This window comes from Macaca mulatta, chromosome 13 (genome assembly GCF_049350105.2).
Source record: "Macaca mulatta isolate MMU2019108-1 chromosome 13, T2T-MMU8v2.0, whole genome shotgun sequence".
Lineage (NCBI taxonomy): Eukaryota > Metazoa > Chordata > Mammalia > Primates > Cercopithecidae > Macaca > Macaca mulatta.
Window position 1 is genome coordinate 114,001,913 of NC_133418.1, and position 288,358 is coordinate 114,290,270.

At 45.6% G+C, this 288,358-nt stretch overlaps 3 protein-coding genes and 1 non-coding gene across 14 annotated transcripts; 2 read left to right on the top strand and 2 right to left on the bottom strand.

Annotated features, from left to right (window-relative positions):
• Positions 1–640: 640 nt before the first annotated feature.
• Positions 641–29,245, top strand: PDIA6 (protein disulfide isomerase family A member 6). Its single transcript, NM_001266635.1, is given in 13 exon segments — positions 641–759; positions 8,867–9,008; positions 13,699–13,756; positions 14,254–14,380; positions 18,449–18,555; positions 19,788–19,918; positions 21,212–21,326; positions 22,165–22,305; positions 23,370–23,454; positions 23,581–23,653; positions 24,854–25,012; positions 27,567–27,663; positions 28,267–29,245. Coding segments are annotated over 13 exon segments (1,323 nt in total). The 5' UTR covers positions 641–740; the 3' UTR covers positions 28,336–29,245.
• ATP6V1C2 (ATPase H+ transporting V1 subunit C2) lies at positions 27,487–93,757 on the bottom strand. Of its 8 annotated transcripts, XM_028831973.2 has the most exons (15): positions 93,324–93,757; positions 92,060–92,218; positions 88,288–88,355; positions 59,399–59,484; positions 56,612–56,641; positions 49,972–50,066; positions 45,548–45,639; positions 42,419–42,517; positions 41,717–41,785; positions 38,876–38,968; positions 38,685–38,778; positions 36,026–36,163; positions 35,081–35,178; positions 30,218–30,350; positions 29,137–29,405 (listed from the first exon to the last, which is right to left on the bottom strand). In XM_028831973.2, the coding sequence occupies exons 2-15, from the start codon at positions 92,186–92,188 to the stop codon at positions 29,316–29,318; spliced, it is 1,314 nt and encodes a 437-aa protein (XP_028687806.1). In that variant the 5' UTR covers positions 92,189–92,218; positions 93,324–93,757; the 3' UTR covers positions 29,137–29,315. The 8 variants fall into 8 exon arrangements, with proteins under 8 accessions (XP_014967198.1, XP_028687806.1, XP_014967200.1 ...); XM_015111714.3 differs by lacking the exon at positions 56,612–56,641; XM_015111711.3 differs by lacking the exon at positions 36,026–36,163.
• Positions 69,993–70,057, bottom strand: LOC114672003 (U7 small nuclear RNA). The gene has a single exon (XR_003722206.1). It is a non-coding gene; the product is annotated as a U7 small nuclear RNA (small nuclear RNA).
• Positions 93,758–126,867: 33,110 nt separating the features above from the next.
• Positions 126,868–241,009, top strand: NOL10 (nucleolar protein 10). Of its 4 annotated transcripts, XM_015111709.3 has the most exons (21): positions 126,868–127,062; positions 132,540–132,585; positions 135,074–135,172; positions 141,050–141,127; positions 143,673–143,710; positions 145,572–145,708; positions 148,440–148,505; positions 149,884–149,944; positions 151,390–151,475; positions 154,238–154,316; positions 155,624–155,773; positions 158,854–158,920; positions 168,995–169,047; positions 205,482–205,608; positions 209,685–209,764; positions 209,968–210,066; positions 211,875–211,964; positions 222,885–223,058; positions 223,343–223,590; positions 234,776–234,878; positions 240,471–241,009. In XM_015111709.3, exons 1-21 carry the CDS (start codon positions 126,997–126,999, stop codon positions 240,588–240,590), a joined length of 2,067 nt encoding a protein of 688 aa, XP_014967195.2. In that variant the 5' UTR covers positions 126,868–126,996; the 3' UTR covers positions 240,591–241,009. The 4 variants fall into 4 exon arrangements, with proteins under 4 accessions (XP_014967195.2, XP_028687807.1, XP_014967196.2 ...); XM_028831974.2 differs by lacking the exon at positions 141,050–141,127; XM_015111710.3 differs by lacking the exon at positions 132,540–132,585.
• The last annotated feature ends 47,349 nt before the right edge of the window (positions 241,010–288,358 follow it).

A 288,358-nucleotide genomic window follows, 5' to 3' on the forward strand; every position in this document is an offset into this window, starting at 1 on the left:
TGCCAGCCCCCTCGCTCCCCAGGACAAAGTGGAGACCCTGTCAGCGAGGAGACTGCCGCTTAAGTCCCTGGGGTTCTCCACAGAAGGAGGAGATGGCTCTGCAGAGCCATGCGCCCTAGACAGAAGAACTTTCAAAGTAATTCAACAAAATTGAAACTCGTCGAATTACATTGCAGACAGCGCGGGCGGAGCAAATGTGTGTCCACGGAATATTCGTCGGGCACAAGGGGAATTCCCTGTCAGCTACCCGGACCGTGGGTGCCCTGAGGCCGCATCACGCTCCCCCGGGATAAAAAGGGTGGGGGGCGCACAGAGGCAAGAAGGAGGCGGGTGGGGGGGTGCAGAATAAGGAACTGAGGTAAATACGCCCAGCACTGGACTCCCCTCGGAGCAGCACCCCGAGAGGGCCGGGGGAGCAAACGGGCTGCGAGCCCAGGCTGCCAGCCCCGCCCCCAGCAGGCCCCGCCTTCCGCTGCTCGCCACCGCCCCCGTGAAAAAAACCAAACCGGCAACCTCTACCCGGCCGCTTCCCATTGGCTATGTGAGTGAGCGATGTCCACCAGGGCCAATGAGCCGCAGCCACGGCGCGGCGAGCGCCTTCCGGCCCGCCCCCGCGCGGCCGCCCGGCGGACCACTGGACCGGCCTGGGGCGGGACGTGGGCGCGGGGGCGCGGCGTGCGGCACGCGGCAGGGCTGAAGCGGCGGCGGCGGTGGGGACTGCACGTAGCCCAGCGCTCGGCATGGCTCTCCTGGGGCTTGGTAGGTGCGGGCCTGCGGCGGGAGGGGGGCGAGCTGGGGTCGGCCTGAAAGGTTTCCAATCTCTAGGCCGTTCCCCGGCTGGCCGCGGCCTGTAGGCGGCCGGAAGCGGGCCTGGCGGGCGGGAGGCGCGGGCCTCGGCGGCCGGAGGAGCTGCGAGATTGCCCGGCGGAGGTGCGGGTGCGCCGGAGACTAGGGCGCCGGTGGGGAGGGACTTTTGCAGCCTCGCAGGGCGGTGCGCGGGGGGCGGGAGCCTAGTGTGCTGGAGCTGGGCGCGGGGTCCGGGGCCGGGCTGGAGAACCGCGGAGCCCAGCCCCGGCCGGATCCTGGCGAGGGGGTCAGTATTCCCGGCGAATCGCGGGGGACCTTGCTCTGGGCGCCTTCTCGAACTCGTGCGTGGGAACGGAGGATGGCGGGCGCCCTGCACTGCAGCTTGTTTCTGCCACCTGTTTTATGCAGCTCCTACTTTTAAAAACTGAAATGTTAGGCCGGGCGCGGTGGCTCACACCTGTAATCCTAGCACTTTGGAAGGCCGAAGCGGGTGGATCATCTGAAGTCAGGAGTTCCAGACCAGCCTGACCAACATGGCGAAACCCCGTCTCAACTAAAAATACAAGATTAGCCGGGCGTGGTGGCGCGCGCCTGTGATCCCAGCTACTCAGGAGGCTGAGGCTGGAGAATCTCCTGAACCCGGGAGGCGGAGGTTGCAGTGAGCGGATACCTCGCCACTGCACTCCAGCCCCGGCAACAAGAGTGAAACTTCGTCTCAAAAACAAAAAACTGAAATGTTAAATCTCAGTCCTGAAATAAATACCCATAGTTGCCTTAGAAAGGGACAGTGCCTTCCAAAACGTGGGTTTAGGACGCAGGGGTGCTTCACATGTCATCGGACTCCTTAAAAACGAAATGGAACCCAGCGTCTTAGGAATTCTGTAAATGTCTGCTTCGGAGGCTACAGTAGGCGAGGCCAAGGGTCCTGTCCTCGCCGGGCTCGCCTTGGTCACAGCCTTGGCTCTGAGAGTCCTTAACCTTGTCTCTGGCCTCAGACCACCTGTCCCCTATTTACTGGCTCTGTGACTCGGAGCAAGTTACTTAACCACTCTGTGCCAGTGCCTTTTCAGCAGTGCTCACCATTTTAGGGGCTGATAATAGTACTCCCTTAGGGTTGTCCTCAGGATTAATGAGTTAGTACATGTCTTTTTGTTTTTCGAGACAGGGTCTTGCTCTGTCTCTTAGGCTGGAGTGCAGGGTTTTGATCATAGTTCACTGCAGCCTGGAACTCCTGGTCTCAAGGGATCCAGACACATGCCACCACACCTGGCTAATTTTTAAATTTTTGGTAGAGTCAGGGTCTCTTTGTATTGCCCAGGCTGGTCTCAAACTTCTGGCCTCAAGTGATCCTCACTCCTCAGCCTCCCAAAATCCTAGGATTACCAGTGTCAGTCACCTCGCCCAGTTAGTACATGTTTAAAGAGATGTAAATATTTGCCATATTACTGTGGAGAGAGTAGATGAGGGGAAAAGATTTTAGTCTGTTTAGTTTCCTGTGAGTGAAGTTCAGACTAGACCCTGAACGAGTCTGTGAGTCTATTAATTAACTCATTTTAATAAATGGCAGCCTTTTTGGGAAACCTCTTGGTTTCTAGATGACTGCTCTGGGACCGTAGATGACTCCTAGCAGATGTGGGACAGAGATGTTACTGCTGTGAATTTATAACATCCTTAACTGCCGTGGAGGAATGGAAAACCACAGATGGCAGAGCCATCTGCTCACAGAGATTCTAGACACTCACTCGGATGGTCCGATTTCCCATTGGTGTTCATTATCACTGAGTGGAATGGTGATGTGAATTTTAGAAACAGAATATCGTTGGTCAGCATTGACCTACTTTGTCATCTTAAGTAAGCCCAGGGTTTTTTGTGTTCTTGGGGCTTGGGGATAGTTGTTGGCTACTTTTATGCATTCAGAATGTCCACATCTTTTGTCTGTTCTTTCTCAGTAGTATGTTCGGTTTCCTTGTAGCCCTGCTAGGTCACATTGCCTTTTTAGGAATTTTAGTCTCAAACCTTAATCAACACAGCATTTTCACTGGGTAGCCATGTACAAGCAGAGGAGGCTCTTGTGAGAACTAGGCAAAATTTAAAGCAAGCAAAGGTCCGTCACCATTACTAGAAAAAAGAATGTGTTAATACTGTCAGTAAAGAGCGTCTTTGTATGGAAAGGGAAGCACATTTCTAAGGTGAAAAACCCTGGTCTCTTGTGGTGACTGCAGCCTGCTTGTAACAGCATGAAGAGGAGAGGACTGACTCTATTGCTGTCCTTGACTGGCAAAGAGAAGTGAAAGTACCTAATTCTGCCACAGTCTACCTAATGATGTTCTGTGGATTATACCACTGCATTCTCCGGCCCTTCGGTTAGAAATTTGGGTCTGTCTAAATATATGATCTTAGGTAAGTTATCCTTTCTGTGTTTAAGTTTCCTGGTCTATGAAATAAGGGCATCATGACACATACCGCATAGGGTTCTTAAATGACTTAATATATGCAAAATGTTTAGAACAATGCCTGGTACAGAGTCACGCAAGTGTTACTGTTTTGTCTTGCCAGAAATAAAGACCGCAGTTTCTGAAGCCTAGTGTGACAGGTATCTCAGAATGTTAGCCATACTCCCAGATCTCTCTTGTAAGAATTTATCTGGAGGAAACAGTCATACTAATTTGATGGGAGGAGGAAAATACAAGAATTTTCAGGGCTGGGCTGTTAGTGCAGAATTGGAAACAACAATCAAAATTCAGTCAGTAGTGGATTGACTAAATGGTTACATTGGAGTAATTTAAAAATTCTGAAGTAGAAAATATCTGTAACTTACTCTTTTGCTTTTCGGTTTTTGAAAATTTCACAATAGGCTCGGTGTATTGAGCAAGTACCAAATTCATATAGATTTTACAAAAAATATAAAATTCTTTAAAAGTAGTGCATCTCTGTAGAGGATTATCCTGTTTTTTGTTTTTGTTTGTTTGTTTGAGACAGGATCTCGCTGTGCCTCCCAGGCTGGAGCAATCCTCCCACATCAGCCTCTGGAGTAGCTGCGACTACAGATGCACCCTACCACACCCAGCTAATTTTTGCATTTTTGTATTTTATATTTTTTCTCTACAAGAGTTGGAGTTTTGCCATGTTGCCCAGGCTGGTCTCAAACTCCTGGACTCAGGTTATCCACCTGCCTCATCCTCCCAAAGTGCTGGGATTACAGGCCTGAGCCACCACACCCAGCCTTAGTCTTACTTTCAAGCTTATTGGGAGTTAGGACTGTCAGTGTTTATGTTCTTGATTTACTTGCTTTGTTAAATGTGTCAAACTCTACTTCACCTTTTCTGCAGCAATGAAAAGATTAATGAGCAGCGCCATCCAATAGAAATATAATGCAAACATGTATGTAATTTTAAATTTTCTAGTAGCTACATTTAAAATAGCCAAAAGAAACAGGTGAAATTAATGTATTTACTCAGTATATCTAAGATCATTTCAACATGTGTTTCCAAAATGAAAAATAATAATGAGGCCAGGCACAGTGGCTCATGCCTGTAATCCTCATACTTCGGGAGGCCAAGGTGGGCGGATCACCTGAGGTCAGGAGTTCAAGAGCAGCCTGGCCAACGTGGTGAAACCCCATCTCTGCTAAAATACAAAAATTAGCTGGGCATGGTGGCTGGTGCCTGTAATCCTGAGACAGGAGAATCGCTTGGACCCAGGAGACAGTGGTTGCAGTGAGCGGAGATCGCACCACTGCACACCAGCCTGGGCAGTTGAGCAAAATGCCATCTCAAAAAAAGAAAAATAATAATGAGATTACGTTTTTCCCTCCATTAGGTCTTCAGAATTCAGTGTGCTTTTTACCAGCACATCTTAGTTTGGGGTAGCCAGTGGCTGTCATGCTGGACAGCGCTATTGCTGAGGGAGCACCCCCACTTTGGTTAGCCTGGCCTCCGTTCACAGGCATCCTTTCCCACCTCTTGAAATGGAAAAGGAGATCATCCTGTCAAAGGCTACTCCCATCACCGACTGGGTTCCTGTCCCTCCTCTGACTCCGGGCATTTTATTCAGATATTCCCTGTATTTTATCTTTGGCCTTTCCCACTGCATGTCTTCCTCTCCCAGATCACGCCCATCTTTACAGAGAAACCTTCCTTGTTTTCTACGTTTGCCTGCCTCTGGTCTCTGTAATGAAACCTGCTTAAATGGTTACCTGTATTCTCTCCAACCTTCTGTAGACTACATGCCTCTTATTTTCACTCCACCACAACTGCCAGGGCTCCCGGTGAATTGTCACTAAATCCAATCAATAGTTGGTTTTCTGTCTTTGTTCCTTTCTCTCCCAGTAGTATTTGTTAGTGTGGCCCCTCCCACATGTATCTTGGTTTATGTGACACCACTCTCAATAATTCTTCCAGTCCACCTTCCACATGGCAACTGGAATACTCCTTCTAGAAGGCACAAATCTATTCTTTCCTCTGCATGATAACCGTTTAGTGGCTTCACTATTAGTAAAGTTCACAGTTTTATAAGTCCTTACAATATTGGCCATATCTATGATTCAAATGCAGTGTAAATCTTGAATACCACAGTTGTTCATCCGTGCCTGTAGCGTACAGAACCACTTTATCTTGAGCACTAAAAAGACAGCATGGTGTAATAGGAAAAGCTTGGAAATGGAGAGCTCGCCTACCTCTTACATGTATGACAATAGATGGGCCACTGGTCTAGACCTTTATTTACAAAATGGGGATAATTCCTACTTTCTAGTTAGTAATGCTGTCAAAAATTAAGTGATCTGACATATTTGAAAGTGATTTGAAAAACTGAACGTGTTGTATGATGGAGGATTTAGCAGTAAAACAATGAACAATGGTGTATACGCCTTCCAGAAGAAATGTACCATTTAGTTATTCCAAAAAGGTCCATTTGAAATCTTCCAAATTCTAATTCTGAAGTAAGCATATGAAAATGTAACTAAGATGGCACACACTACTTGAGAACACAGGCCAGTCTCACTTACAATTTGCTATATCAACAAATTAAAAGGAAGAAATGATATGATCAGCTTCAGAGATGCTGCAAAGACAGGAATAGACAGAAATTTCTTTAACATTGTAAGTATATTTTGGCCTGGCGTGATCGCTCATACCTGTAATCCCAGCACTTTGGGAGACAGAGGCAGAAGGATCTCTTGAGACCAGCCTGGGCAACATAGGGAGACCTTGTCTCTATAAAAAATTTAAAAGTTAGCCAGGGATGCACCTGTAGTCCCAGCTACCGGGGGGCTGGGGGTGCTGAGGTGGGAGGATCACTTGAGTCCAGGTGGTCAGGGCTGCTGCAGGGAGCTGTGTTTGCACCATTGCACTCCAGTCTGGGTGACAGAGCAAGACCCTCTCTCAAAAAAAAAAAACAGTGTATTTATTTCAACCCAAAAGCCAGCATGATGCAAATAGGAAAACATTCCTGTTGAAGTCAAGAACAGTCTGAGGATATTCCATTATTTACCTTGTTCTAGAGGTAATTAGCACATTTTTGTATATGGTCATGTGTTGCTTAACTTTAGAGATATGATCTGTGATCAACTTCAGAGATGCTAAAAAGACAGGAATAGAAATTTCTTTAATTTCTGTTGTCATATCAGACGATTTCTTCATTGTGGAAAACATCAGTGTGTACTTAATACAAACCTAGATGGCATAACTTACTAAAAACCTAGGCTCTGTGGTATAGCTTATTTCTCTTAGGTTACAAATCCATTCGGCATGTTACTGTACTGAATGTTGTATGCAGTTGTAACACAGTGGTAAGCATTTGTCTATCTAAACATAGAAAAGGTGCAGTAAAAATATGATATAAAAGATAAAAAATGGTACAGCTGTATAGGACATTTACCATGAATACAGCTCGCATGACTGGGGGTTGCTCTTAACATTTTATTTCTTGAACGATAGAATAACCTTAATTTACTGTAACATTTTTCTTTTATTTTTTTTTGGGAGATGTGGTTTTACTATTCTATGTTGGCCAGCCTGGTTTTGAACTGCCGGCTTCAAGCAGTTCTCCCACCTTGGCCTCCCAAAGTGTTGAGATTATAGGCATGAGCCATGGTGTCTGGGCAACATTTTACTTTCTAAACTTAATTTTTTTTTTTTTTTTAACTTTTTGGCTCTTGTAAAAACACTTACCTTAAAACACATTGTACAGTAGTACAAAAATATTTTCTCTCTCCTTTTTTTTTTTTTTTTTTTTTTTTTTTGAGACAGGATCTCGCTCTATCAGGCTGGAGTGCAGTGACGCATCACAGCCCACTGCACCTGTAGCCTTGACCTCCCTGGGCTCAGTGATCCTCCCACCTCAGCCTGTCGAGTAGCTGGGACTACGGGCATGCACCACCATGCCTGGCTAATTTTTGTACTTTTTTTAGAGAGGGGGTCTCACTATGTTGCCCAGGCTGGTCTTGAATTCCTGAGCTTAAGCAATCTGCCCGCCTTGGCCTCCTAAAGTGCCAGGATTACAAGCATGACACATAGCGCCTGGCCAGTATTTTATTTTATATTGTATTCTGTAAGGTTTTTTTCTGTTTTTAAAATTTGTTTGTTTTGCTTTTTTAAGCTTTTTTGTCAAAAACGAGGACACAAACACACACATTAACCTAGGTCTACACAGGGCCAGAGTTATCGAGACTCTGTCACCCAGACTGGAGTGCAATGGTGCAAACACAGCTCCCTGCAGCAGCCCTGACCACGTGGACTCAGGTGATCCTCCCACCTCAGCACCCCCAGCCCCCCAGTAGCTGGGACTACAAGTGCATCCCTGGCTAACTTTTAAATTTTTTATAGAGACAAGGTCTCCCTATGTTGCCCAGGCTTTTTTTCAGCTCCAGGTGATAGGATTTTTTCAGCTCCATTGTAATCCACAGACCACCCTCATTTGTGTGTCCTCTCCTTGACCCTGTGGATGTGACTGTATATGTAAATTTGAAAGGTGAAATTTTGATAGTAATGCCATTTCAGAGAACTTTTGGGTTCTTAAGATACTAGTAAGTCAGTTCAGAATTTGTTTTCCTCTATTATTGTTGTAAATTGCATTTAAGTTTCCAGAGTTGCTAATGAAAATGCTCTCGATCCAGTGTGGCAGAACTGTGTGGTCAGCAATACAGTCGACATTGTATCCTTTCTTTATAAGGTTGTTCTCATGAAAAATTTTTCTGATAATGTGTTATGGATAGTATTAAGAGAAATAAAACTCCATAAAATAAACATTGGCCGGGCGCTGTGGCTCACGCCTGTAATCCCAGCACTTTGGGAGGCCGAGGCAGACGGATCATCTGAGGTCGGGAGTTCGAGACCAGCCTGACCAACATGGAGAAACCTTGTCTCTACTGAAAATACAAAATTAGCCAGGCATGGTGGCACATGCCTGTAATCCCAACTACTTGGGAGGCTGAGGCAGGAGAATCGCTTTAACCTGGGAGGCAGAGGTTGCCGTGAGCTGAGATCGTGCCATTGCACCCCAGCCTGGGCAACAAGAGCAAAACTCTGTCTCAAAAAAACAAACAAATTACCATTGCTCTTGAAAGAGTCACAGTCTAGTGGAAGAGACAATAATTATTTTTCCCTTCAAAAAGATACTTGAATAAAGATAATGTGCTAGTAATTGCAATGGAATAACGTGAGGAATGATTACCATGTGATTGCCCAAGGTTACACAGGCAGAAGTGACCTCCTAATATTTCAGTGTCCATGCCCATAAAACGATAGTGCTGCCTCATAGAGTGGTTGTAAGGAACAAAGACATTGATACATGAAAGCCACTAAGAATAATGCTTCAGCCTTTTTCCAGTGCAGCCCAAGGAATGGGAGTGGGAACTATCCATTCCTTTTTGGCTCAGTGTTGCAGCAATGGGAGTGAAATTCCAGGGGCTCCGACTGCAGCAGGGAGGGCATAGGGGCCAGAGCTAGGCCGCCCTCCTGTGTGAAGGGCCCTGGTCAGTTGAAGAGGACTCTGGTTCCCCAGGGTTCCCAGTCAAAGCATGAACAGTGCTGTTAATGGTGTACTTTTGTTGTTACTTCAGGTCTGGTGAGCTGCGCCTTCTTTCTGGCAGTGAATGGTCTGTATTCCTCTAGTGACGATGTGATCGAATTAACTCCATCAAATTTCAACCGAGAAGTTATTCAGAGTGATAGTTTGTGGCTTGTAGAATTCTATGCTCCATGGTAAGTATTATAAAATAGTTGTAGATTATTTATAGAACTTTCTGAAATTGGAGAAAATGCTGTATAAAAATCTGATTTTATTAAGTCATCTAGTTTAGCTTACTGTTTGTTTAAAAGAAGTAGAGAAGAGGGAAATGGGAAATGCAAAGTATCTCGTCTATTGTTAAGGAAGATCTACTGATGAGGTGATGTGTGTGGAAGGAAAACTAATTTTATGAGGAAGGAATCTTGAGCAAAGAAAATAGAGGGGCTCATGATTAACTTCATTCTGTTTCTTGAAGAGAATTATTTCCTGAAATAATGTAGTTAGAAAATCTGGTTTAATTTAAAAATTCTTGCCTTACATTCAATACTGGAAAAACCCCTGTGGGGTAAAAATGTAATCACCATTGAAACTAAGACACAAAATTATATACAGTTAAAAGTACAACATTGTGCTAATGGTTTGTGTGATTAAAGCATTTAATGGAAAAAAAAAACCAAATAGAAGAGTGGAAACTGCCAGATGTATAGAGGCTGTCTCCGCTGTAAACCAGCAGGCCACGAGTATCCCGAGAGGAGAACCAAACCCTAGCCCGCTGTGTGTCTGTGAAGAACTGTGTGGTGATCTGAAATCCCAGGGAGCTCTTTGACATGTGAACAAGGCTTTGTCAGCTTGAGTGAGCGATACTGAAACCTGATGGTTGCATTTCAGGGTATGCCTGATGAAAGGTTTTCCTTTCTCACTTTAACTTTTTTCTTTGAAACTGAGTTTTAGAAACTTAACCACCATTCCTCATGGACCATTTTACTTCATGCTCAGTGTAGCAAATGGAGGTAAAAACGCTCTATTTTCAAAGTGGATGCTGCCACATTGTGTGTCCCGTCCACCTAATGCCTTTACTATTTTTAAAGGCTCTGGTATTTATGTGTTCAATGCAAATGCTAATTCTGTATGGATTAGCTCAATTATACTAGCAAATATATAAATAGTAATTGTACAAACTGTTGTGTTGTCAAATGTCTCCGTATGTGGTTTTTACAAGCTTATCATATATGGCATAGGTAATTTACCTTGTTTCTGAGAGCGACCATGCAAGAGAAAATACCTCATTGTAAGACTCTACAAGACAGCATAATTGAGAAGGCAGGATCTGGATCCACTAGTTAATAATTATTATACTGGCAGAGTTTTACTTTGTGGTGTCTGGGTGAAAGAATGTCTGATTAGAGCAAGCGCTTTTTTTGAGAGACAGGGTCTCAGTTCTCCCAGGCTGGAGTGCAGCGGCATGATCATGGCTCACTACAGCCTTGATTTCTCAGGCTCAGGTAATCCTCCCACCTTAGCCTCCCCAGCACTGGTACTACAGGCATGTACCACCACACCCGGCTACTTTTTATATTTTTTTAATAGAGACGGAATTTCACCATGTTATCCAAGATGGTCTCTAACTCCAGGGCTCAAGCAATTTGCCTGTCTCAGCCTCCCAAAGTGCTGGGATTACAGCTGTGAGCCACTGCACCGGGTCAGGCAGGTGCTTTTTAACTTCCTTTTGTGCTTGGATTCCTGTGGCACCTTGGTGAAGGCCTTGGATTCTTATAATAAAACCTTTATGGTCAGGCATGATGGCTCACGCTTATAATTTCAGCACTTTGGGAGAACAAGGTGGGTGGATTGCTTGAGCACCAGAGCTCCAGACCAGACTGGGCAATGTGGCAAAGACCCCACCGCTACAAAAAGAAAAAGAAAAGAAACAAAGAAATTACCCAGGCCTGGTGCTGTGCACTTGTGGTCCCAGCTACTCAGGAGGCTGAGGTGGGAGGATCACCTGAGCCTGGGAGGTAGAGGCTGCAGTGAGCTGTGATTGTGCCACTGCACTCCAGCCTAGGCAACAGTGAGAGCCTGTCTCAAAAAAGAAAAAAAAAATCAAACCTTTACATGTTTAAATAAAGCTTATAAGATCACAAAGAAAACCTATGGAAATACGATTATTGAAATATTAAAATTTCAATACTAATGTAGTACTTTACAAGGACAGTAAGTACAGGTTGAACATCTCTTATCCGAAATGCTTGGGACCAGAAGTGTTTCTGATTTTGGATTTTTTCAGATTTTGGAAGATTTGCATAATACTTAGCTGTAGAGCATCCCTAATCTGAGAATACAAAATCTGAACTGCTCCAGTGACTGTTTCCTGTGAGTGTCATGTTGGCGCTCAGAAAGTTTTGGATTTTGGAACATTTCAGGTTGTAGGTTTTTAGAATAGGGATGCTAAACCGGTTCCAAGGTCCACCAGCAGACTTGACTGCTGCAATAATTCTGAATAGGGACGGGCATGATGTTTGAAGATACCTGTGACAACTATAGTGGTGGTAATGAAAATAGCTGTGATATTTATTCGTGATAAAGTCACAATAATTGACTATGGAGTGTTGTTTACATTTGTAAGGAAATTCTAAATTTCAATTACAGATTAGTGAAAATAAAAACTTTTTTTCATCCAAATTCATAGACTCCCTCCCCTAAATTTTTCCTAAAAGGCCACCTTGGCTTCAGATTTATTCTTTTTTTTTTTTTTTTCTTTTTTTTCTTTTCCTAAAAGGGATTCCCTAAATTTTTATCCACCAGCCCTTTGGGAGTCTGGACCCCAGGTGCGGAACCCCTGGGTAGACTGTATGCCATATTTATATGTGTGTGGCATTGTGATGTATGTGCAGATCAAATAGAAGAGAGGATGAACTCTGACAGTCTCTGAATTTAGTCCTCCTTTCTTAGATAAACTGAAATTAAAGAGGCACAAAACCCTGTAAAAATCTGACTTCTGAATTTTTGGGTATCTCACCTAAACAACAAAACATACTGTATATAAATACATAGAAGTAGCATTTCAGGACATTCCCCTGAAAGATCCTAGCTTCAGATATTGGGATTGAGTTTAGGCCCCAGTACTCAATTACATAGTGATTAAAACTTTTACCTGGATGATTGTATTATTTGGAATCAAAAACTTGTCAGGCAGCTCTGACACCGGGTGGCTGTGATATTGGGTAAATTTCTTCTCAACATCAGTTCCATCATCTGTAAAATGAAATAACAAAAGGACCTGCCTTCAGCTTCAGGCGGATTAAATGAAATCATCTATAAAGTGTTTTCATCATGGTGCTGGCACCTAGCATTTGTGCATTTGGTCCTTAGAGACCTAATTAGAAGAGAATTTACTTTGTTTTTAAAAATGCGTCAGATCACCACTGGAGAAATAAACTATGGTATCTGCATACAGTGAATGTTACACAGCAATAAAAACGAACAGTTAGCTACCTACAACCTCAGTGAGTGGTAAGGGCTAACAGGTTCACGAGGATGTAATTTCTTAGAAGCACTTTTCTGTGTTGTATTTCACAGTAATAGTATCTACAAGGTTAAGGTCGTTTTTCCTTGTGTTCTCTTCTCTCCTCTCCCCACTCTCCTCCGCTTTCCCTGCCTCCCCCACCTCAGTCACTCACTCACATCACCATCTTGTGGTGTCATGTCATGCATTTTGGCTTGTTAGGTTCACAAACGTGGGTTTATGTATGTGTTTCTAAGTTCAGAAGCAATTTGTGGAACCCAGAGAATATTGAGATACAGGCATAGTTGATCTAGGCCAGATACCTCATCTATGAAATTAAAAAGTTGGACTCGATTAGAAACTGTCAAACTTCAGTAGGTTTAAGAACCACTAGTAGAACTTAATAAAATGCAATTCCTCCACCAGGACGTTTGGGTTTGTGGACGCCAAGAATCTGCGTTTTGCCTAGACTTTCAGCTCCACACAGGAAAGCACATTGAACCCGATAGATTCCAAAGGGCTTGTTCAGCTGTAGAGTTATAAATTATAGAGTTTGAATATGATTTAATTGAGCAGTAATTTGAAAGCTTTTTTTTTTGGGGGGACAGAGTCTTGCTGTGTTGCTCAGGCTAGAGTGCAGTGGCACGATCTCAGCTCCCTGCAACCTCCGTTTCTCAAGTTCAAGCAGTTCCCTCAGCCTCCCCAATAGCTAAGATTACAGGCGTGTGCTACCATGCCATGTTGGCCAGGCTGGTCTTAACTCCTGAATTCAAGTGATCCGCCTGCCTCGGCCTCCCAAAGGGCTGGGATTACAGGCATGAGCCACTGCACCCGGCTGGAAGCTTTTTTATTAGGATGATATGAAAAGTGATTGTTGTAAGTAATAAAGTGGTGAGCTCATCCAGGTTGCTGATCCTATTTTACTTATTTATTTTATTTTTATTTTATGTTTTTGAGACAGAGTCTTACTCTGTTGCCCAGGCTGGAGTGTAGCAGCATGATCTCAGCTTATGCAACCTCTGCCTCCCAGGTTCACATGATTCTCGTGCCTCAGCCTCCCCAGTAGCTAGGATTACAAGCGTGCGCCACCATGCCTGGCTAATTTTTTTATTTTTATTAGAGATGGGGTTTCACCATGTTAGCCAGGCTGGTCTCAAACTCCTGACCTCAAGTGATCCTCCCTCCTTGGCCTCTCAAACTACTGGAGATTACAGGCATGAGCAGCTGTGCCTGGCCTTGATCCTGTTTTATTTGTGCTTGTCCTCTTTGCAGGCATCTCACTCAGTAGACCATTGATGGAGTTTTTTAACTGAAGTTTTGAATTTTTTGAATTGAGAATCAAAGGCTTTAACTGTTGCTTTGTGTTGTCTTACCCCCAAAAGGTGTGGTCACTGTCAAAGATTAACACCAGAATGGAAGAAAGCAGCAACTGCATTAAAAGTAAGTTTCTTAGGAATGCAAAAGGCTTACAAAAGTTTTTTTTATAGTAAGTTTCTAAGATGTCCATATTCACCTGTGTATGTTTAAATAATAAGTCTGCAGAGGGTTTAATGTTCAATGGGAAGCTAGTTGGCATATCAGAGTTGAAAATACTGGTTTGTTGTCAAAATCATACTGAGAACAAGGGGATAATACACATTTAAATGCTTACATTGCCTGTTTTTGTTTATTCTGTTTCCCGGATAAATGACAGTTACTCTCAGCCCTGCCATTTCTGTAAGCTGCAGAGTTCCCTCCATGGGCTGACTTTGATTTCCCGCATCATTGCATTTAGATTCTCTTCTGGTGTTCAAGGCTAAGGCCCTTATTGACTCATTTTGCAAACTGCACCCAGTGCTTTATTACCTTTTTCTGAGTCTATATGAAGCAGATAATGAGTTCTTGTGGAATCTGCTGTAGCGGAAGGAAAAATTGTTATTTCTTTTACATTCCCACAGGATGTTGTCAAAGTTGGTGCAGTTGATGCAGATAAGCATCAGTCCCTAGGAGGTCAGTATGGTGTTCAGGGATTTCCTACCATTAAGATTTTTGGATCCAACAAAAACAGACCAGAAGATTACCAAGGTAAGGACTTTTCCTAGCTACTTCATTCCCCTGGTAGACAAGAACCTACTGTTCTTTAACGAGCTTGAGAACCTGCTCTACTGCAAGGTTCTCAACCTCATTGTACCTGAATTATCTATAAATGATACACAGTGATTCCTACACCCTCTGAGTCAATCTGAAGATGAAATGTGTGTCACACAGGTTTGTGTTATCACTTCACGCTTGCTTAGGTCTACGTCACATTAGCAATGATAGAAAATAGTATTCTGTGCTACTCTCTTGTCTTTCTCATTACAGTCACTTGTATTTAATAAAGATCTACATGTATTTTCTTGCTCTAATCTCTCTTCCCTTTACTCTAGGAGAGGGGTCTAACATACTACTATAGAAGAGGAGAGTCTGTAATTTGAGAGTCTTAGTCTCCTGAACTGTCAATAATAAATGGATACACAAATTCTGTTTTGTAGATAAGTAAATTGTGAGTGTCTGCTGTGAGCCCCTGAGGCAACTAAAGATAGAATTCAGGTTACCCCCCCAGGACTAAATGCTATTTCAGCAACACTATTATTCTTTTCTTTTTTTTTTTTTTTTTTTTTTAAGAGACAGAGTCTTGCTATGTTGCCCAGCCTGGACTCAAATTCCTAGGCTCAGGCAATCCTCCTACTTCAGCCTCCCAAGTAGCTGGCATTATAGGCACTACAGTCTTAGAGAATTGTCCTGTTATTTATTTATTTATTTTTATTTATTTATTTATTTATTTTTTTTTTGAGACGGAGTCTTGCTCTGTCGCCCAGGCTGGAGTGCGGTGGCCGGATCTCAGCTTACTGCAAGCTCCGCCTCCCGGGTTTACGCCATTCTCCTGCCTCAGCCTCCCAAGTAGCTGGGACTACAGGCGCCCGCCACCTCGCCCGGCTAGTTTTTTGTATTTTTTAGTAGAGACAGGGTTTCACCGTGTTAGCCAGGATGGTCTCGATCTCCTGACCTCATGATTCGCCCATCTCGGCCTCCCAAAGTGCTGGGATTACAGGCTTGAGCCACCGCGCCCGGCCTTGTCCTGTTATTTAATTAAGATATCACAAATGGGCCGGGCATGGTAGCTCACACCTGTAATCCCAGCACTTTGGGAGGCTGAGGTGGACGGATCATGAGGTCAGGAGATTGAGACCATGGTGAAACCCCGTCTCTACTAAAATTACAAAAAAATTAGCCGGGCACAGTGGTGGGCACCTGTATCCCAGCTACTCAGGAGGCTGAGGCAGGAGAATGGCCTGAACCCAGAATGCGGAGCTTGCAGTGAGCCAAGATCGCGCCACTGCACTCCAGCCTGGGCAACAGAGCAAGACTCCATCTCAAAAAAAAAGAAAGAAAAAAAAAGATATCACAAACAGATTATTATATTTGAGATAATCAGAGTTGCTGCGTTGGGCCAGATCCATGGTGCTAGTAAAAGTATTGGGCATAATTTGTTTGAAGCTGAAATTATGGCTAATTTGGTAAAGGTTTTTGTTGAAGATGTTACATGGAACATATGAGTGACAGAACTTTGTCATCTTAGGTTTTGCTTTATGTGAGCAGTACCAGCTCACAGGTTGGGTGGCAGCATCAACATCATAGTAAAACAAAGAGTTGCCTGTCATTGGTGACTTGCCTGGGTCCAGCTAATAGAAGGCAGGGAAGGCGGGGGTGAGCGATACAGAATCTGTCGTGTGTGAGCTGGGAAGGCAGCCCATCCTGTCTGCCTGGCTGCTGGCTTCCCCACACTCCAACGTCGTAACTAAACTTAGTGTCTTGCTTCTCTGTAAAATGGGGATGTGCAAACCCCATTTTAAGGTACCAGAAGCTTAATTGAAATAGTACACATAAAGCATATGAGACAAATACTTGGTAAATACATGTCGTGGGCAGATCTCGAGGCTGGAGGTCTCGTCTGAAGACAAAGATGTGGCCTTGGACACGTCTCTACTTGCCTCCCCAGCTCCAAAGTTCTAGGGAAAGACCTTTTTTTTCCCCTGAGTAAACACTTGCTTTTCTGCTTTTGAATAATAGTTTGTTTTAGTTTTCCTCACTTACGAAAATGTGCATGTTTTTAGTGCAGTCAGTCTGCTGCTGTTTTTATAAATTTAGTTTATTGGAACACAGCCCTACCTGTGTGTCAACATAGTGTCTCTGGCTGCTTTTGCACTGGATCAGCAGAATTGAGTAGTTGCAATAGACAGTGTGGCCTAAAATGCTGAAAAGTTTTTTTCCTAGTATACTTCACGATTTGGCATATGTCCAGATAAAGACTTGGGGAAGGGGCACTGGTTCAGATGATGGAGATGCCTGACATAGATAAGGAGCAGAGGCTGTTTCATGTTGAGGCCTTGCCCTTCTGTGTTATCAAGTGACATACTTGGTAGGCTCAGCCAGCGATACAGTGCACGATTATCTGAATAGTTGCTGAGAGCTGCTGTAGTATATTTTGTGGGTATTTTTGTTTTGTTTTGTTGTTTGAGATGGAGTCTCGCTCTGTTGCCCAGGCTGGAGTACAGTGGCGCTATCTTGGCTCAGTGCAACCTCCGCCTCCCGGGTTCAAGCAATTCTCCTGCCTCAGCCTCCCGAGTAGCTGGGATTATAGGCGTGCGCCACCACGCCTGGCTAATTTTTGTATTTTTAGTAGAGATGGGGTTTCACCATGTTGATCAGGCTGCTCTTGAACTCTTGACCTCATGATCTGCCTGCCTCGGCCTCCCAAAAGGCCGGCCGCCACACCTTAGATCTCTAATCCCAGCACTTTGGGAGGCCGATCCACTTTGGGAGGATCACTTGAGTACGGGAGTTTGAGAAAACTCTAAAAAAAAAAAAATTTTTTTTTTTCCTGACGTAGAGTCCCATTCTGTCACCCAGGCTGGAGTGCAGTGGCATGATCTGAGCTCACTGCAGCCTCTGTCTCCTGGGTTCAGGTGATTCTCCTGCCTCAGCCTCCTGTGTAACTGGGATTATAGGTGCCCATCACCACACCCAGCTAATTTTTGTCTTTTTAGTAGAGACAGGGTTTCACCATGTTGGCCAGGATGGTCTCGAACTCCTGCCTTCAGGTGTTCCACATGCCTACGCCTCCCAAAGTGCTGGGATCCCAGGCATGAGCCACTACGGCCCTCCAGAAAAGGAACTTTCTAAAGAGATTCTATTAGAGCTAGTTTTGCCTTTAAACTGAAGACAGCAGATGGCATAGGTTATTCCAGTACTTCTGTGTTAGTTAATAGCCCCTGACTCTCTTGAGCAAATAAACTTATTTGGTGAACTTCCAAAGACTATTGTCATCTTGCCTCTGTGAGTTTTAATGCAGATTTGTTAAGTTCAGCTTAACAATGTTTCAAGCAAGATAGAAAAAAAGAAGCCTGGAATGGTTTTCAGTTATTTGGCTTCAAAACACCTCATACCTAGTTTTTCCATCTTTTCTATCCGGTATTTCACAGAAATAGTTCCTTTTGTATTTGGGAAATTCCCCTGCTTTCCCAGCTAGATTTTAAGCTTCTTATTCACCCATGTCCATGTTCGGTAAACATTTGTGAGTTATTCTCATTAGGAGATGGTATTTGAGCAGGGAGTTTTCGTTCACACTAACTACATAAAACTTAAGAGGAGTCAGTCTGGACACGGTGGCTTGCACTTGTGATCCCAGCACTTTGGGAGGCTGAGGTGGGCGGATCACTTGAGGTCAGGAGTTTGTGACCAGCCTGGCCGACATGGTGAAACCCCGTCTCTACTAAAAATACAAAAATTAGCTGGAAATCACTTGAACCTGGGAGGCGGAGGTTGCAGTGACCCGAGATTGTGCCACTGTACTCTAGCCTGGGCAACAGGGTGAGACTCCATCTCAGAAAAAAATAATAATGAGAAAGGAAGAGAAATTGGTTTTCCAGGTGTTAGGTCTAGTGCAAAATGCATACTGGGGAGAAAGTTTGTTCTGTCAGAGATACACATGTTGTCAGAACTGTGTCACCCGGTGAAGCTGACGGTGAGGTAAAGACAGTCTTGGGCCGGGCCAGATGAGGCACTTGCTGAAGGCCGGGCTGAGGACCGCCTACCTTCCGTCTCCTGTAGGTGGCAGAACTGGTGAAGCCATCGTAGATGCTGCGCTCAGTGCTCTGCGCCAGCTTGTGAAGGATCGCCTCGGGGGACGGAGCGGAGGATACAGTTCTGGAAAACAAGTAAGACCATAAAATGTCAGTTTTTAATGTGTCGTGATTTTGAAGCCAGAGTGTGGATTCCTTGTAAAAGATAGTTGTTTTTTTAAAAGTATGTGAAAGTGGTAAACTTTCAATTAAAGAATAATGGAGGATTGGATCCACTGAACCCAGAGGGAACCAGCCATCCAGCCTGCTCATTTGGGCTCCTCAGGATTGCTGTTGCCATGGCCAGTTAGTCCCAGGGCCTCTTTCCACACCTGCAGTCCAAGTACCAGGCCCCTAGATAGGCTTCCTGGGCCCTGGGCTAAAACAGAAGAATGTGAACTTCAGCTCCAGGCCCAGGAGCCAGGTGCTGGCATCCCATGGCACTTGTAGGTCAAGAGTGGGGATGGGATGGACGGGTTCTCCTCTGGGTAGGCTTTGGCAAACTGTGATGAGACTGGATTACCTCTTGGCCTGTATCTGTGGCATTCAGCCCCAAATCCATGGAAAATTCTACACAAATGGATAGGGGAGAAGAGAGAGAGAGAGGAGCAGATTGGTGTTTTAGATGCCCTTGTATGAAATGTGAAGCTTAACACTGATGTTCTTGTGAAAAGACAAACTTGAAGATATATAAATATTAAATGGGCCTTTACTTTTAGGAGACCAGTTAAACTCGCTTCTTTATACAGGCTCAGAGCTTACCCAAAGATTCCATGTTCTTGCCTTTTATTTTAAACTTAGACATTTAATGAGCATAGTTGCCTGGCCCCCTGCACCCTGCCTGGCAACAGAAAGCAATGCTGACTGCTTCTTAGATTTAGTACTGAAGAACATTCTTTGAAAAAAGAAAAGGATTAAGTGTTATTTTTAGCTTTGTTGACTGGTAGGGGCTTTGTCTATGAAAGATGTAGCGGAACATCCTGGGATGAAGCAGTAGCTGTACTTGAGTCTGAATTAGAACAGTGTTTTTAAGGTGGTTCTTTGAGCCATGTTGAGGGTTCTCACTAAAAAGAGCTGGTGACGGAATTCAGGTACAGGTTATATGTTGTTCTCAATGTATTGATAATTATTTGAAAGTAAAAGACTATTTACCAAGCAAAAATGATAATGCTGAAGAATGTACCCAATTTGAATACAACCATTTTCACTATTTTATTCACTAAAGAAAAACCCTAAAACTTTGTTAAGATGTAGAAGCAGTGTTATTTAAAATAGGAAAAGTATTCTTCTTGGCCAAATTGTTTGATGTTTAATATCATAAATGACAGGGCAGAAGTGATAGTTCAAGTAAGAAGGATGTGATTGAGCTGACAGATGACAGCTTTGATGAGAATGTTCTGGACAGTGAAGATGTTTGGATGGTTGAGTTCTATGCTCCTTGGTGTGGACACTGCAAAAAGTAAGTGCCTTCTACTAAGTAGTCTGTTCAGCCACAGTGTTTTCAGTACATTGATTAGCTTTTTTTTTTTTTTTTTAATTTATTGATTAGCTTATTTTGAAAAGGCTGAACTAGATAGTAGATCACCACTAAGATCTCTTCCAGAAAAACTCTGACTCTAAGTGAATATTAAACATTGACAGGGCCGGGCGCAGTGGCTCAAGCCTGTAATCCCAGCACTTTGGGAGGCTGAGACGGGCGAATCACGAGGTCAGGAGATCGAGACCATCCTGGCTAACACGGTGAAACCCCGTCTCTACTAAAAAATACAAAAAACTAGCTGGGCGAGGTGGCGGGCGCCTGTAGTCCCAGCTACTCGGGAGGCTGAGGCAGGAGAATGGCGTAAACCCGGGAGGCGGAGCTTGCAGTGAGCTGAGATCCGGCCACTGCACTCCAGCCTGGGCGACAGAGCGAGACTCCATCACAAAAAAAACAAAAAAAACATTGACATTAGTGCCAAGAGCTTCCTCTCTCATATTGCCGAAGATTAACAAGGGACTGGCTCATGTCCGGATTTAGGGGCAGTGGTAGAACGGGAAACTCATGTGAAGGGTAGCATGGTATCTTTAGTAAAGCCACACACAAAATGTTTTCTAGGTGTGACATAACTGGGGATTGGGCAGAAATGCACAGATCAGTTGAAAAGTATAGGCCGGGTGTGGTGGCTCACACCTGTAATCCTAGCACTTTGGGAAGCCGAGGCAGGCAGATCACTTGAGGCCAGGAGTTTGAGACCAGTCTGGGCAACACAGCAAAGCCCCATTTCTACTAAAAATACAAAAAAATTGGCTGGATGTGGTGGCATGCGCCTGTACTCCCAGCTACTTGGGAGGTTGAGGCGCAAGAATCTGTTGATTGTGGGAGGCAGAGGCTGCACTGAGCTAAGATCATACCCCTGTACTCCATCCTGTATGACAGGAGGAGACTCTGTCTTTAATAAAAAAAAAAAATGTTTGGGCTGCAAGTTAAAATCCAAATATTTGGCCTGGTGAGGTGGATCACTTGAGGCCAGGAGTTCGAGACCAGCCTGGGCAGCATGGGGAAACCCCATCTCTACTAAAAATACAGAAATGAACGGTGGGTGGTGGCGCGCACCTGTAGTCCCAGCTGTGTTGGAGGCTGAGATGAGAAGATCGCCTGAGCCCAGGAGGTTGAGGCTGCAGGGAGCCATGATCGCACCACTGCGCTCCAGCCTGGGTAACAGAGAGAGACCGTGTCTCAAAGAAACAACACAAAACGAATATTTTTCTATAGCCTAGAGCCAGAGTGGGCTGCCGCAGCTTCAGAAGTAAAAGAGCAGACGAAAGGAAAAGTGAAACTGGCAGCTGTGGATGCTACCGTCAATCAGGTTCTAGCCTCCCGCTACGGGGTGAGTATCCTCATAAGGCTCATTTCATTGTGAAATACATGGTGTTTCGTTACTTCTTCCAATACTGCAGGCCTCCCTATGAGGTAGTAAAGGAGATGTTTAAACCATTTTGTAAGTGAAGAGATAAAGTCACTTTACTGTCATAACTAACAAGTCTGACACTCAGGACTGTCACCTTTTTTCTCCTAATGTCACACTGCTTCTGTGGTATACTTAATGTGAGGTGTCAGCTTGCCCAGACTTACTCACGTTGCTCATGTGGCTATTGTAAGTTGGTCCATTTGTTCTAGAGCAGATACTTTGTGTTAATTACATACCAGGGCTTGAATATGATTGGGCTAAACTTCACAGACTGTTAAAACTCCCTGATTGATCATTGACCTCTTTGAGTCATTCCTTTGAAATCCAGGCAGTCTGGGGAATAGTTTTGTTACATTAAATTACTTATAAGGCCAGAGTGGTGGGTCACGCCTGTAATCCCAGCACTTTGGGAGGCCTAGGCGGGCAGATCGCTTGAGGCCGGGAATTCAAAGCCAGCCTGACCAACATGGTGAAACCCCATCTCTACTAAAAATACAAATATTAGCCGGGTGTGGTGGTGTGCACCTGTAGTCCCAGCTACTCGGGCGGCTGAGGTAGGAGAATCGCTTGAACCCAGGAGCAGAGGTTGCAGTAAGCTGAGATTGCACCTATGCTCTCCAGCCTGGGCAACAGTGAGACTGCTTCAATTAAAAAAGAAACAAAAATTACCTATAAGGTGGTTTTAGAAACCGTAAAGATTGTGTTATTTTGTGTTAAGTGTTAATTGGATTTTATTCTCTGATCTCTTTTTTAATAGATTAGAGGATTTCCTACAATCAAGATATTTCAGAAAGGCGAGTCTCCTGTGGATTACGACGGTGGGCGGACAAGATCCGACATAGTGTCCCGGGCCCTTGATTTGTTTTCTGATAACGCCCCACCTCCTGAGCTGCTTGAGGTAGACCACTTAAATTGCTCATAGTCCAGAAAGCTTTTTTAGCTGACAGCGAGGAACGTTAAAGCAGTCGTGACACACTGTTCATGTTATGCCCTTCTTGTTAAAAATACTCTCTTTAAAGTGGTTTTTATACTTTGAAATGGAAAAGAATGTCTGATAAGTTGCTTTTCATAACTTTTAGCATTAGAATAATTACATTGTGAACAGAAATACGAGCTTCTTAAAGATAGAGTGTATTTAATCACTCTTGCTTATCATTTTCAAAGTAATAGCACATTTATTGAGTAGCTAATCATGTAACAGGCACTGTTCTGGTGTCTTTATGTAGTTTTTTTGTTTGTTTGTTTCATTTAATTCTCACATGAACACTGAGGTAGATAACTGTTTTTATCTCCATTTTATATATGGGGAAATTGAGGCACAGAACCTCAAGTTTGTATAAACATACAATACGTGTAAGTATAGTCTATTTAAACAAGTAAGTGGCAGAGCCAGGCTGTGTCCAGGCGTTGTGATTTCAGAGACGTGTATATGTGTGCTAATCCCCCCCAACCACCACAGCTTCCACAGGCTTAAGAATCAGTAGCAGGGCCGGGCGCGGTGGCTCAAGCCTGTAATCCCAGCACTTTGGGAGGCCGAGGCGGGCGGATCACAAGGTCAGGAGATCGAGACCACAGTGAAACCCCGTCTCTACTAAAAATACAAAAAATTAGCCGGGCGCGGTGGCGGGCGCCTGTAGTCCCAGCTACTCAGGAGGCTGAGGCAGGAGAATGGCGGGAACCCGGGAGGCGGAGCTTGCAGTGAGCCGAGATCGCGCCACTGCACTCCAGCCTGGGCAACAGCGTGAGACTCCGTCTCAAAAAAAAAAAAAAAAAAAAAAAAAAAAAAAAAAAAAGAATCAGTAGCAGAAAAATCTCCTCTTAGAGAACATGCCTCTGGGTGTTTCCATACAAGGAAGTAGTCCTGGGAGAAATCTTTTCAATGGAAGTTCTTGTTTGCCAGCTTACCTTTGGGTGTTGTATCATGCAGCCTCCTGATCATCCCTTGTCTTCTGAGTCCCACAGATTATCAACGAGGACATTGCCAAGAGGACGTGTGAGGAGCACCAGCTCTGTGTTGTGGCTGTGCTACCGCATATCCTTGATACTGGTAAGACAGACAAATAATTTCCCTTGGCTGTTCTATGCTAGATGCTCTGAGAGTACTTCCTAAATGGATTAATTTTACGGACTCCTTTACCTTTACCTTTAAAAAACGTTTGTCTGTTTAAATCAGGAGCTGCAGGCCGAAATTCTTATCTGGAAGTTCTTCTGAAGATGGCAGACAAATACAAAAAGAAAATGTGGGGGTAAGTTACTGAGCTTATTGTCTCAGTGTCATCTGAACAGGAGATTATAGGGTTTCTTGAGAGTGGGTCCCCCGTGTTTTTGTAAGCTGTGTTCCTGTGTTTGCTCTGCTAAAAATTTTTTTTTTCCTCTCCTGCCTAGCCTCCCAAGTAGCGGGGATTATAGGCGCGTGCCACCACACCCAGCTAATTTTTGTATTTTTAGTAGAGTCGGGGTTTCACCATGTTGGCTAGGCTGGTCTCAAACTCCTGATCTCAAGTGATCCACCCGCCTCTGCCTCCCAGACTCCTGGGATTACAGGTGTGAGCCACCACACCTGGCCTGCTCTGCTATGTTTTTATTCAGGATGTGAACATTTTATCACTGGGAGGAAAAGAAGGAATGAAGGGCTGTCAGCACAGCATGCATTTTTCTCATAGGAATCATGTTTTAAATGGTGATTGGGGTGCCGGGTTAGCAAGCAGACACAGAATGAGTAGTGCACCTGAATTCTAGTATGAACTTGAAGGCTGGATGAGAAAGGGGAACTAGAATTATGTTTCCTTATCCTCTTATCTAGGCACATTTTCAAAACAGTGTATCTCCTTCCTATTTTCTCTTTTTTTCTATTTTTGAGATGGAGTCTCACTCTCTCTCCCAGGGTGGAGTGCAGTGGTGCAATCTCAGCTCACTGCAACCTCCGTCTCCCGGGTTCAAGCGATCCTCCTGCCTCAGCCTCCTGAGTAGCTGGGAATACAGGCGCACACCATCATGCCCAGCTAATTTTTGTAATTTTAGTAGAGACAGGGTTTCACCATATTGGTCAAGCTGGTCTCGAACTCCTGACCTCAGGTGAGCCACCGTGCCCTGCCTCCTTCCTATATATCTTTTTGCTTTTCGTCCTCAGTATCCATAGCTTTCCCTGGGTACCTCGCGCCCCCTGCTGTCCCTCTCTCGATGACCTTGCTCCTTCTCCATTAGTCCAGCCAATGTTTATTAGATGCCTACAGAATGCAAGAACAAGCCTAATAACCCAAATGATATTGGTGGGATTTCAGGTAAAAGGGAAAATCCATATAGAAACTCATCTTTTGTTTTTTATTTATTTCTCACTCATTCCACAAAATATCTGAAGCGTGATCTTTTGTTCTCTAAGATCTTCTAGTTAGAGCGTAAGTAATTTAAAAGGCGTATTTGCCCTATAAACCAGTCTGGTTTTCTAGGTGGCTGTGGACAGAAGCCGGAGCCCAGTCTGAACTTGAGACCGCGCTGGGGATTGGCGGGTTTGGGTACCCCGCCATGGCCGCCATCAATGCACGCAAGATGAAATTTGCTCTGCTGAAAGGCTCCTTCAGTGAGCAAGGCATTAACGAGTTTCTCAGGTAATTTGTTTTCTTAGGTTGTTTATTGTTTTTTCTCTTTGTTTGGTTCTGTCGTAGTTTTTTATTTGAAACTAGGTGTATATATGAGCCAGGTAATAAATGGGATTTCAAAATGCAAACTAATTCCAGAGAATTTAGAGTTTTTAAATTGTCTCCCTATTCATTCCTTTTTCCTTGGAATACTCTGCTTGCTGGATGAGGAGACTGCATTGCTGCCCTCAGGCCGCCCTGTGTGCCATTCTGTGCATCTGGCCCTGGGCTCTTCCTAATTCTCATAAAAGCCTCATGGGGCCGGGTACGGTGGCTCACGCCTGTAATCCCAGCACTTTGGGAGGCTGAGGCAGGCGGATCACCTGAGTACAGGAGTTCGAGACCAGCCTGACCAACGTGGAGAAACCCTGTCTCTACTAAAAACACAAAATTAGCCGGGCATGGTGGCACATGCCTGTAATCCCAGCTACTTGGGAGGCTGAGGCAGGTGAATCACTTGAACCCAGGAGGCGGAGGTTGCAGTGAGCTGAGATCACACCATTGCACTCCAGCCTGAGCAACAAGAGTGAAACTCCGTCTCAAAAAAAAGCCTCATGGGCTAGAGGCAGCCCTCTCTGTCCATCCTCACCCTCATACTCATTGTAATCTTGACCTTGGTAAATGTGGTTTCCATTTCTGGGCACTTGGCTTTGGAATGTAGTTATTTATTTGAAAATGGGTGTTCTTAAGTGACTCCAACAATGTGCAAACAACATGATAGGTTCTCAAAACTCTAAAACAAATATACAGAGCTCTCTACCCTGCTCTGCTATTCAACTCACCTAATCATCTTTTAGGCAATACAAGGCATTGACCTAAAGAGGTTTTGCTTTCCATTCTTGCTTTCTTCCTTGTTCATTTCTTAGCTGCTGTGTGAGAGATGTTCAGCACACAAAAGGCAGTTGAGAGGCTCGTGATGAATAATGACTAGGAAGAACAGCGTGTGAAAGCCTGCAGTGCTCTTGCTGCCAGTCTTCCTACTTGACACAGAAGTGTGTGTGTGTGCTGTGTGGAGAGTAGGAGCTCCAAAGTCAGGCACCTCAGTCCCAGCTCTGCCTTGAGTAGTGAAGTGGGAGGCATGGAGGAACCCTGTGAGATCAGCTGCTTCAGCCTCTGCCTAGGGGTAGACCGTGGCTCCTTCCCTCCCAGCTCTCACTCGTAGTTGGTTAGTATGCTTAATGGGTATTTTATTTTATTTTATTTTATTATTATTTTTTTTTTCCTGAGACAGTCTCGCTCTGTTGCCCGGGCTGGAGAGCAGTGGCACAGTCTTGGCTCACTGCACCCTCCACCTCCCAGGTTCAAGTGATTCTGTTGCCTCAGACTCCCGAGTAGCTGAGATTACAGGCGCCTGCCACCACACCTACCTAATTTTTGTAAAGTAGAGATGGGGTTTCACCAGGTTGGCCAGGCGGGTCTCGAACTCCTGACCTCAGGTGATCCACCCGTCAGCCTCCCAAAGTGCTGGGATTACAGGTGTGAGCCACCACACCTGGCCAAGGGGGCGTTTTCATTAAGAAGTTTATGGGGCCGGGCGTGGTGGCTCACGCCTGTAATTCCAGCACTTTGGGAGTCTGAGGCAAGCAGATCACTTGAGGCCAGGAGTTCGAAACCAGCCTGGCCACCATGGTGAAACCTCGTCCCTACTAAAACTACAAAAAATAAGCTGAGTGTGGTGGCATGGGCCTGCAATCCCAGCTACTCGGGAGGCTGAGGCACAAGAATCACTTGAACCCAGGAGGTGGAGGTTGCAGTGAGCTGAGATCGCGCCACTGCTCTCCAGCACAGGCCACAGAGCGTAACTTGGTCTCAAAGAAAAAGAAGTTTGTGGACTGCGTAAGTTTGTGATTGTCATAGAGTAGTATTTATTAAATCATGAAGTCAGAATGTGAATATAAATATATCATGTAATTTTTTTTTCTAATAATAGGTTTATTCTAGCCCATTGGTGCCATAGATTGTTAGTCTAGCTCCATTATTCTAGGAGTTGTTTGCTGAACTCTAAATATTTGTGCCCACAGTATTTCTAGCTCTGCTTTCCCAACAGCCCGATTACACCAGGTCTGGTATATTTCAAGTACTGATGTTTCTACACATATGCACCCCGCTCTCTGCCATCCCACTGGAACCAGTCGCGTCACTGCTGACATGCTTCCTCTGTACAGGTTCACAGCAGTCTTACAAAACTCACAGGCAGCCCATGTTCTGGATCAACTTTGATAATTATTTATGTACTTAATTTGTATTTCAGCAAATGCTCTGCTATTTTTAAAAACTTACTGATAGCAACTGACTGTATCTGATGCAGGGGGCTTAGTTGGGAATGTTGAATCTGGTTGTAATGTTGTCCGTGATTAAAAAGATAATGTTCTCGAGGTGTTTCTCAGGAATGTACTGCAGCAAGAAAGAAGAAATGTCTCGGCATAAACAAAGTAGGCAGACTGTTATTTTTAAAGTTGTTTATTCTTCTGCACCAGCAGTCCATAATAAATGTGTGTGTGTGTTTTGGTCATTTTTCCCCAAGGGAGCTCTCTTTTGGGCGTGGCTCCACGGCACCTGTAGGAGGCGGGGCTTTCCCTACCATCGTTGAGAGAGAGCCTTGGGACGGCAGGGATGGCGAGGTGAGTGTCCGGGAGGGAGGCTGTGCGGGCAGCAGTCCTGGTTTACTGTCTTGAGGCTGTGCATCTCTGCACCTGGAGTCAGGTCCTCTCCATCAGACCTCAGCCCTGGTGCACCCGTGGGCCTTTTAAGAGGTTCTTCTCTGAAGACCCTTCATCTTCCTTATCACAAGTTTAAGTGCTGCATGTCATTTGATATTCTTGACAGCCAAGACACTTTCCAGTAGTCAGGTTGCTTTCCTGATTATTACCTTAAAGTGAACATTTAACCTGGAATTCATGTACTTTATCTTAGAAAAACAGAAAATGATAGCTTTGAAATTAGCACTTACTTCTGCACTGTTGTGTCCCACCCTCCTCAAAAGGACATGTTCGGTGGCTTCCAGTGTTAAAGTGGTGAGTGATGTGATGTCGAAATGTTTCACCAGAGTTCTTAGCTTTTCCTTCCGTATAATCGTAGGTGCGAAGGTCCGGGTAGGGGTCAGACTGAGGAGAACCTGGGTTGTCAGCAGGGGTAGCTCTGGAGAGTTGCGCTTCTGTGAAATGAGATGTTGGCCTTCCAGGGCGTCCCCTCTGCAGATCTCACAGTGGCTTTCTGTCCCCCAGCTTCCCGTGGAGGATGACATTGACCTCAGTGATGTGGAACTTGATGACTTGGGGAAAGATGAGTTGTGAGAGCCACAACAGAGGCTTCAGACCATTTTCTTTTCTTGGGAGCCAGCGGATTTTTCCAGCAGTGAAGGGACATTGTCTACGATCAGATGACTCTCCCAGTGGCCTTTTAACCAAGAAGTAGTACTTGATTGGTCATTTGACAACACTGCAACAGTGAACTTTTGCATCTCAAGAAAACATTGAAAAATTCTATGAATTGTTGTAGCCGGTGAATTGTATCGTATTCTGTCACATTAATATTTTGAAGAAAACTCGGCTGTCGAAACGTTTTTCCCTCTCTCTGACTGCTGCTTGGATGTTCTTGGAGGCTGTTTCTTATGTATGGGTTTTTTAATGTGATTCCTTCATTTGAATATTAATGGCTTTTTCCATTAAAGAATAAAATATTTTGGATAATGCCGATAAATGTATGAAATTAGTATCTACATCATAAATTCAGAGTGATGTTTAGCAGTAAATTAATATTTTGAAGTGATACACAGATATCTTTCCTCCCCCACAAACTTTTTTAAACAAAAAACAAGATCTCTTTGCTTCAGATGGTGCCATCAATGCCTCCCCACAACAGAGATTTTACATGGAAACCGGACTCAGTGAGCACTGATTTCCCGCCCAATATTTGTCTTTGGGCTGTCTCTAGTGACTAATTATTAAGGAATCTAGCTGGTTATACAGTGCAAGGCTTTCTATGTTGTTATGAACCTCAGAATAGCCATTAAGACATGAAATACAGCAGCAGGTTACCAATGCGAACACATAGTTCGCATTTATGTAAAACATTCAGAAAAATGAAGTTTTGAATTTGTTAGAACCTTCAAAGGACTTGAGAGCATTTTATTGTAACTTAAAAAAAATAAATACAACTGTCACTAACTTTTGTGAGCAATTTCTCTGAAAAATATCTTAGTTCTGTAAGACATTTTAACCATTCTCTGGCTAAATAGTCTGCACGAACATGAGACAGGTGCCAGCTGGCCTTTCTAGTCGAGAAGACTAAGGTCAATATGGAAGTAGACATAGGGAAAATAGTCTTGGTTATTGAGTTGCAGTCCCGGGATCTCCACAGATGCCTACAAAAGAAGACATGGTCATGCTCTAAGTGCATAAACTAGTTTCCTGTCTTACACTTTCATTTTTGAGGAAGCTCTCCAGGCACCGAGCGTACATTCTGCTCTGCGTAGCTGTGGCCCACCCGCTCCAGCCCTCTCCTTGCTGTGCTTTAATGTGTATGACATGTAGATTTTCATAACAGGCTAACAAATTGTTTTGTTTTTGAGACAGTCTCTGTCACCCAGGCTGTAGCGCAGTGGCATGATCTCAGCTCACTACAACCTCTGCCTCCTGGGTTCAAGCAATTTTCCTGCCTCAGACTCCCAAGTAGCTGGGATTACAGGCATGCACCACCACTCCTGGCTAATTTTTTGTTGCTGCTGGTTTTTTTGAGACAGAGTTTTTCTCTGTTGCTAAGCTGGAGTACAGTGGCGTGATCTCAGCTCACTCAACCTCCGCCTCCCAGGTTCAAGCGATTCTCCTGCCTCAACCTCCCAAGTAGCTGGGACTATAGGCACACACCACCACACCCAGCTAATTTTTGTATTTTTAGTAGAAACGGGGTTTCACAATGTTGGCCAGGTTGTTCTCGATCTCTTGACTTCATGATCCACCTGCCTCGACCTCCCAAAGTGCTGGGATTACAGTGCCCGGCCCAATTTTTTTTTTTTTACTAGAGACAGGGTCTTACCATAACCCTTGACCTCAGGTGATCCGCCTGCCTCCCAAAGTGTTGGGATTACGGGTAGATACCAGTTTTTTGAAAGTATCTCCCATTCTACGGTAAGATGCTGACCTTACTGTGGAAATACTGCTGTTTCTGGATACCTACATCCAGTATACTTGTAGCGGCTACTTCATCCAGATGTCGGAAGACAGAGTTTAGAACCTCTCTTAAACGCTTGGTGGATGACTTCTTAAGCGGCTGCAGGAGCACTGCCTGGAAGTTCACTGGTAGTCCATACCTTTTCAGATAGACAAAATATGTCAGTTACTACTAGAAATAAGAAGACGGATAGAAGGAATCTGACAAGACACGAGTACATTCCAAAGATGAAAAGCTTCAACCAACACAGCTTCGTAAAGTCAAACTCGAGCAAAATGCTTAGGGTAGCGGTGATCTCTGGATAGAAAAAGCTCTAGAATTTGCTAACCCCCTTCTGATACCTAGTTTTCAACTGTAGAGCCAAAGAGGGCATCCCTCTGGCCATGAGTGACAGTTCATGGCGCGTGCTCAAGCTGAATGCGGGTAGTTGGACTGAACATTCGGACTCAAGGCGTTTGTCTAAAACCCACCTTGGCCATTTTTCTCCACTAAAGGAGAGGCAAAAATCTGGTTTATCAAGGTGGTTATTATTTTCGCTGAGTTCTTGGGTAGATAGAAAACATTTTTAATGTACCTAATTGGATACCTGAGCCCATGAAAACCAGTTGTTGGGGTGAGCTGTTCCTGTGGTTTTAGCCCACACAAAATACAGCAAGTGCTGTAAATGGCAAACAGTTTGTGATTGTTGAAGTATTTTTATACTCTCAGGGAGCAAAGGACTGGATGTTCAGTAGTTAGCACCTGTGTTCCCTCGGGATCCCTAGGCCTTGATGTGAACTCCATCTTTACAGGCCCTTTCACCCACCTATTGCTCTGATTTATCTAGAGTGGGGTCTGCCATATACATCAGTCCTGGGAGCAGGACCTATTAATATTACTAAGGTTTTACTTTTTTTTTTTTTTTTTTTTTTGAGACGGGGTCTCACTCTGTCACCCGGGCTGGAGTGCAATGGCACGATCTTGGTTCACTGCAACCTCCGCTTCCCAGGTTCAACCTGTTCTCCTGCCTCAGCCTCCCAAGTAGCTGGGATTACAGGCACCCGCCACCACCACACCAGGCTAATTCCACCATAGTCATTACCAAGTTGTCCTGGAGGTTGTTTATCCATCTAGGACCCATCCTTAAAGCTGAAAGCACTCCTCCCCCAGCAGCGTGGCTTGAGGGAGAAGCCTGTTGTGCTTGCTGTGGTGGGTGGTAGGCACCCTAGGTCCTTAATGGACATGCACTCCAGCCCTTAACCTTTCCTCAGCCTCTGCGCTCTTCCGACCCTTCCCGGCCCTGTCCTGTCTCTGTGGCACCCATCCTGCGAATAATGCCTTCTCCATTCTGCCCAGAACAAGACCCCATGCCAGGCGCAGTGGTGCGCACCTGTAATCCCAGCACTTTGGGGAACCAAGGCAGGCTGGATCACCTGAGGTCAGGAGTTCAAGACCAGCCTGGCCAACATGGTGAAACCCCATCGCTACTAAAATTACAAAAATTACATGCCTATAATCCCAGCTACTTGGAAGGCTGAGGCAGGAGAATTGCTTGAACCCAGGAGGCGGAGGTTGCAGTGAGACAAGACTGCCACTGCACTCCAGCCTGGGCGACAGCAAGAGTCCATTTCAAAAAAAAAGGACCCCAGGAGCGACTGGCCCATCCCCCTCATTCTCCCCAAGGCCCCGCCCCATGCTGTGCCCTCCTCTGGTCAAGGCCCTGCCCCTGCTGTTCCCTGCAGTCACTTGGTGGGGAGCCATTCATGCTGAGGGACTGTAGGTAAGACACCCTCGACCCTCCGCTGTAGGGCTCGGCCCTTCTACTCTCGCTTCCCTTGATCAGCGCCCCACCCGGCTAACATAAGAACGCCCACTGCACGCAGCTCTCATGCCGCCGGGCTTCCCGAGAGCCAGATCTGAAAGTCTGATGCCTGTCACTCACTCCTTTAACCACTGCCCGCCAGCGTCTCACACCGATGCCCTCCTACCAGCCAAATCCCAGGGACAGCTACAGCCTTCACTTTTCCTTCTCGCACCTCCTCTTGCTCCTTAAATGCTGGGTGTCCCTGTGGTACTGTTTCCCGCTGCCACGCTCCCTGGATGATCCGTCCACTTACCTGCTACTGGTGATTGCCTATCATCTCCCCCGACCAGACCCAAGGATCCAGCCACCTGGCGGGGCTCAGCAGCCTCGCCGCTGCCCCACCCCCCACCTGTTTTCGTCTTGGGTCACTTAAGCAGCTGGGATTCGTCATCCATGAGGATGAACCCCACCTCCTCAACCAAGGACTGTGCCTGCGTCACACTGGCTTTATTCAGTCAACAAACATTTCATGTCTACTCTTTGTCCAACTCTGTGCTGGGTGGCAGAGGTACAGAGAGAAGCCAGACTCAGTGCCCAGCACAGGGACAGAAGGAAAGCGGCTCCTGAGACAGGAAGATAGCAGCAAGCGCCAAACGGGGCGCAGACCGACAGGAGCCCAAAGCAGCCCAAGCAGCAGGGGCGTGTGCGCTTTGCCTCCTCCCTCTTGCCTCTGCGCTTACTCTGAAGAACTGGTTAGCTCAATATCTGTTTTCTTAGATTATGGTACCCCCATACAATGGAATATGATGAAGCCATTAAAAAGGATCAAGTAGCTCTACTCATATTGATCTGCGAGGATCCCACAAAGCAAATGGAATAAGCAAGGTGCAGAACATTGAATCCCCTTTTGTGGGAGTCGCAAGTGTCCCAAAGCCATTTGCCGCAATTATCTCTGGACAGTGAGACTCAGGAACTTCTCACAGTACCTGCTTCTGAACTTGACTTCTTGAGAATTAGTTTTGCATCTGTTTTTAGGGATAATACTTCGCTTTATTGAGCCTAAGTACTATATTAAGGAGGTCGGTCTCGACCTCTCTCGGGCAAATGTGCATCCTGAAAGGCATGGACAGGCTTCACTGTGTTAGGACTGAGAGCAACTGACTTCTGAGCTGGGCAGGGTTGATGTGAGGCTGTGTATAGTAGAGATGGCTAGAATACTCCCAGGAGCTGGGTACACCCTCCAAGCCAATGCTGCCATCTGTGTCGGTATAGGCTTTTGAGATGGGCGTGCACAGGTGTGCATGGGTGCAGGTGTGGGTGTGGTGCATGTGCAGGGCAGAAGAACGAGGAACCAGGGTCAGATCTGTACCTGGGTAGACCACACACTGACAGCCTCATGGAAGGTGAATTGGAGGCCAAGAACAAAGAGGACGCTTATGGCAACAGCCAGGCCAGTGGGGCCAGACCCGTGGAAGCGAGAGTACAAAGGCAGAGTGGACCGGGCCTATCACAGGTGTCCAAACTGACCCTGAAGTTTGGGGTCTGATGAGGGGAAGGATGAGGAGGCCACTGGCAGAAACAGGGAAGCAGAGGAAGGGGTGTGGGAGGGGAGATGAGACAGATACCCAGATAAAGCCTACGGCAGGCGGATGGCAAGACCTAGAGACCAGGGAACATGGGCAGGAAAACGAGGGAAAGCAGGAGACATCGGCCAGGGGGACGGCAGGGAAGGATGAGGAGCTCTTCAATGCAGGCGGGGAAGGGGTCCGCAAGTCACACAGAGGGTCCCGGGGCTGGAGGAGTCCAGGAGGCTGCGAGTCAGAGCAGCAGGCAGGGCACAGTGCTCCGTGATGCGGGACGCAGCCACACGGGGCAGGAAGGTGACCTTCAAAGGTGTTTCCTCTCTGATTCCACTTTCATAAAAATCTGTAAGAATCATGTATCTATTCATAAAAAACCAACAAACCCTACGCCTAAAGGGGCACCCACGGGGATGCTGGCAGTGTTCTCTCCTGGTGTTAAAATTACAGGAGATTTTTATTCACTCTGCTTACCTAGAGTTGCCAGATTTCTCACAGTGAAGCAATTTTTGTGTTTTTTTTGCTGGAGTTTCTCTTGTTGCCCAGGCTGGAGTGCAGCGGTGCGGTCTGGGCTCACTGTCATCTCCGCCTCCCGGGCTCAAGTGATCCTCCCACCTCAGCCTCCCAAGTAGCCAGTACTACAGGCCCACGCCACCACTCCCAGCTAATTTTTTATTTTTAGTAGAGGTGGGGTTTCGCCATGTTGGCCAGGCTGGTCTCACGGTCCATGACAACGGCCTATCTTTTTTTTTTTTTTTAAATTAGGCAAAGGCCAGGCATGGTGGCTCACGCCTGTAATCCCAGCACTTTGGAAGGCTGAGGCGGGCAGATCACCTGAGGTTAGGAGGAGCTCGAGACTAACCTGGCCAACATGGCAAAACCCTGCCTCTACTAAAAATACAAAAAAGTAGCTGGGCATGATGGTGGGCTCCTGTAATCCCAGCTACTAGGGAGGCTGAGACAGGAGAATCTCTTGAACCCGAGAGGCGGAGGTTGCAGTGGGCCAGGAATGTGCCATTGCACTCTAGCCTGGGCAACAAGAGTGAAACTCCATCTCAAAAAAAAAAAAGGCAAAATAAGCTCTGTTGGTGGTGGTGTGGTTTTGGTTTTCTCTCTGGACTGCCTTGAGGGGTGGGGCTTCCAGGCCGAGGATGGAGGCAGCCCAAGAACGCTTTTCGGGAGCCACTGGGGCCCTGCAGGCTTCATGAGGGTGGGAACAGGAGCCAGCCAGAGGTCCACAAGGGGCATGCGGGTAGGGCGCTGGGGAGAACCCAGATGACACTTGCCCCAAGCGTGGCAGGAGTGGCGGGAGCAGACAGCAGGGGACGCAGGGCTGAGGGAGGGTGTATTATTTGACTCGGAACTGAGCATGTTGCCAACTGCCACAGTCACAGAAAGGAGACGGGTGGAGGGTGGAGAGAAGGCAGGAGCTGGGGTGCCCCCATAGCTCCCACAGACCCTGTCCATCCTCAGGACAGCCTCAGCCGGGGCATCACTGCCACGCACCTCAGCACGGACTCCACAAACACTCTGAGGGCCTTCACGTGGATCCAGGCAATGAAGGCTTCGCTGAAGTTCACCTTGAGCCAGCGCAGCAGGGGTCCCTGAAAGGACAGAAGAGCCCGGTGACCCCTCCTGGCCACCCCGCCCAACACAGAGCCAAGAAAGGACTTGGGTTTTGACAGAGCACGCCCTGAACTGAGAAGAAGTGCCCAGGAGCCAGAAGCAGAGAGTTGGTCGGACCAGCCCTGGGTCAGGCTCAGGACCTCGAGGTCCAGGGCGCCTGGTGCCGGGGAAGCTCAGCGCGCCAGCCACCCGGTGCATGCACGGGGCCACCGCAGACCGCAGCACGGGGAGCTGGGCAGCCCCTGACCTCAGGGCTTTCAGCGGGCAGCCAGGGGCTTCTGCCTGACACTGCACAGCCAGGGAGTCCACCTTCTCAGAGGCTCTGCCCCCAGGGTCCTGGCATCAACCACAGCAGCGCCTCCCCTCACAGCCCCACCTCACGTGGCCACAGCAGCAGCCACTGATACTGGTGTGGCAGGTCCTCCTGGGAGCTCAGAGTCTGGGAGCAAGAGCTCCGAGCTCCCGCCCGACACTGCAACTGCCCACAAAGGTCAGGGGTGGGTTCAGCAAGGGCTGCCAAGGGAGGAGAGCTGAGCTGCCGGCCACCACCCCAGCCAGGGCCCTGCCCGTCCCAGCTCCAGCCACCTCCAGCCAGGGGCCCGGGGAGAGGCGCCCTGGCCGACAAGCACCCTTCACTCCTGGCGGGGGCAGCTCCAAAGAGGCCCTGCAGATTAGGAGGAAGGCATGATTCTGGCTCCTCAAATTTAAGACCTCAAAAGCCATGTTAGAGAACAGAAAAATGCAAGGATTCATTTTCCCAGAAGGCGCCTGAGCTGGCGAGGAGATGCGAGCCCGGGACCCCGGGGTTCCCGGGGCGTTGCTTACCTCACCCTCGCCCTCACTCTCTCTCTCTCTGTCGGTCTGCCCCGCAGCGGGCCTATCAGGGTTACCTAGCGGGGTTACCTTAACCTTGTGGTCCGGGAAGGTGGATGATCCCTTTTTAAGAGCAACACAGGAAGTTTGCTAAAGGCACAGAAATGATTTATTAATCTTTCAGCAAACATGCATCACAAACAAATAAATCATTCTCATCGCCTGAAAGGCACGAGAGAGCAAGCTCAGGAATTCAGGCCCACCCTCGAGACTCGCGTGCTGGCTAGACTAGAGATGTGGTAGGCGCTCACCGGGCTCCCGGAGTGGTGAAGGCAGAGGGGGGGCAGCGTTAAGCCTTTGGGTTCCATATTCCAAGCACAGAGCCAATCTCTGGCAGAGGGGTCAGTCCTGAGCCCCCTCCCCTTGCTTGGGCTTGGCCAGGACCCCCATCGCAGGCCGACCAGGACAGCACCGGGAGGCATAAGTGGAAACGGCTGTCTGCGCTCTGTCAAGGTGGCTCTACCACGCCCAGCCACAGATGCCTTCCTGGCATTCAGGGGGCACCTCAGCGTGCACAGTGCAGGAGATGAGTTGGGCATGCATTTAGGACACTCACCCTTTCCCATTCTGTCTCTGCAAACAGGTGGGAAACACAGGGAAATCCCACTTTGCTCTCAAAGTACACTCAAACCCAGGGCCTGGCCTGTCCCTCTGGTTGACGAGTGACAAAAAGGATGCAAGACGTTTGGTCATGCACTTCTAGATAGGCCAGAGGGACCAGATTCTCAGGAGGCCAGTGGGGCTGACCTAAGCTGAGAGTGCCTCCACCTCCCGCCCACAGAGACCCTGGCAGGGCCCCCAGGGCAGTGTGGGCAAAGGCTATGCCGCGTAAACTACGCCAGCTGGGAACCTGAGCCACATGTGGCAGGTGGCAGGCTCCTGTGTGTCACCCTGTTCCCTGCGGGTCTGGCAGGCCCGGGTCAGTGCCCAGGTGGGTGCCAAAGGCCCTGCTTCGCCACCTGTCCCCAGCAGGGCCTCCCAACGTGGAGGCTGCCATGGTCTAGCCCCATCCAGAGATACTGTGCAGGGGGTCGGGACCAGGACTGAATCGAGCTGGGAAAAAGCCTGGCTAAAGAGAACAGCCGGGGTGTGCCCAGGTAACGAGGGTTTCAGGTGAGCTGAGGCTAAGGAAGGAAATGCTTTGGAGCTCAGCTTTCACTGGGGGCAATCTCCCCTGCCTGGTGTCTGGGTCTGTGGGCCCTGCTCTGAGGACTGGAGCACCCAAAGGGCCAGGGGTCCCCAGCTCCAGCTCGGGTCCTTGTCCTCAGGAGGGGACACCCACCCCACAGGCTCAGCTGGAGCCCAGCAGCCTCTGGCTCTGAGGCGTGTCTCACTTGCTGTGCACACACATGTCCACACACACACACACACGCACACACACACGTGTGAGCGCCCTGTGCTTCTGTTTTGGGGAAAGAGGATGAAAAATCCCTATATAAACGTTTATATTATCAGCTCTTGTTTCCTTTCTAAAGGGAAACAGACCAGACCAGAAGGGCTCCGAGAACCCCACTATGGGGGCTCCGTGACTCGGTTTGCTCGTGAGGGGGGTGCTGCTCATCTCCAGTCCCTGCGAAAAGGTCGCTAGGTCGCTGACAGAGAGGCCAAGCCCCCAGGAGCCCGGAGTACACACTTGAAGGGACGGACACCGGGAGCACTCCCTGCCTGCCCGCGGCCATGGCACTCCTCCCCACGGAGGTCCTCACAGCGCTGTGTTCACACAGCGACTTCCCCCCAAAGGCCTCAAGAATATTCTACTCATTCCTCCCGCCCCGTCACTAGCGGCTGGACTGGAAGGTGCTCCACAGAACCCTCCCTGGTGGGCACGGGGAAGAAGGGGCCCAAAAACACTCCACCCAGACAGGCTCCTTCCAAGTGGCCCGGCCTAGCCCAGCACCGCGGCGGGAGGACTGAGTATGGAAGATGCCCACTTCACGGAGCGGCGGGGTGACCTTCCCACAGCTCTCCTGCCCACAGTTCAAATGCGAGCATCTAGTTTTGCTCCCTGGGGAGCTAAGCTGTCCTCCTACATGAAGGGTTTCTGAGTGGCTGTGGTTGGAGGTCTCCAGATAAGCACCCCTCCGTGCTAAGGACACAGGGGAGGTCAATACAGGGGCTAGTGGTGCCCTGGAAACCTCACGGCTGCGATCTCCAAGGCCCAGCACTGCCCACCCTGCACACAGATGCTCCCGCCTGGAGCCCACGTGCCTCGCTCAGTTCCAGGAAGGTCTGGCGGGTCATCCGGCCAGCTTGCCTCTCAGAGCCTCAGTTTCTCATCCGTACTGTGGAGTTAGCAACCCCTTCCTGGCAGGGCGGTGCTGGGGACCGTGAGAGTGTGTGTGGAAAGCGCTGGCTGGGGGGACCCCCGGCTCCCGCCCCCGGCTCCCGCCCCCAGCTCCCCCGCCCCCAGCTCCCCTGCCTGGGCTCCTTTGTGCTCACCGTCCCCCCTCCCAGACCCTGCTCAGATGTCCCCTGAGAACAGACGGTCCCCATGGTGTGAGCCCAGGAGCCTGGTGGGGACAATGAGAGGGAGAGCTGGAGACTTGGGAGGACTCTTCTATCCCCAGGCCACTGGGTAGGGGCAGGAGGAGCTGCTCAATCACATACTCACATACTGTTGCTTCTTATCGGACAGTAATCTGGCCATCTCCTCCCTTTCCCTTTTAATTTCTTTCTCATCATAGTAAAATTCACGAACAGTGAACCTTAAAACAAGCAAACCATGGGCTTTCACTCAGCAGCTTTCCAGAGGGGCAGAGACGCCCCGCAGCAGGAGATGAACGAAACCCGGAGGACACTTACTTGTTTTCTTTGGCCTTGGTTTTGAAGTCTTCGATCACTTTTCGAAACAGAGTCACAGTGAAAAGGCCCCCCTCCTTGTCCTCAGTAATGAGTCTGTTGGAGAGAAGCATCTGTTGGCTGGACTCACTGCCAGGCCCTGTGTGGGACTGGGGCTCAGAGGCCCCCGGGGCCTAGTGGCCTGCACTTGGGGTCCTTGGCAGCAGTCGAGGGCTGGGGAACCAAGGACACTCCCTGAGATTTCCTAACCCCTGGCTGCCTGCCCTTCCCTCCTGCCCCTTCCACACTCCTCTAGGCTAAGGCCTCAGCGGGGCTCGGGGTGCAGGCAGTGCAGGGGCCTGGGCTTCAGCGCCCGCTTATCAAATGCCTGAGAGACCAAGCCCCCCTGGGCCGCCGTCACCTCAGCTGGCACGGGGTGTCCCTGGCTCTGATGTGCCGCCTGATAGTGAAGCGGAGTGGTGGAAACTATCTCACAAGGTCCATTTCACTTGCAATGTCACAAAGTCCTAACGGAACACAGCCTCCCAAGCACGTCTCAACCCAGGACCACTGGGGCCACTGTCTCCAGCAACTCAGGAATTCTTGGGGCCAGCGGTCTAAGCATCTCTGAGTCCTATTGGCCAGAAGACGGGAAGTGGGAGCCCTCAGGGCCAGACACGATCTTACAGCATGCTAGCAGGGTCACCCTTTCTGTTTCTCACAGCCCCTGCCCATAGGGGCTGCCCCCAGGCTCCAGGTATTTCTAGAGTCATCTGTGCAGGCTTTCAGGTGGCTGGTGACAATGAAGGGCCTGAGGCTCTGGTCTGGGAGGCCAGGCCACCTACCAAGGTAGCCGATCCTGGCACGGATCCCCGGTGCTTGGTATTTAAGAGCAGTGAATGCTCCTGCCAGCACACCAGCTTCCAGGGCCAGCTCCTCTGCTCCAGAGCCTTACTCCTCTTCCCTGCCTCCCCTGTAACCTCGGGCTGTGATTGTCCTGTTCCTTGCACCTTTCAATTTAGATCCCGATGATTGCCATCTCCTGGCCCTGGGAGAGCCCCTTCCCCCAGCAGGGGCCCCAGGGCAAAGGCCTCGCACCAGGAGCTCTGTATGTGAGGAGTCAGATGAATAGGCTGGCTGCCTGACGAGCATTCTAAAACCTCTTCAAATTACAAACCATCTCAGCCATACAAAAAGGCATAGAGGAAAATGAGTACCATGCTGGGCATGGTGGCTCACACCTGTAATCCCAGCACTTTGGGAGGCTGAGGCAGGCGGATCACCTGAGGTCAGGAGTTCGAGACCAGCCTGACCAACATGGTGAAAGCCCACCTCTACCAAAAATATAAAAATTAGCTGGCTGTGTTGGTGCTCGTCTATAATCCCAGTTACTTGAGAGGCTGAGGTAGGAGAGTTGCTTAAACCCGGGAGGCCGGAGGTTGCAGTGAGCTGAGCTCGTGCCACTACACTCCAGCCTGGGCAACAGAGTGAGCCTCCGTCTCAAAAAAAAAAGAAAACGCGCAGCTTTGGATCAGCCACCCAAAACCAAAGCTCCAGCCGGTGAAAGCCCACGTGCTCCTACCCCGTATGTGCCACTCACTCCATCCTGGGCCACCACCATCCTGAGTGTGGCCTTCCTCCCCGTGACCCATCCCCACAATTCCCTGTGCACCTGTGTGTGCCCGAGTCACACCCATTTCACACCCATTTCAGACCCATTTCACATCCATTTCACACCCATTTCAGACCCATTTCACATCCATTTCACATCCATTTCACACCCATTTCACACCCATTTCACATTCATTTCACACCCATTTCAGACCCATTTCACATCCATTTCACACCCATTTCAGACCCATTTCACATCCATTTCACACCCATTTCACACCCATTTCACATCAATTTCACACCCATTTCACATCCATTTCACATCCATTTCACACCCATTTCACATCCATTTCACACCCATTTCAGACCCATTTCACATCCATTTCACATCCATTTCACACCCATTTCAGACCCATTTCACATCCATTTCACACCCATTTCAGACCCATTTCACATCCATTTCACATCGATTTCACACCCATTTCACACCCATTTCACATCGATTTCACACCCATTTCACATCCATTTCACATCCATTTCACACCCATTTCAGACCCATTTCACATCCATTTCACATCCATTTCACACCCATTTCACATCCATTTCGCATCCATTTCACACCCATTTCACACCCATTTCACATCCATTTCACACCCATTTTACATCCATTTCACACCCATTTCACACCCTCTGCTTCTCTGCAGCAGCCTTTCCCCTTCTTCCCTCCTGACACACGGGGCCGGCATCCTTGGTTCCCCCGCCACGCAGTGTCCCATGATGGACACAGTTTGTAACCTGCCCTCCGCCTGTCACTCTGCCAGGGTCCACTGGCCACTCCTGCTCTGGCCCCCGCAGGCCACATGCCGAGGCTGCTTTCCCTCCCGGCTCCCGCTGTGGCCGTTCACTGGGCAGCTGCTCAGGCCAGGGCTGGCTTCCCCCTCTGGCAGGGAAGAATTGATGCTGAGCCGAGAATGCAGAGCCAGAATGCAGCAGAGGCAATGGCATGGAGAGGCTGCTCGGCCAGGTGGGACCAGGGCAGCCTTCCCAGGGCAGGGGCAGGGAAGTGAAGTTTTGAAAGAGGAAGGCACTCTGGCATGTGACAAGGTGTGAGACACTGACAGAATTCCAGGCCAAGGGACAGGAGAGGGCCCAGGTGTGGAGGGCCGGGGGGGCCTTACACCCTCAGGGCATGTTTGGTGGTTGGGTGCCCTGAAGCATCCGGGGGCCCTGGGAGCAAGCTGGGGTCTCACTTACTTGGTTGATCGAGGGACCACCATATCTGAGAGAGATTCGTAGGTTTTTTGCCATTGTGAATAGTTTGATCTGCAAGAATACAGAATCATTCCGTAATTTTTTGCAGAAAAGGCTCTTGGGTGTCCTGAGTGCTTAGGAAGCTGCACACCCCTTTTCCTGAGGGCCTGAAGGTGAGCAGGGATGGGGTCAGAGGGAGCCCTAACCTCCCCTGAGGCCCGGCTGTGCCCATGGGGAATCCCCTGCCCAGCCTCCCTGGGGTACCCACAGACGTCCCTTTATGAAGAGCTATGGATGCACTTGGGGCTCACTAACAACCGTCTAATCTGGGCCCCTTGTGGCCTTGGGCAAGCTAACCAGCCTCTCCAGCCTCAGGACAATGGAATCACCAGACTTCCCAGGCCTTTGGTGAGGATGAAATAAAATAATGTCGACCACGCGTTGGGTATATAGCAAGCACTCAATAAATGGCTGCTTCTGTCATGGCCACAACCTCTATCACCCAACAACTGTCCCTGCTGGCACAGCCGCAGGCAGGGCCCCGTGAAGGAATGACTGTTTCCCGGGAACTAGGGCTGGGCAGGGAGCATCTTCATCCACTCCGCCCAAGTCACCAACGGGCCCACCTTCCTCTCTGCTGGGCAGGGCCAGTTGCCTTCGTGATCGCCCAGCACAGGCCGAGATACCCACTTGCCCGGCACTCACTTGGGGACGATGACCAGAAGTGTGATGAGATACTCAGAATCCAGCACGAAGTCCTCCTTGCTCACAATATCACTCAGTGTCCGGGTGAAGAGGTTCCCCCTAAAAGGCAGGTGGAACAAAGGGTGTGAACGGTGTGAGCAGAAAGGGACACAGTGACCCCACAAACCCATGCCCAGGCACTGGGGCTGAGGGGCAGTTCTCAAGGCAGGGTGGGCACCAGGGATGCTGGAGCCTAGAAGAACACAGCAATTCTCAGCAATGATTGCTCCCCGCCAACCGCAGGGCCAGGCTCTGTGCTGGGGTCACAGCTGCTGCCTCCTCTCCTCTAGGGACAGGGAGGCTGGCAGGGCCTCAGGTACTATCACCCATCACCCAAGGGGCTGCCGAATCCAACACCTCAGTGACCTGTACTGCCCCGGTGCACGGTGCCAGCCACAGCTGCTACAGGAGGGGGGCCTCGGGTGGCAGGCAGCTAACGTTACTCAAGTGTCAACACCACGGCCAGCTCTTGGAGCTGCATGAGCCATCCTCGATAGAGTTCCGTGTCACTTTACAGGCCTCCCAGCCCAGCAGCCAGGGGACACTCACCTGAAATAGCTTTCTACATGCCCAGTGGACCTGGTCTGAGTGGAGGGTATGGTATTATTGGCACATGGATCAAGGCTGTCAGATCAGCAAATGGGCCAAGATCAAACTACCCAGGCTGTATGCGGGACCAGCACAGGGGCGGTGACGTCGGCACAGAGTGCTTCCTGGGAAATCGCTCTCCAGCACTCAGCCATGGCCAAAGCTTTAAAGGCAATGGGAAACACCCTCCTCAGGGAGCCTGTGTGGCTTCTTTGCCATCTCCTGCCTGAACATCACTGACCAGCTGCATGGCCATGGATAAAGCCCTTAGGTTCCTTCTCCCTGGGCACCACATGCATGAGCCTCCCTGTCCTAGAACTGAACATATTACCCTTACACTGTCCCACCTCTCTCCCTGGCTCACCTCTGAACCCCCAACACGAAGCCAGCTTTCCACACATGTTTGTCGAATGAATAACTACGAGCTCTGCAAGTGCAAAAATTGTATTGTATTCTGCTTTATATCTTAGGGTTTAGCGTCAGGCCTGAGGGCACAGTGCATACTTGGTACATGTACAACAAAAGAAGAAAAGAGAGCGCAGAGGAGGGAGTTAGAAACGTTCATCCCTCTTCGTACGCCGCCCTCTTATACTTGCTGTATGTGCTCAGTAAATCAATTAAAGTCACTGCAAATCAATGAATGATCAATGAATGATGGAACCTCACCAGTTGAGTGAAGAGGCTGGACCAGGTGTTTGCTCAAGTCCCAACCAGTCCTGAGGAAATCCATCACAGGGTGATGCTGTGTGAGTGGATGGCCCCATGGTATGCGGGCTCCAAGCTAGAATGGATGGATGACCCATCCCCACTTAGGGCTCTCTGTGCTGGCGCCTGGCCTCTGTCCCATACTCCAGAGCTCATGCCCACTTACTTTTGACACGAAGCCAGGCATCCAACAGCAAGGGTCTCCAGTTGAAGTGGGCTTTTTTTTTTTTTTTTCTCTTAGACAGAGTTTCACTCTTGTTGCCCAGGCTGGAGTGCAGTGGCGTGATCTCGGCTCACTGCAACCTCCTCCTCCCAGGTTCAAGCAATTCTCCTGCCTCAGCCTCCTGAGTAGCTGGGATTACAGGTGTGCACCACTACGCCCAGCTAATTTTGTATTTTTAGTAGAGACGAGGTTCCTCCATGTTGGTCAGGCTGGTCTCAAACTCCTGGCCTCAGGTGATCTACCTGCCTCAGCCTCCCAAAGTGCTGGGACTACAGGTATGAGCCACTGTGCCTGGCCTAAAAACCATCTATGGTTTTTAATTTTCTTTCCACTAATGTACCATTTGCTTTTTTCACAAGAAGACAGCTGGCCCAGTGACCCTCAGAAGTGGACTGCAGAAGTGGGGGTACCTCCCAGGTAACATTCTGTCTGCTTACAGTAGTGGGCCAATCAGGGGGAGGGCAGTTGGTTCGGGGCTCCCTGTGTCACTTCCCTTTTCTGGAGTTAGGGGCCAAGTGTAGGTATCATATTGAAAACTCTACAACTGACCAGGGTTCTCGGAGAACAACCAACAGCATCAGATCCAGAGTCTGGGGGGACTGGGCTGCTCCTCCATGCCAGCCAACCCCACCTCACCCTGTTCAGGAGCAGCCTCCCCAGCAGGAGCTCACCTGGCTTCTCTCTCTTTTTTTTTTTTTTTTTTGAGACAGAGTCTCACTCTATGCCCAGGCTGGAGTGCAGTGGTGATCTCAGCTCACTGCAACCTCTGTCTCCCAGGTTCAAGTGATCCTCGTGCCTCAGCCTCCCAAGTAGCTGGAATTACAGGTGCACACCACCATGCCTAGCTAATTTTTGTATTTTTAGTAGAGACGGGGTTTCACCATGTTGGCCAGGTCAAACTCTTAGCCTCACGTGATCCACCCGCCTCAGCCTCCTAAAGTGTTGGGATTACAGGCGTGAGCCACCATGTCTGGCTACATGGCTTCTCTTACACACCTCCAACAACAGGACACTCACTACCTCACAAGACAGTCCCTGCCACTGCGTTGCTGAGTTAACACTTTTCTCTGGCATCTCTACCATCGTGGTAACTGTTCTGCCAGCGGAGCCTGCTCCCTCTCCCACATAGTGGTTCTTCAGGTGGATGGAGAAGGCACCTGAGTCCCTGAGGCTGCTCTGCTCTTGTCCACAGAGCCCACTACCCTGCTGCGCTTTGCAACGGGCCGTGCTCTGATATCCTGGCCTCCTGTCAGCCCCGGGGGCCCTCTGTGCAGCCTCCACAGGGGAGGACTGGGTGCAGCACCCAGGCGCCCTGGAGAAGCTGGGAGACGGAAGCGAGTGGTGAGGAGCAGCACGGCCGCATCCTCTTCCCTGGGCATATGCACGGGGCGTGATCACCCTCGCCTGGCCCTTTCCTCCTCTCCCAGCACGCGGCTCTTGGAGAGGTGAGAGTGCCTCCACCTGTCTGTCATGCACGGGCACAGACTCCCAGGTGGCCCAGTGGCAGGACAGGCAAACGCTACGCCCCCGCCAGGACTCGCCCTCGCCAGATGTGGAGGCTGGTGAATACACACATGGATTTCTTTTCCAGGTTCTCCAGGTTTGTCTTCAGAGTGTTGTAAGCGGCTGTTCGGGACTTCAGGTCCATCTCGATCTGCGCCAGTTGCTGTTTGGGAAAGCAAAAGCTCCTGGTGACCTTGGGCACTGAAGGAGTTGGCTGAACACTTTGAAATGGCCACAAAAGCTCATGGTGCGTTCAAGAAAAAGAACTGCCCTGGCCATTTGCCAGGATGGCTTCCGTTTACCAGCATTTGGCCCTTCCAAGGAGCCCCTGTGTGGCACCCAGGCGCCAAGCCATGATGGCTTTTCTAGGATGACTCAATGAGCCCAACCTTTCCTGATTTCAAGCCCATCCTGAACAGTCGGGACATCCCACACCCACACCTACCCTCTCGGGCTCTGCTGGAGGGCAGCTCAGGCTGACCCCCAATTGTTGCTTCCAGGAGGACCCGACATTGCCTGGCCCTCACAAATGTCCCGTCTCCTGGCTTGGCTGTGCCAATATCCCTCGCATGTGTTGGCAGGGGCAAGGAAGTGCAGTGGACAGAAACAAGACAGGCCCAGGCTCAAGCCACGCCCTCCTGCTTTCTGGCCGACTGGCTCAGGTTCCCCATTTGTTCCAGAGGGCGGATAATGCCAGTGCTGAGAGCCGACTGTGCCAGGCTCCTTCCCATTCCCTCCTCGCAGCCTCATGCAGTAACACCCCACCAGCTTAGGCAACCGGCCATGGCAGGAGCATTTACACCACGGCCATCAACAAATGCTACAGGCCAGCACACGGCTGCTGACGGGAGAATCTCAACAGTCAATAGATGAAGAAAATGGGTGCTCCACAGAATGCCAACAGCTTTAGTCTAAATATATATATTTTTATACATGGATGAATTCATTGTAAACTTTTAAACATTGGTTACCTTTTGGGAGAATAAAGGGAATGGGGGTGATGATCACAGCTCGAATGATTTTATTATTTTAAAGATAAAATCATAAAATAATTTTAAAGATAAAATAATTAAATATAATTAAAATGATAAAAATGATTAAATTAAATGATTATATTCAAATGGTAGGCTGGGCAAGGTAGCTCATGCCTATAATCCCAGCAATTTGAGAGGCCAAGGTGAGAGGATCACCTGAGGTAAGGAGTTTGAGACCAGCCTGGCCAACATGATAAAACCCTGTCTCTACTAAAAATACAAAAATTGGCTGGGCATGGTGGTGGATGCCTGTAATCCCAGCTACTCAGGAGGCTCAGGCAGGAGAATTGCTTGAACCCGGGAGGCGGAAGTTGCAGTGAGCTGAGATCGCGCCACTGTACTCCAGCTTGGGTGACAGAGTGAGACTTTGTCTCAAAAAATATATATAATAAAATGGGCCAGGCACGGTGGCTCATGCCTGAAATCCTAGCACTTTGGGAGGCCGAGGTGGGCAGATTGCCTGAGCTCAGGAGTTTGAGACCAGCCTGGGCAACATGGTGAAACCCTGTCTCTACTCAAAATACCAAAAAGTTAGCTGGGCATGGCGACGTGTGCCTATAATCCTACCTACTCAGGAGGCTGAGGCAGGAGAATTGCTTGAACCTGGGAGGTGGAGGCTGCAGTGAGCCGAGATCTCACCACTGCACTCCAGCCTGGGCAACACAGTGAAACTCTGTCTCAAAAAAATAATAATAATAAAATGATAAAAATGATAATTAAAGAAAAAGATTTAAAGTGATGATTTTAAAGATAAAAACTAAATGTTTTTCTCTTGACATTTTGCCATGTTTGTTTTTTTATAAAATTCATCTTTTTATAATAATTTTTTAAAACTTTCAAGTTTGAAATGATTATAGATTCACAGGATGTTGCAAAAATAGTACATAGAGATCCTAAGTACTCTCCATGCAGTTTCCACAGTGATTTCCCACACCTCACCATACAACTATACTATTTGGCACTATACAACTGCATACTATACTGTACTGTGCAACTATATTGTACGACTATACAACTATATTAAACTCTTCTGCACTATAGAAGTATACTGTGCAACTGTATAGTATACAGCATTATGCAACTATATAACTATATGATTACTATTCTGCACTATATAGCTCTATTACTATACTGTACTGTCCTATACAACTATACTATACTATACTATTCTGCACCACACCATCATAGTTCTGTATCATAACCAGGAAACTGACATGGGTACAACCCACAGATCTTGCTTTTTAAAATAAGATTTGTATATTTTTTGGGGAAAAAAAGCAAAAAAAAAAAAATATTGCTTGTCTTTATTTTTCTGATTTCATCACAAGCCAATGAAAAATTGCTGAGAGGTATTTGGGAGCAAGTAAAACAATGGTGGGAACTAGAGTTTTGGAACCAGTGAGGCCCACATTTAAATGCCAGTTCTGACTTTTACTGGCTGTGTGACCTGATATAAGCTCCTTGACCTCTCTGAGCAAAGTGACCCAGAATTACTGTGAGATAATAGAGGAATCTCCTTTGACTAAATGTCTCTAGTTGACAGATTGAGACCTCTCGTTGGCAGAACGAGGCTGAGGCGGGGGGTGTCACACTGTGTTCCTGGTGTAGGAAGGACTGAGGCAGCCTGTGTTCCTGGTGTAGGAAGGACCGAGGGAGCCAACACCCCGGAGCCTCTGCCCCTGCTCCCGCCAGGAGCTGCTTCCCTGCGCTGGAGCCAGTCCAGGGCTTCCTTGGGAAGTGGTACCATGCACACAGTCAACCCGCAGGCTCTGGTCCCCAAGACCTGCATCCCCATCCCGGCATAATACTCCAACTGTGGCAGGCCCTGGATCGCGCACTCAACACCTCAGCTTCCTCTTCTGCACTCAGAGGAAAGCGATGTCCACCCCATGGCATGAGGTGGATAGTAAGAGAGCCCAGCACAGTCTCGGGCACATCTGGAATGCCACCAAACCAGTGCCCTCCTTCCTTCCTGCCAAAGGCACTCTTAGGGTGCTCTGGATGGGAGAAGCCAGGTCTCCCTACAGCCCCTCTGCCCCCTCCATGTGCTCCAGGGGCCCTCCACACTGAGTCTGGCATCCCTGGGACTCAGAGAATCCCAAACTGGCCCATGGTGAGGCAGAGAAGGGCCAGCCCCACCAGCCACCGTGTGCTTCCAGTTCCTTGGTGGACATGCACGGCGCCCTCTGAAGGGAACACCTGGCACAGGTGCTCTGGGCAGCCCCTCCTTGAAGGGCCTTCCAGAATCACTGCCTGATCGTTCCAGCAGGGGCCTGGGCCCCTTTGATGTTAGCAGCCCCCAAGGTGCCCCACCCAGATTCCCGAGCTTTCTGGCCCCACCCTACTTTCCAGGAGACCTGCAGGAGTTGCCAGAGGACAGGTCAGAGGCCCAGCTCCACCCTGACCCTTGGCCACAGTCACAGTAGAGAACCGGGCGCCTTTGTTCCTGGCCCAGGCTGAGACTCTCCCACAGCCATGGGGGCCAGCAGGAGACGGGACACATTAGGGGCTCAGTGTTTTGTGGCAGAAGGGAGAGCCAGGCCTCAGAAACCATCAGCCTCAGTCTCATGGTCCTCATCACTCTCGCCCTCAGTGATGATACAGAGAAGTCACCCAGCTCCAGGCGCCCACAGCATCCCCTGGGACTCGAGTCACAGGGTGTTCATTTTATCAAGTGGAGTGGAGGCTATGGCTGAACAGGACAGAGGACTGTTGGGACACTTACTGCCTCTCCATTGTCACAAGTGGAGAGCGAAGAGCTGGTGCAGTATCTCAAGAGGTTAGGGCTCCCAAGCCAAACTCTCCACTTAAAGCAAATAGTTTTGCAGGTGAACAATCCCCTGGGGGCTAGAGGTGTCAGGTTCGTAGGAGTAGATGATGGGGGAGCTGCCTTCACCATTAGTAACTTTTTTTTTTGGTGGGGGGATGGAATCTCATTCTGTTGCCCAAGCTGGAGAGCAGTGTAACCTCCACCTCCCGGATTCAAGCGATTCTCCTGCCTCAGCCTCCCGACTAGCTGGGACTACAGGTGTGTGCCACCACGCCCAGCTAAGTTTTGTATTTTTTAGTAGAGACAGGGTTTCACCATATTGGACAGACTGGTCTCGAACTCCTGACCTTGTGATCCACCCACCTTGGCTTCCCAAAGTGCTGGGATTACAGGCGTGAGCCACCGTGCCTGGCCACCATCAGTAACTTTTGAAAAAAGAAGTGGAGCAGCAAGTGAATGGGTGCTGGGCCCTCGAGGGGAGGCCAGGGGACTGACTCTTTCTCTGTCCAGGGCTGCCCTAAAACCCCAAACCTGCCCAGTGCATGGAAGGAGGCCACACCTCAGAAACCCAGAGGCCCAGTCAGGGCAGGCTGAGGCTGTTGACAGGGGGTGCCTACCCAGGCTCAGACCCCAGGCTCTTGCCCGCCTGACCCACCAGTCAGCTGTCCCCCAGAGCAGTCCCTTTTCTCACCTTGGCTATTGTGTCCACCACGCTCACGAGCGGCTGCTTGGCAGGGTATTTGGCCATGTCCCATTCAAAGTGGGTCACAAAGGATGTTAAGTCAACTGGAAGAATACAAACACATTTCAACACATGAGCCTGCGCTCTGTGTCCACGAGCGAGACTTCGGAATCCCAAGTCAAGCATCACCGTGGACATGAAGGCAGCCATCACGGGCAACGCTGGTGGGCAGGCACAGGGCTCTGGCAAAGCAAACGTTCCCTGTGGGAGCAGGGAGCTGTGAGCCCGTGGGAGCTGTGAGCCCGTGGGAGCTGTGAGCCCGTGGGAGCTGTCAGCCCAAGCACTAGACAGTTTCAACCTTCACTTTCCATTTCAAAGAAGGCATTTTCCACATTAGCAAAATACTGGACTTTGTGACTGTGGTTTATATTAAACGGCAGGGAGGTGCATTTTTCAGTATATGCTATTTAGAGAAAAGTCTCTGGTGAACAGACCACACCAGTGTTTTCACATATTTCCTTTTTTTCTTTTCATTCCACCAAACCCACTGCCTTCAGAATGTCTCTGGCTCATTCTAACCAGGTGTGGGGTGGAGCGAGCCCCGGAATTGAAGTCAGCTGACTCAACCCTTAGGCTAGGAGAGAATCCATTTCCCTACCTGAGACACAGCGGAGTGGCACCTTGCCTGCTCTCTTCAGATTAGTTCGCCACACGCTTAAAGAGAGCTACCTGGGCCAGCCGCCCCAGGACCTGACCTCTTTTAATACGCCGGTCTATGGGAGAGCGGGAAATTCCCCGGAAGCTGCAGTGCCACAGTGGCCCCTGGAATTCCTGCGCCCCTGGCAGAGGGCCCTTCCTATGGCCGATGTCCCAGACCAGGCTCCCTGTGCACCGGCACTTCCCAATCTATCCTGGTGCATGAAAGGGGACTGTGACGCTCACTCCACACCCATCACCCTGCTGGGGACACACACTAGACACCACGCCCTGCCCAAGGTCCACAGGGAGACCCCTAGGCAGACACTCCACAGAGAGCTGGGGGCCCGGCGATGACCTCCTGGAGTGCTAAGGGAGGACGAAGAGCTGGCGCCGGCTCCCGCTAGGGAGGATGGAGACCCTCCACTGGGACACAGACATGGTATTCACGCGGAGGCTAAGGGGAAGAGGAGGCGGCCATGTGGCCGGTGATGGAGGGCGTTGGGTGTCAGGCAAGGAGGGCTGGCAGCGTTATGTGCTCAGGGCACTGTGAGTCAGAGAAGAGGGAGTGTGGACGGGCACTGAACAGAAAGGGGTAGGATCGGTCACCAAGGGTCATGTCTGCACTTCACCGAGTGCCAAAAACAACACTAGATCCCACCCACTCAGCCCCTAGCACGGGAATTGGACTGAGATTCCTCCAACCCCGACAGTGGTGGCCAGTGGGGTCACCAAATAAGACTCCAGCCGACCAAGGGGAGCAGGCTAGGGACACTCACACACTCTGGGGGAGTCCTCTGAGGCTGGCGTGGAGGAGGCTCCAGGCGAGAAGCCAGCAGGAACGTGGGAGGGAGAGGGTGGTGCCAAGAGGAGTGGGAGGAGCCCTGGGAGGGGAGAGGAGGACAGGGGAGGACTGACTGGACAGGGTGCAAGGCAATGACGCAGGCCTGGTGACACCAGCTTTCCCATTGGGTGGCTGGGTGGAGGGAGAGAAGTACACTAAGCTGGGCAGCCATGGAGGTGGGAGGGATGGGGACGGAGGAGAGGAGGCAAGTTCCGCCTGGGACAAGCTTGAGTTTGACATGTGGGTGGATAGGTCCCCAAGAAGCAGATGGGAATGAAATGGGACACGGAGGAGGAAACCGGGCTGGGGAAGAAATGCCAGCGTGTGAGATATAGGAAAGGTCTGAAGATAACAGGACGACGATGGTGACAATGACCATTAAAGCAGCTGGCACTTACTGCTGCTGACCTTGGGCCAAGACACATGAATTATTCCATTTAATTTATTCTTCAACCCTATTAAAACCCTATGATGATCTTGATTTTACAGAGGAGGAAACTGGCACAGAGCAAGCTATGGAAACTCCAGGATAAAGGGAGACAATGCGTGAAGCACCTAACGCCCTGCTTGGCCCATGGCAGGGCCACGGCTCCCTTCCCTGCCACATCCACTAAGTGGACACAGCCATGCAGCAGGTGGAACCTGCCCAGGAACCACACTCAGACAGCTTCTAGACCACCGGGACTCGAAGGAGGTCCTTGGGAGAATTTGTTTTACAGACTTAGGACGCTGGTGTTGGAGTTAACATGGCGAGTCCTGGCCTGTTGACAAGAGTACCTCTGAGGCAGTAAGGGTGGGGCCCTGATCCAATGGAATTCGAGGCCATATAAGAAGGGACAGCAGAGAGCTGGATCCGTGCTCTCTCTCTCCTCATGCAGGCACCAAGGAAAGGCCATGGGACGACACAGCAAGAAGGTGGCCATCTACAAGCCAGGCAGAGAGCCCTCAGGAGAAACCAGGCTGTCTGATCTTAGTCTGTGGTTTAAGCTGCCAAGTCAGTGGTATTTTGTGACAGCAGTCCAGGCTGACTCAGACATTGGTATTAGTTTGGGTATTAATACAGGTTTTGGTATTGCCACACACAGTGGGAATGACCTTGTAGCAAGGGTGCAGGCTGGGGAGGAAGTGAGAGCAGGGAGCGGTCAGAGGGTAACCAGGAGGATTGGGAGGACTCCTCCTGCGGCAGGAACAGCAGCGAAACTCACCTCCAGGACCCCACTGCACAAGCACAGACAAGTTCACCTCCCACCATGGGCCCAGAGCCATCCCACAAGCCAGGAACCAGTCTCAAGGCACCAAGCGGCAGCCCAGGATGGGAGATGGCAAGGCAGTGTGTGCCATCCCATCCATCTCTTCCCTCCACCTCCTACCTCATCCCCTCTGACACCCCAGGCAAGTCCCCACAACTCCCCACTCTCCTCTCATGGCTGCCTCTGTCCTTCAACATGTAGGACAGGGAAAGACCAGCTCCTTCCAGGGGTGGCCCAACTGTCCCTGCTCCTGCTGGCCTGAACTCCACTCCTTGTGCTGTCTCAGGTTCCTCAAGGACAGTGACTGTGACTCACTGGTCTGTGTGTTCCCAGAGCCTGTCACAGTGCCCTGCACAGAGCAAGTGCTCCATAAACATGCTCAAAATACTAACAGACTCCTGGCAACCATGACTGTGGTATCAGCTTGCACTGTCTACGTGGCTTGGAAGAGATACATTTCAGATCAAGCTTGTGTCTCTGGCCATTTGCACCAAGTCCAAGGCCTTCATGGCATTCAGACCAAAGGGCTGAGGTCTCCCTTTCCATCTGAAGCATCCCTGCCCTATAACTCCTCCAAGACTGAACCCGCTTCTTGCAGCTTGGTCTTTGTTTCCATCACGGCGCATGTGGCACTAAAAGTCTGTCCCCAGCAAGGCTGTGGCTTCCAGAAGGTGAAGGCCGTGCATCGCCACCGTGTGCCCAGCATGTGCTTGGTACTGACAGATGCCAGGGAAGTCTGAGATGATGTCTCCCTGCAGGGGCCTCCAGAAGCTTCTGGGTGTGTGACTGTGACTTCCTCCTCATCTCTCACATGTCTTGAACACCAGCTCCAGCCGTGTACACTGAGCCTTGCCCCAGGTCAGGCATCCAAGCCCTTCCCTGTCCATGCACCTTGCCTTTGGAAAGAATGTTGTCTGAGGATGGCCCTTTGCCATCCCTCTGGTCTTTATGTATTTTTTTTGAAATGGATCTCGTTCTGTCGCCCAGGCTGGAATGCAGTGGCACCATCTCGACTCACTGCAACCTCTGCCTCCAGGGTTCAAGCAATTCCCCTGCCTTGGCCTCCCAAGTAGCTGGGATTACAGGCACACACCATCACACCCGGCCAATTTTTGTATTTTTAGTAGAGGCAGGGTTTCACCACGTTGGCCAGGCTGGTTTCAAACTCCTGACCTCAGGTGAACTGCCTGCCTCGGCCTCCCAAAGTGCTGGATTATAGGCATGAGCCGCCGTGACCAGCCAGATCTTGCTTTTTAAAATAAGATTTATGTATTTTTTTCAAAAAGAAAAAATAATGCCTGTCTTTATTTTTCTGATTTCACCACAAGCCAATGAAAAATTGCTGAGAGGTATTTGGGAGCCAGTAAAACAGTGGTAGGAACTAGGGCTTTCGAACCAGTAAGGCCAACATTTAAATGCCAGTTCTGACTTTTACTGGCTGTGTGACCTGATATAAGCTCCTTGACCTCTCTGAGCAAAGTGACCCAGAATTATTGTGAGATAATAGAGGAGTCTCCTTTGATTAAATGTCTCTAGTTGACAGATTTAGACTTCTCGTCAGAATGAGGCTGAGACACCCATTTAGTGCTGGGATTACAGGTGTGAGCCACTGTGCCCAGCCCCTCTGGCCTTCTCTACTCACAGTACCACAGCTTGCCCGCGGCAGCTTGGAACACACAGGGCTTGCCTCCCCTGCCTGGGCTGTAGTCACTAAAGCCTGGGCCTCAGAGGGGGTAACGTGGACCTGGGCTGAGGGCCCATGAGGTCAGACCATGACCGAGGCAGGCTCACCCCTCATCAAAACACGCTCTGCACAGGCTGGCAACTCTCGAGCCATGACGGTCTTGTCCGAGAACCAAACCAAGGCCTGCCCGGCAGGCAGCAGCATGAGGGATGGTGACCAACCAGGCTGTGGCCCATCGCCCAGCAAGCCAGACAAGCCTCGAGGGTTTCTGTCTCCTGTGGACATTCCGGGGCCCAGGCCAGGCAAGGTATGTTTGCCAGCCCTGGCTGCAGTCAAAGCTGTCTGTGTCCTTCCCTGCTCCCGGCTCAACTAGAGGCAAGGAACAAGCAGAAACAACAGGTCCCGGTGAAGCCAAGAGCCTGTGAAGCCATTCAGTCCATTTACAGGTGAGAAAAGGAAAATCCAGAAGTGACTTTTGGACCAGGTCTGACCGGCTGCGAGCTGTGGTGCCCTAATTGTTCCCGGAGGAGATAGGATTAAAATGCAACAATGCATGCCTCTGGTTCATCCTGTCAATCACTAGTTCATGGGTGCCCTGCAGAAGAGAAAGATTTCCTCATTCAGGTAACACTGGGACAGCCCAAGTCAAACTAAGTTTAAAAAGGCCCCTCGGTTCGCGCGATGGCTCACGCCTATAATCCCAGCACTTTGGGAGGCTGAGGCAGGTGAATCACAAGGTCAAGAAATCAAGACCATCCTGGCCAACATGGTGAAACCCTGTCTCTACTAAAAATACAAAAATTAGCCGGGCATGGTGGTGCACGCCTGTCGTCCCAGCTACTCAGGAGGCTGAGGCAGGAGAATCGCTTGAACCCAGGAGGCGGAGGTTGCAGTGAGAGATTACACCTCTGCACTCCAGCTTGGCGACAGAGCGAGACTCTATCTCAAAAAGAAAAAGAAAAGAAAGGTCTCTCTAGGCTGGTTTATGGCACATGCTGTATTTTTTGTTTGTTTGTTTGCTTGTTGGTTTGTTTGTTTTTAAGAGACAAGGTCTTGCTATGTTGTCCAGGCTGGAGTGTGGTGGCTATTCACAGGCACAATCACAGTGCACTACGGCTTTGAATTCCCGGCCCCAGGCAATCCTCCCACCTCAGCCTCCCTACAGCCTCCAGGCTTCAGAATGTGCTTCACTAATTCTAGTCTTGGGAAGTTGAGACCCGACTCACAGGAGGCACAGAGGTCATAAAGCCCTTTCAACAAACGAAGCTGAATTTTTTCCTCCTGAGAAGAGAGGCCACTGCTGGTACCATCAGGACTGGGGATGGATACTGCATAATAGTAACATCTAACTTAAGGTTATATTAATTTTGCATAAAATATAAGCATTTTGATCGCTATTTTAATATAAGCTAAAGTTCCTCCGTTGTTTATGTAGAAAAGTAGCTCTCTACCTGAAGTCAGCCTTGCAGTCCTGGACCCGAGGAGTGACCTTCTGGGAAATCAGACCCGTTTGGTTAACGTGACAAGGTGATTTTTTTCTTAGCATCAGCAAAAAATTTCAGTGTAACAAACAGACTGCATTTGGGAAGGCATTTGATAACTGCCAATCTCTAAAGATTTGTATTCAACCTAAAATGATTTGCTATTTTTGATTCTACCAGTTTGAGCGGGTTGGAGAAAATCCAAAGCAAATGACTCCCTCTAACATTCACACAAGGAAAGACCTGTTTGGGCACCGGGACTGCCCGGAGGCTCCTTGTATGTCTGAACCCCATCAAGGCCACCCAAAGTGAAGCCTGGAGTTGAAGCTTCCAGTGGCCATAAAACAGACAGGCTCAAAGAGCAGGCAGTTGGGACACCACGCGGCATCAAAGCAAGAAGCAGACCACATGCAGAAAGAGACAGTTCACCTTGAACTCCACAAGGTCAAAGCGTTCCCAGCTTCCAGTGGCATGCAGTGCTGCTCAGGAGAGGCAGGGGTGATAGGACAAAGAGGAGGGGACGAGACGGTGGTTATCTGTGTCATATGGATATTGTGGCCAAGTTACAAGGTTGTTACTTGAGAAATCGTGGTAACTTGATCACTGCACCCCTACAACCAGACCGAGATTCCACCTTCCCGGGACATGCGGGCATCACGCCGAGCACAGACACAGCAAACAATGCATAACCTACTCTTTAAACATTTCATTTTTTCTTTCAAGCCTGCAATATAATAAGGTGGAGTTATTAAGCCACATAGACACACAAAGCCAAGATCACAGGTGGGGTAGGAACATTTCAATTTGTCAACTTAAACAGCCAAATAAAGTCTCCTCTGGCCAGGCGCGGTGGCTCACGCCCATAATCCTTTGGGATTTGGGAGGCCGAGACTGGCAGATCACCTGAGGTCAAGAGTTCAAGACCAGCCTGGCCAACATGGAGAAACCTGGTCTGTACTAAAAATACAAAAATTAGCCGGGCGTGGTGGCTGGCGCCTGTAGTCCCAGCTACTCGGGAGGCTGAGGCAGGAGAATCGCTTGAACCCAGGAGGCAGAGGTTGCAGTGAGCCGAGATCGTACCACTGCACTCCAGCCTGGGTGACAGTGTGAGACTCTGTCTCAAAAAAAAGTCTCCTCATGTTTTCAGAAGGGAAAAGTATGAATATATGTTATATTTATAATAAAGGATATAAATTTTATTATAAACATATAGTATATACAGTCATGCATTGCTTCATGACAGGGATACATTCTGAGAAATGTGTCATTAGGAGATTTTTGTCATTGTGTGAACATCACAGAGGACACTTACAAAAACCTAGGTGGTATCGCCTGCGACACACGTAGGCTATCTCGCAGAACCTACTGCGCCTGGGCTACACACCTGTAGAGCATGTGACTGTACTGAACACTGCAGGCAACTGTAACACATGGCATTTGTATACCTAAATATTTCTAAACATGGAAAGGGTACAGTAAACATACAGTATTATCTATTGCTGTTATTTTTTGTTTGTTTGTTTTGAGACAGAGTCTCACTCTGTTACCCAGGCTGGAATGCAAAGGTGCGATCTTGGCTCACAGCAATCTCTGCCTCCCTGCTTCAAGCAGTTATCCTCTCCCAGCCTCTCAAGTAGCTGGGATTACAGGTGTGCACCACTACGCCCAGCTAATTTTTTCTGTATTTTAGTAGAGATGGGGGTTTCACCATGTTGGCTGGGCTGGTTTTGAACTCCTGACCTCAGGTGATCCACCCGCCTCGGTCTCCCGAAATGCTGGGATTACAGGCGTAAGCCACCACACTGGCCCAGTATTCTCTCTACTCTCATCTTCAATATACATGCATAGAATCACGTAAGTTTAATCATTTCTACAGATATTTAAATATTTAATTCTAAAGTTTCCAAAGTCTCAAAGGTTTTGCCTTGCACACTTTAAATGCACTGAAATAGCATGCACATAGTTAATGAACCAAAATATCATTGGAATCTAAAGGTTCCTCCTATCAGCACAGGGGAGGCAGACATTCCCAACGTGACTACACTGCAGGGAGCCTTCAGGGCGCAGCCTCTGTTCTTATTTACTGGATGGCAATTGAAGACTGGCTGGAGGCCTTCCTCAGCACAGGAAGGCATTTTTCATACCTGGTTTGGGCAAAGGGATAAATCGGTGAGGGTGAGGTGAGGGGGCTGAATTGCCCAGGTGGGGAGAGTGGTGGCTCTGGAGAGGGTGGAGGGGCAAACAGTAGGAGCCGGGCTGAGCCCCCTGACCCTGTGTTCATTTGCAACACTCTGAGGAGTTCACCAGCCGGTGAGAGTAGAGGCGGAACTGCAGAGCCGTGAACTTAGGAAGGGGCATAACTTCCAAACCTAGCAGTGCTGATGAGCTAAAAGCAGTGCACCAGCCAGGAACAGTGGCTCACACCTGGAATCCCAGCACTTTGGGAGGCCAAGGCAGGAGGATCGCTTGAGCCCAGGAGTTTAAGACTGGCGTGGGCAACATTGCGAGACCCCATCTCTACAAAAAATAAAAAATATTAGCCAGGCGTGGCTGGGCACGGTGGCTCACTCCTGTCATCCCAGCACTTTGGGAGACTGGAGCAGGCGGATCACCTCAGGTCGGGAGTTCGAGACCAGCCTGACCAACATGGAGAAAACCTGTCTCTACTAAAAATACAAAACTAGCCAGACATGGTGGCGTATGCCTGTAATCCCAGCTACTCGGGAGGCTGAGGTGGGAGAATCGCTTGAACGTGGGAGAATCGCTTGAACCCGGGAGGCGGAGGCTGCTGTGAGCCAAGATCATGCCATTGCACTCCAGCCTGGGCAACAAGAGCGAAACTCCATCTCAAAAAAAAAAAAAAATATATATATATATATATTAGCCAGGCGTGGTGGTGAGCAAGAGGCTGAGGTGGGAGGACCCCTTGAGCCTGAGAGGTTGAGGCTGCATTGAGCTATGATCACACCACTGCACTCCAGCCTGGGCAAGACCAAGTCTCAGAAAATAATCATAATAAAAATTGGCCGGGCATGGTAGTTCATGCCTGTAATCACAGTACTTTGGGAGGCCAAGGTGGGCAGATCACTTGAGGTTGGGAATTTGAGACCAGCCTGGCCAACATGGTGAAACTCTGTCTCTACTACAAATACAAAAATTAGCCAGGCGTGGCAGCGGGTGCCTGTAGTCCCAGCTACTCAAGAGGCTGAGACAGGAGAATCGCTCGAACCCGGGGGGCGGAGGTTGCAGTGAGCCAAGATTGCACCACACTCTAGCCTGGGCAACAGAGGGAGACTGTCTCAAAATAATAATGATATAAATAAATAAAAGTGAGTGCAGAGCCTCTGCCCAGCCTGTCAATCCAGAGCGTCCACTGAGGCCTGGGCCGTCTTGGTGATTGCTGTGTGGCCACAGCGAGGGCGACTCTGGTCTAGATGGAGCTGGGAGATTGCACTCCACGTCAGAGGGCTCCCCCACCTACCTCCGTTTGCCAGGAGGTGCTCCTGGGCCTTCCCCTTTGAGTCCTCCATGACTTCCACCACGCTCTGAGCCATTCTTCTTATGAGGCTTTGGAGAGAGAAGAAAAAGAGCTGGTCAGAGTAGGAAGCTGTCCTCAAAATACTGTCACATGCTGCTGGCAGGAAAAGTAGCCGGTGACACCCTTTGGGGGAATAATTTGGCAAGATGTATGAAGAGGGTTAAAATGCCAATAGCGGCCAGGCACCATGGCTCACACCTGTAATCCCAGCACTTTGGGAGGCCGAGGCAGGCAGATCACTAGGTCAAGAGATAGAGACCATCTTGGCCAACATGGTGAAACCCCGTCTCTACTAAAAATACAAAAACTAGCCGGGCAAGGTGGCGGGCACCTGTAGTCCCAGCTACTCGGGAGGCTGAGGCAGAAGAATTGCTTGAACCCGGGAGGCGGAGCTTGCAGTGAGCAGAGATCGCACCATTGCACTCCAGCCTAGGTGACAGAGCTAGACTTCATCTCAAAAAAAAAAAAAAAAAAAAAAAGAAGCTAATAACCTTTGAACCAGTAATTCCACTTCTGGGAAGCTATCTTAAGGAAACGGGACAAACAGAAAAAGCTTTCTGAATAAAACGATGTTCTTTGCAGCACGCTGCTGACAGTAAAGAATTGGAGACAACTGGAAGGTCCTACAATAGGGAATTGTTTAAGTAAATGATGGCACATCTAGCTGAGGGATTATTAGGGAGCCATTGAATATAAAGCTTCAAAGAATTCCTGATACTGTGGAACAAAGCTTGCATTATAATGTTGGAAAAATACCAAGATACAAACTCCTGCAGGCAGTAGGGACACTGGCTACGATGACATGAAAGTGATTTTCCTACTTTACATATTGTCCAATTATAATCAGGTATTGCTTTTATAATTAGAACATTAAAACTTTTTGTCTCTGAAAAACATACTGAAGGCTTCAGAAAGTACAGCATTTGAAGGCAAAAGGACTCAAATTGGCCACAGCTCTGTCAATTACCAAATGTAGGATTTTAGCCAATTTTTTTTTTTTTTTGGAGACAGAGTCTTGCTCTGTCGCCCAGGCTGGCACAATCTCGACACACTGCAAGCTCTGCCTCCCGGGTTCAAGTGATTCTCCTTCCTCAGCCTCCCATGTAGCTGGGATTACAGGGGCTCACCACCACACCCAGCTAATTTTTGTGTTTTTAGCAGAGACGGGGTTTTGCTAGGTTGGCCAGGTTGGTCTCGAACTCCTGACCTCAAGTGATCCACCTGCCTCAGCCTCCCGAAGTGCTGGGATTACAGGTGTGAGTCATCGCGCCCTGCCAATTTTAGCCAAACTGATGTAATTACTTTGAGCCTCGGTTCTCTTACCTATAAAATGTGGATGATACTCATTTTACAGGATCATCATGAATATTGACATAACCAATCATCTCATAGCAAGGAGAGTCTGCTCCAGGAGCCTGAGCCATTAGAACTCCAGTTGGAAAACAAGTCAAACTAGGAGCAAAGTCTGAAAGTTATGAGGATCCAAATTGTTGCCTCAGGCTCTCTCCACATTCTCCCCGCCCTCAGGGGGGAGGTGGTGTTTGCAGGAAGAGCGGACTCAAGTCACTGAATCCTACATGGAGTACAAGATCTTCCACTGCTGCAGACGCTGGCCACCCTGGCCACTCGGACCGGAGCCCAGAGGCCTAGGGCCCAACACAGAAAACAGAGGCAGGGACATGGGAGGCCCTGATAAAAGGAAAGGAAGAAGGAGAGGTAGCACCTTGCTTTCCTGACTCTCAAAGTCACGTGTTCATGGTCAAAAATGGAAAAATACAAGTATAAAGTAGTTAACAAAAATTGAACAACCATACTCCCCCACCCAAGAGGGAACATATTTCACATTCCGGCATATTTCCAAAGGCTTAACACTTGCATGGTTTATGTGAGTTAAGGTCTTTTTTTTTCTTTTTTTTTTTTTTTGAGACCGAGTCTCGCTCTGTCACCCAGGCTGGAGTGCAGTGACCGGATCTCAGCTCACTGCAAGCTCCGCCTCCCAGGTTCATGCCATTCTCCTGCCTCAGCCTCCCGAGTAGCTGGGACTACAGGCGCCCGCCACCACGCCTGGCCAATTTTTTTGTATTTTTAGTAGAGACAGGGTTTCACCATGTTAGCCAGGATGGTCTCGATCTCCTGACCTCGTGATCCACCCGCCTCGGGCTCCCAAAGGGCTAGGATTACAGGTGTGAGCCACTGCGCCCGGCTTCTTTTTTTTTTTTTTTTTTAGGCAGGATGTCGCTCTGTCACCCAGGTAGGATGGGAATACAGTAGTGTGATCACGACTCATTGCAGCCTTGACCTCCCAAACTCAAGTGATCCTCCACCTAATTTTTAAATTTTTTTGTATAGACGAGGTCTTACTATATTGCCCAAGCTGGTCTCAAACTCCTGGACTAAAGTGATTCTCAGGCCTCAGCCTCCCAAATTGCTGAGATTACAGGCATGAATCACTGAGCCCAGCCAGACAGAGTTAAGGTCATCTTCTGATATCACCTATTATTTAGTAGAGTCGACCAAGTATCAGACATTCTATAATCATTGCCTCATTTAATCCTCACAAAAATTCCCAAAAGTTGGGTATCATCTCATTTTACGGATGGAGAAACTGAGACCCAGAGAAGTAGTTTGCCCCATCCCTTCCAACCATCCAGTCATTATGTGGACTCCAAAAATGAGGCTCTCAGCCATCAGGCCACACTGCTATCTTTACCGTCACTGTGTCCCATCCTGGGATTAAATCTCCACCAGTATGATGGCATTTCTTAGAACAGTAGCTAATAGCGTCTTACTGATTATAACCTCGGGTAGATTACCTAACTAATCTCAGTTTCGTCTGCAAAATGTTTTCACATTTTTACAGTTTTCAGCTGTAAAATGGGGATGACACTCCTTATCTCATGGGATTCTTCATGGAGTTTGGTGCCCGATACCATTGTAAGGTATCAGAGTCTGTGAGAGACACCCTAAGATATGCTCTAGGCAACCTGGGTGGACTGTTTTGGGTTCTCTGCCCCATGATTCCTGGGTAGATTTGGCAGGAGATCAGAGGGAGGGAGAGTCTGGTTCCCTCCCAGTTCCAGTGACCTCAATCCTCTTGTCCCTGCCAGCCTAGAGGTTGTGACAATGTCTCTCCGCCAGCCTGGGTTCCTGCATGGTTCCTGTGATTCTCCTGTAGCCCACACATAACTCTGTCTCCCTATAAGGAGCTCCTCCTCAAATTATCCCGGGCATAATTTGCAAGTGGATCTTCTGTTATCTGTTGGGACCCTGACTCCATAAATTCATTCGTTCATTTGTTTAGCAAATTTCATACATCAAACAACTACTACGTGCCAAGCACTGTTCTAAAATGTCATGGACAAAACAAAGTCCCTGCTCTTTTGGAGCTCCTATTTTAGTGCTGCCAATGGTTCCTCCTTTATCCTTACGGCGGCCTGTGGGAGTTGCTGTCTCCTATCACCACATCCCTTATAATATTTTGAGTAGTTATTCGTTTACATACATCCAGCACCTACCACAGTGCCTGATTCACAGCAGCTGCTCAGCAACGTTTGATGAATGAATCAATGAATTCTGGCACCCCTACTTTCTTCTGTCCTAACAGACCTGAGAACTCACTCATCATTTTGCTAATGACTCTTTAGTGCTCCTTGTCCTCGCCTCTATGAAGTTTTTGTTTCTTTTGTTTTGTTTGCTTTTCATTTTTGAGACAGGGTCTTACCCTGTCGCCCAGGCTGGAGTGCAGTGGTGCTATCTCGGCTCCCTGCAACCTCCACCTTCCAGGTTCAAGCGATCCTTCTGCCTCAGCCTCCTGAGTAGCTGGACTACAGGCATCTGTCACCAAGCCCCGCTAATTTTTGTATTTTTGGTAGAGATGGGATTTCACCATGTTGCCCAGCCTGGTCTCAAACCCCTGAGTTCAAGCAATCCACCTGCCTCGGCCTCCCAAAGTGCTGAGATTACAGGCATGAGCTACCACACCTGCCCTTCTGTGAAGTCTTTAACTACATAGAAGTGTGGCCCGTAGCCATATACATGACACCAGAAACGTCTCCGAATAACATGGTCTGATGAAGCTCTACTGCTAGAAAAAACCCTTGTTCCACATACCACAAACAGTCCTGACTTAGCTGTGATCATTAACGATGGTCATCAGTGAATTGCAGTATTACTGAATCAGAAAATTTTTCTCATTGAAAGGGAACTAAGGCCGGGCGCGGTGGCTCAAGCCTGTAATCCCAGCACTTTGGGAGGCCGAGACGGGCGGATCACGAGGTCAGGAGATCGAGACCATGCTGGTTAACACGGTGAAACCCCGTCTCTACTAAAAAATACAAAAAATTAGCCGGGTGAGGTGGCGGGCGCCTGTAGTCCCAGCTACTCGGGAGGCTGAGGCAGGAGAATGGCGTGAACCCGGGAGGCGGAGCTTGCAGTGAGCTGAGATCCGGCCACTGCACTCCAGCCTGGGTGACAGCGCGAGACTCCGTCTCAAAAAAAAAAAAAAAAAAAAAAGAAAGGGAACTAAGAGTCTAGATTCTGTGTTAAATGTACTTTTTTTCAGTCTACAGTTCGTTGTGAACACTTTTTCACAGGAGAAGACTGATTCCTCATTCCTTTCATTTACTGTACTGTATTTCACTTCACAGCTGTATCATAACAAATTCGCTACGATTGGACATTTGAGTTAGCCACTTTGATATGGTATCACAATAATACATACATTTTGCTCACTTGTGCAGGTATATATAAAAAATAAGTTGTCCGCATCAGAAAGCTGAACTTTGTTAAAAAATAAATAAATGTATTTTTAAAAAGAAAAATGCATTTTAAAAAATGCATTTAAAAAGAAAAAATAAGTTGCTAAGAAAGGAACTTCTGGAATTAAGAGTATGAACATTTAGAGTTTTAACAAGCAAGACTAAACTACCCTACACATGTACAAAGCTAGTGTACACTCACACCCCAGCGTATGAGACTGCCTGCTTCCCTAAACCCTTGCCAACATAGGTATTATGAATCTTTGTAATCTCTGCCAATCTGATATCTGAAAAACTATATCTCATTGTTGCTTTTATTTGCATTTCTTTGATCATCAGTGAGGCTGGAACATCTTTTCTCATGTTTGGGTCTATAAAAGCCTATTTTCTTCTTCTGTGAATAGCATATTCATATATTTTGCTGGTTTTTTCCTGGCTTGTTCATTTAAAAAAAGTTTTGTTTTGGTAGGGCCAGGGTCTTGCTATGTTGCCCAGGCTGGTCTTGAACTCCTGGCCTCAAGTGATTCTCCCACCTCAGCTTCCCAAAGTGCTGAGATTACAGGCACTGAGCCACCATACCCAGCCTCTTTAAAAAAATTTTTTTTATTTATTGATATATATGATTTTTTAGGTGTTTTGAAGACTCCATTCTTTTTTTTTTTTTTTTTTTTTGAGACGGAGTTTCACTCTTATTGTCCAGGCTGGAGTACAATGGCGCGATCTTGGCTCACTGCAACCTCCGTCTCCCAGGTTCAAGCGATTCTCCTGCCTCAGCCTCCCTGGTAGCTGGGATTACAGGTGCCTGCCAACACGCTCAGCTAATTTTTTGTATTTTTAGTAGAGATGGGGTTTCACCATGTTGGCCAGGATGGTGTCGAACTCCTGACCTCAGGCGATCCACCCACCTAGGCCTCCAAAAGTACTGGGATTACAGGCGTGAGCCACCATATCCGGCCAGAAGATTCCATTCTTGAGATAAGGTTTTGAGCTAAGTGACATCCCCATTTTAGAGATGAAAAAAAATTAAGACTGAGAGAGCTAAAGGTCACCCTACACGGTAAGCTAGTGTCGAAGCATAAATTGATCATAAATCTACACTATTCCAAGGCCCATGGAAATTAGCTCTTCCATGTTAGTCTAAAGTAAACTCTGGCAGCTTTATGTGAAATGCCAGGAAAAAAAATTTATATTAACCCATAAAAGATGGACAAACCATATTTTTAATTAAAAAAGCCACTGTAAACAACAGATAAAGACCTCGATTGGGATGTTGGTTACACTGATGGATAGGACTTATTTGTCAAAACTCTCCAGCCTGTTCACTTAAGATGTGTACATTTCACTGTACGTACCTTTTACTTCATTAAAAAAAAAGAAAAAATTTAAGCAGATACTGCCTTGGCCAAGTGACCAAAGTTAACGTCATACACATGGAAAAGACCAATGCTCTGTGCCTCCTGCGATGCACTGAGGAAAACATCACCTCTGCAGCATTTTGCCAAAACTGCATAACCTCAGTCTAGCCATGAGGAAGCAGCACGAGTTCAAATTAAGGAGCATTTTACAAAATATCTGACCTAAACACTTAAACTCAGAGCCATCAAAGTCAAAAAGGCCAGGCGCAGTGGCTCACGCCTGTAATCCCAGTACTTCAGGAGGCCAAGGCAGGTGGATCACGAGGTCAGGAGTTCGAGACCACCCAGGCCAACATGGCTAAACCCCGTCTCTACTAAAGACACAAAAATTAGCCGGGTGTGGTGGTGCATGCCTGTAATCCCAGCTACTGTAACCCTAAACCCTTCCAGGTTTAGGCCGGAAAGGTTTGAGGCTGAGGCAGGACAATTGCTTGAGCCTGGGAGGCAGAGGTTGCAGTGAGCCGAGATTGTGCCGCTGCACTCCAGCCTGGGTAACACAGCGAGACCCTGTCTCAAAAAAAAAAAAAAAAAAAAAAAAGAAAGAAAGAAAGAAAGAAAGAAAGAAAGAAAGAAAGAAAGAAAGAAAGAAAGAAAGTCAAAAAGTCTGTGTAAGTGTTCCCGTTTAAATAAGGCCAAAGAGACATGACAATTTATTACAGAAGACAGGAAGTCATCTCAGTTTTTACTATTATCTGAGAAAATATGCCATTTTATTTTGGTAGAAAGTCTGCTTTTTTCTTTTTTAAACAGATGGTGTCTTGCTGTGTGGTCCAGACTGGTCTCAAACTCCTGGCCTCAAGTGATCCTCCCACCTTCCTTCTGAGTAGCTGAGACTACAGAAATGTGCCACTGTCCCCAGCTTCGAAAGCACACTGTTGAGACAAACGGTGATATCCAAGTGAAATCTGTAGACCGAGTACCAGTACTGCATTCCTGATATTGACCATCATACTAAGGTACATAAGAGGATGTCCTTGTTTTTAGGAAATACACCCTGAAGTTTTTAGAGGTAAATGAACATCATGTCTGCAACTTACTGTTGAAGAGTTCAGAGTTCAGAAAGAGAGAGAGAAAAGACAGAAGCAGAGACAGAAACAGAGAGAAAGCAGATGTGGTAAAAGTATACGAAAATTCTTTTCTTTTCTCTCTTTTTTTTGAGACTGAATTTCACTTTTGTTGCCCAGGCTGGAGTGCAATAGCGTGATCTTGGCTCATCGCAACCTCCACCTCCTGGGTTCAAGCAATTCTCCTGCCTCAGCCTCCCGAGTAGCTGCGACTACAGGCATGCACCACCATGCCCGGCTAATTTTGTATTTTTAGTAGAGATGGGGTTTCTCCATGTTGGTCAGGCTGGTCTGGAACTCACAACCTCAGGTGATCCGCCTGCCCTGGCCTCCCAAAGCGCTGGGATTACAGGCGTGAGCCACCGCACCTGGCTGACAATTCTTTTTATTGTCTTTCATACTTTCTGGAAATTTGAAATTGGGTCAAAATAAAGCATTTAAGCATGTAAAGCATATAACCCCACTTAAAAAATTATGTCAGGGCCGGGCGCAGTGGCTCAAGCCTGTAATCCCAGCACTTTGGGAGGCCGAGGCAGGTGGATCACGAGGTCAGGAGATCGAGACCATCCCTGGCTAACATGGTGAAACCCCGTCTCTACTAAAAATACAAAAAACTAGCCGGGCGTGGTGGCGGGTGCCTGTAGTCCCAGCTACTCGGGGGGCTGAGGCAGGAGAATGGCCTGAACCCAGGAGGTGGAGCTTGCAGTGAGCCGAGATCGCGCCACTGCACCCCAGCCTGGGCGACAAAGCAAGACTCCGTCTCAAAAAAAAAAAAAAAAAAAAAAAATTATGTCAGCATATACCTAAATAAGAATCCTAAAAGAAAAGAAACCGAACTGTTAACACTGCCTATTATCTTCATGGATACAAGAATGGAGACCTGCAATTTCCATGAATTTATGTAATGCTATGTTTTAATTTGTTAAAAACATATCACTTTTGCAAATAGAAAATAAAAGAAACTACGGTTGGGTGCAGTCACTCATATCTGTAACCCCAGCACTTTGGAAAGCCACGGTGGGCGATCGCTTGAGGTCCAGGAGTTCCAATCCAGCCTGGCCAACATGGTGAAACCCCATCTCCACTAAAGATACAAAAACTAGCCTGGCGTGCCAGTGGGCACCTGTAATCCCAGGTATTTGGGAGGCTGAGGCACGAGAATCACTTGAACCCAGGAGGCGGAAGTTACAGTGGACTAAGATTGGACCACTGCACTCCAGGATAGGTGACAGAGGGATACTGTCTCAAAAACAAATAAAAAAAAAAAGGAAGTAAGAGAAGCTGAAAATAAAATAGTAAATGATAACAAAATAAACAATAAATAATAAAAATAAACATAGCAGCATTATTAACAATAGTCAAGGCCGGGCTCTGTGGCTCACACCTGTAATCCCAGCACTTTGGGAGGCCAAGGTGAGCAGATCACTTGAGGTCAGGAGTTTGAGACCAGCCTGGTCCACATGGTGAAACCTCATCTCTACTAAAAATACAAAAATTAGCCAGGTGTGGTGGCGCACACCTGTCGTTCCAGCTACTCGGGGAGGTCGCAAACTCCATCTCAAAAACAAACAAAAAAATAATAGCTAAAAGGTGGGAGCGACCTAAGCATCCATCAATGGCTGAGTGGATACAGAGAATGTGGTGTGTCCACACAATGCGGCACTGGCCAGCCTTAAAAGGAAGGGAATTCTGACACATGTTGTAAGACATTGAAGACATTATGCTGAGTAAAATAAGCCAGCCAGAAAAAGGCAAACATTATATGATTTCATTCATAGGCAGTACCTAAAATAGTCTAATTCATACAGAGGGAAAGTATGCCAGGGCCTGGTGGAGGAGGAAATGAGGAGTCACTGTTTAATGAATACAGTTTCAGTTTTTCAAGATGGAAAAAGTCCTGCGAGTGGAGGGTGGTGACGGATGTAACAGCAGTGTGAACGTACTTAACGCCACTGAACTGTACACTTAAAAATGGTTGGCCGGGTGTGGTGGCTCATGCCTGTAATCCCAGCACTTTGGGAGGCAGAGGTAGGTGGATCACTTGAGGTCAGGAGTTCGAGACCAGCCTGGCCAACATGGTGAAACTCCATCTCTACTTAAAATACAAAAATTACCAGGGTGTTGTGGTGCAAGCCTGTAGCCCCAGCTACTTGGGAGGCTGAGGCAGGAGCATCGCTTGAATCAGGGAGGTGGAGGTTGCAGTGAGCTGAGATTGTGTCACTGCACTCCAGCCTGGGTGACAGTGAGACTCTGAAAAAAAAAAAAGATTAAAAAGCTAACAAATAGGCTGGGCACAGTGGCTTATGCCTATAATCCCTGCACTTTGGGAAGTTGAGGTGGGTGGATCACCTGAGGTCAGGAGTTCAAGACCAGCCAGGCCAATATGGTGAAACCCCATCTCTCCTAAAAATACAAAAAAAAATTAGCTGGGTGTGGTGGCAGGCACCCAGATACTCAGGAGGCTGAGGCAGGAGAATCGCTTGAACCCGGGAGGCAAGGTTGCAATGAACTGAGATTGTGCCATTGCACTCTAGCCTGGGCAACAAGAATGAAATTCTGTCTCAGAAAAAAAAAAATAGAAAGAAATAAACAAATGGTAATAAATGATAAAAATACATTTTAAAGTAATAAACCCATATTCTTAAAAATTGGCCAGGTGCGATGGCTCATGCTTGTAATCCCAGCACTTTGGGAGGCTGAGGCGGGCAGATCACGAGGTCAAGAGATCGAGACCATCCTGGCCAACATGGTGAAACCCTCTCTCTACTAAAAATACAAAAAAATTAGCTGGGCATGGTGGCGCACACCTGTAGTCCCAGCTACTCTGGAGGCTGAGGCAGGAGAATCGCTTGAACCCAGGAGGCGGAGGTTGCAGTGAGATGAGATCATGCCACTGCGCTCCAGCCTGGCGACAGACAGAGACTCCATCTAAAAAAGAAACCATCAAGGATGGTGACAATTATTGTAACAGGGAGACCCGTTTATGTAGTTCAAGTGTCAGATACTAGAATTTCCCCAAGTTAAACATCTGCAGCATTAAAGGTGAGGAGGCCTGGCCAAATGCTTGCCTATAGGTTCATAGAAGAGCATCAACAAATAGCCCACAAGCGTGAGGAAGAAAGCTCAACCTCACTGCACAGGAATATCATTTACACCAATTAGCTCAGTGTATTAAGAAAACTCCTAATACAGCATTGGCAGTCCTTGGGGAAACGAGCATCAATGCACTGTTGAGATGAGGTATTGATTGGTACCGCCCTACTAGAGAGTAATTTTAGAGTATCTGTCAAACATTAGAGGCAAGGGTTGGTTCTGGTGAAAACCAGAAAACCTCCTAGACAAATTCTAAAAAAGCCGTATTCTTTTCTTCAAGACAGGGTCGCACTGTCACCGAGGCTGCAGTGCAATGGTGTTACACGGCCCACTGCAGCCTCAAATTCCTGTGCTCAAGGGATCCTCCTACCTTAGCCTCCCAGGTAGCTGGGACTACAGGCACACACCACCATGCCTGGCTAAATTTTATTTATTTATTTATTTATTTATTTATTTATTTATTTAGAGACAGAATCTTGCTCTGTTGCCCAGGCTAGGGTGCAGTGGTGCAATCTTGGCTCACTGCAACCTCCACCTCCTGGGTTCCAGGTATTCTCCTGCCTCAGCCTCCCGAGATAGGTGCCTGCCATCATGCCTGGCTAATTTTTGTATTTTTAGTAGAGATGGGGTTTCACCATGTTAGCCAGGCTGGTCTTGAACTCCCGACCTCAAGTGATCCACCCGCCTCGGCCTCCCAAACTGCTGGGATTACAGGCATGAGCCACCATGCCCGGCCTAATTTATTATTATTTGTACAGACAGGGCATCCCTATGGTGCCTAAGCTAGTTTCCAACTACTGGGCTCAAGCCATCCTTCTGCCTCGGCCTCCCTAGTGCTGGGATTACAGGTGTGAGCCATTGAACTTCTAGAAATTTATTCTTCTGCCATACTGGCTCATGTGCTACAAACACCATATTTTGTGGCAGAATGGTTTGTAATTACAAAAGACAGGAAGCCATTTCAATATTTATCAATAAGGGACCCATCTGATATAATGAACCACCAAGAAGTCTCTAAAAAAGAATGCAATCAGGTGTGGTGGCTCACACCTGTAATCTCAGCACTTTGGGAGGCCAAGACAGGAGGATCACTTGAGCCCAGGAGTTCGAGATCAGCTTAAGCAACATAGTGAGACCCTGTATCTACAATAAATAAATAAATAAATATTAGCCATGGGTAGTGGGGTGTGCCTGTAGTCCCAGCAACTCAGGAGGGTGAGGCAGGTTGCAGTGAGGAGTGATTGAATCACTGCACTCCAGTCTGGGCAACAGAGCAAGACCCTGTTTCAAAAAACAAAAAGTCAATCATGGTAATTCAAATAGAAAAGCAATGAGTAAATAAAGAAGGAAGACAAGGGCATGCTACTCAGGCCCAGCCCCTTACCTTGATAGTCATCTGGGGAATCCACAAGGGAAGAAATTGAGTAAGCTGGAGGTGGGAGGAGTGGGGGGCATTGCCCAGGTGTGAGGCAGGGCAGGTAGGGACTGTAGGCCTTTGGGTGCTGGGCAGGCAGTCTCCAGACACAGGCAAGCTGTGGTGGGGGATCAGGTGAGAAGAGGCCGCCCAGGAGTTTCACAAATCTGCCTGTGGCAGGTCTGTACTGAACATGCCCTTTCCTTCCTTTCCACAAAGACTACAGGGGCACCTCTTAGCCCTGCTGATTTCTAAACCCTGGGCCCCAAGGCGTTCAGGGGCAGTAGAATGGCCCTGGGGTAGAGGATGGCTGAAGGGCTTCGATCCCAACGGTGAGCGGGGCTCCTGAGATCTGTCTCCTCTTCTTCTGCACCCACAGCCAGGACATTCCTGCCATGCAGGGCCCCCGGGACTCTTCCAGTCCGGGGGTATGGGGAGAGGGGCAGCCGGCGGGTGCCCAGAAGCCTTGCATCCCAGCAGGAGGGCTGGAATCAGGGTGAATACTTGAGGCCACAGATCACAGGGCCCAGCAGAGGAGATTCTTAAGTGGCCTTAAGACACAGTGTCTCCAGGGGTTCTGCCCTGCAAACTGCACAGGCCGCTCCCTTCTTTGTAGAAAGAAGGGTTGGGTCTCCCACCTCCAGCTCTCCCGCTGAGGAGCAGTGGATACAGGTTCTGAGGATCCTGAGGGCAAGTCTATGCAACACCAAAGAGAAAGCTTTCTGCCTCCCTGGATTTTCTGGAATAATTCTGGCAAACGCAGGATAGAGTTGTTTGGTTGTCAGAAATTACCCAGAAAGGCTGGCGTGGTGGCTCACGCCTGTAATCCCAGCACTTTGGGAGGCCGAGGTGGGCTGATCACCTGAGGTCAGGAGTTGGAGACTAGACTGGCCAACATGGCCAAACCCTGTCTCTATTAAAAATACAAAAATTAGCTGGGTGTGGTGGTGTGTGCCTGTAATCCCAGCTACTCGGGAGGCTGAGGCAGGAGAACCGCTTGAGCCCGGGAGGCGGAGGTTGCAGTGAGCCGAGAACGCGCCACTTCACTCCAGCCTAAGCCACAGGGCGAGACTCCATGGAAAGAAGGAAGGAAGGAGAGAGGGAAGGAAGGAGGGAAGGAGGGAGGGAGGAACAGATGCCCGGGAAGAGTGCAACCAGGTTACAGGGCAGGGTCGGAGGGAGGGCATCTGGGAGCTTTTCTTTGCCCTCAGAAAAGCACTAAGGATTTATATCTGAATGCTCCACACACAAAGCCAAGGCCCCTAGAGCTGAGGAAATGGAGTGCACAGAGACCCAGAAGCTTGCCCCAGATCACTTCACTGGTGGCCACAATGTCAGCTGGTCCTGACCCCCAGCCTTCCCCTAAAGCCAGTCTCCATCCGTGAAAGCAGGTACTAGCATGCCCGCTCCGGATAACCCAAAACCCCAGGCCTGCCAGTGCCCAGCCACTGTCAGGGTACCTTGATGAGACGGGCCACCTGCCCTGGCCTCTCCCCTGCAGCCACACAGGGGGTGCCCCACACACCTGAGAGGGGAGGCCCAGAAGCTTCCAGGGGGAGCCTGTTCCCTGCCTACCCTGGTGACTCAGGAGCCCCTGGGCACCTCACCCCATCCTTTGTCTCTCTACTTCCTCCTCCACCAAGGGACAATGAAATCGACATGCCCTGCAGCAAAGTCACCAGGAAAATGTGACTCCACAGCAATTAAGTGATTTTCTTTTCACAAAAACAAAGGTCCAGTGAGGCTCACTAGGAGGCTCCCCCTGGGGACTCTGGCCACAGACACACCATGCTTTAAATTCCAACCTGGCTTCACAGAAACTGGAGGTTTAAATCAGGAGCCCATCTTTAGCTCTTTAGAAGGACTCCCCTCCGCATACAGTTTGTAGAGCCACCCAGCAACGTTACTTTTGTCACTAAGAACAGAATTCTCGTTGGCCAAGCTGGCATCATAGAGTGATTCACCCACATGCGGCCCAGATAGTAATGCTCTACCCTCTTCAAAAAGCCAATTTCAGCTGGGTGCGGCGGCTCACGCCTGTAATCCCAGCACTTTGGGAGGCTGAGGCGGGCGGATCACCTGAGGTTGGGAGTTCGAGACCATCCTGGCCAACATGGTGAAACCCCATCTCTACTAAAAATACAAAAATTAGCCGGGCCTGGTGGCGCAATACTATAATCCCAGCTACTTGGGAGGCTGAGGCAGTAGAATCACTTGAACCCGGGAGGCAGAGTTTGCAGTGAGCCGACATAGCGCCACTGCACTCCAGCCTGGGCGACAGAGTGAGATTTGGTCTCAAAAAATGAAAAAGAAAGTTTTCCCATTGGAAGGAACAGGCAAGGAGGACCCAAACTCAGCTCCCAGAGAAGTGTCGCTGAAATCCCCTGGGGCCTACAGTCTTTTAGGAATCACTGGGCAATCCCCCAAGCATGTGGGATAGAAAGAAACATCACACATTGAAGTTCTGGAGACTATGCCAAAAAGTCAATCCACCAAGCTGCTCAGTCACTGAGAACAATTGCAGGTCCCGTGCTGGTGGAGCATAGTTCCAGCACACACAATGTGAAGGGCTTCCCCTGGAGTTGTGCAAGCTGCAGCCCAGCCCAGAGGATGCAGGAGCCAAGGCCAGGAACAGCCCAGTCACACAAATAGGAGTACAATGGCTAGAGCTCTTGAAAATATGTTTACTCTCACTGGAAATCCAAGAAATGCACATTAAAACAATCACACATCATCCTGCCGGGCACTTAATAAATGGGGTATGATAAAAGGGCACTTCTTGTAACTTTATTGGAAAACAAGTTAGTAGTATGTACAAACAGCTTTCAATACGCCTATGTCCATTATACCAGTAATTCCACTTTTGGGCATGCAACTTTTTTTTTTTTTTTTTTTGAGATGGAGTCTCGCTCTGTCGCTCAGGCTAGAGTGCAGAGGTGTGATCTCGGCTCACTGCAGCCTCTGCCTCCTGGATTTAAGTGATTCTCCTGCCTCAGCCTCCCAAGTAGCTTCGATTACAGGTGCCTACCACCACGCCTGGCTAATTTTTTGTATTTTTAGCACAGATGAGGTTTCACCATGTTGGCCAGGATGGTCTTGAACTCCTAACCTCAAGTGATCCGCCCGCCTCGGCCTCCTAAACTGCTGGGATTACAGGTATGAGCCACTGTGCCTGGCCATTGGTAAGGTTTTATTTAAACATCTTCATGCAACTTTAAAATAATCAAAAATTTACACAAAGAGTTATGCAAGGATATTAATTACAAAATTAATACTCCAAAAAGGCAAAGATAACTTATACAGTGGGCTTTAATAGTGGGCTGTGGAATGCAGAGAATTAAAACGGGGTCACCTAGAGGCACTGGGCTGGCTGGCAGTCTGGAGAAGTCTTCTGGGTGAGCAGTCTTCTGGGATCGGGTCAATAAGAAGAAGCCTGCCCTGCTAAGCTGGGGTGGTGGGTGGGGGGTCTTTCAGGCATAGGACCAAGGCAGGATGGAGCCAGAGTGGCTGGAGAGGAGTACCCTGGCACCTGACCTGCTAGGGGTCTGGAAGCAAGGGTCGCAAGTAAGAATTTTACATTGAGGGCACAGAAAAGTCACGGAGGGTTTCATGCAGGAGAGCCATGTGATACAGTGCCTTTATTTATTTATTTATTTTTGAGACGGAGCTTTGCTCTTATTGCCCAGGCTAGAGTGCCATGGCGCGATCTCAGCTCACTGCAACTCTGTCTCCCAGGTTCAAGCGATTCTCCTGCCTCAGCCTCCCGAGTAGCTGGGATTACAGGCAAGTGCCATCACACCCAGCTAATTTTTTCTATTTTTAGTAGAGACAGGGTTTCTCCATGTTGGTCAGGCTGGTCTCCAACTTCCAACCTCAGGTGATCTGTGATACGGTACTTTTAAAAAGATCACTCTGGTTGCTGTGGGGTGAAAGAATGAAAGGGAAACCAGGAGACAACTGAGTCTGTTGCAAAAGCAGAGGAACACAATGAAGGTGGCTTCGATGGACATGCTGAGAAGTGGGTGGATACCGGACAGATTTTGGAGGTGGAGCCCACAGGACTCGGTCCTTATTGGCGTCTCCTGTGGAGGGTTGGACAGGGAGGTGGTGCCCAGACTGCCTGCTTGAGCACCAGGAGCTTAAGTTTCTGGAGCCTTTGACTGAGATGGGAACGAACCCTAGGCAGAAGGCTGCACAAATGGAAGCTGTCTGTTGAGAATTATACCAACTTTGGACATGAAGCTAATGGAAAAAGAACATCCAAAAAGGACCATGGAAGGTTGCCCCTGAAGCTCGTGAAAATAAGGAACGTCCAAATGGCTGCCATTTACCGGGGCTGTGATGAGCACCAACACGGTGTTAAGTGAAAAAAGCCTTGCTGAGATCTGGGGAACAATGGAGCCATGGGTCCCTGAAGGACTGGGGCAGGGTCCAAGATGGAAATGCCTTACATTAAATTTAACCTCCAAAGAACGATTTCGGAATTTCACAACATTGCCTCGAGCTGACCCTTACTCCCACATGTTGTACCTAAAGTGGCCAGCCAACATTCCTTCCTCCCCTGCTGGCTGGACTTCTGGTTTGATAAGAGCTGCTGGGAGCTGGGGGAAGCCTGGCAGATACTGGAGACTATCCCAGCTGGGCCTAAACTGAAAATCAAGGCGGGGGAGGCAAAGGAGAGCTCCTGCCACCTGTGAGGGGCCTATGACAGAGCAAGGGCAGACTAGGGAGTCAGGATGACCAGGCGAAGGCCCAACACTAGGCAGCTACATGATCTAACACAAATGACTTAACTCTTCAAACAACAATATTCTCATTTATCAATCAATGGCAGTTACCAAAATAGAGACGCGACAAACCATCAGGCAGCATGGAATTCAAGACAATATACTGCACACAGATGCGCTAGAGAGGAACAAAGGGGCAGCCTTCGAGGAGTTGTAACTGTCATAGATGGCAAGGCGTGGGGGCCCACGCCTGTAATCTTGGCATTTTGGGAGGCCAAGGCAGGATCCCTTGAGGTCAGGAGTTCGAGACCAGCCTGGCCAATGTGGCAAAACCCTATCTCTACTAAAAATACAAAAAATAGCTGGGCCTGGTGGCGGGTGCCTGTAGTCCCAGCTACTCAGGAGGCTGAGGCAGGAGAATCGCTTGAACCCGGAAGACAAAGGTTGCAGTGAGCCGAGACAGATTGCGCCACTTCACTCCAGCCTGGGCGACAGAGTGAGACTGTGTCTCCAAAAACAAACAAAGAAACTGTCGTAGATCTTTCTGCATCCCGTAAGGGCGGCAAAGCGCCTAAAGTATAAAAACATGAAATAGCAAATATGACATTCACTGATAGTGTTGCTCCAATAGACATTTATCGATGCTGTGCAATGAAAACAAGACAACACACCCATTTCAGATACCCATGAAACACTTAGAAAAATAGGCAATAGATTAGGTCACAAAGAAAACTGCAAATTCCCAAAGGTCAAAATAGCACCTAATTCATTTTCCTTCTTTTCTTTTTCTTTTTCTTTTTTTTTTTTTTTTTTTTTTTGAGACAGAGTCTCACTTGTCCAGGCTGGAGTACAGTGGCACAATCTCTGCTCACTACACCTCCCAGGTTCAAGTGATGCTCCAGCCTCAGCCTCCCTAGTAGCTGGGATTACAGGCACCCACCACCACGCCTGGCTAATTTTTTTGTTTTGTTTTGTTTTGTTGGTAATTTTAGTAGAGATGGGGTTTTGCCCTGTTGGCCAGGCTGGTCTTGAACTCCTGGCCTCAAGTGATCCTCCCACCTCGGCCTCCCAAAGTGCTGGGATTACAGGCATGAGCCACCATGGCTGGCCAACCTAATTCATTTTCTAACAAGGCAACAGAATTAGAAATGAAAAACAAAAGCAAATAAAATAGTTTAAAAATTGCAGAATTGACTGAGGATGGTGGTTCATGCCTGTAAACCCAGCACTTTGGGAGGCCAAGGTGGGAGGATTCCTTGAGCCCAGTAGTTCAAGACTAGTCTGGGCAACATACTGAAACCCTCATCTCTACAAAAAATATAAAATATTAGTTGTACATGGTGGTGTTCACCTGTAATCCCAGCTACTCAGGAGGTTGAGGCAGGAGGATGGCTTGAGCCCAGGAGTTCGAGCTTGTCAAAAGAAAAAATGATAATAAAAAATAAAAATTAAAAAAGCACAAAATCTAGGAAAAAAATAATGAAAACATGACATATCAAAATTTAAATTATAAAACACTCAGAGAAAATGTCATTGCTGTTAGCATTACAGAACTAAACAAAAAAAAAATAAATGAACTAAGCATGTAACTAAGCATGTTTTACAGAAAAGGGCAAGAAAATAAACCCAAATAAAGTAAGAGGAGGGAAAATAAGATATAGAAGTTAAACTATCAGAAATCGGAAAAATTATAAAATTGATCAATGTATTAAAAAGTTGTTTCTCTTAAAAGCAAAATAGGTAAACTACTGGGTAGCCTAATCAAAGAAAATGCAAACACTAAAAAATGGGGGATGCATAAATACAATATATATAGGTAGACTCTATTCAAATAACTTGAAAGAGTTCATGAAACTAATGATTTTCTAGCAAAATGCAATTTGCCAATTTACTCCTCCTCCAACGAGAAAACCAACAGAGCAATAGTACTGAAAAATTTTGTGAATATTATTAAAGAACTACTCCTAAAAACGTACCTGGTCCAAACACGTGATAACGACATATTTTAAACCTTCCAGAAACAGGCATAGTGGCACACTCCTGTAGTCTCAGCTACTTGGGAGGCTGAGGCAGGAGGATGGCTTGAGCCCAGGAGTTCAAGGCTGCAGTGAGCTGTGATCATGCCATTGACTCCAGCATGGGTGACAGAGCAAGATCCTTTCTCAAAAAAAAAAAGAGAAAAAAACCCAAAACCAAACCAAAAAAGACCAGGAGATCTGTCCAAATTTGATGATCCTTCTCTAGAGCTCTAGCCCAAAGCTGTGCAATAGGAATATAATTCAAGCCACATGGGTAATTAAAAAATGTCTAGGGCTGGGCACAGCAGTTCACACCTGTAATCCCAGCACTTGGGGAGGCCGAGGGGGGCAGATCACATGAGGACAGGGGTTCAAGACCAGCCTGGCCAACATGGTGAAACCTCATCTCTACTAAAAATACAAAAATTAGCTGGGCCTGGTGGCGCACACCTGTCATCCCAGCTACTTGGGAGGCTGAGGCAGGAGATTCGTTTGAACCCAGGAGGTGAAGGTAGCAGTCAGCCGAGATCATGCCACTGCACTCCAGCCTGAGTGACAGACTGAGACTCCGTCTCAAAAAAAGAAAAAAAAAAGTCTACTCACCACATTTACAAAAGTAAAAACAGGTTAAATTAACTTTAATAAGAGATTTTATTTAAGTCAAAATACATATTTTTTCTTTTTTTTAAACAGGGTCTCACTCTGTTGCCCAGGCTGGAGTGCAATGGCTCGATCACGGCTCACTGCAGCCTTAACCACTTGGGCTCAGGGTATCCTCCCACCACAGCCTCCTGAGTAGCGGGGAGTACAGTCGCACCCCACCACACCTGGCTAATTTTTTTTATTATTTGTAGAGACGAGGTCTTGCTATTTTACCCAGGCTCAGTAAGCCACCTTTAAATGTCTAGATTTATAAATACTATTAAGTGTTTTCGTAAGTAACAATGATTAATAGTACAATCTGGGAGGAGGGTGGAATGGAAGAGAAAAAGGCCATTTTCTGGTTAGTTCTGCCAATGACTCGAGTTGGAAGCATCTGGAAGCACTGTGGAAAGCTCAGGGCACAGAGTCCCCCAGGGCAGACAGGCCCAGACAGGCAGACCAATAATGGCAAGTTGATGGATCTGGAGTGTATTCCCTCCTCTGCCACCCCCGCCCACCTTTGTATTTCTAGGAGCTTCTCTCTGGGCCTGTTTTCTCATTTGGAACTCTACAGGTTAGATAAGATCTCTAACGGGCTGCCCAGCTCTTACAACCCAGGATGCTTCCCTCTATTCACACCGTCAGTCCCCAGGGCCTCTGTGTTACAAGTGCTAGGGATCTAATCGTAAGCAAAAGACAGGGAAGAAAAATACGACCAAATAATCCCACAAGAGGACGTCAAAATCCACTGTGGCAAGTGCCATGAAGGAGGGGAGCACCAGGTGTGTTAGGACAGGGTAATTCTGTGGGCATGATGACAGAGGGTGTGGGAAGAGGTGGGGAAGAGAGTCTCTGGGAGTTGGGGAGGAGGAAGAGGGCTCAGCAGGGGCAGATGGGAGGAGGGGAGGTGGAAAAGGCTTGGAACAGCCGCCATGGAAAGTGGGAGTCCAGCAGACACACACAGTAGGGCTGCCCAGCAGCTTAGAGCAACCCACCATGCACGCAGCATACAGAGACATGCAACCACGGTCTATTCACTGAATCCCGCGAAATGCCACGTAGGTCATTTCAATCTGACATTCTTCCACCAGCAGAGAAGAAAAGACTAGATGCTTTTTACAATTCTAGTTTACTTCTCTTTAGAATGCCCTTACAAGAACTGACTCACACGTATCACTAAGCAGACATCCACACTCAGCTATGCAATCTTTCATCAGCCAACCCTCGGTCAGCTCCATGGAACCACGTGGGTAAAGAAAAAGCCAGCAGCTATTCCATAGACAGGGGAAGCACTCGGGGGCAAGCGACGATCACCAAGCACCACAGCACCCAGGAGGTCCCGCTGACCACCGCAGCGCCTGAGAAATGCACTGTCAATCAACACCGCAAAACAGGCTCAGATACTGTGAAGCACTCAAACATTTTTTTAAAACAGGAAGACAGGTTTTTTTTTTTTTTTTTAAAGATAATAGCATTTGGTTTTTCAAATATTCATGAATGATAGGGCAGATAGAGAATACATTAACAAAGGCAGTATGAGGGAATAAATTTAAAAAAAAAAAGAGAAAGCTCTCGTAAGCAAAAGCTGCCTTCCAGCTACATGGAAAAACACTCCAGTGCCCTAAGTAAATAAATAATAAAAGGATATGGAAACAATACACCCTGAAAACGCTTGTGCCTTCTCTGTTCTCCTGGGCAGAAGCAGCGCTGACAGGTTTGTGCTACCGCGGTTACAGACCCAGCTAGCATGTATTTACCCAATAACACTTTTCAAAGAACCAGAGAGGACATTTCAAAGAACTGACGCCATTTCTCTAGATTTATTAGTATATATATCCCTTTTTTTTTTTTTACCCCAAGCTCTAGTACCAACTCCCAACAAGGACACCCTGACCCCCGGACTAGAAAAAAGCTAAGATTCGAATTTTGACGTGCTCAGACCACACCATTTTCCTTCCCCCTGAGAGGAAGGCTCTTAAGAATACCCACAAGGAAAACTAAAACAATGCACAGTGATTTTTCATTCTTGCCACACCTAGTCCTTATTGTTCGGAAAACACTTAAATTTGCACAGGTTCTATCTGTTTCACGATTATAGCCACAGTCTTGCCCGTTTACGTATTTTCATTTCTTTTTGTCTTTTCTTTTCTTTTTTTTTTTTGGAGACAGTCTTGCTCTGTCGCCCAGGCTGGAATGAAGTGGCTCGATCTCGGCTCACTGCAACCTCCACCTCCTGGGTTCAAGCGATTCTCCTGCCTCAGCCTCCCGAGTAGCTGGGACTACAGGCGCCCACCACCAGGCCCAGCTAATTTTTGTATTTTTAGTAGAGATGGGGTTTCACCATGTTGACCAGGATGGTCTTGAACTCTTGACCTCAGGTGATCCGCCAGCCTCAGCCTCCCAAAGTGCTGGGATTACAGGTGTGAGCCACCATGCCCAGCCTTCGTTTCTTTTTCTTAAACATATGCTACACTACCATTAAAAGCAACTTGTGCAACAAGTATGTACAGAACAAAACACTAATATACTTACTGGGAAAACAGAGCAAACAGACAAAAAAGAAACTAAAGTGGGGCTGGGCATAGTGGCTCACGCCTGTAATCCCAGCACTTTGGGAGGCCAAGGCGGGCGGATCACCTGAGGTCAGGAGTTAGAGACCAGCCTGGCCAACATGACGAAACCCTGTCTCTACTAACAAAATACAAAAATTATCTGGGCTTGGTAGCGGGTGCCTATAATCCCAGCTATTTGGGAGGCTGAGGCAGGAGAATCATTTGAACCCAGGAGGCAGAGGTTGCAGTGAGCCAAGATCACGCCACTGCACTCCAGCCTGGGCAATAGAGCGAGACTCTGTCAAAAAGAAAGAAAGAGAGAGAAAGAGACAGAGAGAGGGAGAGAGGGACAGAGGGAGAGAGGGAGTGGGAAGGGAGGGAGAGAAGGAGGGAGGGAGGGAAAGCGAAAGAAAGCAAAAAAAGCAAAAAAGCAAGAAACTAAAAGGGAAACAATAACAATCCAGGCTCACAGAATTTCAGAGCTAAAGGGGTCTTAGTGAATAAGAGGTTAAAAGACTCGCACTAGGGCAGAAAATTGGTAGCAAAGACAGCTCTAGAACTGCTGCAGCAGGCAGGGAACTAGTTACACTTTTTTTTTTCTTTTCTTCTGGAGACAGGTTCTCACTCTGTTGCCCAGGCTGGAGTGCAGTGGTGTGGTCCCTGCTCACTGCAGCCTCGACCTCCTGGGCTCAAGCGATTCTCCCACCTCAACGTCCCAAGTGCAGGGGCTATAGGCACGCATCACCACGTCTGGCTAAATTCTGTATTTTTTGTAGAGATGGAGTTTCACCATGTTGCCCAGGCTGGTCTTGAACTCCTGGGCTCAAGTGATCCACCCATCTCAGCCTCCCAAAGTGCTGGGATTATGGGCATGAGGTACCACGGCTGGCCCAATTCACACTTCTTAAGCCAACCTTCCTGCATGTGACCAGTCTCCTGCTGTAGTTTGTCCCTGCTGCCCAAGAAAACCTAAGACATTCACCAGCCTAGGGCAGCGGGCTGCTCTCGATGGCATCTGTTACAGGCCTTTCTTAGGTTTAGCATTATTTGATTATGTGATGTGATTATTTTATTAATATGTGTCTTCTCAGCTAGGCCATAAGTTGTACAAGGCCGGTCATACCTCCCTGTGGTACAGAGAAGCCTAAGAAGGCAGTCAACATTTCCAGATCAAGTCACTTTTTCTGGAATATTAACTTTTATCGGACAGGCCCTGGGATTTGATAATACTTGATTTAGCATGATTTTACTTCCCTTCATTCGTCTGAGAGCAGACAGATTCTATGAATGAGACAGCCAAAGGTTGGTTTTCTTTCTCAAAGACTGTGAATGGTGGCTAGGTGTGGTGACTCATGCTTGTAATTCCAGCACTTTGGGAGGCCAAGGTGGGAGGATTGCTGGAGCCCAGGAGTTCGAGACTAGCCTGGGAGATATAGTGAGACCTTGTCTCTACAAAAAATTTAAAAATTAGCTGGGCATGGTGTTGTGCACCTGTGGTCACAGCTACTTGAGAGGCTGAGGCGGGAGGATCGCTTGAGCCCGAGAGGTGGAGGCTGCAGTGAACCTTGATGGTGCTACTGCACTCCAGGCTGGGTGACAGAGCAACATCCTGTCTCATGAAAAAAAAAAATTGTTGGCAGGGCGCAATGGCTCACGCCTGTAATCCTAGCACTTTGGGAGGCCAAGGTGGGCGGACCACCTGAGGTCGGGAGTTCGAGACCAGCCTGACCAATGTGGAGAGATCCCGTCTCTACTAAAAAATACAAAATTAGCCGGGCATGGTGGTGCATGCCTGTAATCCCAGCTACTCGGGAGGCTGAGGCAGGAGAATCGCTTTAACTCAAGAGGCGGAGATTGCAGTGAGCCGAGATCGTGCCATTGCACTCCAGCCTGGGCAACATGAGCGAAACTCCGTCTCAAAAAAAGAAAAAAAGAAGGTTTACACCTATGTATTATCTTGTTTCAAAAAAAAAAAGAACAAAAAACACTGTGAACAGCAAACTGCTTGGTGACCCGTGTGTAAGTTAGTCCAACATCCCATACAAAGCAAAATGTCACTAACAAAGGCATCCTATTATTCTTAGGCAATTAGAAGGCAAAGAGCAATAGAACACAGAGAAACCAATTTTTGGCCCATGGCACTAATCTGCAGACTAGAAATCCTCAAAGTGGCTGGGCACAGTGGTTCACGCCTGTAATCCCAAAACTTTGGGAGGCTGAGGCTGGAGGATCACTTGAAGTCAGGAGTTAAGAGACCAGCCTGCCCAGCATGGTGAAACTCCACCTCTACTAAAAATATAAAAATTAGCCAGGCCTGGTGGCACGCGCCTGTAATCTCAGCTACTTGGAAGGCTGAGGCAGGAGAATCGCTTGAGCCCAGGAATCAGAGGTTGCAGTGAGCTAAGATTGTGCCACTATACTCCAGCTGGGGCGACAGAGCGAGACTCTATCTTAAGAAAAAAGAAATCCTCGGCCGGGCGCGGTGGCTCAAGCCTGTAATCCCAGCATTTTGGGAGGCCGAGACGGGCGGATCACAAGGTCAGGAGGTCGAGACCATCCTGTCTAACACGGTGAAACCCCGTCTCTACTAAAAATGCAAAAAACTAGCCGGGCGTAGTGGCGGGTGCCTGTAGTCCCACCTACTTGGGAGGGTGAGGCAGGAGAATGGCAAGAACCCGGGAGGCGGAGCTTGCAGTGAGCCGAGATCGTGCCACCGCACTCCAGCCTGGGCGACTGAGCAAGACTCCGTCTCAAAAAAAAAAAAAAAAGAAAAGAAATCCTCAAAGTATGTTCACTAGAATTCCTAATTCCATACAGTTCATCAAACAAGGCAGTAGCAGCCATCTCACCATTCCGCTAAGAAGAAAAGATCAAGTCCATGGGCCCTAAAAACCTGAAAGTTTCACAAATGTTAAGGGTTAGAAGAAAAAGAAAAGGAATCCCTGAAACCCTTTAAGGAAGCAGTCAGAGCGCTGTGTCCCAGCACTGCAGCCCAGAAGGCCACCACCCAGCCCTTGGGGAATGCTGCCTTCATCTATCCGACAGCCAGGGTCTCAATCTGTCACCCAGGCTGGAGGGCAGTGACACGATCACAGCTCAGTTCAGCCTCAACCTCCTGGGCTCAAGCAATCCTCCCACCTCAGCCTCCCAAGTAGCTGGGACTACAGGTGCACCACCACACCCAGCTAGTATTTTTTACTTTTTGTAGAGACAGGGTCTCACTAGGTTGCCCAGGTTCTTCTCAAACTCTTGGGCTCAAGTGTTCCTCCTGCCTTGGCCTCCCAAAGTGCTGGGATTACAAGCGTGAGCCACTGCGCTTGGCCTGATCTTACTGCTATTACTACATTATCCAGAAATTATATTTATGTGTTGAGAAAATTAGATCTACACACTGTAAGCACAATATAATAATAGTTATATTTGGATGGCATAATTATGGGTGATTTATATTTTCTTTTTCATGCTATTCTATGGTCTATAAATGCTTTCCAATGAATCACTTGAGGTCAAGAGTTCGAGACCAGCCTGGCCAACATGGTGAAACACCATCTCTACTAAAAACACAAAAATTAGCTGGGCTTGTTGGCATGTACCTGTAATCCCAGCTACTTGCAAGGTTGAGGCAGGAGATTGCTTGAACTTGGGAGGCAGAGGCTGTAGTGAGCCCAGATCGTGCTACTGCACTCCAGCCTGGGTGACAGAGTGAGAATCTATCTCAAAAAAAAAAAAAAAAAAAAAAAGTTTTCCAATGATTATATACCAGATTTGTAATAATTTTTTTTTTTTTTTTTTTTTTTTTTTTAAGACAAAATCTTCCTCTGTCCCAGGCTGGAGTGCAGTGGCGCGATCTCGGCTCACTACAACCTCTGCCTGCCGGGTTCAAGCAATTCTTGTGCCTCACCCTCCCGAGTAGCTGGGATTACAGGCGCCGGCCACCACGCCCAACTTTTTTTTTTTTTTTTTTTTTGTATTTTCATGTTGGCCAGGATGGTCTCGCTCTCTTGACCTCGTGATCCGCCCGCCTCGGCCTCCCAAAGTACTGAGATTACAGGTGTGAGCTACCACACCTGGCCCAGATTTGTAATAATTTAAACAAAGATATATAATTTTAAGACTCCACAACATCCTCATATAATTTTTTTTTTTTTTTTTTTTTTTTAGACAGAGTGTCACTCTTTTGCCCAGGCTGGAGTGCTGTGGCATGATCTCGGCTCACTGTAACCTCAAACTCCCAGGCTCAGGTGATTCTTCCATCTCAGCCTCCTGCATAGTTGGCACTACAGGCACATACCACCATGCCCGGCTAATGTTTTGTATTTTCAATAGAGATGGGGTTTTGCTATGTTGTCTAGGCTGGTCTTGAACTCCTGGAGTCAAGCAATCCACCAGTCTATTCAAATAAATGAGGGTACATCTATTCACAGTAACACAGCCATTAAAAGAACGAACATGCAGTTATGGACCAATATGAAACTATCTCTGAGACATGTTATTTAACTAAACTGCAAGATGCAGAATATATGCTATCATTTGTACAAAATTAATTTTAAGACTGAATGTGGTGACTCACATCTGTAATCCCAACACTTTGGGAGGCCGAGGCAAGAGGATCACTTGAGGCCAGGAGTTCAAGACCAGCCTGGGCAACATAGTGAGACCCTGTCTTTACCAAAAAATACAAAAATTAGCTGGGCATGGTGGCATGTGACTATAGTCTCAGATAATTGGGAGGCTAAAGTAGGAAGATTGCTTGAGCCCAGGAGTTCAAGGCTGCACTGAGCTATGATTTTTTCCACTGCACTCCAGCCTAGGCAACAGAGCCAGACCCTGTCTGCAAAAAACACAAATAAGCAAACAAATACATGAATGAATAATATTAATTTTAAGACATATTTATTTGTGCATGTATTGGCTATCTCTGGAAGGCTCACCTAGAAAGTTATAGTAAAATTGCCTTGAAAGAGGGGCAATGGAGGACTAGGGGAAAGGAAAGAGAAAAACAGATGAGAGGAAAACTTAATTTTCTTTTTCTTTTTGAGACAGAAGTCTCGCTCTGTCACCCAGGGTGGAGTGAAGTGGCACGATCTTGGCTCACTGCAACCTCCACCCTGCCTCCCCCACCCAAGCGATTCTCCCACCTCAGCCTCCCAAGTAGCTAGGATTATGGGCACCCGCCATCACACCCAGCTGATTTTTGTATTTTTAGTAGAGACGGGGTTTCGTCATGTTGGCCAGGCTGGTCTCGAACTCCTGACATAAGGTGATCCACCCACCCCAGCCTCCCAAAATGCTGGGATTATAGGCGTGAGCCACCACTCTTGGCCGAAACCTTAACTTTCACTATATATATCCTTTTAGTACTTTGGGTTTTTGTTTATTTGTTTGCTTGAGATGGGGTCTCACTCTGTTGTCCAGACTGGAGTGCAGTAGCACAACCACAGCTCACTGCAGCCTCAAGCTCCTGGGTTCAAGCATTCTTCTCACCACAGCCTCCCCAGTAGCTAGGACTACAGGCACCATCACCACATCTAGCTTTTTGTTTTTCTTTCTTGGAAACAGCGTCTCTCGGTCAGGTGCGGTGGCTCACGTCTGTAATCCCAGCACTTTGGGAGGCTGAGGCGGGTGGATCACGAGCTCAGGAGTTCAAGACCAGCCTGGCCAATATGGTGAAACCTCGTCTCTACTAAAAATACAAAAAATTAGCCAGGCATGGGGCACTGTAGTCCCAGCTACTCGGGAGGCTGAGGTGAGAGAATGGCGTGTACCTGGGAGGCAGAGCTTGCAGTGAGCTGAGATGGCGCCACTGCACTCCAGCCTGGGTGACAGAGCGAGATTCCATCTCAGAAAGAAAGAGAGAGAGAGAGAGAGAGAAGAAAGAAAGAAAGAAAGAAAGAAAGAAAGAAAGAAAGAAAGAAAGAAAGAAAGAAAGAAAGAAAGAAAGAAAGAAAGAAAGAAAGAAAGAAAGAAAGAAAGAAAGGAAAAGAAAGGAAAAGAAAGGAAAAGAAAGAAAAGAAAGAAAAGAAAGAAAAGAAAGAAAAAGAAAAGAAAGAAAAGAAAGAAAAGAAAGGTCTCTCAGCCGGGCACAGTGGCTCATGTCGGTAATCCCAACACTTTGGGAGGTCGAGGCGGGTGGATTACCTGAGGTCAGGAGTTCAAGACTAGCCTGGACCACATGGTGAAACCCTGTCTCTACTAAAAATACAAAAATTAGCTGGGCGTGGTGGCAGGTGCCTGTAGTCCCAGCTACTCAGGATGCTGAGGCAGGAGAATCACTTGAACCTGGGAGGTGGAGGTTGCGGTGAGCCATGATTGGACCATTGTATTCCAGCCTGGGTGACAGAGTGAGACTGTCAAAAGAAAGAGAGAGAGAGAGAGAGAGAGAGAGAGAGAGAGAGAGAGAGAGAGAGAGGGAGGGAGGGAGGGAGGGAGGGAGGGAGGGAGGGAGGGAGGGAGGGAGGGAGGGAGGAAGGAAGGAAGGAAGGAAGGAAGGAAGGAGAAGGGGGAGGAGGAGAGGGAAGGAGGAAGGGAAGAAGGAAGGGAGGAAGGAAGGGAGGAAGGAAGAGGAAGGAAGGAAGGGAGGAAGGGAGGAAGGGAGGAAGGGAGGAAGGAAGGAAGGAAGGAAGGAAGGAAGGAAGGAAGGAAGGAAGGAAGGAAGGAAGGAAGGAAGGAAGGAAGGAAGGCAGGCTCTCTATATTGTCCAGGCTGGTGTTGAACTCCTGGGCTCAAGTGAGTCTCCTGACTTAACCTCTGGAGTAGCTAGGATTACAGGCATGAGCCACTGCACCAGGACTTTTTTTGTACTTGAAATGTTGTACTATGAGCATTTATTACTAAAAAATAAACAAACTTAAAAAGGTTTGGTGGGAAACTACACCAGTGAGTTTTCTAAGTGTCTCGGCAGCTATGCATGATCTTCAGGTCGGAGGCAACCCCTTAACAAGTGCTGCCTCCAGCAGACACAACACCGGGAGGGGCCAGGCAGGCTCCTGCAGACCCAGCACCCGCAGGGGAACTGATCGGTTTTCTCTGCTGACTTCTGGAACCAGGTCTAGACAAATCCATACTCCGGTTCAGCCAGAGCAAGAACACTGTGTCCTCTGATAACAATGTCAAATTCTCACTTGTATGTAGTAAATAAGGAATATTTTACCTTTCAGCAAAGGTGTCGAGTTTCCCCAACTCATCAGAGAGGCCAACCAGGGAATCCAAGGTCCCCACCTAGACAGATCATAAAAACGTCAGAGGCTCACAGGTTTCTGGCCAAGCATGATGCCATCTCAACAACAGGGCAGGGACTCTGTCACTTCATCTTGAATTTGTCACCTTTGGTCAATGGCCAAAGTAGAAAGTAGAAAGAACTCTTAATAGAAACCAGTGGATTTGGGGGTGTCTTCATTTACTTATTTTTGACCAACAGGATAAACTGTCATGTGCCTGCCATAGGAAGGAGTGACTATGATGTTACCATCTGATCTTAACTCATTTTCCTCTTAGAATGGCAGCTTGCTAGTCAGTCATGTTGTTAATCCCCATAGCTAAGGAAGAGATACACCAGAAAGCAAGTTAAAGAAGTTCCCATTCTTAAAAGCTTTTCTGCTCCAAGACAGTCCCACCAGTATTTATTTATTTATTTATTTATTTATTTACTTACTTATTCATTCATTCATTCATTCATTTATTTTTTGAGACAGAGTTTCGCTCCTGTTGCCCAGGCTGTAGTGAAATGGCGCGATCTCAGCTCACCTCAACCTCTGCCTCCTGGATTCAAGCAATTCTCCTGCCTCAGCCTTCCTGGGTAGCTGGGATTACAGGCATGCACCACCATGCCCGGCTAATTTTTTATATTTAGTAGAGATGGGGTTTCTCCATGTTGGTCAGGCTGGTCTTGAACTCCCGACTTCAGGTGATCCACCTGCCTTGGCCTCCCAAAGTGCTGGAATTGCAGGCACGAGCCACTGCGCCCAGCCCCACCAGTCTTTTTCTCTGTTCTTTGCTGTTATTAACCATGATCTTGAGGCCGAGGTGGGCAGATCACCTGAGGTCAGGAGTTTGAGACCAGCCTGGCCAATATGGCAAAACCCTGCCTCTACTAAAAATACAAAAATTAGCCGGGCATGGTGGCATGCACCCGTAATCCCAGCTACTTGAGAGTCTGAGGCAGGAAAATCACTTGCACCCGGGAGGTGGAGGTTGCAGTCAGCTGAGATTGCACCACTGCACTCCAGCCTGGGCAACAGAGTGAGACTGCATCTCAAAAAAAAAAAAAAATCTTGCTGGGGAAGGAGGCAGCTTTTCCTCCCACTTCATCATTCACCTGGGTCCTTTTCTTTTCAGAGTACTTATGATCTGGTTTTTGTTGTTGTTGTTGTTGTTGTTTTTTGAGATCTCGGCTCACTGCAATCTCTGCCTCCCAGGTTCAAGTGATTCTTCTGCCTCAGCCTCCCGGATAGCTGGTATTACAGGCATGTGCCCCATGCGTGGCTAATGTTTTTTGTATTTTTAGTAGAGATGGGGTTTGGTCATGTTGTCCAGGCTGGTCTCGAACTCCTGACCTCAAGTGATCCTCCTGCCTCGACCTCCCAAAATGCTGGGATTTTGGCCAAGGAGTAAGCCTCAGTGCCTGACCATGATCTATTTCTTAGTGTAGAAATTACTACAATGTCCAAAATTGTATTTAAAGGTCTTTTCACAGAATTAGAAAGAAAAGGGTTGCTATCATGTAGTACCACCAACTAGATGTTAAAAAGTAATTAGGTTCTGAGACTTGGCAGAATTTCAAGAAAAAAAAAATTAAGAAAAGTAATTAGGAGGCCGGGCACAGTGGCTCACACCTGTAATCTCAACACTTTGGGAGGCTGAGAGTTTGAGACCAGACTGGTCAACCTGGTGACACACTGTCTCTACTAAAAATACAAAAACTAGCCAGGCATGGTCATGTGCCTATAATCACAGCTACTGGGGAGGCTGAGGCAGGAGAATCACTTGAACCCAGGAGGCGGAGGTTGCAGTGAGCCTAGATTGCACCACTGCATTCCAGCCTGGGTGACAGAGCGAGACTCCATTCAAAAAAAAGGTAATTAGGAAATGATGAAACCTGAGTATCTCTACCAAGTCAAGTCGCTTCTTTTCAAGCAACTTAATTTTAAGCAACTTCTGCAGGGGCTGTGTCTTCTTTTTTTTTTTTTTTTTTTTTTTAATCTTTTTACCTTCCAGAGTCCAGCACAGTGCCTCACACACAGTATCGATGAGTGGATGCAGAATTTACTAGCCCGTACAGTGTCCGTTGCTGGACAAGCAGGGGAAGGCTTAAAAAGGTAGCAAGACGTGGGTTCAGAACCCACTGCTGCCACTTACCATCCTGACAATCCTCGTAATCACTTAGCCTCTCCCAGCCTGTCCCGAGAGTCAGCGGGGACAAGCTGACTTGTAAAGAGGGAGGAGGAAAAGCTTCCCGGTGATGCATTTAAAGTACCTAGCCATCAGCACCTTGCTCAGCAAATGTTAACAAATGGGGTGGCATCACAACCCTGGGAGCTGATGGTGCAGCTGTTTTGGCAGAGGGGCAAAGTGAGGTTTGAAAGGGGACTATGTGGCAGTTTTCTACAAAAGCAGATGCTGGGCAGTCAGTGCCATCTCACCAGCACCTGTGTCATCAGCGCCATCTCATCAGCACATGTGCCACGTGGTCTGGGAGAAAGTTGTAGTGTCTTCCCTGTGGAAACCTACAGCACTTTGGGAGGCTGGGGCAGGCAGATCACGAGGTCAGGAGTTCAAGACCGGCCTGACCAACATGGTGAAACCACCATCTCTACTAAAAACACAAAAATTAGCTGGGCGTGGTGGCAGGTGTCTGTAATCCCAGCTACTTGGGAGGCTGAGGCAGGAGAATTGCTTGAACCTGGAAGGCAGAGGTTGCAGTGAGCCAAGATTGTGCCATTGCACTCCAGCCTATGCAATAAGAGCAAAACTCTGTCTCAAATAAAAAAAAAAGAAAAAAAGAAAGAAAAAAAAAAAAAGAATTGTGCATTTCGGCTGGGCACAGTGGCTCACACCTATAATCCCAGCACTTTGGGAGGCCAAGGCGGGTGGCCTCACCCGAGGTCAGGAGTTCAAGACTAGCCTGCCCAACACGGCAAAACCTCATCTCTACTAATAATACAAAAATTAGCTGGGCATGGTGGCATGCACCTATAATCCTAGCTACTCAGGAGGCTGAGGCAGGAGAATCACTTGAACTCGGGAGGCGGAGGTTGCAGTGAGCCGAGATCATGCCACTGCACTCCACCCTGGGTGATAAGAGTGAACTCTATCTCCAAAAAAAAAAAAAAAAAAAAAAAATTGCACATGTCTCATTCTTCTTTAATGTTAGTTTTGAACCTTGCCCTCCACTCCAAGAGCCGTCAGATGCCTGGGCACGACCCAAACTCCCTTCTGCCACCAAATCCCCTCTCTTCCCCTCCCGCAGGACCAAAGGGATCCTAGATTTCCTCCCCTGCCCCCAGGTCAAGTACAATCAAGGCTGAAGCCCCCGCAAGCCTGCTCATCTAAACTATATGGTTGTCTTCTGAGATGTTGCAGACAAACCAGGAGGAGCCAGAGGAACACCCGAGAGGACTTGAGTGTGCATTTAACACACTTCCCACTTTTTGAAGCATTAGACACTGCTACCCACAACCTTGTCCCCCTGTTCATTCCTTCCTGTGGCTGCACCTACATAGGTAACACAATTAATTTGGGACTTTGGCACGATATCCCACCTAGCCCATCACTTCCCTGTCCATCCTCAAACCTCAGCTTGTCCTCAGCCCCCGCATTTGCCTTGATACTTTCTCCTTGGGTTCCTGAAGTAGCAACCTCTGTCTCCCTCTCCCCTCTCCCCCTGACCAATCCATCTTCTTTTCACTCCTCCCCAGGAATTTTACCTTGAAGTCAGGAATAGCGAATTTGGTATTATAAGACAGGTTGGACTTGGAGGTTACAGTATTCATCCTCTCCAGAGCTTGCACATTTTCCTTATCTCCAGGGGCGGAAATTAACCAAAACTCCGACATGCTTCCAGTCTTCTCTTACCCAGTGACTGCCTAGAACCAGCACAAACATACACAAACAGAAACAGGAGGAGAGATGTGTCAGATATCCCTGCCTCACCACTCCCTACCCTCCAATTCATCCTTTCTAGGATCTGTGAGCTCCAAGAACATCCATTTGCAAAAGCAAAGCGCTTATCTCCACCTAGGCAGCCCTCAGGTGTTCAAGAAACTCCAGAGCTCCTTGGTCCCTGCAGTGGTTCTGGCTGGTTTTCAGGAGCAGAGGAGGAGGGAGAGGTTCCTTTCTTTCTCTCCACCTGGGTGAACAACCCCTATCAGGCATCATAAAACGGGAGGACAGTAAGCTGGAGGCGGACACCTTCTGGGGGAATATTTGTCTTCCTTCCATACCGCATCTTCTGGGATGCAGGATGGGGTGGAGGAAGGCGTGGGATGAGGGAGGGATTTTCACAACAGGCTACCAGGTCAAACCGCAGGTCAAACTGGCCAACCTTGTGATTGCTATTAGCTTTAAAAATAGACTTCAGAAGGATTTTTTAAAAATATATACATATATATAAGAAAAAAAAGTAGTAGTGGGTGAGGGGAACTACTAAAGTCTTTTTTCCACTAGGCGAGGTGCCCGCTCAGCAGAGCTGGATCCCTTGTCCGGCCTGGCGGGTGGTTTTGCGGCCGCGTCTGCGGCCTCTACGGTTGATTCGATTCGTGCTGCTCCTTCACAGGTGTCCACACCCGCACCTTTCCCCCTCGGCCGGGTTCCCCCTTTCCGCTGCCTCTCCGCCGCGTCTCCGGACGGCTGGGGGAAAGCAGGATAAGCTCCGAGGAGCCAGAGACACCTGGTGGAACCTCTTCCTTTCGGACTCCCGGTCCCGCTCCAATCCGAGGGCGTTTTGTCCTCTCCTAACCCCGCGCAGACCCAACCCAGCTCCTTTCCGCCTTGACTGCCCATGGCCTGGGGACGAACTGGCCCCCCGCAGCATCTGCGGAGATGCCACCTACCCGGCCGCGGGGGAGCGCGGGGAGGTGCCCGCTGCCCACGTTCCCAATGGGAAAGCGCAGGCCGTGGCGCAGCCGGACCCCGTGCCTGTGTCCCCACCCCGCCCCCGCCTCGGGTCCCAGCTCTGCGGTGCGTCCTTACCGGGAGCAGGAGGGGCGCGGACCGCGCGGTAGGGGCTGCAGGCGACCGGCGGCAGGTGCGAGGCCGCAGCGCACTGCCGGCTCCCGGGAGGCAGCGGCTTCGCTGCCCCGCGCCCCGCCCCGCCTTTTATCCCAGGCGCGGGGGCGGCCCCTGCCCCGCCGGATATTTGCATACGGGCCGCCCGCCTCTCGCCTCGCTCCAGCCGGGGGCCGGAGACCCGGGGAGCAGGTGCAGGCGCCCGGCGGGAAGGCGCGGAGGGGCCGCGCGGGGTCTCCGGTCCCCTAAGCGCGCGGGCTGGGTCCCTGGGGGCTTCTGCGGCGCGTCCCACAGGGTCTCCAGCCGTACGACTGCGCTGCCCCGTCCCGGACGCGTGGACTGCTGAGCCGAGCAGGAGTCGGGAAAGGGCTCCGAGCTCGGAACCACTCCGCCCTCCCGCTGCGGCCGCCGCAGCCCCGCCTGGTCACCCGCTCTCGCCTCACAGCGACAGGCGCGGATCTCAGGGGAATCACCTACTCCCAGGTGTCTCCAGGCCAGTGCACGAGACAAGGCCGACCTGTGGGGAACCACGCAACAGGTGCGCAGGTGCTCAGGACACACCTGGGTAGACAGCGAAGCTTTTCCTGTCCGTGTGGGCGCGGGTGAGCGCCCGGTTACCCAGGAAACTCCCACCTCACCCTCTCCACCTTCCGAATTGCTCTGTGGAGGGGGGGAGGGGGGGAGTTACAGCTCACCGTGCGACGATCAGAGGTGAGTTCGTGATTGGTACTATCTGGAACCAGGAGGCGGAAACCCTAGAAATTAACGTGTGAAAGTTAAAAACAAGACAAAACCAAAGGAAAACTCGGAGAATTCATTTTCTCTGGACTCTTTGAAGGAGAAAACTTTAAAGCATCCTTCCATGTAGGCGATGTTTTCAGTGGTTTCTGGGAAGGATAAAGATCTCAAGAGTGTCCTTGAGGGGGCATTGGAGAAGGTATTCTTGCTTCCTTAAACGTGGACTCCCCCTCCTATGTAAACTAGCCCCATCTATCAACCCATCCTTGTGAATGCATCGGGATCTTTGGGAGAAGGATTTGACATCATCTGAGACTTAAGGTGGGATGGGAAGCCCCAGAGACAGGACAGAAAGCTGACTTTGAGATCACAGTGGGGTCGTACTGCGAACCTAGGGTAGACTTGGAAGTCCCAGCACCTGTAGCAGGCATCATTGTTATTGGGACACTAAAGTGCATTAGTCAGTCCTTGCAACATCTTCCTAAGGGAGGATACCTGAAACCAAGGGATGAGGAAACCCCGGTATGTTTGAGGACATTAAGTGGCTATTCCAGAGAAGGAGTGGCTCAGTTAGACATTAGAGTAGGGTGGTCTCCAATCTTGGACTTTATCCAGGCACACCATTTTATCTAGCCAGGGAAAACATCCTAGAGCTGTGGCAGATCTCATCTGCAAACAAGGGTGGAGATGCCCACAGAAGTTGCATGAATTGTCCAGTGTCACACAGCTGGTTATGTCAGAGCTACAGTTGGAACTCGGGCCTGTGACTATGTCCTTTCTACTGCTCCCAGCAAGCCTGCAGGACTAGAGAATCAGGGTGAGGAAGAACACATGCTTTCTATTTTAGTCCACATTTTCCTATCTGCAAGGTTCAAAGCCATGGACCTGGCTTCTCAGAGACTGGGCAACACATTTAGAAGTGTCTGTGATTTTGCTCATGGCACTACTCTTTCTATAAATCTGGTTACCTGTAAATACTGGTTACCTGTAAATACTTTGTCTCTATTAAAAATAAAAAATTAGCTGGGCGTGGTGTTGCATGCCTGTAATCCCAGCTCCTCAGGAGGCTGTGGCAGGAGAATCGCTTGAACCCAGAGGCAGAGGTTGCGTTGAGCCGATATCGCACCATTGCACTCCAGCCTGGGCAACAAGAGTGAAGCTCCATCTCAAAAAAGAAAACAAAAACAAAAACAAAACAAAATAAAAACAAACAAAAAAAGCTTTGTTCTGTGAAATAAGAGAGTCAGACACAAATAACTCCTGGATAGGCCAGGCACGGTGGCTCATGCCTGTAATGCCAGCACTTTGGGAGGCCCAGGTAGGTGGATCACTTGAGGTCAGGAGTTCGAGACCAGCCTGGCCAACATGGTGAAACCCCATCTCTACTAAAAATACAAAAACTGTCCGGGCGCGGTGGCTCACGCCTGTAATCCCAGCACTTTGGGAGGCCGAGGCGGGTGGATCACAAGGTCAGGAGATTGAGACCATCTTGGCTAACACGGTGAAACCCCGTCTCTACTAAAAATACAAAAAAATTAGCCGGGCTTGGTGTCGGGCGCCTGTAGTCCCAGCTAATTGGGAGGCTGAGGCAGGAGAATGGCGTGAACCCAGGAGGCGGAGGTTGCAGTGAGACGAGATCGCGCCACTGCACTCCAGCCTGGGTGATAGAGCGAGACTCCATCTCGAAAAAGAAAAAAAAAAGAAAACACACACACACACACACACAAAAACTAGCTGGACATGGTGGTACGCACCTGCAGTCTCAGCTGCTAGGGAGACTGAGGCACAAGAATCGCTTGAACCCAAGAGGCAGAGGTTACAGTGAGTCAAGACCATGCCACTGTATTCCAGCCTGAGTGACAGAACAAGACTCCGTCTCCAAAAACAGAAAACAAAACAAAACTAAACTAAAACAACACACAAATAACTTCTGAGCATCATCTGATTAAGAAAATAATAAGGATCTACAGTGTTCCTTGTCTTCCTCAAAATCTTCCTACTCAAAATCTAAAATCTTCCTGGTCTTTCACATCTTAAGTTTCTTGTGTCATAGCTGAATTTATAATGGATGATGTCTACTGCTGCAGGGGTAGCCTGACATTTTTCAAATAACTTTTTTTTCTGCTTATAAAGGTAATTCTCTTTTATTTTCTCCAACAAGAATGAGCTTGAAATGTCTCTGTTTTTTAAAAAGAATTTGGCATACAGAGAAGTATAAAGAAGAAAATAAAAATGACTTGTAATTTCATAATTAGCTGCTGTTAACATTTAAATTCTTTGTTACCATTTAATGCATATTCATATATAGATGCAGACTTCTTTGCATGATTGAGATTATATATTATTCATAAAGCTTGGCATTCTGCTGTTTGCTTTCCAAAGATCAAAAAAGTTATCAAATGTATCTTATCAGTAAAGGATAATCCAATGTCATCAGAGTTTACCACAGCTCAGAACTTGAGTAAGATTTTGAAGCCAAATTAAGACACCTTGTTGAACAACTTATGTCTTGAAAAGGTGGCAAGGCGGGTGGGGGGGAATCTCGTCCAAGAGGTTGTTTGATTTGCATTTCTCAAAGGCAACCACATATGTGCTTATCAGTTTTGAGCTGACTTGTATTTTTCTCTCACAAAGATCAGCCTTTAACACAGATAAGTAGGTAGAAAACAACCAAAAGCTCTGGAGCCTGCTCCCTTGGTATATTAGAAGAGTGTGATTTAGCATTTACACTTTACAAGGAAAGTATTTTTCTTCCATGTTTCAACCTGAAGCACCATTTAGCAACCCATTTTCTGTCCCCTCCCTATACAACTTTAAGTCTCTGAAATCTGCTGCTAAAAGACTTAAAAGTTTATGTGCCTTAATCACTGCTTTTAAAATACTCCCCAGGTTATAAAAAATATAGTACCCAGGTCATAATGAATACCATCTCTTCCCAGGAATAAAGGCTGGGGAGGAGATGCCAGAAACCTTGAGTCATCTTTAGCTTATTATGAATTTGACTTTGGTTAGTTATTTCTGAAACGTTTCTGCAGTTGGCACGGGTCGTGCACTGAGCCAGCTGAAGTCTGTGCAACATTGAACAGTCCCGTCAGGTTTGGGAACCAGAAGGGCGAGGCTGGCCTCATTAGTCTGTTGTCCTCTGGCCACTCCCAGCTGACGTATTTTGAACTTCTTTATTACTTCATAGCCATCCAAAGATGATGCTCTTTCCACATCAGCCCAGATATCCTTGAATCTCAATCAGCTCACGTGGGTTCTGGGTTTTGCTGAGGAGAACCCTGGGGAGTTTTTCTATGGGAACAGATCTATAGTACAGAACAATTTAAGTAGAATTGTCTCTCGCGAGTCAATACGGTGCTGTAGAAACAGATTAGGCTTTGAGATCAGACAGTCGGAAAAGCCGCTTACACTTGCTATGTTTCAGGTTTCCCAGCTGAAAAAAAAGGAGCGAGAGTATGCCCGCTTTTTAGGCTTGTTATGAGGATAAGACGGAACAGCATTTCTGATGAGAGCAACTGAATAAGAGCTCCCCTCACTTCTCACTCTCCTGCTTTCTTAGGTTTCTTTAGGGTTTTACACATTAAGCGCAGCACATTGTAATAATCTCTCAAAATCATCTACCATCCTTCTTCAGGGCCCAAAGTTCTCTCATCTGTATTTTCTCTTTCACCCAAAAAGTCTTTGTGATTTTAGGACAGCCATTGTTATGATTGTCATTGTTTTGGTCAGAGAAATTAAGGCCAGGGAATTCTCAGGATTTGTCCTAGTGTACACAGACGAGGAGAAGTCACCTATGTTCACTTCCTCATCTAACAAGTTTTTTTTTTTTTTTAACCCACAATATTTGCCAGGCACTGTGGGGCATGCAAAAATAAATCAGTGTTTTCATACAGGTAGAAGAGCAAAGCAAGTTTCATAAACAGAATACCGAGCGGTTCCAACTCACTAAGGTCTGAATACAAAACACTAAGCAGGATGTGATATGTGCACACACACGAGGTGTAGACATACCAGGAAGACCATGATCCTCATTTCACAGATGAGGAAGCAGGCTCAAGGAGATTAAGTGAGCTGATCAAAGCACACTTAGTGGTAGAACCGGGTCTTGAACTTCATTCTTCTACCTCCAAGTGTCTCTGGCATTACAAGCTCTAAACCACCCCTCTAGGCCCCATGCAAAGACCTAGTTACTAGCACTCAGCGTGTAATTGCATTTGTTCGTTTGTTTGTTTTTGAGACTGAGTCTGGCTCTGTTGCCCAGGCTGGAGTGCAGTGGTGCGATCTCAGCTCACTGAAACTTCCACCTTCTGGGTTCAAGCAATTCTCATGCCTCAGCCTCCTGAGTAGCTGGGACAACAGGTTTATGGGTTTGTTTGTTTGTTTGTTTTTGACAGAATCTGGCTCTGTTGCCCAGGCTGGAGTACAGTGGCGCGATCTTGGCTCACTGCAATCTCCACCTCCAGGGTTCAAGTGATTCTCCTGCTTCAGCCTCCTGAGTAGCTGGGATTACAGGCACCGGCCACCATGCCCCGCTAATTTTTGTATTTTTGGTAGAGACAGGGTTTCACCATGCTGGCCAGGCTAATGTCGAACTCCTGAACTCAGGTGATCCGCCCACCTCAGCCTCCCAAAGTGCTGGAATTACAAGTCTGAGCCACTGTAACTGGCCTACATAAGTCTGTTAACGTCAGCGGACTTTTTGGTGGGCTGTAAACTGTGGTTAATAACAGTACCTGTTGGCCAAGCATGGTGGCTCATGCCTGTAATCCCAGCACCGTGGGAGGCCAAGGCAGGCAGATCACCTGAAGTCAGGAGTTTGAGACCAGCCTGACCAACATGGAGAAACCCCGTCTCTACTAAAAATACAAAATTAGCTGGGCATGGTGGCACTTGCCTGTAATCCCAGCTACTCAGGAGGCTGAGGCAGGAGAATCACTTGAACCCAGGAGGTGGAGGCTACAGTGAGCCGAGATAGCACCCTTGCGCTCTAACCTGGGCAACAAGAGCGAAACTATCTCAAAACAAACAAAAATCAAACAAACAAACAAAAAAATCTGTCTCATAAGGTTTTCCTGGGAATTAAATGATATGGCAGAGTGAACAGTGCATATTAAGCAATTGGCAATGGCGTGCTATTAGCATTTGCTACTTTAGGAAGCTCCATTCATTTCTGCTTCTTTTCCTCCTTTTATTTCTCACTTCCAAGTTCCTTTTCCTCCTCACAGGGTTCTTTGGGAAGATACGAATTTTGCCCTATTATATCTACATGGCACATTGCCACTCCTGCATTCAGTCACTTTCAACCTATCTTTGATGGAGTTGCCTACGTGATAGGTTAACTACATCTGGGAGGTACCACAGGGAATAGGAGAGGCCCCTGGCCTCAAGAGTCCTGAGCTGGAGGAAGAAGAGAAAAAGGGAAGGAGTGTGGCTGGTGCTTAGGGAAGAGTCTTTGGGCTGCAGCCAAGAGCCCTCTGCAGGAGTTTTGAACTCTAGCTTTGGAGTCAAAAATGATCTGACCTCAAGTCTCAGTTCTGCCACTTATAAGCTGCTCCCTTTCCAAGTCACCCAATCTTTCAATACCCCAGTTTTGAAAATGGGGACTTCAAGTTCAAGTTAGAGAATTGTGATGAAAATGGAATGAGATAATGCATGCAAAATGTCTAAGCATGACTGAGTCTGGTGTGCTCACAGTAAGTGCTCCCATCATTTTATTTAGATTACAAGCTTCAGGAAGGCACTCTGTTCACTGCCAAGTTCGTAGTGCTAAATAGACAATATATTTTGGATCACTGCACTTCAAGCAAGGAGCTTACATGCTAGAGGATGTCTGGAGAATCAGAGGAAGCTGAGTATAAATGTTTTTGCTCTTAGATCTATCTCTTTTAGAAATATTACATGATTTGAAAGAGACATGAAAATATAACACTGTATATTTAAGTATTGGGTATCTATGTTATGGATGAGCGACATCTGTAGCCATTCAATTATGTTTATAAGATTGAAAATTGGGGCCAGGCATAGTGGCTCACACCTGTAATCCCAGCACTTTGGGAGGCCAAGGAGGGCGGATCACGAGGTCAGGAGATCAAGACCATCCTGGCTAACACGGTGAAACCCCGTCTGTACTAAAACATACAAAAAATTAGCCGGGCCATGGTGGCGGGCGCCTGTAGCCCCAGCTACTCAGGAGGCTGAGGCAGGAGAATGGCGTGAACCTGGGAGGTGGAGCTTGCAGTGAGCCGAGATTGTGCCACTGCACTCCAGCCTGGGCCACAGAGCCAGACTCCATCTCAAAAAAAAAAAAAAAAATTGAAAATTGGAAACAACACATATGTCCAACAAAAGAGGATTGAACAAATTAGTAATTTTATAATCAGGCTGTTATTAAAAACATTTTAGAAGAATATTAAATGACATAAGTGATCATTTAATCTCAGCATTTTGGGAGACTGTGGTGGAAAGACTTTGAGACCAGCCTGAGCAATGTAGCAAAACCCCACTCCTATTTAAAAATTAACTAATTAATTAAAAAATAAATGATCATTAACTTTTTTTTTTTTTTTTTTTTTTTTGAGATGCAGTCTTCCTCCATCAACCAGGCTGGAGTGTAGTGACACCATCTCAGCTCACTGCAACCCCTGCCTCCCGTGCTCAAGCGATTTTCCTGCCTCAGACTCCTGAGTAGCCGGGATTACAGGCTCCTGCCACCATGTCTGGATAATTTTGTATTTTTAGTAGCGGCAGGGTTTTGCCATGTTGGCCAGGTTGGTCTCGCCCTCCTGACCTCAGGTGATCCACCCACCTCGTCTTCCCAAAGTGCTGGGATTACAGGTATAAGCCACCATGCCCAGCCTGATCATTAAATTTTAAGCAGAAAATTCAAAATCAAGATTCTAATTCTCAGGCCAGGTGCAGTGGCTCACGCTTGTAATTCCAGCCCTTGGGGAGGCCAAGGCATGAGGATCACTTGAGGCCAGGAGTTAGAGACCAGCCTGGCCAACATGGTTACTATGGCCGACACAGTCTCTACTAAAAATAAAAAAAAAAATTAGCCAGGGATGGTGGGCGCCTGTAATCCTAGCTACTAGCAAGGCTGAGGCAGGAGAATCACTTGAACCTGGGAGGTGGAGGTTGCAGTGAGTGGAGAATGTGCCATTGTACTCCAGTCTGGGCAACAAGAGCGAAACTCCGTCTCAAACAGGAAAAAAAAAAAAAAAAAAAGAGAGAGAGATTCCAATTCTCTATAATCCTAGTGCTTTGGGAGGCCAAGGTGGGAGGTTCACTTGAGGCCATGAGTTCAAGGCCAGCCTCAGTAACATAGTGAGACCCCATCTCTACAAAAAATAAAAATTAGCCAGGTGCAGTGGCTTACACCTGTATTCCTAGCCACTCAGAAGGCTAAGTACAAGAGTATCACTTAAGCCCAGGAGTTTGAAGCTGCAGTGAGCTATGGTTGCATCACTGCACTCTAGGCTAGGTGACAGACTCTCTGAAAAATAAAAATGAAATCCCAAACCAAATATGGAAAAGGAGAAAACTGGAATAAATTCTGTGTTACTGGACTGAAACTTGAGGTACCAGTCTAAACTCTTAGATTTTGAGATGGGTAGATGAAGGGAGAGAGAGAGAGAAAAAAAAATAAACCATTTACTAGCTCTGTTTGCTGTGAGACCTCAGAAGCAATGATTTACTAGCAGCACTGAATATATCAGTAGTTCATATCTTAGTTTCTAATACCACTATCCATTAAAAGAAACCAAGGGACCTTGGAGAAATGAGTGGCTTCCAGGCTGGATTACAGGAAAGTTAACAAATACAATTTACTCTCAAATATTTTATACATATAATTATGTCATTATATAATATATAGTACATATTGTAAGTATATATTAGATGATATAGAAAACTATGTAATATATATTACATGACAATATAGTAGCCCTATCATATACACATATCTGTCTATGGAAGTTTCTTGTGCTAGTCTTACAACTTTTCTGTAAGGCTGAAATTAACGAGACTGGGTATGGTGGCTCGCACCTGTAATTTCAGCACTTCAGAAGGACAAAGCGGGCAGATCACTTGAGGCCAGGAGTTTGAGACTGGCCTGGGCAATATGGCAAGACCTCATCTCTACAAAAAATGCAAAAAATTAGCTGGTTGTGGTGGTGCATGCCTGTAGTCTCAGTTACTCAGGAGGCTGAGGTGGGAGAATCACTTGAACCTGGGAGGTTAAAGTTGCAGCGAGCCGAGATCATGTCACCGCACTGCAGCCTGGGTGACAGAGCCAGACCCTGTCTCAAAAGAAAAGAAAAAGAAAAAGAAAATAAATTATGTTAAAATAAAAAGTTATCAACCAACAACAGGAAAATCCCTTTGGCAGGCTTCTATTAGTAGAAGTGAGAAGGGCAATCCTGTTCCCACCCCCAGCTCCCAGCCTGGCCCCACTCTGCCTAGAGGACAGTTCAGGAAGCCACAGGCTCCGAGGTCATCCTCCCCTGCTCACTCTGATCTCCATGTGGCTCAGCACACCCCCTCTTCTGTCTGTCTTCCAGTCCCTCCTCCACCCTCTGCCTTAGGTCTGTGCTCTCTGGCATTCATGTCCCTCATCCACAAAACCTCTGGCTCCCAACTTCTTTCAATTTCCCCACCTTGTGCACTCCCTTGAGGACACTGTTTTACTCAGAACCCCTCAGGGGTTGGCTCTTTCCTGTCCCCACACCTACCAGCACTGGGGCAATTCTCCTTGCTCCATCTTGCCACGTCAGACCCTTCTCCCGCACTCTGCCCTAACTCCCCTCATCCCCACCCCTAGCTTCCAATCTCTGCATAGACCAGCACTGGCCAATAGAACTCTCTGTGATGACTGGAATGTTTTATAACAGCACTGCCCAATACGGAAGTCACTGGCCACATGTGCACCTGAAGGAGACTGTAGAAACTAAGGAACAGTTTTATGTTTCATTTAATTTTCATTACTTGATTGAGGTACCAGTCTAAACTCTTAGATTTTGAGATGGGTAGATGAAGGGAGAGAGAGAGAGAAAAAAAAAATAAACCATTTACTATTAATTCATTAATTAGCTAATTTTATTTATTTATTTATTTTGGAGACAGAGTCTGGCTATGTGGCCCAGGCTGGAGTGCAGTGGTGTGATCTCACTGCAACCTCCACATCCCAGGCTCGAGACATCCTCCCACCTTAGCCTCCCAAGTAGCTGGGACTATAGGCACATGCCACCACACCTGGCTTATTTTTGTATTTTTTGGTAGAGACAGGGTCTTGCCACATTGCCTAGGCTGGTCTCAAACTCCTGAGCTCAAGCAATCCTCCCACCTCGGCCTCCCAAAGTGTTAAGATTACAGGCTTGAGCCACCGTGCCTGGCCAATTAATTTATTTTTTGAGACAAGGTCTCATTCTGTTGCCCAGGCTGCCGTGCAGTGGTGTAGTCACGGCCCACTGCAGCCTTGTACTCCTAGGCCCAAGTGGTCCTCCCATCTGAGGCCTCTGCTGAGTAGCTGGTGCCACAGGGGCATGCCACCATGCTCAGCCTTAATATTTGCATTAATTTAAACGTAAATTGACCACATGGCTGGTGCTACTGTATTGGGCAGTGAAGTATGGACATACTGCCCCCTACTCTTCTTTTTATGGTGATTTCCAGACCACCAAGTTCCTCCCTCTCATTCTAGTCTCCTTCTCCCCATTACTCTTCCCATCCTTACTTATGGGTGGTTCTTTTTCTTTTTGTTTGTTTGTTTGTGTGAGACAGGGCCTTGCTCTGTCACCCATGATGGAGTGCAGTGGCAGGATCATGGCTCACTGCTGCAGCCTCGACCTTCTGGGCTCAAGTGATCCTCCTCCCACCTCAGCTTCCTGAGTGGCTGGGACCACATACAGGTGCATATGACTACACCTGGCTAACCTACTTACATCTTCTTTTTTTCAATGGAGCAGGGTCTCCCTATGTTGCCTAGGCTGGTTTTGAATTTCTGGGGTCAAGCAATCCTTCTGCCTTGGCCTCCCAAAGTGCTGAGATTACAGGCATGAGCCACCGCACCTAGCCTATTTATAATTTTTATTTTAAGTTCAGGGGTACATGGCCGGGCATGATGGCTCACACCTATAATCCCAACACTTTGGGAAGCCAAGGCAGACAGATCGCTTGAGTTCATGAGTTCGAGACCAGCCTCTGGACAACATAGTGAGACCACATCTCAAACAATAAAATAAAATACTTTAAAAATTTTTTAATTAAAAAAAAAATCAAGTCAGCTCAAGCATGACCTGACCTTGAAACCATTCGTGATCCTCATTTGGGCTTCTGCCCCTGGCACCTCCCATCCCTCTATCACAGCTTTAGTGCCTGATCCCAAAGTCCTGCGTCCTCATCTGTCTGATCTCGCACTGGGAGCTACTAGAGGGCACCCCCAGCTCAGCTCTATGTTAATGCCCGGCACCGTGCCTGGTTTAAAGTAGGTTGTCAGCAAATGTTTGTTTAATGCGTAAATTCTTATAATTATTTTGATAGACATTGTGATTTTTAGTTCTTTAGTAAGTATATTAAATGTTTAATTATTTGGAAAAAATATATTGCTCATTGCCATAAATAATATGCGCTTAATTTGCCAATAGCTGATAAACATCGTGGAAACTTGAAATTCAGAGAACACACACTGATTAATAACTTTAGAGGTCAGTAATGTCCGATTCTCAGAAGAATACTTGTCCTGTTGTTTTTTTTTTTTTTTTTTTTTTGAAACAGAGTCTTGCTCTGTTATTCCGGCTGGAGTGCAGTGGCGCGATCTCAGCTCACTGCAACTTCCACCTCCCTGGTTCAAGCGATTCTCCTGCCTCAGCCTCCCTAGTAGCTGGGATTACAGGCGCCTGCCACCGCACCCAGCTAATTTTTGTATTTTTAGTAAAGACAGGGTTTCACCATGTTGGCCAGGCTGGTTTGGAACTCCTGAGCTCAAGAGATCCACCCACCTCAGCCTCCCAAAGTGCTGGGATTACAGGTGTGAGCCACCACGCCCGGCCCCCATCATTTTCTTAAAGAGGTTTTCAAGATCCCATTTAGAACTGCTGGTTTCACCTATGAACATTTATGCTAATGTGAGTGACCCCCTTCTCTCTCCCCCAGGATTTATTTGGCGGGAGTGGCACACTGATAGATGGACAGAATACAACATCAGGAATTAGCAACTTTTCTTTTCAGCGCACATCATTTTTAAGGTGTATACACTTGGGAAATGGGCACTATAAGAATAGGGAATTTTGGATTCAAATGTTGTGAAGGGATAATGGTTCTCAAGCACACGAAAGCCATGGAGTAACAGCGCTGGTTTTCTCCAGGTCTCTTGTTTGCTGGAAGCCTGCTGAGTCTATTGGCAGAGTGAGTCTATTGGCAGAGTATGCAATATGTGACAGCATACAAGGTAGGACTTTCGAGATGTCAGTAGAAACAGGGGTGCCCTCACTTGGGGGAGTCAAAGGCATCTGTGGGTCTGGGTTGGGTGCAAGCCTGAGCCTCGTGTGCATTGTGGAAGTTACCCAAGAGTGTGGAGTTTGATGGGGGGGCCCTCATGTTAAAGGAGGAGACCACCCCTCATATTGTCTTATGCCCAATTTCTGCCTCCAAAGAAAGAAGTAGTAAAAACTAAAAGGCAGAAATGAAATCCATAGGGAGAGAGCCCAGCGCCGCACCCTGGGCCTGGTAGTTAAAGACCGACCCCTGACCTAATTGGTTCTGTTATCTATAGATTACAGACATTGTATAGAAATGCACTGTGAAAATCCCCATCTTGTTTTGTTCCGATCTAATTACTGGTGCACACAGCCCCCAGTCACGTACCCGCTGCTTGCTCAATCAGTCACAACCCTCTCACACGCACCCCCTTAGAGTTGTGAGCCCTTAAAAGGGACCAGAATTGCCCACTTGGGGAGCTCGGCTCTTGAGACAGAAGTCTTGCCAATGCCCCTGGCTGAATAAACCCCTTCCTTCTTTATTTCAGTGTCTGAGGAGGTTTGTCTGCGGCTAGTCCTGCTACAATGTTGTAGACCATCCCTCCCGTCTGCTTCCTGGGCACCTCTGCTTCTTCCCAATCTGCCTGTGTCCTCCCTAGATCCTAAAAGCCCTGCAGCTCCCTGGAGCCATCTTCTGGAGTACAGAGACCCTGTGACATCATCCACCTGCCTCCACCCCTGCCATGGCCCTTCCCTGAGGACACCGTGGGGAACTGAGGTCTCTGCCCTCCAGGCTGCTGCTGCCAGACCCCGATACCTCCACACTTGTGTAGAAGCCTCTGCTCCCCAGGCCTCCTGCCATCCTGCTGAGCACCCTCTGCCCCTCCTAGGAAGGGACCAGAGAAACTCGTGTGTGTCTGCCATGATGGCTTCGTGGGAGACAGTCAGATCCACTAGGGAAGCATCTGCATCTGCCTGGCTCACCATGCGGTAAAGTTAATAAACAGTAAGTATTTCCCTGAATGAAGAAATGAATGATGAATGCCCACTGCCCACTCCCCCTCGCGCAGTGAGTACTCAGGCATCTAGCTGTAGAGTGGTATTTTGCTCCAGCCCAGGAAGGGTGGCTTCAGTGCCCCACGCAGGACACGGAATGGCTGCCTCTGTGCACCTTCACTTCCTCCACTCCAAGGCCTTCCCTTTTCTCTCCCTTCAGGTGCCCACTCCTGTGCCACACCCTGTACCTTGTCATCACCTGAAACTGCTCCGCCCCTGAAATCTTGAATACCAGGACCCCACTCTCTGACCCCACCTCCATCCCCCATGCCTGCCTCCCACCACACCTTCTCCTTAACTCACACACCGCCTCTGCTCCCTCCCACCCCATCACTTCTTCCTGGTCCTGCTTCTCTTCCAGCCGAGCCTGAACCCCGGGCTGCTTGAACCTCCCCCTCATCAGCATCTTTCCTTCTCTGTACCTCGCCTTGTTTCAGCAGAACCCCAGCCTAGCTCAGCCTTTTTTTTTTTTTTTTTTTTGAGACAGGGTCTCCCTTTGTCACCCAGGCTGGAGCACAGGACTCAAGGGACACAGGACCCAGGCTGGACACAGGACCCAGGCTGGAGCACAGGACCTCAGCCTTCTGAGTACCTGGGGTTACAGGCACTATGCCTGCCTAATTTTTTTATTTTTTGTAGAGATGAGGTCTCACTATGTTGCCTAAGCTGATCTTGAACTCCTGGCCTCAAATGACACTTTCACCTCAGCGTCCTAAAGTGCCGGGATTACTGGCGTGAGCCACTATGCCTGGCTACATTTTTTGTTATATCACAGTCTCACCCTCTCCCAGGGTTGCCTCTTTCTTCTTAGCTCAAGGGATGTAGCACCTGGGGTTCAAGGTCATGACCACCTCCTGTTTGGACACAGAATCCTCCCCAGCTCCCCATCGGCTATTTCCTCATTTTCTTTTATCTTCAGACTCATTAGATTGACCCCTTCCCTCAGCTGGCAAGCATGCACCATTGCCTTCTGTCCTAACGCCATCCTCCAGGGTCCCTGATGCCCATCAGCCGTTATCTAATCTCTGTCCTTCCCTGAGCATCTCAGCTCCTCGGAAGGGAGGCCTCATCACAGTCGTCAGCATCTGCCTGCACGCACATGCACTCCCCCCACGGCGGAGGACCTACCCGCACGTGCACCAGGCTCATGGCTCGGGAGAACCAGGAAAACTCAACAGACAAGGCCACCGACCTCCTGAAGCCTACATTCCAATGCAGAAGGCAGGAAATCGGCAGGCAGATAGGTAACTAAAAATGAGAAGTGCACATATTCTTTTAAAGTCCTACGAAGAGACAAAAAGAGGCAATGAGACTGAGCAGGCCGGACATGGGATCTCACACCTGTAATCCCAGCACTTTGGGAGGCCAAAGTGGGGAAGGGTGGGACATCATCTGAGACCAGCATGGGCAACATAGTGAGTCTCCATCTCAAAAAAAAAAAAAAAAGAGAGAGAGAGAGAGAGACTGAGAGAAACTGAGAAAATGTACTTCAGTGAGTGTTCTTTCTGAAGCAACAACAGTGCCTGAAAGTTTATTTATTTATTTATTCATTTGTTTATTTCTGAGACAGAGTTTTACTCTTGTTGCCCAGGCTGGAGCACAGGGGCGTGATTTTGGCTCACTGCAACTTCCCCTTCTCAGGTTCAAGCGATTTTCTTGCCTCAGCCTCTCAAGGAACTGAGATTATAGGTGCTCATCACCCCACCCAGCTAATTTTTGTATTTTTAGTAGAGATGGGGTTTCACCATGTTGGTCAGGCTGGTCTCAAACTCCTGACCTCAGGTGATCCACCCACCTCGGCCTCCCAAAGTGCTAGGATTACAGGCATGAGCCACCGCACCCAGTCTAGTGCCTGAAAGTTTAGAATGATCCAGATATGTGAGGAGTGGAGGGAAGAGCATGAGGGGCCCTGGGAAGAGAAAATGCGGTGCCCAGGGCTAAGAAACTGCATGGCTTAGGGAAAGCAAGTGCAGGTGGGCGCCACGCCCTCCTCAGCCCTCCACAGCCTGGTTTCTTCCCCTGCCACCGCCTTGGAAGCCACACTCTTCTCCTTTGTGAACCCAGTGAGCGGGTTCTGCCATATTGGTTAGTCCTCCCTGCTCCATTTCTCCTTCTTTGATCTTCTCTTCTGGAGCCACCCCCTCTTGTGACTTCCATGACTCGGAATGCCCCCCACCCTCCCTGCATCCATGCCCACTCCCTGCATCTGTGCCCACTCCCTACATCCGTGCCCACTCCCTGCATCCGTGCCCACTCACTGCCTGGCTCCTTTCCGATGCTGTTTCCCTGACCGTCCTTCAGGTCTGCTTGACCTGAGTCTCCATTCTCACCCACTGCTCCCTCACTCCACACCAGAGGGTCAGAACGTTTTCCGGGGTCATAGACTCCTTTGATTCTCTGCTGGTCACTCTTCCCAGAAAAAAATAAGTGCACATAATACATATATATGATTTTTTTCCTACAGCATCATGAAGGGGTTTGAGGGTTCCACTAAGTGTTGTGAACTCCAAATTAAGAAGCTTCATTTCTTCATTGTCCCAGAAAGATTCCATCTATTTTCACAGTACTATCTATGTATAGCTTTTTTAAGTTGAAAACTGCACTGTAATCCTAGCAGTTTGGTAGGCCGAGGCGGGCAGATCACTTGAGGTCAGGAGTTTGAGACCAGGCTGGGCAACATGGCAAAACCCCGTGTCTACTGAAAATACAAAAATTAACCGGGCGTGGTGGCAGGCACCTGTAATCCCAGCTACTCGGGAGGCTGAGGCAGGAGAATCGCTTGAACCAGGAAGGCGGAAGTTGCAGTGAGCTGAGATCGCACCACTGCACTCCAGCCTGGGTGACAGAGTATGACTCTGACTCAAAACAAAACAAAACAAAACAAAACAAAACAAAAAAACCCTGAAGATTCAGTTGGGTAGGGATGAATAGGCAGACACAGAGGATCTGTATGATACTGTAGTGGTGGATACATGTCATTGTACGTTTGTCAAAGCCACAGAATATACAATACCAAGAGTGAAACCTGATGTGAACCATGGGCTTCGGGTGATAATGACTTGTCAATGTAAGTTCCTCAACTATAGCAAATGTGCCACTCTGGTGGATGGTGTTGACAGTGGGGGAGGCTGTGCATGTGTAGGGGTAGCGGGTATATGGGACATCTTCTGAGCACCTTCTGCTCAATTTTGCTCTGAAGAACAAAGTTCTAAAACTGCTCTAAAAAATAAAGTCTGCAGTGGCTCATGTCTGTAATCCCAGCACTTTGGGAGGCCGAGGTGGGCGGATCACCTGAGATCAGGAGTTCGAGACCAGCCTGGCCAACATGGCGAAACCCTGTCTCTACTAAAGTTACAAAAATTAGCCGGGCGCGGTGGCAGGCACCTGTAATCCCAGCTACTCAGGAGGCTGAGGCAGGAGAATCACTGGAACCTGGGAAGTGGAGGCTGTAGTGAGCTGAGATCGCGCCATTGCACTCCAGCCTGGGCATCAAGAGCAAGACTTTGTCTAAAAAAAAAAATTTTTTTAAAGTCTGTTATTTTAAAAATGAACCATATACAGGAAAGATAACAAATTACATGTGAGAAGCTTGACAGATCATAAGTGGGAATTCCCGTGAAGCCACCACCCAGGTCAAAAACGAGCCCTAAGTGTGACCAGAAGCCCCCTCTTGCCCTCTGCCAGTCACTGTCTTTGCCCACCCCCCAAGGAAGCTACCAGGCTGACCTGCACGCCAGTGACCAGTTCTGCCTGTCATAAGTAGAATCATCTGCCATTGGCTCTTCAGGATACCTGGCTTCGTCAGTCCGTTATGCTTGTGAGATTCTACTTTCTTGGCTGTAGCAATGGTTTGCTCTTGTCCATTGCTGTGCAGCATTCATTGTCTGATGTCCCATAGTGTGTTTTGGTGGACTTCTGTTTCAAGTTCTAGGCTATAATGAATAATGCAATTGTGAGCATTCTCGTATATGTCTTTTGAGCATTCTTGTACATGTATTTTGGTGAACATATTGTACATATTTATTTTCTTTTTCTTCTTTTTTTGAGGCACAGTTTTGCTCTTGTTGCCCAGGCTGGAGAGCAAAGGCGTGATCTCAGCTCATTGCAACATCTGCCTCCTGGGTTCAAGCGATTCTCCTGCCTCAGCCTCTGGAGTAGCTGGGATTACAGGCATGCACCACCATGACCAGCTAATTTTTGTATTTTTAGTAGAGATGGGTTTTCACCATGTTGTTCAGGCTGGTCTCAAACTCCTGACCTCAGGTGATCTGCCCGCCTCAGCCTCCCAAAGTGCTGGGATTACAGGCATGAACCACAATGCCCAGCCACACATTTCTATATTTTTAATTTAAAAAAAATTTTAGAGACAGGTGGAGTATGGTGGCTATTCACAGGTGCCATCATAGCACACTACAGCCTCAAACTCCTGACCTCAAGTGATCTTCCTGCCTCAGCTTCCCATGTAAGCTGGGACTACAGGCACATGCTACTGTGCTGGACTGTACATATTTCTTTTTCTTTTTTCTTTTCTTTTTTTTTTTTTTGAGACAGAGTCTCACTCTGTTGCCCAGGCTGGAGTGCAGTGGCGCGATCTCAGCTCACTGCAACCTCTGCCACATAGGTTCAAGTGATTCTCCTGCTTCAGCCTACTGAGTAGCTGGGATTACAGGCACCTGCCACCGCGCCCAGCTAATTTTTGTATTTTCAGTAGAGACAGGGTCTCACCATGTTGGCCAGGCTGGTCTTGAACTCCTGACCTTGTGATCCACCCACCTCAGCCTCCCAAAGTGCTGGGATTACAGGTGTTAGCCACCACGCTGGGCCAATTGTACATATTTCTGTTGAGTGTGTATTTAGGAGTGGAATTGCTGGGTCATAGGAGATACATATGTTCAACGTACGTAGACAATTCTAAATAGCTTTCCAAAGTGATTGTACTCATTCACACACCTACCAGCAATGTGTGAGTACATCTCCAACCTTAACTGTATTGTCAGAATTTTTAACTTTCACCATTCAGGTATGTGTGTAATGACAGCTGGTTGTGGTTTTTATTTGTATTTCCCCAATGACTAATCATGTAGAGGACATTTTTATGTGCTACTTGTTATTAATACACTAATATTAATAACATATTTTTATTGGATTTTTATTGGATTGCTTTTATATTATTGAGTTGTAGGAATTCTTTATATATATCCTGGATACTAGTCCTTTGTCAGACACATACTTTGTGAATATTTTCTCCTGTGTATAGCTTGCCTATTTTATTTTCTTTCTTTCTTCTTTTTTGTTAGGGACAGTCTCACTCTGTCACCCAGGCTGCAGTGCAGTGGCACCATCATAGCTCATTGAGGCCTGAAACTCCTGGGCTCTAGCAATCCTTCTGCCTCAGCCTTCTGAGTAGCATGGACCACAAGCACAAGTCACCATGCCCGGCTCCTATTCTTTTTTTTTTTTTTTTTTTTGAGACAAAGTTTCACTCTTGTTGCCCAGGCTGGAGTGCAATGGCACGATCTTAGCTCGCCGCAACCTCTGCCTCAAGGGTTCAAGCAATTCTCCTGCCTCAGCATCCTGAATAGCTGAGATTACAGGCATGCACCACCATGCCCGGCTAATTTTGTATTTTTAGTACAGGCAGGGTTTTTCCATGTTAGACTAGTTTAGGCTAGTCTAACCAACCTCAGGGGATCCTCTGGCCTCGGCCTCCCAAAGTGTTGGGATTACAGGCATGAGCCACTGTGCCTGGCCCTATTTTCTTTTCTTCTTTTTTGAGACAGAGTCTCACACTGTCGTCCAGGCTGGAATGCAGTGGCACGATCTCTGCTTATTGCAGCCTCCGCCTCCTGGGTTCAAGCAATTCTTCTGCCTCAGCCTCCCGAGTAGCTGGGACTACTGGCACGTGCCACCGTGCCCAGCTAATTTTTGTATTTTTAGTAGAGACGGGGTCTCACCATATTGGTCCGACTGGTCTCAAACTCCTGACCTCGTGATCCACCTGCCTCTGCCTCCCAAAGTGCTGGGATCACAGGTGTGAGCCACTGCTCCCGGCCTCAGCTCCTACTTTCTTAATTATGTCTTTTGATGATCAGAAGTTTTTAATTTTGATGACATCCAATTTAACAACTCTTACAATTGTTGCTTTCTGTGACCTAAGACACCTTTGCCTATCCCTCGTGTCACACAGATATCCTCCTAGGTTTTCCTCTAAAAGTCTTTACGGGCCAGGCATGGTGGATTACGCCTGTAATCCCAGCACTTTGGGAGGCCAAGGTGGGGGGATCACGAGGTCAGGAGTTCAAGACTAGCCTGGCCAAGATGGTGAAACCCCGTCTCTACTAAAACTACAAAAATTAGCTGGGCACGGTGGCGGGCACCTGTAATCCCAGCTACTTGGGAGGCTGAGGCAGGAGAATTGCTTGAACTTGGGTGACAGAGATTGCAGTGAGCTGAGATCATGCCACTGCACTCCAGCCTGGGTAACAGAGTGAGAGTCCATCTCAAAAAACAAAACAAAACAAAAACTTCACGGTTTTAACTTTGATATTTAGGTCTATGGTCTTTTTTTTTTTTTCTCCTGAGACAGAGTCTTGTTCTGTCACCCAGGCTGGAGTGCAGTGGCACAATCTCAGCTCACTGCAACCTCCTCCTCCTAGGTTCAAGCAATATCAGTGCCTTAGCCTCCTAAGTAGCTGGGATTACAGGCATATGCCACCATGCCTGGCTAATTTTTGTATTTTTAGTAGAGATAGGTTTTGCCATGTTGGCCAGGCTGTTCTTGAACTCCTGGCCTCAAGAGATCCGCCCATGTAGGCCTCCTAAAGTGCTGGGATTACAGGTGTGAGTCACCATGCCTGGCCTATGGTCCATTTTGAATTAATATTTTTTGTATGATAGAAGTAGGACTCAAGGTACACTTTTGGACATACAGATACACAGTATCCCAGTACCATTTGTTGAAAAGAATTTTCCTTCCCCATTGGATTGCTTTGGTGCTTTTGTTGAAAATCGGGTAACTACGCAAATTGGAATAGATTTCTGAGCTCTTTATTATTTTTATGATCTGTTTGGAGATTCTCAAACTAAAAGTACATAATTCATTACTGTTGCTTTGTAGTATGTCTTGAAATCAGGCATACTAATCAGTCCTCTGACTTTGTTCTTTTTTTATTGTTTTTTGTTTTTTTGTTTTGAGATGGAGTCTCACTCTGTTGCCCAAGCTGGAGTATAGTGGTGCGATCTGGGCTCACTACAACCTCTGCCTCCTGGGTTCAAGCAATTCTCCTGCCTCAGCCTCCCGAGTAGCTGGGATTACAGGCATGTGCCACCACATCTGGCTACTTTTTGTATTTTTAGTGGAGACGGGGGTTTCTCCATGTTGGCCAGGCTGGTCTCAAACCCCTAATCTCAGGTGATCCACCCGCCTCAGCCTCCCAAAGTGCTGGGATTACAGGCATGAGCCACCATGCCTGGCCTAACTTTGTTCTTTTATGAAGTATTTTGAGAAAAAAACACTTTGCATTTCTATATACATTTTAGAATCAGCTTGTCAACTTCTATCAAAAAAACGATTACTGAGACTCTGGTCGAGATTGTGTTGAAAGTATAGAGAACTGGAATCTTAAAAATAAGTCTCATCCTGAATTGTTTACTTATCTCCCCTATTCAACTGTGCACCAAAACTTGCTCTTACTGATGTATATTCTATCTTAGGTAGAGTACCATTATCTACTATCCTGCCTGACCTTGCAACTGGGAGGCACTTTTAACTTCGCCCTCTTCCTTAGCCCTGACAACAATCTTTAAGGCTGGCTGACTTTGCCCCCTAAATCTTACTGGATTCATTCGTGACTCTTTGTCCCTACGACTACTATGCTAATGTAGGCCTTACTTGTTACTCATGGGGGTAAATGCAATCACGGCATAACTAGTTTTTCTGCTCTAGGCCGGACCCTGCAAATCTAGTTTGCACTCAGCCTCAGAGAGACTGCTCTTGCAAATCTGACCGTGCCACTCTGGTTCAAAGCCCATGGGCTCTAAGATGAAGTCCTGATGGCTTTGACCTGAGATGTGGTGTGCTCATGATCTGACCCTTCCCCACCCTTCAGTTGTACTTCCTGATATTCCCTGTACTCTGTTTTTCTGAAAGTCTCCTGTACCCCACAAATGAGTAGGGGTCCCTTCTTAGTGTGCCTATAATGCTGTGTGCACAGGACCCGCTACATAATTTCAAGAACCTAGTGCCAAATTAAAACATGGGGTCCCTTGTTCAAAAATGGTTAAGAATTTCAAGAGTTGACAGTAGAATGTTAAACCAAGTGTGGGGCCCTTCTGAGCAGGGGGACCTTGTATGACCATGCCAGGCCTTGGCACATCTCATACTTGTTAATGTCTCTGTTTCTGTGATATAAACAGGCAGCCCTAGAGCTCTAGAGATCTCAGGCAAATCATCCATGAAGTAAGTTGCTTTCTTCCAAAATCAATGGCTTTGGCTTTTGTTATAATCTGATTAACGTAAATGCTCTTACAAGGTCAAACGTTCATAGTGTTACAGTCCAGTTACTCAGTTCTGAAAACTGCAGTTAACCAATGACAGTGTGTGAGAAGCCCTAAGATCAGGCATCGTGAGTCGTGATTGAATGGACTGCAGTGTCACAATGTCAGTCAGCAGTTTCATCACAAAGGTAGAGGTTGTGATAAGCTTTCAGGCACAGAAGTCACTTTGTGGTCAATTTGTATTCTATGTAGCGTAATTAGCCTGTGCTTATTCTCAGTAAGTATCTGACAATGTTCTTATTCAAAGGATTCTATAAATTAAATGTCCCTCCCCAGAATAGATTGGAAATGCACATTTATTTGTACTTGGTATTACTCATACAACACTTAGGTGTGTGATTGAAGGAGGAAATGTACAATGAGGCGGCATCCCCTGATTTTGGTAGGGTATGGGCGTTGACTATGGCATGGTTTGGGACCCAGGCTCTAGCAAGGGTCTTCATGGTCAAGTCTAAGGGTCTTTGGTCTGTCCTACTGCCAAGCCACCTGACTTCATTCATCAGTCCCTAGAATTCCTTGTCAGTGCAGACAAACATCTCAGCCAGACTTTTATTTGTATTCCTACTTATTATTTTTTTGAGAAGGAGTCTTGCTCTATCGCCCAGGCTGGAGTGCAGTGGCACAATCTCTGCTCATTGTATCCTCCGCCTCCCGGGTTCATGCAATTCTCCTGCCTCAGCCTCCCAAGTAGCTGGAACTACAGGCATGTGCTAACTTTGTATTTTTAGTAGAGACAGGGTTTGACCACGTTGGTCAGGCTGGTCTCTGAACTCCTGACCTCAAGTGGCGACACCACTCCAGCCTGCGCAACACAGCAAGACCCTGTCTCAAAAAAATAAAACATAAAAAATAAAAGTTTTTTAAAAATACAAAAAATGAACAAAATTAGCCAGGCATGGTGGTGTGCGCCTGTAGTCCCAGCTACTCGGGAGGCTTCAGTAGGAGGATCTCTTGGTCCCAGGAGGTCAAGGCTTCAGTGAGCTGAGATCACACCATTGCACTCCAACCTGGTTGACAGGGTGAGACTCTGTCTCACAAAAACAAACAAACAAACAAACAAATATATATGTTCTTAAGACTTTTTAATTTCAAAAAAGAGAAAATGAGTTGTAAATATCCTACAAATATCCTAGAGTTCCCATTTACCCCCCACCCACCACTCTGGTTGTTAACATCATACATAACCATGGTATATATATCAAAATATGAAACGAACACTGATACAATGCTGTCAACTAAACTGCAGATTGTATTCAGATATTACCAGCTTTTCCACTAATATCCTCCCTCTATTCCAGCATTGAGTCCAGGACACTACATTGACTAAAGACATAATTCTTTTAAATGTTACTTAAAGATGTACAAATACAAACCTAGTTACAAAATGTATTATGCTTTTAACTCTTTTATTATTATAAACCAAACCAAAACAAATTTATATATATATATATATATATATATATATATATATTTTTTTTTTTTTTTTTTTTTTTTTTTTTTGAGACAGAGTCTCGCTCTGTCACCCATACTGGAGTGCAATGGTGTGATTTTGGCTCACTGCAACCTCTATCTCTCAGGTTCAAGTGATTCTCCTGCCACAGCCTCCCGAGTAGCTGGGATCACAGGCGTGTGCCACCACGCCCAACTAATTTTTTTGTTTTTTTTTTTTTTAGTAGAGACAGAGTTTCACCCTGTTAGCCAGGATGGTCTCCATCTCCCGACCTCGTGATCCACCCACCTCGGCCACCCAAAGTGCTGGGATTACAGGTGTGAGCCACCACACCCGGCCCTTTATAAGTTATTTTCAAGCAAAACTTTAAAACTTCAACCTAGTATAATTCAAATTAATTTAGTGCGATGATTGATACTGTTTTGATGGAAATCTGCTCTTTGCTAAATGAATGGAGAGCTCAGGTATGGCAAGAGTTCTCTTGCTTCTATCCCTGCACTATCACGTTCCCTGGAATGACTTAATTCTTCCCACCCCTGATTTCGATTTGGTCAATTGCAAAACCCTTTTTCCCACAGTGAGCCATGACATCATTGACTTTCACTTGGCTCACACTTGCCCATATCATATTACCTCCTACCAGACCCATCTCCTTTGTTTTTGAGATGTAGTCTCACTCTGTCACCCAGGCTGGATTGCAGTGGTGCAATCTCAACTCACTGCAATCTCTGCCTCCTGGATTCAAGCGATTCTCCCACCTCAGCGTCCCGAGTAGCTGGCACTAAAGGCGCGTACCACCATGCCTGGCTAATTTTTCTATTTTTAGTAGAAACAGGTTTCACTGTGTTAGCAAGGCTGGTCTCGAACTCCTGGCCTCAAGTGATCTGCTTGCCTCGACCTCCCAAAGTGCTTGGATTATAGGCATGAGCCACCATGCCCCGCCCAGACCCTCTCCTAATCACTGAGTCAAGACAATAAAAGTAGTGGGGCTAGGCGCAGTGGTTCATGCTTGTAATCCCAGCACTTTGGGAGGCTGAGGCGGGCAGATCACAAGGTCAGGAGATCAAGACAATCCCGGCTAACACGGTGAAACCCTGTCTCTACTAAAAATACAAAAAAATTAGCCAGAGGCTGGGTGCAGTGGCTCACGTCTGTAATTCCAGCACTTTAGGAGGCAAAGGAGGACAGATCATGAAGTCAGGAGTTTGAGACCAGCCTGGCCAATATGGTGAAACCCTGTCTCTACTAAAAATAACAAAAATTAGCTGGACATGGTGGCGCATGCCTGTAGTCGCAGCTACTCGAGAGGCTGAGGCAGAAGAATCGCTTGAACCAGGGAGGCGGAAGTTGCAGTGAACTGAGATCGCGCCACTGCACTCCAGCCTGGGCAACAAGAGCAAGACTCTGTCTTAAAATAAAAAGAAAAAATAGTAGTGGCACATGGCACCAGTGAACTGTAAATTTTAATGCAAACTTGGCACTGAAATCAAGCAGCAGTGCTTCTTAGAAGATGGCCAACCAGAGAATTGGGTGTGCTTCTATAAAAAGATTATCACTGAAGCATTAATAGAAGAAAAACCCCTAAAGGTTATCTCTCTTTTATTTTATTTCATTCGAGACAGAGTCTCGCTATGTCACCCAGGCTGGAGTGCAGTGGCACGAACTTGAGATCTTGGCTCACTGCAACCTCCACCTCCCAGCCTCAAGCGATTCTCCCGCCTCAGCCTCCCGAGTAGCTGGGATTACAGGCATGTGCCACCATACCCAGCTAATTTTTGTATTTTTAGTAGAGATGGGTTTTCACCATGCAGCCAAGCTGGTTTCCAACTCCTGGCCTCAAGTGATCCTCCCACCTCGGCCTTTCAAAGTGCTGGGATTACAGGCATGAGCCACTACACCCAGCCAGTTATCTTTTCTTTTCTTTTTTTTTTTTTTTGAGACGGAGTCTTGCTCTGTCATCCAGGCTGGAGTGCAATGGCGTGATCTTGGCTCACTGCAACCTCCACTTCCTGGGTTCAAGCGATTCTCCTGTCTCAGCCTCCTGAGTAGCTGGGACTACAGGCACCTGCCACCATGCCCGGCTATTTTTTGTATTTTTAATAGAGACGGGATTTCACCATATTGGTCAGGCTGGTCTTGGAACTCCTGACCTCAGGTGATCCACCTGCTTCGGCCTCCCAAACTGCTGGAATTACAGGCGTGAGCCACCATGCCCGGCCTTTTTTTTGGTGAGACGAATTCTTGTTCTGTTGCTCAGGCTAGAGTGCAGTGGTGGGATCTTAGCTCACTGAAACCGCTGCCTCCCAGGTTCAAGTGATTCTCCCGTCTCAGCCTCCCTAGTAGCTGGGACTACAGGCCCACGCCACCACACCCAGCTAATTTTTTGTATTTTAGTAGAGATGGGGTTTCACCATGTTGCTCAGGTTGGTCTCAAACTCCTGAGCTCAGGTAATCCACCCGCCTCGGCCTCCCAAAGTGCTAGGATTACAAGTGTGAGCCACTGCGCCTGGCGCCAGTTATCTTAAGAACACAAGTGTAGGCTGGGCACGGTGGCTCACGCCTGTAATCCCAGCACTTTGGGAGGCTGAGACAGGCGGATCACCTGAGGTCGGGAGTTTGAGACCAGCCTGACCAACACGGAGAAACCCCGTCTCTATTAAAAATACAAAATTAGCCGGGCATGGTGGTGCATGCCTGTAATCCCAGCTACTTGGGAGGCTAAGGCAGGAGAATCACTTGAACCCGAGAGGCGGAGGCTGCGGTGAGCCCAGATTGAGCCACTTCACTCCAGCCTGGGCAACAAGAGTGAAACTCCATCTCAAAAAAAAAAAAAAAAAAAAAGAATACAAGAGTAGGCCAGGTGCGGTAGCTCACGCCTGTGATCCCAGCACTTTGGGAGGCCAAGGGAGGCAGATCACAAGGTCAGGAGTTCAAGAGATGGGTGAAACCCCATCTCTACTAAAAATACAAAAATTAGCTGGGTGGTGGTGCATGCCTATAATCCCAGCTACTCAAGAGGCTGAGGCAGGAGAATTGCTTCAACCCGGGAGGCAGAGGTTGCAGTGAGCCAAGATGGCACCATTGCACTCTAGCTCTGGGCAACAGAGTGAGACTGTTTCCAAAAAAAAAAAAAAAAAAGCTGGGTGTGGTGGCTCATGCCTGTAATCCCAGCACTTTGGGAGGCCACAGCAGGTGGATCATGAGGTCAGGAGTTCAAGACCAGCCTGGCCAAGATGGTGAAACCCCATCTCTACTAAAAATATAAAAATAAGCTGAGCATGGTAGTGGGTGCCTGTAATCCCAGCTACTCAGGAGGCTGAGGCAGAGAAGTGCTTGAACCAGGGAGGCGGAGGTTGCAGTGAGCCGAGGTCTGGCCACTGCACTCCAGCCTGGGTGACAGAGGGAGACTCCATCTCAAAAAAAAAAAAAAAAAAAAAAAATTGTAAGCCCTAGTTTAGTAAACAAAACAGTGAGATGATACACAATGAGAACTTTGATCTCTAGGACGTCTTGCAGGTGAAGAAAAGATTCAGGAGAGTTATCCAGGTGTCTCAGTCCATTTTCTGTTGTTTACTACAGAATACCTGAAACTGGGTAATTTATAAAGAAAGAGAGTTTGTTACAGTTATAGAGGCTGTGAAGCCCAGGGTCGAGGGGCTGCATCTGGCGAGGGCCTTCTTGCTGGTGGGGACTCTGCAGTCCTGAGACGGTGCAGGGCATCACATGGTGAAGGTGCTGAGTGTCCCAGCTCAGGTCTCTCTTCCTTTTCTTATGAAGCCACCAGTTCCCCTCCCATGATAACCCACGAATCCATTAACTGATTTATCCATGAATGCAGAGTCCTCATGATCCAATCACCTCTTCTAGGCCCCAGCTCTCAATACGGCCTCATTGGAGATTAAGTTTCACTGTGAGTTTTGGAGAGACATTCAAACCAGAGCACCACACAGAGGAGGGTGTTAAAAGTAGCCAGAGGAGCAGGAGCAAAGGCAAGAAGAGGGTGAGAGAGGCCTTGTATTTTTCAGGCTGTCAGTAATCCAGGATTTTCGGAGAGGGTAGTGAATGCAGGAGAGAGGCAGCAGCTTTGGCTCTGGCTGGAAAATGAAGGAGGGGCCAGGTGCCCATAAGGCCAGAACCCGTAAGGGTGTTCGAATATAGTATTTTCTTTTTCCTAGACAAGGTCTCACTCTGTCACCCAGGCTGGAGTGCAGTGGTACGATTATGGCTCACTGCAGCCTTGACCTCCCTAGGCTCAGGTAATCCTCGTACAGCCTCCCGAGTAGCTGGGACTACAGGCGTGTGCCACCACACTTGGCTAATTTTTTGTATTTTTTTTAGAGACGAGGTTTCACCATGTTGCCCAGGTGGGTCACAAACTCCTAAGGTCAAGCGATTGCCCACCTCAGCCTCCCAAAGTGCTGGGATTACAGGCACGAGCCACTGCACTCAACCTTCAGATAGTTCTTTTTGGCTTTAGGAGGACTGAAGAGTTTTTGTAGGAGTGCACCATAATCAGATTTGCCTGTTAGAGAGAATGAGTTTGTCTCTTATGGGAGATGGACTTGAGGCCGGGAGAACAGGAAAAGGGACTGCAGTGGGCCAGGTAGGACAGAATGAGGTCTGAACTCCAGCGGCAGCAGGAACAGAGAAGGAATCTGATATTGGAAAGAAGGAACCAAATGCTTTGGAGACCCACTGGCCATGGAGGTAAAGAATTGGGAGAGGAGCTGGGCACGGTGGCTCGCACCTGTAATCCCAGCACCTTGGGAGGCCGAGGTGGGCAGATCGCTTGAGGTCAGGAGTTCGAGACCAGCCTGGCCAACACGGTGAAACACCATCTCTACAAAAAATAAAAAAATTAGCTGGGCATGGTGGCACGTGCCTGTGATCTCAGCTACTCGGGAGGCTGAGGCAGGAGAATTCTTTGAACTTGGGAGGTAGAGCTTGCAGTGAGCCAAGATCCCACCACTGCACTCCAGCCTGGGCGACAGAGTGAGACACTGTCTTGGAAAAAAAAAAAAAAAAAAAAGAATTAGGAGAGTAAGCTTGAATGTTATTTGAAGGTTTCTGGAATGGCAACTAACACCAGAACATTTAAGGTTAGTTGGAATCTGTAACAACTAGTTTTTCTGGAACCGTTTTTAATGTTTTGGTTTTCTAGTAACTAGCACTTATGTAGTGTTCTGTGTAAGGCACTGTTCTAAGTGCTTTATACGCACTTTATTTTATTGACTCCAAAAGACCATTACCTATAAGATGCACCCTTCCCTCAAGATATGCACAATACACTAGACACATCCTTTCAGAGATGCTAAAAAAAATGGATGTCCTGAAATCAGTGATTTATGACATAAACTTTTTTTTTTTTTTTTTGAGACAGAGTCTTGCTCTGTTGCCAGGCTGGCGGAGTGTAGTGGCGCGAACGCAGCTCACTGCAACGTCCGCCTCCCGGGTTCAAGTGATTTTCCTACTTCAGCCTCCTGAGTAGCTGGGACTACAGGCGTGTGCCACCACGACCAGCTAATTTTTGTATTTTTAGTAGAGACGGGGTTTCACCGTGTTGGCCAGGATGGTCTCAATCTCTTGACCTCGTGATCTGCCCTCCTAGGCCTCCCAATGTGCTGGGATTACAGGCAGGAACCGCTGTGCCCGGCCATTTTTTTTTTTTTGAGATGGAGTTTCACTCTTGCTGCCCAGGCTGGAGTGCAATGGCACGATCTCAACTCACCACAACCTCTGCTTCCCAGGTTCAAGCGATTCTCCTGCCTCAGCCTTCCGAGTAGCTTGGATTATAGGCATGCACCACCGTGCCTATAATTTTATATCTTTTATATTTTAGATTTAAAATGGCCGGCTAATTTTATATTTTTAGTAGAGATGGGGTTTCTCCATGTTGGTCAGGCTGGTCTCTGGTCTCGAACTCCTGACCTCAGGCGATCCACCCGCCTCAGCCTCCCAAAGTGCTGGGATTATAGGTGTAAGCCACTGTGCCTGGCCCAGCTCACTGATTTCCTAACAACCCTCTGAACTAAGTACTACTAATCTCATTTGACACATTAGGTTAACTCGCTCTCTACAAGCTCTCTATGGGTAGCAAGGGGTCGAGCCAGTGTTTGAACGCAGGGAGTCTGGCTCTGAAGTCTGTGCTCTGAGCTGCAAGCACAGGCTTCTAATACAGCATTACATTTCAGTTCATGACTGCCTTAAATGTAATGTCCCTTAAAGGGACAGGATGCTGTGTGACACACAATACTAGAAACAGTGGAGAAGCTGCACCTTGCACTGCAGCTCCATTCTCAGCAGGAAGCAACCCAGAAGGGAAGCAGGTCAAATTCTCAGGCCAGCGATTGTGGAGAGGGAGCTGTCCTGGCATGAGGACTGTGGATACCCCGTTTCATCTCAAAGTAAACACCATGTGCCCTTGCATGTGGTTCCTGACTATAAGCTCTGACACTCTTGGTTGGAGAGACAAAATGTTTAAGTGGATGTGTATGAAAAATGAAGAATCATCTGGTTGGGCGTCATGGCTCACACCTGTAATTCCAGCACTTTGGGAGGCCAAGGCAGGAAGATCACAGGAGCCCAGGAGTTCAAGACCAGCCTGGGCAACATAGTGAGACCACATCTTTATTATGAAAAATATATATATATGTCTGTGTGTGTATATATATGACATATGTATGTGTATATATATAAGCGATATATATGTGTGTGTGTATATATATACATATAAAACATTTAAAAAGAGAAACAGGCTGGACGTGGTGGCTCAGGTCTGTAATCCCAGCACTTGAGGCCAAAACAGGCAGATCGCTTGAGCCTAGTTCAAGAGCAGCTTGGCCAACACAGCAAAACCCCATCTCTATAAAAAATTTAAAACTTAGCTGGGCATGTTGGTGCACACCTGTAGACCTAGTTACTCAAGGAGGCTGAGTTGGGAGCATCGCTTCAGCCCAGAAGGTGGAGGTTGCAGTGAGCTGAGATGGTGCCACTGCACTCTGGCCTGGGTGACAGAGACCCTGCCTCAAAAAAGAAAAAGAAAAAGAAAAAAAAGACAGTCATCTGCAGAGATCTGCAGTGAGCTATGCTGTTTTTAATATTACCAAAGGCTGAACTATATGGAACAAAAAATTACGACTTTGGATCAGGACAGGGTGCTATGCTCCTCACAAAATTCATGTTGAAATCCTAACCCCCAATGTGATGGTATGAGGTGGGACATTGATTAGGTCTTGTGTGTGTTTGTATGTGTGTGTGTGTGACAGGATCTCACTCTGTTGCCCAGGCTGCAGTGCAATGCTGTGATGTCAGCTCACTGCAACCTCCGCCTCCTGGGTTTAAGCAATTCCCGTGCCTCAGCCTCCACATTAGCTGGGACTACAGGTGCCCACGCCCACACCTGGCTAATATTTGTATTTTTAGTAGAGACAGGGTTTTGCCATGTTGGCCAGGCTGGTCTAGAACTCCTGGCCTCAAGTGATCTGCCCACCTCAGCCTCCCAAAGTGCTAGGATTACAGGTATGAGCCACTACGCCTGGTCATGATTAGTTTTTTTTTTCTTTTTGAGACGGAGTTGCCTAGGCTGGCGTGCAGTGGCACCATCTCAGCTCAAAACAACCTATGCCTCCCGGGTTTATGCAATTCTCCTGCCTCAGCCTCCCCAGTAGCTGGGACTACAGGTGCGCACCACTATGCCTGGCTAATTTTTGCATTTTTAGTAGAGAAGGGGGTTTCACTATGTTGGCCAGGCTGCTCTCGAACTCCTGACCTCATGATCTGCCTGCCTTGGCCTCCCAAAGTGCTGGGATTACAGGTGTGAGCCACCGTGCTTGACCCATGATTAGGTCTTTAGGGCAGAGCTCTCATGAATGGGATTGGTGCCCTTATAAAATACAGGTTGAGTATCCCTAATCTGAAAATCCAAAATCTAAAATGCTGCAAAATCTGAAACTTTCTGTCAATGTGATACTCAAAAGGAAATGCTCCCTGGAGCATTTCGGATTTGAAATGTTTGGATTAGGGATGCTTAACTGGTAGACCCATCTCTGTAAAAACAAAACAGCCAGCTGTGGTGGTATGCCTGTACTCCCAGCTACTCAGGAGGCTAAGGTGGAAGGACAGCTTGAGCTCATGAGTTTGAGGCTGCAGTGGGTCATGATCATGCCACTGTATTCCAACCTGGATGGCAAAGTGAGATGCCCCCATGGGAAAAAACCCACAACCCCAACAGAAAGTAGATTAGTGGTTGTCTAGGGCTTGGGTGGGGGATGGGGCATGGAGTGAATGCTAATTGAGGCTGGGGTTTCTTTTTGTTCTAAAAATGATTGTGGTGATGGTTGCAGAACTCTGAATACACTAGAAGTCATTATATTGTACATTAAATGGGGACATTTTATAGCATGTTAATTGTATCTCAATAAAACTGTTAAAAAGGAAATGCTAATGGAATTTGGATACATTTCCACTTATTTGGTATATGCCATTTATTTTGTTTTATTTTACAAACACTTACATGGTCTTACTATGTGCCAAGTACTGCGTTCCAAACGCTTTATAAATGTGAACGTATTTCATCCTCATAACTCTGTCAAGTGGATACTATTGCTATCTCCATTTTACACAGGTACAGAGAGGTGAAGTAACTTACCTAAGGTCTTCCAGTTAAAAATGGCAGTCAGGATTTGAACCCTGCCAGTCTGGCTTCAGAGTCTGTGATCTTTATTTATTTTTCAAGAGATAGGGTCTTGCTATGTTGCCCAAGCTGGAGTGCAGAGTTAGTCACAGGCATGATCCCATTACTGATGAGCATGGGAGTTTTGACTTGCTCCATTTCTGACCTGAGTTGCTTCACTCCTCCTTAGGTAACATGGTGGTCCCTGGCTCTTGTGCGGTCACCATATTGATGCCAAACTGAGGACACCCAATGCTCGTTGTGTACTACAGCCAAGAACTCCTGAGCTCAGGTGATTCTGCTTCAGCTTCACTAGTAGCTAGGACTGTAGACCTGTGCCACCAAGCCAAGCCAGGGTCTGTGATCTAACCATTCTATTAAGCCACCTTTCCCAAGGACGTTTACAGTTTTTCTTAACTGTAACCAGTGCAGAAAATTAAAAATTCGTGGAGGATCTTAAATTTGAGGACAGAGTTTAGGAATATATCCCTACGTACATGGCTAAATGTAAATATGTAGCAATGCCTAATAGAGGCCAGGCACTGTTCTGGTACTCTGGGTAGGGGTGGATAGGGAATATAAGACAAATGATATAGGGTCCACGAAGAACTCTCAACCTAATTCAGATGCAATGTGGTGTTGGTATTTGAGAGTTTCCAAAAATGTTCTGGGTAGGAGAGCAAAACAATAACATTTGGGTTTTAGAAAGTAAGGCATAAAATAATTTAGTCATTAAATCAAAGGCGGTAAGATCAGTTGGGAAAGTGATAATCCAAAAATAGTAAGTATTTGAGTCTCAGCAGGAGGAATGAAAACAAATTACTTCAAGGAAATATTTCATAATTAGAAATATCCAGGTTTAGATACTGAAAGTGAGGGCCAGAGATAGGAATGGGTTGAAGATGACTCTACAGTCTTTTTTTTTTTTTTTTTTTTTTGAGTCGGAGTCTCACTCTGTCGCCCAGGCTGGCACAGTGGCGCGATCTCAGCTCACGGTAACCTCTGCCTCCCGGGTTCAAGCGATTCCCCCACCTCAGCCTTCAGAGTAGCTGAGATTACAGGCGCGCGCCACTAGGCCCGGCTAATTTTTGTATTTTTAGTAGAGACGGGGTTTCACCATCTTGGCCAGGCTGGTCTTGAATTCCTGACCTCAGGTGATCGGCCCGCCTCGGCCTCCCAAAGTGTCAGGATTACAGGCGTGAGCCACTGCACCCGGCCTACAGTACTTCTAACGTAACATCTCAGAAACACTGGAGGAGAGAAAAGAATACACTTCCACTCGGAATTCGCACCCTGGTCGCCTTCGCTCGCTGGGTTTGCTCGCTGAACCGCCTCGTCCCCGCCTGGAAGGATGACATCTGGGCCTGGGCAGAGACTCGAAAGCCTCCTCCTGCCGCTCGGGATGCTAACAGCAGGGAGAGCAGTGTCTAGTCTTGCCAGTAGGAGGGTCGCCGACAGCCGCGCCGGGTTGCCAGAACTTCCCTAGTTACCCTACCGGCCGCCGCTCTTCCCGCATTCACCCCCTCCCCTCTTCTGGGAACGTGCGCACGTCTTCCGGCGCCCGGAAGTGCGTCATCAGCCGGCGCCAGCGGCCGCATGCCGGCGGAGCAGGGGCATTGAGGCCCGGGGATTCCGGTGCTCGAGCACGCTGGTAGGAAAGGACCCGGGACTTGAACAGTGTTGTGCGCCGCCATGCAGGTTTCCAGCCTCAATGAAGTGAAGATTTACAGTCTCAGCTGCGGCAAGTCCCTTCCTGAGGTGAGTCACTTTCCGGCCCCCTCACGAACTCTTTGGGGTCGTCCTCCTCGTGGGACAGCCGCCCTTCTCCTGGGCCCTAGCGTCTGTTTTAGCTGGACCCTGGTCAGCCCCCGACTCGGGGAGGCCCAGAGGCGGCTGACAGTTTCCTGGGGAGGTGTCGGCATTGGGAAACGAGGACACTGCCGTCACCGCGCCAGAAGCTGGACCAAGGGATAGTCAGGGTCGGTGAACTTTGCTGGAACTTTTGTAAAGTTTTCTGTTCCAGAGAACGCATCCATTTGGGCTTCTTTGGATGTTCACAGTCCTTGCCACACACTGAGAAGGAAAACATGGACAGATCTCTCCCCCATATGGCCATCAGCTGTTTGTGGAGTCCCTTTCATTTGCCAGGTCTTAGGGATACAACGGTGAACAAGGGAGATACAGACTTCGCATCTGCAGAATTTATGGTGTGGAGGACAGTATTTTCGAGACATGCTGAACTTAACCTGATTCCTAGTCTTAAAGTTGGAAAGGGCTTGGACAAATCGGTAATTCGCTTCCAATCTTCTCGTGTTTAATAATGCAGCTGAGATTTAATAATGTGTTTAATATGCAGCTGAGATCCAGGAAGGGGAATGGTGACTTGTCCAGCATGACACACCTAGGCTATGAAACTTTTCTTTTGTTTCTTCTACGTGGTGATCAAGCCTCTGTCCAAGCACTACCTTTTGTGGAAGCTCATTTCCATTTTGAGACTCTGCACTTGTTAGAAAGTGGTTTTTCAAATATGTCACCTTATAGCATGCCACTGTTGGTCTGAGTCCTGCCCTTGGAAAACAGAATAAATATAGCCCTCCTTCCATGTGTCTGCTTCTACAAAAATCTGGAGCCAGTGCTTAGGTTTTTCCTTTCTTCCTAAAATTCTGATTTAAATATTGCCCTGTCTTCCAGTTGTTCTTCTTCACACCTCATGAGCTTTCTCATTTTGTTTATTCATTCTCCGCACCTGTTAAGAAGTTACTATGTGCAAGCAACTCTGTTTTAAGTATTGGGATATATGGTGGACATTTCAGATAAGGTTCCCTGTTGGGGAAAAGGAAAATAAACAAGTGAGCAAATAAGGCAATTTCAGGTAGTCAAAAAGTACTTTTCATGATGAATGATTAGAAGAGAGCCGTTTTGGATAAAGTGTTGAAAGTGTTTTGGATAAAACCTTCGGGGAAGGCCTCTCTACAAGAGGTGACATATGAGCAGAAACTTGAATGATGAAGAGGGGTCAGTCATGTGAAGATGGGGGAAGAGTTCAGTGCTGAGAACAGAAGGTGCCAAGGTCCCCACATGGGAATGTACTGGATATGTAGGAGGACCGGAAGAGGCACAGGTGTGATTGTAGTATGCTGAGTGAGGGGGCGAAGGCAGAGTGGATGAGGCTGGAGAGGTAGGCCTGGTAGGAAAGGTAGGAAGTTCAAGTTTTATTCTTAGTGCTGCTGGAAGTCACTGTTGTGTTTCCACGTGGGCTGCTGTGTGACAGATGACTGGCTGGGGAGGGTTCGAGTGGGGATGAATTAGGTAGTCCGGGTGAGTGACTTTGGTGACTTGGGCTTGCCTGGGAAGAAAGGAGATGCTAAGACACAGTGACTCAGGACATATTTTGTAGATAGGGCTGATGGAACTTACTAATGGATTGAATTCTTGGTAGAGGGAAGTTGAGGTGACAAAAAGGAAGGAATCAGAGAACTCTTCAGTTTTGAGTCTGAACAAGTGGGTGCATGGTGGTGCTGCTAACTGACATGGAGAAGAATCAAGAAGGAACACGTTAAAGGGTGGAGAGGAGGAACGTAGTGAGCAAAAAGAATCAAGATTTTTTTTTTTTTTTTTTTTTTTTGAGATCGCGTGCAATGGCCTGATCTTGGTTCACTGCAACCTCCCGGGTTCAAGCAGTTCTCCTGCCTCAGCCTCCCCAGTAGCTGGGACTACAGGCACACACCACCAGGCCCAGCTAATTTTTATATTTTTAGTAGAGACGGGGTTTCACTATGTTGGCCAGGATGGTCTCGATCTGACCTCGTGATCCACCCGCCTTGGCCTCCCAAAGTGCTGGGATTACAGGCATGAGTCACTGCGCCTGGCCCAAGATTTTTATTTTCAATAGTGAACATTTGAAGTTCTAATACATACCAAATGGAAATGTTGAGTAGTTAGCAGTTGCATGGATACTAGTATGGAGATTGCAGTTAAGTCACTGTCATCGTTTGGGACTAGGTGAGAGCAAATTGTGAGAGAATGAACAGAAGAGAACTGGGCTGAGGACCTGAGGCAGTCTTAACGTTTGCATCTAAGAAGAGGAGGGGAACCCAGCAAAGAAGAAGGAGTAGTAAGCACTGATGGAAGGGGAGACTCGAAAATGTGTGCTTTTGTAGAAGCAAGTGTTTCAAGGAGGAGGAATGGTCACCTGTGTCAGCTGCTAATGAGAGCTTCAGTAAGATGAAGGCAGAAAAGAGACCATTGACTTTGGCATGATGCAGCACCATTGACCTTGGTGAGGAGTTCCAGTGGAATGGTAGGGAGAGTAGCTTGAGCTGAGTGGATTTGGAACCCCCTGCTTGTCCTGGTTAATATTTTCTGGTTTGTTGTTTTTTTTGAGACGGAGTCTTGCTCTGTCACCCAGACTGGAGTGCAGTGGCGCCATCTCTGCTCACTGCAAACTCCGCCCTCTGGGTTCAAGCCATTCTCCTGCCGCAGCCTCCCGAGTAGCTGGGACTACAGGTGCCCACCACCATGCCCAGCTAATTTTTTGTATTTTTAGTAGAGACGGGGTTTCACCGTGTTAGCCAGGATGGTCTCGATCTCCTGACCTCGTGATCCTCCCACCTCGGCCTCCCAAAGTGCTGGGATTACAGGCTTGAGCCACCGCCCCTGGCCGTTTTCTGGTTATTTCTTTGAGGTGTGGTACCTAAACTACACGTGGAACCCTATTGTTGTCTGATCTGTGCAAATATTGCTTCTCTCCTTCTGGGCTTTACCTTTTTGTTAATGTAGAGAAGCCTCTACATTTACTCCCCAGGTGATCCGATGCAGCTTTAAGCACATCTGCGTATCCTTAACTATCACATTGACATTTCTAGCCCTTACCTCTACGCTGAACTGGACTTGTGTGTCCAGCTGTTTCTTGACATCCCTACTTGCATGTCTGATAGGTATCTCAAACTTAACTTGTCCAAAGTAGAACACCAGCTTTCCCCCCACATTTGCCCCTCCTCCAAACTAGTGGTCTTTGCTCTCTCAGTCAGTGGCAACTCCATCCCTCAAGCCATTGATGCCAAAAGCACTGGAGGTTTTTTGTTGTTGTTTCTTTGCTCTCATACAATCCATTAGAAAATGCTGTTGGTTCTGTCTTCAGTATAGATCCAGAATCCAGTCATCTCCATTACCGCCACTGATCAAGACACTGTCACCCTGGATTATGCAATTGCAGTTATTGCAGTTGACTTCCAAGCTGTTTCTCAGTTTCCGCCCTCTACCCCTTTATTCCACAGTCTGTTATCAGTAAGCTGGCAGAGTGATCCTCTACTCAAAACCCTCCAGTGGCTCCTGGTCTCTTGGGGGTGAAAAGCAGAGTCCTTTGAGTGGCCTATAAGGTCCTACTTGATGTTGTGCCTCCCTGCCCTCTTCTCTGAGCTCAACGGTCGCTGTTCTCCACCTTCCACTGGCCTCACAAGTCTCCTTACTGCTCGAGACCAGGCACACTCTTGCCGTAGGACCTTGGTGCTGGGGATTCCCCCTGCCTGCCTGCTTTTCTCCCAGATGTTCACCAGGCTTGCCTCCTCATGCCTTTCAGGTCATTGCTCAAGAGAATCTTAACCTTATTTAAAATTATAATTCTCCACCAACACTTCATCTCCTCTTCTTGCTTTATTTTTTCCATGGCATACATAACCGTCAGACATTTTAATTGTTTTACTTCCTTATTTGTTGGTGTTCCCTCACTTGAAAGAAAGCTTCATGAAAGGAGGGGTTTTTAGATTGATTAATTAATTAATTAATTAAATTTTTTTTTGAGACAGGGGTTTACTCATTGCCCAGGCTGGAGTGCAGTGGCACAATCATGGCTCACCTCAGCCTTGACTTCCCTTGGGCTCAACGATCCTTGCCCCTCAGCCTACTGAGTAGCTGGGACTACAGGTGCGCACCAGCATGCCCAGTTTCTTTTTTTTTTTTTGGTAGAGACAGTGATCCCACTTTAGTGCCAGGCTGGTCTCGAGCTCCTGGACTCAAGTGATACCCTTGCCTCAGTGCTGGGATTATAGGTATGAACCACTGCACCCAGCCAAGAGGGTTTTTTTTTTTTTTCCATGTTTTATTTATTACTGCTATACCTAATTACCGGCATTTAGTATACTAAATAAATATTTGTTTAATGTATTGATGAATAAAGTTAATTTTCATTTCCAGCCCCATCACACTTTTGACTTGGGGCTGTGATTTTTGTTCACACAATTTGACCTAAAAATCTCCCATTCTGGAGTTAATCAGCTTTTGTTGTATTTTTAATGCTGTTAAATTTATTTTCATTAGTTTTCCAGTGGTTAAGCCTGTTTTTTTTGAGACGGAGTCACCAGGCAGGAGTGTAGTAGCAAGATCTCAGCTCCCTGCAACCTCCGCCTCCCGTGTTCAAGTGATTCCCCTACCTCAGCCTCCCAAGTAGCTGGGATTACAGGTGCCCACCACCACGTCTGGCTAATTTTTTGTATTTTAGTAGACACAGGGTTTCACCATGTTGGCCGGGCTGGTCTCTATCAGCCTCCCAAAATGCTGGGATTATAGGCATGAGCCACTGTGCCTGGCCAAGTATCAGCTATTTGGTCAGTTACTTATCTGGTTTTATTCTTTGTAAAAAATATATTTCTATAAGAAACATTCTCCTATAAATGTTTTACTTTTTAAATTCTCACTTAAATAAATTAAGTTGTTCTGTATATTTAGTTATAACCCATAATATTTGAGGCTTTCTGTTTTCCTTTAGATTGGATTGGGTTAGTTTAGATTGGATTAGGTTAGATGGGTTAGTTTTCTCTTGTGTAAAAGGTTGTAGTTCAAAAAATTTCTTAGCTGGCTGGGCCTGGTGGCCCGTGTCAGTAGACCTAGCATTGTGGAAGGCAAGGGTAAGAGGATTGTTTGAGCCCAGGAGCTTGAGGCTTCGGTGAGCTGCAGTCACGCTGCATCACTGTACTCTAGACTGGGCAAGCATGAGACCCTGTCTCTAAAAAAGTAAAAATAAAAGAAATTATCTAATGTATGTAAGTATACACAAGAAAAAAAGCCAGGAGATATTTAATATATTAAGAGTAGAGTTAGGATTAGAGAATTTTTTTGCTTCATGTGTTATATATTCCTATAAAGTTTGAATTTTTAAATATAAGCTTGTATTGATTTTGCAAGCTGAAAAAAATTTAGCAAAATTTGTTTTAAAATAAAGTCTCTTCATTTTCTTTAAGTGGCTTTCTGATAGGAAGAAGAGAGCACTACAGAAGAAAGATGTAGGTGAGTATTGTTTTTTCCCGCTTCAGCTGCATTAGTGATCCGTGTTCTAATGCTTTTACTCATTTGCTGATATCATATACAAGTGAGGATTTATAAGAATGCAGTAACATATAGTGGAAAATGAATGCTGTTGTCTCTTTCCTTTTTTTTTTTTTTCCTTTGACATGGGGTCTCGCTGTGTTGCCCAGACTGGTTTCTAACTCCTGGGCTTGAGCAGTCCTGAACCTTGGCCTCCCAAAGTTTTGGGATTACAGACATGAGCCTCTGCACCCAGCCCTTCTCCTTCTTCTTCTTCTTTTTTTTTTTGAGACAGAGTTTCAGTCTTGTTCCCTGGGCTGGAGTGCAATGGTGCGACCTTGGCTCACTGCGACCTCCACCTCCCAGATTCAAGTAATTCTCCTGCCTCAGCCTGCTGAGCAGCTGGGATTACAAGCCACCATGCCTGGCTAATTTTTTTTCTATTTTTAGTAGAGATGGGGTTTCTCCATGTTGGTCAGGCTGGTCTCGAACTCCCCACCTCAGGTGATCCTCCCGCCTTGGCCTCCCAAAGTGCTGGGATTATAGGCATGAGCCACCACGCCTGGCTGCCTTTCTCCTTCTTAAGAAACTTTTTACTGTGGTTGGTATGTTCCTGGTGGGTATGGGATTTTGATTTTACCTTATTAACTAATGAGTTAGCCTGTTACTGTTTCATGGGTAACAACGGTAAGACGCAAGACTCCTGGGTTAGAGATGCATATTTTATTACTCACAGCACAGTAAATAGCATGAACATCAGCATATTTGTGCCAGTTCCCCTCTTGAGTCTCCTGGAGACACTTAGCACAGTCCAGATGGATGCCTGGCACACAGTGGATTTGTGTTGTGGCTGAGCAACACAGCTTGGGAAGTCCACTGCTTTTCTAGCAAGCAGTAAGCAAAGCTGTGCTTTGTCTAGAAGGGACGTGTCTGTCAAGGTTCTCAGCAGCGTAAACAACCCTGAGAAATGGCTCAGGTTAGAGTGACTGGGGCCTTGCAATCTCGCCATACCCAGTAAGCATGCAGGTCCAAGGGGGACTGCCTCTCCTATTGCTTTGCTCTCTGGTGTATCAAAATCTTATCCTGTGAATTAAATCCATTTATCAGTGTTTGAGATACAGAGACAATGAGCATTTTTTGAAGAAAGGAATTTTACATGTAGGATGTATGAACCTGAACATTAAAAGATGATTGTAGAAGATGATTTCTTTTAAATTTACGGCAGCAAGAAATTGTAAGAAAAATTCTAACTTAAATAATTTCGGTAAACAAGTTTTCATTATGTTTTCTTCATTATAGCTTGTCACATATGAAAGAAAATTTATTTTCCCATATTTTTGTTTAACTTATTCTTTAAAGACCTAAGGTATCAAAGGGATTTCCTCTTGTCTGCAGATAATTGGTGCCAACAGAGGCATAAGTCAGCTTGGTAGTAGTTTCTTATATAAACTTAAGAGTTTGGGCCAGGCATGGTGGCTTACGCCTCTGATCCCAGCACCTTAGGAGGCCCAGGCGGGCAGATCACGAGGTCAGGAGTTCAAGACCAGCCTGGCCAACATAGTGAAACCCCATCTCTACTAAAAATACAAAAATTAGCCAGGCATGGTGGCACGTGCCTGTAGCCCCAGCTACTCAGGAGGCTGAGGCAGGAGAATCGCTTGAACCTGGGAGGTGAATTTTGCAGTGAGCCAAGATTGTGCCACTGCACTCCAACTTGGGCAACAGAGTAAGACTTTGTCTCAAAAAAAAAAAAAAAAAAAAAGAGTTTGGAGGCTTAAACCTGTCATTTAGGAGAAAAAAAAAATTATAAGATTTTTTTCTTTGCCGTGATTGAGTAATAATAGTGGTTTAGGGGCCTGGTGCAGTGGCTCACTCCTGCAGTCCCAGAACTTTGGGAGGCTGAAGTGGGAGGATTGCTTGAGCCTAGAAGTTCAAGACCAGCCTGGGCAATGTGGCAAAACCCCATCTCTACAAAAATACAAAAATACCTGCGTGCAGTGGCATACGCCTATAGTCCTAGCTCTTTGGGGGGCTGAGGTGTGAGGATCGCTTGAGCCCAGGAGGTTGAGGCTGCAGTGAGCCATAATCGTGCTACTGCACTACAGCCTGGGTGACAGAGTGAGACCCTGTCTCAAAAAGTGGTTTAATGTTTATGGTCTTCCTCCTATAACACTGAATGTTTGATACACTGTTGTGGAAATTTTTTTTTTTCAATTAATGGTGATAGTTTTTTTCCTCTTGAAAAGTGAAAATGAAATACTTAGCTTAGAAAAACAATATATGAGCTAAGGAAAAAAACCTTTGCTGTTTAATGGTTGGGCTGGAAGGCCAACCATTTCCCAAGGCTGGGAAGCATTTGGGATGAATTTTACCTGTTTATGGTTGTGGTGACTGCTTGGCACACATTTGTCTTATGTTAGAGAATAAGCACATGTTAGCTAAACTAAGTTGTTTTTTTCTCTCCTTTTAGATGTCCGTAGGAGAATTGAACTTATTCAGGATTTTGAAATGCCTACTGTATGTACCACTATTAAGGTGTCAAAAGACGGACAGTACATTTTAGCAACTGGTAAGCATCTTTTTGGTTATGATTTCCATGCGTTTTATACCAGGAAATGCTGTGATGGGAAAGATTTTTGTTGTTGTTGTTGTTTTTAACCATAATATTTTATTATAAAAAACTTAAAACGCACAGAAATATTGAAAAAATTATAAACACCTACTTAACTACTACCTAAATTCCGCAGTAAATAGTTTACTCTGCAGTATTTGATTTATCCCATGCATCTGTCTCTTTGTTCATACATCAGTCCATCTTGTTTCTTTGATGCATATCAGTGTAAGTTGAAGATACCAGTGTACTTCACCCCAAAACACCTTAGCATGTATATCATTAGCTGGAGTTCAATATTTATCAATATTTACTTATGGCTTTTTTCAAGATAAATTTATATTGGTGAAATGCACAGATCCTAAGTTTACCATTTGATTAGTTTTGACAAACGCACATGCTTGTGTAACTCAAAGCTCTGTCAAGACACAGAACGTTTTTTCCTGCAGAAAATGTCTCCCACTCGTGCAGAGACAACTGTTGCTGAGTTTTTTCAGTATAGACAAGTTTAGTCTGTTTTAGAACTTAATATAAATGTAGTCATACACTGTATATTCTTTCTCTGTGAGACTTATTTCATGTAGGATTTTGTATTTGAGATTCATACATGTTGTTGTATGTGTCAATAGCTTCTTTTTTTAATTACCAAAAAATATTGTTAGATGACTAAACCACAGTTTATTTACTCATTCTCCATGTAATGAGCACCTGGGCTATTTTCATTCAGTTTTTTGGCTATTACTAATAAAGCACTCTGAACAATTGCATAGAAGTCTGTTTTGTGGGTATATGCTTTCATGTCTTTGGTAAATACCTAGGAGTGGAATTTTTGGGTCCTGGGTAGGTGTATGTTTAGTAATCTGGGAAACTTCCAAGTCTTTCCCCAAAGTGATCGTATCATTTGTACTCCTACTAACAATGAATGAGAGGTTCAGGAAAGGTCACTTATAACATGGGTTTCTGTATAATGTACTAATTTTTAAAAATATCCCTAAGATTTTACATTAACAGTATTTATCATTATCAAAAAATCATGAAATATAGAGAACTTTTACTGTGTTGGAGTGTTGAACAGTGTCACCCAACCTTTAGTGGTTGTGATTTTGGTGCATTAGTCCTGTATATTGTCCAAACATTTTTTGCTGGTATCAGTATTCCTTTTCCAACCACTTTCTTTTTGGTAACACCTTTTATACCCACACAGGCCAGTCTCTTTTGCTTTGTGTTAATGATTATCTCAGTACTAACTAACACTATCTACATCTCTTAGCCTTCAGTTTTATGTTCAGAAACTGGTAAAAAGAATTGAGGAAATCTAAGATATATGGACACCCTTATTGAAGACTAGAAGAAACTTAAATTTTCTTCATTGTATAGATCCAGAGATATTAAGTGACTTGTCTAAGCTCACAGATCTAGTACTTAAGAAAGCTAGGATACAGATTTGTTAAATGACACTTTCTTTTATGAAATCATCCTCTGTTTCTATGCAAAATTGGTGGCTTTTCTTCTTCTTCTTTTTTTTTTTTTTTGTTTTAAACAGAGTCTCACTCTGTCACCCATTCTGGAGCACAGTGGCATGGTTTTGGCTGACTGCAGCCACTGCCTCCCGGGTTCAAGTGATTCTCCTGCGTCAGTCTCCTGAATAGCTGGGACTACAGGTGTGCACCACCACACCTAGATAATATTTGTATTTTTTTAGTAGATATAGGGTTTTACCATGTTGGCCAGGCTGGTCTGGAACTCCTTGCCTCAAGTGATCCACACGACTGGGCCTCCCAAAGTGCTGGGATTATAGGTGTGAGCCACTGGGCCTGGCCTAATGACTATCCTTCTTATTCAGAACTTCTCAGTTTTATTTTATCTTAAAAATATTTCATAAATAATATGTGGGCTGAGCAGGGTGGCTCACGCCTGTAGTCCCAGCACTTTGGGAGGCTGAAGCAGGCAGATCACATGAGGCCAGGAGTTCGAGACCAGCCCGCCCAACATGGTGAAATCCTGTCTCTGTTAAAAATAAATTAGCTGGGCGTGGTGGCGTGCACCTGTAATCCCAGCTACTTGGAGGCTGAGGCATGAGAATTGCTTGAACCCAGGTGGCAGAGGTGAGCCAGGATCGTGCCATTGCACTCTACCCTGGGCAACAGAGTGAGACTCTGTCTCAAAAAAAAAGAAAAGGAAGAAAATGTGAAATATGGTAGTGAGACTGAGGAACTGAATTTCATTTTTTTTTTAGAGACAGGGTTTCACTCGTAACCTTGAACTTTTGGGCTCAAGCCATCCTCCTTCCTCAGCTTCCTAAGTGGCTAGAACTATAGGTGCTCACCACTATGGCCATTAATTAAATTTTTTTTTTTTTTTTTTTTTTTTTGAGACGGAGTTTCGCTCTTGTTGCCCAGGTTGGAATGCAATGGCGCGATCTTGGCTCACCGCAACCTCTGCCTCCCTGGTTCAAGCAATTCTCCTGCCTCAGCCTCCCAAGTAGCTGGGATTACAGGCATATGCCACCACGCCTGGCTAAGTTTTATATTTTTAGTAGAGATTCGGTTTCTTCATGTGCGTCAGGCTGGTTTTGAACTCCCGACCTCAGATGATCTGCCCACCTCGGCTTCCCAAAGTGTTGGGATTACAGGTGTGAGCCACCGTGCCAGGCCAAAAAAAAAATTTCTTTTAGTAGAGATGGGGTATTTTGCCCACATTGGTCTCAAACTCCTGGACTCAAGCGGTTGTCCACCTGTCTCTCAAAGTGCTGGGATTATAGGCATGAGCCACAGCACCCAGCTGGAATCTTAAATTTAATTTGATTTTAATTATTTTAAATTTAGATAGCTATGCATTGCTAGTGGCTGCCATATTGGACAGCACAATTGTAAAGTCCAGAGTCCTTCTGGTTTGACTTTCCTCGAGGCCTTTTTCTGGTACTGGTAGGGGAAATGGAGTTGGAGTGTCACTTGCTTCTCCATTTAGTTTGGTAGAGGTTTTTCTTTCAATGTCGGTATCTGTCCGTACTTCTTTCTCAGATTCCCTTTGGTGTTCTAGGCCGTGTGGCTAAAAACAAGTTGAATGAGATTGGCCCTGAAGACCCTTCATTCTGGTTGGGGAAATAGATTATCTAAGGGAATGAACCCAGGGGATGTGCTAAGTATTGTTTTGTTATGGAAGTGACCGGCCTCTTAATTCCTTTTGGAAGCATTGGGTTTATGATCATGCCAGATTTAAATCTATTGTTAGTGGTGGTGTTAGTTTTTTCCGTTACGTGGGGATGAAAGATAAAAAATAGAGGGCCTACTTTTATTAATGTTTATATTTTTTACCACTTTTTCCCCCCGATGGCCAAAGTAATACTTGTAAGCCTTTTAAACAACATAGCAATAAAAAACAACAGGGTACAGTAGCTCATGCCTATAATCCCTGCACTTTGGGAGGCTGACGCAGGAGTATTACTTAAGGCCAGGAGTTCAAGACCAGCTTGAGCAACACAGCAAGATTCTGTCCCTACAATAAAATAAAAAAATTAGTTGAATGTGGTGGTGTGCATCTATAGTGTCAGCTGCTCACGAGGCAGAGGCAGGAGGATTGCCTGAGCCTAGCAGTTTGAGGTGCAACGAGCTATGATTGTACCACTGTGCTCCATCCTGGGCAACAGAGCAAGACCCTGTCTCTGAAAAAAATTAAAGCCCCAAAAACAAACGACAGTGGAATACAGGTCCTGGCTATATTAAAAGTTTTATGTGTGGCCTTTCAAATTTTGTGTGTGTGTGCGCGCGTAAAATTGTGTGTATATATCTGTATGAATGTAGATATATATACACACATATATACACACATGCATATATATGTGTGTATATATACACATACACACATGCATACAAATCTATTAAAATTATTGCCATACGACAGTGGGCTTATATTTACTGGTTTTAAACTTCTCTTTTTTAAGCTGGGTGTGGTGGTTCATGCCTATAATTCCAGCACTTTTGGGAGGCTGAGGTGGGTGGATCACTTGAGTCCAGGAGTTTGAGGCAAGCCTGGGCAATGCGGTGAAACCCCATCTTTACAAAAAATACAAAAATTAGCCAGTCATAGTGGCAGGCGCCTCTTGGTCCCCGCTACTTTGGAAGCGGAGGTGGAAGGATCACTGGAGCCGAGGGAGGTTGAGGTTGCAGTCAGCCGTGATTGCACCACTGTGCTCCAGCCTGGTTGACAGAGTGAAACCCCATTTCAAAAAAGGAAAAAGAAATTCACCAAAGAAAACCCCACAAAATAACCTTTTTTTTTTTTTTTTTTTTTAAATGAAATCTTGGGTTTTGATCTATGTCAGTAAACAAAGGACTACCTCATTGTTTTAAGATATCTTTATTGGAAATACATAACATAAAATATGAAAGTCTCCGAAACTGCACTTCACGGAGATAGACTATCATTGTGAGTTAGTTCCTCCAACTTTTGCCTTACAAAGTGCCAAAGTTAGGCCAGGCACAGTGGTTCATGCCTATAATCCTAACACTTAGGGAGGCTGAGGCAGGCAGATCACCTGAACTCAGGAGTTCGAGACCACACTGGCCAACATGGTGAAACCCTGTCTCTACTAAAAATACAAAAATTAGCCAGATGTGGTGGCAGGCACCTATAATCCCAGCTACTTGGGAGGCTGAGGCAGGAGAATCACTTGAATCCAAGCGGCAGAGGTAGCAGTGAGCCGAGATTGCTCCTCTGCACTCCAGCCTGGGCAACAGACCAAGACTCCATTTCAAAGAGAAAAAAAAAGGCTGGGCTCGATGGCTCACACCTGCAATCCCAGCACTTTGGGAGGCCAACGCGGGTAGATCACCTGAGGTCAGGAGTTCGAGACCAGCCTGACCAACATGGTAAAACCCCATCTCTACCAAAAATACAAAAATTAGCTGGTCATGGTGGCCTGCGTCTGTAATCCCAGCTACTCAGGGGGCTGAGGCAGGAGAATCGCTTAAACCTGGGAGGCTGAGGTTACAGTGAGCCGAGATCACGCCATTGCACCCCAGCCTAAACGATAGAATGAGACTGTCTCAAAAAAAAAAAAAAAAAAAGGCAGAGTGCCAAAGTTGCCATTGCATTGTACAAAATTGGGATTGTATTATATGGATCATATTCCAGCACTCGCCTGTGCTCTCTCTGTGTACTTTTACTTTATAGTACGTTTTGGCAGCTTTCCATGTCAGTGGTTACTCCAGGTCTGCCTTATCCACTTTATGGGCTATGTAATATTCCCTTGCGTGGATTTATTGTCAGTCATTCAACCATTTTCCTGTCAGTGGACATTTTATTTGCTTTCAGTTGCTGACCATTTATAAATAATGCTGCAGTGAACATTCTTGATATCTTTGGCAGGCTTGTGGATATATTTCCGTGAGTTCAATTTGTGTGAGTTGAAATATAGATTGAAAGTATAGAAACATCATGTATTTTAGGGATTATCCTTCAAAGAAGTTGTATCAATTGTATACTAATCAACAACAGTATATGGGAATATTTTACACTTTCACCAACACAGATATTAACCATTTTTTAAATCTTTGCCATTCTGGTGGACAAAACTGTTTCGTCGTTTTCATGTATTTTGTTAGATTACTTGTAAAGTTTCTTAGTAATTTTGTTTGGTTTTCTATGACTTGCTTGTTTAGCTTTTGCTCAGTTTTTCCTTGGGGTGTTTGAGAGGAGCTGCTTTTACATTCCTTTCTTTTGATTTGATTACAATTAATCCTGCCTATCTCTGAACAAGAGGTACACTCAATGTATCTGTGGATGTTGACTATGAAAGTATGTCTTTAGGTTTTACATCACATTAATTTTTTGTAGGAACATATAAACCTCGGGTTCGATGTTATGACACCTATCAGTTATCCTTGAAGTTTGAAAGGTGTTTAGATTCAGAAGGTGAGTAAAAAGCTAAATTTGAATTCGTGAAAATGACTTTTTATGTTGTTTGCTTTTCTGGTTTTAAAATGAGAACAGTTTGTAATTTTTTTTTATTGCTATATAACAGATTACTGTACTACAATCCAGATGGCTTAAAACATCCATTTAGTAGCTCACAGTTGTGTGGATCTTAAGTCTGTGCAGCTTCTGTGCTCATAGAGTGTTGACCAGGTGGAGCTCTGACTTGGAGGTGCTGGAAAAGAATATGCTTCCACGTGTTAGTTTGTAGTTCTTTTAGAATTGACTAGCAGCTTTTCTGGTTTTCAGAGAAAGCCCCCCCAAAAAAAAATAAAAATAAAAAATCAAAAGGAATTTGCTTCCAAACACACTCAGGTTGTTGTCAGTATTCAGTTTGTTGTGGTTATAGGATTGGGTTCCCATTTCCTTCTGGCTGTCAGCTGGGGGCCACTCTGTGCTTCTAGAGGCTACATGCATTTCTCATCACACGCTCACCTCCACCTTCAAACCAGCAAAAGCTCATCACATCCTCCCTGTTTTTCTTTTCTTTCTTTTATTTATTTATTACTTTTTAAAGAGATAGGATCTTGTTGCCCAGACTGGAGTACTGTGGTGTGATCATAGTTTACTGTAGCCTTGAACTCCTGGGCTCAAGTGATCCTCCTACCTTAGCCTCCCAAGTAGCTGGAACTACAGATGTGAGGCACCACGCCCCACTAATTTTATAATTTTTTGTAGAGATGGAGTCTAGTCATGTTGCCCAGGCTGGTCTCAAACTCCTGGCCTCAGCCATCCTTTCGCTTTGGTCTCCCAAAGTGCTGGGATTCCAGGCATGAGCCACTGCACCCAGCCCCTTGTGTTTTGGATCTCTCTGACTTTTTATTCTGCTGCCAGCCAGAGAAACTCTGCTTTTATTTTTTATTTATTTATTTTTGAGACAGAATCTTGCTGTGTCACCCAGGCTAGAGTGCAGAGGCACGATCTTGGCTCACTGTAAACTCCACCTCCTAGATTCAAGCGATTCTCCTGCCTCAGCCTCCTGAGTGGCCGGGATTATGGGCGCACTTCACCACGCCCAGCTAATTTTTGTATTTTTAGTAGAGACGGGGGTTTCACATTTGGCCAGGCTCGTCTCGAACTCCTGACCTTGTGATCCACCTACCTTGGCCTCCCAAAGTGCTGGGATTACAGGCGTGAGCCCCCGCACCCAGCTGAAACTCTGCTTTTAAAGGGCTCATATGATTATAAATCTCCCCTTTGCCATAAAATGTAGTGTAATCACTAGAGCAATGTCTTATCAATTCACAGTTTCCACCCACACTCTCAAGGGAAGGGGGTTATACAAGAGTAAAGGTCACTGGGGGTCGTTCTTAGAATTCTGAATGACACCAAAGTCAAATTAAAATGAGAAAGTTGAAGTACTTTTATCAGTTGGCCTAGAATTTGGGATTGAGGGGAAAGGAGTTAATGGGATATGTGGTCTGTGGAATTATATGCATAGTCTCCCAACTTGTTTCACCCTTTGGGTTTTTTTTTGTTTGTTTGTTTGTTTGTTTGTTTTGTTTGTTTTTTTTTTACTTTTTAGAAACAGGATCTTTTCCTGTCACCCAGGCTGGAGTACAGCGTTGTGGTCACAGCTCACTGCAGCCTCAACTACCCAGGCTCTAGAGATCTGCCTATCTCAGTCTCCCAAATAACTGGGACCACAGGTGTGCACCACCATGCCTGGCTAATTTTTTTTTCTGTTTTTTTTTCCCCCCATAGTGATAGGGTCTTACTTTGTTTATTGAAAACAATAGAAACTCTGTGTGCCACTAATAATGGCTATTTTTCACTCTTTTTGTTTATCAGGTAGACTATGAATGGGTAAAAAAATGACTGTTATCTTTTTTGTTAAGCAACAATTTTTTAAATGTTCTTTAATGTATATTTGAAAGTCTTTTCTTTTTTTTGAGACGGAGTCTCACTGTGTTGCCCAGGCTGGAGTGCAGTGGTGTGATCTTGGCTCACTGCAAGCTCCGCCTCCCGGGTTCACGCTATTCTCCTGCCTCAGCCTCCCGAGTAGCTGGGACTACAGGTACCAGCAACCACGCCTGGCTAATTTTTTGTATTTTTAGTAGAGACTGGGTTTCACCATGTTAGCCAGGATGGTCTTGATCTCCTGACCTCATGATCCGCCCGCCTCGGCCTCCCAAAGTGCTGGGATTACAGGCTTGAGCCACTGCGCCCGGCCTTGAAAGTCTTTAAAATGATTTTGTTTTCAACATCTCAGAAAGAGTGTCAGAATTTAGAAGTCATTGTATTTTGTGAATTTGCTTTCAGTTCTACAAGAAACCTAGTTGATATGTATTGAGAAATTATGAAGCTTTTAAGTTTTTGTTGGTGTTTTGGGACAATATACTATGACAATTTTCTTGTTTCACGTAGAGGCAGAAAAAAACTGGTTTGTGCATAATTTCTGTGTTGAATTAGAATCTTTGCATCAAGTTTGCATTGTTAAGAATGTTGATTGATAATTGTATTTTTCCTATTTCTTGTTTTTCAGTTGTCACCTTTGAAATTTTGTCTGATGACTACTCAAAGGTATGTTTTATAGCATTGGTTTGTACTGACTAGACCCAAGAAATGAATGAGTGGAATTTATTTTGATGATAAGCAGTTTTATGATATTTTTATTGTTAAACTAAAATGGCTGTGTAGTTCTATTGTTAAACAAAAATGGCTGTGTAGTAAAATGTAACCCATCATTTTTTATTAATAATACAATGATACAGATAGCCTTTGGCCAATCTAATATCAAAGTTAATTTTTCATATCATATATGAAACCTTATTTATATTTTTAAGAATTGGCAACAGTTATGTTTTATATCATCTTATATTCTAGATTTATGATTCTGATTTTTACATTTAACCTAGATTTATATACCAGGTTGCTTTCATTTTCTTATTTATATGTGAAAAGTAAACTAGCAGGGTTGTATGTTTAATTTTTTTTTTTTAATTTTGCAAATTGTTGGGGTATATTCTGAAACAGTTCAAAATATAGCTAAGTAGATTTATTTCTTTTTTTGGTGCCATTAGTCCATCTTTCAACTCTTTTTTTGGAGACAGGGCCTCGCTCTGTCACCCGGGCTGGAGGGGCAGTGGCTTAATTTCGGATCACTGCAGCATCAACCTCCTGAGTTCAAATGATTCTCCTGCCTCAGCCTCCTGAGTAGCTGGGACTACAGGTGTGCGCCTCCACACCTGGCTAATTTTTGTATTTTTAGTAGAGATGGAGTTTCACCAGGTTGGCCAGACTGGTCTCAAACTCCTGACCTCAAGTGATCCGCCTGCCTTGGCCTCCCAAAGTGTTGGAATTACAGGCGTGAGACACGGCGCCCAACCTATCTTTCAACTCTTATAGTCACTTTCAACAGTTATAAAATTGTCAGTAAACTCTTGGATTTAAAAGTAAAACATTTTTAGTGATGTCAAATGGCATCTTGAAAGAAAATTGAATTTTCTTAGCTGACATGACTTTGTATTTTCAGTTTTGGAAACTATCTGGTACAGTTTATCCTTTTGTCTATGGCGTCATTTATCATACGTTTTGGAACATGTAATTTTAGAGTGTATTTTCTCTAAATACTGATGAATTTGCCTTTAAATACCATCTGTTGATGTTTGAGATACCCCTTTAGTACACTAAAGTCAAGTTACAAGGAGTATCTTTGACACTAAAGTCAAAGATACAAGGAGTTTATCATACCTTGTGTGATAATGGTGGGATTATTATTATCATTTTTTGTTTTTTATTTTTTGAGACAGAGTTTCACTCTTGTTGCCCTGGCTGGGAGTACAATGGTGCAACCTTGGCTCACCACATCCTCTGCCTCCTGGGTTCAAGTGATTCTCCTGCCTCAGCCTCCCGAATAGCTGGGATTACAGGTGCCCGCCACCATGCCCAACTACTTTTGTATTTTTAGTAGAGACAGGGTTTCTCCATGTTGGTCAGGCTGGTCTCAAACTCCTGACCTCAGGTGATCCACCCGCCTCGTCCTCCCAAAGTGCTGGGATTATAGGCGTGAGCCACTGCGCCCCGCCGGGATTATTTAAATGTGTTCCCAAGTGAAAGAGGAAGCTGCTCATTGAGGGTACCATGAGAGTGCTCTGTGTTATGACATGCTCATGCCAGGTCAATGAAGGGCATTTGTTGCAAGTCTTTAATTAGTAGGTAAGGTTTGCAGAAAAGCTATCAGGATGCAGGAGGGCATTAAGGAGCCATTGGGGAGTTTTCATTCTTAATCCCAGTGGAGGGTGTGTGCACAGACGTGTGTTTAGACAGAGAGAGAGAGAGAGAGAGGTAAGAGTTTTTCTTGGTTTGCCAGTTTTTTAGTGATAATGAAATAAACACCTAACTAGGAACCTAAGCAAATTAATTTTTTTTGTTTTGTTTTCAGATTGTCTTCTTACATAATGATAGATACATTGAATTTCATTCACAATCAGGTTTTTACTACAAAACCAGAATACCAAAGTTCGGGAGAGATTTCTCTTACCACTATCCATCTTGTGACTTGTACTTTGTTGGTGCAAGGTATCGGATCTAGTCCCTCTTTCTCCTTTTCACCTCCTAAAACAACCAACTTCTGTTCCTAAATTTCTTGTACAATTTCTGTAGATAGCTTGCTTTAATAAAAAAGTGATATGTGGCTCTTGTAAAAAAAAAAAAAAAAAAGTACAAAACAAAGGATAGGCAAAAAAAAAAAAATTATTTTCTACATAATTGATTTCTACATAATCTACATATGGTACTACATAATCTACATATGGTACATAATCTACATATGCTGTTTTAACAACTGTTGTTTTGCTTAATACAATATTTTCTAATGTTAAAAATATCTTTGATAGTTACCTGCCTCATTGGGAAATACTGATGGGAAGTGTGTGAACCTTTTCAGTTTAGCCCAGTTACCACAATTTACGAGACACGGTATTTTAGTTATCTGTTTATCTTCTAGATTTCTGTCTCTAAGATTGTTTCATGTCAGTAATCAGTTTCTATCTGATCACTTTGTGATTAATAGGTCATATGTGGTTATGGATTCTAGTTTTAAAAAATTGGGAGAGGGCTTTATTATTTTTGGTAATTTGATAGTTTGATTTAATTTGATTTGCATGAAATGACAAAAGCATTTCAAGCATCTTTCATTGTGTAGTTGATGTCCTACATTAAACAGTCTACGAAATTCTGAACAAAAGGTCATTAGCAAGTTTTCAAAATTTTAAAAAATTAAACAGTTGTTTCAAAACCATTAAGTAGTAAATGTGTTTAAGAAATTAATTAGGACAGAAGTCATAACTTTAGAACACCACTATCTACCCATGTTTTTTGTTTTGTTTTTCTGTTTTTTTTTTTTTTTTTTTTTTTTGAGAGGGATTCTCGCTCTGTCGCTCAGGCTGGAGTGCAGTGGTACGATCTTGGCTCACAGCAACATCCGCCTCCTGGGTTCAAGTGATTCTCCTGCCCCGGCCTCCCGAGTAGCTGAGACTACAGGTACCCACCACCAAGTCCAGCTAATTTTTGTGTTTTTAGTAGAGGCAGGGTTTCACCTTGTTGGCCAGGCTCGTCTCGAACTCCTGACCTCAGGTGATTCACCTGCCTTGGCCTCCCAAAGTGCTAGGATTACAGGCGTGAGCCACAGTGCTGGGCCCGGTTTTTTTTTTTTTTTTTTTATTTAACCAAAGCCATTAGTGTATCTATTTGACTGTTAGTATTGGCAATTTATCTACAATATTTAACAGGATAAATTGTAGGCAAAAATTTAGTACAATTTCGATAGAAACACCCCTTTTTTCCCCCTGAAAGTACAGCAGTATTTGAAGGACTAATTTTTTTAAAGAAGAATAAGACATTATCTTTGCTTTTAAGTTGCTTAAAGGGTATAATTCCTACATGTGACCGACTCATTTAGGAGTTCTATCTTTGGCTTCTGTTACTATGGTGCTAAATTTGGAGATATATACATGTATAATGTAGTTGATAAAGTCAGTTTCTTAGCCCTATTGCACAGTATTTCAAAACTTTTTATTCGAAGTACCTTTTTGGTTTTTAGTTTTTTATAAAGATGGGATCTCATTATGTTTCCCAGGCTGGTCTTGAACTCCTGGGCTCAAATGATCCTCTTGCTTTGGCCTCACAAAATGTTGAGATTATGGGTGTGAGCTACTGTACCTGGCCTGTATTATTATTATTATTATTATTATCTTTTGAGATGAAGTCTAGCTCCGTCACCAGGCTGGAGTGCAGTGGTCCAATCTCCGCTCACTGCAACCTCCGCCTCCCAGGTTCAAGCGATTCTCCTGCCTCACCCTCCTGAGTAGCTGGGACTACAGGCACGCCCTGCCACGCCCAGCTAATTTTTGTATTTTTAGTAGAGACAGGGTTTCACCATATTGGCCATGATGGTCTCGATCTCTTGACCTCGTGATCTGCCCACCTCGGCCTCCCAAAGTGTTGGGATTACAGGCATGAGCCACTGCGCCCCGCCTATATTATTTTTATAGTCATCAAAAAGGTAGCATTTGACCAGGTATTTGGCTGGTGGCTGTTATGTGTGTGTGTTTATATGTATGTGTGTGTATATATATGTGTGTGTGTGTATATATATAAAATACATGAAAAAATATATACAAATACATACCCATTTTAGAAAACTGGGAAAATACAGAAAAGAAAAAATTCAGGCTGGGCACTGTGGCTCATGCTTGTAATCCAGCACTTTGGGAGGCCAAGGTGGGCAGATCCCCTGAGGTCAGGAGTTCAAGACCAGCCTGGCCAACATGGTGAAACCCTGTGTCTACTAAAAATACAAAAAATTAGCTGAGTGTAGTGATGGGCGCCTGTGAGCTGAGACTGCCCTGTTGCACTTCAACCTGGACAACAAGAGCAAAACTCCATCCCAAAAAAAAAGAAAAAATTCAGCCATAATTATACCACCCAGAGACAATCCTTAATATGTTTCCTTTCTTATATACATATGTAGATACATTACGTGTACTTTTGGATCTTGTATTCTCCATCTTATTTGTAAATAGTATACTACGTAATGACTTAATATTTTCTTGGCATGTGAATGGTTTAAATCACTTTTATACGTGAACAAATTCATAAAGTGAATATTTTTCAGATTTAGAATACATTTTTGTATCAGTTTTATAAAAAGAAGTGATGGCTTATGAGTGATATATATTTATAAAATTTATATTTACTTAAAGTTTCATTGTAGTTTAGCAGGTTTTTGACTTTCTTTATTACTTTACAGTTCTGAAGTTTATAGGTTAAACTTAGAACAAGGACGATACCTGAATCCTCTACAAACTGATGCTGCGTGAGTATTGGTTTAGTAATACTGCTATATACATTTTGACCAGGAGGTGGAGCCAGATGCTCAGTTTGTTAACAAGTAACATAAAATACTGCAATTAAGCAAAACTCCCAGCAACTTAGTTAAAAAGTGCTGTTGAATTTATTCTTAAACAAAAAATCCACCGAAAGATCGGTGATTACTTTCAAAATTAAAGCATTTTTTCATATACTCAAATTTAAGTCAGTTAAAAATAGTTTATTATTATGACTTGCAGTGTTCTTTAAATTTACATTCATGGTTTTGTTTTGTGATATTTTCTCCTGTGGAGAAATTTTGAATTAATTTGGAGTGCCATTTTTCAATTTTTATGCTTTGCTAGCGGACATTTAAGGTTTTTAAAGTTTCCTTTTATCATACATTATAGTCTGCACATACGTATTATATGCATTAAGAGTTTTTAGGAATGAATCCATCATCGTCATCATCACAACAAATAATAGCGATAAACTCAGTAGGAAAGCACTTACTTTGTGCCAGGTGTTATTCAGTCATTTTACTTTTATTAACTCATTTTAAACTTAGAACAGATTTATATGGTAAGTACCATTTTACAGATAGGGCAGCTGAGGCTCAGAGAGGTAAGTAGTTTGCCCAAGGCCACACAACTAGTCAAGAGTAGAAGCTGGATTACTTCTCATTGTGTATATGAAGAGCTTGCTGAATTTTTCTTAGTGCTTTGAGAGGATTTTTAAAGGTTAGACGAACATGTTGTGATAATAAGAACCAAGTTAACTCCAATTTTCTTTATTTCACATTGGCTAGAAATGCTTTTATTTTTATTTTTAAAAACTTGTAGTAGTAACTTCACAATGCATTATATTGAGAGTCCTCTGTACCCCAGGCACCGCTGAACACTTTGCTGTCTTTTTCATTTAATCCCCATAATAACCCCCTGAGGTAGGTGAAATATCCATTTTACAGAGAAAGAAAATGAGACTCAGAGTGATGTACCCAGGAGAAGCTTGTCAAGGCTCAGGATTGTCATGGTGATAGCGTGTGTTCTTTTAAGAATGTTACCTGCCTTGGAAGAAAATACCTTGAAAAAATAGAGTCACCCTTTCTTCTCATGGTAGTGGAATAGTATTTCAGAAGGAAGTCCCTCCTCGTTTGTCACCTAGCAGGTAGAGTGTCACCCTGGGGATCAGAAACTCCAGTGACTGTGAGCCAAGCACTTAACCCTTTCAAACCTTGGTGTTTTTCATTTGCAGATTAGTGAGAGAGAATCTGTGTGTCTTCTTTCTTCCCAGAATTTGGGTTGACTGTTTATTTATTTAATATTCCTTCCCCGCTAAAGTAGCTGCTAACTAATACTTTCTCTCTTACTGCTTTCCTGTGTTAGGGAGAATAATGTTTGTGACATAAATTCAGTGCATGGCTTGTTTGCCACAGGAACCATAGAGGTAAGCATATATTGACTTTATTTTTTAGAATATTTGTTTTATATTTGATTGGACTTTTTATTTAAAGACTGAGTTGCTTGATTCCTTAGAGCAGGATAATGAGGTGATAGCTTATATATATATGTATATGTATGTATGTGTGTGTATGTATATATTTATTTATTTTTTTCGACACAAAGTCTCGCTCTGTCACCCAGGCTGGAGTGCAGTGGCACCATCTCCACTCATTGCAACCTCCGCCTCCCAGATTCAAGTGATCCTGCTGCCTCAGCCCTCCTAGTAGCTGGGATTATAGGCACGCACAACCATGCCTGGCTAGTTTTTGTATTTTTAGTAGAGATGGGGTTTCGCCATGTTGGCCAGTCTGGTCTCGAACTCCTGACCCCAGGTGATCCACCTGCCTTGGCCTCCCAAAGTGCTGGGATTACAGGAGTGAGCCAGCGTGCCTGGCCGGGATTCTTTTTTTCATTAAAAAAAAAAAAAAAATTTCCCCAGCTTTTTATTTTTAAAGAGTTCACATCTTTGTAAAAGTTTAGTGATAACTTATATATATTTTGCATTTTCTTTTCCTATAAAAATGTACATATATTAAAAATGTTTTTTGAACCATTTGAAAATAAGTTGCAGAGATGATATTTCTTCCCTAAATACTTTAAAATGGATTTCTTAAAAATAAGGACTTTCTCCTATAAAGTCATATATGTATCGTTATCATTACTAATAAATTTAATTTTGGTGCAATAATATATATTAAGTAGTTAACATTGATACAATCATTTTAAATTTAAAAATTTTCCCAGTTATACCAAGATGTCCTTCAGCACGGTTCTCCTTGCCCCTCCATCCAATCCAAGTTCCAGTCAAGATTATGCATTGCATTTTGGACTGTTTTATTCTGGTTTTTTTGTTTTTTTTTTTTTTGTAATTTAAAAGAAATTCAGCTCATGTTAAAACACTTAAACAGTACTAAAAAGGTTATAAGGTAAACAGTTAAACTTTTACTTTCTATGAAATAAACAATGTTAATTAGGTTTATTTTTGTATGTGTTTTAAGGATTTCCTAGTAGCAGATTTTATTTATTTAATTTTTATTCTACAGCCTTTTTTTTTTTTTTTTTTTTTGAGACAGAGTCTCACTCTGTTGCCCAGGCTGGTGTGCAGTGGCGCAATCTCAGCTCTCTGCAACCTCCGCCTCCTGGGTTCAAGCAGTTCTTCTGCCTCAGCCTCCCGAGTTGCTGGGATTACAGGTGTGTGCCACATACCTGGCTAATTTTTTGTATTTTTGGTAGAAACAGGGTTTCGCCATGTTAGTCAGACTGGGTCTCGAACTCCTGGCCTCAGGTGATCAGCCCGCCTCAGCCTCCCAAAGTGCTGGGATTGCAAGCGTGAGCCACTGTGTCTGGCCTTCTACAGCTTTTATTTTAGATTGTTTTTCATTTGCGTAGGGTAGAGTGGAGTGCTGGGACCCAAGAACTCGAAATAGAGTTGGTCTGTTAGACTGCGCCTTAAACAGTGTCACAGCAGATTCAGAGTAAGTAGAAATTAATTTGCAATGTCAGTTTTCATCAACTTTTGATTTCAGTAATGTATCTGTATTAAATTCAAATAAATTGCTAAAGGGTATCTGAAATTGTACTTTCCATGATTGGTTTTCATAAAAGTCCTCTCCTGTGAAAGCTCACTAGTGAGTAAGCCAGATAGAATTTCTTTCCAAACACTGTACAGAAGGCCTTGTTTCTTTAGTTGCTGTAGAATTTTATTAAAACAATTACACTGCAGGAATTTATATTCTGATTTTGTAGGATCTAGTGATAGAACTGGGAGTCCACCACAAACTCCACAGAGGTGTGCTTTGAATTCTAAGGTGGAAGGAAGCAAGTGTTTTTTTAATATTTTCTTGTTCCTGTTTCCCTAATTCCTACATTTAAAACAACCAGAAGAGTTTTCACTATTATACATCCATTTACAGTTTTATGATATTTCCTAAGAAAAGATACCTAGAACCTGAATTTCTGGAGTAAATAGCATACATGTTTTGAAGGTTTTTGGTACATTACTAAATTGCCCTACAGAAAACATAAGCTCAAGTTAAATGTCTGCCCATGTGCCCAGAGCATGCATTTGCTCACTCTCCTCAGCCTGGACAGTCCATCACAGCCCTGCCAACAATAAGTCTTAGAAAGAACCTGCAGATATTGATTAAATGAAGCTTAGCAGAAATAATAGCTAACAGATAGTGCTTTCTATTTGCCAGGTACTGGGTCTAAGTTCTTTACATATATTAACTTATTTAATATGACAGCCCTTTGCTATAGGCACTGTTATTATACTTATTTTACAGATGAACAAAATACTCATCAATGGCATACCTGTTATTCAGCCTTTAAGAATTATGTTGCAGAAGCATATTTGTTACTGGGGAAGGGTGGTCCAAATGTGCCTGTGAGTGGAAAAGCAAACCATACCGTTGCCTATAGAGTGTTGCCACCTTGTTACCAGAAAAACAGTGAACACAAGCATAATCACAGGAAGAAGCCTGGGTGTATACCAGAATGTTAAAACTAGGGTTTTTTTTCTGATTCGATTTTAGGTAATTTTATTTTATTTTTTTTAATGCTTAGTTTTTTTGTTTTTGTTTTACCTACAAACCTTAGAAGCTGTCAGTTCTAGGTGGAACCAACACAATATGAGAAGGTAATAAGATAGGGGAAGCAGGCTGCCATTTCCAGATGACATAAGTTTCTGTGCCTGGGAAACTCAGGAGAATAACTGAAAATCTATAAGAACTAATATAACAGTTAAATAAATTGGTTATAAAATGTGCAAAAATCAGTGACCTTGTTATTTATTAGCACTATCCGGCTAGAAAGGTTATAAATGGAAAAACATTCTTATAACAACAAAAATTGTAAAACTCGATAACATATATGGGCCAGGTGCGGTGGCTGACACCTGTAATCCCAGCAGTTTGGGAGGCCAAGGCGGGTGGATCACTTGAGGTCAGGAGTTCAATACCAGCCTGGGCAACATGGTGAAAACCCATCTCTACAAAAAAAATACAAAAATCAGCTTTGAGTGGTGTCGCACACCTGTAGTCCCAGCTGCTTGGGAGGCTGAAGCAGGAGAATTGCTTGAACCGGAAGGTGGAGGTTGCAGTGAGTTGAGATCATGCCACTGCACTCCAATCTGGGCGACAGGAGTGAAACCCTGTCTCCAAAAAAATGCATATGAAGAAAATGATAAAAGAATAAGTAGAGAAATCTATCACTGTACTGAAAGAAATGATTGAGTGTACTTTGAAGAGCGAGTGACTAAAGTTGCTGTAGATAAGAGGCTTCAAGGTTCCCATAGGTGCCCCAGTGCAGTTACAGGCTCAAGCTCTAGGTGGCAGAAGAGATCTGATGATGACAAGAGCCGACAGCCAGGACTCTAGGTCCTGGGCCAAGGGCATGTGGACGATGGGATTGATAGCAATATTGTCCACATCTGACTCATCGCCTAGCACTCTTTCCACTGGAGATCATTGCTTTTGCTGCTGATTGGCTTGATTGGTATTTGAGAAGCATATTCTAGAGTTGTGGCCATAGCATTCACTCTGTCTTTGGTACTTTCAGAGGCTCTGGGGTCCCCATTTGAGGATTAGTCTTTTGTTTTAGCTGAGCTTGGCTAATTTTAAAGTGGAAATGGTGTACCCGTATCCAAACAAAATTATTTCTTCTTAAATATAAAAGGGGATGTTTCTGTAAATACCTTATTCTGGCTTAATTAAAATGGAAGAAAGGAGTAGATTACATTTTGTATATAAAGTGTAATTTTATTTTGATTATGAAAGTTTGAATACAATTACCATTTACTTATTATTTTTGAGATAGGGTCTTGCTCTGTTGTCCCAGTTGGAGCACAGTGGAATAATAACAGCTCACTGCAGCCTCGACCTCCCAGGCTCAAGCAGTCTCTTGCCTCAGCTACCCAAACAGCTGGGACAACAGGTGTGTGTCACCACAACTGGCTTTTTTTTTTTTTTTTTTTTTTTTTTTTTGTAGAGATGGTGTCTCACTGTGTCGCCCAGGCTGGTCTTGAATTCCTGGCCTCAAGAAATCTTCCCACCTCAGCCTCCCAAAATGCTGGGATTACAGGTGTGAGTCATCTTACCAGGCTGCAGTTACCTTTTAAACAGAAGGCTAGAAATGTGATTTTCCTCCATTAGATTTGAAGTGAAGATTAATAATGAACTTGTTACTTGGAAGGAGGTTTGGCCATATATTCATGAAGCATGAATATTTTGCTTTTCAGGATAAACAATTTACCAACAATCTCTGCTTTGAAATTTAATGGTGCCTTGACCATGGCAGTTGGAACATCCACAGGGCAGGTAAATATGTTTAATTTGGAAACTTCACATCTAAGTTTTTATTTCAGTGGTGTGTGTATGTGTCATGAGAAATATACTATAGGAACACAAAACGAGGCCATACTATTTTAGCCAGAGCAGGGGGTATGCCTTAATGCTGGATTCTTCTAGCGCCTTGAGAAATCTTGACTCTTGCCTTGGTCAGTCTGTGGTGCTGTGGACTTGGAGCTGCAGTGGGATAGGCCTGCACCACCACACCTGGCTAAGTTTTTGACTTTTTGTAGAGACAGGGTCTCACTGTGTTGCCCAAGCTGGTCTTGAATTCCTGGGCTCAGGCGATCCTCCCACCTCAGCCTCACAAAGTGTGGGGATTACAGGCGTGAGCCACTGGGCCTGGCCATAAGTACTCTCATTAGTGGTTTGGAACAGCATTTCTCAGAGTCTATGGAACAGAATTCTGTGGTCAGACAGTCTTGGGAGTCTGCCAGACTTCTACTCTTAAAGATTCACAGTGGATTTCAGTGCTTTTTAAATAAAGGCACTGAGGAATTCTTGCAGACAAGAAATATGTTTAATAAATATTTCCAAAATTCGTGTGTTCAAGGAGGCTTTTTTTGTTTTTTAAACATAGCATCATTAACTATAGCCCATGCCATGAGTGGTCAGCAGAACATGCATTAGCAGTGCTAGTCCGAGGAGTACTTCTTTCTTTCCTTCAAGGTAGAGCCTGTACACTTGCCTCCCCCTGCAAGAGGTCTGAAACCCTGCCTTGGAAGATTAACTTTCTCTGTCATCATGGGCTGGAGGGGATCTGTCACCTGGGACTTAATCCTAGGGGAGCTTCCCCAGGCTTCCTTGCCCCTAATGACAGGGGTCCAAAGAGATTTCCCCTTCTCCCAAGAAGTCATAGCCTTGCTACCACCACCTGTCTTGAATCTACTAGGACTGTTGCTAATTATGTCTTTCATTTTTGTTTATATCTGTTGCTATGACACTGCCTGGTATGTAGGCCCTCAGTATGTATTTGTTGAACAAATTAAACAAATTCTTATGGGATTTCATTTTTTGTTCCTTTCTTAGTATGTTCAGTACTCTTAAAAATTACCCTTCGGGTTGAATTCATAAAATGTATACTTTAAGGATTATTTAAGAGATCTTTCTGGAGAGAATCTCAAATCTCAACATCTTGAATAAGGGTGTTCATTGTGTTCATAACAAAGTAATGAAGAAAATGGCTGCCATTATTCTCACTTATAAATATTTCGTTTGAAGATAAAATGTCTAGTTTGTTTAAACAGAAATAACTTGGTTTTGATTTTTTTTTTCAGGTTTTATTATATGACCTTCGATCTGATAAGCCGTTGCTAGTTAAAGATCACCAGTATGGGCTGCCCATTAAGTCCGTTCATTTCCAGGATTCATTAGATCTGATTTTGTCTGCTGACTCTCGAATTATCAAGATGTGGAATAAGAACTCCGTATGTATTTTTGGTTGAAATTACTTGCTTCTTTATTTGCAGGTGTTCCGAATGATCCTTTCCTCTCCATTGCCTTTTTTATGTGGGTTGTTGAGAAAGAGATACTGAATATCCATTTGGGAACTTAGTGGGAGGGCAGTTACTTTTGGATAGATAAGATACTCATGATTGCTTTCTTTCTGTTAAGAAATTTTCCTGATTATCTAGAACTGCCATCCATTTTAGATGTTAAGTTAGGTGGAGAGAAAATCATGGTTTAAAAAAGTTGATCCATGACCTGAGAAACCCCCTAGATATCGAGATTCCCTCACAGATGTAGGAAAAGTTTTAAGAGCCACTAATTATCCTTCCATGCATGTTTGTGTTGTTACATATCTCAAATTTATACTTTTCCTTTTTTTTGAAACAGAGTTTTGCTCTGTTGCCCAGGCTGGAATGCAGTGCTGTGATCTCAGCTCACTGTAACTTCGGCCTCCTGGTTTCAAGCAATTCTCATGGCTTAGCCTTGGAGTAGCTGGGATTACAGGCTTGCGCCACCATGCCTGGCTAATTTTTGTATTTTTAGTAGCGATGAGGTTTCATCTTGTTGGCCATGCTGGTCTTGAACTCCTGGCCTCAAATGATCCTGCCTGCCTCGACCTCCTAAAGTGTTGGGATTACATGCATGAGCCACCACATCTGGCCTTAAAAGCTATATTTCTTAAGAATATTTTGATGTTCCTTTTCCTCAGCTCTAAATGTCGTTTGAAATGTAACAAAATCCTGTATTGCTGGTTTTAATCTGTCTTCTGTTTTTCATTTTTCATTTTAAAACCGAAGTATTTTGAGAGAATAGTAGAAAGTTCATCAAATCAATGGGAAAAATGCATTCAGTATAGCTATGCTTTTAAGAGTTCTTTGCATTTAATTCATTAGAAACTTAGCATTCTTAGTTTAAAAACAGATCACTTTTAAAAACTTATTTGTGATGAAGTTGGGTGAACGGTCCACCAGCCTCAGCAGTTGGTGCCTCAGTGCAAGTGCCAGTCTATTCCGTGGGGGCTGCCTGTGCTCAGGCACACATGCTACAGACAGCCCCTCACAGTTCAGCTGCCTGTTAAGTCTCTGGCTTTCTAGGCTGTTACTTTGGTTGTTTAAATTTCATTTTGTTAATTCCTGAAGTATGGGTCTTCCTTGGCTTATTTTCCTTTTTTCTCTGGATCTCTCCTGGAGACCAGACGTGTGTTCTACATCCCTGAGGCCGTCACCTCATTCATAAGTTCTGGTGACTTTGTTTATGTTACAGAGAAGAACATAAAGAAAAAGACAGGCTTTCAGTCTGTCTAAATTCTTGGAAGAATTACCCTGATGATTGCCCAGGGAAGTGTCTGTGCTGTCTGCTTTGCTGGCTTTGAGTTTGGAGGATATTGAGGGCTTTTTTAAGGATGATTCGTGATCTTAGACCCGACCTTTCTCTGCTGTTTTTCTGGCAATTCAAACTAATTGGCATTAAAACAATATTTATTTTTAATACTGCAAATGCTTATGTTTTTATTCTTAAAAATTCATAAAACAGTGGTAAAGTAGAAGTTATTTATCCTTGACCTGGCTTTCATCCAGCCTAAGGGAAAGACTATTACCAATCTGGATGTGTCTTTCCATACCCTTTAACTTCTGCGTAGTTTCCAATGTGTGGATTAGTATCACCTTTGACACCTTTTTGTCATTGTTGTTCTGTACCATTCTAATTCCTTTCCCCTCGCTTCCTGGTTTCCCCGCTTTTCCTTCCTCTTTCAGTGGGAACTTGAGAAGAACGGGAGGCAGCTGTGTGAGTCTCACTGTTAGTCTTGGGGTAGGACTTGGCTGTGTTCTTCATTGGACACAAACCATCTTGTCTGTGCTCTGACACTGCTCTTTTTTGCCGTGGGCACTCAGTCCATCCTAGTGTCAGACTTCTCATAATGAGTTACAAATGCGAGAGCTGGCAGCAATTTTCAACATCACTTCTTGAAATCATCACACTGTAATTGCTACAGTAAATTTTATTTTGGCATTTTTTTTGTTTCTTATGACTAAAGACTTCCTCTTGACTAACACCCACATTACTTGGTTTTGCCTGACTTGCTTACCTTGTTTATCTTTCTCATCATCTTTTTCCACACCCACCTTCTTAGCATCTTTTTCTTTTACTTTCCTTCTCTTAATTTTTGAAAGATAGAACACTCTTCCCCCAACACTTAAAATAGAAATGGTTTAGCCCTAACTACAGAGTAACTAACGCTTAAGTATTTGTAGGATTTCATTTTGTTTTTTATATCCGTTGTCTCACTTGATCCTCCTCGAAAACTTGCGGTGCAGGCATGGCAGTGTTGTCCTCATTTTCCATGCTGGCCATCTCTCTCCTCTGATTTCTTTCTTTTTTTTTTTTTGAGATGGAGTCTCACTCTGTCACCCGAGGCTGGAGTGCAGTCGTGCTATCTTGGCTGACTACAATCTCCATCTCCTGGGTTCAAGCAATTCTCCTGCCTCAGTCTCTCTAGTAGCTGGGATTACTAGATCCCAGGCCACCATGCCTGGCTAATTTTTGTATTTTTAATAGAGTCGGGTTTCACCATATTGGTTAGGCTGGTCTTGAACTCCTGACGTCAAGTGATCTACACATCTCAGCCTCCCAAAGTGCTGGTATTACAGGTGTGAGCCACAGCTCCCAGCCGTCCTCTGATTTCTTTCAATACAAGTTAAACTGGGTACGCTTCACAGATTATGAAATATTTTTTTTTAAGTTGATGCATATTTTAAACTTCATCTTTTCTTCCCATGTTGACATTATCTTTAAAATGTTGCAATTTTTCTTTTTTTTTTTTGGACAGGTCACTTCTCCTCCCTAGGCCTGTTTCTTCATCTATAAAATGGGATTTTTTGATAAATTGATAAGATAAATTCTCTAAGATTTTTAAGAATTTAAATTTTGTATTTGAATTAGGCTATTTTATTTATTTACATAGGAGTAGATGGTTGAGTTACAGCTTCAGTTTATTTGACATTGCCAAAAGTTGTTGTCCTTTAACCTTTAATAATTCATTTTTGCTTGCTATTTTTAGGGAAAGATATTTACTTCCTTGGAGCCAGAGCATGACCTTAATGATGTTTGTCTCTACCCCAACTCAGGTATGCATTCTGTAGTGAACATTCAGTGAGACAAATAAAAAGGCTATACTTTTTTAGGTTTTAAACCCATTTTATTTCTTAAGATAGAATTTGGCTTTGTCAGCACAATTCTTGGATATTTAACTTAGAAGAATTAAGAGCAGGAAGTGGTGTCGATGATTCAGAAAATGGCACTCTTAATGACTCAGTGCTCAGCCCGCCCAGCTATTAGTGGAAAGTGGTAACAGCATACAGGTAGGAGGCAGGTGAAGTGCTATTTTGGTGTGCTCTTTAGCTCTTTTATGTGATTAGTAATAGTGTGTGGAAATTGAGGGCAGAGATTTGGAGAAAGCTAGATTGCCTGATAATACACAGATGGCTCATGAAACCACAGGTTTTATAAATTCTACGTTGTATGCTATTCAGCAATTTACATGTTAGATTTCAAAATTTAACAATGCATTCAAGGCAAATCTGTGAAGAATTTCAGAGTATGGGAGAAAAATGAGAACAGTGTCTACTCTGAGGACAGAGGTGCCCAGATCATCCTGATGGAGGGAAGTAAGGCAGAGTGTGAGAAATCCTATCACGTTTGTGCAAAGAGTACTTTGACAGCTTTCTGGAGAGAGAGTGCTTTTACCCTGACCACCGAGAGCAGAGCAACGAGAAAGTTTTGCTTTGCGTTGAGCTGGAGCGCCGAGTGAGGTTTGGTTAGGTGGAGTTGGAGCTGAGGTGATTCTCGTAGGAGAGCAGTCCAAGACGACCAGAAAGGATGGGCACAGAGGGCTCAGTTGGGGCCGGGAGGAGTGTCCTGTGCCTGAGCTGTGGTGGCTCTGGGAAGGCTGAAGTGGGAGGCAGAGAGTGGCAGGTGGTGGAGGGCTGGGCATGATGTGCTGAATGTCTTGGGCTCCGTGTGCAGTCGGAGAGGACTTGTTCCGACTGTGCTTTCAGAGGCAGGTCTACCCCGTGTTCCAAGGGTAGATTGGTTTTGAACAAAAGTGACCTAGAAGTAACTGATATTCTGAGCTGAGATGGGGAGCACAGGTGAGAGAGCAAGTTTGTAAAGATTATGGCTGCTTTTTCTAACGTGTGAGGATTAGGAGGTGATGGGCAGTTGCAGTATCTGGCAGTGTCTGGCTTCCCGTCAAAATCATTTGCACAGCTTTAAAGGTACAGCTCCCTTGACCTTATGCTAGGTGTACTGACTCATAGTATCTATGGAGAGGGCTTAGAAATGTGTGTTTTGTTGTTTTTTTTATTTTTTTTGAGATGGAGTCTCGCTCTATCACCCAGATTGGAGTGCAGTGGCACGATCTCTGCTCATTGCAACCTTTTCCTCCTAGGTTCAAGTGATTCTCATGCCTCAGCCTCCCAAGTAGATGGGACTACAGGGACACGCCACCACCATGCCTGGCTAAATTTTGTATTTTTAGTAGAAACGGGATTTTACCGTGTTGGCCAGGCTGATCTTGAACTCCTGACCTCAAGTGATCTGCCTGCCTCTGCGTCCCAAAATGCTGAGACTATAGGTGTGAGCCACCGGCCTGGCCAGAAATGTGTATTTTTAACATACTTCCCAGTGGATTCTTAGGCGGCAAGCCCTGAATTGATCCGCAGACTTGTGCTTGGGAGGCATGTCTGGTGTCCAGTAGAAAATGTGGTCTCAGTGTAAGTGGGTCTGTAGTTAGAATGTTTTGCCATTATCCCAGAAGTGGTGGGAATGAATGAAGTGACTGATAGGGAAAGCGGGAGTGAGATAGGAAGTGAGCAGGAGCCAGTTCATTTGGGAGAATGATGGGGAGGAGCCAGCTGAGAAACTGGGCAGTAATGGACAGAATGACAGTGCCAGGCCCCACAGTTGTTGAAGTATGGGAGAGATTCAGTGGGCATTGCTCAGCAACTACTAAGGATTACAGACGTTGGGGCAGGAAGGAAAAAACTAAGTTTGATTGCATGCTGCTGTTATCAATCTGGATGACGGATGCTATAATACAAACTTATTTCATCTTTTATAACTGTGTAGTCAGTGGTCCATGGCTTTTTATTCCTTCTGTTTTCTTTCTTTCTGCTTTTTCTTACCTCTTAAGGGGTCAGAAAAATTGGGTAATTCATTCAGGGTTGGTCACCCAGGTGGTGTGTGGCAGAGCCTCAGTTAGAACCCAGCCTTCCTGATTCTGGTGCCCATGCTGTTTTTCTTTTTTTTTTTTTTTTTTTGAGACAGAGTCTCCCTCTGTCCCCTAGGCTGGAGTGCAGTGGTGCCATCTTGGCTCACTGCAACCTTCCCCTCCCAGATTCAAGCGATTCTCCTGCTTCAGCCTCCTAAGTAGGTGGGATTACAGGCGCCCGCCACCACGCCCGGCTAATATTTGTATTTTTTGTAGAGACAGGGTTTCACCATGTTGGTCAGGCTGGTCTCGAACTCCTGACCTCGTGATCTGCCTACCTCGGCCTCCCTAAGTCCTGTGATTACGGGCGTGAGCCACTGCGCCCAGCCGCCCATGCTGTTTCTCATTACACACTGCTCTCCCAAGAAAGATGAGAAACACTGGACTTTATAATTTACATTTCATCTGTGATAGTTGAGAGAATTTTATTATAATCATGGGAGTAAAGTAAAATTCTGGTGAGTTCAGGAACAGATTGCAGCTGAGGATGCTGGGTCCTAGTTAGGGTATTGAAATAACCTGCACTGGGGTCTGGGCTAAGTAGGTAAGCGAGTAAACCGGGTGGAGCTGAGGCTAGGTAAGGGTGATGAGCAGGGGTAGTGCGACTGGGGGAGTGACAGTTTGAAGGGCACAGAGAGTGGGGAGAGAAAGACAGTCTCACCTTGGGCTGTACAGTTTGGTAACCACTAGCCACTGAAGGGCATTGACATGTACTGTGAGTATAAAATATACATTGGATTTAAAAGACATTCTGTGAAAAAAGGATGTAAAATAGATCATTAATAATTTTCTATTAATTACATGTTGAAATGAACATATTTTAGACATATTGGATTAGTAAAATAAAATTAATTTTAACATTTTATTAAATGTGGCTACTAAAAATTTTTAAATCACATATGTGGCTCACATGCTGTTCCCATTGGACAGTGCTGGTCTAAACTGGGAGATCTTCAACCCTTTAGGATGCTGGTAAGGTTTAATAGTGCTTTTGCCTGGCTGGGCGCAGTGGCTCACGCCTGTAATCCTAACACTTTGGGAGGCCGAGACAGGCGAATCACGAGGTCAGGACATCGAGACCATCCTGGCTAACATGGTGAAACCCCATCTCTACTAAAAATACAAAAAATTAGCCAAGCGTGGTGGCGGGTGCCTGTAGTCCCGGCTACTCCGGTAGGCAGAGGCAGGAGAATGGTGTGAACCCACAGCGGAGCTTACCTTGAGCCGAGATCGCGCCACTGCACTCCAGCCTGGGCGACAGAGCAAGACTCCATCTCAAAAAAAAAAAAAAAGTGCTTGTGCCTGGCCCAGTGTAGCGGGGATTTTTGAGGCTGGTAGGTTGCCTCAGTTTTTCCATTGTAACGAAGAATGTAGAGGCTCAGAGAGTGAAATGAGTGCCAATCTGTTGCCACCCCGAGGCTGCTATGCACAAACAGCTTCTCCACGAGGCAGGGCTAGAGTTTGGACTCTTCTTGTGGTCAACTTGATATCTCAGGTCAAGTTTTGTGCATCTGTCCCCCACCTTTAATGGCTGTAAAGATCTGTTAGTAGTGTTGTTACCCAGGTAACTGCTGAGGAAGAGACTTAAATTGGATTGAGAGGGTGCTGATAATTCAACCACACATCTCTGGAATACTGATTTTATTTTTTTGCCTGGTCTGTATTTATTTTTTTAGAGACAGGGTTTCACTTTGTCTCCTAAGCTGGAGTGTAGTGGCACATTTATAGCTCACTGCAGCCTTGAACCCCTGGGCTCAAGCGATCCTGCCTCGGTCTCCTGAGTAGCTGAGACTGTAGATGCGCACCATCACGCTGGGCTCTCCCCTGGTCTTACAATAAAAATTTAAATGATTTGTCATTAAAAATGGCATAAAAATTGTAAAAATAAACATGGTTTTTAATGAAATTTAGAAGTGTTTCTCTCTGGGAAGAACACTTATTTAATGAAGATTATTATGGCCTAGCGCAGTGGCTCACATCTATAATCCCATCGTGCCTATAATCCTGAGGCAGGAGGATCACTTCAGTCCAGGAGTTCAAGACCAGCCTTGTCAACATAGCAAGACCCTGTGTCTACTAAAAATAAAAGAAATTAGCAGGAGCAGTGGCACACGCCTGTAGTCCCAGATACTCAGAGGGCTGAAGCAGGAGGATTGCTTGAGCCCAGGAGTTTGAGTTTACAGTGAGCTATGATCTCGAAACTAACTGTACTCCAGCCTGGGTGACAAAGCAAGACCTAAAAAAAAAAAAAAAAATTATGTTGATAACATTTTAATTGTAGAAGCATTTGTAGCACAGTGATTTTAATAGTTACTTATTACAGTAATATTTATGAAGAAATGTTTGACAGTTTGGTCAGAAAACATTCTTAATGAGTTGCATTTTAAAAAGTCTATTTGGCAAACTGACCTATAGGCTGAATCCAGTCCACCACTTGGTAGTTTGCAGCCTTTGAGTTAAGAATGGGTTTTACATTTTTAAATGGTTGGGGAAAAAAAATCAAAGAACAGTAATATTTTATGACATGGAAATTCAAATTTTTGTGACTGAAATTCAGATTTCAGTGTCTTTCAGCATAAAGTTTTATGTGAACACAGCCACCCTTGTTCGTTTATACATTGTCCATGTGGCTTTTGCAGCACTGTGGCAGAGGTGAGTAATTTTAACAGTGACCAGGTGGGCTGCAAAGCCTAAAGTGTTTACTGCCCGGCCCTTTACAGAGACAGTTTGCTGATCCCTGGTCCATATTACTAATACAAACAAAAAAGGTCACTTTATCCACAGTATTTAATTATGAAAAATTTCAGGCCAGGCGCAGTGGCTCACGCCTGTAGTCCTAGTACTTTGGGAGGCCGAGGCGTCCAGATCACTTGAGGTCAGGAGTTCGAGACTAGCCTGGCCAACATGGTGAAACCCTGTCTCTACCAAAAATACAAACGTAGCTGAGGCTGAGGCAGGAGAATTGCTTGAAACCAGGAGGCGGAGGTTGCAGTGAGCCGAGATCATGCCACTGCACTCCAACCTGGGCAACAGAGCAAGACTCTCTCAAAAAAAAAAAATTTTCAAACATACAGGAAAGTTGAAAAAGTGGTAGAATGAACATCTTTATATTCTCTCCCCAATGTTTGTTATTGTTATCTTCACCATAACTGATTTATTTATCTTGGTGCTTCTGTGGTTGTTCTGGTGTCTTTGTGGAATCACTCAAAAGCCAGCTGCAGACATGGTGGCACTTACCTGCACTGAGGGTGGCATTGATCTCCTGAAAATCATTGAAATTATTAGGTCCCTTATCGTGCCTAATAAAAATGGCAGCCCTTTTTCTAATATTATCTTACATCCAGTCCATTTTCAGGTTTTCCTAATTGTTCTCCATACACCCTTGTTAGGTGTGGGTTTTTTTGTTTTTGTTTTTGTTTTTTGTTGTTTTTTTTGAACCAGGATATAACTGAGGTTGTGTGTTACATTTAGCTATTGTATATCTTTAGTTTCTTTCAATCCAGAATAGTCCCCCACATCTTTTTCTTTTCTTCTCCATGACGTTGACTTTTTAAAGATCAGGCCAGTGGTCTCAGAATATCCCTCATCCTCGATTTATGTGATTTTTTTTTTCTCATGATGTTGTTTAATTTGATCCTCTACCCTGTATTTTTTCTAAAATCGAAGTTAAGTCTAAAGACTTAATTAAGTTTAGATTAAATTTGGGGCAAGAGTAATGTGCAGGCTGCTGGGGTCTCCAGATAGTCGCAGTATCCGAGAGGGGTAAGGTTGATGCAAACTAACAATTCCAAGCATGATGTTTCGGACAAACGAATGACTGTTACTATCTAATAACTCGTAAGAGGTTAATCAAGAGTAGAAAAGCTAGCCAAATAATTTTTCATAAGAGAGCAAGCAAAGCAAGACCAGTAGGCGCCCCTTCTTTGTGGCTTGGATCTGAGTGTGGCAGGTTCATGCGCTCTGCTATTCCTTGCTTTCCCACACCTTTTCCTCCAGCGGTACTCTTTGTGTCTGTGCTTAATCATTGTGGGCTTAATCATAGTTTAGAAAAGCTGAAACTGTCTTTCTTTTTTCTTTTCACTTACTCATTTTGGAGTAATTGAAGCATAATCATGATTATGGTTTTGTAATATTTTTCTTATACCAAGGCTGCTCAGTATGTTGGGAAATGGTTCCGCCTTCCTGCCTTGTTCAGGGCCCTGCTTGTATGGCTCATCCGGCCACCTGTACAGTGAGCAGCTGCTCCATGCGGGTCAGGGCACTTGAAGAGACTGCATGGCTCTATGACTTGGGTGTGCATCAGATTCACGACACGGGGAGCTTGTAAAGCTTACGTGTGTCTTGAGTCCCATTCCAGACCTGTGGAATCAGCATTGGTGGTTTCAGAACCTTTGGTAGAGAGCAAAGAACATGGGCACTGGGCTCAAGAAAGACCCAATTCAGCCTTAATAGTGGTGGAAATTCCCCAACCTCAGCATTCTCACCTGCTTTACAGGGCTGTTGGAGACTGCCTCTACTGGTAAATGTGAAAAAGTCTTTTATTCCCTATCAGTGCCCTCTAAATACGTGGAGAACTGTTGGGGTCATCTGTAAATATCTTTGGTGCCTTGTATAGTAAACTCAAATGCCCCATACTTTCATTTTAGGTTCTATATAGGGCAGCAGCACCCCTGCCAGTCCCCTTTGGCACAGTTCTGTGTGCACAGCCTGTCTCCTCTGAGCTGTTCAAGGCAGTGACTGATGCCATATGTTTTTGTGCAGCGCTTCCCAACATGTTTGGCGAAGACCGGGATTTTGGTTTTTTGTTTTGTTTCAAAGTTTCTAATCCACTGTACCTTGATACATCTGTAAAATACAATACAAATGAATTACTAGGAATATGATCACACGTTTGGATGTCACTGCAGTGTTGAACTGCAGGTTTCTAAATGCTTCTTTTCAATTTCTGCGCTTATTTCCTGGCCTGGTGACAGTTTGCAGTCTGGCTCTGGGGACACAGTTTGAGCAGCTGTAGAGCACTGTGTTTGTGTCGTGAACTTCAGTGAGTCCTTTAGTCCCCAGAGCACATGCAGATGAGTACTGATTCATGCATGTTTCTGGGGAGGGCACTACTTTGTCAAATTCTCTTTTATTGTATTATTACAGTGTACAGTACACTGCATACTAGACACTATAGTGTACTGGTTCATATTGGAAATGTGTTCTTTTGACTCTAGGTGATATCTTTTCCTTCCTTTAAAAATGCATAGTTTTATTGTGGAAACAATAATAAACAACACTAAAATAAATTTAAAGGAAAAAAGTCCTCAATGCCACAAACTCTTTACACGTACTATTACATACTATTACTGTCTTCATGAGTGAAACCATATTAATCCTGTGTTCATATGTTTTAAGTTGTCCTCACACTGTACTTATGGTTACCTTTTGCTTTTTAGTTTGACATTGTATTAAACACATCTTTCACTTTGCCATGTGGTATTTATACTGACTTTTTAAAAATGGTTTCTTATTTGATCATGCAAGAGGTCTTTTAGTTTTATCTTAGTTGATGAAATGTCAGAGTCCCGTGTTATGGAGCTTTGGAATTGGTCGACTGTCAGTGGCTCTACTTATTAGCTATGTGGTGGCCCTGAGCAAGGGAGGTAACTTGCTGATAATGTGACTTGCCTGCCACGGTGCTCATGCTCTTCTCTTCTTCTGCCTTGATTATCTTAATTTCTGCTGAACTAAGACTTGCTTTCACCCGTTTATTTTTCTGTTTGTACTTGTTAGAAGCTGCTCATACTCTTTGGGCTCTATGATGTTCTTTTTCTCATTCATAATTACTTTCAGCCCTGACCCTCCTCACTTGAGTTTCGTAGTAGACCTACTTATATCATTAGCCATATGTGGCTATGTGAGATCCTCCCCCGTTTTAGAAAACAATCTAGCTGTGTGCAGTCTGAATTTTTTGTGTAATTACATTAGAGCACTTTCTGTGGTTTGTTGGTAGGTGTTGTTGTATTTCATTGTGGAATGTTCATTGTTGAGTGTTCAGGGTTGAGCCAGTGGAGAAGGCTTAGGAGAGGTCTTTAGTAGGAACCTTCCTTGTGGTAGTAAAGATGGGGCTTCTATCCCCAGAACTTCTTTAATTATGTCTGAAGGCTCCTGGAGATCTTTCGGCAGAGCTGTTAGTGGAGACCTAGGAAGCACAATCAGTAGAGGCCGTTTCCATCCATCATGACCTCAGTGAACATTGTTTGGAAGGCCAGAAAAAGTGCTAAGATGAAAGATTCTGCAGGGGTTACAAGCTATGCAAAACAGCTCCGATTTTGTTTTGGTTTAATGTAGACATTATTCTTGCTTTTTTAGACTTCGTTAGGTGCTTTTAGATGTTTTTACAGGGGGTGTGTGTGTGTGTCTATGAGTTTTGTGTGCATATATTTTTGGTGACCTGTTGGTCCCAGTTCAGGTCTAGCTCACACTTTTGAGTTGTGGGCAAGACGTGGTAAGATAGTATTGAGGCCGGGTGCGGTGGCTCACACCTGTAATCCCAGCACCTTGGGAGGCCGTGGCAGGCGGATCATGAGGTCAGGAGATCAAGACCATCCTGGCTAACGTGGCGAAACCCCCTCTCCACTAAAAATACAAAAATTAGCTGGGCATGGTGGCGGACGCCTGTAGTCCCAGCTACTCGGGAGGCTAAGGCAGGAAAATGGCGTGAACCCAGGAGGCGGAGCTTGCAGTGAGCCAAGATCACACCACTGCACTCCAGCCTGGGTGACAGAGCAAGACTCTGTCTCAAAAAAAAGATAGTATTGAGTTCCTGCTTGAGTGATAATTGACTCTATTCACTCAGCATTTCATTTCTGTAACAGAGTCAAATATCATCACTTTTACAAACTTTTGTGTAATGAAAGGAAAGGCAGCAAAAAATATTTTTAAAAACAGAATCTAATCGTTGCCCTTAACATTTGGTATATTCATTTATCATTATGTGATCTGATAATCTAAATGTCTTCCCTCTATGGATTCCTCTTGTATCTTACAAATAGATTTGTAAAATGAATTATTATTTGACTGATCTGTAGAAGTCTTTATTTAAAAACAAACTCTTGAGTTTGCCTTTAACATTCCCTCATGACTGGGGCATCAGTCCCTCTGAGCTTTCTTTTTCTGATCAATAAAATAGGGCTGATGATATATCTTCTTTTAGAGGGTTGTTGCATGTTCACTAAGATAATGTATGTGAAAGTGCCTAGATGATTATGAAGGACTGGCCAAAGGCTTGCTGGTTTCAGTCTTATTTAAAGTGCAGTGGTCTGGTCCTGAGCAGGGGTTCTGAGGAGTTTTGATGTTTGCATATTGCCATGTTGGAGCTGCTTCAAAACACTTGGGGAAGGAGTGTGTTGCAAAAATGGCAGAGAAAAGGGAACAAAACTGAGACATTTGAATACTTTGATACTAAGTAGTTTAGTACCAAATAATAATGTATTTATAGGTTGCTCCTGGGGTTATAGAGAGTCCTTTATTGAATGCCAGAAAGTTATCTCTTTCTTCAGTTTTGCTTTCTTATATGCTGATCCTAAAGAGACTCAATTATTAACCGCCTGGTTGGTTCAGTCTGTTATAATTCCCTGTGAGGGAGTGACTGTGCTGTAGTCAGGGCTGTTAGAGTCCCTCTAGGACTTTCTGGTGTAGACTATAACAAAATGTAGACATTTTGTTTTGCAATCAGTTTTATAAAAGTTAGGAATCAAATTTGTTCTGCAAAATTTGAATTTGTTTTGCAAAAGTTAGGAATTTGTTGGGACATTTTGTGGGAAATACTTTACTTTTGGTTCAGTAATTAACAGAAGCTCCTCAGGCATTTCAGAATGGAAAGCAAATAGAAATGGGTACTTTCTTTTTCCTATGTGTTGACCTTTTTCATTGTGTTTATTTTTAGGCATGCTTCTGACGGCCAATGAAACCCCCAAGATGGGCATCTATTACATTCCGGTAAGTAATACAAAGAGGCATTTCAGTAAAAATAGGACAAGCAAAGATACTTTTTATTATTTATTTAAGTTTTTGAGACGGAGTCTGGTGGTCACCAAGGCTGGGGTGCAGTGGCGCAACCTCAACCCACTGCAATGTCTGCTTCCTGGGTTCAAGTGATTCTCCTACCTCAACCTCCTGTAGCTGGGATTACAGGTGCACACTACCACACCCGGCTAATTTTTGTATTTTTAGTAGAGATGGGTTTTGCCATGTTGGCCAGGGTGGTCTTGAACTCCTGACCTCAAGTGATCCTCTTGCCTGGGCTTCCCAAAGTGCTGGGATTACAGGTGTGAGCCACCACTCCCGGCCAAAGATACTTTTTAAATCGGATGTATTGAGGAACCTGGGTCTGCATGTGGCTATGTACATTAGACACAGTGGACTCATTTGTGGGTTGAATTTGCTTTCTGGAGCTCATCAGTTCATGCTCAAATGTTCTTTTATGGAAACTGTTTAATATCATGTTAAAATAGACTTTAGAAATTAGTATTTATTCTTCTGATTTGCATTTATTTTTTGTTTCCAAGTATTTCTGAATCTTAAACTTTCAGCTGTTAGTGATCTAGAGGTCTAATTCTAAAAAGTCTATTACTCTTCAAGTCATCTCACTATAGTTTGTTTGTTTCTTTTAAAAATAAGTCACATGTAAAATAAATTATCATAGATCATCCTGATCAGGGATGATATGTAGTTTGCAAAAAAAAAAAAAAAAAAAAAACAACTATTTTTTCCCTCCTTAAATAATTCTTCTCTTAGATAACCAGAAGCTCCCCACCCTTCCCTTTAAGTTTATAGTAGAAATGAAACAAGGAAATACGATTTCATAAGCAGAAAAACACATAGTATAAAGTTGGCATTAGATTGCTTTATACTCAGCAGATATCTCCCTTACCTGAGATTTGAGAAGAGAGTTGAGTTAGGGGTACTGAAGATCGGAATTTGAGGGAGGTGAACTCTCTGTAACCACTGTCATCTTCCAGGTATGAAAATTCTTCCTGTCTATGATAGTCCTTTTAAAATTGCTCAGTTATGGATTAGGTGCGGTGGCTCACGCCTGTAATCCCAGCACTCTGGGAGGCCGAGGTGGGCGGATCACGAGGTCAGGAGATCGAGACCATCCTGGCTAACACGGTGAAACCCTGACTCTACTACAAATACAAAAAATGTGCTGGGCGTGGTGGCGGGCTCCTGTAGTCCCAGCTACTTGGGGGGCTGAGGCAGGAGAATGGCATGAACCCAGAAGGCAGAGCTTGCAGTGATCCGAGATTGCGCCACTGCACTCCAGCCTGGGCAACAGAGCAAGACTCCATCTCAAAAAAAAAAAATTGCTCAGTTACGTATTTTCACACACAAAAAAAGCGTGCTGCTTGCTATTGACTCCGTGGTTACTGATGTGTAGTTGAAAGCACTTAGAGATACTTTGGTTGGTTGGTAGTAAAATGAAGGCTGTTCAAACAGGAAGCATTTTGGTTTTCCTAAGTTACTATTTGTTCCTTTTTCCCTGGACTCTCACAGATACTGCGGTCATATTCCTATCAACTTATCCATCTTTCCTTGTATTCACTTGTTAATACATATTATGGACTACATCAGCTGTGTGTCGGGAATGATGCTGTATGCTGGCAGTATTACAGCCTCCAGGGTACTGCCCTTCACTTTGAGGAGTTACTGTTTGGAATCCAACAAGAAAGTAGGCAGTTGCCTTTCAGTGTGAGGAATGCTACCAGGGTACTGTGGTGGGAGCACGTAGGAGAGAACCTGTACCCACTGAGGGCCCGGGAGCTGATGAGAAGTGTGGTTGGCACTCAGGGAAAACTTCCCAGAGGGACAGACTTTGAAGGAGGGACCTGAGGATAGCTGCATAGACTGGGTGAAGGGGTGGGGTGGAGTGAGGTGCCCAGTGGGAGAAGGATTTTTTTTTTTCCCTTTTCAGTCAACTTTCCCAGGTCAGGCAGTAGACCTGGGATAGGATCTTGACAGTAGAGTGGGTGCAGAGTTGAGGGAGCAAGTACCTCCCATGACTGAGCATTCGAGTTGGGGGGCAGGTAGAAAACCAGGTTAGAAGGGGTCTTGTGAGCCAGCTGTGGGGATGTAGGGCAGGGAGTCCTGGCAGAGTTGTAAGCAGGGGGGTGATAGGATCAGACCTGTGTTCTGAAAAGATTACTTTTGCTGCCACAGGGGAATTCACTAAACAGGCTCTAATCTGGACACAACAAGCACAGGCTGTGGCAGCCCACAGGAGAGATGATGGCACCTGCATTACCTGTGCCAGGCTCCCTTTCTAGTAGTTGTGGCTCTTTGGGGTTCTGGGATAATGTGAGAGAAGTCTAATCTGGTAGGCAGTACTTGAACAGGATTCATCCTTGAATTGCCCAGTGGCATGTTTCAGAGGTGTTCATTGACTGAGAGCTGTATAGATCACAGGAAACGCTGCCCTCAGACCAGCTTACATAGTTTTCTCCCAGTTTCTGCCCCTTTGGGGAACGTTGTCAGGAGAGGCAGAATAAATCAGCTTGCCCCTGTCCTTTTCATCATGAGAAAGGTCTCTTTCATCTTCCTCTTAGAAGTGCTTATTGTGTTTTGATCACTACAGCAACATGGACAGCAAGTGCCTGTCCATGCCTTGGATCTTAGATCCCTTCCACATGTTAAAAGTAGATAGAATCAACTAGTGGGCAGGTGAAAAGCACTCTCAGTGTGGAGTGCTGCTTCGAGGTCTGCCTAGTAGAGGAGGAGGTATGGGCTGGAGAGCTGCATTGTAGAGAGGTGGGGAGGGGCAGTCCTGAGGACAGTTGCAGTGAGGCCACCTTACAAACCTATATGAGGATGGTGGCCAGGGGGATAGAATTGGTTGTTGTGCTTATAAGAGACTTGAAATTGATGAGTGTGGGAAGTAAGGAACAGGAAAGGACCAAGGATGGCACCCCAGTTTTTGCTTGGGCAAATGTGTGGATGACAATGTCCAGAAAGAGGCAGGAGAATATTAAAAATCGTTTTCCCTTTGGTATTTTCTGCATTTTATAAAATGATCTTTTAAAGAAAGCAAAACAACTTTTTCGTTTATGCAAACAGTGTATGCATATTCCTGTTTATTCTAAGTGGATTACAAAGTATACGAAAATAAAAACCAGCTATTCCCTTTTGATAATACTGTAACTACCATTCATATTTGGATGTATTGTTTTTCAGTTATATTTGTGATGTTATGTGTGTGAAGTTGTATTTTTTTTTTTAAGTTTTAATTTTGTTTTTTTTGAGACAGAGTTTTTGTTGCCCAGGCTGGAGTGTAGTGACACAATCTTGGCTCACTGCAGCCTCTGCCTCCCAGATTCAAGCAATTCTCCTGCCTCAGCCTCCTGAGTAGTTGGGATTACAGGCATGTGCCACCACGCCCAGCTAATTTTTTTTTTTTTTTTTTTTTTTTTGTATTTTTAGTACGGGGTTTCACCATGTTGATCAAGCTGGTCTCAAACTCCTGACCTCATGTGATCCACCTGCCTTGGCCTCCTGAAGTGCTGGGATTATAGGCGTGAGCCACCGTACCTGGCCCTGATTTTTGTGTTTTTGGTAGAGACAGGGTTTCACCAGGCCAGACACTGGTCTTGAACTCCTAGCCTCAAGTGATCCACCTGCCTCGGCCTCCCAAAGTGCTGGGATTACAGGCATGAGCCCCGAAGTTGTATTTTATATACAAATTGGTTCCTGGTTTCTGCAGTTAACCTTGGAAATATTAATTCTAAGGTACTGAAATTACCTAAAACATTTTTAGTTATCTCTATTATATGTCATTGGCTGGTTTATGACATGTCTATTATCTTAGAACTGTAAGAGACCCATTGTTTACTTCTGATTCTCTGGATCAGTTTCTTCGGGTGGGCGTTTTTGTTCCAAGTAATGGTGACTTTAATTAGCATGAGTGTGAGGGGCCGGATGATGGCCAGGTGATGAGAAACTGCCTCTTGACAAATGTTAGCTTATCTTATAAGACCTTTTTAGTTTCAACTTTGTACCTGAGATTTAACAGAAAGCTGTGAAAAAAAATCCAGAGAGCCCTCTCCTAGGTGAGCTGCATATGGGGACAGTGTGAGCAGAAGTTGCTTTAGTTAAGCGAAGCCTTATGCTGAAACTTGGACTTCAGTGTTCCTTTCTGACCTACCTTTCTGCCCTGCTCCCACAGTACTGAGTGATATTTTATAGCACCACTTGTCTTTACTTGGAAACTGCTCTTTGTAATACTCCTTCAAAGCAAAGAGAGAGCCCAAGGGTCTGAAAGCCTGCCATTTTTCATAAGATTTTATCAAACTTACCAAGCTGACATTTGGCACAAAGGTTCATTTGAGGCTACAGAACCAGAGAAATGTGTGTTTAATGTATGATCCATGCCAAGTTTAGGAGGCCTGGACTGTGATTTGTATTAACATCTTATAAATCAGGTTCGAAAACTTTTTACCTCCCTCTTTGGGGCATGCTGAAGATGAAGGCAACTTAGTGTTCTTTTAGCTTGTTAATTTTTGCCTTTTTATCTGATACCATCTTTTTTGAGTAATTGAGATCTTTATAAACTAATGCAGTTCCTGATACACCACCTTCTGGCACTTAGATATCTCTGTAGCCAGCTTGTCCTTTGAGACCCAAAGGGTTGTCTCCAGCCCCTGTCCCATTTTCTCAGTGCTTTCCTTTTTTTTGTTGTTTTTCCTTTCACTCAGAGACCAGGTTCTATTGTTTTGTTTGTTTGTTTGCTTCAGGGTCTAATTCATCTGCAGCTTCAGAGACAAATGCCAAGAATAGTTTTTCAAGCTTGGTTTTTCCTCTGAAACATAATTTAATCTCAGGTTAGTTCTTTATAATTAACATCCTTGGCAACTATGTAGACTCCAGAAGGAATCCAAGTCCCCTATGGCACACAACCTAAAACCCAGCCTTTGTGCTTAATGGTGTTTCTGTTGGAAATGCTCCTGAGCTCCGAGCCCCTAGCTTATCAGGGCGTTCCTGCAGCCACTCATTGCTTGGTGGTGGTGGTTGGGGCGCAAGTGATTGCTTGCTGCTTGGTAATGTAGATGTGTAAACTTGAGGGAAAATGTAGGAGGAAAACTATTTGTTTGGGAAGCTGTTTGATTTAGAAGAATAAAAGTAATTCAGTTGGCCGGGCGTGGTGGCTCACGCCTGTATTCTTAGCACTTTGGGAGGCTGAGATGGGCAGATCACTTAAGGACAGGAGTTTGAGACCAGCCTGGCCAACATAGTGAAACCCTGTCTCTACTAAAAGTACAAAGGCGTGGTGGTGCGTGTCTGTAGTCCCAACTACTCATGAGGCTGAGGCAGGAAAATCGCTTGAACCTGGGAGGCAGAGGTTGCAGTGAGCCAAGATTGCACCAGTGCACACCACCCTGAGCAACGGAGCAAGACTCTGTCTCAAAAAAAAAAAAAAAAAAAAAAACAATTAGGCCAGGCGCGGTGGCTCAAATGCCTGTAATCCCAGCACTTTGGGAGGCTAAGGCGGGCAGATCACTAGTTCAGGAGTTTGAGACCAGCCTGGCCAACATGTTGAAATCCCGTCTCTACTAAAGAGACAAAAAATTAGCCGGGTGTTGTTGTGGGTGCCTGTAATCCCGGCTACTTGGGAGGCTGAGGCAGGAGAATTGCTTGAACCCAGGAAGCAGAAGTTGCAGTGAGCCGAGATCACGCCATTGCACTCCAGCCTGGGTGACAGGGTGAGATACCATCTCAAAAAAAAAAAAAAGGAAATTCAGCTATAAGGATATGTGCTTTGTTTTTGTCTTTTTCTTTTATTTTTTTAATTTTTTTTTTTTTTTTTGAGACGGAGTCTCGCTCTGCTGCCCAGGCTGGAGTGCAGTAGCCAGATCTCAGCTCACTGCAAGCTCCGCCTCCCGGGTTCACCCCCTTCTCCTGCCTCAGCCTCCTGAGTAGCTGGGACTACAGGCGCCCGCCACCTCGCCTGGCTAGCTTTTTTGTATTTTTTAGGAGAGACGGGGTTTCACCGTATTAGCCAGGATGGTCTCGATCTCCTGACCTCGTGATCCGCCCGTCTCAGCCTCCCAAAGTGCTGGGATTACAGGCTTGAGCCACCGCGCCAGGCTTGTTTTTCTCTTTTTTATTTTTTATTTTTGTATTTTTTATTTTTATTTATTTTTAATTTTTGAGAGGGAGTCTCGCTCTGTCGCCCAGGCTGGAGTGCAGTGGCCAGATCTCAGCTCACTGCAAGCTCTGCCTCCCGGGTTTACGCCATTCTCCTGCCTCAGCCTCCCGAGTAGTTGGGACTACAGGCGCCCGCCACCTCGCCCGGCTAGTTTTTTTGTATTTTTTAGTAGAGACGGGGTTTCACCATGTTAGCCAGGATGGTCTCGATCTCCTGACCTCGTGATCCGCCCGTCTCGGCCTCCCAAAGTGCTGGGATTACAGGCTTGAGCCACCGCGCCCGGCTTTTTCTTTTTAAAATGTCAATATTTAAGATGTTATAAAGAATAAATACATCACTGTACCCAGCTTTCAAGAATGGCAGTTAGGTACTTTTTAATTTAATTTTATTTTATTTTATTTTTGAATGAGGGAGGGTATCGCTCTGTCACCGTGGCTAGAGCGCAGTGACGTGATCATAACTCACTGCAGCTTCATCCTTTGGGGCTCCAGCATCCTCCCGCCTCAGCTTTGTGAGTAGGTAGGACTACATGCATGTGCCACCAAGCCCAGCTAATTTTTATGCTGTTTTTTTGTAGAGAGAGGATCTCGCTGTGTTGCCAAGGCTGGTCTCAAACTCCTGGCCTCAAGCGATCCTCCCACATTGGCCTCCCAAAATGTTGGGATTACAGGTGTGAGCCACTGCACCTGGACAGGTATTTTATTTTCAAACATTTTCTTAGGAAAAAACTCCTATATTATTTCTATTAAAATATTTTGACTATTTAAAATAAAACACTGATTAAATATTTTAACATTTACCATTTAATTTAAAACTTGGAAAGTACTCTTGGAGCCTGCAAATGAGGCAGTATTAAAAACATGAAGAATCCTTCTAACTTGCACTAGTGCTTCTGCGTCTGTTCAGAATAGCACTGAACTTATCCAGCAGTTCATAAACCCACAACACGCTGTCTTTGCAAATAGAGGAGACTATGTTGAGAAGCATAAGACCTCAAAAATACACACAACACAACTTCACAGAGGCATGCAAACCAAAGGAAATGCACAAAAGTTTTAGAAGCCAAAATTTTTGGAATGTAATAAAAGGTTGTTTAGTGAATGCTTCTAAGCTTGTCAGCTGAGTGGGTAGCACACTCCCCCGGAGCTGAGGCCTTCTGATGCCTTCGCAGAGTTCAGCGCTGGTATCTCCTCGGGGCGTCCGTCACTGGGCTAGGGCAGACATCTGTGCTGCTTCTCCCGTAAAGATGACAAGGCAGTGCGTGCTGCAGAGTTTTAGGGGTTGTCAGGGAGATGCTTTTGAAATCATTATAGCATTGGGAAGTCAGTTTTAGGGAAATGGCATGGAAATTTTTCTAGTAAATATGGGTATTTGGAGTCTGGCAGATTTTTTTCTTGCTCAATGAAGAAATAAAAATAGATATTATAGTCTTTTTATCGGGTTTTTTCCTGTAAGGGTTTTTGGTTTTAGTGTTTTTTGTTTGTTTGTTTGTTTTGAGACAGTCTTGCTCTGTGGCCCAGGCTAGAGTGCAGTAGTACAGTAAACCTCCGCCTCCTGGGTCAAGCAATTCTCTTACCTCAGCCTCTCAAGTAGCTGGGCTTACAGGTGCGCACCACCACACCTGGATAATTTTTGTATTTTTAGTAGAGATGGAGTTTTGCTGTGTTGGCCAGGCTAGTCTCGAACTCCTGGCCTCAAGTGATCCACCTGCCTGGGCCTCCCAAGGTACTAGGATTACAGTTGTGAGCTACCACACCCAGCCTCTAAGAGGTTTTGTGACAAAAACAAATTTAGGTGCAAACAATTTTAACTTCTGTCTGTGGTGAATTGAATTTGTTAGTCTAGTTCTAAACTCCATGACTATGTCAGTGACTGTTGTCTATTAGAGAGGTGTACTTATGGATACTTTTTAATCATCCCTATGTGACCTTCTTCATAGATGGTATCTTTTTTCAAGTTCAGTATTTGAAACATTACTATTCTGGTGTGTTTTGGCATAATTTTCCAGAGTCTTAAGAACACAACCTTACTCCTCAGCTTCATTAAGAAAATATCTTTTTTTTTTTTAATACAGGGTCTCACTCTGTCTCCCAGGGTATAGTGCATTGGTGTGATCATGGCTCACTGTAGCCTCACAACTTTCTGGGCTCAGGTGATTTTCCTACCTCAGCTTCCCAAGTATCTGGGACTACAGGTATATGCAACCACGCCCAGCTAATTTTGTTTGTTTTTTGTTTTTGTTTTTTTGTAGAGACAGGGTTTCACCATGTTGCCCAGGCTGGTCTCCAGCTCCTGGGCTCAAGCAGTCTTCCTGCCTCGGCCTCCTAGGGTGTTGGGATTGGGATTACAGGTGTGAGCCACCGTGCCCAGCCAAAGATGCCGTATTTTATCAGCTATCCAGAGTATATGTTGTTTTAGTTTAACAGTAGATTTGACAATATCTTGAAAATAAGTGTCAAAAATTCCTAGATAGGCCAGGCATAGTGGCTCATACCTGTAATCCCAGCACTTTGGGAGGCCGAGGCAGGTGGATCGCTCGAGACTAGCCTGGCCAACAAGGCGAAACCCTGTCTCTATTAAAATACAAAAAAATAGCTGGGCATGCTTTGGCACACACCTATAATCCCAGCTACTTGGGAGACTGAGGCGTGAGAATAACTTGAGTCCGGGAGGCAGAGGTTGCAGTGAGCTGAGGTCGTGCCACCGCACTCCAGCCTGGGTGACACAGACTCTGTCTTAAAAAAAATAAAAAATAAATGTAATTCCTAGATAGATGAGTGTTTTGCTCTTTTATCTATTAATATTTTTATTTTGTCTTCCTATATTAGTAAATGTAGGAGACCAACAAGTCTTGTATTTGTTCAGTAAGGATATACTGAGTAGGGTGCTAGGCTGCAGGAATATCTTGGTGAAGAAAACCAGCGTATTCTCTATTGTACACTCACCGCCCTTGTGAGCTTACAATCTAGGCAAGGGGGTGATGATAGACAGATCTGTGACTAAGTGCTCTGAAGGAAGGCAGCAGGGTTTGGTGGCTTCCTGAGCATTTTCCCTAAGTCAAGGGTCAGGCACTTCGTATCAGTCTCTTTATATAGATATTTTATGAGCCCCCTTCTTTTATGTAGATATTATGTATGGATTTGTGAAAATCTCCCCCACCTTCATCTTAAATTTGAATTGCAGGGTTGGAGACTTGGGGTTTTCTTTGTCTTAAGATCATAGCACGTATCTAGGGCAAAATAGTGAATGACAATATTTGTCCCACAATCTCTGGAAACGAGAGAACAGCAGAGAGAATGTTGGCCAATGGAGAAGGCAGAGGTTGAGCCTCTATAATCCAAAAATCTGAGATGCGAACGCTCCAAAATTTAAAACTCTTTTGAGTGCCAGCATGACTCCACAAGTGGAAAATCCAAACATGAGGACTTAACCTAAAGTTTGTTTCCTGCCAAAAATTATTAAAAATATAAAATGTTTAAAGGTATAAAATTACTTTCAGTCTGTGTGTATCAAGTGTATATGAAGTATAAATGAATTTCATGTTTAGACTTGGGTCTCATCCCAAGATATCTCATTATTTTTATACAAATATTCCAAAAGCAAAAAAAAAAAAAAATCAAAAATTTAAAACCCTTCTGATCTCAAGCATTTTAGAAAAAGGCTACTCAGCCTGTATTGCTTTTCCTGGACAGACATGTGTACAGTCAGCCCCCGTTTCTCCTTGAACATACGTCTCATATGCAGATCATTTTACTTTATCTCCAAGTGGTATTTAGAAACACAGTTGACCAGGCTTCCTTAAAACTCTGTGCCCAACTTCTAGAAGGCCACATTCCCCTGGGATTCCTTCTTTCATCGAGTTACCTCTTTTCCGTCTTCACTGGCTCCTCCTCCTGCTGATAACATCCTAGACTTTGGATCTTGCCTCTCTCCCCTTACCTCTGAATGTTAGTGAGCCCTAGGACTTAGTCCTTGTCTCTTCTTTATTTATATTCTCTCCCAGGGAGCTTGTTTATGACCAGGCTTTATATAACAGCTGTGTGTTAATGACATCCAGTTTTCCCTCTCCAGCCTTCCCTCTGAGCTACAGAGGTACATATCCACCAGTCTACTCGGCTTCTTCACTTGAATGTCTAACAGCACATCCTGTTTAATGTGTCTACATGAGAACTTCTGATCCAGCTCCCCACCTGCACCGCACCTGCCAGGGTCTCCATTTCAGCTGAAGCCCTGTTGTTGCTCACTCGGCTGTCTAGGCTCAGAGCACAGGAGCCATCCTTGTTACCTCTCCTTTCCACTTCATGCCTCCTCATCCAGTCCATTGGCTGTTTGCAGATTTTGTTGCACATCCAGCCATTTCTCAGTGCTTCTCTTCCATCAGGCCTCTGGATTACTGTAATGGCCATAACTGATCTTTCTGCTTCTGCTTTTGTCTCTCTTGTAACCTGTTTTCCATGTAACAGCCAGACTGATATAAAATATTAAAAATATAAACAAAACAGGCTCAGTGCTGTGGCTCACACCTGTAATACTAGTGCTTTCGGTAGCTGAGGCAAGAGAATTGCTTGAGCCCAGGAGTTTGAAACAAGCCTGGGCAACATAGTGAGACCCCATTTCACAAAAAGTTTTAAAAAGTAACCAGGTGTGGTGGCGTGCACCTATAGATCCTTTGAGCCCAGGAGTTTGAGGCTACAGTAAGCTATGACTATGCTGCTGCACTCCAGCCTGGGTGACAGAGCAAAACCCTGTTGCTTAAAATAATAATTATACACGCACGCACACACACACACACACACACACATATATAAACAAAACAAATATAAATCCGATTGTGTTACTCTTCTGCTTAAAACCTTCCAGTGGCTCATTAGTTTGCTTACAACTTGAAAAGTCTTACATAATAGAACAGCAGAAAGAGACTAAAGAATCAGATTCTCTGTTTTCTTCTCACCCAACAGAGAATATATCTCTATAAAGCATTAATCTATTTATAAAGATCTGACCAAATGGTCAGACTGTTAAACCAAATCCCCAGCCACTGCCACCATAAATGGGGAATAACTTATGGGCTGTATATTAATATATCAATATATAATTAGTACCAATGTTATGGCATATTAATGTATTGTTAATATATCAATTATATATTAGATAAGCATTATTAGATAAGACATTTAAAATTAGAGCTTTTTGCGGCAGCACCCACCTGTAATCCCAGCTACTCAGGAGTGGCAAATCATTTGAGCCTGGTTCAAATCTAGCTTGGGCAACATGGTGAGACCTTGTCTCAAAAAAATAACTGAATAAATAAATAAAATAAAAAAGAAAGACAGACACAGCCAAGTTCTACTGTTCCTTTGGATTCACGCCTGCGAGCCAAGGAAAACTGTGCTTGGATTTAAGGAGTCCAAGTATGGTGCACTGTGGTGAGGAAGTTTTCCTGGTTCTGACGGGTGAGTCCATCAGGTATCGCAGTGAGACCTCCAAAACTGCTAAAAGATAACTTCCCCAAAACATGAAATCATGATTCTCATATAGATATGAGATAAATACATGTTAAAATTTTTAATTTAAGCCTAGTGTGGTGGCTCACACCTGTAATCCCAGCACTTTAGGAGGCTAAGGTGGGAGGATCACTTGAGCACAGGAGTTTCAGACTAGCCTGGGCAACATACCAAGACACTGTTTCTATTGTTTTTTTAAATAATATTTAAAAATTTAAAAATTTCACATTTTAATTTAACCTGTAAATTAAATGAGGGAACCAGGCCTATGGTTAAATCAAAAGGTAAAATTTTAATTTAACTTTTAAAAGGAGAAGTGTAAAAAAGGACAAATTTACATGGAATAAAGTTATATTGAATTGGGAATGTGCAAGTAAACACAAAGTGGTCTATTTTGGACTATTTTGGGCCTTTTCCAAAGGTATAAACTGTCCACCAGACGTAATTCATTTGCATGCCTATAGACAATTATTTTGCATTGTTTCCAGTTACCTACAATTTGCAGAGTTGTAAAATAGGTCCCATAGAATGAGAATCAGATGATCTTGCAGGATGTACTCTAGACTGGGGTTTGGGAAACTAAACACCAGCTGTTTTTGTAAATGAAGTTTTGTTGAAACACAGTGAGCCCATTCATTTATGTATTACCTATGCAGCTTTCTGACTATAATGGCAAAGTTAAGTAGCTGTGACAGAGACCATATTACTCATGAGCCCTGAAATATTTTCTCTTCAGTTATTTACTTCTTTATGTCTATCTTTCCCCATTGTAATGTAAGACATGAATGCAGGGACATTATTTTGTCTTTTTCCCTATTATATCCTCAGCACCTAAAGCAGTGCCTATCACACTGTAGGCCCTCACTTAATGGGTGTTGAAAAATTAGTGAGCACACATGTGAGAGTGACCTGATTACTACAATTTGGAGCGTCTTCAATAATGGTTGTATACTTTGACCATGGCTGGTTTGCAGTGCTTCTTGACTGTACTTATGCCAGATTGAAATTTTGCATTTGCCCTTTTCTACCACTACTGTTAAAATGTAGAAAGGCACTTTGGGAGGCCGAGGCGGGCTGATCACCTGAGGTCGGGAGTTCGAGACCAGCCTGACCAACATGGAGAAACCCTGTCTCTACTAAAAATGCAAAATTAGCTGGGTGTGGTGGCACATGCCTGTAATCCCAGCTACTGGGGAGGCTGAGGCAGGAGAATTGCTTGAACCCAGGAGGCGGAGGTTGCAGTGAGCCGAGATTGCGCCATAGCACTCCAGCCTGGGCAAACGAGCGAAACTCCATCTAAAAATAAATAAAAAAATACAGAAAGGGATAACATGGTTCATGTGTGCCAGAGTATAATTTTTATACAGTAGGATTAGCATCAGTTCTTTGGCTCTGACAGTGCCTTCTAATCAGCCACATCTGAGAATGATGGTATGATGCAATAGTTGTGTTTGGGAGTGCCAACGGATTTTTAAAAGTAATATCTTGTCCAAAAGATTTAATAGTGATTCTGTTAAGAAGATAGGTTAATTAAACTTTTTTTCCTATAAAAATCCAAAAGGAGAATATGAAAGCAAAGGCATTTAACTTTTGTCTTAACTTTTTTGCAATTTGTGCAAAAGTTGGCTTCGCATCGAGAGCACGACAGCCTTATTATATGTTTTAAAGATTGAAAATAATGCCTTTTGTTTTTCTCCCTGTGCTTTTAACTGGAGTTACTGGGAGTGCTGTACATGCCATTCCCTAAGATTTGGGTTTGAATCAGGACCATGATTGGTCCATTTGATGTATTTCAGTTCAAAGCCAACAATGTAGGATCATTTATGTGTACTAAATTGATATTCTGGAGAAGTCCCCAGTAAGAGATCTCTTTGCCCCATTAGTGTATGTTGAAATGGCCCTGAATCTGTTAGTGTCCATGTAGGATCCTAAAAATGACAGATCACACTTTGATCTAAAGTGCATGTTTAAGCAGAGCGCTATTAGAAATAGTGACAGATGTGATTTTGCTAGAAATTGCTCTTTTATAGTACCAGTAGCAACATACTCTCTTTATTGGGAAGGTAGTGTCAGATGAAAAGAAAACTCTTCCCTAGGAATTTATCAGCCTACAAACAATGTTCCAGACAGAACGTAAACGGGAAAGTCGTTGCTGAAATCTCGTCCACACTAAAGGATTTTTCAGTGTGCCTTAAAGGAAAGGGGAAGCTTTGGAGCATAGACCATCAGACATAGAAGGGATCTCCAAGTCATCTAGTCCAGCCCTTAATTTGTAGCTGAGGAAGTAAGTTACTGTCTTAAGGTCAAATGGCAAGTTGGTGACAGCTGGATCTAAAAGGCATTTCTTCATTCCACATTGCATAGTAGAAAGAACTTAGACTTTGGAATTGGTTGGACCCGAGTTTGAATACCAGCTTTGCCATTTGTAAATGTTGTGACCTTGAATGAGTTACTTATTCTCTCCAAGCACTAGTTTCTTGAGCAACAAAAGAGGAATAATATTTTAAGGCATTTATGTAGAATGGATATACACATTCAGTCATTTCTCCTGTTCAACTGATTTCTTGTAATGAACAGAATTCGTGGAGTCCATGCCAAAGAGTATTTGGATAAAATTAAGTCATTGAGCTGGGCATGGTGGTTCATGCCTGTAATCCCAGTACTTTGCGAGGCTGAGGCAGGAGGATCACTTGAGGCCAGGATTTCTAGGCTAGCCTGGGCAACATAGTGAGACCCTGTTTCTGCAAAATGTTTTAAAAAATTAGCTGGGCATGGTGGCGTGCACCTGTAGTCTTTGTCACTCAGGAGACTGAGGGGAAAAAAATAATAATTATGGCATTATGTGAGCATGGACTTTTATGTAGCTTTTAGAAGGGAATATTGTGTTGAGCAAAATAAAGCTGTACAATTACAGGAAAAGATTGTGACAAACTTGTGAATGTGAGCAAGGAAAATGACTGAAGACATGATTTGAGATTGTTTAGTCTGATGATGGCGTAAGATATAGATTGAGAGAGGTCTGTTGTGCCATTAGTTTTGCCATTGACTGTTGAAACAGAAAACAGTGATAACATCTGGTTGTTTGTATAAGAAATCTGATTTTTTTTTTTTTTTTTTGAAATGGAGTCTCAGTCTGTCGCCCAGGCTGGAGTGCAGTGTCGCAATCTCGGCTCACTGCAAGCTCCGCCTCCCGGGTTCACGCCATTCTCCTGCCTCAGCCTCCTGAGTAGCTGCGATTACAGGCACCAGGCACTGGCCACCGCGCCCGGCTAATTTTTTGTATTTTTAGTAGAGACGGGGTTTCACTGTGGTCTCGATCTCCTGACCTTGTGATCCGCCTGCCTTGGCCTCCCAAAGTGCTGGGATTACAGGCGTGAGCCACCATGCCCGGCCAGAAATCTGATTTTTTAAAATGAAGTTCATTTTCCCCGATTATATCATCAAGGCACACTCTTTGCAGAAAATATGGCAAACACAGATGAGTAGAAGAAAACTCAAATACCCTAAATTCCACCGCCTAAAGACAAACATTAACATTTTGCTATATTTTTTCAATATTTAATCTGAAACTTTGTTAATATGGTTTCATATCTTGTTTTTTTCCCACTAAATATTTCTCTTTATTAAACTCTTGGAAATTATTAAAAAATATATTTCTGTATGAATATAAAGTAATATAGTTATTTTTGGAAATACATAAATATCAGAAAAAGATGAAAAAAACCTATAAATTTCACTAGTCAGAGACATTCTTGCCAACATGTCTTTTACATTTTCTTTGCATTTGGGATATTTTAGTGGCTACTGATTGGATTTAAAGTGAAATTCTGTCAGAAGCTCATTTAGCTTACATCAGTTTCAATAAAAGCCCTTCAAGATGTTGGAGGCTGGAGGTGTAGGGGTCGGGAGGGGGAGGGAGGGAGGTGTATGTAGGGGAGAGGTGGAGTGAGCAAGAGAGCATGTTCACACTCTTAGGCAGTTTCACTTATGTGGCTGTCCATTCACTCAGGGGGCATATGTCCTGGACTAAACTTGAGATGGGAGGGCCTTTCTCAACTGAGAGAACGTGTTCCTAATTCCCTAAAGCGTCCAGTTCATGTGATCAGTTACCTTCTCTCCCATGCATTTAGGCTGGCTCCAGTGATGGATTATTGTTGGGAGAATTGAGAAAACAGTTACTCTGTTATTTTTGTGTTCTTGGTTGAGATGAGGAAGACTATTTGAAAAGGTTTGCTTAAATCTGTTGTTTCCTAATACCTCTCGTGGCAGCACTACACTGAGTGTGATTCTGGTCATTTAAACACGGGATTTTTTTGGTATGGCATAGTCACCAGGTGCAAATCTCCTGCTGTATCTGGTCCTATTCTAACACCAGAGGGAAATATTCTGATGGGCCTTTCAAGTTTAGATTTGCTTATATTCCATTTAGTCTTATCTGCTTGACTTTAGAACCTCATCTTTATACGAGAGATTAAACCAGTGAAATTAAACTTCAGAAATACTTAATGCAGTGGATAGAGTAGGAGAAGGGGAATGATTTTGAAAATATAATTAGCAGAATGGGTGAGATGGTGCTTAGCAGCAGCATCTATTAACAAAAAGAGCCGTTTCAGTCAACTGTACGTGAAAGGAATAAAGGTTAAGTAGAATGTTGGCAGTGACTCCACATGTGAATGGGAGTGGAGAATGTCAGGATGGCACAGTGACGGGGCTGTTTTCGGGCTCTTCTTGTGCGGAGTGTACCTATGTTTGTTATTTCTTCTAGTGGGGGTGAGTTGGAGAAAGCTCAGAAACGAATTCAAGAATTGTGTTCCCAGGCACCATCTAGAGAAGGCATGATTTTAGGATCTAGGAAAAGAGTAGGATCATGCAAGAAAGGTACCTTGTATGAGGTACAGAAAATGATAGGACGTTGGCCTGAAGAAGAAAGTTTTCATTGTTTGAGGGTATGGGAAGACCTGTCAGATGATGGGAGACAGTGAAGCACTCGCCTTTCAGAGCTTCTAAAAGGAGGAAAAAGACAAATTTGAATGAAAAACATGATTTACTTTAAATTGAGTTCAAATTTGAATTCAGATATATATTTTTAATTTTTAATTTTTATTTTTTATAATTTTAACCTTTTTTTAAGATTCAGGAGATACATGTATAGTTTTGTTACATGGGTATATTGTGTGATGTTGAGGTTTAGGGTGTGATTCAACCAGTCACCCTGGAAGTGAGCATAGTATCCAACAGTTGTTCCTCCCTCCCTTTCTCCCTCCCTCCCTCCCTCTCCAAAAGATGTGTATTTTTAAGATGTCTTGATTCATAATAGGATAAAAGAAACATATGCCTAATTTTATTCTCCAAGAAAGGTATGACAATGATAAACCCAAGCCTGTAAGAAAGATCTGGAAAGATAAGACATCTTATGGAAGGCAAAAGACCTAATTTTATGGGGAAAAAGTGTGGAGTTCTGTTTTATAATTTTTCAGTTATATATTCATAACTGTGAACTGAGAAGCAAGGCATGAAAGTCAGGTGGTTAATACATATTCTTTTGTAACACAAACAAGTTGTTTGTGACTTTACAAAGGGGAAATGTGGGCTTCCTATTTTAATCTAAACACTTTCAGGTAGTAACAGTATCTGTGGCCTTTTTCTCAACAAAGGATATCCTCCCCATTTCCCATCACAATTTATTGGATCACAAGAATAGTAGACATACAGAAGCATTAATGTGTGACAATCAGGAAGTAATTTTCTGAGCATCCGGTCACATTTTCAAAGTTAATTTCAGTTCTGATTGAGTAAAAATTTGTGTAATTTTCATGGAGATATTTGATACACATTTGACATATGTTGTGTTAGTATATCAGATGATGTTTATTTTTACTTAAATAGTCTTACATCTGACATGTCCATTTTCTTGAAAATAAATTACAACTTCCTATTCAGATGCTAGTTTGACTTCAATGTTGACCAAAGGCCTTGTCTCCTGGTTCTAGCATTTCCTCCGTCTTGGTGCTTACCTAGTCGATCTTGTTACCGTTCTTATTTTGGATGAGATAGAGTGGGAATTAAACCTAGTATTTCAGTGTCCTGGTTGTGTAGTCACTTAGGTGGCGATGTCTTTAGTTAACATGGCCATTATCTGTTCTTGTTTTTTGTTCTGTTTTGTTTTTTCCTTAAAAAAGAAGATAGCTTATACAAGTAAGCCAGAAATTTAGACTACATTCTTTTAAAATGCCCACCTTATACAGAAAATAATAAGAAAGTTCTGGGACTTACACCGTCTCTACTTTGATTCAGTGTTCTCAAATCCCACGCAAGTTTCTCTTCTGATGCCCACTTAGTAGGATGTAAGCTCCACAAGGTGGGAACTTTGTATGTTGTGCTTTTTGCTGTGTCCTTGCTTCCTGGAACAGTGTCTTATACTTCATAGGCTTTCATTGACTCCATGCATGCTGGTTTGAAGTAATGGATATTATTGACCCTTTTAAAATTTATTTTCTTTTTTATTACTTTTTGAGACAGGGTCTCACTTTGTCTCCAGGCTGGAGTGCAGTGGTGTGATCATGGCTCACTGCAGCCTCCAAACTCTTGGGCTCAAGTGATCCTCCCACCTCAGCTTCCCATGTAGCTGGGACTATAGGCACACACCACCATGCCTGGCTAATTAAAAAAAAATTTTTTTTTTTTTGTAGAGACAGGGTTTCACTATGTTGCCCAGGCCGAACTTGAACTCCTGAGCTTAAGGGATCCTCCCGTCTTGGCCTCCTAGAGTACTGTGATCATAGGCATGAGCCACCGCACCCAACCTGATACATTTTTTTTAATGTATTATGAAAAAAATGTATTTTAATTTTCTCTCATTGTTCAGAGGAGAAAAAATTTTCAAATAGACATAAAAGTAGAGAGAAAGGTAACAAACCCATCGTCTACCCATCCTTTTGCTTCCATGTTATCAAGCTTTTCCCCCAGGCTTTTTTTGGGGGTCGGTGGGGTGGAAATAAAGTCGGCTTGTATTGTATTACTAGCACTGTAAATTGCTCTAGAAAGTAGTTATTACAGATTGTTAAATGGGAACGAATATTAGATCTTGACATGGGCACATACCCTCATTTGGATTATATGTTTACCTTCCTGAGGAACAGAACATTATTCTTGGTTGGAAAACAAGTACTATATAAATGATAGTAGTGGGACATTGAAAGAAAGATTAGATCTGCCTGTCCATGTCTCTTGCATGTCTGTACATGGTTACGTCATTCATTCATTCAGTGGTCTTTATTTTTTAGAGCAGTTTTTGGCTCACAGCAAAATTGAGTGGAAAGTACAGAGTTCTTACATCCCTCCCCCACACGCTCCCTCACCATCGGCACTTTACAACAGAGTGGTCCATTTGCTGCAGCCAGGGAACAGACATTGACACATCACCACCTGAGGGTCATAGTTTACATTAGAGTTCACTGTTGGTGGTGTACATTCTGTGGGTTTTGACAAATGTATGATGACATGTATCCACCATTACCGTATCACATAGAACAGTCTCCCTACTCTAAAAATCCTCTCTGTTCTACCTGTTCATCCCTTCCTCCACCCTCCAGACCCCAAGCAATCGCTGGTATTTTTACTGGCTCTAGTTTTGCTTTTTTTCCAAAATGTCGTATAGCTGAACTCATACAGTATGTAGGCTTTTCAGATTGGCTTCTTTCACTTAATCCTGTGCTTTTGAGATTCCTCCATGTCTGTTTGTGGCATGATAGCTCATTTCCCTTTATCACTGAGTAACATTCTCTTTTCTGGATGTACTGCAGCTTGTCTGTCCATTCACCTATTGAAAGGCCTCTTGGTTGTTTCCAGTTTTGGCAGTTAGGAATAAAGCCGCTCTAAACATTCTCATGCAGGTTCTTATGTGCACATAGGTTTTCACCTTGTTTATGTAAATGTCAAGGAACCTGATTGCTATGTCATGGTCACAATACGTTTAGTTTTGAGAAATTGCCAGACGGCCCTCCAAAGTGCCTGTACCTTTTTGTATTGCCGACAGCAGTGAATGAGAGTTCCTGTTGCTCCATATCCTTGTCAGCATTTGGTGTTGTCAGTGTTTTTGCATTGTAGCCATTCTAATCGATTTATAGTGGTATAGTATCTTATTGTTGTTTTAATTTGCAAGTATTATTTATTTATGTTGGTCAGTCATGAAAATGACACACCATGATTTTTGTCTTTGTGGGCTTAACTAGATAGTTGTGTTAATTAGTTGTTAGTTTTGAGTATTTGGGGGGCTGGGTCATTTATTATACAAACATTTATTGCACAAACGCTTAGTGAGCATCTTTCCTGTGCCTGAACCAAGGGTAGGATATCAAAACCTGTACTAGGATATCTAAGGCGTTGAAGATACGGGCCTTGCTGCCTAGCCGCTGCTAGTCTAGTAAAGGAACGGATAGTACAGGTGATAAGGGACTTTGATATCCAGGATCTTATAAGAGGTAAAAAAGTCACTTTCCCATAAGTAATGTTTCAATCAAATTTCGAAGGATGTTCAGGAATTAGGTAGTGATGGTGGATAGAAGGCGAAAGACGTTCAGGAATTAAGCCGTGATGGTGGGTAGAAGGTGAAGGACGTTCAGGAATTAGGCAGTGATGGTGGGTAGAAGGTGAAGGACGTTTCAGGAATTAGGCAGTGATGGTGGGTAGAAGGGTGGCAGAATCAGGGAGATCATCCTGTACAGAGGGAGCTGAAGTAAGACCCGAGCCCCAGTCCGTTCAGTCTGTTTGGGAGGAGCTTGGGTTTTTCAGGGGCAGTTAAGGAACGGGAGATACTGATACTTCTCCAATAAAAGTATCTCCAGTTTTACTGGAGAAGTATCAGGACTTAACGCCAAACCTTCTGTACCGTGTTAAAATGTTTGCTTTTGCTTTAACAAGAGTGGCATGCCTTTGAAGGGTTTTATTCAAGGGAGTGAAATCAGATAGGTGTGTCAGATTTTTCTGCCTGTATAATGGGGGTTGGCTTTGGAAGCCAGGGATAGGACACACTGTAATTAATTAGAAAAAATAATGAGGGCCCCATCTAAGGCAGTAGGCATGGTGAGGGAGGAGTTGAGTGTGAGAGACAGTAAGGTGTATGCTCATAGAGTGTGGTGATTCGTGGGGAGTGATGGATGAGAGGGAGAGAGGGGAACTGAATGAGCAGTGATACCATTCACAGAGATAAGGTGGAGAAATGACTCAATTCAGTTTTGGCCGTGTTGAATTGTCTTAATTCTAACTCTTCATATGTATAAGTTAAACTGCTTCCTGGGAGAGAGCTTTGAGCTTTTGTTTTTCTGGTTCATCTCCATGGAAAAGATCAAAGGTTATGAGTTAAGTTCTTGAATTTTCTGGAGAATAAAAAAAGCCGTCTATTATCTACACTTTGAATACCTGTTCTCAGCCAGCGGCATTGGTACTCTCTAATAGAGTGCTCACTAATAGCCTCGATTTTGAATTAAGGGCCGCGTCTCTGCTCCTTTACAGAGTATTTGAAATAATTGAGGTTTCAGTTGATAGTGTAAGGGACTTGTTAACCACTTGGTATCTGCATCTGTGCCTGTATTCTTTTGGGGGGTGTTTATTTTTTCTTCTCTCTCTTTTTTTTTTTTGGAAAAATGCTCTAACTAAAAGAAAATTAAACCTTGTAACAATACATAACCAAGAAAATAGAAGTCCTTCATTACCATTGTTAACAAGTTATTGACAAGTCGGTGCACATGCTGTGCTGTCAAGTCACGTATGACGCACACAGTACTGGCATGGGCTTGAGCAGAATCAGGGTCTCATACTATTCTCAAAGGTTTTTTTGATCACTAACAGTATCATTTTGGTCAGCATGTAAATCAAACTCACTCTTTTTTTTTTTTTTTTTTTTTTTTTTTTTTTTTTTTTTTTTAGACGGAGTCTCTCTCTGTCGCCCAGGCTGGGGTGCAGTGGCCGGATCTCAGCTCACTGCAAGCTGCGCCTCCCGGGTTTACGCCATTCTCCTGCCTCAGCCTCCTGAGTAGCTGGGACTACAGGCGCCCGCCACCTCGCCCAGCTAGTTTTTTTTTTGTATTTTTTAGTAGAGACGGGGTTTCACCGTGTTAGCCAGGATGGTGTCGATCTCCTGACCTCGTGATCTGCCCATTTCGGCCTCCCAAAGTGCTGGGATTACAGGCTTGAGCCACCACACCCGGCCAAACTCACTCTTTTTAATAGTTGCATAGTGTTTTGTTGTATAGATGTATCATACTTTAGTTACATAGTTTCCTGTGTAACTATTTACCATCTACATTTTTCACTTCTCTAAACCAGCACTGTCCAGTTCTCTAAACCAAAGTCTGCCAGCAGCGTTTCTATGATGACAGACACGTTCTATATCTGCTGTGTCCTGTGTGGTAGCCATTAGTCATATGTAGCTGTTGAGCACCCGAAATGTGAGTACTGCATCTAAGGGACTGAATTTTTAATTTCATTTAATTAATTTTAACTTAAATAGCCATAAGTGGCTTAGTGGCTGCCCTATTGGGCAGCATAGCTCTAAACTGTTCCAGAGTCAAGTGAGATCATTAGGCTACTTCCTTAGACCACATTACTTTGGCCTTCATAAATTATAGTTTAATGATTTTTCTTTGATGTTGAACTTCTGTAAGCCTCTCAAAGAAATATATTTTGTTGCCAGACTCCCTTAAAGGTCTACATTATGCTGCTTGAGTTTGTTCCAACAGAGAATTTTTCCTTCCAGATCTATCAGTGTACTTCCCTTCAGCAAGTCAAATGTGTCTGTCCACCTTACTCTGCATCTCCTTTTGCCTTGGTTGCCTAGGAGCCCAAAGTTAATTTTGATTTCTATTATTTTTGAGACAGGGTCTTACTCTGTTGCCCAGGCTGGAGTGCAGTGTCCTGATCACAGCTCACTGCAGCCTTGAATTCCAGGGCCCAAGTGACTCCCCAACCTCAGCCTCCCAAGTACCCGGGACTACAGGAATGTGCCACCACACCCAGATAATTTTCGTATTTTTTATAGAGATGGAGTCTCACCATGTTGTCCAGGCTGGTCTTGAATTCCTAGGCTCAAATGATCCTCCTGCTTTGTCATCCCAAAGTGCTGGGATTACAGGCACGAACCACCACACCCCAGAGTTAAATTTTTTATTGAATTATAGCAGTTTTTTTTTTGCCTCTCACCACCATCCCTATCAAATTTCATCACTTTGTTTTCCTTCTGAGTTTAAAGATTTCATTATGTGTGTTTTTTGTTTTTGTTTTTTTAATAAAGCTCTTCATATTCTTTTTGGATCTATCCTAAAACTTCACTAAAAAAATGATTAGCATCGGCCAGGCACAGTGGCGCACTCCTGTAATCCCAGCACTATGGGAGGCTGAGGCAGGTGGATCTTTTGAGCTCAGGATCAAGACCAGCCTGGCCAACAGGGCAAAACCGTCTCTATTAAAATACAGAAAATTAGCCTGGTGTTACTGCACACAGCTTTGGTCCCAGCTACTCAGGAGGCTGAGACAGGAGCGTCGCTTGAGCCCAGGAGGTGGAGGTGGCAGTGAAGTGAGATCATGCCACTGTGCTCTGGCCTGGGTGATAGAGCAAAACTCTGTCTCAAAAACAACAACAACAACAAAAATCAACAGTATATACACACTGCTTCCCTCCCACAGTCATGCACACTCACATATCATACATCTTAGTGAGATTCTAAATATTATCACGTGGAATCCTGTCTTATCACCTCAGAGGAAACTATGCATATTTAAGACTCTACTTAAGTACTTTTGTGGTTGACTGCATTTTATTCCACTGAGTACGGATTGAGTTCCTTTACATCCTTTGCTGTGCCAGTATCATGCTTTCTTTCCTTCAGCTTTATTTGAAGGAACATATGGGAAATCTTATTTTGTATGAATTTAAAATATGTTCTTCAGGATTTCCTAGTTCTGTGCATGACCGCCTCCCCAAGATAATCAGTAACTGCTAAGTGGTGTTAAAATATTTTTTCTCCTTCCTAGAATAGCACTGTTAAGGTATAGAACCTTGAGTAAAAGTACATGTAATTTTTTAAAAGTTTTGCTCTTCCTTTTTTTCTGCCGAGTTTTCTACCCTGGGTATTTTAAAATATGTTGGTACCCTTAGTTTTTACATAGATTTCAAAATTAAGAATTAGAAAGCAATAAGAATATGCAGAAAAGTTGTTAATAAACACTTTTGCCTGCAAGGAAGTCGAGTAGAACCAGGAAACTACTGATGTGCTAAGGATAACACACTAAACCATCTGTGTTACTAACTCTTGGCAGGAATAAAATGACAAAACAAGATCTTGGGAGATGCTCATTACCAGGTGCGTGATCAAAAAGATAAATACATTCTCATGTAAGAAAATTGGCGTAGTGCCTTTAGCATCCTTGGGGCATGTGTGCGTATACATGTGGGCGAGTTTAGCATTTGGTGTAGTTAGGAAGCTGGGAGAGGAAAAGGCTGGAAGTAGAGGACTTTAACATTGCTTAGAGTCATTGTTATTGCAAACTCTGGAAGTGAACTCTAGGAAACTGCACTGGAATTCAAGTGTAATATGATGATAAACATCAAATGACTGTAGCCAAAGTGCAAGGCCAGGCTCTTCAGGAAAGAATGAATAGGAGACCTTAAAATAAACATCTGTTTTTCAGTTCAGCTAACAGTGGACTTTGAAGAAGATTGGGGCCATGTTAAGATTTTCTTTTTCTTCCTTGAGAATTGAAGAAAAGTGTCAACTGAGGATTTTTTCATGCTATTTAACATGTCATTTGTAGTGTTTCACGAAAAGCAGACAGACATGTAAAGCTTTTTATTCTACTTCAAATTAGAATAATAAATTAGATCCAGTTTTGAATACTTAAAAGAGAACTTTAACAGATTTGTTTTATGAGTGAGTTTCATGATTTTGAATAAAATTTTTGCACACTTAAACTACAGTGGTTTGGCCAGGTACAGTGGCCACAACTGTACTCCCATTGCTTTGGCAGGCCATGGTGGGAGGATCACTTGAGTCCAGGAGTTCAAGACCAGCCTTGGCAACATAGTGAGACCCCGTCTCTACAAAATAAAATAAGTTAGCCAGGGATGGGTAAGTGTCTGTAGTCCCAACTACTCAGGAGGCTGAGGCAGGAGGATCACTTAAGCCCAGGTCATCAAGGCTGTAGTGAGCTATGATCATGCCACTGTCCTCCAGCCTGGGTGACAGAGCAAGACTCTGTCTCATAAATACGTATATACATACATACCTACATACATACTACAGTGGTTCATTTGAGAGTAACTCTATATGTCCTGTTCCTAAATGTTTTAGGAATATCTGGTTTTCACCAAGCTTGCATGTTCTGAATCCTGCTTAAGTTCAAAGTTTATAAACCTCCAGTAGGTATGTGAATTTAGTTTTCAGCAAATTGTTCCTTTGGTTTCCCAGAAGCTTCTTTCACATTCCAGCTCCTCAAGTAAATGTTAAAAGTTTAAAAAGGAAAAGGAGTGAATTGATTTTGTATATATTTTTGTTTGGTGAAAAAGCAGAGTGTAGGCATAGTCTTTTCAGATAAGTTTGCTAAAAAGTAATTTCCTGTCACCTCCCTTTGAAAAGAACTGAGGTGTGCCCCGTCCCCAAACCTACCATCTTTCCAATTTATTTGTGTGTTGGGGTAGTGGGTGGGAATAAATGTTTCTTGGATTTTTCTGGCCTCCCTTCCTAAGCCAGGGTAGCTTGTGGGAGATAGTCCCCATACAAACCTTTACTGGGCCGCCTTCCTAGAACCTCATTTTATCCCCAACATACCAAAAAGTAAAAATACAAAAATATGAAAACACATGAAAATAAAGTGCTGTAGAGACACGACTTTGCAAATATTAATCATACAGAGCCAATTGCTTATAGTATAGAAATAGTCTGAAGTATTCTTTTGGCACAGCATTGCCTGTGTGATTCTCGCCAGAAACGTTTCACTGCATCTGATTATGAGCAGTGATCAGCAGAGGACTGTGGGGACCTCTGCAAATCAGGGCTCTTTCTAAGAGCTCTCGCCTGAGCCTTGAGCAAATGTCCACATCCTGAAAGTCAGTGAAGGTTGGGGGCTCCTAGATTAAAGGAAACTAAGGAGACGTAATAACCTCCTTAATCCAATTAAAAAAAAAAAACAAACAAACAAAACAGCTCTTTAAAGATATAATACACATACCATGAAGTTTATCCTTTTAAAGTGTGTAGTCCTAAGCCAGGCTCTGTGGTACCCACCCATAATCCAAGCTACTTGGGAGGCTGAGGCGGGAGGATTGTTTGAGCCCTGGAGTTTGTGACCAGCCTGGGTGACATAGTGAGACCCCGTCTCAAATCAAAAAGAAAACATGAAGTGTACAGTCCAGTGGTTTTTAGTACACTCAGAGTTGTGTGGTGGCCACTAATTCCATGACATTGTGTCACACTAACCAGAAACCCCATGCCAGTTTTTCTTCCTTCTCCTCCCTCTCCCAGCCCCTGTAACCACTTACTTACTTTCTGCCTATACATTTGCCTTTTCTGGACATTTCATATACAGTATGTGGTCTGTTTTTTCTTTAGCATGTTTTCCAGGCCCGTCCATGTTGTACCATGTCTCAGTACTTTATTCCTTTTGATTGCTGAGTGACATTCCATTATATGGATACATCACATTTGTTCACCTTCGTCAGTGGATGAATGTCATTACTCAGTGTTTTCTAAGTCCAGTGTTTGGACTTAGTGAAATAACTAGTCTCTTAAAGATGAATTCTCTGGCGACTTTCCCCCTCCCTGCATATGGACCCTGCTTTTCTTGTTTCTTTGCATGTCTTAGAATTTTTTTGTTGGAATCTGGATGCTTTAAATAATATAATTTAGGATTTATGGAACTTAGTCCCTCCCCCAGGTCCCCAGGGTTTGTGGTTGTTTGTTGAGTGACTGTCCTGGACTAATTCTATAAAATCTGATTTCTTTGTGACGTGTGACCACTGAAGTCTCTGCTGGTTGCTGAATTGTCAGCTAATGAATGAACAGAGATTTCCTTCAATGCCCGGAACCAGTCAGTCGCCCAGCCTCTGCCAGAGTGATCCTTGTGAATGCCCCTGCTCACCATTGCTCTCTCTGTTCAAGCCACACTGGGCTGGTCTTTTTACTGATTCACAAATAAGCCAAGCAATTCCAACCTCTAGACCTTTGTAGTTGTCAGGTAGTCTTGAGGGTCACTCCCTCCTGCCCCTTGGGTCCGTGTCCATCATCTCCCCTTCCCCTCTATTCTTCATTGCCTTCTCTCCTTTGGTTTCCACAGCACTGATCTCTTGTCTGTCATAGTCTCCACTGCCTCTCCCTTGTTTGTTGTTTCCCCTTTCTGGAAGGTGAGCTCCTTGAGGGTGGGGATTCTTCTGTGTTTTGTTACTGAGTATCTAGAGAGGGGGGAAGGTGCCTGATCGTAACTCTTTGTTGAATAAGTGAATGGGGAGGGAGCTTAGGCAACCTGTTCGTGTTTAAGAATGAGGGCCAGATGTGGTGGCTCACTCCTGTAATCCCAGCACTTTGGGAGGCCGAGGCCAGTGGATCACTATAGCTCAGGAGTTCAAGACCAGCCTGGGCAACATGACAAAACTACATCTCTACAAAAGATACAAAAATTAGCTGAGCATGGTGGCGCACACCTACTTGAGGGGCTGAGGTAGGAGGGTTGCTTGACCCTGGGAGGTTGAGACGGCAGTGAGCTGAGATTGCGCCACTGCACTCTAGTCTGGGTGATAAAGTGAGACCCTGTTTCAAAAAACAACATGAAGAATGATGTCCTAAAATGCCAACTGGGGCCAGACACGGTAGCTCATGCCTGTACTCCCAGCACTTTGGGAGGCCAAGGCAGGCGGATCACCTGAGGCCAGGAGTTCGAGAACAGGCTGGCCAGCATGGTGAAACCCCATCTCTACTAAAAATACAAAAATTAGTTGGGTGTAGTTCCACACACGTGTAATCCCAACTACTTGTGAGGCTAAGGCACCAGAATCCAGGAGGCAGAGGTTGCAGTGAGCTGAGATGGCACCACTGTACTCCAGCCTGGGTGACAAAGCAAGACACTGTCTCAAAAAAAAAAAAAAAAAATGCAAGGTGGTCTTGTCCACTGGTAGTTTTCATGTTGACCCTTCAGCTAATGACTCTACCCAGATATCAGTATCTTAAAGTCTGTCTTCTGGGAGCTTTCATTTTCTCCGGAGAAGAAACCCCCGGTTTCTTTCGGAGGTGTCAGGGGTTTGGGCTGGTAGAGTGGATGCACAGCAGCATAGGCTTGACTTTATTCCAGGGACTAGGAAAAGGCGGCGAGGGTCCCACAGTTTGATGTCTAGACTGCCATTAATTGTCCTGACTTGAGCCCCACAGCTCAAGTCACCTGTGCCTGGTGATATACTCCCCACCACCCCCACATAGGGCAGCTTTGGTTCCCCTCCTCCAGAGAATTACCTTCTGGTCTCTTTAGGCATGGTGGGGATTTGGGTGTTCATCAGCTCCATTGTTCCCCCTTTATTCGGGCCTGTGCCTCATCCTGTCGTTCCCCATGCTTAGAACCGTGAAGTTCTTGTCCCAAGGATTCTGAGGGAGGAATCTGCTCTCTTTTCTCTTTGCTGTCCACCTCTGTAAGCTCTCATATTTACCAGGTTAAGTTTCTTAAACCACTGCATCATCTTCTTCAGTTCTTTTTGTCCTTAAAGGTTAATACCTTTTTAGATTCATTTACTGTCATTTGAAAAAGGCTTAACAGCGGTGGGGGTACCATTATTAACCGAAAGCTCTGTGTTTCTTAACATCAGTTTCAATTTGGTGTTTAAGTGTTTGCTTGGGGCGTCCCGTCTCCGTCTCCGCTAGCCCTTGATTGAAGGCACTCTGTCATTCATATTTGTACTCATAGTGTCACGTAGATTGACTAGCTTGAGGGGCTATTAGTGAGATAATGGCTTAAGGAATCTTACAGGTTTTTTTTTTTTAACTTGGCCTTATTTTTATTGTTATTTCATTTCAGTCCCTAAATTATCTTTTCAAATAGTAAATCAAGTTGTCGCAGATAATAGTTTTTCTTTTTTAAAAATAAATCTTTTAAAATGTTGAAATTAAATCACTCCGTTGCTAATCTGATTTTTAAGAACAAAACACTACAAGTAGAGTACATTTAAATGACTCATAATTACTCACACAAATGCATGTAAACTTGGGTATGCAATTAGGCAGCTCATTATGCTGCAAATGCAATTACATGCTTAAGGTCATGGCCACTCCCTCTGGCTCACCCAGTTATTTCTCTTGGGTTTATGATCATTTATTAAGCCTCAGCTGTCAGAATTTGAAAATACATGCTGCTGCTAGTGGGGCCTTTCCACCAATAATGGAAGAAAAGCTGGAAAAGAAAATTTTCTTTTGAGTTTATATGCAGAGTTGGTTTTCTTACTTGGCAAAATCCCATTTTCCCACCGGAGATACAGGCTATGTAATTAGAAAAATTATCATTAATCATAATAGTGGTCAGTGATATTTATATTATATCTATATTTAGTATATATTTACCATATGTAGCTATGTATGGTGTATATATACATTATAGTACAGCTCCATCATCTCTTACCTGCAATTCTGAACTTTAAAAAGCCTTGAAAATTTGTTTATAACTCTGTGGTGAACCCCGACTGGACCTGATTCATTAGGACTTCAACCTGTGTGAAATAATGAGTTTCTTTGTAGGTCTGTGTTTATCCCACATCACTGGTGTGAATATGTGTAGGTTTTGCTGCAGAGATGTTAATATCATTTGATCATGGGCCACTGACCCAGACCTCACTGAAGATTTTTTGTTATATACAGCATACATACGGTATTACTTTTTTAAAATGCAAAACGTTATTTGTTTCAAACCCTGGCCCCAGTTGTTTCTGATAAAGAACCAGGGCCTCACTGCAGTGAGCTACGGTCATACTACTGCGCTCCAGCCTTGGCAACAGCAAGATCCTGTTTCCCAAAAAGAATCATGACCTCACAGTAAGGGTAACAGATTTGTGGTTAGACCTGGATTTAAATTCTAATAGGGGGCTGGGCACTCTGGTTCATGTCTATAATCCCAGCACTTTAGGAGGCCGAGGTGGGCGGATCACCCAAGATCAGGAGTTCAATACCAGCCTGGCCAACATGGTGAAATCCCATCTCTACTAAAAATACAAAAATTAGCTGGGCGTGGTAGTGCACGCCTGTAGTCCCAGCTACTAGGGAGACTGAGGCAGGAGAATCACTTGAACCCGGGAGGCGAAGATTGCAGTGAGCCGAGATTGCGCCACTGCACTCCAGCCTGAGTGACAGAGTGAGACTCCATCTCAAAAAAAAAAAAATTCTAATGGGGGTTAAAACCGTCTACCTCTTAGAGTGTGGGTTGCTAGTCCTATTATTGTTTTTATTATTGTTCCAGTTCCAGAACTGATATTTATATCTATTTTTAGAGTGTCCTCAAAACAGTTCTATAATAAAATAACTAGATACTTGATATAGTTGCTAGGTGGTAAAAAAACTTTTATATTCAAACTCCCTGTTGCTGCTAGTCAGTAAATGTGGTTCTTACCTGTTTGATTTAATAGTGTCATCATAACATAAAAGTTTAAATTGAATTTCTAGGATTGTAATAGTATAAGATCACTAAAAGGTAAAAATGACAGTTCTCCTAACTAAACATCTTCTGTGTAATCAATCAGTTAAATATATAAATTTTATGTAGCATGACATTCTAACTGTTTAGTGTGGCAGTTAAGCTTTACTGACTCTGAAACCACAGCCTCTCAGTTGTTCAGGGCCTTGCTCAATTCCCCCTTGCAAAGCTATCTTGATCGGCCTCAGCAGATAAAGGGCTTCCTAGAACCTTTTAAAAATTTCTGTTTTGGCACTAATCCCATTGTATTGTACTTGATTGTTTTCCATACTTATGTTTGACTTTAGCACTTAACTTTTACCAGATGCTCAGTTAACTTTTTGAATGAATGAATGAAGTTGAAGAAATTAAGAATCATTTAGTCCTTCCACATAAGTATTGCTATATTTGAAACAACTCTGTTCCTTTTGGGTTTCATTCTACTACCTATTTTTATAGAGTATACTGTACCTGGAACATAATAAATATGGAATTTAATAAATATGTGATGAATAAAAATTGAATTAAAATCTATCTCGTTACGTTTAATGGTTTCAGTTTTATTCCTGAAATTACAATAATATACTTAGGTCCTTTTTCCATGTGATTCTTTTTCTTTCTCTCTTGTCTTGTCTTGTCTTATCTGGTCTTCTCTGGTCTTCTTTCTCTCTCTTTTTTTTTTTTTTTTTTTTTTAACAGGATCTCACTCTGTTGCCCAGGCTGGAATGCAGTGGCGTGATCATGGCTTACTGCAGCTTAACCTCAAGTGATCCTCCCACCTCAGCCTCCGGAATAGCTGGAATCACAGGCACATGCCACCATACCTGGTTAATTTTTTCATATTTTTAATTTTTGTGTAGAGACAAAGCCTCACTACATTGCCCAGGATTGTAAAACAATTTTTCTAGGCTGGGCGCTCTTGAAATCCCAGCACTTTGGGAGGCCAAGATGGGCAGATCACCTGAGGTCAGGAGTTCGAGACCAGCCTGGCCAACATGGCGAAACCCCATCTCTACTAAAAATACAAAAATTTAGCTGGGTGTGGTGATGAGTGCCTGTAATCTCAGCTACTCAGGAGGCTGAGGTATGATAATCGCTTGAACCTGGGAGGCAGAGATCGCAGTGAGCCTAAATCATGCCACTGCACTCCAGCTTGGGATACAGATGGAGACTGTGTCTCAAAGAAAAAAAAATTCTGAAAAAAGGTAATTTCAGATTTAATGGCTGTTCTGTGTTATCAGTTATTTTCTTGTTTGTTCCATTAATAGTACATTAGATAATGAAATGCTTTGTCATACTCAGTAGCATTATAAGCAAGCAGAAAAAAATGATGGCATTTGTATTGGGTTAGTAGACTTTGGTTCTTTGTCTGTAATATTAATAGTACTTTGTTGTTGTTTTAATCACCCTTGATCTGTTAAAACCATTTATCTGGTAATCCTCAGTCTTTTATTTTGTCTCAGCACAGCTTTGGGATGTAGCACAGTGATTTTTCTAAAGTAGAGTGAGGGAAGGAGTATCCTCTTTCAGCTCCCTAAGAGTTCATTTTTATTTGTATTGTTCTTCGAGACAGGGTCCACTGTGTTGCCCAGGCTGAAGGGCAGTGGCACCATCATAGCTCACTGCTGCCTCCAGATCCTGGGCTTAAGGGATCCTCCCATCTCACCCTCCAGGGATAATAGTTGGGACTGCAGGTACATGCCATCATGCTCAGCTAATTTTGACAATCTGTTTTTTTGTTTTTTGTTTTTTGTTTTTTTGAAACAGGGTCTAATTCTGTCACCCAGGCTGGAATGCAGTGGCACAATCTTGGCTCATTGCAACCTCCACCTCCCAGGTTCAAGCAATTCTCATGCTTCAGTCTCCTGAGTAGCTGGGATACAGGCATGCGCCACCACGCCTGGCTAATTTTTGTATCTTTAGTAGAGATGGGGTTTCACCGTGTTGGCCAGGCTGGTCTCGAACTCCTGACCTCAGGCCATCTGCCCGCCTCAGCCTCCCAAAGTGCTGGGATTACAGGTGTGAGCCACTGCGCCTGGCCAACAATATGTATTTTTGTAGAGATAGGATCTCACTGTGTTGCCCAGGCTGCCTTGAACTCCTGGGCTCAGGAAGTCCTCTTGCCTTGGCCTTCCAAAGTGCTGAGATTAGGCGTGAGCCATTGCACCCAGCCCCTAAGATTTTTAGTATTCACCCTTTCTCCTCCCCACTTGTAGTCCTTTACAGAAATATATGAGAATTTTGAGTTTTATAATTAGCATCTTAAAGACAGATTGTAATCATAGAAGCAGTGATCATCTTGGGCACATGGCATGTATTTTCATGTCCTTTAAAATTGGTTCTTCTGCTCAAATAGATTGGCACAAGCAGATACTTTGCTGCATTTGAGTTGCAGCCTTCTTGTAGCATGTTGGTACATAAAGATTCTTTCATGTTTTGGAGGATCAAGTATTTCCATTTAGTTTGGTTGATATGATTATCATTAAAGTTGCTAAGGGAGCCGCATTGTCCCTTTCTAGCAATCTGATGAATCAGTTTTCAGTTTTCTACTTTTATTAATACTGACCTGTGAGTTGAAGAAATATTTGCTGGGCACAGTGCCAGTGCCTGTAATTCTAGCTATTCTGAAGGCTCTCTTGAACTCAGGGTTTCAAGACCAGCCTAGGCAACACAGCAAGAACCTGTCTCTAAAAAAATAAAAAGAAAAAAAGAAAGGCTTGTAAATTGACCACAGCATGGGCAACATGGTGTGACCGAAACATAGAATACAGCAATGTAACAGCAGGACAGAAAACTGGAAAGTTTGAGGTAGTAGTGATAGTCCAGATATGGCTAAAAAGGATGTTTTCCTCAAGTTGCAAAATGTGGAATTTAGAAAGTAAATTAATATATTTTAAAGGGTTAGTTGAGGTTTAACATATTTTATGGCTGTGAAGGCAACAAAGACATTTTACACATTGATACTGTGGTCATTGTAGCTACATCAGAGAGTGTGACGTGCCTGTGGTTGAGCCTTCCTTATCGGCCAAGCCGGCCACTGTTTTGAAACTTAATGGTAGGCCTCTGAGGAAAGGTCTAATGTGGATAAAACCTGCAGTTTATACCAGTGTAAATCAGTCGTTTCAACTTTGTTATGGTGGTTTTGATGTTTTTTTCTCTGAAAAGGAACTCAGGAAATGTGATTAATAAGGTCAACTACTAGATTTAATTTTGTTTTTGATGGAAATATTTTTTCCTAGAAAATTTAATGGCCATGAATCTGATTGCGGAGATTATTTGCCATAACTAGATGTGTCCCCTGACAGGCAATTTAAACCACTTCCATTAAAATCTAGATAATCAAAGAATGTTGTGAAACATTATAAAAGAGGGCTATATGAAAGTAAATTCACATCTAGACTGTTTTAGTATTCCTGCCCCTCACCTCCAAAAGTCAGTGCACACAGTATAATCTTTTTATTGTCTTGGAAGCCCATGTTTATGGTTGGTTTAAAAAGGTGAAACAATTTATTTTGATGTTCTTTCGGTAGCAGTGTACCCTTGCATAGGAGTCAAGATAGATCTGACTTTCACCAGAAGTGTTCATATACCCAGTAGCCTTATGGTGAGGTATTTGCTTGTTTTTATCTGAATAAGGAATATTAGACCAATTTAGAAATACTTTTGCCACAGAGGACCCTTTAAGTTTTAGTACTTCATGCATATGAAATTCGAATGTGTTTTATACATGAATAGATTTATTTATCACATAGTTATTGAGCACCTACTATTTGGCAGGCACTGTTCTAGGTACTAAAAATTCAGCAGTTAACAAAACAGATGTCTCTCCTCTCCTCAGAGGACAATATCTTGGATATTATATTCTAAAAAAGCAATAATAGCATACTTTGATCTAGTCTAGAAAAGAAAAGATTGCTGTTTTAGGGAGTACACCATTATCTGATAGAGCTTTGCATTTGCAGGTTTATGACTCACTGGAAGCAAATACCCCTGTAGTTACAAATGCCTCAACTCTCTCGGCTTCAGAAGATGCCTGTGATTTTCCTGGCTTGCTCATGTGCTCCTTCCGACATGAAGTCCTTTCAAATAGACTTATTTGGTGTCCCAGCCTTCCCTGGTTTTTTTTTAAGCCATCTTCCCCTTGGACTCAGTGTGCAATCTGAGTTCATCGCGCACACATTGTGTGTGCGTACATGTGCACACGCAAGTGCACACATGTGCTTCAGCTGGATTTTAAACTTCTTCAGGGAGACTGTGGTCAGTGTCTTTAATTTAGCACAGTGCTTTGTATGTGGTAGCATTTAGTTGTTGACTTCAAGCTACTATACTAAAATTGCTTAAAACCATGGCAGTTCTTTAAAAAAGTGTTCTATATGGAATTTTTTAAAAATGCCTTGCATTTCTTGAAGGTTTGTCTTTTATGGTTGAAGTCAAACCACTTAGTATGTAAAAACCTTTACTTCTATTTTTAAAAACTGTAGATTGCGCTAATATGAAATTTCTGTGGAAGACTCTTTATGCTCGAGTGTTTTCATGTTTATGAGTACCATAGCTGTGTTGGGGTGAAGAGAATCACTCTTTCTAATCAGGCAAAATATTATAACTAAATTATTATGGCCATATCTAACATTTTCTTTTTATTTGAAGAAGGTGTTAACAGGGGCTGTTTTTCTTTGTTATAACTCTCTTCCTTCTACCTTTCCTTCTTCAGAAAGTTCAAGCTAGATTTAATGATTTCCATTATGATTTCCGGGTTTTTTTCCGGTATGCTTGATTGTTACTGAAATAAACAGGTTAAGTCGTCACTGGAAGTTCCATTTTGCCCGAGCCCAGTGTTCTCTCATCGGAATACCTCTGGCTTAAGGGAGGATTTCACTAGCATATCTTCTCTGTTGACTGAGCAGATTTCCTTTGGCATACATTCACCTCAGCGGGTGTGGCATTTTGTTAGGAAAGATTTGTAAAAATAGCAAAAATGTACAAAGCGATCATAGTATTTTATGAAAGTAGTTGGATTATGTTTTTTCATAGTTGGATTATAAACTTAATGATTCATATTTTATTAGTTGGTTATAATTCTGTTCAGCCTTTTGTTCCTCAGCCTTTCATTGGGATAACTCATGGAGCCTGGTCACCCATTTAGTTTTGAAGAATTCTTTATACAGAAATTTTAAAAATCAACTAATTATTTTTAAACGGCAAATAACAATTATATGTATTAGTTGTGTACAGCGTGATGTTTTGAAACGTGTATGTTGTGGAATGGCTAAATTGAGCTAATTAACATTTGCATCAGATCACATAGTACTTACCATTTTTTGTAATGAGAATATTTAAAATTTACTCTCTTAGCGATTTTCAAGAATACAATATATTGCCATTAATTATAGTCTAGAATTTTAGTTTTTAATGAGTTAAATGAATTAAATGAAGTGGACCATGCAGAATGGAATGTAATTGTCGAGTAAGTAGTTGAAAAACCTTAAAAGAAAGTAATTTTGGGCCGAGTGTGGTGGCTGAGGCTGGCAGATTGCTTGAACTCAGGAGTTCAAGACCAACCTGGGCAACATGGCAAAACCCTACCTCTACAAAATAATAATAATACTAATAAATATTGTTTTTAAAAAAGGTAATTTTTCTTTTAGACCTTTGTTTGGCAAACCTAAAAAATCTAGTATACCAAATAATGCTTTTGTAGAATTCTAGTAGTATTTTGAAGGAAGGAGGTGATACATGAATGAATGGATGTTAATAAGTATCTGAATTATTTATCTATATTTTGATAGTGCTAATATAAGAACATTCATTAATACTTTTGTGCCATAGACTGAGATTGTTTTCTCTTACAAGCCTAAAAATTTACTGATTTGTTTATTCTCTTCTGTTATATACTTGTTCATTATCCATATTGCATCTATTTGTCAATACTTCTGAGAGAAAAAAGGATTTAGAAATCATACTTAACAAAATTTGGTTATAAATGACTGAGACTTGGATGGTGTGGGAAACTGTGCCTTTGCTGACCTTCTCATAAATACCAACAGGTTTTAGGTCCTGCTCCTCGGTGGTGTTCCTTCTTAGACAACTTGACCGAAGAATTAGAAGAGAATCCAGAAAGCACAGTTTATGATGATTATAAATTTGTCACCAAGAAAGACCTTGAAAATTTAGGTAAAAAAAAAAATTGTGATAAAATATTATGTAATTATTTTATTTCTACTTTTTTTTGAGTTTTGAACATGAGAACTGGCTGAGCCATGTTTCCCTCATCTCCCAAATCTTCCCTTTCTGCCAAATCAGATATTAAACATATTATAAATTGCCAGATTTGTAACCTTTCTCCTTAGAGAAAAGTTTAAGTAAATTTAACATACTGAAGCCTTTTTGTATTTTAAATGAGAATTTATTTTAGCAAATAATTTCTTTTAGCATACTAGCTATATAGAGAAAACAAATTGTCACGAAAGCAGTGATTTTTTTTTTCCCCAGTATTATCTGAAGTATAATAAGGTTTTGAAAATACCTCAAAGACGGCAAGTAAATGATTCCTGCCTCCCTTTTAGGTTTGATTATAGAAGACCCAATCTAAAACGTAGAAGTGATACATTGAAACTTTAGATCTACAAGAACCTTAATAGTTACTTTATGTTTAAAGGTCATAAGCCAAGAAATGTCTTGAAAGAACAGCAAATACTTATGAGATAGGGCTTACTATGTGCAGGCAGTATTTTTTTTCTTTTTCTTTTTCTTTTTTTTTTTTCTTTTGAGATAGTCTTGCTCTGTCACCCAGGCTGGAGTGCAGTGGCCCAATCTTGTCTCATTGCAACCTCCACCTCCCAGGCTAAGTGATTCTCCTGCCTCAACCTCCTGAGTAGCGGGGATTACAGATGTGTGCCACCATGCGGTATGGTAAGACAGAGTTTCACCGTGTTGGCCAGGCTGATCTTGAACTCCTGGCCTCAGGTGATCCATCCACCTCAGCCTCCCAAAGTATTGGGATTACAGGTGTGAGCCACCACACTCAGTCTGTGCAGGCAGTATTCTAAGCGTTCTACACATAACTCATTTAATCTTCACATCCCTATGGATTGGGTACTATTATGATTCCATTAGATAAGGAAACTGAGGCCAAAAAAAAAAAGATAAATGTACGTCGCCAGAAGTTTCAGTCGTAGTAAACTTGAGAGTTGAGCTTTAAATCCAGAGTCTATGCCCCTCCCCTAGCCATCCCAGCCCCTGCAGGACATGTTGGGCCTACTTGCCTAGCACTCCTCTAGGTTAGAGTAGATGGTGCTCATCTTGTTCTGCTGCTGCCAGCGGGCTACTGCAGAAGTTACTGAGAGTGGGAAAACTTAGAGGATCCATTCTGTACAAGGCAAGGCAACTTAGTTGTCTTTGGAACAAATAGATGTGCAACAACAGTTGAGTATTAAAAGAAAACAGAATCGTGTTACCATTAGATTAATTAAACTTCCTTTTTAACCCATATCTCATAGCACAGTTAATCCAGGCAGAATTACTTTCTGTCAGTTACTACCAAAAAAGAACTGAGTTTAGCCTTTTAAAAAATGACTTGAATGAAATAGGACCTTCTTAGTGCAGTGCCTTCTTAAGTGTCTCCAGAGTAATTTTTATAATATGCTATGTCACACTCACCTACTTTCCTAAATTGAATGAAAAAAGGTCATTGTTCTTTTGTGGATTTTTAAAAAACTACTATATTTAGTACATTTTGGGTTCTTTTTCAGTCTCTTTACTGGGTTTATTTTGGATGAAGAAAGCAGTTATATAAGTTTAGGTATATTTTGTTAAAATGTAATTGTACTGCTAATTTTTAAAACTATAGAAATAGATATTCAACAAAACGACAGTCATACTAGAAAGCATTTTATGTATATTACTAATATCTTTTGATGTCAAATGAGCCTTTATCTTTTCCCCATAATATATAAAACCTTCTAAATAGATATCTTAAGAGTAGAAGTAAGTAATGAACTTCCCTTACTTCCTAAGATTATTTTTAGTGCAACATTAGTATATTGAAGATTTGCAAGTTCTGACTGTTCCGGATATGGCCTATAGCAGATCTTATAGCTTGGTATTTCCCACAGTGCGTTCTTTGGAATATTACTTCTGTAAAAAGGACTGGGTAGATAGCATAGTGGCTGATATCATGGACACCACAGGTAGACTGACATGGGTTTATATCCCACCTCTCTCACTTAATATCTGCACAACTTGGCCAGTTCAGTTAGCCTCTTTAAGCCTTGGTTTCCTCATCTGTAAAATGGGAATAATATTGGTCCCTACCCATAGGGTTGCTTGGGGAATAAATCAGAAAATGCTTGGAAAATATTCAGCACCTGTTATTTTAGGAGATTTGTGGCAAATAAATTTGGGAAATGCTAGATTAAGCACAGTTAAATCAATTTCTTTGTCTCACTTCTTAAGAGCCTTTAATACCATTATACATTGTAAATCTCCAAACACGGGAGGAAAGTATGAAACATTTCCCAAACTTACTTGACCATGGAGCCCTGTTTTCTCAGAAGATCTCTTGGGACTAGTGATCCATGGGGTTAACTGTAGGAAATGCTGCTGCATCCGATTCTTGGGTTAGGATTGTTTCACTGTGAAAAGCACTTCACTCGATTTTTATTTATGGCCTGACTTGGAATAATTCTGTGAGATTAATAAAGGAAACAAAAAATTACTTGAATCACTGGTATATGTATTTTATAATGTAGTGGTTAATCAGACCCTTATCCTGAGGAAGGTTTAGAGAATATACATGTGCAGTTGTATACATTCACATTTCATTAAGGTTCAGCCCTCTTTTTTTAAGACTCCATTGTGAAAGTTCAAACCCCATAGTTTTATTTATTTTTTTATTTTTTTTCCATAGTTTTATTAACCTAATGAATTCTATAATAGTATTTTCCTAATCAAGTTTTAGAATTACTTTATGAGAGTATCCTAAATTTATTTTTGCTTTTTATATTGTTCTACAACATATACTATTTTGCACTACCTTATGATTTTGCTTAGTGCTTGATTTTCAGGTCTAGAAGGATGGGTATTTCTAAAATTTGGAAATTAGAGTAATGTTTTCCTTAGAAAGATAGTCACTTATACCAGAGGTCCCCAACCTCTGGGCCATGGACCCGTCCGTACCAGTCGGTGGCCTATGAGGAACTGGGCCATACAGCAGGAGGCGAGTGGCAAGTGAGCATGACCGCCTGAGCTCTGCCTCCTGCCAGCCATGGCATTTGATTCTCATAGGAGCATGAACCCTAGTGTGAACTGCACATGCGAGGGATCTAGGTTGTGTGCTCCTTGTAAGAATCTAATGCCTGATGATCTGAGGTGGAATAGTTTCATCCTGAAACCATCCCTCCCCCCATCCGTGGAAAAATTGTCTTCCACAAAACCAGTTCCTGGTACCAAAAAGGTTGGGGACCACTGACATATACCATAAATGTTCTGCATGTGACTACATCACATGTGGCCTTATTTTGAATATAGTCTCAGCCTTTTTCTGTGTCAATATTTGCAATTAATAAATAATTTCTATGACATAGTCGTAGCATTCTTTTGTGACCACCAGCACCACAAGTTATAAGTGTAATCTGTTACAACTGGGAAACTCTGAAAGGTATCGTTTGAGGCAGGGTTCTCAAATCCTGACTGGCAGTGGACTTTTCATTAGTCCCTGATGAGGAATGCGTATGTGATGTATTAATATGCATGTATGTATGTTTCTATATAGTGGTAGGAATTTGTCAGCGGTTCTTTCTTGGAAGACGGTTCTTTCTACTTTGTTTTTGTGAGTGTCCTTTGTTTTTGCAAATGGTGGGAGATAGCAGTGTTTCTCCTCACTCCCTTCTCATTTCAATTTGGCAACTTACTGTTGATTCGCAGTATTATTTTCTAAATTGAACTGGTTTGTGGAAATAAAAAATCTGAGGACCACTCAGAGGGTATAAGAGAATCCTCTTTGTCATGGTTCATAAGGACTTTCTCATCATTTTTGTGTGTAGTATCATAACATTAAAATAAATAAGGATGATATTGCTGAAGTCGATTGAATGTTCTCTATAGATATCAAAGAAGATTAGTAATTCTAATCCTCAAATTTTTACTCTGAAGTGAAATCTTATTATAATCAAATTGTGGTCCAAGAAAAACTGTTGAATTTTAATGAAGATTGCATAAGGACCTGCTGTCTTCTCTTTGACCTTTCCCAGGGCTCACCCACCTCATTGGATCTCCTTTCCTCCGGGCATATATGCATGGGTTTTTCATGGATATAAGACTCTATCACAAGGTAAACAGAAAACTACAGTTATTATGTTTCAGGTAACTAATGAGCAATCTGTAGCCATTTCCTCACTACTCGCACTTTCATAAAACATACATGGGATTTGTAGGGGATCTGCCTGTTCTTTGGTATAACTGTCATGGTGTATATGAAAATGATATTACTAAATACCATTCTTTTATTTTAAAAACTTTTTTCATTTTGAAAAGGTGAAACTGATGGTAAATCCATTTGCTTATGAAGAATATAGGAAAGATAAAATACGACAGAAAATAGAAGAAACGCGTGCACAGAGAGTCCAGTTAAAGGTAAATATTATACTTACCATTGAATTTATCAGAGAAGAGTACTTAATTTTCATTTTGTGTATTATTCCAAAGAAATCTGCCATTCTTTTCTTGGTTTTCCATCTTTAATCTGTGTCTTTTGCTAATATTTTTGGTATAGTTTGTTTGTCATCAGTGTGTCATGTTTGTCATGAGGATGTAAAAACTCTTTACAATTTTAGCATTATGACCTCTGTGGTAATTGTACTGTGGGAAATAATGCTAGGATGATTGATATTGTCACCTCCACTAAAAACCTGATAGTATTTTTAAATGTGTTTTCGATTTTTGGAGTATCAGGGCTTTGCTAATCCCCATTTCTTACTGACCTTTGGCCGTATCTTAGGCTATTTGGATCATCAGAAATGGTCGACAGTCATAAACTGTACTCGCTGTCTGAGTACATAGAATTTAATGTAAAGAATGATTAACTTGGTATTCAAGAACTGAAAAGGCAGAACTGCTAAAGGATGGAGGAGAGCGGTGAACTACAGGAAGTAGCCACCAGCTCAGGGCTGGGGAGCAGCCTGGGGAATAGGAAGAGGAGGCCCTGTGGAGCTGGACTCAGGCTTCTAAGGAGAGGCCGCAGGCAGGTTCCAGGGCCCTTGAGGCATAGCAAGGATGTTCCCGGGAGCGTTGGAAACTGCAAACTGGAATCTACCACTGCTGTGGAATCATCTGTTGTTTCCAGGACAAAGAGTTGCTGTTGTGTGGTGCCAGCGCAGACAGGGAAGGGCAGGCCCTGCTCCCTCGCCTGCCTTGCAGTCTGTCTGCAGCCGCCTCTGTTGGTTCATTTCAACCACCAATGATACCAGTGTTTGTAACTGAACATTGGTATGCATACATACTCTGTCACTGTAAAAGACTAGTGACTGTTTTCTGCATTTACCCTCAGTACTTTTTTCTTTTTCCAGACTGTTAAAAGATTTCTGGTGTTTTTTGAGACAGGATCTTGCTTTGTTGCCCACGGTAGAGTACAGTGGCACAATCAGAGCTCACTGCAGCCTCCACCTGAGCTCAAGTGATCTTCCTACCTCAGCCTCCCAAGTAGCTAGGGACTACAGGCGCACACTACCATTTCAACTAATTTTTTGTAGATTTAGTAGAGACAAGATTTTGCTGTGTTGCCCAGGCTGGTCTTGAACTTCAGGACCAAAGCGAGCCTCCCATCTCGGCTTCCCAAAGTGCTGAGATTACAGGCATGAGCCACTGCACTGCCTCTCAGTTTGCTTGGAAGAGGCTCTCAGTGCCCTGGGAAGAGACATGAGGGCCAGTTCCCCAACAGTGAGCTGGGGTTGTGGCCCACCCGGCATCATCACCTGTCTACATTTCCTACTATGAGGATAATGAAATTTTAAAAATAAGAATTAGTTGGCTGGGCCCTATGGCTCACGCCTATGATCCCAGCACTTTGGGAGGCCAAGGCGGGCGGATCACGAGGTCAGGAGATCGAGACCATCCTAGCTAACACAGTGAAACCCCGTCTCTACTAAACATACAAAAAATTAGCCGAGCATGGTGGCGGGTGCCTGTAGTCCCACCTACTCAGGAGGCTGAGGTAGGAGAATGGCGTGAACCCGGGAGGCGGAGGTTGTGGTGAGCCGAGATCGTGCCACCGCACTCTAGCCTGGGCGACAGAGTGAGACTCTGTCTCAAAAAAATAAATAAATAAAATAAGAATTAGTTATCTCCTATTTATGAGATTATACTCACAGAACTGTTAACCTTTAAGCTAATATGTAAATATGTTAGGTTTTATAATAAAATAAAATATCAGCTTTTCTTTCTAGAAATTGCCAAAAGTTAACAAAGAGCTGGCACTTAAATTAATTGAGGAAGAAGAGGAGAAGCAGAAATCTACATGGAAAAAGAAAGTTAAGGTAAGATGTAAAAGTATCGGAAATCGTTTCTGCATTTTGTTGATAGTAACTTACATCTTTTTTATTGTCTCTTTTTACTTTAAAAGTACATGTAGGACTTTTTCTTTCCTGCTTATAAGATTAGTATATGCTTAAGATGGGAAGTCTGGAAAACAGAAAAGAATATCAAGAAGAAAACTATCCTTATAATTCTTATACCAGAGAAAGGCACCGTTAATATTTTAGTGAATTTTCTTCCTGTCTTATTTGTCTCAAAATTAGAAACTACAATAGCAAGAGTCTTGTATGTGTAAAATGTTTATCCTGATTCTTTAAAATAACTCAGGTCATTTTCCATGTTGTTAAAAATTATTTGTAGATATTTTTAATGGCTACATATTCTGTTCTATGAACTGATTATAATTTACTCAATCCTTCTGTTGTTGAACATTTAGGTTATTGTTTTTCTTTGTTTATAACTCCAGAAGTAACTGATTTTTATTGAGACTTGGTGTTCTAGGGCATATATGCAGGCCGAAGTGTAACTTCTACCTGCTTTCTTTATAAATGTGAAAATAGACAAAGATCAGTCATAAAATAAATAAAAGTTCGCACTTCGTTTAGTTGGTATTGTTCAGAGGTGAGATTTTTCTGGTTTCAGATAGATGACCTAGTAGCTTTGGGCCAGCTGTGTGGTGCCCTCGTGAGGTTTCTTTTGTTAGCTTATTCTTTCTCTGTCCTCTGGTTTTTAACCAGGTACGTGCATCTAAGATGAGTGAGCTCCTTTTGTCTTCGTTTCTGTTCATGCTCTTCAATACCCAGGGACTGCAACTAAAGGATCTTGTTCCTAGCTCTTTGCACACCGGTTGTGTAATCTTGGGTGATTGCTCATCTTCACTGGGTCACAGTTTTTTCATCTGTAACATGCAAGGACCGGAGATGGGCATTCTTAGAGCTGTGATTTCCAAATGAATTCAGACTCAAGACTCCCCCTTGCTGTCTTCTGCTTCCTTAGCCTCTCCCTGCATCTCCTCATCCTCATTTATTACATTCTTTAATATATTATTTAAATTTTAATTTCTGGAAGCCTCTCAAGTAAATAGAGGACTTTTAGGTTTCCATTTTCATGACATGAATAATATGCCAATGTTGAAATAATTCCTCAAACTTATTAGTATTTGAATTTATGTCTGTGTGCTATGGCTCTGCACCTTCCTGAGTTACACCAATGTGTATAAATGAATATGTATGTCTTTAAGTGTTTAAAATACAAGTCCTTCCTGCTGTGTTGACTCTCTCCTCAGAGTATTCACACTGATCTTCCTGTTAGCCAAGCCCAAGCATGATTAGGGAGGTAACTTTTCAGCTTTGTAATGTCATTTCACAGTAAAAGCTAAATGGAAGTGATCTTCGGGTGTACATGCCCTAAGGCTTCAGAGTCCTTATTATCTGATAGAGATGAGAATACGTAAGTTACAATGTAATGTTGCTACTTTGTGCGGCATGGTATACCAGAGCCTTTTGATAAGGCCCTGTGATTATCAAGATGCAGAAGTGTCTTTGCCTTCCCCCCATTTCTTTGGTAGACCTTTGTTGAGGTTGAGGGCGGCCCTTCCCTTCCCCCCATTTCTTTGGTAGACCTTTGTTGAGGTTGAGGGCGGCCCTTCCCTTCCCCCCATTTCTTTGGTAGACCTTTGTTGAGGTTGAGGGCGGCCAGAGAAGATTTAGAATACACAGTAGTGCAGGATGGTAGAAATGACCTTACAGGTTGAACACATGCAGAGCAGTCTTCATGGTCAGTAGGGAAAATTAGCGTTGTTCCATGCCTTTAAACATTTTTGACAAAACATTAAAAACTCTCTTACTGTCCATTATAAATTGGAAAACTAGGATCTTTTTAGTATATTGTAATTTAAAACATTAGGAATAAAGCGTAATATTTTTTTTCTTTGTTTTCTTTCTTTCTTTTGTCAGTAATACTTGGAACAGTGCTTTTTTCTCCTCCTAAACTTTTGATATGGAGCCAGCATTTTTCTTTGCCTCAGCAAATTGTCATACTCATTTTCTAAGTTTAGATAAGCTTCCGATGTTTTATCCTTTGCTCTTTTGACATTATGAAATGTCTCTGAGAGTTCCTTTAATGTGAAGTTCTTTGCCAGCGTCACTTCCACTGGGACACTTTTCTTCTTCGTGTCACAACTGTTTTCCTCATTTGTTTAGAGAAGTTTACCATTACACGCTCCCCTCACTATAGACTTAACGAGTGCCAGCCAGCGACAGCAGCCACATTCCCTATATTCCCACAGCCAGCTCTTTCTTCTGTAACTCTCTTTACATTTGATTCACATTTTTGTTGTTGCAGTTTTATCTTGTTGATTAGTTCTCTCTAAATTGTACTTTTTTGTAAAGAGTTTGTCTTTGGTATCTAAAGAAGCAACGCAACAGTTACACGCATCCTGTCTGCATGAACCGAACAGGAAATTCATTGCGCATCACAATGCCAATGCAGTGACCAGTCACTGACAGGCTTTGAGAAGAGTGACCCATTATTTACGCAGGGATTTGTGGACTAAAGAACTCGCAGCGGAGTTACACTTTATGCACATACTCAGTTGATGAACAGAGATAACTGAAATTTGAACCATCTTGTTGGGGCACCTGGTATTCTTTAACTACATTCCTTGGCTACTCCTTCCTGTTGGCACTGTGCGAATCAAGGACTTGCCTTTCTGTTATCTCCAGGCACATCTACGTTCCGTTGGTGTTCGCTCATTTTGTTGCTACATATTCTCTAATTAACTATCAGGATGGCATTTGATTATTTTAGAACCTATTTGTGGGTCACCCTGTAAAGAATTACCAAGCCGTGTACCATTTTACTTCCAGTGAAAAGGAGGAAGAACCTTAGAAATTCTTATCTTCTTCCATCAAACAGCAGTTTCTCTTCAGCTCTTCATAGCTGGAAATGCGATCTTTGTAGCCATATCACGTGATAACAGAATTCTTCCAAAGAGTAGTATTTGTAAAATGTGCCCCTAATCTGCTTTTTGGTGACTTCCTAGCCCAAATCAGACCTATTATCAGAGCTCAGTTTCATTCCAGAAATATTTATATATGGTCTTTTGAAAATCTGAGGCTGTGCTTAGAAAAAGTTTGTATAATTTGTTGTTGAACAGTTTCATCTTAGGTAAAGTGAAGATCGTAGAAATCACTCATGAATTAAGGAAAGAATCCTTCATTATAATTTAAAAGAATACTTGAAAGAATTGCTAAGTCCCATCAGCAGATCGTTAGTCTCGCCTTTGAACTCAGCTCCTCAAAAGCTTGAGAGCTTTACTAGCTATGATACCTCCTGATTTGAAAGTTGGTGTCTTGCAATACCAATTTGAAAGGTATGTTTTGCCTTGTCTGCAGCTGAAATTTACTGGAGGGAGACAGTGAAAAGTGTTCCCAAATATTGCTGCCACTGATAACACAAAAATCTAGTAAGATGTTTACTGTATGGTTGATATTGAACCTCAAATGGGAGGTGGCCCACCACATAATGTCAGTCAGTGGACATTATCCAAACTCAGAAATTTTGGTTGTATTAATTCTAGTTAACAATTAAGGACCAGTGCAGTAGCTCATGCCTGTGTTCCCAATACTTGGGATGCGGGAAGATTGCTTGAGCCCAGGGGTTTGAGTCTACAGTGAGCCATGATCACATCACTGTACTGCAGCCTGGGCTACAGGGCAAGACAGCATCTCTTTTAAAAAAAAAAAAAAAAAAAAAAGAATGTATTTATTCTTTCAACACATAGGTGTTGAATTCCCAGTAGGCACAAACAGCTTTGAGAGGCATGGGCATCTGTGATCTGTTTGATTTGTGAGGGTATGAGTTTTGATTAGAGCTGTTTTTCCTACAGGTATCATTTTTTGTATATTAGCCTTTTTTGTCACTTTCTGGCTGTGGCCTTAAAGTCTCTGATGAATGTACTTTTCTTGCATTCTGCAACAGCTCAGGCAGGACTGTGCATGAGATCTCTAAGCCAGGGGTCTCCAACCCCCAGGCCATGGTACTGTTCTGGGGCCTGTTAGGAATCAGTCTGCACACCAGGAGGTGAGCCTTGAGCTTCATCTGTATTTACAGTCACACCCCATCACTCACATTACTGCCTGAGTCCCACCTCGTGTCAGATCAGCGGCTGCATTAGATTCTTATAGGAGCATGAACCCTATTGTGAACTGCACATGCGAGGGATCTAGGTTGCCTGCTCCTTAGGAAAATCTAATGCCTGATGATCTGTCACTCTCTCCCATTAGTCCCCAATGGGACTTTCTAATTGCAGGAAAACAAGTGCAGGGCTCCCACTGATTCTGTATTATGGCGAGTTGTATAATTATTTCATTATTATTACAGTGTAATAATAATAGAAATAAAGTGCACAATAAATGTAATGCGCTTGAAATCATCCCAAAACTCCCTCGCCCTCCACCCCTGCTCCCCCGCCACCATCTGTGGAAAACTTGTCTTTTGCGAAACTAGTCCCTGGTGCCAAAAATGTTGAGGACCACTGTTCTAGGCCATGGGTATTCTGTGGCTAGAAACCCATGGAAACCCATGGAAGAGATATTTTAGCAGTTTCAAGAATCACTAAATACCACTAAGAACTTATATTAAAGTAATACTTCATCTGTCTAGGGAATACAATTAGGTAAAAATACTTTGGGTTGGATCAGATTAGTTTTTACATCCAAAATATTATTTTTAAAGCTTTTTTAGTATCAATTTTTTTAAAAATTACAGTTATACATACATAGTTTTAAAAACTAAATATTTCAGGCTGGACACAATGCCTAACACAAACATTACAGGCTCATACCTATAATCCCAGCACTTTGGGAGGCCAAGGCAGGGAGATCACTTGAGACTAGGAGTTGGAGACCACTCTGGCCAATATGGTGAAACTCCGTTTCTACTAAAAATAGAAAAACTAGCTGGGCATGGTGGTGCGTACCTGTAATCCCAGCTACTTGGGAGGCTGAGTCAGGAGGAGGATTGCTTGAACCTGGGAGGCAGAGGTTGCAGTGAGCCAAGGTCACGCCGTTGCACTCTAGCCTGGGCAACAGAGCAAGACTCCATCTCAAAAATAAAATAAAATAAAATAAAATTTCTGTAATCCCATCACTTTGGGAGGCCAAAGCAGGGAGGATCACTTGAACCCAGGAGTTCAAGACCAGCCTGGGCAACGTGGCGAAACTGCATCTCTACAAAAAATTAGCTGGGTGTGGTGGTGCATGCCTGTGATCCCAGCTACTCAGGAGGCTGAGGTGGGACGATCTCCCTGCAAGGCCACAGTTAGCCGTGGTCGTGCCACTTCACTCCAGCCCAGTAACAGAGTGAGACTCTGTCAAAAACAAAAACAAAAAAAACTAAACATTTCTCCAAGGTTTCTTAGGAATGTAGGCCATCCCATTGTCCCCCCCTTTTCCTCCCTCCCCCTTCCTCCATTTTCACCTCTTCTCAGATAACCACTTTTGCCTTTTTAGCTGATTATTTTGGTATGAATCTGTCTCTCTGTCTCTCTGTCTCCTCCCTCCTTCCCTCTTGCCTGTCGTCCTACCTCTTAACATTTTAGTGTTAGGCATTATCTTTTGATAACTTTCCTTTCCAAGGAAGCTATATTGTGATTTTGATTAAGTTGGTATTCAGCATTACATTGTTGTAACTTTTGTTTTTTTTGAGACAGGGCCTGTTACCCAGGCTGGAGTACAGTGGCAAAATCATAGCTTACTGCAGCCTCAGTCTCTTTGGCTTAAGTGATCCTCCCACCTCAGCCTTTCAGGTAGCTGGGATTACAGATGCACACCACACCCAGCTAATATATATGTATGTATATATTTTAGTAGAGATGAGGTCTCACTGTGTTGCCTGAGCTGGTCTCCAACTCCTGAGGTCAAGAGATCCTCCCACCTCAGCCTCCCAAAGTGCTGGGATTACAGGTACAAGCTACCATGCCTGGCCTATGTAGGTGCTATTTCTAGCTGAGTCAGTAGCAATCTGTGACTGCATTTCTTGTTCAATCTTTGTGTCCTTTGAAGTTAGTAATTGTCTCTCTTGCTTGTTTTCTATGTAGTTATCACTAATCAACCCCCAATTTATGCCAGTTATCTAAGTCTTATTTTGAGGTATTTAGATAGGTTAGACTTATACTTATTTACCTTCCTGAAGAAGTTGCTTCTAGAACTTTCTACCCCATTCCATTCTGGCCTGGTCACCTTCTAATCCTGGGACCTCCCTTTACCATTATCCTGTGGATTCAGTTCACCTCAACCCATGTTGGACAGAGAATTACAAGAACCTTCAGTTTCCTGAAGAAATACAGTTTCCAGCCTAGACAAGCAGTCAGTCCATATGAGAGTATGGTAAATTTTTTCAGACGTGCAAGTTCTCAACAGCAGCCAATTCCCCTTAAATGCTGTGTTTCCTTGGGAAATTGCTAGAGGAGTTGCTTCTCTAAAATAACAGAAAGAGGAAGCGTCCTGGGAAACCTCACACAAAACGACTGTACTGTGCTGCAAGCCCATCTCAGTCTAGAAGTTCGGTCTTCAGTGCTGGGGAATTTTCTTGAAAGAAAATTTCTATTAGTTTTTCCTGCCATGATCCATAGTTATTTTTTGGCAGTGAGGAATAAGAGTTTAAAAAGTGAATGAAAACTCTAGGTGGGGACAGGGTCCCTCAGTCACTCTGCGGTGACTTGGCCACACTGTCTATTTGGGGAAGGACGCTGCACATGTCATTGTCTCTTAAGTCTTTCTCTTGGCTGGTCAGGTCCTCCTGCTTGGGGGTAAAGGCCTGGCTACCAACATTCCTAGAACTGACCACCGTAGGTCACAAGAGATTGGAGGGTTCCAGAGGGCACCTCACCCCCACGTGCCAGCCTTGTCCTCCCCTCTTTGTGGCCAGCACACTTCTCTTGCTCTTGCAGTGCCAACCCCAGCCAGACAACTCCTCAGTGGGAAAGGGCCAGGACCAGGCTTTCCAGAGCTGGGGTGTGATTTTAAATAGGCTTTCTTTCTGACTCTCAAATTTTTATTACCCCTGTTTCCTTTCCTTCTTTTGAGGGTTTATGTCCTTTTTAAAAAGCTCCTTTTCTGTTGTTCTAGTGAGGTTTTAGGAGAGATGAGAAGAAGATACTAGTGTGCAAGCTACCGTCTTTACTCAGAAGTCTGTACCAGCCTAACTTCATAGGTATCATAGCATTGAATGAACTAATTTGATTGGCTGGGGTGCGGTGGCTCACGCCTGTAATCCCAGCACTTTGGGAGGCCTAGGCGGGCAAATCACCAGGTCAGGAGTTTGAGACCAGCCTGACGACATGGTGAAGCCCCGTTTCCACTAAAAATACAAAATTAGCCCGCTCTGGTGGCACGTGCCTATAATCCCAGCTACTTAGGAGACTGAGGCAGGAGAATCTCTTGAACCCGAGACAGAGATTGCAGTGAGCCAAGATCACACCACTGCACTCCAGTTGGGGTGACAGAGCAAGACCCCATCTCAAAAGAAAAAAAAGAACTAATTTGTTTCAAATGGCAGTCATTCTTCATATATGTTACTATGTGGAACAAAATAATAATAGGCATCCCACTCAGGTAGACAGATACCATTCTTCCAGGTAGGACTGTGGTATGGACAGTACTTTAATGTTTTCTGTATTTTAATGGTAAAGTTGAGCATGTGTAGACAGGTGTTTACAGGATGAATCACTAGCCAGACACTTGTAAGCTCCTATAGAACATTAATAGCTATACCTTATCCTACTTTTTTCCTTAAGACAGCTGTGAAAACAAACAGACTAGGAAAAAACCCTGAAGGAAATATTTTTACAGATGGGTCAGAAGAGGTTTTATTTTATAGTTGTTCATCCAAAGCATACTTGTCTTTAGGCAAAGCGATTGATTTGTTTTAAATTAAGAAAAAAAGCTTAATACCAGCAACATACATAGTCTTTGTAACATTTTATCTATTTATTAAATATTACTATTACTTTAATAAATATAGTAAGATGAAAAGAAAATATTTGCCCTTGGTGTTTTTTTAACCTGAAAATGTGTAATAGGCAGTTAGGTATTCATTTGAAAATATCTTTGACAATATCACCTGTCCGATACCTACAGATAACTCCAAAATTTACATGATAGCCCCCTTCTTTCTCCTGAGACATGGCGCCTAGTTCCCAGACACCTAGTGGTATCCGTCCGAATCCTGGTGCTCTTCTCCCTGTATCACAGGCATAGGCAGCCCTAAACGGAGCGTGATTTCTTCCCGTTTACTCCACCCCTGCGTTTTTTCCTAATGCTCACCAGTGATGGATCCTAACTCACTGTCGCCAGCTTTCTGGTTGCTTAAGCTACATGTTTGAGAGAGGTTTCTAACCGCTTTTAATTCTTAACCCTCCTATCTCCATAGCTGGATCTGTCAATTCTAATTTAGAACTGTATCTCACAATTATTCTTTCCTAAAAACTGTTCCCATTGCCCTAATTCAGACCATCTCTCTCGCCAGTTTCTTAAAATGGCTTCTTAGTCTTCTCATGATGCTAACTTCTTACTCGGCAGTCCGTCAGACATCATGCTGCTGCAGACTCTTGAAGCACAATTTTGGGTTGTTTGTTTGTTTGTGACAAGGTCTCTCTGTCACCCAGGCTGGAGTGCATGGCATGATCTCAGCTCACTGCAGCCCTGACTTCCCAGGCCCACACGATCCTCCTACCTCAACCTTCCAAGTAGCTGGGACTACAGGCGTGCACTGCCACGCCTGACTAATTTTTTATATTTTGTGTAGACAGCGTCTCACCATGTTTCCCAAGCTGATCTCGAACTTCTGGCCTCAAGCAGTCCTCCCACCTTGGCCTCCCAAAGTGCTGAGATTGCAGGTGTGAACCAACACCTGGCCAGAAGCACAGTTCTGTCATCTGAAGAGTCTTGAAGCACACTTCTGTTGATCATCCATCTTCTCCTTCCTCCCTGCTTCCCTGTCTCCCTCCTTCTTCGTTTCTCTTCCTTTTCCTCTTCCTCTTCTTCCTCCCCCTCCTCCTCTTTGCTAGTGGTTTCCCCTTATATCTTCAAAATAACAGTCATGGTATTTAAAATCCTTTACAGTATGGCCTGATCAAAAAATTGTTTTTGAAATTGCATCATTCTTATGTCACCAGACTATTCACCACTTCTGTCGGCTGGAAATGCTGTTTCTTCAGATTTCTACTTGTTGAAACCTCATCTTTCAAGCCCCCTCCCTGATGCCACACCCCCCAAGGCCCCTCCTGGGGTGTCTTTTGTTGGGATTCCTTTATCTGTCCTCTCCTGTGACACTTTCAGCATTACCGAGCAGCCCTCAGAAGGGGCCTAGTAGCAAATGTGTTTGCAGTGTTTTTTCTTCCTTACTAGATTAGGATCAGGAACCCAATCTTACCTTTCTTTTTCCCTTCATCCTAAGTCTTTCTTGGAAATGATGTTTAATCAGGGAAGACTTGTTGCATTTAATATCTCAGAATTTTAGGTAAGGGTTTATCTGTTTTTAGGTATATACAAATAATAAACAGGCCAAGTTCCTTAATATCTTATGATTTATTAAACTTTTGTATAGGTCTGTCAGTATCACAAGTAATAGTCAGAACTCAACTGCCTGCAACCTTATTTACTCTCAACAGTGGAGAAATAGTAAAGTAGTCTGTTCAGCAGAGTCAGAGTCCATCACAAACAGGTCAGCTTTTTCCAGCAGTGTTCAGGGCTGTTTACTCTGATTGACAAACAATTCTAAGTAGGCTGTTTGATCTGGCTTCCAAGCCTATAGCAGAGAAGGAACGATAAGACAGTCCTAAATGTGTAAGATTCTCTGTCATCTACTTAAGTGAACAGTTAAGTTTACAGTACAGTTTTAGAAAACTTTCCATTGAAAATGGTACAAATAAAAAGGAATTTAGTGTCAGTCCCGAGCTATCTAAATGGGTCTCAGTAGCCAAAGTTTTTGTGTCTGAAGGATACACAATATCCTTTGACAACAGTTAGTTGACCTGAGGGGAAATATTAATGAAATCACCCGGTAGGAGATGGAAACGTCCCTTCTGTTTCCCAGTAACTCAGCTGGAATTGGTAAACTTACATCACCAGCTTCCTCCATCCCACCATGTGAGTTACTGACTTTGTATACTTCCTCTCCCAGTTTTGGAATCTGAAGTTGAAAGAATTGCTTATTTTAAGTCAGCGTAGTAACTAAGCTTTGTTTAAAAGTCCTGTTTTCAGGTACAGTGGCTCACACCTGTAATCCCAGTACTTTGGGAGGCCAAGGCATCAGAAATTGCTTGAGCCCGGGACTTCAAGACCAGCCTGGGCAACATAGTGAGACCCATCTCTACAAAAAATAAAAAATTAGCCAGGTGCGGTGGTGCACCTGTGATCCCAGCTACTTGGGAGGCTGACTGAGGTGGCAGGATCACTTGAGCCCAGGAGGTTGGGGCTGCAGTGAGCCGTGATTGTGCCATTGCACTCCAGCCTGGGTGACAGAGTGAAACCCTGTCTCTAAAAAATAATAAAAGCCATGTTTTAAAAACTTACCTATTTTCTTGAAAGGTACTTTTTGCATTAAAATGTTAATTGAAGAAATTCTTTCTAATGCATTAAGCATAAAGTTAGCCAAAAGACTCATTCTTAGCTCATTGTGTGTAATGGCCAACTGGTGTAGATCATCTGCAAAGTAGATTAGTAGAGGTTCTTTTGGTGGTGGCAGCTGAAACCTAGGGGCACAATGGAAGTCCTGGAAGAAATTTCATAATGAGTTAATAATGTATGCCTCGTGCCGCTTATTAATTTATAATAGAATCAGTGTTTTAAAACCATATTTCTGGTCTAATTTTAATCAGATATTAACTTAAATTTTTACATACTTTTTCCTCCTTATAGAGTCTTCCTAGTATTCTCACCGATGATCGATTTAAAGTTATGTTTGAGAACCCTGACTTCCAAGTAGATGAAGAGAGTGAAGAATTCAGGCTTCTGAATCCACTTGTTTCAAAAATTAGTGAAAAAAGGAAAAAGAAGCTAAGACTCTTAGAGCAACAAGAACTGCGTGAAAAAGTAATGTACTCCTTATCATTTAGAATTTGCTACTGTTTCTTTAATACAATGTTTTCTTTGTAAGTTAGAAGAGTCTTCGATTATACTTGAGATGTAATTAATTCCATATTAAGTGATTGACATTGGGCTTAGGAGTATTATCTTATTTAATTAAAGGCATTTCTCCTGATGCATGCAGTAGAGTAGCTGTTAGGCACTCATTAATGGGCCAGTTGCTGCTTCAGAGAAAACAAGGGGTCTGTGTTTGGGGGAAAGGAGTTGCTGCTTACTATTTTTATTCTCAGGAAGAGGAGGAAGAGCCGGAAGGAAAACCGAGTGATGCAGAAAGTTCGGAGAGTTCAGATGATGAAAAAGCCTGGGTTGAAGAGGTCAGGAAGCAACGCAGACTCCTCCAGCAGGAGGAAAAAGTGAAGCGACAGGAACGACTCAAGGAGGACCAGCAGACAGTCCTAAAGCCCCAGTTTTATGAGATCAAAGCAGGAGAAGAATTTAGAAGCTTCAAAGATTCTGCCACAAAGCAGAAACTGATGAAGTGAGTAGCACTGCCAGAGCACACAGTTGACATGTAGCCAAGCCCTTGCTTTTCCTCTCTGGCACATCGCCCTAAAGATGACATTTCTGTCTTTGGATGATGGAGGTACAGAGGGTAGAGGGGACAAGGGAAGCGGGAGGTAAGGCCATGTGGGAGGTGATGTGAGGGAAGCACGCAGGAGGCCTGAGGGGAGTGTTGCTATTGAAGTACATTGGTCTCTAGGGGATTTACTTATTTGTCACAACTTTTTGAGGTATAGTTTACATGCAGTAAAATATAGGGTAGAGGTAGCCTTATGAGTATCAGTGGAACACTTTTAAGCTGCAAAAGCCACACACTTTCCTTGTCCTTGTTTTTTCCCCATGAGGTTCCCTCACCTACAAATACTTATTCTGTGCCCTACAGATCGGTGCTTTGAAGCCTTTTGGACAGTGGTTGCTAGGAGATGACAACTTTTCTGCTTCTTCACAAAGTTATTTTAAAAAATTAGAACCTCGGTTATGTTTACCCCATCTCGCTTTACCTGGTTATTGAAAAAGTTACTTGGAAAATTTGCCGGAAGTTTTAAGTCTTTTTCAGGAAAATTGAGAGATGAAAAAGAGTGGTATTCTAGAATAGGCAAATATGTAGAAAGAGGCAGAAAGCAGAATGGTGGTTGTCGAGTGTTTTATGGGTACAGAGTTTCAGGTTGGATTATGAAAATGTGCTGGAAGTAGTTGGTAGTGGTGGTTGTACAACAGTGTGAATGTACTTAATGCTGCTGAACTGTCTACTTAAAAATGAATAAAATGGTAGGTTTTATGTTATATTTACCCCCACTCCAAAAAAATTAACCTTCCCCAGAAAAGGTAGTTTTATTTGAATAATTTTCAGTTGTCAAGAGTCTGCATGAGGAACAAGCTAGGTGTCAAGCCCAAGTTGTATATAAACTCTAAATTATGCAATTCTCTGCTTTGAGAATTCTTAGGCAAAGTATTGATGCACAGGATTGGAATATGATAGACAGTCACGGGAGGTGTCTTAAAAGAATAACTGGAATGTCTGGGGAGCCAAGGGAGCAGTCTTGAGGTGGAGCAGAAGGATTGGGCAGAATGGACGAGGTGTTAGCTTGGGGTCAGTACATTTCTGTACCTTGCACTTCTCCAGCTCCCAGCTCTCCATGCAGGAGAAGGTGTTTTTTCCGAAGTGGGAGGAGGAAAAGGGTGGGGAGGACATCAGTGAACGGGTGGAATTGTTTCTGGGGTTGAGATGTATTTTACTCATCTTTATTTCACCATCTTCTAGCAAGTATCTGCAACACCAGAGGTAGTGAATCCTTCAATTTAGAATTCAGAAGCACCTCAAAATTCTGGTTCTGATGAACTAACAAAAGATGTGTCCATGAATAAAGAAGCTAGTAGAGTTGACCCTTGAACAACTTGAGGGCTAGGAGTGCCAATGCCCTGGAAAGTAAAAAAAAATGTGCATTTAGGCTGGGCATGGTGGCTCACGCCTGTAATCCTAGCACTTTGGGAGGCCTAGATGGGCGAATCATGAGGTCAGGAGTTGAGACCATCCTGGCCAACATGGTGAGATGCTGTCTCTACTAAAAATACAAAAATTAGCTGATGTGGCGATGCATGCCTGTAGTCCCACCTACTCAGGAGGCTGAGGCAGGAGAATTATTTGAACCCGGGAAGTGGAGGTTGCAGTGAGCCGAGATCGCACCACTGCACTCCAGTCTGGCAACAGTGCTAGACTCCATCTCAAAAAAAAAAAAAAGAAGATATATATATATATGCATGCATTTAACTTTTTGTGTTACTTATTTATTTTCACTAGAAAGTCTAGACCTAACACATACAACTTTTGATTTCTCGAAAACTTTTTTTTTTTTTTAAACCTTCCTGGTGACTTAGATCCTAGAATATCCCCGAAAACATTACTAATAGCCTACTAGTGACCAGAATTTTTAACAGTCAGGGGTCAATTACCACATATTTTGTATGTTCTATGTATCGTATACTGTACTCATACAATAAGATAAGTTGGAGGAAAGAAAATGTTATTAAGAAAATCATAAGGAAAGGAAAATGTATTTACTATTCATTAGATGAGAGAGGATCATTGTAAAGGTCTTCATCCTTGTTGTCTTCATGTGGAGTAGTCTGAGGAGGAAGAAGAGGAGGGATTGGTCTTCCTGTCTCAGGGACAAAGACAGAACAGGAGGAAGTGAAAGGGAGGCAGGGGAGGCAAGTAATGGTGTTAACTTTTATTGGAAAAACTGTGTGTAAGTAGAGCAGTACAGTGCAAACCCATGTCGTTCGAGGGTCAACTCTAGTGTTCTTGATATCTTTTGAAGATGTTTTCTTTACTGACCAACCTCACTTTTTAAAATAACAACTTTCTTGAGATATAATTTATGTAACATACAATTAATCTACTAAAAGCATGCAGTTCACTGGTTTTTAGTATATTCACAGAGTTCTGGAACCATCACCATAATTTTAGAACATTACCGTCACCCCAAAAGGAAACCCCATGCCTCATGGGCAGTCACCCCACATCACCCCATATCCCATCCTGAGGCAGCCAATAGTTTACTTTTCTGTCTCTATCGATTTGCCTATTCTGACATCTCATGTAAAAGGAACTGTACGATGTGTGGCCTTTTGTGGCTGGCCTCTTTCTCTTAGCACAGTGTCTTTAATGTTCATCCGTGTTGTAGCATCTGTTGGTATAGTCGGCCCTCTGTATCCGAGGGTTCCTCATCCATAGATTCAACCAATATGGGTTGAAAATATTCTGAAAAAATTTGTAACCGTACTGAACGTGTACAGACTTTTTTCTTGACTTTATTCCCTAATCAATAGTATAACAACTATGCATGTAGCATTTACATTGTATTAGGTATTATAAGTAATCTAGAGATAATTTAAGATGTGCACAGGTTATATGGAAATAACCACACCATTTTATATGACTTGAACATCCATGGATTTTTAGTATCCAAGGGAGGTCCTGGAACCAATTCCCCAGTGGATACCAAGGGACAACTGCACTCCATTTGTTTTCATTACCAAGTAATATTCCAGTGTGTGTGTAGACCAGTTTATGTATTCCTTCGTCAGTTGATGGACACGTGGGTAGTTTCCACTTTTTGGCTATTGTGAATAATGCTGCTGCAAACATTGGTTTATACAGTTTTACATGTGTTTTGCATATGTTTTCATCTATGTGTAAGAATCGGAAGAAATTGCTGGTCATATAGTAACTCTTACGTTTAGCCTTTTCAGAAACCGGCAAACTTGTGCACAGGCTGCACCATTTTACATTCTCCAGCAGTGTGTGCAGCCTCACTTTTTATACAGCTGTTATGTGTAGGTGTTTTATTGGGAGTCCTACTTGGTTTGTGCTGTTCTGGTTCTGTGGATTAAATTTATTTGTTGAGTATATGCTGTTTTTGTCTTGCTCTATTTACTGCTTTATCTCTGGCTCTTGATTAAGTACTTAGAATAGAGTGGGCACTTGAGAAATACTTGCTGAAAGTTGAATCTTCTTTGCCGTGACAACACATCAGGCAACTCAGAAGTTACTCCTTCAAAATCTGCTGAGAAAGGACTCATTTTCCCCATAGCCATTGACCAGGAAAATCTGGGAGCAGTTGTTTTGAGTGTGACCACGGCAACAGGAGGCTGTGATTTGGGGGTAGGCGGTCTGACTAATCTCTCTAACATTCTTCCTTTTGCCTGGGGGCTGTAGTAGGAAATGGAAGTATAAAACAAAGGGAATAAAAATTTATATCTAAGAATAAACCATAGTGAGGTGAATAAACTGTAGTTAAACATTCTAAGTTAAATATCACCAAGTTAAACATTCTTACTAAGTTAAATATCACCAAGTTAAACATTCTTACTAAGTTAAATATCACCAAGTTAAACATTCTTACTAAGTTAAATATCACTAAGTTAAACATCCTTTTTGAGAACTATACAAGTGATAATATTTACATGAGTATTTAGTGAAGCATTAAACCATGATCCTTCAGAGAACTAAAGTGACTCTGTATGTTTATTCTGCAAGTTACCGCAAGCCAGTTAACAAGAGACAACATCAGATTGAATGTGTTCTATTTAAATGTTGACTTGGACTTGCCCAGCTTTAAAACTGTTTCTGTAAAGGGAAAGGTGGATCATGAATGGTAACTGGAGACTTGAGTGAGCTGTCTGCGTTGCTTGGTGTGGTCATATGGCTTTAGATAAACGTGTGTCTGTTGACATGTATTTTTATGCCTTACAGTGTGCTAACGTTATTTGTGAGTCTGTTCATCCACTTAATCAGCCTCTCCACCACCCATTCATCAAGCATTTATCAACTGCTCAGTGCGAGCAGACCCGCATTCTAGACCCAGGGGATGGGAAGAAAGACGTGGCCTGTGTACCTGAAGCATTCATGGGAAAAGACCATAAGAAAGAAGGAGCTGAATTTGGGGGGCCTTGAAGTCATATGGAAACTGGTTGTGGAAAGATGCAGAGTGGAGCATTCAGGGCTGGTGGGAAAGATAGCATTCCTGGCAGAGGCACAGCACAGCCACAGGCGGGCCGTTCGAAGGGTGGGGGGTGCCTTCCTGCAGCCAGAGCACCGGGTGCCTGAAGGGGTGGCCGAGCAAGCACTGGAAAGCCACAATCTGAACAGCTTAGAAGAATGGGATCAAATCTATTCTAACCCCTCCCCTAGTATTATAAGTACTTTTATAATAAAAGCAGTACATGTTTGTTATAGCAAATAAAAGCATAGGCATAAGAAGTCCCTAATCCCAGAAACCCGTTAGCAAAATATCTCCATTTTAGAAAGACAATGTGCGGAGAAGCTGGACACCCAGAGACCAGCTCTCAAACTATTAGAATCATCCCAGTTAGAAGGGCCACAGGCCTGAATAATGGGGTGGAGAGGAGCAGACAGACCAGAAGACTAAGAGTGAGAAAGAAAAATGGGCACAAACTCCACCGTCGGTTCCTGATAATATCAAAGGAGAAGAGAATAGTCAGGGATGATGTGGAGATGTCTAGCAATGTTGCCCTTGAGGTAAAAAATACAGAATGCAGAGTAGGTTTAGGGCTAAAAGTAATGAGCTGGGTTGAGCCCATGCGTCTTCTGTGTCACATTCAGTAAATCAATGGCAATGTCCATCAGGCCCAGGAAGAGGAGGCTGGAGATGTCAGTTTGAGAGATACCAGCCTTTATTGTGTGGTCAAGATCATGAAAAGATCTTGTGGTCAAGAATGAAAAGAGATTTACTATCATTGTATAGAGTAACATTAGGGCTAAGAATGGAACCTTGGGGAAAAACAATTATTTTACTTGAACCTGTGATAAAATCCATACCATACACCTCTCTGGAGAAAATTACAAATGCCTGTGATGTATTTGCATAGAATTTTAGAGACTTCACAGAGGTACTGATTGCCTAGGACTAAGAATTCTGTTAGAAAGCAGACAAAGAAGATCGGCAGTAACCAGCTGAGAGGAAAACTGGCAAGGGCCAAACCTGGAGCGTGTCTGAGGCAAGGGAGTGGTCCTGCCACCCAGCGGAGCAGAGAAGCCCAGGCACGAAGGCTGGGAAAAGGCCGGTATGCAGCTGGCCTCACTGGCACTGTTTCTGCGTCCCGCCAAATGGCCAACTGCAGTAGAGAGACGAGTGACTGGGAGATAGAAAACACGGTAAACAGTTAGTGTAGGTAAGTCTTTCAAGAAGTTTGGTAGTGAAAGAAAGGGATGAAAGCCAATAACTTGATGGGAAGCGGTTTATAGACTCGAGAGACATGATTTGTTAGTAGGCAGAGAAGACTCAGCCACAGAAAGGGGATAGTAAGGAATTGAGAGAATTGAGTCAATTGACAAAGTAGCATCTGGTAAGGAACCGGGTGGCAGTGGGCCCGAGAACCAGGTAAGGAGAGCTTCAGAAAAGACAAGGTGTGCATCCTCAGAGACACGGAGGAAAGAACTCCAGATGCATGGACATAGGGGACATAATTCTGGTTAGAGGTAGAAAGATTGGGAAGGCCATGCTTGTTGGCCTCAGGAATCTGGGCACATCAACCTTTTCTGGTATCTGGAGCAGCCGTGACCTGCAAAGTATAGGAGTGGAGCTGTGTGCGTTGGTGAACAGTGGAAGAAGAGAGTCCTTAGAATGAAAACTCTCCACATTTCAGTAGATGGGGATAACTTCTCTTCTTGGGTAGTCAATACTAGCTGCCAGGCAGCCTTTCAGTTCCATTTATGAAAGCATTATTTGAATGCTTTCAAATGCCCTGTGGTAGGTCCTAGAAATTGTTTAAGACAGTTCCTGCCTTTGGGGATCTCATCTTCTTCACCGGGTAGCTTGGTAGCTTTGGGTGAGCTTTTTATCATGTCTGCAACATTATCCACTTTGTTAATTAATATGGCGTGTTTTTACTCTTCAGCTCACGTTCCTCTGATAGTGGATAAGAGCTGAGGTAATGCAGCTTTGTTTTAATATAAGCATTTAAAAATCTAGTCTGGGAAGTAATTAAATTCCAGACTTACTTTGAAAAGAGAATCTTGTATTACTCAATGAATATGTCCTCAGTACTATGTAGGCATGTTATCATTGTAATACCTAAGAGTGTGGACTGAAGGTTAAAGCCTCTCCCATCCCCCACCTCCCTTCCTGAGGTCACGGCTGTGTGCGCACCATATTTCTCGCCTTTAAAAAGACGTTCACTCCTATATGTGTCCACACTCACAGATCTATACCTGTGGCTTTTTTTCTTTAACGTGAATGGTTCATATTCTTTATGTTATTTTTTGAGATGGGTCTCATGCTGTTGCCCAGGCTAGAGTGCAGAGGCGCAATCATGGTTCACTGCAGCCTCGATCTGCTGGGCTCAAATGATCCTCCCACCTCGCCCTCCCTCCTGAGTAGCTGCGACTACAGGCCACCACAATTGTTAAATTTTTTGTCCAGTTGGGGTCCCATTTTGTTGCCCAGACTGGTCTTGAACTTCTGGCCTCACGACATCCTCCTGCCTCAGCCTCCCAAAGTGCTGGAATTGCAGGCATGAGCCACTGTGCCCAGCCTAATTATACCGTTTAACTTGCTCTTTTCATTTAACAGCAAGTCTTAGAAATGTTTCTTTATAAGTTCAGTAGGCTTACCTTCTGGCTGCATAAATATTTCATAAGGTGGATGTGCTGTGATTTATGTAACTATTCCTCTAACTGTGGGTGTTTAGGTTGCTGCTTTTTCTCTTACCCTTTTCACAGTCACAAATATGTATGCATACGGACAAGTATTTCTTTAGAGTATATTCCTAATAGGAGTTTGCTGGATCAGCAGGGGTGTGTGATAGAGACTGCCAGATCACCCTCCAAAAAGGCTTGAGCACTTTGCACTGTGGCCAGACCGCCTGTTTCCCCACACTCCAGCATCGCCGGATATTAGGAATCTTTTAAATCTTCATTATGCCTGTAGAAGAGACATCAGATTTGATGGTTGCCTGAGTTTCAGTCTCTTGAAATAGGGCCTTTGAAGCAACACGTGGAAACAGAAAGCATTCAAATAAAGTCTTTAGTAAACTTTATGGCATATGTAAATATTTGTCCGAGGTAGTTATTTAAAGCAAAGTACTTAAATTTAAAAAATACTTAATCCTTTATCTGCGGATTCTCTTTCTCCATTTTCTAATTTATTCCCTCCGGTATAGACTGTGGAGCGGGGGCTCCTTTAATTAGAGTTAATTAACTCTTCTCAGTTCTGTCCTGAAGCACATGCCTTTATGAATATGACCCCCACCCCCCACACTGCCCCTTCCCTGCAGCGGGATTCAAAACCTCTCATCCGAGGAGCACTACGTTTTAATTAAATATGTGTGTGTGCACGTGTGTTCATATTTTAAAACCCCAAAGTAAATCAGTCAACCTTCCTGGTGCATCTAAATATTTAATTTGATTTTCTTCCTTGTAGTTTCTGCCCACTTTCCTTTTTATTTTAAGATAAATATACTAATAATCTCGTTTCTTCCCCTGGGAGCTTTCTACGTTCTATACTGAGTAATTCTACCCACTTTTAACATTGTAAAGCCTATATCTGTTTTCTTACCAATCACAAATTTGGGGATTGTTTTTATCTACTTGTTCCAATTAGATTTTCCCCTAGAATCCTTTACTATAAACCAATGAAAAAGTCCCCCATGGCCGTCAGAACTAAAGTAAAGCCTAGGCAGGGAAAAGAAGTAGGGGCGGGGTGTGGGGGAGGGGAGAGGAGGGGGAGGAAAGGCCAGTTCTGCAGTCCTCCTCTGCCACCTGCCAGTGTCCTGGAAGAAACATGCTGAGAAGCGCATGCAGTGTGGTGTTCTCCCTTTTGTTTTTCTGTTCAATAAGGAGTTTCCCGGTGTTCCTACAGCAGTGTCTACTTAGGTCATCTCTGACCAAAGTCACACTCAAGAAGCAGGCTGTGGAACTGCTGGTTAGCAAACGCTTTCAGTAAACTGACTTTCAAAGGGAGGGAAGTGGAACTTCTTTAATGTAGAAATCTCCACACATGGTCTCTGTGTCTGATCTTCTGCCATGGTTTGTTCCAAAACTCAGCTTGTCTTTCCAAATAGCCTAGACAGAACAAGTTTTTACAAGTGCACATTGAAAGTACATTGAGAGAAACCCCAGAATGTGTATGCCCTATCATGGAGGAATTAAGATCATTCTTAACAGAGTAATAATTGCCCACAATTGACTGGAAAAGTCTTTTTCTTCCTAAATTAGTGTTTTCTGTATACCATCTTCTCTCAATGGTTATATAGTTATTTGGAATTCCTGTCAACTTTTTTTAAGTGAAAGCAAGTTTATTAAGAAAGTAAAGGAATAAAAGAATGGCTACTCCATAGGCACAGCAGCCCTGTTAACTTTGAAACCTCAGAGTTTATAGCTATGAAAAGAAAGAAGAATGAAATGAGCAGGTTGAGGAATTTGCTGAGGCTCACATAATTCACATGCACACTACAGTCCGTTTACACTTTACTTTTGAATTGTTAGAAGAGAAAAAAAGCTAACCTAAATCTTAATTTCATTCCGTTTGTCATGTGGAAGCTTGTCATTGAGAATACTTAATGGACAAGTTTCCTGAACAAAACTGTGTAAATCAAATATGACCTGACACTCGCCTGGAAACCAGCAATTCTGAAACTGGAATCCGGCTTAGAACTGAATCTTACGTGGCCTGCAGCAAGTCGTTTCACATCTTACCTCCCTTTTTTGCCATCTGTAAAGGATAAATACTTCTGTCTCAGGGATGTTGAAAGGATTAATTAGTTAGTCTATAAAGAACTTTGAAGATGAAAAGTACTTTAAAAGTGCTTCTTAATAACATTATTGCTTAGAAAAGAGTGCCACTTTTATGCTAACCACTTTATGTCTCAAATTATATAAAGAATGTGTGTTTAGTACGTTACTACAAGTTGTAAACTAGAGATAAATTTCTCATGGTGTGAACATCAAACATTAGCTTCAGAATTTCAAAGAAGGATCACTTTGTCTGGGGGATCATTTAGGAGCTGTGTTCTCCTCAGTGATTAGTTACAAAGACCATATTTCAGGGAAAAGAAGACCCTTTCACACAGTTCAGACTTTTTTTTTCTTCAGTCAGGTTTCTTAGCCCTCACTTTAACAGGCTGCGTTGAATGTGATTTGGGGCACGGAGGGCAGGAGACGGAGTATACTATTTTTGAGGAGGGAACAGAATAGAAGAGAACCATATTCTTTGTTTTGTCTTCCGTCTCATCTATCTCAGTCTTATCAGGGGAATAAGAATCTATTGCTTTAGCCATTTCTAGAAAAGTTAAAGTAACTGTTTAAGCATACTGAAAATATATATCATTAGGCTTAATTCAGTTTATTTCCCTCTAAACCAAGTTAACAAAAAGGGCCAGTGTTCTAGTTTATAATAAAAAATTATTATAACATTCAGTGAAGTTTCATATAACGGGTACAAAATTCATACTTAACCTCTTTATTGGAAAGCAGAGGGGGGTTGTGTTAATTATACAGATAACAGTGAAATGCAGGGCACAGCAGACTGTAACAGAGACACAGATTATATAAAGAGAGCCTAGAAAAATTTGGAAAATGTGATCAAGAAATGAAATGAGGCCGGGCGTGGTGGCTCAAGCCTGTAATCCCAGCACTTTGGGACGCCGAGACGGGCCGATCACGAGGTCAGGAGATCGAGACCATCCTGGCTAACAAGGTGAAACCCCGTCTCTACTAAAAAATACAAAAAAAAACTAGCCGGGCGAGGTGGCAGGCGCCTGTAGTCCCAGCTACTTGGGAGGCTGAGGCAGGAGAATGGCGTAAATCCAGGAGGCGGAGCTTGCAGTGAGCTGAGATCCGGCCACTGCACTCCAGGCTGGGCAACAGAGCGAGACTCCGTCTCAAAAAAAAAAAAAGAGAAATGAAATGAGATTTAAATTTGGGATAAAGTATGTCAGAAAGAGTAAGTCAAGTAAGAAACTAAAAGGGAAGATACCTGGAGAGATATCAGTGACTAGAGCTGAATCAGGTGGAATTACCCAAAGTGTAATTGCTTTTGTTTTCTCTCAGTGTCATCAGACAGATTCATGTTTCAAGCTGTTCATGCTGTGGGATGATGGCTTGCAGTCTACTGAGTTAAGACTGAGTGAAGGAAGAATAAGAATTATCATAGCTCTTCTCTGTGACTTGACCTGGAGGACTTAATTTGTGCTCATTCCTTTTGTAAAAGGTGGACGAGTGGCTAAAATACTCACATACCGAATTTGTGTATTGTTTAAATATATCATTATATCATAAATGCCATTGACCATTATGGTCAATTACAGGCTTCAGAAGTAGATTGCTCTTTGCATTTGGTCTTCAGAAATATGATTGATTTTAGTAAGAAAAGTAGCAGGCATTGAAGTGTTTGATACTGCCACTTAAGATATTAAATTAGTGGGTGTTTTTGCCAGTCATTGTTTTACAGTCTATCTCTGCAATATGAATAATGACTATTTGAGTGCGCCTAATTCTTTCAATTTATTGTGTTAAGTGAATGATATTTTCATTTACATGTGTAAACATTTTTCTTTGCAATCAATTCTAATCAAAACTTGTTTCAAATAGTAAATTAAAACATAATTTTGATTAATGTGGCATTCTTTTAAATTTCCCGTAGCAAAACACTTGAAGATCGTTTGAAAATTGAAGCAAAAAATGGGACGTTGAGTGTATCCGATACCACTGTTGGCAGCAAACAATTGACATTCACATTAAAGAGGGTGAGTTATCTTTTATTGTTATTTTTTAATTCACAAAAGAATAATAGGCTTTCAATAGTATTTTGTGTGTGTGTCCTAAGACCAGCCTTCTCATACCTCTTCCCTATTGAGGAAGCTGTGTTCCCTGTTCTAGCGTTTTCTCTGCAACCAGAGCCCCTGGTGGGCCAAGAGCACAGTGTGTGACTACAGTAGAGCCAGGAGTGTCACTGGTGTCCCAAGGGAGACAGGGACTTAGTGGCCCTGGAGTTAGCTCTGTTGGAGATGAACCAGCTGGCTTGGTTTCTGGATCACTCTGTGGCCTGAGGTGTGGCTTATAAAGCAAAAGTCCCATCCTGACCCTCTAAGGATGTAGGGCTACCTCGCATGTATATGGACTTTGAAGAAGAATGGGAATTGGTGAGTTCTGATACCTCGTGACAGTCACACCCAGCTTGCCCAGATACTATCATTTTAGAAGACAAACTACTCTGCCAGTGGTCATCCTATTCTAAATTGATTTATAAGATCCATCTTTTTAGCCACTGGTAATAATGCCTGTCACACATTATAGGGAGAGTAAACTGCTTAAGTATTTACTGTTAACTGGATCCAGTTGTATTTCTCAAAAAATTTTTTTCTCATTCGTAGTCAGTCCTCTTCAATATAGTCACCAAATAGAATGACAAAGATTTCATCCCTTTTTTTTTCCTGAGCAGTAGTAGGGGGATATAATTCACAGACCATATGCTCCTTCTAAAGTGTACAATTCAATGATTCTTAGTGTATTCACTGAGTTGGGCAACCATCACACTATGTAATTCCAGAACATTTTCGTCACCCCAGAAAGAAGCCCTATACCCTTTAGCATTTACCCCCATATTTTCATCCCCCAGCCCCTGGCATCCACTAATCTACTTCCTGTCTCTATAGCTTTGCCTGTTCTGGACATTTCATACAAATGGAATCATTCCATGTGAAGTCTTTCGTAACTGGCTTCTTCACTGAGCATAATGTTTTCAAGGTTTATTCATTCAGTGGTGTAACTTTGCATCGGAATTGCATTTCTTTTTATGGCTGAATAATATACCATTGTATGTATATAACACATTTTGCTATTCATTCTTTTTTAAGGGACACTTGGGTTGTGTTCTTTTGGGGGAAGTGAGTAATAATCTGCTATGAAAATGAATGTGTAAATTTTTTCATGAACATGTGCTTTCATTTATCTTGGGTCTATACCTAGGAGCGGAATTGCTGCGTCATACAGCGTAGCTATTTAACTTTTTAAGAAACCTGTCAGACAGTTTTCCAAAGTGGCTGCACCATTTTATATTCCCACCAAGCAGCATATAAGGGTTGCAGGTTTTCCACATCCACACCAAACCTGTTGCTGTCTGTCATCTTTATTATAGCCATGCTAGTGGGTGTGAGTGGTGTGTTGTTTGATTTGCAGTCCCTAATGACTAATGAGTTGAGCATTTTATCATGTGCTTATTGGTCATTTGTGTATCATCTCTGGAGAACCACCTCATCACATCCTGTACCCATTCCTCTCTGATTTCTCTAAAATTTTCCCAACCTGCATCAGAAGGCTTGCCAAGTAATTTTAAAAACTTCATTATTCTAAGTGCAAAAAGCTTTTCAGTTAATTCTGTTTGCTGAGAGCAAATTTGCCCTCTTACATTTATCACTCATATCAGCCAAATACACATTCAGAGGGACCTCATTGTGCCTCTTCCTAATTTCTTATCAATTTTCTTTATACCTGGAAGCAATCCTTGATTCCCTCTGAAACTCAAATGATGTCAAATGGGGCAGGAGCAGCACAGCCTGGAAGGATCCCAGGTCTGCAGTGTGGCCACCTCAGCTCCTGCAGAGGCCCCTCTGCTGGGTTGAGTGAGCACCTACTTTGCAGTAACCTGAAAATACAAGCCTTTTCCCACTGTTTTCTAAATTGGAAGGAACTGAGTTGAAGATCAGTTTAAAATTTGTAGTAAAATGAAAATAAGATGGCTCTGAAATTATATTTTTGTTTATAAAAAAAGTATGAAGAATTGCTTAAATTAAGTTATGGCCTCATAACTGAATCAAGCAGAGGCTTTGAAACTGTTTTTGATGGATGTGTCAATTAATGTTTGATGTGTTTGTTTCCTTACTTGATAAACATTTTAATTATTAAATCTCAGTTTTACTTGAGTTCAGGTTTTCAGTAAATTTTACTTATTCAGGCAGTTGTTCATAGAAGTCTCTTTTTATACTGCATGTTTGATACGCTCAGGTAGAATCTTGAGTTTTTCCCATATTTGCATATGTATCTCCTAAAATTTCAGTAAAATTTAAGAGGAAAAATCTATGCTTTAATGTCGTTTAAGATTGTATAGTGGTAAAACTGGGATTCAGTCACAAATCTAATTTTAAAATTTCATTTAGTACAATTCCTCATCAAGCCTGAGGCTGTTGCTGATACGAGTGTGTCTGTCTGCACCTGTCCTTCTCCTCCCTCTGTGACAGGAGTGCTGGAGGCTGTGGTGAACTAGTAGGGAAGAGGAGGTAGGAGCACCCGGGAGAAGCGCTAACGGGCCCATAGATCCTCCTGGATCCGCCACATGGCGGCAAGGCCTTCCGATGCAGCCCTGGGAGAGAGGCTAGTCCTAGTCCTTTTTCTGCACTAAAATTTGTCTGCAGAACAATAACCACTGCTTACAAGCTCCTCTCCAAGCTCCTACCTTGGTGGAGAAAGTCTGACAGAGCTTCCCACCATGTGTTCCAGGAGATGTAAATAGTGACCCTGGAAGATTACTTTTGCTATCAGACAGATAAGGGAAAAACCTTGGACTGATGTCCATGTTGAAGACTCATGAAGGTGCCTTAACTTAGAAGCTCCAACACACCTTGTTTATCTGTATTTAGCATATCATTTCCCAAAATTATATGAAGAAACTTTTTTTTCTTTTCCTTTTTTTTTTTTCTTTCTTTCTTTTTTTTGAGACAGAGTCTCGCTCTGTCTCCCAGGCTGGAGTGCAGTGGTGCGATCTCGGCTTGCTGCAAGCTCTACCTCCCGGGTTCACGCCATTCTCCTGCCTCAGCCTCCCAAGTAGCTGGCACTACAGGCCCCCACCACCACACCCAGATAATGTTTTGTATTTTTAGTAAACATGGGGTTTCACCATGTTAGCCAGGATGGTCTCGATCTCCTGACCTTGTGATCAGCCTGCCTCAGCCTCCCAAAGTGCTGGGATTACAGGCGTGAGCCACCACGTCTGGCCTGAAGAAACCCTTTTTAAATAAATTCTGATTAACATGAAGAAGCGAAATATTGAATAACTGGTATTGGTTCACTCTACCGGGCTCCTGGTGATGTCATCACTCGCTCAGCTAGGGAGTGTTAGAAGGAGTTCTGAGTTTTCCATTAATGCGTGTGTATTGATGCCTGCCCTGTGCTTCATGCTAGGGACAGACATGGCTCTTGCCACCACAGTTCTCAGTCTATGGGAGAGAGAGACAGCGGGTAAAAATTATATACCTCTAATTATGTCATTAGAACTATGGCAAGTGCTTCAAAGGTGAGCAGAGGGCTGTGAGATTGTTTGGTAAAGGACCAAACTTTGCACAGTTTCAGTAAGCACAGGACTGAACTGACATAGTATTTCTATTTTATTTTTAAATCCTCTGGCTGTTGCATGGAGAGTTGCCTTAAGGGGTATTTGAGAGGAAGCAGAGCACAAGGAAGGCAACTCCGTGGTGGCCGTGGTTAGGACGGGCAGCAGCCTGGGCTCAGGTGGTACCCTCCAAGACAGAGCACAGTAGAGGAGTTTGGGATAGGATCAGAATACACAGGATAGGATTTACTTTGAAAAGACAGTCGAAGAATGGTAATAATCAGAGAAGGGACTTAAAGAATTATTCAGAAACCCGGTTTAAGAGCTTCTTAGAATAGGAGAAATGCATCTTTTTTTTTTTTTTTTTTTTTTTTGACATTACAAATTGCTTTCCTTCCCCACTATTCTCTCACTTTCAACTGTTTAATTTTAGAAGATTGGGTAATATCCACAAGAGGTGAATGTGGAGACTTTCTCCTCAAGGGTAACATACAGATGCATGTTTTGTGTTAGGTGTGTAGAAAATATAGATCCTGGCTGGGCGTGGTGGTGCACACCTGAAATCCCAGCACTTTGGGAGGCCGAGGTGGGTGGATCACGAGGTCAAGAGATTGAGACCATCCTGGACAACACAGTGAAACCCCATCTCTACTAAAAATACAAAAAATATAGCCGGGCGTGGTGGCGGGCGCCTATAGTCCCAGCTACTCGGGAGGCTGAGGCAGAGAATAGCGTAAACCCAGGAGGTGGGGCTTGCAGTGAGCAGAGATCGCGCCACTGCACTCCAGCCTGTGACCGAGGGAGGCTCGGTCTCAAAAAAAAAAAAAAAAAAACTAGCCAGGCTTGGTCACCTGTAGTCCCAGCTACTCTGGAGGCCGAGGCGGGGGAATCGCTTGAATCGGGAGGCGGAGGTTGCAGTGAGCCGAGAGTGTGCCATTGCACTCCAGCCTGGCAACAGAGCGAGACTCCATCTCAAAAAAAGAAAAAGAAAATACAGATCCCAGTGAAGCAGGTTCCCTGGGTGTCCATAAGGCGATGCTTTTCCACTTTATCAACTGAGGCCCCTGACAATGCTTTCTCAGTTTACCATCTGTGCAGTTCCACCACTAAGAATTTTTTTTTTTTTTTTTTTTTGAGCTTTACATTCAGGAGTTTGTATTTTCAAAACCATCAAATGTGTTTTTAAAACTGTATAATTCTTACTTTGTTATGGCTTCTGCATTGATAATCTTCTAAGGATTTCTGCTGAAAGTAGTTAAACCATTTGGTGCTGGGGATGGGTAGGGAGGAGTTCCAGCTCCCATGTGAGCCAATGAGCATTGAGAACAAAAGTGAGCACGTTTCCAGCAGTCAGCCCGGGAGTCCACGTGCTTACTGCAGCTGTGAACTTGGGCATCGTCTGCCTCGCTTTCATCAGTGATTAATGAGAGCAGTTTGCTGCTTTTAAGGAAGGAGAGGTGGAGTTTTGGGAAACAGCTAAAAATTCTTGGGAGCAAGTTCTATGAATGAGTGTTTTAATAATGTACTTTTAGTACATTTAAGTATTTTTTTCTTTTGTTTTTAAAAACAGTGGGAATAAACGAATGGCTCTAGTTTGTAAACAAAGATCTCTAAAAGGAAAGTGGACACTCTGTAAGTGATACCATCTTCAAGGTGGCTCTTTTGTAGCCTCTTTTAAAACAACACAGTGGTCGTGTGAGTGTGTTGGTTGAAAAACCAGTCTCCTACTTTGTAGTAGACTGGTCTATTAGGGCCCTTCTCTTGCCTGAGGTTCAGAATTTCTGCTTTTGCATTGATGGTGAAAGTTGGCCTTGGTCCTGCTGTTTCTGCCAGGGTAGCGTTTGTCAGAGCGGAGTCCAGGCAGCCCCACCATGTCCCCTGGAGCCTGTGGGCAGCGTTTCTCCTGGCAGCAGGTCTGAGATTGGTGGCAGTACTGTTGGCATCCTGACGGTTACCAGAAAAGAGGTATAGGATTTTCTCTGTTTCCCTCTACTCATTTAATTTTCTCTTTTAGTCTGAACAGCAGAAGAAGCAACAGGAGGCTGAGAAACTGCATCGACAAGAAAGGAAAAGACTCCGTCGTTCAGCCGGACACCTGAAGTCAAGACACAAAAGAGGACGGTCGTTTCATTGATTTGGGAAGTGATCCTACCTGCGATTAGGGAGGGGTACGTCTCCCCCAAACTGATCGTCGTTAAGAGTGTTCAACACAGATAAGGGAACACACGTTTTTAAAGTTCCATGTACATTCTTGTACACAGAGGTAAAGATTTGAAAACCTGTGCTTTGTGGATTGGACTGTGAAGCTGGGCCCTGCCGATGGCCACCACATAGCCCAAGGGTGAGCTTGCAAGTCATTGCTCCCTGGAAACATTGTCCTTTCCCCGTGGTTTTAATCATGTAAACCAGGTTGGGGTTTTTTTTAATATTGTGAAATGTACACCATGAAATGAAAGGTTTATCCTGTGCTAGAAACCGAGATTTATCATGCTCTAGGAACTTTGTTCCTACACTGCCTACTGCCATTCATGATTAAACCATCCGGAAATACCATCTCTGTTTTACCTGGTGTCTGTGTATTGCCTGTGTTTGTGTTTATAAGTGTATGTTGATAGGTTTGTTTGGCTTGTTTATGTACTAGTTTGGGATTTGTTTTTAAATAATTTATACCAAGAGAGTATAATCTAATGGCGCAGGTTGAGAGCGTCCCAAATCCAAAAATCTAAAACTGTTTGAGCACTGTATTTATCTTTTCTTGCCCTGCTAGAAAGAACTACCTGAAACTGGGTAATTTATAAGTACAGAAAAAAGGTTTAATTGACTCACAGTTCTGCAGGTGGTACAGGAAGCATGGCTACGGAGGCCCCGGGAAGCTTACTATCGTGGCGGAAGGTGAAGCACAAGCAGGCATGTCCTACATGGCTAGAGCTGGGGGAAGAGGGCAAAGGGGGAGATGGTACACACTTTCAAACACCAGATCTCCAAGAACTCACTAGCACAGAATAACAAGGGGAAGGTCCACCCTCATGATTCAGTCACCTCCCTCCAGGCCCCTCCTCCAGCACCGAAGATTGCAATTTGACATGAGATTTGTGTGGGGACACAGAGCAATACCATATCGAGCACTGACATGACATTGGAGGAAAATGCTCATTAGAGCTTTTCAGGTTTTGGATTTTCAGATTTGGGATACTCGACTAGTGAACATAATACAGATATTCCAAAACACACAAAAAATCCAAAGTCTAAAAGACTTCTGCTCCCAAGCATTTCAGATAAGGGATACCCAACCTGTAATAATGGGAAACAAGCAGTGGAGGCTGCTGGTTAATCTTGGCACCAGTTTAATTACAGGTGGTTGTTTTTTTCCTGTTTCTTACGCACAGTCAAACGTAAACTTCCTGGAGGAAACGAATAAAAATAAATATACTTTCATTTGAATAGCTTCTTTGAGAAAGACTCCAAGAAATTTTTTTTTAATTAGACAAACGGTGGTGTGCACTTGTAGTCCCAGCTGCTGAGGAGGCTGAGGTGGGTAGCTTGAGCCTGAGAAGTCGAGGCTAGCCTGGGCGACAGATCAAGACCCGGGTCTCAAAAAAAGAAAAAAGAGAACCAACTTTGGTTTCCTTAGTTTTTCCAGAATTGATGTGATTTTGGAGGTGCCTTTATAGATTTTTAAGGGTCTTTATGTACAACTGAAATAGTAACTCTTTGGACTGTAAATGATACAGCCTAACTTCTAATGTCGTAAGCCGAGAGGCAGAATGCATTAATTGACATAACCATGCTCGGGACATGGAACTGGCCTCAGGAACACCTAGATCCAGGGCTCCACGTTCAGTCAGCTAGCACATGCATACTCTGTCTCTGTTTCCCTCTTTCTCTCTCCTTCCCCTACTCCCGCCTTCCTCCTGCTGTCTCACCATTGTTCCTTCTCTCTTCAGGCCTCCTCTGTTCTTTTCCCAATATGTTTCCCTTCCCCTGCCTCTGCTGTCTGTGCTGCTTCTGCTTCTGTGCAGATTGGCTTGTTCCCAAGGCAGGGAACAGTTCGGCCATGTGTCCACTTCTGTGGTCGGAGAAATGAGGTCTGTTTCCAGAAAAAAGGTGTGTGGAGGCTGGGGTGTGTGTGTGTTCTTGTTCCTGGGGCAGCCAGCCCCATTCGTGCTGTGGTGCTAGGGAGTCCTCCAGCGGGTCCAACCGCTGGACCAGTGCTGTCCTTCCTCAGTTTCTTTCCCCCTAAACTCTTGCTCAGTGTCCACCTCTTCTCAAAGGAAGGGGCTGCAGCTTCCTGTTGCCTTCTCTTCTGTTTCCACGCTGCCTCCCTTAGGGATGGGGGGTTTTACAAATTTAGAGAGGGACACTTTGCTGGCTGGACTGTCCCCAGGGGTTGGGTGTTTATGCCCTTGGCCTGTTTCCTGAGGTCAGGCTCTGTCACATCTACTCCTGGCTTTCCGAGGCCCCTCTTTTCCTTCCTTCTTGGAGGGCCTCCTAGTTCTGTGGGGAGCCAGTATTCCGCATGGCCAGATTCCACAGGCAGCACTGCTCTGTTCAGCCAGTGCTCTCAGCACACCAGCAGATCAGGCCATCAGGGTAGGGTAGGAGGGCCAGGATCACTTCCGGGACCTGGGAGGCTGGCAGTGTAGTAGAAAGAGCTTGGATTTGGAACCACCTTGACACAGGGTCGAATTCCAGGTCTGTTGCCTACTAGTTCTGTGTCTTTTGACTGTTCCCTTCATCTCTGTGAATCTTATTTCCTCCTGTAGATCAGTCTAATACTTAGTTTTTATTAGGGTTACATTAGGTGCAGCAACTGGCACTGTGCAAGGCTCATGAGGAACTGACAAAGCTTTTTGACCATTGAGGGTTTTCAAGAGCAGGGGAGCTGCGTCCACTTTTGCTCTGGAGAGTTGCTGAAGGGCGGGCGGAGGGACTGCTGAGTCTGAGGGACACAGAAGGAGCGTCCGCTGACGACAGCTGCATGGGCGCTCCTCCTAGGCCCTACCCGTCCCTCTCGTTGCCCGAGTTTTCCTACTGCTTCAGCCATTAACACAGGCCTGCCTCTTCAGGGCTGGTTCCCAAAGTGCCTGCTCTAATCCTTCATGTCTTCGAAGTTTCCTGTTTTCAAGTTTTATGCAGCTTTCATACTCTGCTCCATAATTTTTCCGTGTGTGTGATATACTGCTCACTGGCGCTAGGAAATGGCTGTTTCCCGTGGGTCTCCGTCCCAGGCACGTGCAGCTGGGGGTGTTTGTGAGCCAGCGCGAGAAGCATTTCCTCGCAGACGGGGCTCTGAGGGCATGGCTTTTACATCAGGACTGAGCTGGGGGGTCCTGGGCTGCCATTTCTCCCCTTCCCCTGCTCCAGATCCCCTCAGCCTCCAACACCCCAGACCTAAGGCCCAAGTTTGTTTGTTTTTTCCAAGTTGTGCTCAGCAGTTAGGGTAGTGGTGGCTTTGGAGAGAGGGGAACGTGGCTGGGACACAGTGGGGGATCCTGGTTGGTCCTGTTCCCTCACCCGGTGGTGGCTTTTCCCACAGGTGCACTTTGACCACTCCTGGGCTGCTCACGACTCATCTCTCTCTGTGCTTGTTATCCTCGAACAGAAAGTTTCATTGAAAAAGAATTGCTCGTGTTAGCCAGGATGGTCTCGATCTCCTGACCTCGTGATCCGCCCCCCTCGGCCTCCCAAAGGCTGGGATTACATGATGAATCCCCCGTCTCTACTAAAAATTAGCGGGGGGTGGTGGCGGGCGCCCGTAGTCCCAGCTACTCAGGAGGCTGAGGCAGGAGAATGGCGTGAACCCGGGAGGCGGAGCTTGCAGTGAGCTGAGATCGCGCCACCGCACTCCAGCCTGGGCGACAGAGCGAGACTGTCTCAAAAACAAAAAAAGAAAAAGAATTGCTTTATCAAAGGGACATGTTTCGTGGCTCCTCACAAAACTATTTCCAAAGATAACGCATAACACTGTAAGATTGTTTTTCAGATATTTTTCTGTTCTATAGACAGTGATAGACACATCTGTTTCAATAACGCAAATGGGATCACACTACATATACTGTTCCTGAACTTGATTTTTTTATAACTAACAATATATGAGAGAGATTTTCTCAGTTCTATACATATTAATATGGAGGGTGATCTACCTCATTCTTTTGTGTAGAGTATTTCATTACATGGCTGATGCATAATTTAACTCTCTGTCTACGTATGGTTCAACCTAAAAATCTAAAGAAATAACCTTTTAAAATCTTTTTTCAAAAAGGTTTACATTCAAGGGGACACATGTGCTTGTTTGTGAGGTGGGCATATTGCACACTGTGGGGAGTGGGCTTCTAATGCACCCGTTACCCAAATAGTGGACACTGCATCCAGTAGGCAGGTCCTCAACCCTCACCACCCTCCCAGCCTTTGGAGTTCCCTGTGTCTGTTTTATCCTTTTTTTTTTTTTTTTTTTTTTTTTTTTTGTGAGACAGAGTCTCGTTCTGTCGCCCAGACTGGGGTGCGGTGGCGCAGTCTCAGCTCACTACAACCTCAACCTCCCGGGTTCAAGTGATTCTCCTGCCTCAGCCTCCTGAGTGGCAGGGACTACAGGCACCTACGACCACACCCGGCTAATTTTTGTATTTTTAATAAAGACGAGGTTTCACTCTGTTGACCAGACTGGTCTCAAACTGTTGACCTCAGGTGATCCACCTGCCTCAGCCTCCAAAAGTTCTGGGACTACAGGTATGAGCCACCATGCCCGGCCAGTTATTTCCATCTCTATGACCACGTGTACCCATGAAAATCATTTCTGTAGTAAGTATAACCCAAGTTATTTTTTAAATGAATGTAGTAACTTTGCAAAACATTTGTATGTAGTAAAAAACAATGGAAATGTCATTTCAGTTACCATTTTCTTTCTTTTTCTTCACTATATGGGGCTTGATAGTTTTAACTCCAAGCAGTTAGAATAGAGTGTTAGCATCTTTTTTATTCATTTATCAGAAGAGCAGAAACAAATACTTTATAACATTTTTGTTATAAAGTAGCAAAAACAATCTTCATAACATTCTTTTAAGTACCATTTATGGTACAACGATTGAAATTATTAAAGTTCCTAGGACATGTCTATGGATTTCCCATCTCTTGTGAACAACGCCCTCAGTTACTCTTCAGCTACAGGAGAGGGTGGACTGCATGGGGCTGCGGCAGAAGCAGGAGACCACTTGGGAAGCGCCATAGCGCCCTGGGTGGGTGATGGGGCTGGCGCGGGGGTAACAAGGGTAGGGCCCCAATAGGTTTTGCAGGTAGGATTGACAGGATGTGGAGGAGAGGAGCCAGGCATGGCTCTGACATAGTTGGCCTTAGCAATGGCAAAGATGGAGCTGTCCTTGCCTGGTGCCACAAAAACCACAGCAGAAATAAGTTTGGGGGTGAGGAGGTAATGAGGAATTCTGTTTTGACCAGAATTAGCTTATTTTATTGTGTATATATTATTTATTTGGGGACAGGGTCTCTCTCTGTTGCCCAGGCTGGTGTGCAGTGGCGTGATCACGGCTCATTGCCGCCTCAACCTCTGGGACTCAAGTGATCCTCCCCCTTCAGCCTCTCAAAGTGCTGGGATTACAGACATGAGCCATTTTACTATTTATTTATTTATTTATTTATTTATTTATTTTAAGAGGGGCTTGCTATGTTGCTCAGACTGGTCTTGAACTCCTGGCCCCAAATGCTCCTCCCACCTCAGTCTCTCGAGTAGCTGGGATTGCAGACTTATTTTAGATTGAATGCATATCATTTTTCTCCTCTTTTTGAAACACCCAGTGGTTCATGTTCTCACTCAGAGTAACAGTCCACGTCCCCACAGCAGTCCGCAAGGCACCATGTGGCCCAGCTGGCCTGTCCAGCGCTCTCCCCTCCGCCCACTTGTCCTCTGCATGCTGGCCTCCCCGTCATTTCTAGAACACTCCAGGCATTCTCTTAAGCCAAGGCCTCCGCAGTTGTGATTCCCTCTGCATGGAATGCTCTTCCCCCACCATCTCCTGTCACTCTCTCACCCACCCCGTCAGGTCATGACCACCCTATTTAGATTGTCACACCCCATCTCCTGGACTGCAGATGAGATGATATGCAACCTGCTTTTTAAAAAACTCTACTATGGACAATGTCAAACCTATACCAAAGTAGAGAAGAATTTAATGTGCTTCCATGTACCCAGCGCCAGCTTCGGTAGTCAACAATAGCTAATCCTGTTTCGTCCTCACTCCTACCCATTGTCCCATTATTTTGAAATGTTTGATCCCAGAGATTGTATTGTTTCATTCATAAATATTCATAGCGGTTTACTTGTTTACTGTTGGTCCCCCAGGCCCTCTGCCTTCCATAGCAGGCTAGTAAGGTTCCGGATGTGGGTTTGGATGTGTTTTGCTCACTGCTGTATATCCAGCATCTAGAACAATGCCTGGCACCTGGTAGCTACTTATAAATATTTATTAAATGAATAATTGGGTCAAGTTTGATGAGGCCTGAAGATTGAACTCTGGCTTTAATACAAGAGGGGTATTAAATTTTTGACTACAGCTGTTTGAGAGGGGCTGGGAATGCTGAAAAGCCTAATTGGAGTAGTTCAGGAGAGAATGGGGAAAAGGAGTCAGAGATAGTGATTGTGGACAACAGTTGATACAGGGGAACAGAAAATAGGACATTTGAGATCAAGAGATGGCTTGCTTTCAGAGGGTAGGAATTATAACCTGTCTATGTGCCCCTGGAAATGATCAGGAAAGACTGAAAGCAACGATGCCAGAGAGAGGGCAGCTCCTGGAGTGATGTCAGGAAGTCCGTGTGGTGGTCCTCTGTCGCTGCATAACAAACCACCCACTACTTAGAGGTTTAAAAGAAAGTTATCTCGCAGTTTCAGTCAATCAGGAATCCAGCTTAGCAAGGTGATTCTGTCCAGGTTCCTCCTGAGGATACAGTCAATGTTGGCCAAGGCTACGGTCATCTAAAGGCTTGCCTGGGGCTGGAAGAGCCCTCTTCCAAGTTCCCACACATGGCTTTCGGCAGGCAGCCATCGTTCCTCGCCACATGGCCTCTCCGCAGGGCTGCTTGAATGTCCTCACAGCATGGCTGACTTACCCCAGAGCAAGCCATCCAAGAGAGCAAGAGACTAAGATGGTAACTGCAGTGCTTTTTATGACCTAGTATTAGAAGTTGCATGTCATCCCTTACTCTGATTTGTTAGAAGGGAGTCGCTAAGTACAATGTAGGGTGGCCAGACATCCAAATAAAGATAAAGACTTATTAGTATAGGTGTATTCCAAATATTGCATAGGGAATTCTTATACTAAATAATGACTTTATCTGAAACTCAAAAGTTAAGGTATGACCTGTATTTTTATTTGTTGGATTTGGCAACTTCAGAAGGAATCTGTGGACATCCTTTTAAACTGCCGCACTAGCCAAAGGGAATGGGATAGAGTGCATATGTAGAGCTCAGGCCTACGGAAACATGGCGGATCATAGGGAGAGGGCAGGCGGAGTACCTGGCAAATGTAGATAGGTAAGTGGGTAGGTAGGCAGATGCAGTGAGGGGAGCAGGTGGACATGTTCTTCTGATTGCCTCTCTTTTCTCACTGGATTAAGCAGCAAGGTCATGGGCAAGGTAACCTCCTCCCACCCCGCCATGCACCTTGCACAGAGCTTACTCTTGACTCAGACCCTCCGTGCTGGGGGAATTACCTCCCTGTGACCATCCTAGGAAGATACCTCTTGATTCTTATAGTCAGAAAAGCAAAGGACATGGAGTTGAGAAACCTAGGTTCTGGCTTTTTTCTTTTTCTTTTTTTTTTTTTTTTTTTTTGAGACAGAGTCTTGCTGTCGCCCAGGCTGGAGTGCAGTGGCGCAATCTCGGCTCGCTGCAAGCTCCGCCTCCCAGGTTCAAGTGATTCTCCTATCTCAGCCTGCTGAGTAGCTGGGATTACAGGCACGTGCCACCATGACCAGCTAATTTTTTGTATTTTAGTAGAGATGGGGTTTCACCATGTTGCCCAGGCTGGTCTCGAACTCCTGAGCCCAGGCAATCCGCCCACCTTGGCCTCCCAAAGTGCTAGGATTACAGGTGTGAGCTACCGCGCCCAACCTGCTTTTTCTTTTCCCTGTTATGGCCTCTCTGGGTTTCCAAAATTCTACCTCAGTGTTTTTCTTTTTCTTTTTCTTTTTTTTTTTTTTTTTTTTGAGATGGAGTCTCACTCTGTCACCAGGCTGGAGTGCAGTGGCACAATCTTGGCTCACTGCAACCTCTGCCTCCCAGGTTCAAGCAATTCTCCTGCCTCAGCCTCTGTAGTAGCTGGGACTACAGGCACGTACCACCACGCCCAGCTAATTTATTTGTATTTTTAGTAGAGATGGAGTTTCACCATGTTGGTCAGGATGGTTTCAATCTCCTGACCTCGTGATCCACTCACCTCGGCCTCCCAAAGTGCTGGGATTACAGGCGTGGGCCACCGTGCCTGGCAATTTTTTTTTTTTTTTTTTTGAGACAGTGTCTCACTGTGTCGCCCAGGATGGGGTGCAGTGACGCGATCTTGGCTCACTGCAACCTCCACCTCCCAGGTTCAAGTGATTCTCATGCTTCAGCCTCCCTCAATGTTTTCCTACTTTGTCCCACAGTAAGAAATCCATTTGACATCATGGTGCAGAATACATGTACATCAAAGGTATTAGAAAACTGTTATCTTGCATCATACAAAGGACGCTGTGATTTTTCTATCCAATCCTGCTCTAGTTCCTTTACACCTCACCCCCAAAAAAGTTCATACCCATTACTGTGGTTCTACCACCCGCTAATGATGGCTGCAAACCCGCGTTGAGAATCACTGCCTACTACCCTAATCAACTGATGGCATTCTTGCAGGAGTATGTTGACAAAGCCCATACTGAAACGTGTCCCTCAGATATGTAATTGTTCCTATTGTCATGTGATAAATTATGTAATGAAACGTTTTGCTGGAGTTTTATGAGAAGGTTTTTTTTTGACTGAAGACATGAGATGAGTTTTTAATTCTTTTTTTTCAAAGCTCTATTTTCAGCATAAATTATGGAATAGTTACAGGGTTTTATAGGAAAATTTAAAAGATTTTGTGGTTCTTTCTAAGGAAAACTTTCAATGCATTAAAAACCTATCCAGGGCCTGGCGCAGCTGCTCACGCCTATAATCCCAGCACTTTGGGAGGCCGAGAAGGGCAGATCGCTTGAGGCCGGGAGTTCAAGACCAGCCTAGTCAACATGGTGAAACCCATCTCTACTAAAAATACAAAAAAATTAGCCAGATATGGTGGCAGATGCCTATAGTTTCAGCTACTCAGGAGGCTGAGGCAGGATAATCACCTGAACCCGGGAGGCAGAGGTTGCAGTGAGCCAAGATTGCACCACTGCACTCCAGCCTGGGCAACAGAGCAAAACTCTGTCTCAAAAAAATAAAAATAAAAACCTGTCCAGGTTTTTTATTTGATTAATTTTGTTTTTGAAATGATTTTCAAACCTAACTTTACCCATGTAGCCATGAAGTTAAAATCCTAGAGTTTATGCTGTCATTGTAAACAATTACAGATGATGGCCATTACAAAACTTAATTTTACTCTGTGGAAGACTGGTCTCCATTTCATATGCAATAGAAGATTTATCTCTCTTTTGTACTTGAGAATACTAAAAGTAAATGTATTTTAGTAAAGAAAAAAAACCCACGTGTAAATGAATGTGTGTCTTGGAGCAACTGAATTCTATTCAAAACTTTGGAAGGAAACAGCAAAGCGTTAGAATACATGATTTTTAAAGTGTATGTATAAATAAATACTGTGAGTAAATATTTGTTCATTTCTTTGACATCCCTAAAAAGTTTATATATACAAGTTGGCATAATTTTTTTTCCTTCCCCTTGGGAAATGCTGTAATTACCTTTATTTGGAGTTTCCTTATATTTAACCATTTATAGTTATTGTAGCTTGATTTAGGACATTACACATCTCTTTGAACGTGGGGAAATTTTCAGTCCTGAAAATTTTTATTCTTAAAATTGATTTTTTTTTATTAACATGTACATTTTCCAAAATTAACGCAATAACAAATCTGACAGTTAATATTTGAAAGAACTGTTTTGGTGACCAGCATGCTGCCTCCTCCTCAAAACATCTAATGTTCCCTGTGAGCACATACTGGGTGAATGGAAACTTCTAAGAAAATGTCAGTCCTTACCCTTGGAGATAGGACGGCCTGAGGCGGGAGCATCAGGAGGGACACAGGTCACCATGCTGGTGCGGGCTGCCAGTGTGCAGCTCCCTGCAGGGAGTGGAACCCTCCACGCTCCCCAGGCTTCCTGCCCAGTGAGAGTCCCAGACGCACAGCTTAATGCACGAGGAACTTACTATTCTCTCACTGCTGTCGGTTGCAGACCCTGTGTGTGACTATTCTGTAAACCCAGATGGGACTTCAAAGCGGAAGGGTGGGAAGGAGGCCAACTATATTTTTCTAGTAGCCTTAGGTTTCTTTCCAACGCAGGACAAAATCACGAGTCTTGGCCTCTCTGGATTTGAGGGATCTTCTCGTTGAGCTGACTGAGACACCTACCTGATTGGATTTCCCTAGTTGCTTTCTCTCCCATTTCAGATGATCTCATTGTGAGTTGAGATTTGGGGAATCAAAACGTCCCTCCCCAGCCCTCCCCTCGCTCCCTCCTGCCCTGGCTAGGTCTCCCTTCCAGGGTTCTGCAGAATTGCTCTGATTTCTCCTCGCGCTCCCCTCCCTGTCCCCATTTCCCCCTGCACATCACCCCTTTCCTTGCTGGGACCCACCTCCAGTCCCCTCCACTCACCATTCAAGCTCGTGGGAGACGAAGCTCATCTCCCAATCTCCTCCAGCCTTGCTAGCCTCCCTGGGAGTTTCGACATGGCCTCCATTTCCCTCTTGTCCTCGGCCTCCTTGGTCTCTGCCGACTCCTCAGCCTCACCCACACAGGTGTTAACATGCTCCAGGGTGTCTTCTTTAAGCCTGTCACTCTTCTTCCTCCACAGTGTCACCTCTCTTCAGTGTCCCAGAGCTGCCTCCCAGCTAGCCTCTGTGCCTTTCATCTGGGTGGCTGCTGGTACCTTGAGTTCCACATGCTCAGAGCAAAACTCATCTGCCCCATCCCACCCACCCGAACACTTGCTGCTGCTCCTCATCGCCCGTCTAACAGCCTGAGCCAGAAGTCACTGTTCCCGCAAGCACTGCTTATCGAGCACTCTGTGCAGGTGACTCAGCAAAGAGCACTCTCTTTGAGTTTTTGTTTCACGGGGGAGACAGACGAGATTCAGTAGACACGATGCAGGCCACACAAGCCACTGGTCAGGAAAGAGAGCTGGGAGGGCAGGGTTGAGAATGCAAGAAGTTGGCAGGCTCAGGAGAGGCCTCTCTGAGAAGGTGAGACGTGAGCAAAGCCTGGAAGGAGGAGAGAGAGTTGGCCAGGGTATCCGGGAGGAACATTCTAGGCAGAGATCTCGAGGGTGCATCAGAAGCCCCCGGAGGGTATGTAAGGCAGAGTTTCTGATTCAGTGGGTCTGAGGTGAGGGCAGAAAACCTACATTTCCAACATAACAGATGCTGCTGCTGCTGCTGGCCAGCGGCCCCGCCTGAGAACCACTGGCTGGTGCAAAGGCCCGAGGCAGGGCTTTGTCTGGATGCTCAAGGAAGATGCCATTGGCCCCTGGGGCTGGCAGGGAGTTTAAAATTCCCCTGTAACCGGCGGGTGTGGCTTGTTGTCAGCTGTGCCAGAGTGAGTTGTGGGGCACTTGGGTCCTTGCATTGCTGTCCCAGCCCATGGAGCTCTCTGTGGGGATCTTTTCATCCCCTGAACCTCAGCCACAACTTCCTCCTTGCCCTTTGCTCGCCTCCTGGTCCAGCAGCCTTCTCTGCAAGTGAATGGCAGCAGCATCTGGGCTCTCCCAAGCTGTGGAAAACTCTAAGCCTTTCATGCTGATGGGTTTTCAAAATCCAGCATGGTCTGATTAGTGAAGACAACAGAAGGAAACAAGAGAAGACCTGGGTCTGGCCTGGACTTGCTCATGGCGAAGATTTCACTTAGTGGCCAAGTCACTTAACCCGTCTGTGCCTTGTTGTCTACATCTGTAAAATGAGTTTAATAGTATCTGTCCCCTAAGACTTCAGAGGATGTTAGTGGAGCCTAGTGAGTGAAGTCCATTAAATTCAGAAGAAAGGCGTAACTAAATACAAAGCACTACTAGAATTAGCTCTCAGGTTCTTTAAGCCAGGTTACATCTTGTTTTAAGAGGGTTGCCATGGCGATGGGTTTGTTTGAAAAGCATATGTTTAAAAGGCTTGGCTATTATCTTGCAACAATAAGTAAATTTCATTTTGCTGGTTCCCATTGTAACTGAGAGGCACAGCGCCTCCCCAGCAGCCATGACAGCCAGCACTGCTGCGACTGCCACCTTCTGCCGTGGCAAAGAGCACAGTTACTCCTCCTGGACATACAGTGAGTGCTTACTGTATGTTGTAGAGGCCACTGTGGTGGCACCTTGTCATGCGGTTAGAGGACTGTCCTATGGACAGAACCCACCAGAATAATGCTCCTGCCATACCCACATCTGTGGCTGAGCTGGGTCTGCACTGGGCCGGAGATGTTGGCGGGATGGGCGGGGAGGGGTGAGGCTGAGCATCCTCCAGGAACGACCCTGTGCCAGGCACCATCAGATTCTTTACACGTCACATCTCATCAAATGCCCCCGGCAGCCTGGCACTGTCCCGGGCAGCAGGATGGGGGTGTGGGTGCATAAGAAGCAGGATGGTCCCTCCCTCCATGAGAACACAATTCAGCCCAGAAATGCAGACAAAGCATGGCAATGCTGGGGCGGTGGTGGGGATCCTAAAACTCGGGCACAGGGGCCAGCCCAGAAACTGGAGTCCTGGGGCTGGGCAGGGGCTTGGGTCAGTCCCTGGGTGCAATCTCAGCCCCACCGCGCAGCAGCTGCGTGACAGTGGACGAGTCATTCGCCCTCCTTGCCCCGGTTTCCACGTACTGGAGCACACACAGCGCTGTCACGGGACGCGGGGCACGCCACATTCAGAGGCTCTGTGTGAGTGCCTGGCAGGCAGCAGCGGCGGAATGAATGGGGCAACGAAGACTGTAGCCCTGGACAGGGACACGAAGCTCCTCAGGCGCTGCTCTAGCTCCGTGGTCCTGATTGGACAGGAAAGACCTTGTCACGCCCCCGTTGCTTCTTCTCAGAGCTGGACCCACCACAGGCACCCCAGACAGCTCCTGGAGTGCAGGAAGCAGGACCCCTTCTCTGTGTGGGGCCACATGAGCAGAATCTTGCTCAGGTCTGAGAGCCCCACCTCTGCTAAGAGGGGGTCACATGTCCCCATGTTCCTGCTCACAATTGGGCTGTGGTGTCCCTGCTGTGCCACAGGCCCAGTCACAGCCAAGGGAGGACCAGGGGCTGGAGGGTCTCAGAGGCTGCCACTCAGCCCCTGCCTCAGTTTCCTCACACTGTGAAGATGGAGTCAGGTGAGCCTCCCGTTGCCTGGTTTTCCCGGGGAGGGCGGGGTCTTCCTGTCCAGCTTGGATGTGGAGTGGAGCACACTTTCATCCCACAGTCCCGCTAAACTGGACTCATTTTCCTTCAAAGCCTAAGTCTTGTGAAGATGCTTGTGCCCTGGAGGACTTGGCGGCCACGAGGTGGGCACTCCATGGCAGGGCCTCGTCACCAAGGCACCTGCTGCCCAGCACAGCACTGTGCATGGCAGGTGCTTACTAAATACGGGCTCAATGAATGAGTGAATGAATGGAGAAGGGCATGAGAGAAGGGAAGAAATTCATCTGTATGAGCTCAGAACAGCCCGAATTCTGGTCTCCAGTCAGCATGGGACCAAGGAGAGCCAGGCGTGTGGTGCTCTGAGCCTCAGCCAGGGTGGGCCCAAGAGTGGGGGTGAGACGAGGTGCACCCACTTTCCCAGGAGCTGAGCTGGAGGCTGATCCTGGCTTAGGGCCTTCTGCTTCCTTCCCTGTATGGGGAAACGAGAGGCATTTCCTGGAAATGCAGCCTGGGTACAGCCGAGGACAGAGCCAGGGAGGCTGGGAGGAGGCTTTGGGCCAGGGCTCTAGGACAGGTGAGAAGACACGGGGCGCTCTGCCCAGAGCCCCCAACCCCCAGCAGAGTGGCTGTGAGTTTCCTTCCCATCAGAAGTCAGGCCCTGTAGGTCCATGGATCAAGACAAGCCACCTCCAACCGGAAAGAACTCTGGGGAGACGGGCCTGTGTCCACGCCTGCGGCTGCTCAGGGACCAGTCAGGCAACCTGCTGCCTCAGTTTCCCCCTACAAAACAGGGAGATCAGCATGACCCATTCTGTGCCCCCAGGAGAGGCATCTGTTATACAGAGCAGGGTGGCAAACAGTCGCCCATGGGCCAGACCCATCCACCGCCTGGTGGTGGCGCTTCCTTTTCAGCCACCCACCTGTAGTTCCTGGCAAGGGCAGCCCAAGGGAACCGACACCCTCTCTGACACCTCTGTTGTGTGGATCTCACAGCTCTCCCTGCTGTTAGAGCTTATCATTTATTTATTTTTATTACTTTTTTGTGACTGAGTCTCACTCTGTCACCCAGGCTGGAGTGCAGTGACATAATCTCGGCTCACTGCAGCCTCTGCCTCCCGGGTTCAAGCGATTCTCCTGCCTCAGCCTGCTGAGTAGTTGTGACTACAGGCGTGTGCCAGTACACCTAGCTAATTTTTGTATTTTTCGTAGAGACAGAGTTTCACCATGTCGGCCAAGCTGGTCCTAAACTCCTGACCTCAGGTGATCTGCACGCCTCAGCCTCCCAAAGTGCAGAGATTACAGATGTGAGCCATCGCGCCCAGACAGAAGTTATCATTTATTTACTTTTGCTCATCTTCCTCTACTAGAATGGCAACTCCACTGAGAGCAAGGATCCTGTTTATTGTTTATTTCCCTATCCCCGGTGTCTTTGAAAGTGCCTGGTATGTACTGGCACGCGGTAAACGTTTCTGAAATGAATGAGTAGATACAGCTCTACTGGTGTCCTGTGACCCACATAACCAACGGCCGAGAGCTGGGTGGCTTACAACAGCAGAACCCACTCTCTCACCGTCCTGGAGGCCAGGTGTCTGACACTGAGGTGTCAGCAGGGCCCTGCTCCCTCCAAAGGCTCTTGGGGAGGCTCCTTCCCTGCCTCCTCCAGTGTCTGGGGGTTGCTGGCAATCTTTGGCTCTCCTTGGCTTGTGGATGCTTCACTCCAATCTCCGCCTCCGTTTCTGCCCAGAACTCTCCCTTATGAGTCTGTGTCTTCGCTTTCTTGGGAGAATTGCTCATTCCAGCAATTCTTCCAGAGGGCAGCCTGCCCGCGTGAACTGCCTGCGCAGGGAACCCAGCCGGATAATGAACTGTCCGGGCCCCAGCTCCCGGCTTGATTTGCTGCGGTTTTCCTAATTGGAAGAGAAACGTATGCTGATTATTTTTAAAGACATAAACGTTACAGAAATGTAACAAAAGCAAGTGAAATCCCCCCAGCCCCATCTCTCCCTGCTCAATGGCGTCATCGCACACAGTTGGAGCTGGTGCCTCAACTCAGGCCTCTCATCACCCACGGAGGCCTGGGATGGGCAGAGCATGACGTCAGGCACCATGGGGGGACTCGCGGGGCCAAGCCTTATCTTTGCCTTTAAGGAGCTCCCAGTCTAAAGAGGGAGACAAAAAAGACCCCAAGAAACTGTCCTAGCCAGAGGGGCCTAAGGAGACCATGAGCAAATGGCCTGTGGCGTCCTGCAGGGGATCCTGGAACAGAAAAGGACTTGAGGTGAAAACTGAGATCTGAGCCAACAGTGGATTGATGAATGAATGTCGGTCCGTTCATCGGAACAAATGGGCCGGACTCATGCCCCATGTTAATAATGGAGGAATCTGGATGTGGGGTTTATGGGAACTCCCTGTACTATCTTCTCAATTTTTCTGTAAATCCAAAACTGTTGGAAAAATTAAAATCCATGACAAAAAAAAAAAACACAGGATAAGGCACCAAGGCGAATGGTCTGCTGAGACAGAGGAGACCAAGCCTGGGAGCTCCCCAGGGGCTTACACTGAGGGACCCCAGGAGGGAGGCCAGCTGGTCCTCGCAGCCACACAGGGTGAAGGAAATGAGCTGGGTGTCTCAGGAGAGAGCAACCAGATGTCCCATCTGGCTGTGGCCCGCATCCCTCCCCACCAGGACCCCGCTCGCTCTGTAAGTGGCATCTGCAGTCTTGGAAATGCCTCAAGGGGAAGGGGACAAGAGGAAAGGGAGTGAGACCATGGGATGGACCCGCGGGCCTTCCTGCTCTAGTTCCCAACCTCTGCCTGCCCCGCGGGAGGCTCCCTAAGTTCCCCGCGAGTGCAGGAGCCTAAGATGAGCAAATGCTGGTTGCTAGGCCTGCGTGTGCACAGGCAGACTCTCGGCTGTGTCTTTTGGTACCTGCGAGCGCCTTGTGGGTCTGCAGCCTGTAAACCCTCTCCACTCACCATCTATTTTGCTATTTTTTAATTGCCTGAGGTCAAACCCAGAAAGCAGCTTCTGAGATTCCTGCCGCTTCCTGCCTGCCTGGTGCCCTGCGCTACCATTTTCCTGTGCAAACACTTGAGGGGCGTTGGGAGCCCAGGGAATTGGAGCAGCAGGCCCTGTTCCTTCCCCTGGTCGTGTGTTTAGGAAGTTCTTTGGAAACACAACTGTTTGGAAAAGTCTTGAAATAGGAAATAGAGTCCCAGCTGAGTGTCTAGGTTACATGAGAGTCAAAAAATATAAAATCATTTCCTCCAAGGTTGCCAAGTTTGGAGGGCCCGCCCCGCTCTGCACATCCTGCAAATGACTCAACTTGAATTTCCCTCCGTGACTCTTACGCGACTTCCACGCACGAAGCCAGTACCCGAAGGAGCACTGGGTGCCCCTGGCGGCCTGGACACCAGCCTCCCCTCCATCACAACACCGGGACCCTGTCCCAGGCCGGGCCTGGCCCACTGCTCAACAAGCCTCACACTGTCACCTGGGGGCATCTGCAGAACTTTTCATCACATAAGGAGAAATGGCCTGTCCCTTGCATGGGGAGAATTCCTCTGCTATTTTAACCGTTTTCTTTCTTTCTTTCTTTCTTTTTTCTTTTCTCTTTTCTTTTTTTTCTTTTTTTTTTTTTTTTGAGATGGAGTTTAGCTTTTGTTGCCCAGGCTGGAGTGCAGTGGCACGACCTCGGCTCTCCATAACCTCCGCCTCCCGGGTTCAAGCAATTCTCCTGCCTCAGCCTCCTGAGTAGCTGGGATTACAGGCATGCACCACCACGCCCAGCTATTTTTGTATTTTTAGTGGAGACAGGGTTTCTTCATGTTGGTCAGGGTGGTCTTGAACTGCCGACCTCAGGTGATTTACCCTCCTCGGCTTCCCAAAGTGCTGGGATCACAGGTGTGAGCCACCGTACCCGGCCTTATTTTAACCATTTTCAAACATGCAGCTCAGTGGCAGGAAGTCCATTCATTGTCATGCAGCCATCACCGACATCCATTCCCGGAACTTGTTCATTATCCCCAGCTGAAACTCTGCACCCACAAAACATCCTCTATTTCCTCTTCCTCCCAGCCCCTGGTAACCTCCACTGGACTTTCTCTCTCTATGAATTTCCCTCTTCCAGGTGCCTCCTATCAGTAGAATCATGCAATGTTTGTCCCTTTGTGTCTGGCTTATTTCACTTAACGTAGTATTTTCGAGGTTCACCGTTGTGGTAACAGGTATTCGAGTTTCATGCCTGTCCATGACTGGCCTCCACGGTGTGACTATGTCACATTGCACTGATGCATCCCTCAGCTGAGGGACAAGTGGGTCACTTCTACCTTCTGGCAACTGTGAGTGACACTGCTGTGACCATGGGTGTGCACTCTCTGTCGGAGTCCCTGCTTTTGGATATATACCCCGGGCATGAAACTGCTGGGTCATACAGTAATTCTGTGTTTAACTTTTTTTTTCTTTTGAGATGGAGTTTCGCTCTTGTTGTCTAGGCTGGAGTGCAGTGGCACTATCTCGGCTCACTGCGATCTCCGCCTCCCGGTTTCAAGCGATTCTCCTGCCTCAGCCTCCCGAGTAGCTAGGATTACAGGTGTCTGCCACCACGCCTGGCTAATTTTTTGTATGTTTAGTAGAGATGGTGTTTTGCCATGTTGGCCAAGCTGGTCTCGAACTCCTGACCTCAGGTGACCCACCTACCTCAGCCTCCCAAAGTGCTGGGATTACAAGCGTGAGCCATGGCACCCGGCCTGGGCTTTTTTTTTTTGTTGCTGTCATTGTTGAATTGTAGTTCCTTACATGTTCTGGAGAGTGACATCACATTCTATGTTTGGTTTTTATCCATCTGTGCACACCTATCCAGAAGCAGAAATTCAAGTTTGGGGGGCTGTGGGGTGACTGAGAAAGGCTTATATAAAAGACTTGGCAACAAAATCAGACCAGCCTTTGCAGAGGTCCCTGTTCCTTCCATTCCCAAGGGAACATTCCAGAAACCCCCACTGTGGGCTGGGCTTCTCAGTCTTTTCTCCATGTCCTGTTGCAAGCACGAGAGCCCTGAGTCCATGGGCCTGTGTGGTGGTGTCCACAGCCTCCAGGCCAGGGGAGGAAGGTGGACCTTCCTGGGCTTGGGTGCTCACGTGCCAGGCTCCCATCCTCAGTCCCCCTGAGACCCCTGTCGGCATCTCCTTGAGTGCCCCTACTGTCTCCGGCCCACCTGGATCAGCCCCTTCCTGAATGCCCCTTGCGCCCATCCGTACCTGTCTTCTCCAGAAGCAGGAATTCAGCCTACAATGGATGCAGTTTTATTCTTGAGGAAGGCAGTGAGCGTGGATATCAAAAAGGAGAAAGAAACCCACCCGGCGTTCTTCCACAGCGCGTGACGCAGCTGAAGGATACAGGGGCCTTACCCACTTCAGTGACACCCAACTTATTCATCAGATTCCTCGAATTGTACACATCCCAGTTCCTCATCTAGAGGGCATTTTCCACCTGGCATCAGCCTCCAGGGATTTTGGCCTTCGTTGTCAATGCTTGGCTGGGAAGGGGAGGTGATGAGCCTCATGCTGGTGGCAGATGCAAGTTGAATTTGAAGGCGCCCAACTCTGGGACTGGATGTAGTTCCTGCCCCAGCCTGCAGGGCACCATAAGGGCACTGTGGCTTTAAGAGCCGGCTGTGTCCCCCTGCTCAGCCCAAGTTACTAGAAGGACAAGGCAGAGGCCTCACAGCCTCAGAAGGAACCAGCCCTGCCCACCTTGGTCTCTGGCCTCCAGAACCGTGAGACAGGACGTACCTGCTGTTTAAGTCCCCCGGTGTGTGGTGCTACATGACAGCGGCCCTGGCAAACTCACGTACCTGGGAGCCCTAGTTAGAGCCGCGTGGTTTGTTGAAGGGGAGCTTGGGGGCCTAAAGGAGGGGCTTCTGCTCTGCCTACGGTCCCCAAGTCCAGGGGGCTTCAACAGTGATGCCCTCTAGGTTCTGGCAACATTGTGTGTCCTCAGGGGTAGTGGAAGAGAACACCTCGCATGGCTGATTGAGACTGGAAAACAAGGTCCTGGGCGGGGCGGGGGAGACAGAGAGAAAGAGAGAGAGAGAGAGAGAGAGAGAGCGCGCGTCCGAAGCTCACCCATGGGAAGCCCCCGCCACAGACTTGGCCCCTCTTATTCACAGACCTCTCCATGTTAGTGGTGGGAGTTATCTGAGTCACACGGCAGCGAAAGATGTTAGCAGCAGCGAATCCATACGGAGCTGCAGCAACCTCAGTTCTTGCCTCGTCAGAACGAATTTGAGGGCATGAGGCAGGAGAGACGGGCAAGTTTAGAGCAAGAGTGAAAGTGTATTAGAAAGCTTTAGAGCTGGAATGAAAAGAAAGGAAAGTACACTTGGAAGAGGGCTCAGCAGTGACTCGAAAGACAAGTGCGGGGCTTGACCTTTGACCTGGGGTTGTGAATGTTGGCACGCGGGGGCTTGCACTCCTTCTCCCCGATTCCTCCCTCGGGGTGGGCTGTCGCAGGCACAGTGGCCACCAGCGCTTGGGAGGGGAGCACGCACAGTGTGTTCACCAGAGCTCTACGCAGGCTCCTTTGAGGCGTGTTCTTCCCGTGCCAGTCGAATGTCCCTAGAACGTCATATACCACTCACACTCCGCCGTTTCACCTCTCAGGGCACAGGTGTGAGCCCACTTGCCCAGCTCCTGAGATCTCACGGGGAAGCCGCCGCTCGCCAGCTTCAGGTGTTTTCTATTAGGAGCCTGCCTTTCCCTGGAGCTGGCTGCAGCCGATTATCATTATTGTTGTTATTTTTTAATGTAATTAATTAATTAATTTTTTTTTTTTTTTTTTTTTTTTTACAAAGTCTCACTCTGTTGCCTAGGCTGGAGTGCAGTGGCGCGATTTCGGCTCACTGCCACCTCCACCTCCTGGGTTAAAGCGATTCTCCTGCCTCAGCCTCCTGAGTAGCTGGGATTACAGGCGCCTGCCACCACCACACCTAGCTAATTTTTGTATTTTTAGTAGAGACGGGGTTTCACCATGTTGGCCAGGCTGGTCTCGAACTCCTGGCCTCAGGTGATGACCTGCTGCAGGCTCCCAAAGTGCTGGGATGACAGGCACGAGCCGCCGCACCCGGCCCCATTATTATTTTAGAGAGACGGTCACCAACTCCTGACTGTCCCTTGATGGTCACCGGACACTCCTGGTGAGGTGGGGGTGGGCCTCTCCTGCCCTGCTCATGTCTGACCAGCCACCTACTGTAACATGGGGAACCTGAGTGCCGTGGATGGAGCAGGGGCAGCCCCCAGCACCCACTGCCACGTGGTGCTGGATGTCCCTCTTTCGCCATCTGAGGAACAAGCGGCCGTGGAAGCAGTGATGCCGGCTTATTGCTTCCTGGATGGAGCGGGCTGGGTTTCCTTCCCGTCCCAGCACTGCCCCTACCCTCTACCCCCGGGGCAGCAGCTCCCTCCCTGGAAAAGGCTGAGGACACGTGTATCCTGGCCGCTGGGCTGCGGGTACTTCCTTTTGATTGTTTGAAGGAAAGTTCAGGAGTAAATATGGAAAAAGTCAGCAGCGTGTGGCAGGCTGCCTGCCCCAGGGAGTGTGGCCAGACCCTGGGAGTGTGGCCCCCCACCACTGGCCTGGACACAGGCCCCAGCTCCCCAGTGCCTAGGGCCTCCTCTCCACAGGGATACTGGGGTCAGGAGAGCGTGGAGAGCTACTGGGTCTGATGGAACAAAGGACAGCATTTTCTGGGGGTGCTGGGGGTTCCCCCGGTCCATAGCAATCTTTTCCAAGGTCTGCCCCAGGGCCCAGAGAGCCTCGGGGGTGGAGGCAGACAGTGGACGGTGGTGCCCAGGGAGGGCAGGCAGGGATGGGGCCCCACCATCCAGTTGCCCTCTTGGGGCTGGGAAAAGGGTTCTGTTGCTGTAGGTGTCTGGCCCAGTGCCCCTGGAGATCAAGCCCCAGTCCCTTAGCTGCCCCCCTAGTCCTGCCTTGCAGCCTCACTGTCCCCATCTCTCAGAGTGCCTGCCCCTCACCACTGCACACACTGTCACTCGAGGCCCAGCACCACTCTCTGCACACTTTGTGGGCTGTAAAGATCTAGTTTGCCATTTGTCAGCATCGCTCTGTGACTTGATTTAGAAGGGTCCTAGGACAGGATCCCCTTCTCAGCCGCCCCTCACATTCTCCCCCGCTGGCACAGAGCGGGCACTGTTCAGGGCTGGGTTGCTGCATTTAACTATTCCTGGGTAGAAGGCTTGAGCAGGTTGAAGTTCAAGCCAAAAAAGAACTACATACATTAGAGGAATGCCAAATTGCCCGGGAGGGCGACAGCGCCTCTGGATGGGTGTGTTCAATTAAAAAGGACTCATGGCTCTGGGCAGCCTCCAGCACTGAGGTCCTGAGCGCCTTTGTGAGCGGAGCGCACAGGTCGGGTGGCCTTCATGAGATGTGGCGTCTCAGGACCTGGGCACAGCCCAGTGTCTCCCAGATGCCAGCTGCCTCCAGACATCAGTGTCTCCTTTATCCCCACCACAGTGCACTGTTTGCTGCTTCAAAATGCTTGTGATGCCTGCGTGCCTCTTCTCCCCTTCTTCCAGCTGGTACCCCGAAAGAGAGCACGTGCCCCTGGAGAAAGCGCCGCCTTCAGAGCCTCCCTGAACTCACTGGGCTCTGGACAAGGAGACATGAGCAGAAGGGGATGTGTCCTTCTAGGAGTTCATGTCCTCAAGGACGGAGCATCCCTTCCGTCCCCACAGCTGGAATTTCAACATAATGACCCAAGATCCAGCAGCCGCGAGGACAGGTCCTGCGCCCCAGGGAGAACACACTGAAGCCGGGAGGAGCCTGATCCCTGTGATTTTGGTGCCAGTGCTGGAGACTACAATGAACCTCTGGGACATGAGAGGACAGGGCTTTGGATTTTTCTGCTAAATCTCCTGCCTAATATAGTCAAATCCCAGCAGTGTCCGGGAAGGGAGACTGTTATGTTTCCTTGGAGGGGAGGGAGGGGAGTCCGTCTTTTACATTTATTTGTATTCTTTTTGGCATCTAGCACAGAGTAAGCATTTTGATCTGATGTGACCCACTCTTTTCAAATTCCGTTACCCAGGGAGTGACAAAATCTACACCATGCCTCCCTGCTGTCTCCAACACGCCTCCCTGCCGTCTCCAACACGCCTCCCTGCCGTCTCCAACACGCCTCCCTGCCGTCTCCAACATGCCTTGTTTTCTCATCAGCAAACTCCCTCTTAGGCTCCAGATGGGCCCCTTTGGAGGGCTGCAGAGCTTGCTTTCGCCCCAGTTTCTGCTGATCACGGGTCTGGATGACATCACCTCTTAGATCTGATCTTTCCAGATGGGACATCCTCCCCAGCAGTGGCTGCTTAAGGCATCTGCTGCCCACCGACTGAGCATCCGAGCAAAGCCATGTGGCAGGTCAGAGTCCGAGAGAGGAAGGGCTTCCAGGAAGGAAGGGCTGGGGTCAGCCGGCAGATGCCGAGCAGCCCAAGGTGGGGAGAGCCGGCCTTCCGATGGGGCCCTGGGGCCACGGGATGGGGTCATCCCAGCAGAGGCGCACACGCGGCCAGGCTGCAAGCACTGAGGGCGCCTGGAGCAAGGAAAGCCGCAGCAGCAAGGAACCACCCCTTGTCAGGAAAGTTTACAGCGACAGGAATGAAAGAGAACAGTGGCTTCAGGAGCCACACGGTGGGCTTTCCTTGGATAGAATCTAGACGTGAAAAAGTGATGGCTCTTTTTCAACGCGTGGCCACCATTTCTCCCTGGCCTGGTTTGCTCTCCAGGCATTGCTGTGGGGAGGGGCAGGCGCTATTTTTTCTTGATAGTACCCGAATGTATTGCTTATATTTTTTCAAAGCCTGTTTACCTAGTGCTGTCATTTAAAAGAAAACCATTTTAAATAGATTCCTGAGCCGGTCATCAGACCAGGGGCCACCAGTAAAAAACTTCGGAAATTCCACTTGCTCCAAGACGTGGCTTTGCGGGGAAATGTCAGAATGAAAACAGGCAGCTGCAGATGTTGACTGGAACGGGTCTGGGACATCCCTTTCCTCTGAGCATGTGGTGGTCCCAGGTCCCAGCACGAGCCCTTTGCTGTCATGTGACCAGGAGCCAAGTCCTGCCCTCGGTTTTGTTTCCTGTGAAATAAGGCCCAGGTGGCAGTGGCAGGGCGGGGGTGTGCTTTCGCAGTTGGGGGTGAAGCCAGGTAGTCGCGAAGGTCAATTATAGGGCAGGGACAAGGCCATCGGACCGTCTAATAATGAAAGGATCTACGGGATTGTCTGTCTTTCTTTCCACACTCAGCTTACTCCTGTAGCTGCTGTGCTGAGTATGAAAAGGTTACTGACCACAGAGCTTTGGGTTAGTTCCTGTCCTGGTGAGAACTCCAGGGTAGGGCGGGTAGGGGAAGCGTGCCTTCCGCCGTGGGACAGTGTCTCGGTGCCTGACTGTATTAGGGTTCTCCAGAGAAACAGAACAAACAGGATGTGTAGAGATCCACAGAAAGCGATTTATTATGAGGGACTGGTGTGTGCTTACACAGGCCACGATGTCCTGAGATCTGCTGTCTGCACACTGGGGATTCAGGAAAGCTGATGATGGAAGTTCCAGGCTGAGTCCAAGGGCCCTAGAACTGGGAGCTCTGATGTCAGAGGACGGGAGAAATGCATGTTCCAGCTCAGGAGAAAAGAGAGACAATGGGCCTTTCCTCTGCCACTTTGTTCTGTGAGGTCCTCCGATGGGCTGGATGAGGCCCAACCGCAGGGAAGAGACCCATCTTCTTTACTGGGTCCCCGGATGGAAATGCCGATCGCTTTCAAAAACTACGCCCCGCCCCCCGACACACCCAGGAAAAATGTTTAGCCGCTTATCTAAGCATCCCTTAGCCTAGTCAAGTTGACTTATACAATTAACCACCACACTAACCGCAGGGAAGTGCTGAATACCAGATGAGACACTTTATTGCTGGGATCTAACACCTGCTCCTCCAACCTAGACAGCCTATAGGATCTTCCTCCTCATGAGTGAATTGATTAAGGCTGACCAAGGTCTCCCAACCCCTGAGTGGCCCAACTGGAATTTGAGTTCGTGACTATCAGTCTTCAAATCTGAGCCTTGCCTACTCCAGGCTGACACAGCCCTGAGCGGCTGAATGAGCTGGCAGGCGCAGGATGTGTCTACTGAGTTGAATCGAAGGTACTGGAAGGGAGGGGACTTAAGACAAATTATATTATTCATGCGTTTTCGCACCTACTTATCAAGGACCTGCTGTGTGCACATTCTGATACTGAGCGCAGCAGAGGTACGAGAGAAATACACCGCCACGGTTTCCTTCAAAGAGCTTGCCGCGTGGCTGGGAAGCAGTTACAGGAGGCTTCACTCAGCACAGATGGTAATATCTATGGGCCCCAGAACAGAGAAAGCCTGCGCCTGGGGTGTGGGGTAAAGGCATCATTCAAGAATATTTCCTAAAGGAAGTTGGGGTTGAGCTGCACAATATGGCACGAACACGGCTCGAGTTCATGCCAAGAACTCGGGAGTTTGTTACAAGGACTGTGTTTGGAACTTTGTTCCAAGAACAAAGGAAGATCTTTCTAAAAGGGGGAAATGGAATAAGCGAAGCACCAGAGATAGGCACGTGTAAGGCATGTTCGGGGGGCAATAGATCAAACCTGCTGCAACAGCAAAGGCTGTGGTGGCATCTAGTAATAAACTTTGGAGGATACCAATAGATAATTATTCAACATTTATTTATTTATTTAGCGGCAGTCTTGCTCTGTTGCCCAGGCTGGAGTGCAATGGCACAATCTCGGCCCACTGCAACCTCTGCCTCCCGAGTTCAAGCAATTCCCGTGCCTTAGCTTCCCAAGTAGCTGGGATTACAGGCTCCCACCACCATGCCCGGTTAATTTTTGTATTTTTAGTAGAGACGGGGTTTCATCATGTTGGTCAAGGTGGTCTCGAACCCCTAACCTAAAGTGATCCACCCACCTCGGCCTCCCAAAGTGGTGGGATTACAGGCGTGAGCCACCACTCCTGGCCTATTCAACCTTTAAAAAGAAAACTTCTGGGCCAGGCATGGTGGCTCACGCCTATAACCCAGCACTTTGGGAGGCCATGGCAGGCGGATCACCTGAGGTCAGGAGTCCAAGACTAGCCTAGCTAACACAGTGAAACCCCACCTCTACTAAAAACACACACACACGGAAGGAAGGGAGGGAGGGAGGGAGGGAGGGAGGGAGGAAGGAAGGAAGGAAGGAAGGAAGGAAGGAAGGAAGGAAGGAAGGAAGGAAGGAAGGAAGGAAGGAAGGAAGGAGAGAGAAAGAGAAAGAAAGAAGAAAGAAAAAGAAAGAAAGAAAGAAAGAAAAAGAAAGGAAGGAAGGAAGGAAAAGAACATTAGCGTGGTAGGCGCCTGTAATCCTAGCTACTCAGGAGGCTGAGGCAGAAGAATCGCTTGAACCCAGGAGAGGGAGGTTGCAGTGTGCCAAGATTGCACCACTGTACTCAAGCCTGGGCGACAGGGCAAGACTCCGTCTCAAGGAAAAAAAAAAAAAGGAAAAACTCTGACACATTCTACGCCATGAATGAACCTTGAGGACATGAAATATGACAAGTGAAATATGCCAGTCACGAAAGGACAAAAACGCTGTGATTCCACTCCTGTGAGCTTCCTAGAGCAGCCATTGCTACAGACAGAAAGTAGAACATGAGTGCAGGACTAGAATGTAGGGGGGATTGGGAATTGTTGTTTAATGGGTATGGAGTTGCTGGTTTTTTTTTTTTTTTTCTTCATTTTTTTTTTTTTTGAGATGGAGCTTCATTCTGGTTGCCCAGGCTGAAGTGCAATGGCAGGAACTTGGCTCACTGCAGCCTCTGCCTCCTGGGTTCAAGCAATTCTGCCTCAGCCTCTGGAGTAGCTGGGATTACACGTGTGCCCCAGCACACCTGGCTAATTTTTTGTATTTTTAGTAGAGACGGGGTTTCACAATGTTGGTCAGGCTGGTCTCAAACTCCTGACCTCAGGTAATTTGCCTGCCTTGGCCTCCCAAAGTGCTGGATTACAGGTGGGAGCCACTGCGCTCGGCCATGGAGTTGCAGCTTTGCAAAAAGAAAAAGTTCTGGAGATGGATCGGTGGTGACGGTCGCATAACAGTGTCAGCATACTCAATGTCGTTGACCTGTACCCTTCAAAATGCTTATGATAACTGTTATGTGTTGTGTGTGTGTGTGTGTGTGTGTGTGTGTATACTTATTTATTTATTTTAGACAGAGCCTTGCTCTGTCGCCAGGCTGGAGTGCAGTGACATAATCTCGGCTCACTGCAACCTCTGCCTCCCAGGTTCAAGCGATTCTCCTGCCTCAGCCTCCCAAGTAGCTGGGATTGCAGGCGTGCGCCACCACGCCCGGCTAATGTTTGTATTTTTAATACAGACAGAGTTTCACCATGATGGCCAGGCTGGTCTCGAACTCCTGACTTCAGGTGGTTTGCCCACCTCAGCCTCCCAAAGTGCTGGGATTACAGGCGTGAGCCACTGCACCCAGCCATGTTATGTATATTTTACCACAATTTTAAAAAATAAAACAAAGTTTTTGTAAAGTTTGGAAGGTACAGACATCTTTTTGGGTTGCGTGCTGCACGCTGAGGAGTTTGGACGTCACCTCGTAGGCTACTGGTCTGCTTCCGTTTTCTCTTGCTACATAACCAACTACCTCAAAGCTCAAAGGTTTAAAACAACCACCACTTTATTTGCTCACAGTTCTGCGGGTCAGGAATCGCGTCTGGGAAGTTACTCGGTTCCACATGGTATTGGCGTGGGTCTCTTGTGAAGCTGCTATCCCAGGATGGCTGGGGCTGGAACAACTAAGATGGTTCCAACTGTGTCTGGTGTTTGCAGGAATGGCTGGGACAGTAAGACTTCTCTCCTTTTCTCCCTATTTTCCTAATTTGGTGGATGGACCCCCAGAATGGGCTTCCCAAGTGACCAAGGTAGAAACTGTTTCTCTCTTAAGGCCAAAATTTGGAGCCTACATAGCATTAGTTCCACCGCATTTTATTGCTCAAAACAAGCCCAGCTTCAAAGGGGAGGGGAAAAGCTGGCACCATTTCCTAAGGAAATCATGGCAAGGTTGCTTTGCAAAAGAGCAGAAAAGATAGAGATTATTGTTATCGTCAGTAAAAAGTCTTGGAGCTAACTTTGATATGTATGTTCCTTTGCAAACTATATACATATATTATTTATTTATTTATTTATTTTTGAGACAGAGTCTCTGTCACCCAGGCTGGAGTGCCGTGGCGTGATCTCAGCTCACTGTAACCTCCGCCTCCCAGGTCCATGCGATTTTCCTGCCTCAGCCTCCCAAGTATCTGGGATTACAGGTGCCTGTCACCATGCCCTGCTAATTTTTTGTATTTTTAGTAGAGACAGGGTTTCACCATGCTGGTCAGGCTGGTCTCGAACTCCTGACCTCGTGATCCACCCACCTTGGGCTCCCAAAGTGCTGGGATCACAGGCATGAGCCACCACACCTGGCCACACATATATTATATTGTAAGTACTGGTATATTAAGTACCTATAAAACTTACACAAAAAATGGAAACAGAAAGACTTACTATAAAGTTAAATCAACAATATTTTTAAATGACTGTGATTTTGGTTTCCATTAATGGCTCAAAAATAACCTTTTGCTCTCAATCTCAGCAATCACATTTTGCTGGTGAAAGCAAGGTGATGGGGTATGCTTTGTTCTCTTACAAAATCTTGGTTTAATAATTGGTTTAATGATCTGAAGATCTTGTTCTAAGTTATTTCAATACTTGGTTTTGATGGACGTCATAGCCGAAAATACACAGCCAAAGATACAGAGAGCCGGAGGGAAGAAGGGCCTTGTCCACCCACATGAAACCATGTTTCTCTTTTAAATCACTCGGCTCTCTGGTCTCCTCCCCTACCTGCCTCGGTGACGAAGGCAACGGATTCCCTGTTCACTCTCTTTGTAACCCCATCCTGCCTTCCTTTTTCCTTTTGAATTCCAAGTGAAATGCAGACCCTCTGGCTTACAGAGTTTTTCAATAACACATTGTTTTCATTACAGAAGTCATTTACAGTTGAGAAAATGCCTTCTCTGGCAGGTCCTTCCTTTGGTGGCTCATGAAAAAGGAGTTCTTTGTGCACTTCATCTTTGAAACATAACCTTCCCCAGACCCAGTAACAGTATCTGCAGTTTCATCCAGTCGTGTGGCAAACTTCCCACTGAATAATTTGTTCTCATGGTTTTCTTCACATTTTCACCCGTGTTTTCCAGGTATTTTTCAACATTATTTGTTGACCAAAAAAATGTATCTTGGTTTGCTGCCATCTTGCTTTCCAGCCTGTAATTCATTTAAGCATTTGCCCAATCGTATTGCCTCTGGGACTTTTTCTATTAAAAAAACAAAAACGAAAACAAACAAAAAAAAACCCACCTCAGACGGCTGGCCACGGTGGCTCACACCTGTAATCCCAGCACGCTGGGAGGTCAAGGTAGGATCATCGCTTGAGCCCAGGAGTTCAAGACCAGCCTGGGCAACATAGCAAGACTTCATCTCTACGAAAAATTAAAAATTAGCTAGCTGGGCATGGTAGAGGAGGACCTATAGTCCCAGCTACTCGGGAGGCTGAGGCAGGAGGATTGCTTGAGCCCTGAAGGTCGAGGCTACAGTGAGCTGTGATCGTGCCACGGCACTCCAGCCTGGGTGACAGAACAAGACCCTGTGTTAAAAAAATAAATAAACATTTTTTTAAAAACACCTCAAGGCCGGGTGCGGTGGCTCACACCTGTAACCCCAGCACTTTGGGAGGCCGAGGCGGGCGGATCACAAGGTCAGGAGGTCAAGACCATCCTAGCGAACACAACAAAACCCTGTCTCTACTAAAAAAACAAAACAAAACAAAACACAAAAATTAGCTGGGCGTGTAGCTGTAGTCCCAGTTACTCGGGAGGCTGAAGCAGGAGAATGGCGTGAACCCTGGAGGCAGAGCTTGCAGTGAGCCGAGATTGCCCTACTGCACTCCAGCCTGGGCGACAGAGCAAGACTCCGTCAAAAAGCAAAAACAAAAACAAAACGAAACAAAAACACCTCAAAGAAGCTTCTAAATATTTTTCATTAAATCTCAAGAGTCCATAAAGAGTAGAACTGTACACATCACAAACAGTGTTGAGGTTTGTCTTGGGTTCCGAACGCTGAGTTTTGTAAATGTGTTGCTAACTGAGATAGTTTTATGCAATCTTGAGCTATGATCCAATGCCAATGCATAGCATAGACTTAGAGGGAGGCTTCTTGTTAGCAGTGATGATAGATATATAAATCCACATTTCCAATAGCTTTGGTGGTTTAGAAAAGGGAGGGTTGCTGACTTCTCTTCACACTGGATTAGGTCTCTAATGCTTTTACTTGATATTCATCAGCTGGGTTACCTGTTGTGTGGTTCTCCAATTCTCTAACACCAACTTGGTGTTCAACATGTTAATTCGATTCTGACACTATCTACCTGGAGTTAGCATCAGACCCCACAGTTCCACAAGACAGCCTCGTTCAGATCCCAGCCACAAATGGGGTCCTCAGCCGACCCACACTTCTGCCCAGCTGACTTCCAATTCAGGAGTCCCCACCCCCACCCCTCAGGGTCGCTAATTTACCAGAACGCCTCTCTGAACTAAGGGAAGTGTTCCCCTTGCTGTTCCAGTTTATAAAGGATACAAACAAGCAGCCCAGTGAAGAGGCACACGGAGAGTGCCGGAAGGGGCCAAGTCATGGCAGCCTGTGTCCCAGTGGAGCTGGGGCATGCTGCCCTGCTGGTGTGCGGATGCGTTCGCTAACTCGGAGTCTCCTTGAATCCCATCAGTTAGGGGTGCTGGAAGTTCCAACCAAGGTTTGGTCTTGCTGGTGTCCAGCCCCAGCCGGAAACCGTCTCAGTGCCCCATTCCCCCAGGACCCATCATTCATTAGCATAAAGGAGACACTTCTGTCACTCAGGAAAGTCCAAAAGTTTGAGGAGTTCTGTGCCAGGAACTGGAGACAAAGATCAGAATTTTTGTAAACCATCCCTGTTGTTCACTGGGGCTTGTATGTTAGGATTATTTTCCATTTTAGGACTTTTTTTCTTTTTTGCTGTGTTCTTTTGAAGCTACTTCTCCAATGTAGAACAGTTACTTTGATTAAAATCTGATAATATAATTTATCTATCCATAATGGATCCACCTAACTGGGCAAATGTTTCATGACCCTAAGAAGAGACAAATGTGGGCAAAAGCACCTCTGTATTTTTTTTTTAACAGGGTCTCACTCTGTCACCTAGGCTAGAGTGTAGTGGTATGATCATGGCTCACTGTAGCCTCTGCCTCCTGGGCTCAGTGATCCTCCTGCTTCAGCCTCCCAAGTAGCTGGGACTATACCTAGCACATGCTACCACACCTGGGTAATTATTATTATTATTATTATTATTTTTGTAGAAATGGGAGTCTTGCCATGTTGCTCAGGCTGGTCTGAAACTCCTGGGCTCAAGCAATCCTCCCACCTTGGCTTCCCAAAATGTTGGGACTACAAGTGTGAGCCACTGTGCTCAGTCTCCCCTGTATTTTGGGTGCAGAAGTAACCTTCTGACTTACTTGCCAAGCGGGGACCAGTACCAATCTGAGTGATAAATATTTGTCAATCTTACTCTCTTAGGAAACCGAGTCATCAACAATTCTTGAGGTAGGGTGGCTCATTCATCATGCATCCCACAGACATGTGTCGAGAGCTTACTGGCTTCTAGGAGGTGTGCTGGGCGCTGAAGCCACCAGGTTGAATGCTAGGCCGCTGCCCAAACCAGGATAATCCTGGGCACACCAGGACAGCAGCCCCAACTCCATCCTGAGGAATGAAGAAACGATGCCACCCTCCATTCTGAAAACCACATTCCCCCACACTCCGGCTCTCCTGCATGCTCCAAACATGCTGCTTACCAGCGTGAGCCACTCTGCCCAGCTCAGCTCTTGTTTGTTTGTTTTTCTGTCTGTTTTTGTTTTGAGACAGAGTTTCGCTCTTGTTGCCCAGGCTGGGGTGCAAAGTTGTGGTCTTGGCTCACTGCAACTCGGCCTCCCAAGTTCAGGTGATTCTCCTGCCTCAGCCTTCCTAGCAGCTGGGATTACAGGCGCCCACCATGTAAAAAATTAGCCCGCCTGGCTAATTTTTTGTATTTTTTAGCAGAGACAGTGTTTCCCCATGTTGGCCAGGCTGATCTCGAACTCCTGACCTCAGGCAATCCACCCGCCTTGGCCTCCCAAAGTGTTGGGATTACAGGTGTGAGCCACTGCGCCTGGTCCCCAGCTCTGTTTTTAATAGCCAAAGAATAGTCAGACAGGAGGCAACGCTCTATCCAAGTCCCAAGGGATATCAATGCCAAATATAAAATGCCACCCCAACAGCCAGTGACGGGGCTGGCGGGCAGGCTCGAGGCCTGTCTCTGCATCGCTCAGTGAGGCAAACACCTGCTCTGGGAGCAGGCCAGGTCCCACATGGGAAGAATGCGTGCGGAAGATGACAGTCATGGGAAACAGAAAGGGCAATCAGGCCTCCGTCTGTGAAATGCAGCACCAGGTAGGTGGCTCTGGAAACTTGGAATGTCATAGCCCCCTGTGTGTGTTCAGATGGTGGTTTCTCAAAGCACTCACCAGAAGGCCCACATCCTTCTGCTGAGGTTTAAGATCCAGGGAGAATGTTCCTGGTACCGAGTCCCATAACCCAGGTTTTAGGTGTGACTTCTCCCTGCATCTGTCTGCCAGGTGTCACCAGCCTCTAAGTGCACCTTACCATGGCAGGGAGCAAACCCCTTCCATCTCTGAGCTGCTCTGATGTCCACACCAGTCTTGATCTCAGTAGCCCTAAGCCACTGGTGTTGGGTTTGTACTCTGGGGTTTCATTCTAGAAGCAAGATCCTACCCCCTCCTTTTTTTTTTTTTTTTTTTTTTTTTTTTTGTGAGACAGAGTCTCACTCTCTCCCCCAGGCTGGAGGGTAGTGGCGCAGTCTCGACTCACTGCAACCTCTGCCTCCTGGGTTCAAGCGATTCCCCTGTCTCGGCCTCCCAAGTAGCTGGGATTATAGGTGCACGCCACCACATCTGGCTAATTTTGTATTTTTAGTAGAGACAGGGTTTCATCATATTGGCCAAGCTGGTCTCGAACTCCTGACCTCAGATAGTCTGCCCGCCTCAGCGTCCCAAAGTGCTGGGATTACAAGCATGAGCCACTGTGCTGGGCCAGTAACAAGTTCTTTCTGACCTTCTGAGCTTACCCTCAGGAGAGAGGCAGAAGTGGCCTGCTTCAAGGCTGCCCAGTCTCCTTAGAGAGAAGTAGAACTCGGGGGCTGTTCAGAGCTCCTGCCACGTGCCCAGGGGACCAGGCATAGCACCAGGGCCCCATACAGCTGAGAAGACAGTGTGGAGTCTGGGACATATCCTGGGATGAACCTGAAGAAAAGGACAGGGCACAGGGCACAACTGTTGGCAACTGCAGCCACAAAGCTCTGCCAGGGTGGTCCTCAGAGGACCTGGCCCCTTGGCCTCTGGGCGTGTTGTCATCTGGCCTTCCCTGCCAGGCCCTTCTCTTTCCCAAACCTCCCACCCTGGTTTTCCTTCCTCATCCCCAGGCCTGTGTTTCCCAGCTCAGAACATGACCTCTGTCTCCTGGGTGGCTCCTGGGGCCGTCGGGAACTGCCCAGCTGGTCATGAAGTGGCTACATTGTCTGGGGTATAAACCTGGGGTTTGTTGTCACCTGCCGGGAAAATTTAGGACACGGACACACACAAGGAGTTTAGGAGCAGAGGTTTAATAGGCAGAAGAGAAGAGAAAGAGAAACAGCTTCCTCAATAGAGGAAGGAGTCTCGGAGCCAAAAGGACCAGCTGGTGAGGAATGCACCTTTTCTTTTCTGTCGCCCAGGCTGGAGTGCAGTGGTGCTATCTCAGCTCACCGATCCCATGGTAGGAAAATGGCTCAACACCCCGTGCTTTTTCTTTAAACAGCTTTGTTGAGATATAATTCGCGTGGCATGCCATTCACCCACTTAAAGTGCATAATTCAGTGGGTTTTGGTACATTCACAAAATTATGCAACCATCACCACTATCCAATTCCAGATATTCCCCCAAAAGAAACCCCCAAAAGAAACTCCACGTCCTTTAGCAGTCACCCCCCATCTCCCCACCCCAGCCCTCAGCAACTACTCTCCTACTTTCTGTCTGCACAGATTTGTCTGTTCTGGACATGTCATAGAAACGCTTCCACACCCAGTCTCACCAGACACCCGCCATCTAGGGAGGTCATTTCCATTTTGCGGAAGCAGGAACAGAGGCTTCACACAGGAGGCTGTAAAGAGACCAGGTGAGCTTCTGGAACAGTCGGTGGACACGGCCAAATCTCTAGGAACAGTGTGGGAGAGGAAGGTCCCCAGGTACCACGTCTCAACAGCTGCAGACCAAACCTTTGGGGACAGAAGTTCAAGAGGGAAATCGCCTGGGGACCGAGCCAGGAGGTCTGGCAGCTGAGCACCCTGAGCTGCCGGAGGAAGCCCTTGGAAGTCCCCATCCCGGGCTGTGTCCAGCCCAGGCTGTGCCCGGAAGTGGCATCGCAGAGGGGGGCCGTGTCTCACAGCCGTTCTCAAGAGACTGGAGGTTTCAGCTGAGCAACGTGCACAGATCATCCCATCAGGGCTTGGGGTGGGGGGACTCGTTCATCCCACCGGGGAGGAGGCTGGGGGTGGAGGGCGGGGAATCAGTGACCGTGACAGCAGAGGTTGACCAGCTGGGAACGGCTCCAGGACGCTGGGCAAGCCCCCAACGAGGCCACAGGTTTTCTCCATTAAAAAAGGCAGCAGCGTGGGTGCCTCCCACTGTGTGGGACAAACAGGTGTAACCCAGTGGCCCCGGCGAGGGCCTCGGCAGACAACAGGGACCCTGAGACCCCTCCCCGCCACTGGGCTCGACATTCATTGAGCGTGTGTGAAGGACACACAGACCAGAGGAAACCAACATCCAGATTCCTCCTGAAAGGCGGCCACAGGATGCCCAAAGGAGGGTCGTTCCGGAAATCAGTAAATCTCCCCAGGGGGTGTTTGAGCAAAAATGCACTCAGCAGTTCCATGACACCACATTTGCTTTCTTCTTCTTTTTCTTTTTGTTGCTGTTTCTTGTGTAAATATTTTGTTCTTTTGTCTTTGTCAACAGCCTTGACCACACGTATGTAAGCTTCGTTTCACTCAGCGGTTTCTGAGTTCATGTCCCAGGCGAGGCCGGGTTTCAGTGGATGCATCCCTGTATCCTCCACCAGCGCTGTTTGTTCTGAAATCAACTCCATCATAGAGATTCTGGGGAAAACCTCACTTAGCGCCCCCCTTTCTCCTCCCCGTGGGAATGTCAGCATCCCCACCCTGGCTGCACATTCAACTCACCTGGGGAGCCTAAAAAAACACCCCAATACACAGGGCCCGCCCAAACACCCCAATACACAGGACCCCCCAAACACCCCAATACACAGGACCCCCAAACACCTCAATACGCAGGACCCACCTAAATACCCCAATACACAGGAGCCCCCGAAACACCTCAATACACAGGACCCACTGAAACACCCCAATACACAGGACCCCCCAAACACCTCAATACACAGGACCCCCCAAACACCCCAATACACAGGACCCACCAAAACACCCCAATACACAGGACTCCCCAAACACCCCAGTACACAGGATCCCCCAAACACCTCAATACACAGGACCCCCAAACACCCCAATACACAGGACCCCCCAAACACCCCAATACACAGGACTCCCCCAAACACCTCAATGCACAAGACACACCCAAACACCTCAATACACAGGACCCCCAAACACCTCAATACACAGGACCCCCTGAAACACCTCAATTCACAGGACCCCCCAAACACCTCAATACACAGGATGCGCCCAAACACCTCAATACACAGGACCCTCAAACACCCCAATACACAGGACCCACCAAACACCTCAATACACAGGACCCCCCGAGATCCTGATTTAGTGTCGGAGAACATACTTCCCGGGTGATCCCAATGTGAAGGCCTGGACGGGAACCCCTGTTTCAGGTTCCCACGCCAGCAGATGCTGAGTGACCACGCCTGACCGGGCGGGGCTCTCAGTTCTTCCAAGCTGTGTGACCTTGGCAGGGCCCTGCAGCTCTCTGAGCCTTGGGTTCCCTCCATGTGTGCTGGGATAGTGTCCCTGCCTTCTGTGTCTCTCAGGACTGTTGAGAACATCAAGTGAATTCCAGGATGGGGCCACTGCAGGCCAGCAACCAAAAGTGCCCTGCTCCTTCAAGGCAGCACCTGTAGCCAGGCCACAGAGGCTGGAAGATGCTGGAAGTGCGGTAGGAGCCGGTCCAATCTGCCCTCCGCACTCTGCCCAGGCTTCTGCCGCCGAGCATGGCCTGGGCCTGGTGGGGCATGCCTGGGACCCGGGAAGGATCTACGACGTCAGTGGCATCAAGCCCGATGGGACAGAAAAGGGAAGCTCTTCTCTCATTGGAAGTGTTGCCTGGATGTGGGAATGACAGCATGGCCATGTGAATGGAGGTCCTGGGGCCGAACCGTCCAGGTGAGAATCCAGCCTCTTCTAGAAGAAGCTACTGAAGTTTCAAGTCTTCCCCTGTACAACGGGCGATGCTTTGAGGATTAAATGAGATCATCCACACAAGGTGCTTTTGTTAGGATCATGACTGGTACCTTGCAGGTGCAGTTGCGTTTCTTTTTCACAACAATCCCTATTCCTATCATTCTCCTCCCTTTTACAGGTGACACCGTGGGGGGTCAGAGAGGTTACGCACCTAATTGCCCAAGGGGCAATGCCAGCCAGTGGAAACAGCCAGAACCTGAACCCACGTCTGCCTAACTCCAAAGACAGCTCTTGCTGTCCGGTGTCCTGCTTGAACTCAGAATGAGTGCTTTTGGGGCTGTCTGAGAAATGCGAGTGAAGAACCTCCCAGGCAGCCGGGAGGAGGGCAGGGCCTGGCTGTCCGAGACCCCCAGAGCAGAGTACAGGGACCACCTGGAAAAAGGGAGATGCGGAATCGGACCCCCGGAGCAGTGGGTCGTGGAGGTCGAGGGCCTGGGGCCTCAAAAGGAAGTCACGTTCTTTGAGTGTCGTGTGTCCCACCCAGGCTCTGACACGTGTTGAATCACGAATCGTCATTGTGCTGCAGACGTCTGTGACGGAGGAGGGGATGATCAGGCCCTGGCCCAGTCACGAGGGAGGCACTGTGGAGCCCGCAGCAGCAGACAGAGGGGTGAGGAGGGCCTGAGCCCTGCGGCAGGCAGGGGCCTCTAGGTGCCCCCTGCGGTGGGAGAGGCCCGGCCAAGAAGTCCTGGCTCTCCCTCCTGTCTAACATCAGCCTGCTCCCAATGGCCAGCTCCCATTCTCCTTCCTCCACAGAGAAAACTCCCATCCCCAATCAGGCAGGTCTTCTGCTCTCTACACCCTAAGGCCGCCTTAGCCTATGTCGGGGTGAACTTCCACCCTCATGGGAACCTAGAGGGCACAAGAGAGGAGCATGAGGTGGCAGCCACGTGCTGGGGGCCTGGATCCTGGGACCCAGACGCTGGGTCATATGGGGCAGCTGTGAGGGGTCTCAACCCTGCATTCTAAGTGGGGTGAAGAGGGGTTTCCTCTAGAACCCCCTCAGTGTCTCCCAAGGGTGTTTCTCTTGGTTAGTGGCATCGAGTTTGGCTCCTGGCTCTTCAGAAACTCTGAAAACAACCTAGTAGCCCTGGCTACAGCAGGGTCACCCTGACCAGGACGGGCTTTTTGCAGCAGAAATGGCTACTGGCGTTGAACCCTGAAGAGGACAGGACCTGAGACGGGCCATCCTTACTATTGGGTTCACAGGCGGCGAGAGCCCAGTAGGCATTAGAAGATGGGAGCTTTCCTTGGCATGTGGTGGAGAAAGTCACAGAGCTGTGGCCAGTGCTCACTGGGAGTGAAGGCCCAGGAAGCCGTGGATGCAGCTGGCTGCTTGCCATGGGGTGAAGCATGCGCGGGTTGTGGGGCAGCAGCTCTCACTAACAGTGAGGTTTGCAGAAGGAAAACCACAGTCTCAAGGCATAGGAACAGAACCAGCCTGAGAGCTTGTAGTCAGAGTCTCTGGACTGATGGAACTTACAACCAGAGTTGAGTCTGGTTTCAACACAGGGCGAATTCACAGTCCCTCCAGGTCTCTGATCAACACAGAGCGAACTCACAGCCCCTCCAGGTCTCTGACCGGAATGCCATGGCATTGTCGGCCAACAGCAGGAGCCTTCGGATTGTATCCAGGACTTTGGGAATGTTCACCTCACGGATTCCCAGTCCCCAAAGCCCACAGAACTGCCTTTGCAAACGAAAGCAGCCCCTCCCTCCTGTCTGGTGAGCTGGAGACCCTGTGCACAGCGCACGCATTGCCTTTAGACCTGTTACCCAGCAGAATGCAGGAGCCGGTACCCACTTCTGGAGATAGGAGGGGTATGCCTCCCAAAAAGCAATATTTGCCAGTGCATTTTTTCAAAAACTTTGGGAATATGTCAGGCACAGTGGCTCACGCTTGTAATCCCAGCACTTTGGGAGGCCAAGAGAGGTGGATCACTTGAGGCCAGGAGTTCAAGACCAGCCTGGCCAACATGGTGAAACCCTGTCTCTACTAGAAATACAAAAGTTAGCAGGGTGTGGCAGTGCACACCTGTGGTCCAAGCTACTTGGGAGGCTGAGGCAGGAGAATCGCTTGAACTTGGGAGGCAGAGGTTGCAGCAGTGAGCCGAGATTGCACCACTGCTCTCCAGCCTGGGTGACAGAATGAGAGTCCATCTAAAAATAAAATAAATAAATAAATTAGGCCGGGCGCGGTGGCTCACGCCTGTAATCCCAGCACTTTGGGAGGCCGAGGCGGGCGGATCACAAGGTCAGGAGATCAAGACCACGGTGAAACCCCGTCTCTACTAAAAATTACAAAAAATTAGCCGGGCGCGGTTGTGGGCGCCTGTAGTCCCAGCTACTCGGGAGGCTGAGGCAGGAGAATGGCGTGAACCCGGGAGGCGGAGCTTGCAGTGAGCCGAGATCGCGCCACTGCACTCCAGCCTGGGCTGGGCGACAGAGCGAGACTCCGTCTCAAAAAAATAAATAAATAAAAATAAATAAATAAATTAATTAATTAATTAATAAAAAACTTGGGGAATATATGTGAGAAGGGATTCGAGACTATTAGGCTTAGGAAGAAAGGAATAATTTTAGAATGGACAGATTTTATTACTATGGTGTAACTATAGCAAAATTAGTGCCATTTTATGGTACAATTTTTCAACACTCTGGAGTCAGTGTGCGTATAACTGTCCTCTCTAAGCCAGGACAGCTGTAGGATCTACGCCATTGAAATGGGCTCTCTGATTTCAAAGGGAAGGGTGGGCGTGTGACTGAAACAGGCAGCAGGACCCTGGGGTGAGCAGAACCAGCTGGGAGCTGATGGTCCCACAGAGCCAGGAATGCTCCAAGTGTTCGTGAAGGCAATGAGGGGTCCGAGACGAGCCCCTATGAAGGCATCACAGCACAGGTGCTGGGCGACAGAGCAAAGCCGCACTCATCAGCAAGAAGCGATGCACTTAACAAACATCTCTGAGGCTAAACATCAACCACAGGGACACCAAGTGACCACAATCACGAGCTATGCATCTCAAACTGAGCCTGGTGTGAGCCAGGGAACCACAGGCTGGGTGTGCTCGGCAGCAGTTAGTCATCAGGGAGGTGGCATGAGCACGGCTGGGCTTGAGAAGGTCCTGAAGGCACAGGTAAGCTGGCGCTCACTCCCCTCCCCTTGCTGCACCGTCCTCCTGGCCCCTCAGTGTTGGCCTAACTGGCACCTCTGAGCACCATCCACCCACCCCTAGGTTCCCAGGCTGCCCAGCAAAGCCCATCCTCATGTCCTACCAGAGGATCCCTACGGCTTTCCCTAGGGCTGTCATCAGAAAGTGCCACAGACTAGGAGTCTTAAGCAACAGAAATGTATATTGTCTCAGTTCTGGAGGCTCGAAGTCCAAAATCAAGGTGTCAGCAGGGCCACGCCCCTTCTGAAGCTGTGGGGGAGAGTCCCTCACTGCCTCTTTCAGTGCCCAGTGGTGGTCAGCAGTCCTCAGCATTCCTTGGGTCGCAGGCACATCACTGCAGTCCCTGCTTCTGTCTCCCTGCATGTCTGTGTCTCCTCTTCTTCTAAGGACACCAGTCATATGGAATTAGGGGTCCAACCTACTCCAGTATGACCTCATCCCAACAAATCACTTCTGTAATGAGCTTAATCCAAATAAGAATTGCATTCGGAGGCACTAGGGGTTAAGACTTCAAATGGTCTTTTTCAGGGGATATAATTCAGCCCAAAACACCAGAAGACCAGGGAGGAGAAATCTGAGCTGGGTTTCGGGACGCTGTGTATGACCATCTGATGCCAGCACCTGCTGCATGGGCTCCCGGCCGTGCTGCAGAACCCCTTGGGCTCAGTCCTGAAGGATGATGGGGAAGGGACAAGGAGGATAGACGGCATCCAAACCAGTTCCCTGGCAGCCCAGAAGCCAGATGTGTCAGCCAGTACCCTGTGATACAGACCTTTCTTCTTAAACTGCCAAGAAGGGATCATGTTCTCTCAACAAAAACCCTGTGATTGAAGCACTCTTTTTTTTTTCCCTTTGTTTTGAAATGGAGTTTTACTCTTGTCCCCCACGCTGGAGTGCAATGGTGACATCTCAGCTCACTGCAACCTCCACCTCTGGGTTCAAGCAATTCTCCTGCCTCAGCCTCCCAAGTAGCTAGGATTACAGGCAAGCACCACCACGCCCAGCTAATTTTTGTATTTTTAGTAGAGATGGGGTTTCACCATATTGGCCAGGCTGGTCTTGAACTCCTGACCTCAGGTGATCCACCTGCCTGGGCTTCCCAAAGTGCTGGGATTACAGGCTTGAGCCACAGCACCCAGCTGCCTTCTTTTTGTAATTAGAAAAAATAGTAAACATGCAAGCAAGAATCTTCCCAGGGTGATGCAAGTGAGGAGTGGGGGGGTGAAAAACAGGGAATGAAGGGATGGTGATCTGTGGGCTGCTGGGAGTGCTGGCCCCACCCTTTTCATCTAAACCCTCTTATTTGGTCTCGCTGTGTTTCCCAGGCTGTTCTTGAGCTCTGGGCTCAAATAATATCCCCACCTCCTGCCCCAACCTTAGCCTCCAGCAGAGCTGGGACTATAGGTGCGCCCCACCACACCTGGCCTGGGAGGCGCCTTTTCTAGGAATAATTCTCAGAGCTATGGCGGTTCTGCATTCCACGTCCTCTGGGGTCTGTCCCCACCATCTTGCTTCCTCTTCAGCCCAAGACCCAGAACTCCCCAGGGAGACCCCATTGTCTGCATCCCTGAGGGACACACTGCTGAGGCCACCGGGGGGGTCAGGCCTACCCACACATCTGGGAGGAAACGTGCAGTGACTCAGAGAGGCCACGAATCAGCTGCGGGAAGGAGCATGCTCTTGCGGCTTGGAGACGCTTAGATAAGAGTAGATTGGGAACAGCAAGCAAGCAGATCTCATTAAAGGGAGCTGAGTGAGCGGCCTGAGCGCGCCGGGCCGGTGAGCCTGTTCTGAATCTTTAGCCTCCGCTCAGCCTCTCAGTGCCTCTCAGTAGCAGGGCACCCCGAGTCCCTGCAGTCCCAGCGAAGAGCCCTGGAAGCAGAGCCCAACCCTTCCATTGTACAGGTCGGGAGACTGAGGCCTGGAGCTGGGACCAGAGCCTGGCCCTCCTTGGTTCCTCGTTCTTGGCCTGACTGGCATCTCTGAGCATCGTCTACTCCCCAGGTTTCCAGGTCGCCCAGCAAAGTCATCTGTGTCCTTCTCTACAGTCCAGGCCTGAGAGGCCCTGGGGGAAGAATAAGTGAGAAACCCCCTCCCAGGGGAGAGGGCAGAGCAAAGGCCTCAAGGAGGAGAGCTGCAACTGTGGCGGTCTCCAGAAACACAGACTGCTCACAGCAACGTCCAGCGTGCCAAACAGCGCATTTAAAATGCAGCTGAGGCCAGGCGTGGTGGCTCCCGCCTGTAATCCCAGCACTTTGGGAGGCTGAGACAGGCGGGTCACTTGAGGTCAGGAGTTCGAAGCCAGCCTGGCCAACATGGTGAAATCCCGTCTCTACTTAAAATATAAAAAATAGCTGGGCATGGTGGCATGTGCCTGTAATCCCAGCTACCCAGGAGGCAGGAGAATCACTTGAGCCCAGGAAGCAGAGGTTGCAGTGAGCCAAGATCACACCACTGCACCCCAGCCTGGGTGACAGAGCAAGACTCTGTCTCAAAAAAAATACATAAAGTAAAATGCCAGGGCACAGTGGCTCACGCCTGTAATCCCAGCACTTTTGGGAGGCCGAGGCGGGCAGATCACCTGAGGTCAGGAGTTCGAGACCAGCCTGGTCAACATGGTGAAATCCCGTCTTTACTTAAAAAATAAAAAATTTAGCTGGGCGTGGTGGCAGGCACCTGTAGTCCCAGCTACCTGGGAGGCTGAGGCAGGAGAACTGCTTGAACCCGAAGGCAGAGGTTGCAGTGAGCCAAGATAACACCACTGCACTCCAGCCTGGGCGACAGAGCAAGACCCTGTCTCAAAAAAAGAAAAAAAAGAGTTTTATGTACATTATCCCTTTAGCCCACTGGCAACCTGTCAAATGAGATAATGGGGCAGAGGTGGCCTGATTTCCCCCAGTAGTCCTCCCCTTCGTCCTTAGCAATAGGACCTCAACTTTATCTGGACACATGGCTGCTGGAATAAAGATCACATTCCTCAGAATTCCTGGTTGCTGGGTGGGACCATGCGACAAATTCTATCCAAAGGTCTGTAACCCAATGCGTTACATGTAACTCCCAGGAAGTGTCCTTTAAAGAGAATCCTTCTTCCCTTCTGCTAGCTGGAAATAGGACACAGTGGCTGGAGCACGGCAGCCACACTGGGCCATGAGTGAAATCTTCCTGCTGAGGATGGTGGAGCAGCAAGAGAGAAGGGGCCTGGGTCCCTGCGGATTTACCACACCACCAGCCCTGGATTGTTTACTGGTAGACTTTTACTGAAATGAGAAATACATTTTTATCTCGCTTAAAAATATGCTACAGCAGGCCGTTTAGAGCTCTGGGCTCTCTCCATAGACAGCTTCCTGCTATTAGGAAAGGTTATTCACATTTATTGAGTGTCTACCTCTTGCCAGGCATGTCATATATTTTCTTTAATCAAATTTCATGTATTTTAGCTTCATTTCATTTCCCCAGAAACCCTACAGTATCAGTATTCTGATCCCCGTTCTACACACGAGGAAACCTAGGCTCAGAGAGGCTGAGGACCGTATCCAAGTCCCACAGGTAAATGACAGTGCCGGACTCCCCAGGTCCTGCTGGTCCCGTGGGCCTTGCTGCCTCCTCCCCAGTTCTCCCACGTTCAATTTTGCTTCGGAAGGAAGAGCTCCCACTTGAGAAAATCAAGTCACCAAAGGTGGCCATAGGCCAGGCGCGGTGGCTCACGCCTGTAATCCCAGCACTTTGGGAGGCCAAGGCAGGCGGATCACCTGAGGTCAGGAGTTTGAGACCAGCCTGACCAATATGGTGAAACCCCATCTCTACTGAAAATACAAAATTAGCTGGGCATGGTGGCATGCGCCTGTAATCCCAGCCACTCGGGAGGCTGAGCAGGAGAACTGCTTGAACCTGGGAGGCGGAGGTTGCAGTGAGCTGAGATTGTGCCACTGCACTCCAGCCTGGGCGACAATGAGACTCTTAAAAAAAAGAAAAAAAAAAGATGGCCATTGTCTTGTTACCCACCAGCCTCACATTTGAGATGAAGTCCTAGAAACCAAGCCATTTCCCAAGGGTTTGAAGGAAAACTTCAATCATGTTTTAACATCAGTAAATTATTTTCTTTCTCTACTTAAGGGGAAAAGAGCCATCGTCAGCTATAATAAATCCAACTCAATTACCCTTATTATAGTGATTACTGCCCATGCCAGTCTAATTGGCTTCACTCAGCATTTTCATTAAGAAACCGTATCTTCAAAGCTTTACACTCAGACACATTTTTACTTGGAGCTAAAATTTGGCTTTAACAGCCAAACTGGGAGCCTAGGCGCCGGAGGTGCGGCCCCAGCAGGCAGGCAGGCTGGCCAGCTCTCCTTAGCGCCCTCCCAGCCTCGGGCGGTGCTAGCAGGTCTGTCAGGACAACCGGTCACGACTGTGCAGTTGTCTCCACACGGGCCTCAGTCTTGCTGGGACAGGCCCCGGGCTTGTCAGATGGCAGTGTGGCCACGGCCTGGCCGAAGCCTGGCTCTAGCCGGGTTCTGGATCTCACCTGGCTCAAGCAAGCACTCAGGGGGTGCTGGTTCTGGGGCATGGTGGGAGGAGGCGGGACGGGGAGCCGGAAGGCCTGTGTGGGAGTTCTCGCTCGCCCGTGGCTTTTGGCAGGTTGCTTGAGCTTTCTAAGCCTCAGTTTCCCCCTCTTCAAACGGATAATAGTTGTCATGAGGTTCAAGAGAGATCAGGTGTGGAAAGCACTGGTGCAGGTGGTGCTGTCTGACTGTGAGCCTCAGCAGGGACCCAGCCCCTCATGGATCCAGCCTCAGCGTTCCTCTCTCCAGTGGAAAGCGTGGCCAGGTCGGGTCTCTGGACCTGTAGAGACACAAACTCAAGTCAGTTCTCCATCCGGAACTGTCCGTGGCAGGCCATGGTGCCCAGCAGCAGGCATCTCAGGCTACCGGCAGCCGAGGGGCTCCTGCAGGGCAGAGGGCCAGGGCACTGTCCTGCCACTGTCCAAGGTTCAAATCCCATAGCTCCACGTACTCGCCATGCAGCTCTGGCTTCTCAGAGCCCCAGCTTTCACTGGCATAAAATGCAGAAAATAATTGTGTGAGGCACAGGCTGACACAGGTGGGCTCTCAGCAGACCAGGCCTGTTGTTATTAGCACTGGAGGACCTCGCAAATTCCGAGAATCTGGTGAGTGGAGGGCACCTAGCTGGCCAGCAGCCTTGTGGTGCAACATTTTGCCAGCCCTGGTGACTGCTTGTGAAGGAAGAATAACACTCGCCCCACGTGGGACTAGTCCAAGGCTGGCCTTGCAGGGGACCTGGAGACCCCAGCCTCGGGGTGCTTATCTAGGACCCCAAGAGCTCCCCTTTCGCAGTTCCACATGCTGCACTGCTGCTGCTCCCCCAGTCAGCTTTGGAGGAGCATTGTTGCTTTACTTCTTGAAACAAGACTGAGCTGGCCTTGACTCCCGGCATTTGCAGGGAGGGAGAAGAGGTGGGCCCCGCAGAAGGGCTCCTTCCATGAAGCCAAGATGCAGGGCGGCTGGGAAACGCTGGTGGCTGGGAAGCTGGAACTCTCTCTGCTCCCTCTTGCGCTGGTCCCGCTGCCCTGCGATGTCTGTCTCCCTCTCTCACATGCAGAGACACGAGCACAAGTAGACCGCGGGGTCCTGCACGGAGTGTGAATCCCGGCCCCAAACACTCCATCACCAGCGCGAGCAGCTTCTGGGGCTTCTCTGGTCCTCGGTCTGCTCATCTGTAAAACGGGTAACACTGTTCACCTGACAGGGCTGTGGTCCCATCTAAACAAGGCACGCACATGAGGAGGCTGCACTGGGCCTGACATGTGGTCGGTTCTCGGCAAATGCGGCTGATGTGGTTTGCATGTGTGTCCCCTCCAGATCTCATCTTGAAATGTGATCCCAATGTTGGAAGCGGGGCCTGGCAGGAGGTGCTGGATCATGCGGGTGGATCCCTCATGAACGGCTCCCCTTCCCACATGAGAGTGTTCTCGCTCTGGGAGTCCACGGGACATCTGGTTGTTGAAGAGTGTGGTGCTTCTGCCCTCTCTTCCTCTGGCTCCCCTTCCACCATGATTGGAAACTTCCTGAAGCCTGACCAGAAGCAGATGCCGGCGCCACACTTCCTGTTCAGCCTGCAGAACTGTGATCCAAATAAACCTGTTTTCTTTATAAATTGCCCAGTCTCAGGTATTTCTTTGTAGCAATGCAAGAATGGGCTAACACAGGGGCAAAAGCAACAACTCCGGACTTCCAGGGACCTTGGTGATCACCTGGTCCTGCCCCATTATTGAACAGACCGAGGTCCCGGCATCTGAGGTCCAGAGACAAAGTGAGTGCTGGATCTGCACTCACACCTTGCACCCCCCCCGGACCCCTCCAACACCTTGTTACTGTGTCTCCCACCCACCTGGACCCCCACCCCATTACTGTGTCTTCTGCCCACCCTGTTACTGTGTCTCCTGCCCACCCGGAACCCCCACCCCATTACTGTGTCTTCTGCCCACCCTGTTACTGTGTCTCCTGCCCACCCGGACCCCCCCACCCCATTACTGTGTCTTCTGCCCACCCTGTTACTGTGTCTCCTGCCCACCCGGACCCCTCCCCCACCCCGTTACTGTGTCTCCCGCCCACCCAGACCCCTCAACCCTGTCACTGTGCCTCCTGCCCACCCGGACGCACCCCACCCAGTCACTGTGTCTCCCCCCCACCCTGTTACTGTGTCTCCCACCCACCTGGACACCCCCCTACCCTGTCACTGTGTCTCCCGCCCACCTGGACCCCCCCACCCTGTCACTGTGTCTCCCGCCCACCCAGGACACCCCCCAACCCCGTCATTGTGTCTCCCCCCCTCTACCCCGTCACTGTGTCTCCCGCCAGGCCTCCACACCCTCCAGCTGCCGCTCCTCCACCACAGCTGCCGTCAGCCCTTGGCAACTCTCGCCTACATCGCAGCAGCCCGTAAGATCTCCCCGTCTCTGGCGCTCCCTTTCCAGTCCCTTCTGAGGCCACTGCCTGATGTGCCCTCCTAAAATGTCTTTATTTTAAAATCCCCATTGGTTTCCAAACCCCTCAGTTTCAACTCCTCAATTTACAGAAATGGATTTTGCCTCCAGCCCCACCGCCCTGTTTTCCCAAGACAACCTGCCTGCCACAGCCCAAAGGTCCCACTGGAGTTTCCGGAACCCCAGGCCCTGGCTTGACCCTGTGGCTGGAGACAGCCTGCCTGGGGCTCAGGACAAACTTACCTCAGCCGCAGGCTCCCCGACAGGGCTCAGCTGGGGACGGCTTCCTGGGGGGCAGCCCCTGAGTCCCCCACCTCTGTCTGGCTCCCACGCCACCCTAGAGGGCTCCTGAAAGGCCCTTTCCCTGAGTCCCTATGTGCCATGTTGGGCCACGGTCTCAGGAGCCAAAAGGCCGGCAGCCGAGGGATCTGCAGAAGTGACATGGTTGAGGGTCTTGAGATTGGAAGATGACCTGGGGTTATATGGATGGACCCGGAGCAGAATCACAGCTGTCCTTATAAAGGAGGGCAGAGGGAGCTGTGATGGAGGAGAGGAGCGGGAGATGTCACGAAGGAAGGGGTGAAGAAGCGATGTGGCCTCAGTGGGGAGGTGTGCCCTGCCCGCTGTGTGCCCAGCACAGGCATGGAGCCCGTCCCACTTGTGCCTCCAGAGGGAACCGCCCCCCAGCTCACCCAGAACCGTCAGGAAGCACCTTCGTCACTTGTTCAAAGTCACTGGGTTTCAGCGTGATCCTCACAGCAGAAACAAGTGAGGTCACCCAGGCGTGCAACTGAGGATCACACAGCCCATGCCAGTCCAACTCCTGGTGCCACGGTTTTGCCCTCTGCCCCCCTGGGCCGGATGGCCCTGGGCTGCCACAAGGCCCATGACGAGCCGCCACCTCCGGGACATTGCCTGCACTTGGCAAGAGGACTCACCCGCATGGGCAGAACGAGGGCTGCCAGCTGGCCCTCCCAGGCGTCCTTGCAGGATCCTACCCTTCCACTGTGCCTCAGCCCTCGCCCTGAGGCCAGCCCCTGCGGCTGCCTCTGCTCTTCTGCCCAGGCTGCCTGGGACCCGGGGCCCTCCTTCTGCTCCCCTTGTAGCTGCTGCCCTCCACTCGGAGGGCAGGTCAGAGACTCCCGGGTGCCCCTGCCCCAGTGCTCCCTTTGCTCCCTGTACATGGATCCCCCACCCCAGCCCACTGCCCTCTGCTGCCCCTGCCAGCCTCTGTGGCTCTGTGGTCCTTCCTCCCTGACAGAGCCTGCCCACTGCCACCTTCTTATTCTCCAATCCCCGCAGACCACCTGCTGCCCATGCTGGCTCCCTCATCTTCCATCCACACCTGCTTCACTCAGCAGGTGGTGGCGAGCCCCACAGGTGCCCATGAGACCTCCGGGATGCAGACAGAGAAAGGCCCCGGTG

Bases quoted from the DNA above. Each gene is read 5' to 3' on its own strand.
- ATP6V1C2 (XM_077960140.1), bottom strand. From the start codon at position 92,188: ATGTCGGAGTTTTGGTTAATTTCCGCCCCTGGAGATAAGGAAAATGTG. The intron at 45,640-49,971 runs GTGAGAAAAGGG...TTTCCCAAACAG, and splicing joins TGGTGGACACAATAGCCAAG to CAACTGGCGCAGATCGAGAT. The intron at 42,518-45,547 runs GTGTGTATTCAC...CCTGCCTTTTAG, and splicing joins AACCTGGAAAAGAAATCCAT to GGGGAACCTCTTCACCCGGA.
- NOL10 (XM_015111709.3), top strand. From the start codon at position 126,997: ATGCAGGTTTCCAGCCTCAATGAAGTGAAGATTTACAGTCTCAGCTGC. The intron at 127,063-132,539 runs GTGAGTCACTTT...ATTTTCTTTAAG, and splicing joins GCGGCAAGTCCCTTCCTGAG to TGGCTTTCTGATAGGAAGAA. The intron at 148,506-149,883 runs GTGAGTATTGGT...TTCCTGTGTTAG, and splicing joins CCTCTACAAACTGATGCTGC to GGAGAATAATGTTTGTGACA.